Raw genomic sequence first — 288,358 nt, forward strand, 5'->3', positions numbered from 1 at the left:
AAGGCAGCGATCGGCGGTTTGAAAACTGATGTGACGGAACTGGGAGATCGAACAGACCATCTGGAGACGAAGATGGGAGAACTGGTCTCTTCGCATAACGACCTTTATTCCTCACACAACGCTCTTAGCTCTTCGCATAACTCCCTACAAAGCGAAGTCCTGTCCCTAAGAGAAAAGGTCGCAGATCTGGAGGACCGCTCTCGCAGAAATAACATTAAAATAAGGGGCATACCGGAATCTGTTGCAAATGCCGATCTTCAGAGCTATGCTGTTTCCCTATTCAGCAGACTTTTACCATCTTTGGATGCTAAAGACTTTTTGATAGATCGTATACATCGCCTCACGCGCCCACGTACTGCTCCAGGAAATGTCCCAAGGGACACTCTACTCAGGGTCCACTTCTATCATATCAAAGAAGCGATCCTTAAAGCGGCTCGGGACCCTAGCAGCGAGACATCCCTCGGAGATCTTCAGCTTTTCCAGGACCTCTCACTTACCACCATTAACCAAAGACGAAGTCTACAATCAATCACGTCAGCTTTGAGGGCCAACAACATAACCTACAAATGGGGCTTCCCGGTGAAACTGCTGGTTCGCTACGAAGACTCTACTTATATTATCTCCTCCGTGGAGGCAGGCACCAAGCTGTTGGAGGAATGGCGTATCTCCACATCGTCTGGATCTTCTGCAGTCAGGCCCCCTCTACAGGCCGAACGGTCCCAGGCTTCCAGAGACTGAGCTGCATTCCTATTCTCTTGGTTGAAGTTTCATGGGACCTAGCCCTGAATTGATAAGTATAACCATAAGTAATATTTGCAATTTCGTTTGACTAAGATATGTTTTATCGAGTTTATTGAGTCTGGGGGGTGGCTGTCGGGGTACCCATGGGGGCAGAGGCTTAGCCTTGTGCCAGGGACAGTTACCCCTGGCGGTGGCCCGCCCACGGGAGGCTGGTCCTCTCGCGGGGAGGCTGGGTCAGAATGGGACTGCTCCCATGGGGGCCCATTGAGGCTGTGCTAAATCTTTCTTAGTGGTTGTTGCAATGTTGTATTGCTATTTATAATTCCTTTCGCTGTTCCTTTTTTTTCTCTTTTTGGGTGCTCCGCGGGTGGGAATTTGTTCCAACGACCCCCCACATGTTAAATAATTTGTCACACTCTTACCCATGTGACAAATACTCTGACCCAGTTCCTCGGGTCAGCCCATCCCATTATTATTCCCTTTGTTCCCTTTCCCCTCTCCCTTTTAATCCCCCACCTCTTCTCCCCAGTCACTCCAGAACGAAATCTCTAATGCAATACTTACTCTCGTTCAGTACATCGCTACACCATGACTCTCTAGATTATGGTTAAGTTTTTCACTTTAAACGCTAAAGGTCTTAACTCCCCTAACAAACGGCGCCTAGCGCTCACCACATTTCATAAACAAAAAGCAGACGTTGTGGCTCTGCAAGAAACCCACTTCTCCTCCCATGCCCCACCGCAGTTGAGGGACTCGAGATTTCCGTTAGGTTACTTTGCAAATGGTCCCTTTAAAAGAAATGGAGTTGCGGTTCTCTTTAGCGCCCGTGTACATTTCCAACTTCATTTAAAACTAGAAGATAAGTCAGGGAGGTACATCATCCTGACAGGGCTCCTAGAAGACAAGACAATAACCATAGTTTCACTATATGCGCCAAACTCCCGGCAAATTCCCTTCCTGAGGGCCTTGTGTGAGGAGTTACAAAAAGTCCGAAAGGGCCACTTGGTGTTATTGGGAGACTTTAACTTGACCTTGGACCCGAAGGTTGATAAGTCCAGGCCTCAGAGGTCATCCGGTCCTGACCCTACCCTTGGCCCCTCTACTGCTTTCCGTAAGCTCTTGGCGGAATACGACCTTTACGATATTTGGCGGGCGCAGTGTCCGGGTGCTCGAGAATATACCTTTCACTCAATGGTCCATAACACCTACTCTAGAATAGACATGATTTTGTCGGATAAGTGGACACTCCAGCATACTGACTCCATCAATATTCTCCCTATTACGTGGTCTGATCATGCCCCGATCGAATGGTCCTGGAGTTTATGTATTGCCAGAGCCCCTCCAAGACCTTGGCGTATGCCGGCCTACTTACTCACTTCACTGGAGGCTAGGACTGCTCTATCGGAGGCATTGTCACAATATATCCAGTTAAACAACCCAGTTGACACTTCCCTTTCGACACATTGGTGTGCCCTGAAGGCAGTGGTTAGGGGTGCTGCTATCCAAATCGGGGCCCGGTTAAAGAGACAATACCTCCTACGCCAGCGCTCTCTCGAGTCTGACCTAGTGAGATTAGAGCTCCAAAACCAAACACGCCCATCTAAAACCTTACAAAGAGAAATAAACGAGGTGAGGAAACAGCTAAATAACATTTTCATATCTCGCATGAAATCCTCTTTACTCAAGTTGAGGCAAAAATTCTATACAATGGGTAATAGGGCCAGTCGTCTCCTAGCCCGTAAATTAAGAGGCAAGCAAGCTAGGAATCGCATTAAAGTACTGCACGGTCCTAGAGGTAACAAGTTATATAACCCAGAGGCCATAGCTAACCAGTTCGCCAAATTCTACTCTAAACTCTATAACCTCCAGGATGACGATAATGTTTTTAAACCATTTGAGGCCTCCATCTCCGCATTCCTCCAACACCTAAACCTCCCCGTGTTAGATGCCGATAGCTTACAATTGCTTAATCTTCCTTGGACCCGGGGAGAGGTTGAGGGAATCATTAAATCCCTCCCAAAAGATAAGGCTCCTGGCCCGGATGGTTTCATTAATGCATTCTATAGTGTCTTCGGGACCGAAGTTTCCCCTCTCCTTACTAACCTGTATAATAGTGTCTCAGAGGGCGGAGGCTTCCCAACAGAGATGTTGGAAGCACAGATTATTACGATACCAAAACCAGGCAAGGACCACTCAGACTGTAAGAACTATAGACCAATAGCACTGCTCAATACAGACCTGAAAATATACGCTAAATTGCTAGCAGATCGTCTGAATCCCCTCTTACCACAACTGATACATCCGGACCAGGTAGGCTTTGTAGTAGGCCGCCAGACCTCAGATAACACTCGACGCATATTAAATGTCGTGGACCTCCTCTCTGGGTCCTTGGAGGAAGTTATTTTGCTCTCTCTAGACGCAGAAAAGGCCTTTGATAGACTTCATTGGAAGTACATGAAGGAGGTTCTGTACAAGTTTGGTATACAGGGAAGAGTTCTCCACTCCATACTAGCCCTATACCAAGACCCCTCCGCTAAGGTCTTCAGTAACGGTTTCCTATCATCTCTATTTCCCATCACTAATGGTACGAGGCAGGGGTGCCCCCTTTCCCCTTTAATGTACGTCTTGGCTATAGAACCCCTGGCCCACACAATCCGGCAGGCGGATAACTTCCCAGGTATTAACATCCATCCACATAGACAGAAGGTATGCCTATTTGCTGATGATGTCCTACTGTTTGTAACCAGCCCGGAGACCTCGTTGATAACTTTGAAGCACATTCTAGACCGGTTTAGCGAAGCCTCATTTTATAAATTGAACATAACAAAATCCGAAGCCCTTCCCATTAATATACCACATTCTTCCCTTTCAAACTTACAAAAGAAATTTCCTTTTGTGTGGGTTAAAGACTCCCTATCTTATCTAGGTATTCATATCCCGGCAAATTTATCTGCGGTGTTTGAAGTTAATTTTTCCCCAATTTATCTTCACCTCTCCTCACTGGCTAAGAATTGGATTGACTTTGAGGTCTCTTGGCTGGGGCGCATTGCGGCTTTTAAGATGATGCTACTACCAAAACTTATGTATATCTTCCGTACCATACCCTATATCATACCAAAACGAATGATGGATAGGTTCCACACTCTGATGATGTCATATGTTTGGAGGCAGAAACGCCCCCTCCTTACATACAAACGTATGTCTTTGCCAAAGTCAAAAGGCGGCTTATTGCTTCCTAGCTTAACGCTTTACCAAGATGCTTGTGTTTTGACTAGCCTCCGAGATTGGTCACTACCTCATGCAGCTAAGCCGTGGGTTGATATCGAGAGGGCTCTATATGCAGGATTCCCCTTGCTGGATCTCCTTTGGACTCCTGGGCCGGACCGCCCACCAGGTGCCCGTAAACTACTCTCCATCTCAGATGCCTTACGAGTATGGGATAAATTTATTAGGTCACACAAGGACGTTGTACTCCCTTCCCGTAATCTTTCCCTCCAAGCATTGTCGAAACTTATGCCGGATATTAACATTACGGTATGGAAAAATAGAGGGATAGTCTCTCTGGTGGATATGTTTGCGCAGACCCTTTTCCTCCCTTTCGACGTGATTAGAAATAAATACAATCTACCTCAGTCTGAGTTGTTTAAATATATGCGAATTAGACACTGGGTGGGGGCAGCCTCCAGAACCCCCCATGCTTTATCCACATTACCAGCTCAAGTTTTAGATAGATTAACAAAGGCGGGTAGTAGGGGAGGAATAACATTCTGGTACCGCTATTTCCAGTCCCTGGACCCAGTCTCCAAGACCCCGACTCAGACACGTTGGGAAGCAGATATTGGTATGACTCTCTCCCTCCAGCAGTGGGAAAAGATCTACATTTCCTCGCACCGCATGTCTAGATGCATCAATCATACCGAAATGCATGTAAAGCTCCTCAATCGGCTCTATCTCACCCCAGATCGCCTTCATAAGATATGGCCAAGCCAGTCTAAATTCTGCTGGCGTCAATGCGGTCAGATAGCAGATGTTTACCATGTCTTCTGGACATGCCCGGTGATCCAGGCGTTCTGGGGTGAGATATCCGCTTTGAGTTCGGAGGTCCTGCGAGTTTCTGTATTTCTTGACCCGGAGGTAGCCCTCTTACATAGATATCAGTCTGTGATCCCTAGCTATAAGCGCTATGTATTAGGACACATACTAATAGCCGCTCGAGCAGCAATAGCTCAGAACTGGAAGTCCCCTGCTCCCCCCAGCATCACTAAGGTCGTGTCTAAGATCCAGTATAGTTTCGAAATGGAAACAACGAATGTGCCCTATACGTCATCAGCCTCCAATCCAATATTCAAATGGTTTAGCTGGCACGAATATGTCACAGAGGGCTCCGGCAGAGCACGAGTAGCCTCAAGTATTTCACCCCCTCCCTCCCCAACAGCCCTCATAGAGGATCCCCAACCTAATGAATAGGTTCTGCCTGTGTATCATCTGAGCCACCTAGGTATTAATATGGCCCCATCTGGGGTATTATGAGAAAGACCAATGTGTATATCTTATTTCTGTTTCTTAAAGTTACGTGCATGTTATAAGATCACTGTTCCAATTGAGTGACTCCCCCCCCCCTTTATTTTGTTACCCTTTGGTTTGTCCCTCCAACTGTGTTGTTACCCTTTCTTTTTTTCTGTACCCCATTTAATTTTGCAAAACTCAATAAAAATTTATTGAAGTAGAAATAGTCTTCAGGAACCAATAAGCTTCGGAAGGAGGTCCCAATTAGGATAACATAAAACAGCCATGACAAGGTAGAGACTCTGAAGCAGAAGACAAGCACCAACATAGTTCTTTAAAGGGCAAGTCACACGCTAGCACCTAGCTATGGGACTGGCGTGTGACAGTACCCCCCCTTTTAGAAGTGGCCACTTGACACTTAAAGATGACTTTTCGTGGAAACTTAATGTGGAACTTGCGTAACAATGCAGAGGCATCAATCACAGAAGCCTTTACCCAGGAACGCTCCTTAGGACCAAAGCCCTTCCAATCCACTAGATATTTAATCACTCCTCGAACCTTCTTAGAATCTAAAATCTGAGTGATCTTAAAGTCCTCCTGTTGAGAAAGCTCTGATACTGTTGAAGAAGATGTTGTAGAAGAAAAACAATTAATAATCAATGGCTTCAACAGGGAAACATGGATGGAATTTAAAATAAGAAGTGAGGGTGGCAGTTTTAATTTGAAGGACACTGGGTTGATGACTTTCAAAATCTTATATGGACCGATAAATCGAGGAGCGAACTTCATAGAAGGAACTTTAAGATGAATGTTCCGAGTGGATAACCAAACTTTGTCACCCACTTTATGAGCAGGTATAGCTCTACGTCTCTTGTCAGCCGCTGATTTATATCGAGCAGAAGTTTTCTTGAGCTGAGAAATAACCTGGTTCCAGGTGGTCGAAAATTCCGTAGCTGCAAGAACATGGGTGGGAAGGAGGGCCGAAAACTTCGGCAAACCAGGATGTAAGCCATATACAACATGAAATGGAGTAGAAGAAGTGGACTCATGAAACAGATTATTATGTGCAAACTCTGCCCATGGCAGAAGATCCGCCCAATTATCCTGAGAAGCAGAGGAAAACATGCAAATAAAAGTCTCAAGATCTTGATTCACTCTCTCCGTCTGCCCATTTGATTGTGGGTGGTATCCAGAGGAGAAATTAAGCTGAACTCCTAAAGCTTTACAAAGTGCTCGCCAGAATTTAGAGGTAAATTGTACTCCTCTATCGGACACAATTTCTTGAGGACATCCATGTAATCTAAAAATCTCTCTAATAAAATGTTGTGCCAAAACTGAGGAAGAGGGCAATCCTTCTAATGGTAGAAAATGAGCCATCTTTAAAAAGCGGTCCACCACCACCCAAACTGTATTGTAACCTCTACTGAGAGGAAGGTCAGTTATAAAATCCATACTGATGTGAGTCCATGGTCTAGAGGGTATGGGAAGAGGCAACAAGGGTCCCATAGGAGCCAGATGAGAAGATTTATGCTGAGCACAAACATCACAGGAAACCTCAAAGTCTTTAACATCAATATGAATGGATGGCCACCAATATGAGCGAGATATTAGCTCATAAGTCCTCCGAAATCCTGCATGACCAGAAATTTTAGAGGCATGGTACCAGCGTAATAACTTTCTCCGGAGTGTTTTGGGAACAAAAGATTTACTAGGAGGAGGAGTTTGAGACACAGTAGAAGCAAATAGGCACTTAGGATCCAAGAAGAGACGATTCTCAGGAGGATCTAAATCTGTTAAAGTGTCAAAAGCCCGAGATAGGGCATCCGCTCTTTTATTCAAATGTCCAGGTTTGAAAGTGACATGAAGATTAAAACGAGAGAAAAAGAGGGACCATCGAGCCTGTCGAGGGTTGAGACACTGTGCCGTTTGTAAATATAACAGATTTTTGTGATCAGTGAAGATTGTCACTACATGTTGTGCTCCTTCCAATAAATATCGCCATTCAGATAAGACTAATTTCATCGCCAATATTTCTTTATCACCAATGGTGTAATTTTGTTCAGCTGGCAAAAACTTTTGAGAGAAAAAGGCACATGGTAACAGACGATTGACCAAGGAACGTTGAGAGAGAACTGCTCCAACTCCAACTGCAGATGCATCTACCTCTAAAAAGAATGGCTGCGAAAGGTTTGGTTGTTGGAGAATGTTGGAGAATGGGTGCTGACGAGAAGGCCTTTTTAAGATAGGAAAAGGCCTCTAAAGCCTCTGCTGACCATTTTTTAGGATTAGCCCCTTTCTTAGTAAGAGCTGTAATAGAAGCCACGATAGTAGAATAATTCAAAACAAACTGTCTGTAATAATTTGCGAAACCTAGAAAACGTTGAATGGCTTTAAGAGTCATGGGAAGTGGCCAGTCTAGAATAGCTTGAACTTTTTCTGGGTCCATCTGCAGACCCGGTCCGGAAACAATAAAACCGAGGAAAAACATAGAAGTAGCTTCAAATGAACATTTCTCCAATTTACAGTAAAGATGGTTCTTGCGGAGTCTACTTAGTACCTCAACTACATGCTCTCTATGAGTATCCATATCTTTAGAAAAAATAAGAATGTCATCTAGATATACAACAACATAGGAGTAGAGGAGATCCCGGAATATTTCATTAATGAAACTTTGAAAAATGGCTGGGGCATTACAAAGTCCAAATGGCATTACCAAATATTCAAAATATCCATCACGAGTATTGAAAGCGGTTTTCCACTCATCTCCAGACCGAATACGGATTAAATTGTAGGCACCTCTCAAGTCTAGCTTCGTGAAGATGTTAGCTCCTTTAATTCGGTCAAATAATTCTGTAATCAGAGGGATGGGATACCGATTTTTCACAGTCACCGAATTAAGGCCACGATAGTCAATACAAGGATGGAGAGAGCCGTCTTTTCTTTTTACAAAAAGAACCCAGCCCCAGCCAGGGAAAAAGAAGGTCTAATGAATCCTCTTTGCAGATTCTCTTGTACGTAAACAGACATGGCTTCAGTCTCTGGTTGGGAGAGAGGATACACCCGACCTCTAGGTGGACTCTTATCAGGTAATAACTCAATAGGACAATCCCACAAACGATGAGGATGAAGAATCGCTGCACGCACTTTGTCAAAGACATCAGTAAATGATTGATATTGAGGAGGTAGTGTAGAAGAATCTGCTGGTACAATCCTCTTGGAAGAACAAAGAAGTTTCACTTTGTGTAAACATTCAGAATGACATTGTGGGCCCCATGATAGAATCTCAGAGGTCTTACAATCTAATTGAGGAGAGTGGAATTAAAGCCATGGAAGGCCCAAGATGACTGGTGACGTAGTACATGGCATGATAAAGAAGGAAATACTTTCAAAATGTAGTGCTCCGATATTAAGGCAAATCAACTCAGTCCGGGCACGAATTATACCTTAAGGAAGTCGGGAGCCATCAATAGCTGTGTTGACAACAGGATTCTGCAAGGGAACAAAAGGAATGGCCCATTAGGTAACTAAATCTTGTGAAATAAAGTTTCCAGCAGCACCGGAGTCAATTAAGGCCTGGGTAGAATGTCTCTTAGAATCATACAATAACGAAACTGGAATGGTACAAGCAACAGAAGAGGAGGTTTGCTCTAGCCCCAATCTGACCTCCCCAGAACAGATCAGGGTCTGGCGTTTCCCGGCCTCTTACAACAGGTGTTCAGGAAATGGCCAGGATCACCACAATAAATACATAGCTTCTCACGTCGTCTACGGTCATGTTCCTCCGGAGTCAACCGAGATCTCCCAACTTGCATAGGCTCATCGGCTACAGATGTTTGTGAAGCAGGATGTGACACAAATCCATAAGTTGAACGATGTCCTAATCCCTTCTCTACTGTTCTTTCTCTAAAGCGTAAGTCCACTTTTTTTACATAAGGAGATAATAGCATCCAACGTAGTAGGAAGTTCATGAGGTGCTAATGCATCTTTTATGCGGTCCGATAGCCCCTGCCAGAAAGCAGCGACCAATGCTTCTTCATTCCAGGACAGTTCAGATGATAATATACGAAAGTCAATTACATATTGTGCCACTGTATGAGTCCCTTGACGAAGACGAAGTATGGCCATTGAGGCAGAGGTGAGACGACCAGGTTCGTCAAAAATCCGGCGAAACATCAGAAGAAAGGCTGCGTAGTCAGAAAGAAGTGGGTCATTCTTTTCCCAGACTGGAGATACCCAGGCTAAGGCTTGGCCATTCAGCAAGGAAACCACATATGCCACTTTGGACCTATCAGTGGGAAAATTCTGTGATTGAAGTTCAAACTGAATCGAACACTAATTTAGGAAACCACAACACATTTTAGTATCCCCATCAAACTTGGCCGGAGCGGGTAACCTGAGTGTAGATAAAGTCACAAGGGAGGCCTGGTGCCCCGAAAACTTGATTTGGGGAAGAAACTGGCACTAATGGTGGGTTAGTTTGCAACAAGTCCAGACGATCAGCAAGTGCCTGTAGACACTGTAATACCTGATGCTGTGTATTATCCTGTCGTTCCACACGACCGATCAAATGCTGTAACATATCCTTTGCGGAGGGCTCCAACGGGGGATCAGACATTTGGGCCTGATCTTACTGTCACGGCTATGGATATTTTATGGATCCCCAACCTCTACCAAGATGGTAAAAGCAGAGGATGGTGGAGAATGAACCCGCTGGGGTTGATAGTTCAACTTGGGAGCAGCACAAAGGAAGTATACGCAGACGATGATATAGTGTTGCAATTTAGTATATTCATTTGATGATGCAGCAACAGTAGATAACAGATGTAATATAAAACTCAGCTGGGCTGAGTACACGGCAGTTCATAAAACAATACAATCAAGGAAGTACTTCAGATGGTAACCATTAGCAACGGCATGATGATTGGCAGTAACAGTTCAACGCTAAGATGGTAATATAGAACACTTGAAACCTTCACACCACACACAGCAATAAAGGAGAATCACTGACACAGCTAAAAGTCCAATATGAATAGTAGATAGACTTGGCTGATCCAGATGGAATATGATTCACTTTAGCAGATGGTTTACAGGTAACGTAATGGTTCAAACAGCGGAACAGGAGAGGTTAATGCAGTCCAAGAACTTGAGTAATCTGGAAACATGCAATGGAATGTTGCTTAGAGGTACAGCGTGGAAATAACAGTCCAACCGTGCGTAACACTAGGAGTCACAGATAATCCAACTTCACCAAGAGGCGTGAGTTCATTACTAACAAGATACAGCTGATCACACACACAACTTGAATAACGGAAGTGGCTACTAGCTCGGCACTATATTCTTGAGAACAGTCCAGCAACTTAATAATCAGCAGAGTAGTAATATAGCCGTGCCAGACATAGAACCACAGATGACAAGATAACTTGATTGTAGTTCAATAAAGAATATATGCAGCTTGAGCAGAGAGGTAGTTGAGCCAAATATGAGTGCAGATGTAATAGGCAACTCACGAGACAGTTCAGTGTGCAGATGGAAATCAACGGATAGTTTTAGCTTGTAAATGACCATGAACTGGTATACAGAGGATCCGATGAGAGCAGTGATGACAAGCAATCTCGGCAACCGATAACATCCAGGAGAAGTCAAAGAGTCAGGGATGCAGCCAGAACCCACGGCAGTGTGAGTAACATGAAGATCAGGCAATGAGTCCCTGATCACAGGAGGTTGAAATAGTCTTCAGGAACCAATAAGCTTCGGAAGGAGGTCCCAATTAGGATAATATAAAACAGCCATGACAAGGTAGAGACTCTGAAGCAGAAGACAAGCACCAACATAGTTCTTTAAAGGGCAAGTCACACGCTAGCACCTAGCTATGGGACCGGTGTGTGACACTAACAAAGCAAAGAAAGATGAATGGAAGGTCATCGAAAGAAATTAATTTCAGCTAAAATGAATCTTGTTGAGGTCCAAAAAATGTTGATGGATGAATATAGGCAGGGAAAGAAAATAATTAACAAAACCTAAATATTAAAAAAAAATATGAAATTGCTAATAAATATTTATTAGAGAAATTTGAATGGAACAACTGTGCAACAATCTTATACCTTTTAAACAGTCTATTTTATTTTCACTTGGGGGATTTCATCTCTAGGACAACTTAGTGAGGAGGTTTCTTCCATCAATGCACAAAGTAAGCCTAAGAATTCTGTGATATTAATAGTTAATACCTTGTTGTTTCTGTTCTGGCTAAGAAGAGAGATTTAATTTACTCATATAGGCCAGAGGCCAACAAGTAATTGGTGAAAGTACAGTATTTATAGGAACCGTCACATAAGCTGACATATGAAGGAGTCACAAATAAGTTTATCTTTCCTTCACATCTGTCAGTAGCAGCCAGATTTATAGTGAATATACCATTCATTTTATAGAAGTTTCTGACAAAATCTCACAACCTGTAATTTTATTGACCCTGTAACTGTCTAATTATTTCTGAGTCAAATCATGGTTAAAAAAAAATTAGATGCATGAACTTTGTTTCATATGGAGGCATGGAACCTAACTTCAATATGCAACAAATAGTATTTGCCAAAAGGTGCATAGTTTGTTGTAGAAGGGATGTCACTTTGTTCAATATAGTTGTGACAAGGGCAGATTGGGACATAGTCCGGGGGGATTGGGAATGTTGCCTAATTTGTCCCAATTTCAAATTGGGAATGTTGGGAGGTATGAAATTGGGTCCTTCTCAGTGGTTCAAAAAAACATGAAATGTTCACTAACAGTACACAGATCTTTGTTTTATATCCTGAAGAATATCCTGAAGCATCACCTGAAGGCCCTGATTAAGGGTACTCTTCATATATACCTGCTGATATTAAAAGATTAATGGACAATCATGGACAGTCTTACGGGGATAAAATAATACTTTAGTGTCCTGAGCCACTAGTGGATCAATGCAAGGTAAACTATCACGTAACTTCTTGACACCGAAGGGAAAATAATTCAAAAGCAATTGTCATCTGCTTAAGTGTTAGCATTTCTGACTCACAGCACTGGGGTCATGAGTTAGATTCCTGACCACGACCTTATCTGTGTGGAGTTTGTATGTTCTCCTTGTGTTTGCGTGGGTTTCCTTCTGGCACTCCAGTTTCCTCCCACACTCCAAACACATAATAGTAGGGCTGCTATCAAAATTGACCCTAGTATCTCTGTCTGTGTATGTGTGTGTATGTTAGGGAATATAGACTCTAAGCTCCAATGGGGCAGGGACTGATGTGAGTGAGTTCTCTGTACAGCACTGTGGAATTAGTGGCGCTATATAAATAGCTGATAATGATAATGATCTAAAGGGTCAAGTGAGTCCTTTTGGACAACACTTTAGCACTATATTAATACATTGTAACCCTTTTTACTGGTGAACAGCGAATCCTCGAACACAAACTTTGAACACAGTAGTATTTGCTTTTTGAATGAAAAAAATGTTAGAATGATTTTCTATCATTTAAAAATATTTCTTAAATTGTGTTGTAAAATAAAAATAATTAAAAAAGTAACTGTGTACACAAACCACAAATGTGAATGGCGAACATCAACCGCGAACAGCTGTCAATACAAGTCGCAAACTTCAAATCACAAATTGTAATCTGAGTTTATTGATGATTGTACTGTCAACTTTTTTATAGTCACCGAACAAGTGAAATTCAATCAAATTTCTAACCAGTTTGAAACTTTCAAGCATTTCTTGACATAAACATTTACCTTTTTGACATACGCCCGTAGATCCCTGATGTAGCATTTGAATTTTTTTCAATTTCTGAGAGGATTATACAGTTTGATCTTTGAGTGATTTTTCTGGAACGCCCAGGCTGACTTCAGTGTTCTCAATTCCTAAATAATCTTTCTTACTGTAGAGTTGTATGAAACTGCCCTGTAACCCTTTACAGACTGATGAGCACCAATAGTTGTTTCTGTGAGATTTTTTCAGAGGTATTTTCTCTTTATCATAGTATTAACGCAAATGCTGAATGCTCCAGATCGAATTGCCAATGGTCATGCTTTTATTTAGAGGTGGTAGCACTTCCTAATGATCAGATAATGATGTGTACTTGATTAGCCGCACCTGGGTGAAATTAACTTCTTTAATTAATAGGTAAGCATTAAGGGTGCACTTACTTTTTCACATATGTATTTTCATGGTGGCTTATTATTAGTTGAGTAAATAATGAGAAAGTATTATTATTATTATTATTATTATTATTAACATTTAACATGTTTATCTAGTGCTCTCCAGCAATAGGGAACAAACACAGTAATAAAACAATCCAAAGAGGTAAGAGAGTAACATTTTTTATTTATCAAGTTTTGGGATTTGGTGAGGATTAGTTGATTGCTATTTATGTTCTACTTTGTGATTGCATCCAAAATGTACCACATATGAAGAGAAGGGCCCCCTTACCTTTTTGTCTGCTTTACCCAGTTTTGTTTATTAATATGTTGTAATTGTAAAGCGCTATGGAATTTGCTGCGCTATATAAATAAATGTTGATGATGATGATGATAAACACCAGTCATAATTAAGAAGTAAAAAGCAGTGCAGTGAGTCAGATTGGCAATTGTTATTCACTTGTCCAAGATGAACTCTTGATAACAAACACTGTAGTACCTAGAATTTGCAATAATGTTTTGAAGCAACACATATAAAATAAATACCAGCGTCAATGCTAGAATCAACTTTCTCTGTCTTTCTCATTCTGAAAAATCGGTTCAACGCCTGTTGTTAATAATATTCTGGATGGACACCCTCTGTTGTTTTCATGTGTCTCCACTTCTGCTTCTTATTGTTATGGCCACCAGTGCGTCATAAACTTGTAGAACTAGCAGAAGAGGTCTTCACCTATAGCAGCCGCCTTTCCCGTAGAGACTGGCTATGCTCACAGGTACTCGGATGAACCCAGGTCTTTCACTCAGTGTAGTACAAGTTTATGGTCACACAGCGGCACTCAGGAGTGGGGCGTAACACACGGAGCAGGGACAGGCCAGAGGTCTGCGGACTGGAACAGAGATGTTAATGTCTGACAGGCCTAACAGAGCACAGGCAGAGACATCAGGTGCAAGCAGGGTCAGGGCCACAGGCAATGGTTCAGAGTCCAGGTACAGGCAGAAGGTCATGGCAACTAGCGATGGTTCAGAGTCCAGGTACAGGCAGGAGGTCAGGGCAACTAGCGATGGTTCAGAGTCCAGGTACAGGCAGAAGGTCAGGGCAACTAGCGATGGTTCAGAGTCCAGGTACAGGCAAAAGGTCAGGGCAATAAGCGATGGTTCAGAGTTCAAGTACAGGCAGACGTTCAGGGCAATAAGCGATCGTTCAGAATCCAGGTACAGACAGAAGGTCAGGGCAACAGGCAATAGTTCAGAGTACAGTTCCAGGCAGAAGGTCATACACGGCAAAGCAATCCAAAGGTATTCACCCAAACAGTACAGGAGCAGGAAAGCAAACTGGTATTAGAACGCTATAACCGGCAGTGAGGCTCAGTCCTCACTGCTTTAAATAGTACTGAGGGCCATTGAGGATACAAGGTGCCCAGCTGTAATAATCAGCCAGGTGGCTGCAATAATATGTAAATCCAATCAGCCATAGAAGGCTAAGTCTAAACAGCCCTGCACGCACGCGCCCGGCTGTTTGACAGCTGGCCGGGCGCGGTGGCAGGGAGCAACAAGCATCCTGGTTGTTGCCTAGGCAACTGGGATGAGACGGCCGGACATGACGTCCCGGTCACACCCGCAGAGGAGAGAGGCGAGCCGCCGTGGCCAGTACAGGAGCCGCGGCTCGTGACACTTACAATAGTTTTTTTGTGCTACTTGTTATTGAAGTCTTTGAATACACACTGCATTATTATGTTACCATTACCTTGTGGTTTTATGCTGAATCTTGAATAAAGTTGTTAAAATAAAAAGATGCCAGTGTCTCTGGAACATATATACATCTACCCAGCCATTATGGCAGAGAAACAAAAAAATATTGTATGGTGACTAATATTCATAGTATCCCAGAATGCATCTATATTTGAATGTAATACGTCACCAGCTGGTGTCCACCCCTGGGTGGGATGCACGATTTAGAGTCTACTGCTGTCACTTGATTTGAAAGATGTCACTAAAAACTAAGAATGGAAATAAGTTAGGTAGACTGCTGTCACTCAATTTGATGTAGATATCTGTGTATATGGATTTGATATCATGCTTCTATTAACAAACAAATTGTTGTAAAGATTGTTGGCTTAAGGAAGAGTTACATGACACACACTACTACAGAGGTAGCTGTCAATGTCAGTCATCATTTTTTTCAGCTAAACAAAAGTATGCCCATACTTTTTCTGCATTGTGCTGATACTGAATAAATAAAGAGCAGCATTTCCTCAGCATGAATGAAAAGAAGCTTTTCTTCAATTTATTTGCTGTCTTCTTTTCCGAGCATTGGTGCCAGAGGCACATATTCAAAGTTTATCAAAGGAAGAAACTCCACACCTTTGAAGTTTTAAGAATAGTCCTTGCCAACAAATACCAATTTTAAGGAACACTATTCCTACCTCATGCTTTAAAGGGATATTCAAACAAAGTCTTAGGTGTGAAAGTTCATCATAAAGTTAGTGCATTTTTAGTTACACAATTTAAAGGAAAATAACATAAACGTATTTAAATTTATTATATGTTGCTTTATGAAACTAAACAACAAATTATAGAAATTAAGATAAAAACAGAGGGATTTTTTTTAAAATGATCAGATAAATAAGAAGTAATACCATTTTATTTAAAGTGGGTGGATCACCTACTCACATTTACAATGCTCAAAATGGTGGATACACAGTGCAAATTCCTCTCTGGTGGCGCTATGAGCCCCAGTATGCCTAGATTTCCTCTACAGCACACGGTTTTGCAGAACAAGATGTCAGTGTTTGTGGAGGAGCATACGTTTGCTCTGTCTGGCCAATCGTAGGAGTTGGCCAGAGTGGAACATTAATGGCATTAAAGTACAGAGTTGGCGCATCAGTACACTTTGTTTTTTGGAGCAGTGCAGAAACAAGATTTCATTTTGAGGAGTGAATTATTGAAATGAGATAAACAGGTGGAGAGTACGTATTTTAGGAACACACCTGGCTTTGCGGACAGGTACACAGATATTTCCACTGTGAGCTAGAGGAGGTCAGGATTCTTCTTGTACATTTAATGGCATTTTACACTGTCCAGTTGTTCTTTGATGAAGAAGCACTTTTGTAAGTACACTGTGTCCAATGTCAAAATGCAAAACAGTAGCACAAAAGTGCAAATGTAAGATAGTCCTGATGCCCACTCCTGACTAATTTAAGCAACAAATAAGGTTAATTTGAGAATCATTTGAGAAGGAAAGCTAAAATATTTTATTTAATGAAAGGTGTGGTTATGAAATGACATTTAAACATTTGCACAGAATACCTATCCAGATTTTTTGTACTTCCCTGTTAACCCAGGTGCAATTCTAGTTTGTGAAGACATATCCCGAGAGTGGCTAGTAGGCATGTGCCTACCATCTCCTAACCATTTTATCCATCACCTCATCGACCTTGTCTGCCATCTCCACTTTCTCCCAGTTGGTCCTACTGTCTCTCACCACCCTCCCTGTAGAATGTAAGCCCTCACGGGCAGGGTCCTCTCTACCTATTGTCCCACGTCTATCTACTGTCGCTCATACGTCCTGTCATGTCTTTTGCTGCACTCTGAGTGAGTCCCCATAGCATTACTCACACTGTGCTACTTACCTGTATTACCTCATCTACATGTTACTTGCTTCTGTATCTGGTGCTATGGAATCTGTGGCACCTTATAAATAAATAAGTAAATAAATAATAATAATAATAATAATAATAATAATAATAATAATTAAAATAATGAAGTGCCCTGAGAAGATCATCTAGACACACCATGGCAAAACCAAGATGTCTTGTGCACTGCATTCAGTGAGGTCCTATAGAGGCAGCCATTTTGTGGGCTGATCTAATATTAATGAGAATGTAGTCAATTCACGAGAAACCAGAGCATCAAAAATATTAATCAGGCAATGTCATTGGTTCCTGACAAATTGATAGGCTGCATTTCAGCTACAGCCTACAAAATAGATGGCTCACCTGTATAGGTGACTGATCTACTTCATTTTTATTTCAAATACGATGTCTAAGTTTATTTAAAACCCCACAAAGTATCTGTAATTCTCATAATTACTTAGAAATGAAAAGAAATAATATTATTTAATTATTACAATGAATTTACTGAAAGTTGGCATGCAACGTTATGTTTATTTACCAGCTGGTAACCCAATGTTTTGTTAACTTGCAATGTCCCTTTTTCTACTCTGATCACATTTGCCTGCCTCTACATAATTTGTTTCGTGCATGCACATATTTGTAGTGAACCACTTAGATAAGGGTTAAATTATATCAAATTCGTATACAGTTACAGTATACTGCAATAATATAAAATATCTAAGGTGTACCATTAACACAGTCATTCCCATGTATGAGCATGAAAAGCTAGAGCAATTTCTTTTAGATTAGTAATACAAAATATATATCGTCAACAGGTATCCCATTCGGTCTTAATTATGATTATCATGGTTGCAATTGTTAATAATAGAACTGGTTTATGTTCATATTGCTAGGGATTGTGTTGTACAATCACTTTCTTAAAGGTCCCCCACATTGATCTATCACATTCATTAATGCCGTTTTGTCCTACTCCTTCAGTTCTCTTTAATGTTGATGATTCTAGCATAGGTCAGAGGGCAGTTTTTTACACAAAGAAAGAAGGGCAGACACCAAGGTCAGATATGTCAAATATGTGAAAGATAAGTGAACTATCTTGTAGGTGTCATTATGGAGAATTAATACAAAACAAGTAAAAATGAGCAGAAACAAGTTTAAGACTTGCAGTGTCAAACACCATACCGATTGCAATCTAGTTCATGAGATCAATTCATCCACTATCCAGGAAAGACAGCTGACAAACCACGTGAGAGGAGGAGGCAATATGAAGCATCAGTGAGTTAATTCAAAATTCATTGATAAAATAAAAATGTTCTGCGTAAGTCCTCAAGTTTTCTAACCTTAAATAGGATGAAAACCTTAGAAGCATTACTCCTTTTATCCCATTTGTCCAGGGATTGGCAGCAGAGGCATAGACCTGGCCAAAGATTGGATATGTGTGACACGATCAGCTAACACACTATCCTAGGTACAGCCAACTGCTGCCGACTTCTCTTGCCAATTGTGAAAAATAGTGTAATGCAATAGGGGTTTTCATCCCCTTCCACCTAAAATGTGAGTTGCTTTATATAAAATAACAGAGGAGGTAGACAATAAAGTGACAAATCACGTTGACACATGTAATGACATGGAAACTTTCACATATATGTTAACCCTTTGCGTCAAAACACTTTTGAAAAGTGTTTTGTACCTCAGCTGGTCTGGTCAGTATTCAAGATTTTGGTATACATCAGTTCAGGTCTGATTCCTGTAAATGTGTTCCTAACTAGGGAGTAAATGTATCAAGCTGAGAGTTTTCCAGCGGGTTTGAGAAGTGGAGATGTTGCCAATAGCAACCAATCAGATTCTAGCTTTCATTTTGTAGAATTTACTAAATAAATGATAGCTAGAATGTGATTGGTTTTTCAAACCCGCCGGAAAACTCTCAGCTTGATACATTTACCCCTAGGTGTAAATATACACTGACCGCAAGTTCTGTGTGGTGGAGGAAGTGTTTGTGTTCGGCGCACTCATGCCATTCATCCGATATGACCTCCATTTGTATATGTATATTTTTTCAGGACAAGTTCCCTTTTCAATTCGCATCTTACTTAAACCGAATTTTTAAGTTATGATGCATAAATAAGCCAAAAAAAATTGTTTTCCCATAATTGTCCATTGTGAAATAAATGATATCAAGTGGTTAAAACATTTTCAAAGCTGCTGTAATTTCATTTCATTACACATTTGGCTTCAGTTGTTCTTAATATTACCCTAACTGTGCCATACAGCAGAATACATTGACCATTGTGACCCCAGTTCTATTCACAGACTATAGACTGCATGAAATTCCAATTTGTATATTGTACATTTACAGTGCAGAACTCAAGGGCTCTATCAGCGGAACTTTGCACTTTGTGAAATGACCTGTTCGATGTCTGTGAAGTGTTGCTGCAATTTCACTCATCTCTAGATAAAACCCATAACTAACTTACATTATAACGTGCTGCACTCTCCGGAGGATGTTATTGTGTTGCTCCCAAACATGTCTGGCCGGAGCACCTCTCAAACAAAATAGTATTTCCAAACAAAATGTTCACAAAAAGATCCTACATATGAAGGAGAATGTTTATATTATCCAAGATGTACATGATGCAAACTAATTCATGTGTACCTGGTGGCTTCAGAAGATCAGGATATAAGAGAAATTGTAAGTTCTTGGTCATCTGGAAGTGGTAATGCAATGTATTCCTTTATGTCCAAGTCAGGGAAAGGGTTAAAGAGCTACAAAACCTTAAATACAAGATTTTCTGATATCAAAAGGAATATTGTAACATTCATAAGTATGTAAATATGTATATTTTATCTATACAACACAACCAAGGTAGGCTTCACTTTACAAAAATTATAAGGGAAAGTGCCAAATAAAAATTATTTTGTGCACCAGTAAAACTTTGGAGATGAGAGTTTCATGTTCCAATGACCTTACCTTCTACGTAAGCAGGTGAAACACAGTAACACTAAGGGGGAAATTCAATTGACAACGTTACCCGTGAGAATAACACAGCCCATGCACTATTATCGTTACTATGGTAATAGTGCGCTTTATTACCATTAGAACGGTAATTTCAACACTGGTTTTTGCTCGCAGCTCTGAAAGCCGTGAGCAGAAATCTGTGTTAAAATTACCATACTTACGGTAATAGGGTGTTTATTTCACGACTAATGCTGTCAATTGAATTATCCCCTAAGTGTGCTTTATTTACGCCAGTGGCTTATTTTAACTTGATGAATAGTAGGTACTGCTTTCCAATATATCCAAATTTTTTATCCAGACATTTTGCATGGCTCAAAAATTCAGACAAATTATTACACCCATTCACCCTGATTCATTAAGGAAAGTGAAGCGAAAAATTGAGTTTTCTCCTGGACAAACCATGTTACAAGGCAAGGGGTGCATATTAGTTTATTATTTTGCACATAAGTTAAATACTGGCGGATTTTTTTCATGTAGCACACAGATACTTGATAGCTTTATTTTTACACTGAAATTGAAAGTTGATCTAGGACATGCCCTACATCAACTATAAATCTGGCCCCACATTTTAAATTTACCTCCCCCTCCAATGTAACATGGTTTTGCCAAGGTGCAAAGTTACTGTTTTTTTTTGCTTTACTTTCCTTAATGAATCAGCCCCTTTGTGTTCATTTTGGGGCCACATATACAGTACTATTGGGCCAATTGACTGGTTTTGTTTCTTATTCCACAGCATTTTACCAGTACTGGTATCTAGCCAGCGTACAAGTATAAAATCAGTGTAGTCTCTTTAAGATAGTGAAAGAACGTGAAATCAGGACCACCTTCATAGATCTGCAATCCCCAAACCAATCAGCTCATTAACACATCTTGTTCCATAAAATGGAAACTATTTTTATGGATTATGTGCATAGCAAGATGAATCACTGCACCTATAAATTAAACAACCCAGGTCTGCTTATCTTCTTGTACAAAACAAAGTCATTTTGATTTTGCCACAAACATTGATGTTCAGTTCTGTAGAAATAGGTTCATGGCCACAAACAGACTTTATGCCTACACATTTGATTCATCATTCATAAATCATAAATTACCCTTTGTGTCTCCCTCCTCCTCCTGTTTAGTTTTTGTTGATTGTGCAGCACTGCAGATGCTGTGGCCTCATATAAATTAATTAAGATGATGATTACCCCTGCATGTCTTTATTGCAGATGGTGTGCTCTGCTAACTTCCATCAAGCTTATGGTCAGTACTTTCTATTCTACTACACACAAGCTAGCAGGCAAACAAAGTTAAGAACTTGTTGGTGATTGGTCCAGGAGTCTCTGAATGAGAGCACCATCACACTGAGCAGAGCATTACAAAGGGAAAGTAATAACAAAAACTATTATTAGATAATAGGGACATATGACATTAAACTTTAATAACTGACCTTCAACATTGTAACATCTATTTTTTTTTTGTCAACATACAACCCCTTTAAGTGCACGGCATTATGTGCACTTATTTTATTTATCCCTCTGCCCTTGGAACTTGACCAAGTTGTTCACTCATTACTATCAGGGCTGCCATCAGAAACTGTGGGGCTCAGTACAAATAATTCTGGCAGGGCCTTCTGTCCCTCATTACAATACATGGCCCTCTCCCTCTTCACAATACATGCCCTCCTCCAGGTTCACAATACATGCCCCCCTCCCTCTGCACAATACATTCCCCTTCTGTACAAAACATGTCCCCCACTCTCTACAGTTTACATGCCCTCTCTGCGCAATACATGCCCCCCTCCCTCTTCACAATACATGATCCTCTTCCTCTGCAAATAAATGCCCCCCTCCCTCTGCACAAAACATGACCCCTATCTCTCCACAATACATGCCCCCTCCCTCTTTACAATACATGATCCCCTTCCTCTGCACAATACATGACTCCTATGTCTCCACAATACATGCCTTCTCTGCGCAATACATGCCCCCTCCCTCTTCACAATACCTGACCCCCTTCCTCTGCTCAATAAATGCCCCCCCTCCCTTTGCACAAAACATGCCCCCCACTCTCTGCACAATACATGAATCCTCTTTACAATACATGCCCCCCTCTTCACAATATATGACCCCATCTTTACAATACATACCCCCATCCCTCTGAATAATACATGCCTTCCTTTTCTGCACAACATATGCTCCCCCTCTGTATAATGTATGCCCCCCTCCCTCTGCACAATACATTCCCTCCTTTTCAATATACATTCCCCCTCCCTCGGCACAACACATGCCCCCTCTTCACATTACATCCCCCCTCTTCAATATACATGCCCCCTCCCTCTTCAATATACATACCCCCACTTTACAATACATGCCCCCCCTCTTCACAATACATGCCCCCTCACTCTTCACAATACATCCCCCCTCCCTCTTCACAATACATGCCCCCTACCTCTGCACAATACATGCCCCCCTCCCTCTTCACAATACATGCCCCCTCCCTCTTCGCAATACATGCCACCTACCTCTGCACAATACATGCCCCCCTCCCTCTTCACAACAGCTCCATTTCGGCAGCTCTGTACTATCCAGCAGCCGGGGCGCTGTTAAAGAAGCGTCCGCGGCGGTGCTGTATACACTGTATACACCGCCGCGGACGCTTCTTTGACAGCGCCGCGGCTGCTGGATAGTACAGGGGCACTTCTTTAGCGGAGGGGAGGGGTTTCTGGAGACCCAGAAACCCCCCCTGCGTGCGCCACTGCCTGGTACGCAGTAATGATGTCCCAGTTACTGGGAGCGCAGCATTGCGGTGGGGTGCAGAGTCATAGTAGTCAGACTAGGGGGCCCAGACCGACGGGGTCGGTCCAGGCCACCTAGTCTGTCCATGCTCCTTACAGCTGTACCACCTGTACCTCCTGATGGCGACTCTGATCCCTATATTTTATTCAATAGGCTTTGGATTGCAGATAATCATAAAACCAAAAATCAAAAGGTGATTAAACAAAGCAAAAAATACTTAGATTTCTAAAACACATTGTGCTTTTCATAGGATTTTCCAAAAGTGAATAGTAGCTTCTTCACAATACATTTACACTAATATTTGTGTGTTGTTTCGTTCTCCTGGTTTCCCTTAAATAGGATTAATGCAGCTGCAATTACTACAACAGCTGATTTGTCATGCTTGGATAAAGTTAAATAAATAGTAGTTCTCCAGCTGCAAAAACTTGTATAATTTCAGTTTTCTACAAAAGGGATTACACTAGGGAGGTCTACAATACTCAAATGAAATGGTAATAATGTATAAATATTAATATGATAGCCAGAATTGGGAATTCAGAAGGTGAATAAGAATGTCACTGCATATAGTGTTTCCCGGAATTCCATTTCTAACAATGTTTTGTGGGCAAAGACTTGCTAATTAATAATGTTAAATATTCATGGGTTCATGCATTGCTAACTGTTCACAACATTTCAAAGTTTAATGTTAATAAATGCTCTTTTGTTAATGTTCCATAAATATATGTGCAGGCACGTGAAATAATTCTCTCAGCAGTTTTCCCTTAGACAGGTTGGGAGTCTGCTTATATTTAAATCAAATTGTTTTTTCACGCATTCGAATTTTAAGTGTAGGACTCGTCGGCGTCGGAATGGTGGTAATCTTGAAAACGATTACCACCGTCTTAGACAACTGCATAATAATGCTGCACATTAGCTATTTGCAGGGCCGGTGCTAGGGTCCATGGCGCCCTAGGCATTTTGAAAAAATTGGCGCAAGTAAAGCAGTCATACGGTTCCATTCACCACACATTCTTATGTATGAGGTCAGAGCATTGGCATTAATATAAACTACTGGACTCTAGAATTATATTCATTTATAGACCTCACTGCTCAAGCACCAAACAGATGAACCTTATATTTGGATCTATCGCATTCTGATTGGATGTTTTTGCTGTTATACACTAATCAGAGTTTCAACCTTGATGTAGCCCAGCCTTAACAATCACAAAAGTCTAGAACTACAAAAGTGAAACAAAAATATAGAGAAACTATGATTTAAATATGGTAGAAATCAAGTAAAGTGTTAAATGATGGACTCAGGATATCTACTTTGGATTCAACAGGTTTGATGTTGTTGTAGTTATTTCTACGCAATTTGTAAATAATATTTAGTAAATAATGTATGCTATTGATATCTGTAATTGCAAAAACATAAAAAATAAAATAAATCTGATCTAAATAAGATGATTATTATTAGACATTGGTGCTGCTTTATGGACATATATTAATTTTTGGGCTGACAAATAGACTTCTCAATCAACACAGAAAAGATACTTCTTCGGTTGCTGTTCTCCATTATAAGACAAAAAAGAGTGAGCTGGAGTTTTGGACACAAGTTAAAATAAATCACTACTCACCATTCAAACTACGATTTGTTTTATATATATATATACATATATGTATATATATATATATATATATATATATATATACATAAATATATATATATATATATATATATATATATAGACACTTATACCACCATAAGGATCTATGGTGGGTATGTGGGTATCTGTGGTGTTTTACTGGTCATATGTCTGTATATACCTAGAGGACCTCACTGGCCACACACACTATGCATCTGGACTGATATTACCTCTTCTGTCACCAAAAATAACCCCAATACCCAACAATAAAATCAATATCAGGTATGTTTGCAAATGAGCTTGGAAGATGACTGCTATTTTCCTGTGTTTATGGTCCTCTTCCAACCATGCCAATAGATCCCCAGTGATACCATAAAAAGCTGGACCCTGTGTGGGCAAAAAAAGAGTGCAGCAGAACATGTGTATTAACCATGAGACACGGATAGAAATTCTACCACAGAATGCTAGGCATAAATGTAATAAATTCTGTAGAACTGCAGTCTGCTATGTGGTGCAATTGTAATTGGGATGTAATTTTCAAAAGACAATATTTTTATTTATTTATCCTTTTTTATCATTGTGCAAAATCTGTCTTAAAGAAAAATTTAATAGAAAATACTGAAAATGTAGTCACTACCCTGTGATGGTGATGGTTCACCCTCCTTTCAGACCTCAAAAGGTGGGTTTTGGTTAAAATGAGACAGATTTTCACAAGCTCATTAATAATTGTTTTAATGAAGACAAATTTAATAACCCAACAAAGAATGTTGATCAATACATGAGAAATTCTCTTTACAAAGGAAAGAAGAGGAACGAGTTATCATGAGAAAAGTCAAATGTATTATAATCAATCACTAAGCACTATTTTAAAATGCACAGTGAAATGAACGAAGAGCAGAATACACGGTCTAATAATTGAATGTATTTTAATTAACAATTTCCTGGGAGTTCGCAAAACTATTGGCCAGCTGAACTAACAAAATCAACTTTTACAAGTAGAAAATTAATTTGGAAAGTGTTCCTGTTTACAATACAAACACTATAGCGAGAGTAAATGCGGTGAAAATTGCGTTGTGTGATGGAATATATTAAGAAATGATTAAAAAATTTGTATCAAAATAAAACATTCACTTTTTTACCTGAATGTGCAATAACATTAATAAAATAAAGTTTTTTTATCCGAAATTAAGCCCTATTCTAAAAAAATAGCAAAAGACCTATTAGTTTACCAAAGCTAACTCCCCACCATCTGAATCTAAACACTCTTACCTAAAATAAAATTCGTTCAATATGTTTACAATAATTCACATCTGTGAATAATACACAATTCTATTTCTAGAGGCTTTTCACCCAAAAGCACTGATTAACCACACTACGGAGACTGAAATAAATTTTAAATGTGGCTAAACCAGGGAACAGAGGTAATGCAAATAGGCTAGTTTATACTGTATAATCAGCACTTCACTTAGCCTGTGTTTTGGCCTCCTCATTGCAGACTTGTTTAAGCTTGTCTGCTGCCAAGACTCCACACAAGCTTACACAATGTTTTTCTCTCTTTTTCCTAGGTAGAAATATAAGAAACTGCTACCATCCAGTTCTCCTTCTCTGTTTGTGATGTCTCAGAGCTATTTAGTTAGAGACAGACTGAACTTTTAACCTGATATATGTAGAAGGGTTTTTTTTGTTTTAGAATATATATTTTAAAAGTATGTTAATTAAAACATAACCAGTCCAAAATGTATAAATGGTCAAATAGGGAGAGTTAAGATGCTTTATTATAAAAAAAAAAAAAATCTTTAATTTCCAGGTACAAGTGATTATGCGATAGATCAGAGTTAGTTAAGAGTGGGATGCACCAAAGTAGGTGATTATTTATTATTAATTTTTTTACCACATTTTACATATAAACTTCTGTGAAGATACCGGGTTTATCTGGCCCAATGCTACCCACTTCACGCTGGCTGGCCACCCACGGGTGCCTTCCTATGCCAGGGAAGTCTACCCAGTACCTTCTAGGATTCGTATAGTCACTCAGGCAAATGCAGTTATAAAAATACAACAGTATATTTATTGTCATACAAACAGCACTAGAATATTCTGTACACACAGAAAATAAATGCCAGACAGGTTTACCACATCATCTCTCCTTTACCCCACTAGTTTAAGGAGTTATAGTCACCTGGCTGTCCAGACTTCACGACCCATGGATCTCTCTCAGCTGCATATATAGACTATAGTTAGAGAATGACAACTCAAAACTAGAGCTTGCAGTCTTCATGAATGAAATCCCAGAATGACCACCCTTCCCCCCTGGAGTCGTTCCTTATATCCCGGGTCTAATTTCCACAGTCTTTCCCCTCCCCAGGCAAACCCCTGGGTCTATTCTCCTTAACCATTGATCAGTTCTGGACTAGGGGGGGTTGGACAGGGGAGTGAAGATGAGCTGTCCTTCCACAGAACCTCCCCTGTTAAATGGCCTGTCTGGACTAGCCTGGTGAGAACAATGGACACTAATTAGCTCTCCCACTCCAGCATCTTGCAACCAGCAGGGCCATCTTTTCCATTGGGCACGATGGGCAGCTGCCCGGGGGCCCCACGGGCAAGGGGGCCCCATAGGCATGGCTCTAAATGATGATAAATAATCCTGCAAAAGAAAAAAACCTGCAAAAAAAACTTCAAGGGTCACTGAGCAAGTACATCTATCTATTTCTATCTCTATATATCTATATCTATATCTGTATCTGTATACATCTATATATCTATATCTATATCTAGGGGCCCAGTGCACTGCTTTGCCTGGGGGCCCATAATGTTGTTAAGATGAACCTGGCAACCAGATCTCTAACCATAATCCCCCTGGCTTCACTTTAAAGACAATGAATAACCTTACTGCAAGTCATCAATATACAATACACAATATACATATTTACACTGAGCTACAATGTCCCCATAGCCACATGTAATTGGACAATGCAGTTGTAGTCTGGTGAGCTGGGGAACAAAAGCAAGGGCTATAAAAAGTACTTGCTATAATCCACATTATGTGAGAAACGAAAAACAGAATGGTTAGCGTATCACCCTCGTTTCGTCACAACTTCAATAAGGGAACCCATACATAAGTTTTTATTTTTCCCCTCTGACCAATATACAGTTTGGTCCATAAGTGTGGAAACACCCTTTTAAAAACATTTTAAGAATTAGAGGTGCATCCAAGATAGCTGCCATAATGGCCACATACCCTAAAAAGTTTAGCACCACACCCAGATCATATGTGTAGACACTGGATTAAAATTTTCTTACTCATATTCATCTTAAAAGGGTGTTTCCACAGTTATGGACCACCCTGTATTTCGAGAGTTTAATTTCGGAACGATTGAAAAATTTGTTTAATTGGTGTGAAACTCCCTTCCCAACCAGGGGTGTCTCATATGTAGCAGGGCACCTATATATAGGTGCATGAAGGAGCTAAACTACAGTTCTTAGAGTATCTACAATATATAGCAATCAACAGCAGATGGTGAAATGTGAGAAGAAATTGATACAGCCTCCTTTCTTCACTCCTCACTTCCTTCCCCACTCTATCTGTGCACTGGTAGCCACTCTTGCCTCTTTACCTGTGCACCTGCTCTCTGCTCAGCCTATACTTTTTATACTTTTGCACCTTACTTGTACTTTTTGTACTTGGCACTTTGTTTGCTTATGGCCATTTGTCTTTCTAATGCCTGTATGCTGTGTACTGTTACCCCATAATGTTACACCATGCTCTATGTACGGCGCTGAGGATCCTATGTGGCGCCTTATAATTAAACGTTACTAATAATAATCAGTCAAGCACCCAACCTCAACGAGAGGCCTCATATCCACATTATACCAATTATGAAATAACTACGGCCTTCCAACTAAAGAACCACATGAACTCGCTTGGGAAAAAGACACAGGAGAGACTATAGATCCTAAAGAGTGGACCAAGATTAGAACCAATCTGGCTAAAACCTCTATCTCTGTTCGAATCAAAGAAAATTCATTCAAAATATATAGTAGATGGTACATGGTCCCATCGCGTCTTCATACTATATTCCCAGCCTCTTCGGACAGATGTTGGAGGGAGTGTGGTTGTAGAGGCTCCCTGCTGCACGTTTGGTGGTCATGCTCCAAGATAGTCTCACACTGGCAACAAGTCCATAAGTTGATATTCTCCATTACTCATATTCAAATTCCTGACACACCGCTCTTTTCATTACTCCCTAGACCTCTCCCTAATATATCCTGCCCAACCCAAAAACTAATTAGACATATTCTTAATGCAGCTAACTGCCTGATTGCTTCACACTGGAAGAACTCGATCCCACCCTCACTTACTGCGACCATATATTTTGTATGGTCAACATATCGATTGGAAAGTATAACCGCCACCCTCAACGATACTCCAATTCAATTCAAAGCTGTGTGGAACCCCTGGACATCCTTTTATGAAGCAGAACCGCCCCTTTCTACCGTTTGACATTCTCTTATTTTAACTTATTATCTATTTGCTTCTTTTTGATTGGAGATGACTGACTAAATACGCCAATCTCTTGCTCTAGCTACCATAGACAAACTCACTCATCCTTATTTTTTTCTCTCCCTCATCAGATACCTCCCTTCTCTCCCCCCCTAACCCCCTGTATGTCTCCCCTCACCTACAAACTATTTTTCTTTGCATTATATACACCAAATCTACATTTAGATTTTACATCACTTTATTTGTTATACGCCTGCAAATGTTGTTAACATTTTATCCTCATGTATTTATGTTCTTCTCCATATATACAACTCATTGCTGATATTTTATACCTGTAATCCTGTTTAAATAAACAATAAAAAACTTTGTTGCAAAAAAAATAATAATCAGTCATTTTTTTTCTAATTTTAGTTGCTTTAATGAGGAACTTCTGAGGAGATGGCAGGGAATAGATATCAAGATTACCTCAAAGATGGGTACCCGGATTTAACAAATGGATAAACTAGGTGAATATCATGCTCCTAAAGTGAGAAAAGTACAATGTGACTTATCAGACCTCCATCTTAGGCTAAATGTGTCTCTGAAAGTCAGCCTGTCCCTTGCTACTAACACAGGTCAGCAAAAAAAAATGGCAATCACCTAGGGAAGTAAAATATACAGCTAGCTACACAGGAGCCAATCCTAACTGGTTCAATGTTCATTTTCACTGGATCACTTCCACAATCCCACTTTGGAAGATTACCACATACACAGAGTAATAATGGGACCAGATTTACCAACATGCCCGATAATGATTAGATCAATTTTGGAACGATTATGACAGCCATTGGGTTCATGTTGGGGCCATATATTGCTGCTTATATCACAGCATGTACATACCAGTACTGGTAGCAGGGCAGCGTATCAGTATAAAATGAGTGTAGACTCCTTAAGATACACCATACTTGCCTTCTTCTCATAATCCAGATATGTGGAGGCGAGGTATGAAAAGAAAAGGTGGGTGTGGACTTGACTTGTTCACTTAGGTTTGTGTCAAAGCATAGGGTGTTGCAAATAGCGTCATCACTCATCTGCCAACTTGGTGACACTTGATGGACAGGGTTTGATGATGCAATCTGCATCATCATGATGCATCCTTATCCACAGGGAGATCTCATCCTAAGCTGAGGGTCTCCTGAACACACAAGTGTCCAAAGTGCTTAACAAAAATGCTCTCCATTGAAATATATTAAATTTGAGCAGACCGTGTCACATAGAGGGCCTGATTCATTAAGGAAAGTAAGGCAAAATATTTTTCCTTTTTTCTGCTGGACAAAACCATGTTACAATGCAAGGGGTGCATACTAGTATATTATTTTACACATAAGATAAATACTGGTTGTTTTTTCATGTAGCACACAATACTTGATAGCTTTATTTTTACACTGAAAATTAAAATTCATCTAGGACATGCCCGTCCCCATCTATAAATCTGCCATCACATTTTAAATTTAGCTCCTCCCTCCAAAGAAACATGGTTTTGCTAAGGTGCAAAGTTACTATTTTTTTTTGCTTTCCTTTCCTTAATGAATCAGGACCAGAGTGTTTTGTGCACTTATTATAAGATGGGAGATTTAAATGTTTTCCAGCTGCAATAACAATGCTATTTAAATTAGATCTAAGAATTTCTAAAGCTGGAAAATCGCTTGTATGCCCCATACCACACCCTAAAATAGGAAACTTCAAATCCTGTACTTAAATATTAATCTAAAATGTATGTTTAATCAGAACATGATTCAATAATATTCATAGCATATGATTCTATCACTAAACTGAACAATGAACATTTTTTTAAAGATAATATAAAGTTGGGTTTTCAGTAATAGAGACTGGCAGTCTGTGACCAACTTGTGCCAATAACATTGCTAAAGATCTTTGTTATAAGTCCAACATGAGCTCTAGAAGAATGCATTGTACTGTCTCTCTATCTTTCACTCCATTAATGTTAATAGCTGCTCCATATTTTCTGGCAGATTGCTTCAAAATCCAATTACCTTTTATGTCAACTAATAATTATTATTGCATATCACTTTCTGACTTTATCTCTACATAAATATAACCAAAAGGACTTATCCACATGTAATCTTTTGTAACATTTCAACACCTAAAGTTAAATGAGACACATCATGTCCTCTGAATAGTTTGTTCGAGTACATTGTTTGATTTAAAGCGAAATCATCAGTAAAACATGTTCCATTGTTTTGTTTAGGTCTGTATTTAGAGTTTGTACAGCTTGGGCCATTTAAATGTACTGTTGATTAGCAATTTGCATCCATAACACTTTCTACTTTGCATTCATTGCTTTGCACTACATAAATGAACATGTAGCCTACGCCTATCTGCGTTTATGTGGCATACTGAGCAGATGGCATTTTAGGTGGTTTTTTGAGACAGAAGTCAGTGGTAAGTTATTTACTGGGGTCAGGTAAGAATAAATATTTTTTATCTTTAAAATCCTTTTACAGGAGATTTTTTAAGTAGCCATTAAAAGGAAAGTCCAGTTTGGACAACTTCTCTTTATCATAACTGCCACCCTGTGTATTGCCCTGGGTATCGCCGGCAAAATGATATGTGCAATTTGGATTTGCAACTGAGCCTTTTAGTACAGCCTTCACCATGATGTTTGCCCAGGGCCACCATTTTGTGTATAATAGTGCATTTGATCCTAATTAATTTTTTTGTTTAAAATAGATGCCATTAAAAAAATATTGTGGCTGACTTAATTTTAATTGTCACAACCACATTTTGTGTGGGTTTACCTGTGCATATTAATGTGCTTCTACTACGCTAGTGGTGTATTGGGACCAAGCTAATATCTAGCCACTTTATTGGTTGCCACGGGGACACCCTAGCACTTATGGGTAGCACTGATAAACAGTAGTGAAAGATGGATGGACACTACGCTGCAAGAATGCATTGATACGGCAACATGGTCAATATCCAGAAAATACATTTTTACATATATATATATATATATATATATATATATGTGGCTGTGTGTGTGTGTGTGTGTGTGTGTGTGTGTTTGTGTGTGTGTGTGTGTGTGTGTGTGTGTTGTGGCAAATATGCCTCTTGGCCACAGCTCTCCTATAAAGGAACTGATAAAAAGGCAGCTAGTCTGCAGCAGCAGGCTTCAGACAGGGTTAAAGGTTCCCTGGGATCCTCTATTAGCACATACACACACAGGTGTTCCACATGGGTGTGATTGGTTTGCTGTGATTTGTTGTAGTGGAAGATAAAGACACTTTCTGTATGTGTGGGTGGGACCACTGATGCCAGTAAGTGGCTGGCTTGCAGACAGGGAAGCAATGTCTAGCCAGATGTAGGTGGTGGGGATTTTTGTGTACTGTTACTGGATATGATTGCTGAACCAGCGTTGGAACTGTTTACCATCCTGACAACTACTAATAAACAGTTAAATGGTTCAGCATACCTGTGTCGGATTCCCGTGAATGCTGTACTTTCTCACTTTCTCACAGTATATATATATATATATATATATATATATATATATATATAATATATATATGTCTAGTGGCGTGTGTTAGTCTGTCTGTGTGTGGAAAAAATAAAACTGACCTGCAGTGCCACCTGCTGGGCAGAGTTATACACTGACCTACTAAATTCTTAGTGTGTGTGTGGAAAAACAATTCAGAAATGGCTGAAATTTGGTATACTAAGATGTTTTTAATTTGTTAATTTAATTTGTTAATTGTTAAAAGTGTTTATAAAGATTTAAAAAAAATATATATATATTTCTTGAAGGAGAAGTGACAGTTGGGAGTGGTTGGTGGTTGCCGGGGGTGACAGTGGGGTGTGGTTGGTGGTTGAGGCCTGGGCTATGGCCCAAATGCATGACAAGAACCTTTTTAACACCTTAAGTAGCTTGATTTGACTAGAATGCATGAGTATCATGCATGGGTTAACTGACCTACTAAATTCTTAGTGTGTGTGGAAAAAAAACCTCAAAAAGGGGTGAAATTTGGTATACTGACATTATTGACGAGTTGAGGGGTCAAACTCATTTTCGTGAGGTAATTTTACCTCATGAACACACATGTGTAAAGTGGCGGATCCAGGGGGGTGCGATCGGGGCAATCGCCCCCCCTTAGCAGGGGTTTGCTGCCGACGGCTGCACAGTATGTGCAAGTCCATTTGGCAGTGACAGTGTGCTGCCCGGCTGCTCTGATTGTGTTTTAAACACAATCAGAGCAGCCGGGCAGCACACTGTCCCTGCCTGTCACTGCATGAGGGAACAACAGTAATTCAAATTTTATGGTGCTATACTAACCTGATTGTCATAAGTTTTAACACATATGTGTGCTGAAATTACCTCACATAGGCCTAGTCTTGTAAATGACTATATTTTCAGTGTAAAAGGGCTTGCAACTGCAACTGAGTGGATATAATTGTGATTTCTTTTATTAAGTTAATTTTATTGCTTACCAGTAAACATTGTCCAATGCGATTACTGTGGTTCCAAACCTTAAAGATATTTAATTGCAAAATATAGCTGGATTTACAACAAGCCATCATAACACGTAAAAGACATACCAATAAAACAGGAAAGTATAAAATACCGAATACATTACATTTTCTCTAACGCTTCACCCGGGCCCAGAATAAGATAGAGTCATGCATCTGTAGTCAGGCTAAGAGAGAGAGAACAATGGGCAAGGGTGCTTATATGCAGCTTCAGTATAGAAAAAATCTACTGATGATGTCACTATTTACATAAGCATCACGTCTAGGGGTCTTCATTGGCTCAGGGTTAATAATGTTCCAGTTGCCTGCTGGTCATAGGTTAATTCAAAGGATTCCTCCGATAAGGTGTGACCACCTCACCCCCAACTGCTGAACACATGTGATACTTAAGGAAACTGACCCAAACCAGTTTCCAAACAATGTCAATTTGATCATTAATCTTTTATCTTCCATAATTATTGATCGCAGGAAGCGATCGCAAAGCTGAAAGTAGCGGATTCAAGATGGTAATGTGCAGATCAAAATGACACTAAATGACACTAAACATGATGTATTTCTTATATCCTGAGCCTTAGATATTTTTTATATATTATCATTTATGTATAAACAACCTTTAATACATTCTACTAATAAATAAATGTGGATTGGAACCTAAATAAATGTGTGTTATTTATGAGTGTAAGTGCGAATGTAAATGTATGTTTTATTAATCCGTGCAATTGCATCATAGCACGTGGCATACTAATCGCAATTGCACAGTAAATCAACATTAATCAATTTGGTTTACTTCATCCAATTATTTGACTTGCACACTTTCCTAAGTGATTTTTTAAAATAGTGAGGAGAAATCACAGTTTACCAAGACAGTTGATCATGCAACATTATGCTTATTCTTATTATCCTTAGCAGTATCATATGCTTCACCCCCCCCCCCCCTCTTTATAATATTGAGCCTCCAATACTCCATTCTCCTCTAAATAACATTCATTTGCTTCATTCCTACATTAATTTCTTACATGCAATATCCTCCGACTGTCAACTTCTCTACCTCTCACACCTTTTGCTTCAAACCTACCAAATACAGGCACCCCACCACTACATCTTCTGTGTACTTCAGTCTGATTTTGCCTACTGTAGAAATCCACCAAATGTGAAAAACACCAACTATCTCCCATCACTTTCAAAATCCTTTAAATGTGTCCTTTGGAATGCATACTCTTTCTGTAACAAACTAACGTCCATCCATGACCTCTTCCTCTTAAACAACTTAACTGGTAATAAACAACTTAACAGTTTAATAGCAGAAACATGGCTCACATAATATGACACTGCCACACCTGCAGCCCTTTCACCTGGTGGTCTGCACTTCACCCACACCTCCAGGCCTGGAAGCAGATAACATCACTCATGGTCCCCCTATTTCGAAGTACAGACTATCTGGATTTTGATACTCTTCTCTCTACTTGTTGCTGTGTCATGTACTACCCCAACAAATCTTTAAACATTTATCTGCTTGGCTCCCTCATTTCTTACCCTCTGACATCCCCACGGTCATCTTGGGTATTTTCAGCTCTCTGATGGTTTACCACATTCTCCTTCTGCTTTCAAATTATTCTCACTTACTGCCTCTCACAGTGGACCGCCTCTTTTACTCATTATGATGCACATTGCCTTGATCTTATCGTGCGACTTTGTTCAGTTTCTTATTTCTTTAACACTCCTCTCGTCTCTCAGACCATCACTTGGTCACCTGCAATCTCTCTTCCACCATGTTAAACTCTTTGCACTCTAACTCAACCCACCATCCTCATACCTGCAGAAAGCTCATTTATATTCATTTTCAGCAACTTCCCCACACCTCTGCAACAACTTCTCTTCCCAGTTTCTACATTCTCATCCTCTGATGCAGCTGTCCCACATATTATTCACACCATAAGACCAGCCATGGTACAGAAAATAAGCAAGCTCAAAAACTTCAAAAACTTTCCCACAAAGTAATCTTGGGCCTGATTCATTAAGGATCTTAACTTGAGAAACTTCTTATTTCAGTCTCCTGGACAAAACCATGTTACAATGCAAGGGGTACATATTAGTATTCTGTTTTGCACATAAGTTAAATACTGACTGTTTTTTCATGTAGCACAGAAATATCAACTTTAAATTTCAGTGTACAAATAACCTATCAAGTATTGCACTTTTTCCCATTGCAAACAGGCTTTTGATACATGAGGTTAAGTCATACTTGCCAACATTTCTTTTTCTTTTTCCGGGAGATGCCGGCTGGGAGGTGGGCGTGCAGGGGGCGGGGTGGCGAAATCATGTCATTTTGGCCCCGCCCCCGTTACGGAATGACGCAAATCGCGGCATTTTACAGCGGGGGCGGGGCTAAACGCCGCGATTCCGGGTGAATCGCGGCGTTTAAACTGATTTTTTTCCCACTTACAATCAGGGAGATTGCCACACTCGTCCAGGAGACTCTCGCAAAATGCGGGAGTCTCCCGGACATTACGGGAGAGTTGGCAAGTATGGGTTAAGTGGCAATTTGCTATCACTTATATATTCACAGATTACAAATTCAATGATTGTGCTGATTAAAGGGAGGGAACACAGCAATTTAATTAAGTGAGTTATTTACTTATTAAGTTGACAGTGAATAAAAAAAGTCAATTTCACAACAAAAAAAGTAACATGATTTGTAGAAATGGACATATAAAAAAAAATTTTTCAAGTCATTTGCTCACATCAAAAGTGTGTTTCAAGACCTAACCACTGTTAACTGGTACAGTCGTAGAACACTCTAAAAGAAATAAATATAAACTCATTTTTCAGCTAAAAAACATAAACATAAACTGACCTATAGAGCATTATGCCCAACAACTGCAGTAAGTTATGAGTGCTACAGAACTGCACATACGTGTGTAGTGTTTCCAGCTAATGTATACCCTTAGATGTATTGATATGACAAAGCAATGTGGTGGCGCACCTAGATGCATAGTACCTCATTTACCTAGCGCAGTTAACGCTAACCACAAATTGATTTGACTTTGCAATGATGTGTCTGTATGGTCTGCTCAGTACATGTCATGACTGCCTATTTTCTGGTCTTTGGGCAAAATGTCAGGCACAATGTACAAAAGTGTAAACATGACATTAAAGTCTAACCTCCTACTAAGTATACAACTAGCAATATATGAAAACATGTTTGTTTCCTCCAATCACCCCCAGCAGTTGCTTTGCCAGTTTTTTACTATCTAAGTAAAAACTGGTACACACAAACACATATACTTGTTTTTATTAGATCATGAGGACCCATGAATGGAACAGGCCTTTCCTAATGCCCTATAAACAGGACAATCCAATGGGTATGTTTGGCAGCTGTTTGTAAACACAGTTAATATTTGTGATTTTTAGTTTGATCTAGACCAAAAGATTAACATTTCACTGCTGGTTGCATGTATTCCAGCCACCTGAGAACATTCATACACATGCATACATTAACACCTAGCCATGGCTTGTCAAGCAGGTTATAGTCATGGTCAACCACTGCGTATCAATTCATCTATTTATATTCCTCTTTATAGCTGTTATCTGACTCTTTATGTAGAATTTCCAAGCACTACCAGTTCTGATCTCTCAGTGCAGCTGGCTGAGACATGATGCATGCAACACAATCATGCTTTCCGGGCACCCTGTATTTCTGAAAGAACTTCAACATGTGCTTCTCCAGAGTCTTGGCCTCCTTCCTGTCCCAGATTTTTTTCCACACTTCTTTGCAACCTGAAAGGAAGCAGATTTGATTATCAAAACACTGTTCTACACCAACCTTTGAAAGCCTTGGCTGTGCTTTGATCACATGTTGCCGGATCCTTACATCGTCTCCGTTCTGAAAGGAAAGTGTTGACCAAATACATGCCCACTTGTCTCTCTGGTTCAGGATATTGTTCATCCTCTGACTTGTCAATCTGTAGCTGGACTGGTTCTAAAAAAGAATGTATATATAGACAACTGAGTTAAAAGGTGAAAATCTAATCCCTATATCAGATATGAGATGTCAAACCTACAGTCTAGATCACCACTCATCTCTTCCAAATTCTTGTCTTTGAATTCAGTCAGTCTTCCCCTCTCAAGAGCCATTAAAAATGCGCTGATCTTAGTGAATTAGAGGGTCCCCACTAGGAGGCGATAATAATGCTAATGCACACTGATGTCCTGAGCAAAAAGGAATATACATTTAGAACCTCTGAAATGTGATAAAGCAGCTGGTCTTGCAAATTTGTAGACATTTTCAGTGGCCACTCCACATCCTTCTTCACACTTCTCTGCAAGAAGTTCCATTGCACTTTGCATTGCTGGTGTTAGTAGGATTGACACTTTCCTACCTAGTTTTCCTAAAAATGAAAATCCTTGTCAGAAAGGGCTAGGGCAACATCTCCATGGAGATCCGAAGTGTCTCTGGAAGAAAAGGTGCTTAACAACATTTTGGAAACTGCCCCTTCATTTCTTCGATGGAATAAGCTCATCTGTGCCAGGGTAACCTTTGAAAGCCATGCCCAGTTTTTAATCGAAAGCTCAGTGGATCAATTGCTGTAGTAAGCCTGCTGTTTATCATAGAGATACAAGCGCATCACTTTCACTTATTCAGCAAAAGGTAAGAGCCGAGGCATGTTCCATTTTGACTCCTTCAGAGGTTTTAAGCCAGCCAATGAGATTAACTTTTTCCATCTTGCCTCATAGATCTATCTGAAGTTGCGTGCATTTTCCACCATAGCAGAGCAGCCCCCCGTCATTGCTCGGCATTCCACAATGCTTAAAATCTTTTGCAAGTCATGGTCGACCTTTAGTTCCAGCAACAGACCATGCAGAAAGTTGAATGGAATGGTAAGGTCTTCCATTTTCTCCAAATGGGTAGCTTTTCTGGCATGTATCAGTAGCCTGCCCATTTCTTGAAGTTTCTGACAGATGTACCCATGTTTGCCGACATCTGGCACGACACGGCTGTAGACATGCTGCCCTATCTGAATGATGCATCTTTCATTTTTAATTGTGATTTAAATTTTAGATTGGTTCTATTGTTTAAAAGCTTCCAAAAGCCACCATTGATGTCAGGTGGAACAAAGGCACACAGAGACTGGACTCTGTGTTTGCCAGACTTGGGTGTGTTTTGGTTTAGTTAAGGCAGATTCATCAGTGAGAGCAGCTTGAGTATAGAGGTACCCAAGCTCTATAGGACAAATTATGATAATGCCGTAAGTGCTGCAATCACTCTTGGTTTAGATTTCATTTTGTCATGTGTCACAACAGGTAATTTCTTGCAAACAAGCCTTGGCAAGCAGTACAGTGCAAGAAAACTTCAGGAACCATGCCTCTTCTGGTTGCATGCATGGAACCACCACATCCTGTCCTTATGCTAAGAAATAGGAGCTCTCCTGTTTGCTGGATCTATCATCTGGGCAATTACTGCTACTACTATATGTAGGATATTTCCTGCAGTTCACAGATTCAGCTGGCTGGTAGGCAAATATTAACAAGCATCATTCAGCTCTCAGTCTAGCAGCCTCATGTGTGCAATCACCTACCACACTCATGAAGTTAATCATCCTGCAGATCTGATTGATGCTGCTGCCTTTATAAACCTCTTCTTGGCAGCATACTAATGCTTGTGATAGTTCCTGCTTAAACTAGTGTATCTTGTATCCTGACCTGCTCTGCTATCAGTATTTGACCTGGACTGTTTATAGGAATTGCTGTTTTCTCCACTCCAGACTCTTGGCTTTGTTAAACCGATTCACTCTCATATCTCTACCTGCCCTGAACTCAGGCTTGTTTAAAGGATTTTGCTGTTTTCTCTAGTGAGCCTTGCCTGTCTGACTCTGAGTTCTGCCATATACATTCTGGTTTCTCATTACCTGTTACTTGTTGTTCCCTCGATCTGACAAGTGCCAGACTCTGGTGTATTAAGCTTTGCCTGTCTGGCTCAGAGTTTTGCTATTCACAGTCTGAATGCTCACTACCAGATGCCGTGTGCTGTCCGCTTCATCAGACAAGTGCCAGAATAGTGCACATTAACCCTTGACTGTCTGGCTCAGAGTTCTGCTATTTACAGTCTGACTGCTCACTACCAGATGCCGTGTGCTGTCCACTTCATCAGGCTAGTGCCAGAATAGTGCACATTAACTCTTGCCTGTCTAGCTCAGAGTTCTGCTATTTACAGTGTGGTTGTTAGCTATCTATGCTGTGTGCTGTCATATTAACCCTTGCTCCTCTGGATCAGAGTTCTGCTCTGATCCAGAAAGGGGGCTGCTAAAGATGAATATCTCGCAAAGCCGTTCTAGCAGTTGAAGATCTCACACTACTCTGCTCTTAACACCTTATTACCTCGGAGTTGTGTGCAAAGTTGCCTCTGTTCTGAAGATGTTCAAATTGCATTCACCTTTCCTTTGTGTGCTTGGGAAATGTAAGTGCCCAGACTTGCTCGATAAGCGGGATATTTTTGAGACAGGTTTCTCACAGTGTAGGTAGTACTGATTTTTGTAATATTTTCTGGATCCATCACTTTTTTTGGGATGTGTTTGAATGGACACAACATCAGATTTTCAGTTTTCTAGGTTAAAACACCGCTACCATCATGTAAAGAATCCTTGTGTTCTTTCTTTTTGTTTTGCTGTTGCTGGTGTCTGAACCACTGTCCACTGAAGGGTCAGGAACATATTCGTCTCAACACATCTCCACTACTCTCCAGGCTATAATAGGAGCCACCAACACCATTGACAAAATTCATATATAGACCTCAGGTCTGTGTCATACCCACTGTTTGTACATTGCTTTCTGCAGGAGTAGGCTGTGATAGTCTCTCTCTCTCTCTCTCTCTCTCTGATTCCTGTCCATCACACTGAAGCAGCAGATGACACAAAATCAAATGTATGTATGTCTGCAATTCCACTGACAGCAAGTGGGGGAGTGCACTCGTTCCCCTCCATAGTATAAACACACACACTTTTGTCCAATAAAAGTGACTCGTTGGGACAACCCAGATTATGATACTATGTCTATTAGGAAGATAATCTGCATTGACTTAGGTAGTCAGTTACATGAGGACCTCAATTTGTGTCCCCACTATGGAGAAGGCCCCCACAGTGTTGGTGTGTAAACAGGTCAATGTCTCCACAAGTATGGGCATACCAATGTCCAAACATATACCCACACACATATATAATTTGTGGTTGTGCACATGAACTCAGTGTACATCAAGGGTAATCTCTTTACTCTGCTCTTTAGAAATACTTCTTTCATTAAATAAAATGTTAGTTTTTCTGTGAAATACTGTTTGGTTTAGACTGTTTATCATGAGGGGATAATAAGACTGTTTTATTAGATGTAGCACATTTAAAGCTCTCTTTACACTTGGAAATTCACTGTTGGAAGGCTCAATATGCATGCCATTAGAAGTACAGGGTGAGACTGTATCGCAGCCTGCTCAAAACTGGTGCAAGAATCAAGTCTTTTTGTTAAATAGAAATGGCTGAGTGCCTCCTACACCGCGTAAACAAACTTCAACTGCTCCATTAATGCCAACATCTTACTCCATAACCTATGTATTTTGGCGGAAATCTAGGTGCTCTTTGCAAAATGAGGCCAACAGGACTACCAAGGAAGATTTTGCACTATACCTCAGCAATCCTGCTCTTCATAAATAACTTACATTGAAGAGTTACTAAAATGGTGCATTGATGACAAAGCAAAACGTATCAGGAAAGAATGTGTTAGGGTTATTTCCTACCAATGTTGCAAACTGCAGCACAAATGCTCTTTTGTGACATAATGTGCCTACTTTTTTGCGATTGTATCCAGATTTTTGGGGAAGCGCATGAATTGGCTGCTCAAAATGGCTGCAATTCCAGGGGTGCAAAGGTTTGTGCAAAAAATTCCTCCAAGTTACCATGCAGATTTTATTGGATAATGCTCACTCTATATAAACGGATGCACTGTTTAAGGTAAGTTTTGGAGTTTCCTTGTTTGACTTTAAGCAAAATTAAAAAAATAACATACCCTGTGCTTACCATAACACTAAATCTTGTTTCAAATCTCCTGGGGTTTAATATCACCCAGAAAATATCCTACAAATTAATTTCTGTAATTAGCTCTAAGCATGCATTCATCGTCTACAAATCAAAACAAGAACATTCTCATTGTTTTGAGCTATGAAGATGGACCTGAGCTAAATCATGCGGAATGTTTGAGCAAGATAAATGAAGGGAGCTGTAGAAATGAATGTACCTCTAAGAATATCGTTTTTTTTCTTATAATTGCAGGCACTGTACCCAAACACTTAAAGACGAATTGTGTTTAACTTTGTAGCCAAGATTGAAGAACAATAATATATTTCACCTTAGATTATTATTTTGTGGAGATAAATGAAAAGATTCAGTCTATTTTTTGCAATGCCTCACATTGAAGAATGTGCACATTTGCATGACTAAAGCAGCAATCCCATGAAAAAATCAGGTGTGCTTTTTGACATAACTCACTGTGGCAGGCTATAAGAAGAATGTTGGCATTTACCATTTTCCCTTGTTTCTTCTCTTCAGGCTGCTACTAATGATTTATGTTTCTGGATTACCATGGAAATCACAGTAACATGACATATGATGTAGTTAGCAGAGAGGCTTTGGAACGCCCTTCTGAATGTGCCTGCTCTGTAATATCCTCCACCCCTCCCTCTGTCATCACATGACATGCTTGACTGTGTCCGGTAGCCATTTTTGTTTTCCAAAGAGAGCTTTTGAAAAGGAGATTGACAAATCGGATATACACTTGAAAAGATAATGATTGTGTAATTTAAGGAAAAATAAATATTCTATGGGGGATTGCTGCTTTAGGCAACACCAATGAAACATTTTGATTGTAGAAAAGGTGATCACAGGGCTATAACTACAGTTTACAAATACACTTTTTTAATGGCAGGCAATTAATTCATATACCAGGTATACAGCTATAGGGCCTTATGAAGAGGGAGATGTAAGTTCAAAATGGCAGCACAAAATGTGCTTTCTGCACTTTGCATGCACATGCAGGGCCGGTGTTGGAATATTTGGTGCCCCCCTTGCAGTCTACAAATGAGCACCCTCCTCTTTTATAAATAAGCATTTGTACACACCTAGATCCTGGAGTAGACTATGCATGCCATACCCTTCATCTTATCTGGAGGTGTACAAATCTGTATCACGTTTCCCAAGCAGATACAACTGGTAGCCATGTAGCCAGAATCACATATACAAGTACCCCCACCCATATCCATACTTCCTGAAATTTTCGAGTCATGATTTGAAACCCGCCGCTCAGACTGAGACATATCTTCACGTTGCACCTCTGTCTGTTGCCACTGCATCGTCTCATGTGCAAGATCCATGCTTGTGATTATGATGATCAGCACAGACCTTGCATTTGTTGTTAAAATAAATATATAACTAAACATGAGTGCTGATAGAACTAAGGCTATTCCGACATCCCTGGGCGGTGGGTATGATTTAATAAAGTAAATGGATGACTTAAATCAGCATGTGTATGGTATACTACAAGTAAGACCAGGCCACTTTTCAATGGTTAGATATGCTGACACTTGTAGTACTACAAGTGCCAGCATAACCATGGCATATTGGAACATGAGGTTCCACAAGGGCCTGCATGTACTGGCATCCAGGGCCCACTTGGACCTGTAGTGCACCAGAGAAAAATGTAAATAAACAAACACACACACACACACAGACACCAAATTTAAAATGAGTGGTATTGAAATAAAAACACCGCCACACAACCCTCACTGATCCTCTGGCACCATTGGAATCTTCTTCTTGAAACAGTCAGGTCTTAGCAAAATAAACGCCCCAGTACTGGCTCTAATAAGAGCTTTGCCACAAATGGAGGAGAATGAATTTCAAAATATGTATAGTTCTCTTTTAATGCAAACACCATTGCAAATAATAATAGCTGCTACAATATTTATTTGCACATTGTGTATAAGATATGTGGTGGCACAGTGCTTAGCATTGCTGTTTCATAGCATTGAGGTATTGAGATCGATTCTTTTCTGTGTGGAGCATGAATTTTCTCTGCATGCTTGCGTGGGCTTCCCCTGGGCACCTGCAAAATATAAAGTGCTTTGAGTCTATTTGGGAGAAAATCGCTATATAAATAAAAAGTTATAATTACCATACCTCTCTCTGTCTAGTCTCTAATGTAAAGTTATGACAGATTCATCTGGGCTTCAGATATTATCTATAAAATGCATATTCCTTCTGACATTTATCATGTAAGAGTTCATAGAAATGCCATTTTCCCTTCTGGCAGTAGAATCTGTTTTCTAAGGCTACCATAGTAACAAAACCATAGTAATTATAAAACTAAATAATATAACATGTCAAAGAATATAAATCTATTCAGATGTAAAATGTATTTTCCTTTGATAAATAAAGTAAGACTTTTATTTGTATTTTTCTTGATTTCTCTGCATTCTTTGGGGTCTAACAGCCTCTTAAACACACAGCACCTGTTCTGATGTCACTTTTGCGCACTGATGGTAGTTTAGTCTCCTGGGTAAAGCTCGGTCACATGACTGAGATATACACCCTTATAGGTTTAGTAGCGATTACCTGGGTACTTGTCTTCTACCGTTATCTTGTGTTTTACCTGAAATTTATATTTTGAACTCATCCAGCTCTGACCTTCACTTTGTTTGACCTAGCCTTACCCTGCTAAATTTGTGCTGGTCCATGACCCCCGTTTGTTTGACTTTGCCTTTGCCAGCTGATTCTCTTTTACTTCTGTTGTTCTGGTTCCTAATCTCTGTTTGCTTTGACCTTGTCTTCCCTGCATATTGTTTAGTCTCTATACCTAAGAAATAGGCACCAATAATTCTGTGTAGAAGTCCTGGTGGAAACAGAATACCAGTGAGTCTAGCTGTTAGGGGGAAAGGGCTGCTATAGGTTGCAAGGAGAAGTAACTTGGGTGGGTCATTGGGTGTCTGACATTACCAATGGGCAGTAATTGTGTATGATTATTGTGATTCTCATGTGACATGAAGTTTGCTCAGATCATGAAAACTACCCCACGTTGAGAGCGAAACTTTAGCATTTCAAGTAATTTAGAAACAATCACCTGTAGTTTAGTTAATGAGATGATTTGCAATATTTGGTCTTTAGTAATTGTTATTAGTGAAAAAAACAAACGTGTTTTAAAGGGGGATATAAGACAATTAAATGTGCTTATAATTTGTTGTTATTTTGAATTTTCTATTAAATATCTTTTATGTATACATTATAAAGATAAATTTGTTCAAATACAAACATTTAAAAAAGTGATATGTAGAAAAAAACATTGTTTAAAGTTGCTGATCTGACAAAAAAAAAAGTACACACTGCAATATCTGGAGTAAAATTGGGCAAATGGCCCAATGTCACAGAATGAATGACAACAGCAACGAGCGTTCGATAGCCAATAATAATTTGATTTAAATCCAATGGATTATTATCAGCTGTGTTGGTAAATACACACTAACAGGCACCAATGATGCCAGAAGAGATAATTATACTGTGTAGTAAACTATGTGTGTGGTCAAATTGCTAATGATCTGGTCAATCAGTGCTTATGATTGGAAAACTATTTTTGTGTTTCCATTATTGTGGTTACATGAATTAAATAAACAAATTATAATATACCACAGCAGCAGGAAAAACCCAATAAAACTGGGAAGTATGGTGAAACTTGAGCATTTATAAACTGATTTCAACATTATCACAATAAAATGCCCTGTTGTTTAAAACAACAGGGCGAGTGGCATCTCACAGAAATTCTGCCCTGCTTTCTCCCGGCATGCAGCAAGATCAAGGCAGTGGTAAGGTCCAGCTGAAAAGGATCAGAACACATGTTAATATTTTTTACTGTATATACTTCCAATGATTTCATACTATGGGTTGTTTTTTTTTTGTGGTCCCTGGGCACCCTCTGAAGAGATAACCCTGCAGATAGCAAAGGTCAATAAGCAGGTATTGGCCCTGTATTCTCCACAATAGATTCACTATGTCATAGGTAGAGATGAGTGAATGTTCTACTGAAATTCCAGCAAATTGAATTGGCAGAATAGTCAGTTTTTATGGCTATGTAATACAATCTTTGAGTTACAATTTTGCTTATCCATTCTGTGAAATGACCATTCTACATAATATTTGTAAATTCCGCTGAATTTATTTTGTATAAATAGAGCTGAGACAACAATGTTGTCAATTCATTCTGCTCTGTGCTGTGGTTGTGCAGTGATAAATGAGAAGTCCAGGCTGAACAAAAATGATAGTGGAATTCCACACGGCACACTTACGGCTATATTCTGCTGGAGAAATGTGCAAAAATATGACCCCATTTACAAAGTGCAATGGATGGGTACCGCAAAACGATTTGGTTGTGCAAGAGTGCATCTGGATGTTCTGTCCAGCTCACTTCTAGGTGCACACTTAGCTCCCAGGAGATGCCTCTGCAGATTAGAAGTGCTCTTAGGTTTGTGCAAAAGTATAAACATCACATCCAAGTTCCAGTCTCCTTCAAATTCAGAACCATCCCTTTCATTAAATGTGTCCTTTCAGTATTTTCCAAAATGCTGCTCAGTTTTGCCTCATTTATGGTTTAAGTTAATTACTTAAATGCAACTGGAACACAAAATGCATTCCATTGAAAATAACAGATGAGGCTCAATCTCTGCCAGTTCATAGCTGGTGTAAAATTTAAGTGTTTCAAAGGAGTGAAAATGGCGTTGTGCCCTTTCGCAAAGCAATGAATGCCCCCAATAATGCTCCCTCTCCATCCTCTTTATCTCACTTAAATAATATCACTTTACAAAATGAAATCTCAGTTTTGAACAGCTTTGTAAAACCAGGCGTTCAATGTACCTATCCCGTACATCCTTTCTCTGCCTAACTCTGTATATTGGACATGAAAACTTCTGCTGCTCAGCGAATGGCGCCATTTTGCTTTTGCAAATCAACATATACATTGGTGGAAATCTAGGCATACTGTATCTGCGCAAACCTATAAGCCTGGCACAGCCAAACAGGATTTTACATTGAGCCTTAGCTGTTAAGCGCTTCATAAAAAAGACCAACATTGTGGGCTCAGCCGTATATCACCACTTCCATTATTTGTTGTTGTTGTAGTACCATTATTATTAGTGACATTCTTGAGTGCATGATCCTGAGCACAGCCAGGTGCATTAGAAGAAAGAGACAGAGGAGATGACTGAGAGTGTTGAAGCCAGTATTAATTACTGTTTGCTTATTTATTTTCGCACAGGGGGGAATTATTTGGTGTATTTTTACCAGAAATTGTGAAATCTTGATATGTGTGTGTCTGTGTATGTAGAAAGATTATTATTATTATTATTATTATTATTATTATTATTATTATTATTATTTAGCAGCAGCTGTCCTGTTTTCTGTCAAGTGGAATTTATTAGTAGTAATGTTGCTAAGAAATGACAAGCATCCCGCTCTCTCTTATTCCTTTGTTAAGGATGACAGACAGATATTTCCTGACTGTCCTGATTTAGCCAAGACCGTCACAATTTGAGAGAAATATCCAATGGTCCCAATAGTCATGGTTTTTTATCTAGAAATGGGCAGGGGAGGGCTGGCAAATTTTAGCCCAGAGAGCAAGCCGCGACTCAATAGCCTAGTAGGAACATTTTAAAGGACAAAAAATGCAGGTGGCCCAGTGACCCAGCCAAGCTGATATTCGGTGACTTTGCAGAGGAAATTTAAAACGGCAATGGCTTTCAAGGCAAGTTTTGCCTTGAAAACCATTGCCATTATAAATTTCCTCTGCAAAGTAGTTGAATATCAGCGACTTGCAGAATCCGCTGCGTAATGCATTTACCCCCCTGGACTGCAGATCTATAGGTACATAGTCTAGAACTCTGAACACATTGTTGTAATAATACAAATGGTCACAAGTTCCAGGAATTCCAATCAATATTATTGTACTAAGTCCTAAGTGAGCAAGTTTTAATATGGTTAATGATAATGATACTTGACCAGTAAATCACAGACAAAGAGAGATGACCCAATGGGGAACAATCATGCAAAAAGGTGCAGTAACCCATAGCAACCAATCCAATTTTAACTGTCAATATCCTAGAACAGTTTAGAAAATGAAAGAACTACATGACTGTTACTATGGGTTACAGCGCCTTCTCTAAGTAGTACCATTACATGCACATCACTTTTCATGAACATCATTATTGTGTACAATATGTGGATAGCTTAGAAATAATAAACTTGTAGAAATCAGATCATCATTATCATTATTTACTTATATACCGCCACCGATTCCGCAGCGCTGTACAGAGAACTCACTCACATCAGTCCCTGCCCCATTGGAGCTTACAGTCTAAATTCCCTAAGATATACACACACACACACACACATACACAGAGACTAGGGTCAATTTGATAGCAGCCAATTAACCTATTAATATGTTTTTGGATTGTGGGAGGAAACCGGAGCACCCGGAGGAAACCCACGCAAACACGGGGAGAACATACAATCTCCGCACAGATAAGGCCAAGGTCGGGAATCGAACTCATGGCCCCAGTGCTGTGAGGCAGAAGTGCTAACCACTAAGCCACCGTAATTAAGTTTTTCACACATGTAAACGGAGCAGTTATAATAAGATTGACACTTGCAGGAGAAAAAAATGGGAATTAATGTTTATTAATAGTATAGAATTACAATGGAGAGCAAACCTCTGCTGTTTTCACAGCAATGTAATAGTTCTAGGACTATGACCAACAATAAACATATTTATGATATAGAAGAAAAGTTTATTCTTGCCCTGCCAGGCTTGTCCTTGCCCTTTGTAAGCATTCCTTCTCCCTTGCCTCCCTGCATCTCTATTTTTCATATATTCCATATTTGCTAAGGAAGTGTGCTGAGGGCACTCTCCTTTAGTTGTCAAAAGCTTATAAAGAAATCCTGACAAGGGAGAGGGGGGAAAGTGGGAGGGAATGGAAATTTGAAAGAGGACTGCCTTATTCAGCAGCTGAATCTAAGTGAGGATCTGAGAGTGTAGCTGGGCAGTGCGCTTTACACTGTGGGGAGAGATCAATGGACATGTTTGATCAGCTTGTATAAGGAGTAGTAAGGATACTAAGAAGATCCGGGTTGCTTACTTGGATGGACTATCAAGAATATTGTTAGCTTATTACTTTTGGACTCATTGGAAAAACGTAGAAATTGGTAGTGTTAATAAGAGGAGAGGATTATTTTACTTTGTGGCGTTTAAAGGTAAGACATTTGGCCCTATACATATTCACTGGGATAGATAATACCTGCTTAAAATATTTCAGCTTAATATAGTTTTTAGAGATCTGCTATTGCCACAGAGAATTTGGCCCAGTATACTGCTGATTTGTATTTTATCAGTTAGAGAATGTGAGGATTAGGTAGTCCTGTGAGTGAAACACTGAAATATTTTCTATATGTGTGCTCTAAAACTAGTGTGAGAACGGACATTCCCTGTGACTAGTTATTCCCTAATCTAATTTCAATCTTCATCCTGTAAGCAGACTCTTGTGATTTACTAAAGCTGTTTGTATTGTACTTGTTACTATATGGGCTTGTATAAAACTTTTAAAGATTTTCAGGTTATTGCTTGTCTTATCTGGAAATGTAACTACATGGAGTAATGACATGTCCTGCAACATATATCAACTGATAAGACAAGGGTTATTAGCACAGAAAAGTTTAGCTCAAGTTTTTACCCTACTCATCTGCTTTTATGCATGTTATCCATGTTTACTGGTAGACATATTTCTTGGCATTTGTTAGTCTAGTACAATTTGGGGGAGATCATGTTACATATAATCTTGCAAACAACTTTAGTTATGGTTGCAGTCACTAATATATACAGTTTTAGCATGTATGACATCTGGACACCTGCTGATCGTAAGTTGCAGAGTCTATAGAAGAGAGTAGTAGCATTTTGCTATACTTGAACTACTACTTTTTTTTTTACTAGTATATGAATATGTTCCTCACCCAGATTGTGTGATTGTGTGCAAATGGCATAAATATAGAAATATATTTAAACACAAAATTAAAGAAGAATACATGACATTGATCCATAGCAGAATAATTTACAGAAGCAACATAGAATCACATGTGCATGTACATAATATATATACATGTGTGTGCATGTATATATATATATATATATATATATATATATATTTTTTTTTTTTTTTTTCCATATATATATATATATCACATAGATAAATAGCCTTGCATTGGTGATAGAAGAACAGTGGTCGACAGCAACTGTTGGCAGCCTCAGGATAATTACTAAGAAATAGGAAAGATCATCTGATAGTTTTACCATACAAACATATACAGATATTTATACAGTCTCCAGATGTTGTATAAACTTTGTTTTTGGACTAGTATACAGTATATGTTGCAGTATTTAATACATCTCTTTGCCTTTGCTGAGAATGTAGGACTAGAAAATATTGATTCTATCACAGCTGCTCATCATTCCATTACCAGATTAGATTTATGAAAGATCTTGAAAATGTGAGAAGTGTCGAGCTAGTATGGACACGAACCAAATGCCTTGAGCAAACAGTTTGAAGTAAAAAGTTTGGAACAGAAAGAATGGACTCTGGCTGAGAGCTCTGTCAAGCCATACAAAGAAGTAAAGATTACAGTTCAAGAGTAGACACAAATTTGCAACTCTGCTGTATCATGACAGGCAGCTTCTCATCTAAAGTACCAATTGTATGGAGTTGTTAAGTACTACAAGAGGTATAGCCTGCTGCCTTTCTCTCTGATTATGATTGTTGCTATGTATACTTTGCAAGGGTTATATTTCCTAAGCTGCTATTTCATGCAGTTTGAAGTGGGAAAAATAAAAAACTTAATTTTAGAGTGCCAAGAAGACATATGTTTGCATCACAAGAAATTCAAAATAATTGTAGAAAAACTGTTTCCATTGGGTGCTTGCTCAATATATACCAAAATCCTATTAAAATGGGGGAGGGGGGAGGTAGTTCAAATATATTTTATAATAGTTGCTTTAGGCTATTCTGTGCAAAAATTATCAAAACACGATATCGGTAAATCATTTACTGAAAAAAGTTGGTGCTATTGGTATATCACACCTTATAAAGAAAAGCCAGGTAGCTTCTAGCTTCTTACGGTAATACTGTGGTAGTCCTATGTAACTCTGCACAACTAGAATAATCACTAGTAATATTTTTATCATTCCATAAGTAATTTTGATATTGCAACATATTGATGATCTACAATATTTATTACCTCATAAATCACATACTTTTCAATGTTCCAGTATTAAAATGTCTGCATAGTTCATATTGTGGCCATAGTGGGTCTATTATTTTTTTAAAAACCTCACTTGGGAACTTTTTCCAGTAGGGGGCTCATTTAGAGTTAGCTGAGCAAGCCATGATCCACGGAAGACTTTTTTGAATGCAGGACAAATTCTATATGCTCTTGCAGGCTGTATACACATACTAGCCAGCTCCATTTTACATTAGAGTTTAGAGTTAGGCTACTCTGTACCCCCATCACAACTCTAAGTCAGGTTGCATATTTTACCTAAACCCCACTGCAGCACAAACTGTTTTTTCCAGGTGCTAATTTTGCGCCCAGTAGTTGGATTTGCACCTAACTCTAAATCAGTCCTTTGGTGTGGCTAGAGGTGCCGCTTGGCATAGTAATTCTTGGTGTGGTATGCAGTGTAGTAATACTGAATGAAATGGTACTAGTTAGTGTTCTGCGAGTTGGTCATGATTGTGAGAAACAGCTGTAGGTAGGTTCCATTAGTATGAGAGATTATGGTGTTTTCATGTAGAATATTTTTTTCTCTTTTTCACGATTTTAAAAGAGGCTCCATGTATTTATTTATCTGTATCTTTATTTAAATTCATATCACCCCATTCATATTTAGAGCATTAGCAAATGACTGACATTATCTTTTCTACTAAATTCTGTGAGAAAATGAGCCTATATTAAAGCTATTACTAACATATCAGACATGTACGTGTAGTTTACTGCAAAAGTATTTGGCATGCAGCCAAGACTACTGTTACTTTTTAACTTTGTTGAAACAATGTTGTTGCACTACCTAAAACAGTTAAATGAGATTTTCAAAGACGTTTTTTTAATACAACCTCTGTCATGTGTTGCAATTAGGGGAATAAACACCGAGGGGCTGATGCAGACTTGGATTCAAAAAGAGAGTAAATTACTCTTAAAAAAAGAGCACAGAAATCGAGTGTATTTCGCCCATATCCAGTGCAGTACACTTATTGAGATGTGCATCAGCAGCATATGTGCTCGGTTTACCCTAAGTTATGAATACACCATGGAGATGATTTACAAAGCAGGAACAATGCAATAATGTGCACATTTTACACATGCTTAGGCACTGTATGCAAGCTTCTGTTTCTGCCAAGAACACATATAAATATGATTTACTTTGTGAGTCCTACCAGACTCGTTGTAAATTCATGTCTAAGCACTGCTTACCTGTGTTCTTGTGTCCTAACCCCCTCATTATAGCAACTTTCCATAATTACTGTTGTTTACCTGTTGACTATAAACTCATAGAATTCAGCAATTTGAGGAAGCAAAGGGAAATAAATCCAACCTGTCTGAGGTCTGAGAGAGGTCTGCATCCAGTTGCATAAGAAGAGCATACCTCCTATGTTAACTCTATTGCTCTAGAATATTTGGGTTGCAAAGCTACCATGTGATGTTTGTGCCTACTTACCAGGACCTAGGGACCATACTTTTTTTTAAAAAAAATAGTAATAGTAATAGTGTAATAGCGTAAATCACAAAAAATTACAAACTCTGGTGTTTACTGTACTGTGTGCTTACAGTGTCTTTATTTCCTTTAAGAGTCTTTTTTTTCTGTTAGGTTGGTTTATTTTCAACTTGGTCCTAAGTAAGATTAGTTGAAGAAATATGAGCATCCACATGTTATAATGTTTAGTCCAGGCCTGTCCAACCTGCGGCCCTCCAGGTGTTGTGAAACTACAAGTCCCAGCATGCCCTTCCAGCTATCAACTGGTTGTCTACTGGCAAAGCATGCTGGGGCTTGTAGTTTCACAACACCTGGAGGTGCCGCAGGTTGGACAGGCCTGGTTTAGTCTATAATAAAATATTATTATAGTACCCAAAACAACCGGGCTGGTTGATGGTCACAATCTGCCAAATGGAATGTAAGGAGTTTCAGTCATTTGTCCAACCTCTACTGCACTTGATCTTGGACTTCAGTGTTCTGTATCACTCACAGTCAAATGTGTTTGTGAGTGTGCATATCCCCACTGATAGCTAAAGAACCAGTAATGCTATATTTGGCATCCACTACAACTATTTATTGTATTCCAATTAATTTTGTACAAATAGACCAAAGGGCTTCAGATGGTATTTTCTAAGAAAACATGCAGGAAAAGAGCCAGTATTATGATTAGTAGGGATTATGGAGGGATTATGCTTTTCAGGATCAGAACCACCAGAGTCATACACTCAGAAATAAAACAGCCTGAGGCCTCTTCCTCTCCCTGCCTGATGCTTGGCTAAACTTCATTTTGTTTGCATTCTTCAAAAGTAATAGCAAACACCATGATACAAAAATGTCGACAGCTAAAGGATCAAAGATGCCAATTTACTTGCTGTCAAATTGTTTTTAATGTGTTTCAACCTTCTATATCTCAATTTATTTTCATGATTTTTTATATTTTTGAATTCTGAAGTATAAATTGCCATACAAGCACAAGAATATCAAGAACTAACCTTGCCACTGCATGACCAATCTACATTTTTGGGGGTTCAAACATTTGAGCACAAATAAATTGTTTTGCTTATATTTACTTAAGTAATTTAAGCAAAAATTATGTTTTTCTCAGGAGAGAAATTATTTTTTCTTGCCAGCATTCTGGAATAACTATATTCAGGCAAAATTAGGGGAGAACAGACTATATAATTAGTAAATACACTTTAAGTTACTACATAGTTAGTTCAATAGCTACATAAAAGCAATAGTAATCAGCTTGGTCTCCTGAGCATATAGCAAAATCGATTATGTGTAATATATATATGTATATGGAATCTCTCTCTCTCTCTCTCTCTCTATATATATATATATATATATACATATATATATATATATATATATATATATATATATATGGAAATTTAGAAGTGCTGTTATGATGATTTGTAGTACCCCAGATGCTTTAAGGATTTAGATATATGGTGTGATATATTTTTTTTATGCTTTTTAACACTATATAGTATAATATAAAATATATTAAATTATGCAAGGGTGTCTGCTCTACGCCCCACACCTCTACTTTATCCAGTTACCTCTCCCCTCTCTCTCTACTTCTCTCCCTCATGTCCATGTCCGTGTTATTTCACGTTTCCTTAACGTCTCCCCTATATCCCTCCACTGTCTCTGGTGTTCCTACATTTATACTTACATTTTCCCTCATGTCTCTTTTGACCCATTCAACTTTCTCTAATGACTCCCCTGTGTTTCTTCACCTCTCTCTCATATTCTCCATGTGTCCCCTCTCCTTTCCCTTATCTGTATCATCTGTCTGTCCACACACACCCTGTGCCCCTATTATCATACCAGGTACCACCCCCTCTCCACCTACTCTCCTCTACACTTACACCCTGCCCCTCTCACTCAGTGCCTAACCCTCTACCCCCCTCTATCTATTCCTGTGCCTGATTCTGCCATTTCCTCTCACCAGTGAATTCTGAATCAGGAATATATTTATTATATTTAAAATTTTATGTTTTCCCAAATTTTGAGATTTTCTATATAAGTAAAACAGTTACAGAATTCAGAAGACAGAATAAATATATATATATATATATATATATATATAGCAGGGGTGCACCAGGGGCACTGTGTGCTTGAGGTGGCTTGCCCCATGTATATGAAGGGGATAGGAGTTGCCTGTGTATATGATGGGATAGGAAGAATTGGAGAGCAGCCCAGCACTGTCTAAAATTATAGACATGTCCCCATGCATACTGGTCATGCCCATTGGCGGCATGGCATGAGAACCCCTCTCTAGAAATACTGCGTTTACCCCTGTATAGGTAGCAAGGCCGGACTGGGACTAAAAATCAGCCCTGGCATTTAAAGCACATAGGCCCAGCTCTGTTCCAGATTAATAATAACTACAGTACATTTTGCAAAGCTCATTGTTATATGGTGTCCCATGAGATATTAATATATAAAGTGCAGCTTGACTCTCTATTTGCAGCATAGGGTGCACCAGTATCAGATAATGGTATGCACAGGACTGACAAGAGAAGTTTGGGGCTGGGGTACAGTGAAATTTTGCCCTCCCCCACCCCCACAGGTGCACAGGAAGAGAGATGTATACCGACGTGCAGCGGCGTCGGTGAAGGGTGTGGTCGCATAATGTTGAGGCCTTGGTCAATATGTGGCGTGGCATAACAAATTGGGGGAGACTCAATTGCTGGCGATGTGATACATGGGTATCGCGCAGCGCTCATTCCTGGCAATTACGGTAGAAATCTCTACTTATTTTTTCTTGAGAGGAAAAATGAACAGTGATTTCTGTCAAATTTCAGCCGCAAAGTGTCTCGCGGATGTTCACTTTGCAGCTAATTGAATTCCCCATTATGCATTAAAATGGTGTTGCTCTCACCTACCTGTTATTGCAGCTTTCACAACCTGGTACTGGATTCTTGCATAGATCCTGGAATGTTGGGACCTGTTGGAAAATGTATATATGGAAAATCGAGCAATAAGTGAACATCGTACATGACACAGATCACACAGTATAAAATACATACATTATAATAAAATATTACATTTATCACCAGCTACATAATTCCACCCCTCAGACACATCACGCCACGTCCTGCATCACGCTACCCCCTGCCACATCACCCATCATACCACAATACCCCCCCCCAGACAAATCACACCATGCCACCCCGCAGACAAATCAGGTTACCACCCAGTCACATTATCATGCCACCCCCAAGGCACATTATCATGCCACACAAGACATATTATAACCCCACGAGACACATTATGACACCCCCCCAGCCTGCTGTACTTACCTATGCAGCTGACATCAGAGTAAAACAGAACGCCTTGCAGAGTGAGCAGGTAAGCTCTTAGTCTCGTGAGATTTGGAGTTCCAGGCCTGCTCTGCAGGCTGCTAGACAGTATATGATGACATACGCTGTCACCACACACTGTCCGTGGACAGCTCCCCCCAGAGTTGGATTAAGGCTTTGGGGGGCCTTGGGCACTTAATACAAGGGGCACTATGGTCTAAAATTAAGAGCATAGTATCATAATTCACAAAAGAGAGAGTTACTAACTAATACACAATGTAGAAAAAATTTACCATTCAGTCGCTTATCAAAAATTATTAAAATCAGAATTTTGAGGTTCAGGTTCAGTTAGGTGGCATTATTATTTATTATTGTAGATTTCTAAGGCACCACAGTGCTCCCCAGAGCCATACAGTAGAGAAAATAGTACATTCATAAAACAGGGACATACTAGGTAGACTAAATAAATGAAGACTTGAAAACAAATGGTATGGAGGACCCTGCTCATTAGAGAGGAACAAGAGGAGCGAGTGTTCAGATTGGAGATTATGACAGTTGTGAGGGTGCATTAGTGTGAATAGTGTTTTCGAGGATAAGGTCACCTGTAAAAAAAAAAGATAGGTTTTCAGAGAGTGTCTAAAGATTTGAAGACTGTGGGAAAGCTGGATTGAGCGTAGTAAGGAATTCCATAAGTGGGGAGCAGCACAAGAGAAGCTTTGTAGGCGGGAGTGAGAGGTGGCATTGGACATGGTTGCACAGGGGAAAAATAGATACTGGGAAATGGTAGAAAAAGGTGAGGAGATACATGTGATAATAGGGGCAAAGAGAGACAGACACATAAAGGGGGCGAGGAAAGGACAGACACCCACAATGCGAAGACAAAGAGACACAAACACAAAGGGTATAGAGGTGGGGTTAGAATACAATAAGGCCGTGCACTGTCTATATATGGCATTGTGCAATCCTTTGGGCAGAGGAATGGAGGTGGTCCTGCTGGTGCCACCTATGCGGTCACCCTGACTGACTGTGCCTTGAGCATCTAGTGTGTTTTACAGAACTGGCAGAGCCCCAGAAACAAAAATATACATATAGCAGCCCTGGGTGGTAGTGCAGCTCTAAAACCAACACTTTAAGAATATCACTAACCCCAGTTTACAAACAACCCTGACGGATTATACAGATCATATACAGCTTTAAATACTGGAGAGCAATAACTTCATAATAATCAATATCAATAACAAGTTTATTCTGACTTATAAAATAAAGCAAAATAGATATAACTGTATATTTCAATTTCTCAACAGTTCAGTGCTAAATAACCATTATAAAAATGAGCTAATCAGTTAATTCTATTCCTTAGTGTTTGCTCATATATAAAAAGAATGCCATTTCCAGATGGTTTTTGTGCTGTATATTACAGTCCTTTTTTTTTTAAGTTACCTTACCTGTTGTATGCTCCAGGCTTCCTGCTTCAGACACTGCAGGCGGTCCTCAGCAGCATATAGTTCCACCCTGCCATGTACTTGGCACTAGAACGCCGGCTCTTACACTTTTTTAAAATGGGTGCCCAGTTCCTGAACCGTGCCCCCTGTAACTCTCCCCCCCAACCCCACTCGCGGGTGCACGCGCGATCGTGGGTGCGCCACCTGCTGGTGAAAAAAAAAGTACTTTTTTTTAAAAAAAAAAACACTGCTTGCCCCGGCCCATTTAGCCATCGGCCCTTCTGACATTTGCCAGAAGTGCCAGATGGCCAGTCCGGCCCTGATAGGTAGGTAGCCAGTGTGAGGGGAAGTAAGGTATGCTTGTGTGTGAGTGGTGGGGCAAGGGTATTTTTATTGTGATCTGAAATAATAGAAGTGGCTGCTTGAATAAAACGTATAAGTATAAGGGTCTTGTCACCAGTTACGGCAAAGAAAAATGTTAGTCCACTGAAAAAAAAAATGTTTTATTAGTATATCACCCTTTTCAAAGGACAAAGTATGCTGATCTTACCCCTGCACAAATGCTGTACATAGCTCTGTACTTCTATATAGGCACTGCCGGCGTGGTAAGGTGCAGTGTAATAAGTCACTCGGTCAGACTCTTGTGCCTCTTAAACTCAGAGTCCAACTGATGAATCTCATCTCTCTCAAAGATGGTGAAGATTCTCCGTGCACTAACACCCTTCCTTCCCTTTGCACACACATCTACCCCATCCCATGCCACCCGGCGACAATGGACCTGAAACCACCAGACAATGTCTGTGCATCTTATGCACACATGCTCTGCAAGCAATGTGCTAGCTTGTAGAGTATGTGCGGGGCTTCATGGAATGTGGGGCGAAGAAGAGTCAGTATGTCACACCAGTACATACTGCCCCACTTCGAGCACTCTATATGTACATTGCTTTTGCCAGCATTCAATATTAAATTTAAAAGAGGTCTACTAGGGGATGTTTCTATAAAAGTTTACATTAATCTAATACAGCTTGTAGGCAGGATATCTGTTCTATATGTGTGGCTGCACTGCTCCATTGATGTTTGGGAGACTTGGTACTGACACTACACTATGAAGTAATTGCTTTAACATTCAAACATCAGGGAGAAGTTAAGTCTACCCGGTGTGATATTTACACTGCTTAGGATATATGGTCTGCACTGTCCTGGGTCTGCCCTCTGTCGAGGGAAGTACTTCTGACCACAATCACATTGCAGGATGTCCTAGGCAGACTAGGAAGCAAAACATAGGCCCTGATTCAATTCTCTTTGCTGTACCGTTAGAGTCTTGTGCAATGAGGCTCCATGGGTTGCAAGGTACCGGAAGTATTAGTGATTTTTCCTCACACCTCTATGGGTGATTTTCCATTTGCCATAATACCTAGAAGTGTGCACAGCTGCACATCACGGGAGGCTCCTATGGGAGTTGGCACAGAATTGAATTGACTGTGGGAATTCACACAGCATTGAATTCTCCCATAAAGTCCATTTTGAATGCAATGTGCTGCAATTGGGGTGCCAGGAACTAAATTAAATTGTTCCTGGTGCCTTCTCTGAAAAGGGTTGACACAATTTGCTGTTTCCTGATTAAAATGCTAGTGCAGATTAACTAAATCCAGGTGATATAGGTTAATATATAACTCCAAGTACTCCAAATTAGTCTGGATAGTCCCAATTTTCATGGGATGTTCGACCGTCTTGTGGATCAGGACTTTTGTCCCGATTCCAGGACAGTTAGAAACTGTGCCCCAATAATAGTCGCTACTTCAATACAGCAGGTACGATCAACATTAAAGGGGTGTTTTTATGGAATAAGGCTGGGGGTGGCCCAGTGCTTCAGAAGCCCTCAGAAGGGGTGCTCCAATGTGGACACAATCCAAGTAGTCGAAGCATGTCCCCTTCTCACATGCAAGGTTCCAATAACAATAAAGAAGAAGTTGGGAGGTATGTTACTACAACTCATTGTTGGCAAGTGGTTAAGTAACAATTTCTTCCTATGGAATAGTGCAGATTTTTAAAGAAAGAACTTCAACATTTTACAGCTATTCATTGAAATGTGTTAAAATGATAGTTACAAACTAGAGTTGTATGTGACTAATTTGGTTGCAAAAAAATGGAAGGCAGGGAGCAGGGTTATTAAAGGTGCAAAATATACGACTATTAAGACCTAACCATCAACTTAAATCCAGTAGAATAGAAAATCTGTTATACAACAGTGTACAATGTAAAACACAATGAGAATGATGCAAAACTTCCTTCTTTATAAATGAGATTCAAAATCCAGTAGAGGGATTTGGGAAGTTAGGGGCTCTATATATTATAGAGAGAATAGCCCTAGATATAGGTGGTAGATTTATCAAACCTTCTAAAAAGTAAAAGTGGAGGTATTGCCGATAGTAACCAATCAGATTATAGCTTTCATTTTCTAGACTGTTCTAGATACATGATAGCTAGAATCTGATTGGTTGCTATATACAGCACCTCCACTTTTACTTTTTGGAAGGTTTGATAGATCTACACCATAATGTTTTTGGCAGACATTGGGCTTCTCTCTATCTATGTAAGGCTACCACCAGCAAAGCATGATAAACTTATGTAACAAGGATCATGGCAGTACACGCAATCCTGTAATCCTATTAACCAACAAGCCAGGTCACTCATGTGCAGATAAACCCAAAACTGGCCGGAGAAGCAGAAAGGCTGGGAACACACTGTGCAAATTTTCTCCCAATGCGATATCCTTAATGATTTTACCAACGACTGGATAAAAAAGTCTTGATCAGCATTCTGATTCATGTGTACACACTAAACATATTTTACACGACTTACCTTCAGATCTGTGCTATTCATCTGTCATAGCAATTGGCTGAAAAGATTGTGACTCTGCACACTCCATAGAGATCTATGGACACTGCTGGCTGTCAGTGCATGCACACTGCAGAATCGGCACAAAATAGCTCCATCGAATTGAATGAGATTTTTAGTTCAGATTAAAAATCAAATGATATGATACGATGTGCTTTGGAACAATAATCATTCATCAAGTACGCACTAATGCAATATCTGGCCAAACAGACAATTATCATGTGATTGGCCCGATAATCAGGTGAAAATCCAGTAGTATGTACACAGCCTTAGCCTGCTCTTACTGCTGCCAGCCAGTATCACCAGCATCTGAGTATTACGCAGCTGCTCAGGCAATATTTACTATATTTATATTGGTAAGTTGCGGCGATAACAGATTTTCTATTGCTGTGCTAAGCGGCGATAGATAATTTATGTTTGTGCAGCATTACAATAAATAGGGGCTTGTGTGTTATTTACTTGTATTGCTCAAATGTTCAAATCTGCATTAAAACCATAGCAACTAATATATATATTAGCTTTTATCTGCGTCATGCTGGGTAGACAAGGGAAATGTCTTATTGGTTGTTATGGTTTTAGAGCAGATTTGCTCCGATGAACAATCTTAATAAACAACACTTATTTTTCTATTCCCCAACCTGCATACATCAAATAGAAATAATGTCATATTGAAATATCAGCAGTGCATGATTCCATCTACTGGAAAGAATAAGATAACAAAGGTAACTGATATGACACTAAACTAAAATAAGCGATGCCCAATACTGATAAATACTGTTATTAGGTTCCATTCTGAATGTGAGAACTTAGGACAACTAAAGTAAAAATTGTCTGAAAAATACCATAATCATTAATCAATTCTTAATGTCACTCTCAGTTTTCGATTGTCAAGTGTCAATATGTATTACTTTTATGTTGTGGGTTTTATTCTTAAATTCAAGTGAAACCGCTGTAGTGACAAAGTTGTGGTCTAAAGTTTGTCAGTGTATACTGGACCCTGTAGGAAAGACAAACATACATTATTTCTATCATTATTATGCACTGAAACAGAAATCTGAAGCCCATTTCAGGACCCCTCTACGGTTTATGTCAGTTGCCATCCATGATCCTACCAATCATAATGCCCAGGGACATTATCAGTGGGGGTCAGGGACTACAGCAGTATGGGGCCCAACAGCAGTATGGGGCTGAACATGATTTATCAGGGATGGAAGGCCTTCACAGTGAATTAAGGGAGATGGTGGGCTCCATTTCTGGGCAGCAGCTGCTCCTGAGTTTTGAGGGCTGGTGATGTTGGGGGGGGGGGGCTCTGAGTTGAATGAATGGATGTGGTAGCAGGCCCACTTGTAGGCAGTATATCTGTCTCCCCTTCCAAGATGTATGGGGCACCATGACTGCCACCATTTGCTGCAGTCCTAGTCCCCCAGGCACACATCATCCCAACAGAGAGGTGCACGGATTCCAGACAGAGAGCTGCGACAAGACAGAGAGGCCCCGACTACCTACAGCATCACTGACGTAACTAATAACATCACAATACTGTCAATTGAGAGGACATGAAAGGAGCAAGAATAAGCAGAGAAGAACAAGAAGATAAGCAGAGAGGTTATTAAGCTACTGTAGGGGTTAGATAGAACTGGGGATGAGGCATGGCTGGAGAGAACGTGGGGTGGCTGGAGAGAGGGGAGGAGCCAAATGTTAGGTAAAGGATCATTTAAAAATGGGGGTGGAGTGTAATTTCTGGTGGCAGCCCTGATTATGTATTCCAAGCCTGGATTCCAGTGTGATTTGTAAATTACCTATTTTGATTATCCTCTCCCTGCTCTTCTGTGTAGACTCAAATTCTTAAACGTGTACATGGTCCCCCCATGTCTTAAAACTAGATTAAATTACAAATATATAAAATTGTAGTCTTATGACTCAAAATCTAATGTACCCTAGTTCTGCATAAACACTATAAATGTTCATTAGTGAGCAATGAAAAAAACAAAATCTTTTTAATTCAAACTAAAATATGCCCAGATTGCGTAAAAGTCTTAAAGCATAGACCCTGTCTTAAAAAATAGATGTGCGACATGTGAATGTGGACAGCATGGGGCCCGCATGCCCTTTTCTTTAGCTGCCCTCTTCAACCCAGGGTTGTTTCAGAGGGATTTGAGATGTTGGGCCTGTGTTTGTTTCTTTCTTTGGGTGCTGTGTCCATTATTCCACTGTAATTATCTCGACCCGCAGCGCACCAGATCTCACTGTGACTTATGTGCTGAAGCTTATGACAGTGAGGTCAGACATTCTGACAGCAAACAAGGATACATCGACTGCACTCTGATTTGTCTACAGGGACCAGAAGGTGGGGGCAATGGTGGATCCAAGGGGTGGGGCGATCCTCTTAACCTCAATTTTAAAGCACACCTTTAAAATTGAGGTTAAGACGCTAATCAAAACGGAGGAGGGCTGGGGCCAAGCAGGACCAGGGGGTGGGGACAATCAGGACCAGCCAATCAGAATGAAGAGGGGGCACGACTATGCTAAGTCGCCCCACGCCCCTAAAAATAAAGTCTTAGTCCCTCCCTGGGTGAGGGTGCCGCGAAAAGCAGGTCCATCCTCTTCTGCTGTGTTCAACAGTAACCAATGTGGATGATTTTTAATGGTGCACATTTTATTTCAGTTTGATGGAAGTTTGCTTCAGGTTACCTGAACATTTTTTACATATTACATTTTTTTTACTAACCTGGTAGGCTGTTGGATCAGAACACAGATCTGCCAAACTGGGGTAACACTAGCACATTTAGTAAACTGCTTAATACAGCAAAGAAGTATTCATCAAAATATTTTTATAAATTATTCAACAAATACAAATATTGTTTTATAATAATATTCCCATAGCTAGGAACAGTACAAAAGACTGAAGAGACAGCATAGAAATGAGCCTGAACTATATAATACAGTGAAAAAATATTCACTGTGGTTCTTTTGTGTTAGAAAAGGCCATTGTAAGTATGTTACATAATATTGAGATCATCTCTCTGATATATTTGTGTTAGAATTGTTAATTGGTTGTTAAGCCTGCTGGAATTGAAAAGACAACCTGCTGACATGTGTTTTGAGTGCAGGACAAGTTTTCTTGGTTTTAATTACTTGTCAGCTTCAGTGAAGTAATCCTTCCCTATGATATTTTATGACAAGTGGCTGGCATTCTGTCAATGATGCCTTGATTCACAGGAAAATAATCATTCCTGCTTGTATAATGTGTTGTGTTGTTTTAACAAAGTGTGCTAATTTTACATGATTCTAATGTATGATATCGCATGTGGTAAAGCTTAGGTCCCAGCTGTCACTCAAGTTTATTTTCAATTTATGCTGAAGAGAAAATTAGAGCACAGAAATAATTTAATATGCCTAGAATTATTTATTTATTTTTAGGAGTCTCAAAATATTTTTAAATATATGTTAGCTTATTCAGCAACACGTTTTACATTCATAAGTTCCGTATGTATTTGTATATGTGTACACTGGGGTGAAACATGGGTCCCACAGCAAAATTTCAGGGAGGGCACAGCGATTCCTGTCTACCTAGCCTTTGCTCTACTCCTCCGAAGCCCATATCCGGGCCTGTGGCGCCAGCACCCCCTGCAGTTTGTATCCTTATACTTATTATATAATTTAGTGTAATACATTTTTAATGCACAAAAAATAACATTACAGCGAAAGAAAGCAATTAGATGACAATGCAGATATGTGTTGTACTTGCAACAGGGTCATTTCTGTTGCAATGACCCTGAACCAAGCATAGATTTCTATATATTAATGTATTTTCACAAGGTTATGTCCCCTGCCAACTCCTTTCCATATTACCAGCCACTAACAACGTGATTGACTGATCTGGGCAGAGGATGTGAGATCTATTTTAACTGACATGGTTTCTAGGTTATGCTACTTCCCTTTCCAGCCTTTATATAGCAGATACGAAATGTTTTGTTTTTATTGACCAATGTAAAAATAATCTAAAAATAAAATTGGCACTTGCTTTATTTACAAAGAACTGACTATTTAAAGCTGGGTCTAAATTGTACATGAGAAGATTGTGTACTCACATATTGAAAGTGGTACTTACAGTCAATTTGTCTACACATAGCAGGCGGTAGTAGTCATAATAATGACACTGATGCCACCGACGACAACTATATTGACAAAACAAATCCACTTTGCATAGCGACTTGCAGTTTTCTGTATTTAAAGCAGCAATGCCAGCAGCCTGTTAAATTACATAACAAACTCTTTGCCTATTGGCATTGCTGCTTTTAATACAGAAAACTGTTGGTCGCTATACAAAGTGACGTCAATACAAACTGCCGCCATTGCCAGCCTTCGGTATAAAACGGAAGCATGTCGGTGATGTAGATTGTCCTCTTTATGCTAAGTCTGCATTTTGATTTTATAGTAATTTTTCAAATCGGATTTATTTTGTCAGTATAGTCGTTGTCGGTGGCATCATAGTTATAATTTCATACCCAACCCATAGCAGGTTTGTGTTAATTCTACACCCCTGGCTCTATAATATGCTCTATGAACTCTGGAGGCCACTTCTACTGCAATAAGTAGGCACACAGAGAGCCATTGTGTCATTAACCTTATATCTACATTAAATCTTTTTTTCTGTGAATTCTGTTATACTATATCTTTACTGCAACAACATATTATCTAACTGGTCATTGGGCATGCCTTAAAATGGTGTTCTGGGTATTTACTTATTTAACACACTACTCCGTCATATAATAACTGCAGATCTTGCTTTCTATATAATATATTTGTATTTCAATATGAATTTTTAACACATTTCAGTTGATTTAAAATATAATATCTGACAGTTGATTTAAAATATAATATCTGAATATAAAAATTTTTGTGTGTCTTAAATGTGACGCCCAATCTGGCATTATTATTCACACTTCCTGGTGACTGAATGTGTGGCCCGGCACTAGGGCCCAGAGGAGACACACCAAGAACGTTTTTTTTAGCAACATAAGGTTTATATAAACTGAACAGAACCTGTGTAATGAGAGAATGACAACCATGGAACAGGAATTTGGGGAGTGGGTCCATAAGGGCCTAAGTACATCATGACCGAAAATATGAGTGAAATAGGACAGAATTGAGGGAGAAATTACCTGAGCATGTGGCTGTGTGATGGAAGTGAGAATTCAGTCAGGGGAAATACCACATTACCTCAGAATATAACACATACTTACCTACACTCCCAGAAGGTGAGCATTATGGGTTCTCTTGGAACTTCGGGTTGATTCATCTCTTCCCGCCAATTTGGATGCTCCTCCTCTTCCTCAATAAGGCCAAGAGGGAAGGAGTTCATGTCATCCTCGTGGCCCCAGATTGGCCACAAAGACCCTGGTATGCCAGGGTTCTAAAGATGGCAGCAGTTCCAGCATGGTGACTTCCTCTGCGGGAAGATCTTCTATCACAAGGTCCATTTCACCACCAGGACCATCGCCATATAGCTTTCAAGGCATAGCTTTTGAAGCCAGGCTCTTGAGAGAAAAGGGATTGTCTGAGAGTGTCATGCAGACTATGCTCAAAGCCAGAAAGCCAGTGGCATCACATAATTATCTTAGGGCTTGGAAGACCTATGTTATTTGGTGTGAACACAAAGGTTTCCACACTTCTTCCTATAGGCTTTCATGGCTTTTTTCTGTTTTCAGGAAGGACTGGAGGATGAACTAAAACTTGATTCCCTTAAGGGTCAGACCTCTGCCTTATCAGTGTATGTTCAGAGAAATATGGCTCAGATTCTGAAAGTTCAAACTTTCTTACAGGGCGTTTTACATATCCAGCTCCCATATGTTCCTCCCATGGCCCCATGGGATCTTAATTTGGTCCTCTCTGCTCTTCAACTTTCTCCTTTGAGCCTTTGGAGACTATTGATTTAAAGCCCTTGACTTGGAAAGTGACTTTTCTTTTAGCTATCTCTTTTGCTAGAAGGGCTAACGAATTAGGGGTCCTGTCTTGCAGGTCCCAGTTTTGGTATTTCATGATGACAGGGCAGTCTTATGTACTATTCCGTCTTTCCAACCTAAGGTGGTGTCACATTACCACCTTAATCAGATATTGTCATTCCCTCTTTCCTTCATCTGATAACCAGGATTAACTGGTCTTACTGGGCGTGGCAATAGCTCAAAGAGGTAGGACTTCAGCAGTTTATAAGTCTGACCCCCTGCTGGTTCTCTATGCTTTGAATAAGCGTCTAAACAGACCATAACCAGGTGGATCAGGTCCACCATTCAACAGGCCTACTCTAGTTCTGGCTGGCCAGTTCCAGAGAGTGTGTTAGCTCACTCCACTAGGTCAGTGACAGCCTCTTGGGTGGCATGTCACAGAGCTTCGGCTGATCAGTTCATGTCACATTGCTATCTGGTCCTCTGTCCACATGTTCATCAGATTTTACTGTTTTCATGTTCGTGCATCCAGAGATGCGAGATTAGGATGGCATGTTTTAAGTTCAGCTATGTCTGAGTGCACCCTCCCTTGGGGCAAGCTTTGGAAAGTCCCCAATACATCAGTGTCCCTCAGAAAGGGAAGAAAGGGATGTTGGAGAAAATAGCATATTACCTACTACCGTTAAATCCGTTTCTCCTAATTCATTTGGGGGATACTGCGCTCTCAACCTTTCCGCTTAGTTTTCCATTTTGTATGCAGTTTGAATGGTCTGTTTGATTGTTTCTTGTATTACCCTTTCCTTGGGTCTTTGAAAGTTGAAAACTGAGGTACACAGGGGCTGGGAGGGGGGAGGAGGATCAACCTTCAGAGAATTAACTCTTGAGTGCCCAACTCCTATACCCTCACCACAAACCAATGTAGCAGTGTCCCCCAGATGGATTAGGAGAAATGGATTTAACGGTAAGTACAAAAATCCTATTTTTTGCCTCAACTTTGAAGAGTTTAAATATTTAAATACTTTTCTGAGATTCAGATACAACACCTTTAGGAAAATATTTTAGATTATAAACTTATCTGTTCACAACTGAGAAATTGTCACGAGGCACACTTAGTCAAGCTGAGAGGGAAAATAGTCAGCTGAACACTGCAACTGAATTAAATCATCATGATTAACATGAGCCTGCAGATGGAGCCCATCATACACTATGATATAGCCCAACATGAGAAAAACACAGCAAATAACTTTTTAATGCAGAATAATCTGAACCTTATTCACATAATATTGACAAATCAATATCATCTCAATATTGCTGTAAAATTTTCTGAAATAGAAAATTGTATGTTTAAACCTGTATCTTAAGGAGATGTCTCTCATATGTTTGAACAGCTACTTCTCCTGTAATATCCTGAAAACTTTTACAAACACCTAGGGCTAGCATTCTTGTCTTACCTGAAATTATAGTTACCTGTATATAGGCAAATGTGAACTTTCCTTTTAAGGCAATATCCTGTTTGACATGTATACCAACAAATCAGCTAATTATCTGGTCTTTGAATTTTCTATAAATTTATTTGAAATGCTTCACTAGGACACATCTATCTCTTGCAAGAATAGAGGCATCTATTCCGGTGTGAACTAAACAACTTCATACTTACTAAAAGATGGTACGTGAAAGCATCAATCTATGCTATATCAGTCTCCTGCATAGTTTACAATGGAAACAAAGCCAGTGTTTGACATGTGTTCGGATTCAAACCCAGGGCTTCTGCCTCTGTGGACTGCTGCTCTGCTGACTGAGCTATTCTGGCTGCTGGACAGTTCCTTGCCTTTATTCGGTGTTCTAGATCAGTTCCAGTGATCTCCTGATCTTCCAGCATGCCTTAGCTCCACCCCTTGACTTCCTTTAAAAGCCTGGCCAGTTCCTGTCTCCAGTGCCTGATTATTGTGCTCTGTGCCTGTGATCTAGCTCCTGCTCCTGTTACTGTTCCTGTCTACCAGCATCTACTACACATGTACCGACCTCGGCTTGCCCTCCACTTCGCTTCTGCCTCAACCTTTGGACCTCAACGACTCTCTGTGTACCGAACCCGGCTTGTTTGACCTTTCTTCCATTTTATCTCCTGTTAGCCAGCCTTCCTCCCTGCCACTGGGCTGTTATTCAGTCTCCGGACCGTGACAACATGGATGATGTTTTCCGTTCACCTAAAGAGTTTGACTCACTTAAAGAGGGACTCTACCCTCAGAAAAAAATAGTCTTTTAGGCAGATTTGATAATTATCATTGCTCTGAGATAAAAAATAAAATGGATTTTCTATGTAGATAAAATGTATTCCAATGCACAAACCTAAGCTTATCTATTGTCATATTTAAGGGCAATGGACATAAATAAAACGGCCTGGAAGACAAACTTGACAAATTAAAGAGTTCCCCTTTAATTGACTTCGTCTGTTGTTAAACTCATACAAAAATATTTTTAGTAAGGTGACGCAAACTGATAAAAGTTACTTTTATCTTGAAATATATGTAAACATTCTATAAACCTGCTTATCGTAATTTGTTTAAATCATATTTATAACTGTATTACACGATTAGTAAAGCAACATTTTTTTTCTAATAAATATAATTTTCTTATATAAATGAGGAATAAAATAATCAGTTTAGAAAGTCTAAATTAATATATCTACTAATGGTTTAAGTAACAATATTTAGCTTTTATAGGGTATTAATAAAAATGGTTCTGCGAGTTGATGGGGGAATGAGAAGGCTACCGTTTCAATTGGCCCCTTAGATTACAGCTGAAACTTATCCAGCCAATAAGGTGCAAAGCTCCAGTGATTAGAGATGGTTCAGAATATTGCTGGTAATTGAGGTGTTAATATATGTTGGGGGTGGACTTCAACTGGAATTACTTAAATTCCTGGGACCACAAAAATGTGTAGGCAGGCAATTTAACAGATACATAATACATATGTATCATATAAATGATATATCATAGATAGAGAGACATGCAGAAACCCAATAATCAGTTAGAAACAAGCATAAGCATATGCAGACAGTCTTGATTCACATTTTGATCATTATCTCTTTAGAAAAACAAGCGTAAAGTATATAATAAGTGAAGTATGATTATGGGTATTGAAAGGCTAACTATGAGAAGACAAAAGGGAGATTCTAAACATAGAGTAGTTTGCATAAGCAAACATGGCCTTATTGCCACCAAAACAACCAGTTTACTTACAAGTACTCAATGGCAAGATGTGCGAGAAGGAAATTACAGTATGAAAAGCCATATTGAGACTAATCCAGTACAGAGGAGTGTAAATGTAGGAATTTTGTAGTTCTACACATCTTTATAAGCAGTATTACTACTAGGTACATTTAGTATTAGAATGTTTCCATAATACAATAGAGATAGAAATTTCAGTAAATACATTTTAGTAAATTATACTAACATAACCAGTGACTTCTGATGTCATCGCTTATAATCAGTGAGTTCTGACTTCAACAGTTTGTTCATTAGAAAATGTGTATATAATAAAGAAAATGCACCATATACTTTATATAATCTAAGATAAATATAATATGTTTCCTTGTATATGTGACCTGTATAAAAATACGTATTCCTCAGTGGATTCTAACATCTATGTAATTTATAATAGGAGTTAATTATCCCATATATAGATGGTCATTACTTCTTTATGATAACTTGTGTATTATATGCAGTAATGCAGAATAACACACACTGTACTATGTAAATTATTACAAATATTATGTGTCACCTTAGATTTCAGTGACCTGTAATAGGAGTTTATGGCCTTACATAGTTAACACACTCTGGTGACAATGTTTGTTAAAATTTCAGCAGAGGGTACATTATCCAATATCTGACTTATTAGTTAACCAGCAGCAGGTTATTGACTACAGGTATATACTGATGGTGGAGCAACTATTAAACACACATACCCTATAGGGCCAGTTCATGTTCTTCTCTCCAGTAACATACTATTATAGTGCTGTAATGGTTTTAGATATGCCCATGTAAAATAATCCTCAGAGTTCTCAAATGTCTGGATGAAACTGGAGCCAGAATGTATTTGCAAGAGATTTAATGTGTTTCATTGGGTATTAAACACAGAACTTGGCAAAACATAGTCCCCTGATTACACCCATACATAACAAAGAATAAGACCTATTCTTACCATGTTCATTATAAGACATAAAATGTCTTAACAATTTGTACATTTTGAAATTTGTCTAATTAAATATCATTACTCATCAATATTAGTAAAATCACCTTAGTGTTGCCAAATCATCCTTTTATTAAGAGACACATATTAATTACAGAGGTTCAGTCTCTGATTGCAACCAAGAGTGCCGTAGACTTATAGTTTACATGTCATCTATACACGATATGGGCAGCAAATTAAGCAATGACTTTTAGTTAATCCGACAATAAAGCTGCCTCCTGTATGTTGTGGTGACTTGTGCTCTTCAGAGACTTCATTTTATCTACACCCACTTAACCAAAAAACCTTTGTAATTAACATGTTCCCCTTATTAAAAGTATGAAATAGCAACTTATCAGATAATGTCACCTAAGTTGGTAGCTGCTACTTAATTGACAAAGCACCAGAAATACGAGTTGTACATTTGGGGTATCCTCTAAATGTATATTATTCGTGATTCCTAATTTTCTAGTAGTTCTAACCTACTGACATTTTGGAATCCTCTCAATTACCTTGATTACTTGGACATTTTCCTGTCCCTCTTGTCTCACTCCTAAGCTATATATTGTGCGAGCTTCTCTGATTAAAGCTTTTCACAACATTTTCATAATTGCAATATTTCAGGAAGCCCATGACCTAAGGTACAAATATAACAATTCTTATTTTTTTTTCATGTTGAACATTTTATTGCTGCAGCTGTTTTAGGCTTACATTCAGATATGTTTGTTCCATGTATTATATCTGTCTGACAGCGAAATATCTATTTCAGTTTTTGCAATGCTTATACAGGTAAGTAGGCAGGAAAACCATTATTTCATAAGTAGAATATAATGTCTGTGAACTCCCACGGGAGCATTGATGTGAATTGATGAAGCATGTTACATTTAAAAACAGTAAAACAGTGTCTACAAAGTACTAGAATCCTACAAAGCATGACTGGTAATGAACGACATATTGAAGTCATGCATGTTCTACAACAATAGCTACACTTGTTCAACATTTCAACAGTGCCACAACACGCAGAAGGAGAAACAAATTATAAAACGTATGTCTTTCTTCTTTATAGTCGGTGCATGCAGGTATGAGATCTGTTATCCAGAATGCTTAAGATCTATGGTTTTCCGGATATGGGATTGTTCCATAACTTGGTGCACCATGCTTAAAAACTACTAAAGTACATTTAAAAATGACCCCAGTGCTTCCCCATACTGCAGTTGGCATTCCTTTCTGTTTTCAATTATTTATCACAGCTCCTGTTAGTGACTGTAGGAACAAACATTTAGTGATCGCGTCTATGTATTATTATTGTTTATATATAGACCGCCTTCATATTACTCAGCACTGTACAGAAACATTTGCATTTCACTTGTAATTATGATTGCAATTATGATTTGAAAAATAGGTTTACGGATTAAAAAAAAATCCAGTCCTGTACCAGGGTTTTGAATTGAAAATAAAATGTGTCTGCTACTCATTAAATTTGCCAGCTTGTGGTGATATCAAATCCATTTATTGATGCATGCTGCAGCAATAGCACTTCTTGATCTATCAAAATTTACTATTAAAATGTTGCAGGGGCAGCTGAGCAATACTTGGCTCCCCGGCCATGTTGGCTGGCAGCATTAAGGATGAATTTACTACTTCAGCAAGCCAGCTTGAAGGCAAGTGCTCATGAGTGAACTGACTTCCAGTTTTATTCTCAATAAAACTTCAAAATAAAAAATAGAATAAAAAATATTTATGTTAATATATTTCAATAGGAAAATGCTTTATTTAAATAATAAAGCATTTTTCCAGGAAGGATCCGCTGGTTTCTCCATCCTGAGTTAGGGATAAGAGGACAGCTGCGGTACATGTACAGTTGCTGTACTTGTTCACTGTTTTCATACTGCATCATGATCACTTTTGGGTCCCACATGCTGTTATATCAGGCAGTTGCTTAATATCAAGCGTTATATTGCAGCATGTATACTGTTAGACAAAGGAGTGTGAAGGTCAGTACTTCAGCTATATAATACATGGAATAGACAACGGAGAATATTTTGGTTAAAATAGAAATAATTTCAGCAGTGTTTAAAAAGCCCAGGGCTCGGGGAGGTAGGGGCTTCCCAGATATTAAATTTTATTATTTGGCATCCCATCTGTCCCAGGTGGCGGTAACTTATGCCCCTTACCAGTCTATAGCGTGGGTGGACCTGGAGACCCACTATGTTGGCGTCTCCTCTATGGCATCACTCTGGGGCCTGGCTAATGTGGCTAGACCACCAACAGCCTCCTCTCTTCAATCCCTCAAATTCTGCTTATCCCTCATGTCGGGTCAAATACAAATTATCTTCCCCTATCTCACCTTTGACTCCTCTCTGGGGCAACCCACACTTTCCTCCTGGCAATTCCACGCAGCAATTTAAACATTGGATAAGGGCGGGAATACGGGTGGTCTCGGACCTGGTAGTCAATCAAACTTGGGCTTCTATGTCGGAACTTCACCATAGCTTTGAACTGTTTTGTCCGCTTTTTTTTGAGTTCTTCCAGGTTCGACACTACGCCATGTCTATGCCCCCCCCAGGAGGCTCTCCGGGCCCCGACCTCCTTTGAATATATGTGTTTACATTCACCTCTCACTAAAGGGATTATTTCCCAGATATATAACTGGCTCATAGACTACACTTTTGACACTCCAGGTCGACATGAGCGGAAATGGGAAAGCGACCCGGGCCCTCCTCCAGACGACTTATGCTGGGAGGAGATCAGGGAGGGGGTTGCCAAGAGCTCGATCTCTACACTAATTAAGGAAACAGCCTATAAAGTGTACTATAGATGGTACTATACTCCTGATAAGCTGTCTCGAATGTTTCCTACGACCACTCCGAGCTGCTGGCGGCAATGTGGCCAGAGAGGTACGATGCTACATATATGGTGGACTTGCCCCTGCAAAGTTCCTTTCTGGGACATGGTCCTTACAATCATAAACTCTGTGTCAGAACAACAGATAAGTAAGGACCCCTGGTCATTCCTTCTCTCTCGCCCCATACCTGATGAGAGTGGGCCTTCAAATAAGCTTATATCACATATCTTGGCAGCTGCCAAATCCCTAATAGCAAAGCACTGGAAAGACCCTAGGGCTCCATCTATGCAGGAGCTACGGTCCTACATAAGACACGTCGCAAGCATGGAGAGTATAACGTGCTACCTTCATGATAAACCACATAGATTCGATAGGGTGTGGGCCCAGTGGTATTTACTTGAAAGCCGTAGCTGCCTATCCAATACAGCTCCTTCTCCTGCAGATGGAATATAGTTCTTGGGCCGCCTCCGGACCCCCCGGGCTGGATATGGTGCGCCACTGGTGAGAAGGGTTTGTATGCTACTTTTCTTTTCGGTAGTATATACAAGTGTGTGGCTAAGCTTCTTCTAGCAATGTTCCAAGTTTGATTGTTCATTTATTTATTAGCTATACTGTTATCAAAATTTGTGCCTTCCTACCCCCCACCCCTTCTTTTTCCTCCCCCCTTCCTACCCTCCACCCCTTCTTTTTCCTCCCCCCTTCCTACCGCTATAAAAATATAAAACATAGAGGAGACATCTTGAATGTTAATATTTTTATGTCAATTCTGTTGATTGTAGCTTTTCCTGTTGTTTCCTCTTTAAATAAATAAAGAGTTTAAAAAAAAAAAATAGAAATAATTTGGATTTATAGATACATGCATGGTCAACGCTATCAAAAGGCGACCTAAGCCTTTCACCTAGAGCTCCAAGGTGTAGGGCATCTCGGACACTGAATGAGTCACTAAAACAAGTGACTCAACCACTACTCAATCTCACTAGCAATGGTAACAGTTGCTTCTCCATGCATAAAAGACTACAGAAATTTGAAAGTACATACTTGATTGGACAATTGTTCTGCTTGACCAGTCACATGCATTATGACCGGACAAGGAAGCCTGTATACTCGCAAACTGGTGGTAGGATGAGCATCAGCTGCTCCAAGTAGTGATGGACAGAAATTGGGCAGAGACGGGTCTTTTGCTAAAGTCCTGAATGTGGCTGGATTTCAGCTATACCAGAATTAGTGCTAATAGATTGCTATAACTTTTTTACAGCATTGTCTCCTGAAAGAAAGCATTGTGTGGATTATGCACATGTCACTGGAAAGTCATGGTATTCTAATTTCAAAATATAGCAACCCTATTTATAGTACATGATGCTGTGCATTGTCTATCAACTAGGAAAACATAAATCATTAAACAAGAAGTGCGATTGAAAAATGTAAAAAAATGTCCTTATCAGGGGTTTAATCAGACATCCCGGGCCTTTAAGATTATATACAGTGCCTCACGGTTATCTTTTATTCCACATGTTGGCCTCAGGACAATTTACTGCTGTTTTATTATGTAGCAGAGACTGATTGATTGTGAAACGAATATCGGAATTTGTGATGAAACAGGCCAACCACCTGCACGGCTTATAAGCAACTTAGAGAATGACAAGTTCATTTATGTTATTTAGTATCTATAGTTATGTGGATTATATTCATATTTTCAACTACATCTAAGATGTTTACTATTTGCACCCTGTTTGTTAAAGAACCGCTAAACCTGAAATTATAATTGCCTGCTGGGAGACTCCCAAATTTCTAGGAGTTATTCCCGGGACAGCAGTGCACTCTCTCGTATCCTGCCTACTTCCCTAGTGAAGCTAATTGTGACAGGGCATAATGACATAATTCACATCGGATAATGTCATCCTGGCCACCCCCCTTCTGTATTATGATACAAAACGTGGCATTGAGGGGTCGCGATGACCCAATCATGCGGCCCCTCTCTCTGCACCAGGATCTCAGGAGATCCCTAAGGGCTGGTCCAAAATGTTGGAAAGTATGTCTAAAATACCAGCTAATTTACATAAGCTGCTAACAACATTTACGGATATTTATGTAAAATTTAGCATACCTTGAAAGAGCTTGAAATATTTTGCATTGTATTATATGTTTATTGTTCTCTGTTGTCAGCTATTTGAGGCTGAGGAGAGGCTGATAGTCATGCATTTCAATTAGATAACTAGTAGGAAGTTTGCTGTATATATGGAAAGATCTTTCCGCATCATAACCTTTTCTCAAATACTGTGGTAGTGAGGGGTGCGAGTGCTATGGAGCCCGGCAGCTTAGGGGGCCTTCCTTCCCAGCTCCCTGTACAGCCACAGATCATAGTGTGCATGAGTTGTCTGCCCATGGCTCCACCCATCCACACCTGAGAAACCAGTGAAGGACGTCCTCACTTCACACAGTGCAGGGAGCACAAAGCAGCTTGACTGCATGAGATGGCGCTCATGACAGTTGATTACTTGTCTTGTAGCATGAGAATAACTGGAGAAGAAAGGGCCCCCAGGCCCTAGTTGATGTTTTTGGCAGTGGTGTGAGGTGGCCTGTGGCGTGGCATGAGTTTATCATGATAGGGGTTGAAGTTGGCTTGGATGGTAGCTGACTGGTTATTTGGGAATGAGTGTTTGATTGAGAGGTGTGCCTGCTGAGTGATGCTGAGTGCTTGGTTGTAGGTCAGCACCCACACTGGACTGACTGACAGTTGGGGCACTGTTTGATGAAAGGACATATTGGTAATATTAGAGGAGAGGAAGATGATGATGATGATGACGATGATGATGATGATGATGATGAAGAGACATGCAGATATTAGTAGGATATGAAAATGATGGGCCCCTTCAAAATGTTGACACGAGGCCCAAAAAGTTCTAGTTATAACCCTGACTTGAAATCAGGCACATCTCCTTACTGGGTGACATGTATTTGTATTCCAAAGATATATATGCTGCTCAAGATGCTCTTAATAACTATTGTCCTAAGTATTGCTGTAGTATATTATTTTTGATAATACATCTCAGCTACTTGTAACACAGAGAACTAGATTGTGAGATCAGAATTTCTATCATTAATCCAGACCTGGAGACATCATGCCCATCTATATTTCTGTATGTGGCAAGTTTATAAATCACAAGTGTAATACAGTGTTCACTTTTCCTCAGGCTACACAGAGAACATAAACTACATTTCCTTAAGATTTACTGTAGACCTTTTCTTTACAAGACTTTTCATTTTACCATTGGTTATTTCATTTTTTCCCCACTAATAATTTACTAGTGCCGGGTTTGATATTGTCATATGTAAAAGTCTTCCTTCTTATTTAAGCCACACATTCACAAAACACCTACTACTTGATTTATCATCATCATCATCATTTATTTATATAGCGCCACTAATTCCGCAGTGCTGTACAGAGAACTCACTCACATCAGTCCCTGCCCCATTGGAGCTTACAGTCTAAATTCCCTAATATAGACACACACTCACACACAGAGTGGGAGACAAACAGACAGAGACTAGGGTCAATATTGATAGCAGCCAATTAACCTACCAGTATGTTTTTGGAGTGTGGGAGGAAACCGGAGCACCCGGAGGAAACCCACGGAGAACATACAAACTCCACACAGATAAGGCCATGGTCGGGAATCGAACTCATGACCCCAGCGCTGTGAGGCAGACATGCTATCCACTAGGCCACTGTGCTGCCATATACAGATAAGTATATACAGTATAAGTATATACAGATTTATATTTTGCTTTCCCTGAGTATTATATTTATGTTAACGAGGTGCATACGAGTGAGGGTAATAACTTTACTGGACACACTGTATTAGCACTTTACACTGTGAAAAAGCTTATAATGGGAAACCAGTGTTTAAAGCAATGTGACACAAGTCAAGCAATTATTATTATTATTATTATTATTATTATAATCTTTTGCTTAATAAATGACCATGAATAAGCTTTATTCTGCTTTATTCTGCTTTCCACCACTCCATAATTTCTGCTTTGAGATGCAACAAACACCATAGAAATGTACTGTGCTGTTCTTTGGTAATAATGGTGAGACTTAGGGGTCTATTTATTAAGACCACTTCATTCATTTTCCATCCACACAGGCAGCAATAAGAGGAGGTAATCCAGGATTTAGGGTTTATTTCCCTTTGATAAATAGACCCCTTACTCTGAACATGTCGGGATAAAGTGCAAAATGTGTTTCACTATCTGTTCATCTTTTTTCTTCTACAATGAAAAATATTTATTGGATAGTACACTCCCTACTGTAAATTACATGGATATTTAAAGATGTCAAAGCATTCTGTAATCAAATATACAGGTCTCAGAAATCTGAGGTGACATCTAATATCCATTTAATTTACAGTAGGACCTGCATAATTCTTTAGCTGTGCTCCTGAGGGGTCTCTGGCATCTGCTATGATCAGGGGAGACTACCCTCATGCCTGCCAGCATTGTATTGTGGGCAATACGTAGTCTATATAAAAAAAGACAGCATCACCTAGTGAGGAGAGTTCTCATATATTTGCATCGGTTTGGGGATTCTCTCCTCACTCCTGACTTCATTTTATCATGGTGGTATTTTTTTGTCTTTCAACATTGATATATATATATATGCTACTTGTAAAATGAGTAAACAAATGCAGATTCAGGTTTACAAAAAATAAAAAAGCCATCCACTAATGTGGGATGTAAAATAAAAACTGCTGTCCAATATTATGACCCTAAATACAGGGCCAATCCTCTTCTCTCCGTTGATGAATCTAGATTCCAAAGTATAATTTACTGCTTAGACCAGACATGTAAACATGTGTTTTTGTAAGTTACATGATTGTTTTATTTGCTTCCCTCATCCATTTCTGTGATTTTACTAAAATACAACCCCTGTCCTTTTACCCCTTCTGTCGGACTGAATGACTCCTAAGCCCTAGCTCAATCATTTAGTGAACATGGTATGGTACAGATTGTTTGGGACCCTAATTCCTCTTTACCATGGCATTTCATCTTTTACCTCCTAATAACCCAATTATACCCCATTCATACTGCACCAAAAACCCGGGTTTTTGCCGGGGCAAGCTCAGACGACCCGGGTCAAGGTGCAGTATGAATGGTCCCAGGTCTAATTCCCGGGTCATCAGAGTTAGACCCGGGGTAATTCCCAAGTTTGCCCCGGAAAGCCTGCACTACGAATGGTGCGACCCGGGTTTTTCAACCCATGTCTCACCAGACACAATGTTAAAGTAAAAGAAAAGAAAAAAAAAACATCACAAGAGAAGCCAATCAGAGCTTCTTTTGTGATGTTGCCATGGAGACACCGAGCAGTACCCGTGTTCAGTATGAACGTGGTCTACCCGGGAATTTGCCTCCGGGGGAGCCTCTGCCCCCTCTGTCCCCTGGCAATATCCCGGGTTCATATTGAAAGCGGTATTATAGATCTATACATATTTTATGTTGGCAGCTATGGAGTAACCTGATTTATATAAATTTGAGTTTAGAAGTTGGCAGAGTTGTTTGCATTGTCTATGCATTTGGGTGCTAGTTTTTGTGGCATTGTGTATGTATTTGGGTGCTATTTCCCTTTTGGTTCATTTGAAATGCAGTAAGGCAAGCTACAGTTAGTTGTTATTTTTACCATTAAATGTAACTGAATAAAGGGGGGGATCCTGTACATATATAACTAATATTTCGAGGGATTCACCCGGAGGGATTGATCATAATCTTTCATCTATATATTTGACCCAAATATAAGGAACTTCTCATAGCAAAGAAATTGAATATTTAATCGTTGAGAAGGTTGATTATATTACTTATTTTCACAAGAATTTAATTAGACAAAGTGCTATTTCTATTAAGATAAATCAGTCAGTTTATCTTGGAGCAGTTTATTATAGTTACTAATAACAAATACCTTTATTAGACAATATAAACAATATTAATAGTATACTAAGTAACGGGGCATAGCATTTATTGCTATTTTTAATTCACATTTGCCCTTTATCACCATTTATATGTTTTTAATATTTCGCTAATCGTATGAGGGGAGGGGGGGGATCCTGTAGGTAGGGCTGGCTGGACTGAGGGGCATGGGGTCATCTGCCTCCAAGGCCGGTCCCCTAGTGGGCTACTTTGGGCTGGGTCACCAGGCTACCTACATTTCTTTTCTCCTTAAAATGTTCATAATAGCCTGCTGAGCTTAATCTCATCCCCTGGGCTAAAATTTGCCAGCCAGCCCCTGTCTGTAAGCAGGTAGATGTGTCAGTTTTAAAACGCAGTGATCATTAGATTCCTGTAAGACAGAACAACAGAGAAACAAAAGTTATACTTTGAATGTAGCCCCACCTCAAGAATACATTTTTTAGTATTTTAAAAAAAACAAAAAAGCATCCTCTCCTTCCCTTGTATGTCAATGACTTGTAGCCTCGTTAAATTTGTATAGTTTTAATATTTTCATTTGCATTAAAAACTTGATTTATTGATCCTTTTTCATGTTCCTTTCATGGAAGCTTGAAAGACAGTATTTCGTAATCTTAGCACAAAGTACTAGTAGGTTTAATGAAATGTATAAATGCATGGCAAATTACTGTTAAACCACCAGTTTAACAGTACAGAGAAACTGTAATTTTCTAGGGGCCACCTACAATGTACTAACAACAAGCAATCAGTCTTGTGAGACCTGGAAGGAATAAAATGAATTCCAAACCTACATGTAAGTGGAAATCATATATATGAAGTTCTAAGAAATACAGTGGCAACTGGCAAGTTACCAATACATTGTTCAGATTATTAAGAACACATTAATAAAGCTTCTGGCGATCATTCTTGGAACCAGCTTACTCTTCCTTTGTGTGGTACTGGAACACATATATCCCCACAGTCTTTGTCTGTCTATGACATTTTTGATGAGGCTGTTTGAGATGGTCCTTTATAAATAAAGATCTGTAAAGAATATGTACTTAGTCATTTGTGAACGAGTTTCAATGATTTAATATTCTATTAATGTTTTATTTTATAATTTTTGTTAACTCGGTCAGGTAAAGCTTGAAAGCTTGATTACTTTTGTATTATATAGTATAGTACTCCCTCTTTGTATCCAATTTGATTCCAATTGGCCGGAACCTGCAGTGGCCTTTACCCCGAATGGGCAAGTGCCTGGCGTTAGCCCTAACACCTGCATTTAAGGGTGCTCGGCTTACGGCCTTACTTGTGATGAAAACTGTGCATGAAAACTTAGGCCATGTGGGACATACAAAGTACTGACCAATGTTTGATGTGTGCTGAAACTGTCCCATGCGCAGACGTGTGGAACAATTGTGCACTAAATAATTGCATTGCCTGTAGTGTAGCCACCACTCCATTTTGGAAAATGGTCGCTTCCTGAGACTGTGGCCTAGACATGCAAATTGCAATGTCTGTATAACATGAGACATATGGAAGTGATGTGGGCAGGAAAGAACTCGAGGGAGACACCAGCCAGGGTTTGTGTAAACAAAGATCCTAACAAATCCCTAAAACGCTCATCACACAACCAATTTCTGGGTTTGCCCTCCCTGAGCTGCGAGCTAAAATCCAGCTTACTATTACCGTAATAACGGTAATAGTTTTTACGCGGCGGGATATTCTAACAATTGAATATGCCCCATAATGTTCTTATTTTACCATTTAATAAGCTCGTTGGAACTGAGAACATTTTCCTGTTTACACTGAACTTACTTCTTCAGTACCTTATTATAACCCTGTAAAATAATGGTTTTCACCAGATATAAATGGAATTATTTGTTTATTTATACTGCAGTTTGTTGGACTTTGGGTGATTAGACGCTGTCATATTTATTAGTAGAACACACTTAGAAATCATTAACAAAACTTAACTTTCTCATCCTTCTGAGCCTACTGTTTTGAAGAATTCAGCATGTACACTGCTTTATCTGCACCACCTTTGTCTAACCTAAACAAAGGTATGCCACACGTGGCTAGCTGTTGTTAATACCTACATATATTAAAATATAAACAAATAAATAGGACTAAGTAAATAGACCCAAAGACATTATAGTTTCATAAAAAAAAATGTGTGTTTATCATGCTAAGTTTTGATATAGCTTCAGGAGTGAACTGATCTTATGCTTGTTATTATTTTTTACAGTTTGCAAAGGTGTATTTGAAGTTTTGTGTAGACATGCACAGTGCATTGAAAAAATGCATAAATGCATCCCCCAGGTAATGTAAAGTGTCTGTGCAGAACAGGAGACTGGGACGTAAATTCTTTTCCCCCCACATACAAAACATACCTGCAGGCTGTCAAGTCTGTACACTGAATTGTATCTTACACCTCCTCCCCATATAACTGAATCATAAACATCATCTTGTCATGACTGGCTCCTTAGAACTGTACTACAAATTAAATAGCTAAGACGAGTTCAGTGATATGTTAACCCTACATAGTAATAAAGGGTAATGAATTTATCAGAGCTCCCATGGGTGGGTAATCATTTTACCAACTTCACATCATTTCTACACGTATGCAATGAGAGATTAGTTTCACTCATCTACAGTAAATAAATAAGAATTAACATTGTTCTATATAATGTGAATATATACATTTCCTTATACAAGTTCCTCAAATGGATTACAAGTGCAATGAAATCCAAGGTGTGGAATAACATGTTTGTGACATGATTATCCTTTATTTCATATATCAAAATTACATCACATATAGTTAACTAAATCTTCTGTTCGTGTGTATGGGAGATGCAGTCTTTTCGGAAAGCACATGGAATGCAATTTTATGTCTGATCCAGAGGTGATCACAAGCTGGACAGTCAAAAGGTAGCTGTTTGGGCACTTATATCCCGATATTGTGACACTCAAGAACATGTAAGTCAAAGATCAACAGATTGTATGCATGTACTTTGTTTCAAATACAAATGTTTTTGACACCACACTTTTCCTTTACCAGTTTGATAGAAACTTCACATAACTGCTTCTTGGAACTCCTGCTCCTTACACTATGTAAGTCTAAGGGCTAGATTTACTAAGCTGCGAGTTTGAAAAAGTGGGGGTGTTGCCTAACCAATCAGATTCTAGCTGTCATTTTGTAGAATTCACTACGTAAATGACAGCTAGAATCTGATTGGTTGGTATAGGCAACATCCCCATTTTTTCAAACCCGCAGCTTAGTAAATCTAGCCCTAAGTCTGTAACGGCCTGCTTGCCCCCATTCCTCTCCTCCATACTTCCTAACAATTGGGTAGGCGGCCTTGGGACAGGGGGTGTGGTGTTAGGCTGCACCATTCTCTCCTCCCCTCCCCTCCAAACTCCTTCATTGCTGTGTCTACTGGACCCACAGCACCCATCACCGCTTCTCTGCCAAGCATAGCAGCATTGAACAGAGGATACTTGACAACTTTCCCACCAATTGAGACAAAGATGAAATACTTGCCAACTTTTCCTCAAATCAGGACTGTCCAGCCTAAATCAAGATGGTTGGTGGGTATGCTCCTCCCACCTTGACACTGCTCCTGTCACATGCAGCCCTGTATTCAAGAACACAATCACATGACTGGTCATAGCCTCCCACAAAATCTGCTCACTTATCTCCTGCTGCTGTGAAAATTTTGATGATCAGGTTTTTCCCGCCCAATGAAAAAAACTAAAGATTTCCTGTAGATGAAGATTAAATATAATAAGATATATATTTAAATATATGCACATACCCTAGTCAAACACACCTAAAAATCAAATGCCTGAAACATGAATTGAAACCAAACAGTCTCAACCACTTACTTACACAAACTGTTTAAGAGACCAAATAAGAGTATCAATGTTAAATTAATTTAACGAGTACGGAATTCCAAAGGGTCACAGAGAGGTGATTCTTAAACTCTTAATGCAATTTTATGTTTACAAAACATCACATATGGCAGCACCAAATTGCAGATTATAGAGATCACTAAAGAAGAAGGTTGATGACAGCAATCAGGTGATCAAGTTTTGCCTTTAAAGCCATTGCTGCTTTAAATTTACCATGCAAAGTCTCCAGATATCGGCGATTTGCAAAAATCGCTATTTGATACATTTACTCCCTGAAGTTCTTTGTCCCTATTTATTGAAAACATTTCAGAGCTTATATGAAGGGGGCTCAATGGCTCAGTCTATGCCTGAAACTCTAATTGTCCTGAGACTGAAACAAGGGATAGATCCCTTGCTGCCTGACTCCTACAGACCCATATTCCTATTGACCATAGATGTAAAAATTTGGTAGAAAATTTTAGCAATACAGTTGAATCAGGTTATCAGAGAAATTATCCACCCTGATCAAACTGGCATTATGCCTGATAAATCAATAGCAATTAACCTGTGTAGACTTTTTTGCCACCTTAAGCTAGACCACCCGGTGGATGAAGAGGTGGTGGTGATGTAGTTGGACACTGCCAGAGTCTTTGACTCAATAGAATGGGGTAACCTGTGGGTGGGAATGTTTTATTTGCGTTAACGGTTTTGTTTCCCGAAAATTTACTCTAGGCTGAGGTACAAGACAAGGATTCCCCTTGTCACCTACCCTTTTTGCACCTGCCATTGAACCCATGCCATGCGCTATTAGGTGACATCCAAATAATCACAGATTAAACATGGGCCCTAGAACGGACACTATTACATCATATGCTGGCAATATGTTACTAATTTTATCAGACACTCAACGTTCTTTCCCGACTCTCCTAAAGGTAGTCAGTGATTTTGGAACATACTCCCCGTTATTGGTCAATTGGGATAAATCTTGTATATCTTCAATAAGGGGACCCTGCCCGACTGATCTCACTCTCCAATCCCCCTTACAATAGACCCCTAAGTTTAAGTACCTCGGTATATAGATTTCCAAAGACATGAGTCGTAATATTGAATATAATGTTCAACCACAGATTGATTATCTGAAAAGTTGACATCGTACCTGGAAACGGCTGCCTTTAAAAGTCACAGGCAGAATTAATCTTGTTAAGATGATCATTCAGCCGAAGTTGTTATATGTTCTACAGCAATCACCAACTTACATTCCACAATCTTTATTCCGCACCATTGACCATCACATTTATTCATTGGTATGGGCTGATAAGAGGGCTCAAATTAAACCTACCACATTATGTAGATCTAAGAAAACAGGGGGTCTCGCTCTATCAAACTTCCGCCTCTATTATTTTGTCTCCCAATTGGCACACGGTGCGGGGATACTAACTCAAAAAGATACAGATCAACATGACAGTCTAGTATCTAAAACAGGTTCTCCACACTCCCGAATTCAATTGTTTTTAGCGGATAGAAGCACCATGCATGATCCTCCTCTAGAATCCCAAGCTATCAGAATCTGTCAGGCTTTAACAAAATTTATAGATAGTCCTGAATATGACCCAACCCCCCCCCCCCCTTGGAGTAATTTAAAGTTTAATGAATTAGTGAAGATGGGGGAGAAAAAAGCCGGGTCCAAATATGTTATCCACCACATTTGACAAATATATAAAAAATTGCATTTTATGTTCATTTGCGCAACTACGGAGACATGGTCTCCCTCGGAGCCACTTGTTTAGTTATTTACAACTTAGACATGCTTTAAACTCACAGTTTCATGGAGTTAACCGAAGACTCCATGTGGATCCTTTAAGAGTGAAATTGGCAAGACTAGGAGCTAGACACCAAATCTCATCCATCTACTGTATCCTAATAGAAAAATTAAATAAGGAAGACCTCAGGAAACTGCGACTCACTTGGGAGACGGATTTGGGGAAAATTAGTGATATGGACTGGGCTAATATACTTGAAAGTCCATATGAACTCACTGCATCTGCTAGATTTCGCCAGATCCAAGTTTTTCTCATACATAGCGCTTATCTTACCCCGCTATAATAATCTAAATTTAGTGGTAATCATGAAAAACTCAGACCTAAATGTGTAAATCTGAGAGGGGCTTTATGGCATATGTTGTGGGTATGTCTGAAGGGGTTATGGACTGTGCAATTCAGCTTGAAGTGGGGATTTCATCCCTTAATCCTAGAATTTGTTTGTTTGGACTAGACATAGAGAAAAACATGCATAAACTTATTAAACTACTTTTTACCACATTATTTATGTTGGTGAAAGTAATAATTGTCAGGAAATGGATGGCCCCAGAAGGTCCCTCATTAAATGAATGGTTATCTCTTAGAACCCCTTTTAAATAGGTACCCAGCCACTATCTAATTAATGATATCCTATACTCAACAATCACTCATAAATGTGTATATAAAAATACTAAATTTTTATTATTATTATTATTATTATTATTTTTATTTATTTATTTATTTCATTAGTTTGTTTAAATCACTAATTTAATATATGTTCATTTTCATGATACTGTAGAAGCGCCTGCATGGGCTAATTAGAATATTTAGTTAAGATGTATAACTTTACAAAATGTAAATAAAAATTCTCTAATTTAAAAAAAATGTGAGAAGGTATGGCAGATCCGTCAAAATGTAATTCTTTCCCATTAAGGGGGTAAACATGACGATGCATTTAGATTAAAAATCTGAAACACTATGGGGTATATTTACTAAACTGTGGGTTTGAAAAAGTGTAGATGTTGCCTATAGCAACTAATCAGATTCTAGCTCTCATTTTGTAGAATGCACTAAATAAATGAAAGCTAGATTCTGATTGGTTGCTATAGGCAACATCTCAACTTTTTTCAAACCTGCAGTTTAGTAAATATACCCCTATGTCTTACACATGGGTGAACAGTACTTTTGAGCTAAACATTGCAATGGAGAAAAGGGAAATGCTTTAGATTAGAAGCAGACTAGACATGTAGGAATGTGAGTGTTGATGATTTATGATAACTGACATAATATTAAAGAGGTATCATTCATAAATGCAATGCCATGGCAGATTCTGTTGTGGCTCCACATCCAAAGCTGATCTGACATTGTTGTGTATTCATCTGTACATTCTGCATGACAACTACTTTTTATCCTTTTCCGCTCATGACAGTGGAACAACTTCAGACAGAACGCTTTAAGATACACACTCCAAACCATGATCACTGTTGAAATGGAATCATTTTCACATTCCATGTGTTTCATGCTTTAATGACCTAGACCTAGAAATAATTACTGTGGTGATTCATATAGGTGTAAGAGAATTTCCACTTAAAAGTGCATATGTCCCAGCAGAACCGTGAAATCCCTGAAATCAATATATGTCTTATGTGCTCTCTGGAATAGGAGCTCTATTTGTAACCATTTTACATGAATTTCATATCTTTGTTTTTAAAGTATTCCTGGAACCATCATTCCTTAAAGTCTAACTTGCCTACTGCTCTCTTATATTTTGACTTGCACGTACTTGCCAGTTTTTCTAGACATGGCAAGAGACAAGGAGCTGAGAGTAGACTACCCTTTCTCCTCACTATATATTTATTGAGTTATACAACCTTTGCTTTCTATTTCAATGTTGGATGTATGGACTTTGTTTCAAATAGAGGTGCACGTGGGTAGCACGGTGGCTAAGTGGTTAGCACTTCTGCCTTACAGCACTGGGGTCATTAGTTCAATTCCTGACCATGGCCTTATCTGTGAGGAGTTTGTATGTTCTCCCCGTGTTCGCGTGGGTTTCCTCCAGGTGCTCTGGTTTCCTCCCACACTCCAAAAACATACTGGTAGGTTCATTGGTTGATAACAAATTGACCCTAGTCTGTGTTTGTATGTGTGTTAATGAAATAAGACTGTAAGCCTGAATGGGACTGATGTTAGGGAGTTCTCTGTACAGCACTGCGGAATTAGTGGCGCTATATAAGTAAATGGTGATGATTTGGCACCACAATCCTTCCGCAACATCACTTATCTGTGCTGCTGCATCCACTTGCCTTCATGCCCCTCCTCACATTAAGACATTACAGCTATCATATACAGTACTGTCCTCATTGGCACCAGTGAACAGTTGACTGACTTCTACAAGAGAAGTGCTCTAATTGGTTGCATGTTACAAAGCAGTTCTCCATATTGTTGTATTGTCCTGTAAAGCACAACATACTAGTACATATCAGAGCAGAAATCAGTCCAGGCCATGCAGGAATCACAATCATTTACAGAGTACTGTCACTTGACATTTCTAAAATATACAGAAAGATGTTAAACTTATGTGAATTCTATTAGAGCCTATTTTTACACTTTTATTAACTCTAGTAATATAGAGGGATTTCCAACAAACAAATCAAGGGGTGGGGGTTGACAATTACAGTGTTGTTAAGGGGTTTACATAACCTTGTTATAAATCTCATCATTTTCTATATACAGCAGGCTACCATAAAAATCTGAAATGACTGGACTGCCTCTCCTCTCCCTCTCCCTCTCCTCTCCCTCTCCCTCTCCTCTCCCTCTCCCTCTCCCTCTCCCTCTCCTCGTAACTGGAACTTCTCAGAACCTTCATGCTATGCTAGAAGATATAGTCTGTGTGTGGCAGTTAGTTGGTTCCTTAGTTGTACATTGCATCAGCCATCTTGGATAAAGGAAAGAATAGTTCTTAATACATTATTCCTCAATTGAGCAAAGTTCACAGCTACAGGTACATACAAAACAAACAGTCACAGAAATGACAGGTTATACTGTGGCTCCTCACTTGACTCCAACCCAGGAGACTTTAGTGTTCTCATTGTCAATACATATTTTAAATGATGATTTGTTTTTAAAGGTGTATTTGACTAAGGTCTGGAAGCTAGGGCCAGTGGAACACTGCAAACTCAGTAAGATTGACCTGCCAGTCCATCCGTGTCGCAAAATAAAATATTTTCTTGTATGCAGGCAGCTCCCCTATAGTCTCAGAGTCCCTACTCTGAACAAAGGATCGGAATAGGTGCCTCAATAAGAGGTAAAGTGCCTGCCAAAAGGGCTTCGCTACACAAGTGCGAAATTCCAGTCTGTGGGCACTGGAAATGCCCTGCTGATAGCCTTATTAATTTTCATTTTGCACATGTCTGACACATCTTAAGTTTTTAAGTGGAGAAGAATGTATCAATCTGCAGCCAAACAAATATCATGGTAATGAGCAGCAATACTGCAAACATTTCCTCAAATTATATACAGCACAGCAATGACCAGTATTATATACTACATGAGGAAATGTTTGTGTGGGAGGCAGTGAAATGTCATGATGTAAGGAAGTGAATAGAGGCATGCAGAAAGTTACAGTCTTATGCTATATTTTAATGCAAACAGTGTTGATAAAGGACTGTTTTACTGGTTGTAGTACAAATTTATGATGCAAATAATACCAACACAAAGAGTACTGACACTAAAATGCAGACACTTCAAAATACTGACAAGTCAGAAATACCTACTGTTGTAAACGCTAACAAACAAAAAATAATGACAGACTAAATACCTACACGAAAGAAATCCCGACAAACATAAAATACTGACAGTGTGATTGCCGACAGTGAAAATGCAGACAATCACATTGCTAACATTGAGAAGACAATGCGAGTGGGTCCAGCGACTGTATACTGTTAAAAATAGAACAATATAAAAAAAAATGTGTGCCTCCCTCCCTATAAACACTAGTGCTGACAGCCTACTGCTGGTTTTCATGAAAACGGGGAGAGGGGAGAGTGGGGTCCCCCCGATACCATGAAAACTACACTAGGCCAACCAGCCAGGATGGGCACCACAATTGCAGGGGGACACGCGGCAGGGATCCCTCTGCCATAATGACAAACCAACCTCAGGCAGCCAGGGCATGCTGACACTCGGAGAACCATAAGTGCCACTATGCTCTGACACCCAGGGCTTAGTGCGACCTGTAATGCCACAAAGTAAAACACCCTCTTTAATACCACATTACTTTAATTAAAATAAAAACACACACAACCCTCGTTGTGACCACATATACTTATTAAAAATAATCCCCAAATACTTACCATGTGATGACTTCTTCTGGAGGGGATCCAGTATTATTGAAAGCTTGCAATCCAAAAGGAAGCCCATATTGTATTCAAAAGTCCATGTAAATATATTCTTTTCTCCAAGCAAAACAACCCCTGTTGTATCCAAAAGTCCATTTGAATATCTTCTTTTCTTTGGTCATAAGACCCCTCTTTTGTATCCAAAATGGCTTCATAAATCTTCTTCTCTTCAGTCCCAAGGACCCCCAAAATAAATCCACTGGAACAGGCCTGGCAAAAAAAAAGAAGTAGACTTGACCGCAGTATGGTCTTCTATGGAAGACCATCCTGAGTTGGAATGAGAAATAAACAGACACAAGACCTATTTATACTGTACGGGGGTTTCCCATACCATCATGGGGTGTTAACCCCATACAGTATAAATAGACTCTGGAAGTTGTGATATGGATCCCACAGAGCCCTGATCCCAACAGATGGATTTGAGCAGGCCTACATCCACAGAAGATCTGTGGTTAGTTCTCCAAGATGCTTGGAACAACCTCCCTGATGAGTTCCTTCAAAAACTGTGTGCAAGTGTACCTAGAAGAACTTGAGTACTTATTCAGAACAAATGTCAAAAAGTAATGAAGTAAGGAAAAAAGATAGCACTCCTGGATATAAAGGCAAAAAACAACAAATTAATTTAGAGCCATGGTAAGACATGTATGGGCAGCTTGAAAAATAAAACATCTCCGTATCAAATTGTACACTTTTTACCTTCATGTCCTGGAATGCCATATATATATATATATATATATATATATATATATATATATATATATATATATATCTATCTATAATATAAAAGCCTAGTGGCATGTGTGAGTCTGTGTGTGTGTGTGTGAAAAAAAAAAACCAAGCTGCAGCGCCACCTGCTGGGCGGAGTTATACACTGACCTACTAAATTCTTAGTGTGTGTGGAAAAAAAAACTCAGAAAGGGCTGAAATATTGTATACTAAGATGTTTTTAATTTGTTAATTTAATTTGTTAATTGTTAAAAGTGTTTATAAAGATTTAAAAAATATATATATATATATTTCATGAAGGAGAAGTGACAGTTGGGAGTGGTTGGTGGTTGCCGGGGGTGACAGTTGGGAGTGGTTGGTGGTTGCCGGGGGTGACAGTTGGGAGTGGTTGGTGGTTGCCAGGGGTGACAGTTGGGAGTGGTTGGTGGTTGCCGGGGGTGACAGTGGGGAGTGGTTGGTGGTTGCCGGGGGTGACAGAGCTAGAGGAGTGTGATACTCAGGACCGCTGAGAGAGATCCCTGTGTCTGGATAGACATCTGGATAGATGTGGCGATAAAGATGAAGGATGAGGTGATGGAGAAAAATGATGAGGTGGTGACATGTGGACAAAACCACGTTAAAAAAGGGCGCTTGCATCGGGAAGTAACGCTCTTCCCCTGAGGAGGCCTGGGCTAGGGCCCAAATGCATGACAAGAACCTTTTTAACACCTTAAGTAGCTTGATTTGACTAGAATGCATGAGTATCATGCACGGGTTAACTTGTATATATATATATATATATATATATATATATATATATTCCTATGTTTAGGTGGATGCCATTAATAACTCAACCCAGTTTATTGTGTCTGGCTTATGCTGAATAATTGCTGCTACTAAATTGTTATTGCTGGGTTGCTGTTGAGGAGCATAGAAGCGGACAAGCACCCAAGAAGCTGGAGTATGTAGCCTAGCAAATCAGCTTAAAAACGTTGACGTTTAGGCTGATTAGCATAAGAGGTGAACACAATTCTTGAAGGTTTATTGGGGTTTTTTTTTCAACAATTGCATTTATAATTACTTTACTGAAAAAAGACACATTAGCTGGCTTCAGAGCCAAACCACCATAACAGATCACCAGCTCTCGTTAAGAGGTCCCTGCCACAGTATTTCAACATTTACTATTCATCGATTAGAATTTGTTACAGAAGACTCTGACAAGTGCTGCTTTTCAGTGAACTGAAGCGACCACTATGTTGCTTCAATTAAAGATGTTGAAAGTTCTGAGGGGAAAAAAAGGAATTGCGTTCCGTCATTCTCCCATTCATTCAAAGAAAGGGTCATACAAAATGAACAGCGTATATTAGGAAAATTAATGATGTGGCAGAACGAAACTTGGCGCCCTGAGTGGCTCACACTTCCCAAGATAAATTGTTCAGTGATTAATAGGCGTTGCTAAGTACGCTGGCATAGTAGCAGAAAAAGTCCAAAAATACGACGAAATGCGAGAGCCAGAGAATTTGGATGCAAAAAGCAGCCCTTTGTTATAAAACAAAAACATCACATGGATTAATGGGGATGGACACAAATCAGCCTATCTTCAGTTTATCATTTTGAACATTCCAGACTACTTTTTCTCTTTAATCTGTTCAGGTTACTCTTTACAGTGTAGGCATTACGCGATAATCCATTTTTTTATTTCAGCAGCCTTATAGTTCATTTGACGATAACTTACATTTATCTTGTTTCTCGCTACGCAGTAAACTGTTGCATAAAACAGCATTGGATTTTGTTTTGTCTTCTAACAAAAGATATATGCAAATGTACATTCCAATATGCATAAACTGGTGTGTGGATGGCTGCCCTGGAACAGTAGCATGTGCTTGTGGGACATTTACTGAAACTGTGTAAACACATCTTCAACAGTGTTGGCTAAATTTAATTCAGCTCATTGTTTTGAAAGTTGTAATCTGAGACTAACTATACTTGTCAACTGTCTACACAACTAGACAATTAATCCCCTTTTATTACATTACTCACACAGCAGTGTTAGTTTTGCATTCAGTTACAGTACTTGCAAGCATTAGTTTAAAAGATGTGGATCATCTATCAAAATCCAGCAGTTCTCTCTGAACAGACTTTCCCTTGAAGTTGATGAATGTGGAACTGCCCATTATCAACCTAAGCCCAGAGGTCAAGAGGACAAATAGAAATGCTTTTATCTATCTATCTATCGATCTATCTATCTATCTATCTATCTATCTATCTATCTATCTATCTATCTATCTACATGGTGGGTTAGTGGTTAGCACTTCTGCCTCCCAGCACTGGGGTCATGAGTGTGATTCCCAACCATGGCCTTATCTGTGTGGAGTTTGTATGTTCTCCCTGAGTTTGCGTGGGTTTCCTTCTGCACTCCAAAAACATAGTAGTATGTTAAATTGGTTGCTATCAAATTGACCCTAGTCTCTCTGTGTGTATGTACTGTATGTTCGGGACTGATGTGAGTGAGTCCTCTGTACAGCGCTGTGGAATTAGCAGTGCTATATAAATAGCTGATGATGATTTAACCGTCTTTATCTTATTTCAGAGTACTATATGAGATGATGGGGCATTCATGAAAACTGGTGCAAAAATAACAGAGTCTGGTTATTATGGGCAACTCCATCTTTTGTAATTTTGCAGCAGTTTTCATCTATATTCTCCATTATTTACCAGGACATGACAAATCGGAACAGGGTCTATTTCTCCAAGAATCTAGAGAAGTTATAAAGTAAATTATCTGCAGTCATTTTTCTTGCAACTCAGTGGTTTGCCTCACAGTCCAGGCTGAAAACGCTATAAGATCTGAACTGTGCAATGTTGTGGAAGGGATGTGTTAGAGAGAGGACCAATTAGAAGGCACAATCAGGAGCCCATAATTGACTAGTAGTACGCCTTCTGACACTGGCATGAAGCACATATCCTTGCTTTAAATTGGTTTAGACTCAGGACAAGTGGGGAATAAGATAATAATGAGAGGGGTGGGCTAATGGAACACAGGTAGGCAAATTTTTCAGCAATAGATCACATTTAATGCACAAGGATCAACTGTACTTTTCTGAACCATCTGGCAAATGCATGCACACCGTAAGCAGGTACAAGAGTGTGAATATGGTAACATAAATTGTCTCATCGGACAGATTTCTACAGTGCACTGCCTGTCGCAATTAACTCTTTGAATAAAGTATAGCGTTGCTGATAAAGAGCTGTTGGTAATCTCACACATTCTAGACTCTAATGATATAGGTCGCAAGGTAATCCAGACATTTCTGGTTGGAAACATATGCATTTAAACAGAGAAAACTAACAGCTTTCTCCTATGTAAATCCCTAAAATCCCACAAGAATGTTGAGGAAAATATATCTTTATATCTTTTAATGTTTCTTTTTCCAGTCTTAATATTTTCAAAATACACTTTTACAACTAAATAATGTATATATGTTGTGGCTGGACAAATTCCTTGGTGGAAAGGCCATAAAAGACAGGACATCAAAACTGAAGGAGCCGCAAACTTTCTATTATTTTATTATTTTATTACTTTTTTATATACTCCCACAAGTATGAAAAAGTGAATCAATGGTCATTTGAATTACTGATATAGTACATTTTCTTTTTATACACATGGTGGAGTTATATAAATTTTCAAAATACCCGCTGAGCCGCGTCCGAAACGGGCGAGAGACATATTGCGCATATTTTTTTTACAGAAGTAACGATAAAGAAGCGCGTTCACAATGTTCTTAGGAACATCGCGGACAACTGAATCGGCCCGATGTATTTGATACCATTTGGGCCACAGATTTCTGTTGACTTTGTGGGATAAAAATGTAAAATCCGATACTGATTGCTATCATATAGTAAACTACTTTGTGTTACCTGAAGAGTTTTAAAGTATCATATATCACTTTGTTGATAAATCTTATTTAATTGCAAAATTTGTGGTGTAGCTTTGAATTTCAACATACCAAATAAATAACAGGGATTTCATGGCACAACATTCTATGAAAATAATAAAGAAAAGTATTACTTGCCAGGTAGACCAGACATATACTCTCGAATCCTTGGAGACAAGATAGATAGTACACACCCATGTTCCTCTACTAGATACTTTGATGTTAGCAGCATTTGGCACACAGTATGATAGATTGACAGCATGATACACAATAGAAATGTTTGACAAAAGTATGGAATTAATTTACTAGCACAAATCCATTTTCATGCTATAAATCACAAATCCTTGTAGGAAAATTTTCTTTCTAAGATTAGTATTTTTATCACTTTTACTTTTGGTAATTACAGATGCTTGAAAATGTAGAAAAAAATTAATTTGAATTTCCTGCTCGTGTTCAAGGTTCCCTGTTTACATTACAATTTGTTTTGGTTTTTTTCAATATTCTTACTTTGAAACACCAAATAATTAAATTAATAGTAAATAATAATAATAATAATAATAATAATAATAATAATAACAAATAATATACGTTGAACTGTAAACTATTTTAAAACAGTTTCTAAATAAATCTGTCAAATCAGATGATCTAAAAATTGTGACGTAATTGTGAAAGGAGGCTGTGCAAGGGTGCAGGAAATGGGAGATCTGAACAAGGTGACTCAACACTTCAAATTATAGAGTAACCTTTACTTAAAAGTAACTGGTATGAATCTGTAAATGCTGCAAATAAGGTCTCCCAAGATTAAAAAGGTGTGAATTGTCCTTAGAAAGGTAATGACCATATGATGAGAAGGACCCAGGTAGATCCTGCCTATTAAATCAGATTATATAACTCCCTTATTAATTGATTTACCTAACTTCAATATTTTCCTTCATCACAATATCACCTCCTTAAGTACAAAGGATTTTTTGCCTGCTTCAGAGGTCGGTCCCACCTAACACCATCAAACCCGTGAAACATTGTCTTTGAAGGTACCCTTTGCATACTACCAAGCTCCCTTACCAATGAAGGGATAACTCACCTAAACTAAGACCCTCCAGGACCCCCATGCAGGAAGCAGAGTTGGCTCCTCAAATCTGGGCAGCCCACCACACACTAACTACTTTCCCCATACCATCCTGATATTGTTAAGACTCTGTCCTTATTCTGAATTAGGCCTGTAGTACCTTTGTGCTACCAGAAGTGCTGCTGTTATATCTGGACAGTTTCTCCTTGCCTACACGGGGTTCAACCCTCATCATCTGATCTGGATTATGATCACCTGGGTCAGGCCTTTTTAAGACTGCCTTTCCTACAGACTAGTGCCAGATCACTTGTCTCTGCTGCTGGTCTCTGTGATACTTCTGTTAGGATCCTGACTTCTCCCTGGCATTTGACTCCAGCTTTGTTCCATCATCCTGCACCTCCTCTTGTGACCCAGACCCCGGCTTCATTTGACGTTTCTCCCGCTTAGCCCCTGTTATATTGTGGATCTCTTGCCTTCTGACCCCTGACTTGCCTGACCCTTTTGGCTACCCTGTGCCTCATGCCTCCTGACTAACCTGGTAATTTAGTCTCCTTGTGCCTGTACTTCTTCTGCTAAACATGGTAACCTGAATGTGCACTTCACCTGTGCCTGGTCTCCAACTCATCTGCTAATCCTGGTAACCAGCATTAACAAGTACTTTTGTTCCTGTCTGCAATATATCTAAGCAACATTATCAAGTACTTTTGTTTCTGTCTGCAAATATATCTTACCAGCATTATCTGTTTTACATATGGACTTGTGATAGCTGTATTACCATTGACTGCATTTTTTTTATAACCTGTGTGACTAGTTTTCAAAATAAAGATACTCTACTTGCATTTTTCAACTATTCTCTGTTGTTTTCATGCTGGGAACCCTAACAGATATCATATATTCAGACCAATCTCTGTAAGATGCATCCTATTGCACTCCCACATTTTAGTTGTAAGCCTCAAACTTCGTCAGCAGTCATTTAGTTTTATTCTTGGCCTGATCCACCATTTCTTGCCCTACTACCATTTGCCTATTAGTTCCCATACCTACAACAGTGGCGTCACTGAGGGATTAATTGACACCACTCCCAAATCATTTACTCACTGTAGTAATTATCATTTCTTTATGCCTGCTGTATATTGACACCGCAATATCCCATTATACCCCGTAGGCCTAGCACCCAGGCCCGGCGCTCCCATTAGGCAAGGTTAGGCACTTGCCTAGGGCGCCGGGCTCTGGAGGGTGCCTGGAGGGCGCCACAGAATGGTAAATTACTTTAAAACTGTGCGGCGACCGCTGACCATACCTGTCACGGCTGCCGCACAGCATTCAGATGCACAGGGGAGGGGGGAAGAGGCTATTGCTCACCACCGCCACCTCTCTGCTCCATCTCCTCCCCTCCATTCACTAGTGTCAGTGAGTGGAGGGGAGGAGACGGAGCAGAGAGGCGGTGGTGCTGAGACAAGGTAATGAAAGACGGGGTGAGGGGGAGGAGGGAGGAGGGCGCCGATTTTGTAATAATGCCTAGGGCGCCATGGACCCTAGCACCGGCTCTGCTAGCACCTGACATCCACCTCTCATTTTGCCATTCCATTTGTTTTGACTGCTGCTCGACGTGCAGTCCAAAATACATAGGAGTGTCCCCTTATCCACACCAGAAACTGTACTGGATCTGATCTGATGCTGGATATGAGTAAATAAAATAAAACATAACATGAAATAATCACTTTTTTATATGAAATAAGTAACAATTACATGTGCATGTGTACATGTACATATTACATACTGATTTAAAAACAAAAATCTGCACAGATCTCATTATCTCTTTTCCTTGTCTCCTTCATTACAACATAGCCCCACATTATCTTATTGCTACTAAATAAGCTCATGTAAACAAGCAATTCACCACCTTTTACTTCTTGTATACTCATATGTTTAACAACTAGAACCTCATGTATGATTTCCATATTCCAATTTGCATAATCAATTTATCACTTAATCCCCACCTGGCAATCCCAATTCTGAAAGAATATGATTAACTCTTGACAAGCCCAGCTTGGTCATACACCATCTGATAATATTTATAACCTGAAAACAAGATAAAAAAGAAAAACTATTACACACGTTTAATAAGTGAGCTCTCTCTCACAGGACATAAACTCTCATACTCCATCCAGGACATAAACTCTCATACTCCATCCAGGACATAAACTCTCATACTTCATCCAGGACACTAAGGTGCACATCTGACAGGATGGCACTGCAAAGATTCACAAGTTCTCCTGTATATTATCCCAGGGCCATCTTAACAACATTATGGGCCCCCGGGCAAAGCAGTGCACCGGGGCCCCTAGATATAGATATAGATATAGATATATAGATGTATACAGATACAGATATAGATATAGATATAGATATAGATATATAGAGATAAAGATAGATAGATGTACTTGCTCAGTGACCCTTGAAGGTTTTTTTTGCAGGTTTTTTTCTTTTGCAGGATTATTTATTCTCATTTAGAGCCGTGCCTATGGGGCCCCCTTGCCCGTGGGGCCCCCGGGCAGCTGCCCATTGTGCCCAATGGAAAAGTTGGCCCTGTATTATCCATCTTAGACACTCTTAAGAGCAAATGTAAAGCTTCCCTTGACTGCTGCATGTGACACCGCTGTGACTCAATGTTATATGTTATTGACTTGTATACTAATTACTAACTCCCCTATTCTCAATGCTCAAAAGAAGGCCAGATAGAAAGCCAACCAAAACATATTGATTTCAACTCTAAAGTGCATATCTACCCCAATATTACACCCATCACCTTACAGTTTTCATAAGACACAGGTTTCCTGTCATCACTTCTCACTTTGCCCTTTCTATAGCCTTTTGTGACTTGACCCATACATTGTTTTGTCAGGCCCTTTACTTCCTGAAATTTAAAAAACAATGCTAACCACTGGTTCACCTATGCCAGCGCCATTCTCCACAGTATTAATCCTAGATGCTCCTGTCATTAACCACCACCTGTGATACCCAGGCCATTAATATGTGCCACTAATGCCATATTGCCCATACACCCCCTGTCATCAATAGCTGACTCTTCTTCAAACATTTTTCAAAATTAACCCTGGGCAAATGCAACCATGTTCACTTGCCTCTGGCACCAGCAAACAGCTGGCAAGAAATAATGGCAGTGCCATTTTAGCGATTAATCCTGTGTTACCCATTCTACTGACCATCTCACATTCCATCATTATCCTTGGAAATATCCTTCAGCATTGGGAATGAATAAATGCAGTGAACAATTAGTAACCATCTCAGCTTGCCAGACTGAACTCCCATTGTAATTACTTAAGAATTTTTCCAATATCTTTAAATCCTCCCATCACTTTCTCTGCTACACACTCCAACTGTCCTTCTTACCTCTGTGGTTAATCATTAGTCTCATTGAGATGATTTGTGTCACAAAATATAGCATTGTGAGGTTTCCTGTCTCCAGGTGAAATCTCTCCACCACTGATCATCATTGCATGTCCTCCATATGGTTACAAGCCTTCACATTACTCACTTCTAACTAATCTTTCCTTGCCACCCTTTCAACTGGTACCAATCTTTAAGGACTTGCAGACATCTAGTTGCATGAGTAATGGCTAGTGCCTGGACCCCTCTGGACCATCTCCCTGCAGAATGTACTCCACAGTTGCTCCCAAAAGATCCTCACTAGGGATGCTCTGTATGAAGCATTGAACCTGCGGGATGAAGGACTTAGGTACTCCAGCCTTGACCACCTGGCACTTGATGGAGGATGCGGCCTGGATTGACATGCTCCGCTCCATGTTCAGGCCCCAAAGTGCGGTCTGAAGCCACACTTCGCCTTTATCAAGAGCAGTACCCCTCAGTAGAGCCAAAGCCTCCACAATATTTGTCATGGTATAAAATGATCACTTAGGAGAGCCAATGTTTAGATGCTGTCATGTTATACATTTACGCCTTAAACCTTACCTTCTATCTATCTTTGCTTATTCCAGGGTCTTCTATATTTTCATTCAATTTTATCTGTAATAGTTTTCCGCCATGCCTGCCAGGTTAATTTACAACTTAAGGGCACATTTTGAATTTCACATGATGCTTAAAGGGAAGGACAAAACCTATAAGTTAAATTGCTAAAATTGCAGTTTAAAGTGTTAACAAAGTACAGAGAATTAACAAATTGTACCTTCCCAAGTTGATCATCTCTTCAGAAACAAAAAAAAAATGACAAAAGACTAAGGGCTAGATTTACTAAGCTGCGGGTTTGAAAAAGTGGGGATGTTGCCTATAGCAACCAATCAGATTCTAGCTATTATTTTGTAGAAGGTACTAAATAAATGAAAGCTAGAATCTGATTGGTTGCTATAGGCAACATCCCCACTTTTTCAAACCCGCAGCTTAGTAAATATAGCCCTAAGGGGTAAATGTATTAAAGTCCGTTTTTTTCAACTCGCCGGAAATCGTCGAGTTGACAGCTAGAATTTAAAGCGGCACTGCCTTGTAAAGGGAAACTTGTCTTTACAAGGCAGCGCCGCTTTAAATTTTAGCTGTCAACTCGCCGATTTCCGGCGAGTTGAAAAAAACGGACTTTAATACATTTACCCCTAAATTTACTTAACAAAATACTGCAATGTGCACAGATACACAGCTACTCCTAGCATCCTTTCATATTTTAATTTCATATTATAATTCTACATTTTCCCAAAGAAGCCTTTGTCCTCTATTTTTAACACTGATGCTTTGTATGCTGAGACGCATAGGCAACATACTTATAGATAGGTACACTTTGATTTGTAGTTTTTCTGTTACATAATTCTATAGTAAGTTAGTGTTCCCAAGCTCGCTCAAAATAAGGATCTATAGTTAGGACTTCTGGCTATTTCAAACATCTCTGGTTTCTCAAAAATCCAAATATATATTTTTAATTAACAGTCACACATTGAAATTGCATGATGCTTGCTATAATGAGCAGTTTACTCTCACTCTAAAACAAACCATAGCTTAGCTGACATTTTTTTTGGGCCAAATCTACACTCTACACAATATACTTTTGCAATGAAAAATAGCTGTTATGTAAAATAGCTGCATGTTGTTCTCTGGTATATCCGCTATGCTTACAAAAATTGTATATTTATTATATTTTAAACAGATACCGAACAATATTGCAATGACTGCATATTGCTGTATTAACTTATTTATTGCAACAGAGAACTGTCAGCATCACAAAATACACCGATCAGCCACAACATTAAAAACACCTGCCTAATATTGTGTAGGTCCCCCTCTTGCCACCAAAACAGCAGGAACTCCACAAGACCTCTGAAGGTGTCCTGAGGTATCTGGCACATAGACATTATCAGCAGATTCTTTAAATCCTGTTAGTTGGCCACCATGGCGTGGACTTGTTTTTCCAGCACATCCCACAGATGATTGATTGGATTGAGAGCTGGGAAATTTGGAGGCCAAGTCAACACCTTGAACTCTTAGTCATGTTCCTCAAACCATTCCTGGACAATTTTTGCAGTGTGGTAGGGCGCAGAATCCTCCTGAGAGAAGCCACTGCCATCAGGGGTGTTCTTGGTCTGCAACAATGTTTAGGTAGATGGTACGTGTCAAAGTAACATCCACATGAATGCCAAGACCTAAGGATTCCCAGCAGAACATTGCCCAGAGCATCACACTGCCTCCGCCAGCTTGCTTTCTTCACATTGTACATCTTGATGCCAACTCTTCCCCGGGTTAACGGCACATACGCACCCAGCTGTCAACATGATGTAAAACAAAACATGATTCATCAGATCAGGCCACCTTCTACCATTGCTCCATTGCCCAGTTTTGGGCAATAAACCATTGTTACCGCTTTCGGCGGTGGACAGGTGTCATCTTGGGCACTATGACTGGTCTTCAGTTAAGCAGCCCCCTGCGAGCTCTGACACCTTTCTAATATAGCCCGCATTAACGTTTTTAGCAATTTGTTGTACAATACCTCTTCTTTGGGATTGTACCAGACGACTTATCTTTCACTCCACACGGGCATCAATGAAACTTGGGCACCCATGACACTGTTGCTGGTTCACCGATTGTACTTCCTTGGACCACTTTTGATAGGTACTAATCACTGCATACCGGGAAAACCCCAAAAGAACCGTCGTTTTGGGGATGCTCTGACCTAGTTGTATTGCCATCACAATTTGTCCCTTGTCAAAGTCGCTCAGATCCTCATACTTGCCATTTTTCCTGCTTCCAGCACATTTACTTCAAGGACAGACTGTTCACTTGCTACCTCATACATCCCACCCTTGACAGGTGCCATTGTAACAAGAAAATCAATGTTATTCATGTCATTTGTCAGTGATTTTAATATTGTGGCTGATTGGTGTATATTCACTCTTGCCGGTTTAATTGTGAACTGCATTGGTGTAAAATCAAAGCTTCTTAATCTTAAATTATTTTCATTTTTTATATTTCACTATTGTACTTCAATTGATGACACATACGTTATAGTAATAGAGGGGATAAATTATTGTAGATTATTCAGGAAATAATGTTATATTATATTATGTAGTATTATATAGTTTATAACATGTTTGTTGCTTTCTCTTACAGTTGCTTTACCTTTTTCCTATGATGAAGGAGAAAGTTATTGCAGTTTTATTGGGTAAGTTCTTTGACAAGCCACAATATTTATATACATATATTGTAGAGGAGGTTGGACTAGATTATATTGCCTCATGACCTGATAATGAGTGACTAGTGCCACCTTCCATGTACCTGACCAAAACTGGGGAGTTGTACAAAATGGCATAGACATGTGGAGTACCTAGGGCAGTAAAATGGTTTGTGGGTAGGCTACCCTACTGCCAAGATACTACAGTAACCATTTATTTATATAGCGCCACTAAGTCCGCAGTGCTGCACAGAGAACACACTCACATCAGTCCCTGCCCTAATAGAGCTTACAGTCTAAATTCCCTAATACACACAGACCAAGAGAGACTAGGGTCAATTTAAGAGCAGCCAATTAACCTACTAGTATGTTTTTTGGAGGAAACCACGCAAACACGGGGCGAACTTACAAAGTTCACACAGATAAGGCCATGGTTGGGAATCAAACTCATGTCCTCAGTGCTCTGAGGTAGAAGTGCTAACCACTAAGCCACCATGCTGCGCATGTGGAAAGCAGCAGTTTTTGAAGCTTTGTTTTAATTGTTTATTTTGTCTATATTTAGAAAGCCTATCTAAGGTATTTTATTTTCTTTACTACCGAGGGCGCCGTTTATAGACCTGTTCTCGATACCTGCATTGGATATGGTCTCGACTGTTCAGGTTGAAATGTTTAGATGTCTAAGGGAAAGAGGCTGTAAAACACTGCCTCATAAATCCTGGTTGGCTGATGAAAGTCACTAATCAGGAAAGGATGATTCCCTCATTCCTAATGGAAAGAGTTGGATCTGGATAAAGTCCATTGAACACGCTGAGCTCCCTTAGAAGTAGAAGCTCAGGGATTGTGAGGGAGTTAGTGCTGATGACCTTTTGATATATTCTTCTACCCTCCTGGATTTAATGCATTTTTTTTAAAAGCTAACCTAAGCAGCACTTACTGCTACTATTCCAGTTCAATATTTCAAGTAAAGCGTTTGTGAACAGATGCAGCACAGAGACACATATTCACCTGTCAGTAACCGTGTCCATTGCAGGTGCCTGAAGCCAGCTGCAAACACACACTAGTGATGAAGATGGGCGCCAGCACTAGCTAGCATCTGATTGGCTGATAGTAGATTCACCTCTGAGCATAGGAGTTGGCTGATCCACTGCATTACTATTGCCCTCTCACAATTATCATTTCAGCCACAGCCCCACATGGGTCAGTGTAATGATGCTCTTTGTGGCATCATCAACAAAGTACAATTATGAGAATAATAAGATCCAGACAGATTCTTACTCAAAGTTACTTAATTTCCTAACACATAAGCAGGGGCGTAACTTCCGCCAGAGCAGCATATGCAGCTGCTTTGGATCCTACATGTCCATCTGCTACTGAGGGCTGCTCTGCTTTTCTGAGCACGAGTAGGAGCCAGAACATACAGAGTGAAGCAGTTTTGGTTTTTCATCTCCACTGCAGTGGAGTTGGATTGTCAGGTGTATCCACAAACCTGCAAAGCTGGGGACAGATTCATTTTTCAGGTCCTGTTTCAAAAACTGCTAAGTGGGCTTACACCTTGAAGTGTGGCAGGCAGCAAGGTAGGTGCACTTGTGCATATAAAGAAGCCCCGCAGATGCACAATTTGCGTGGTTTGTAAATAACCCTTGTGTAACAAAAGAACATGCCTGGAAAGCCCAGGAGCTGGTCCTATACACACTGGCAGCCCAATTGATACGGCTACTGCCAGGTTTATATGTGTCTTTATCCCGGTCTGCATCTGTTTATAATTACGTGAACATTCCTTAACTGTATTTGTCATACGTTAGTCTTCCTCCCCATTCCTGCCTTCCAGTCTCAAATAGGCACAAGTATCAGATTATCAGATGCAAGCAAATCTGCATACGTACATATATACAAGCAGCTTGTTTGTGGACATGCGTAGTACAAATTTGCAGATTTTACGCTAACAGGCATACATCCAACTCAGCATCAGACTAATTATTTCTGCAAGTTGTTATCCATCAGTCCAACATGAACCTACCGTCTTTAAAAAACTGGTGGGCGTGATTCATTAAGGAGAACAAAGCAAAAAAAAAACTAGTAACTTTGCACCTTGGCAAAACCATGTTTTGGAGGGGGAGGTAAATTTAAAATGTGGGGACAGATTTATAGTTGGGGTAGGGCATGTCCTAGATCAACTTTAAATTTCAGTGCAAACATAAAGCTATCAAGTATTTGTGTGTTACATGAAAAAGCAGCCAGTATGTTCTTTATGTGCAAAATAATAAACTTATTAGCACCCATTGCATTGTAACATGGTTTTGTCCAGGAGCAAATTTACTCCTTTTCTTGCTTTGCTCTCCTTAATGAATCAGGCTCGGTATCTGTACTATTCACATTTTTCTGTTCACAGTCAAGTTTCACGATGATTTATTTAAAGATATAGCTATTTTGTATGCATGTAATAAATTTGTGTTTTTTCCCTTAGTTTTGATCCTGGCTTGCACTTGTGTATCTTCCAAGAAGAATAGAAAGAATAGGCAACGTATGTTTTAGTGATGATGGTTAAGCTGGTAATGTACATGCAATATGCACATATTATAATAAGTACTACTTTACCATTGGTAAACAGCTACAGTGCCCCCTAATGGTCTTAATGATGTAAAACAACATTATTAATTTTCTAGTCAAAAGTACATTAAACATTCTGCTTGTAAGATAAGATATACTTTTAATAACTACTTTATATTTATTTACTGTGCAGCATTATAGTCTAAATAAGAAAAAATACCTACAAAATAAATTTATTAGGGTGTTGTCCTAATTTACTAATAATGAATTATCTTCCACACTGCCAGAGATCTGTTACCGTTCCCTTGCATAAGTCAGTGCTATTTTAATAAACCTGCTGACTCCCAGTTCTTACCATAGTTGAATTCCATTTAATTTCACACAGCGTAGACACAAAGTATTGTGCGCAGTGCTTTTATCAGTATCTAAATTCACCATTGTTTTGATGTGGTGTGATGTGATCTGATACATATTAAAAAAATTATTGAATAAAAGCAGCATTCAATTTGTAATAAAAGTGAATCACCATGAAAGAGTGAACATGTCACTTTAAATGTAAAAATTGGACAATGCTATAATTTTCCATAAAATGAACAAAAAACTCAAAATCATTTTGTATGTTTACAGATATTGTCAAAGATGTATTGCTAATTATAAGAGTATTATATTCGGACAGGCAGCGGTGTCACCAGTTTTTTAAATAACACTATCTAGTGGGGTTTTTCAGCCAGTCTGTTACCAATCTGTCTACAAATGTTATGTTCCATACAAATACTACTATGTTAACATAACTGAATATTTTGTTTATTTGTTTTATATCCTTTATTTGGTGCATACCACAACTAAAAAAAAATAGTCAACAAGAGCAATGATCTTATATTTTTCCTGCCCTCAACACATACACCAGAAGACAGCCCATTGTGATAGACACCAACATGGCGGTCCCCAGTCTGAACATTGTTAAACTTAAATTGTTAACGGCTCTGCTCTAGAACTGTAGAGACACTATTGTAAATTGTATTATCTATTTGCACAGATGTGCCTCACATTGACTGTGAGGTCAAAGCAGGGAAGATAGTCAACCCAGAATTCCTCGCAAAATGCCCTGCTGGATGTCAAGATGGGAAACATCGTATTTATGGCACAGACATCTATTCTTCTTTCTCCAGCATTTGCACGGCTGCAATCCACAGGTCTGCAGGTTTGAATGTATGATAAATAATTCTCCTGTATGTGTGATCAGCAATATGAACCTTGCTGCTAAATACTCCGATGTTCTAAATAGGAAAATAAACAAATCTGCTTGTTATACTGTCAAATTTCTACAATGAGGCAGAAAGGCTTTTAATGTGTACTCAGATGAGGCCACTTGACCAGTTATGAATACTGAGACTATTATTTTATTAGTACCTGTGTTCTTTATGGGCAGTGATAATTCAGAAAACCTGTCAAAGCATTGAGCAATTTCATCTGGCAATTTGACCATTTAGGGTCAAATTCCCCAACATTGCTACATGTGTCACTGCAAACTTATGGTCCTGATCAAAGTCCAAATATGATTCTTCACTTGTTAATCCAGTGAGAGTAATTGCACTAATTATTATTATTATTATTATTACCAATTATTTATATAGCGCCACTAATTCCACAGCACTATACAGAGAACTCACTTACATCAGTCCCTGCCCCATTGGGACTTACAGTCAAATTCCCTAACATACAAACGGGTCAATTTGTTAGGAGCTAATTAACCTACCAGTATGTTTTTGGAGTGTGGGAGGAAACCAGAGCACCTGGAGGAAACCCACGCAAACACAGGGAGAACATACAAACTCCTCACAGAGAACGCCTTGGTTGGGAATTGAACTCATGACTCCAGTGCCGTAAGGCAGAAGTTCTAACCACTTAGTCACCAGCTTGCCCATATAATCTTCTTACTCAGCACAGCTGCTGAAGCCACAAGTTTGACAGATCCATTTTCAACACAGAGACCACTGTTTGTGCAGGTCAAGTCTACACTTCTTTATCCAATGTTAGACTTTACCATAAGATTAGGATCAAATGCTATAATGATAGATTATGATAACTGATCGCAAAATTGCATTCAAGGTAACATCCAAGATCAAATGTTTGTGTTTTATTTACCAGACAAAATAATGTCAATATTTTTTTGCCAGTGGTGTAATTGACAACTCGGGAGGAAAGATTCTTGTTCGAAAGGTTGCTGGGCAGTCTGGCTACAAAGGAAGTTTCTCAAACGGTGTGCGGTCCTTGTCTCTCCCACGCTGGAAAGAGTCATTTGTTGTAGCAGGTAATAGTTAACAAATTGGTGATATAAAGATGTTTCCTAATATAAAACAATAAAATAAAAAATTGTTGCTTTACTATTTCATTAATTTCAGTATTTTGATTGTGATATTGCCTTTACATAAAATCCTAATTTGCTGACGCTATATAAATAAATGTTGTTGATGATGATAATGATAATAATTTACTCTTTCTAAAATTTTTACGCTGGAAAACATTTTTCTAACTTTGGTCTTGCATACTGGTAGAAAATGCTTGGTCTATTAGTACGTGTCCTAATTTGCACTAGTGTTTCTCCAGTTTAAATGCATCATTTTAAGTTTGCTACATTGGATGTTATGTGTCACCGAGCAGTTCACATGCCTCATTAACCTCTACGTTTCACTTGAGTTAAGACATAAACATAAGTTACAGTCAATTTCCATTGATTTCAATATACAACTTTAGTTTTAGGAAAACCTGACAGATTGTATTACTCATTTTAGTAATGTTAGTATGATTATTTAATAGAATTATTTTTGATCTGTGTACCCAGAAGGTAAAGGAAAGAAAGGTGTCACATATCCCACTGTTCTTGAATACGTTGAAGTCAAAGGTAAGTTTTTTTCAAATAAATCTTTATTTAAAATGGGCACGCAATAGAATAATATTGTCACATAAATGCTTGTATAACAGAATTAGATACACTTCTTGTTTTTAAAAAAATAATATAAATCAATATGTTAAAAGTAGTTATATCATGGCACAAAACATATTGCATCTTGTGGCCTTACAGTGATATTTGGCTCAACATATATTTTTAGAAAGTGTTATTTTTAGGAGTAACCCAGCAAAAATAAAAGTAAACTCCAAGCATTCAACTTAAATAAGACAACAAAATGGATTTAGACTGTAAGCTCCAATGGGGCAGGGACTGATGTGAGTGAGTTCTCTGTACAGTGCTGCAGAATTTGTAGCACTATATAAATAACTGATGATGATGATGTCTTGTAGAAACTGTACAGAGAGAAGCACGGCCCATAATTGTAACCACAACAATTCAATCTACTACTGTCACCACTACCCCTCCAACCACAACTCCAGAACCTACAACTCCACAGCCCACCACAACACCAAAGCCTACAACCACCACCACGGTCACCACCACAGCCAGTCCATATAGGACAAGGCCACCCCTGGTACGAGTAAGAGATACAGGTCAGTATGCTGGGATAAAATCATAAAACACATTCTGCTCTGTTAATATGACATGTCTGATTGATAATAATTTTCTGTATTTAAAGAAGATTTGTGACACAGCACTGCACTATTGCATATGTTATAATTTCTGAAACTATAAGGGCCTGATGGAAGGTCCACATGTCTGTGCATCAGACATGTGGCAGCTTTGACTGTCGGACAACAGAACTTTAGATACAGAAGTTTCGACATATTGCACACAGTAGTGCTATGTGGTTGCATGTATCACAATTATTCACACCATGGCTAGTGTTGTAGTAATGCAGTAGTAGTGAAGTATTATAGCAGTGCAATAGTTCAAACCACTAGTTCTGAACTATCACCTCTCTAAACACACATGCATGAACTAACACTATTAGTTATGGCTGTTTTAAGGCATTGTACATTCCATCATGACGTTGTCATTGCCTTAATCATTTTCATAAATTTCAAAATAGTCAGAAATAAAATAATATTTGAAGATGACAGTGTAATAAAGTCAAAATGTTGCTCTATTAACAGTGATTTATCATCTCCTACATGTACTCCAGACCTCCACAAGACCTAAAAAAAACATTAATTGTAACATTAATTAATTAATGTAATGTTGTAAGACATATGACCTATTATATCTGGGAATCAGTTTGATTCGGTTCTATTTCTTGACATCTTGGGGGAGATTCAATATGGAGCGAGTTGTCTCCAGAACGTCCGCAGAGACACCTCATGCCGATGTTATTTCTGGAATCGACGCTCATTTTTGGGGTGCGAGGAAAAATGAGCAGAGATTCCTTCCATAATTGCCGGTGATGTGTGCAGTACTATATCCGTGCACCACATCGCCGCCAGTTGAATCTCCCTCCATGGGTCCAGGTAATTTAGGGAAATACAAAATGGGAAATATGGCACTAGACTAATGCCTGCCTGGTGGCTGATATTTTGAAAGTTTGGGGCTTCTTTATAAAGCTCTGGTGTTGTTTATCCTACAAACATTTTTCCATCCAAAATTATGTTTTCATGTCTCATCTTTATATTCCTGAGAAATCAATGTTGTTTTCCACTCTTCTTAATTTCTGTCAGGAAAACATCAGACTTTAGCTTATGTCATTTCCTACATCATGTATTATGTTTTATTATACCGAATTTCACTTTTGCAAAGCAGATTTGAACTGTTTTATAAATAGTCTGTGAAAGGTTACAATACTATGCTTGACAAACATATCTAACATAATAGTATGCTCATTATTTCAGAGCTTTAGAACTATGTCCCTGTGTTAGTCAGATCATAAAATGTTTATTATTTCAGAAATATTATCCGTTTTAATAGTGCAATTTTGTTTTCCACTTAGCTGCAAGTAACATCCACCCAGCATATTCTTCTGTTGCTGCTGCTTCATCAAGTAAGTGGATGGGGAAGGATATTTTTTTACTATTCATTAGAGGTTTGGTATGAATTCTATCAAGTTTGTGTTTTATACATTTGTGTACACTCTTACGTCTATTTCAGGGCAAGCAGTGCCCGCTGTTCCAGGAAGAGTGCCAAATCAAGGTATGCCCTGTTTTCTACTGTTCTATATCTTTAATGTGATTAATCTTTAACCAACCAGAACTGATCAAAATAAATTGTTTTAAAGTTGTCAGGTCTCCAACAACCTATTCAAGCAGTCGACATATACCCAGGAGTAATCCAGGTAAGAATGTTTTCTTTAAAGTGGAGGTCATGAGGAGACTGTAGACTTTCCTTGCAGGTTCATTTCTAAAGCAGGTTACAATGGATGTTACATTGCTAGAACGTAATACACACTCGACTGGGTACCTGTAACCAGACATATGTAAACAGCAGCAGAACTGAGACTGACATCCCCTTCCTCTGTCACCACCCCGCTCAACATACAAGTGGTAGAGTTTGATTGGTGAGGCATTCTGACTGGCCATTTGAGGCAGGGGCACATAGGAACCTAGATATACCCAAAAAAAAATACCTACTATAATTTCTGATAATGTAGGTCACTTACAGATATAGCAAACTTTAAATTAACATTTAACCATAGGCATACGCATGTTGTCAGCAAAACTGCCCATGCCGCCAGCACTCTGAATAGCTGACAGTACCAATGAGTATGACGCCCTCCCCTTCACCTCGTACCCTATTATCTCCGCCTGTGGAGGAGCTAAGGATGGAGCAGTGCAGTGAGTTGTACATGTACTATATAAATACACCATCATGGGGGCACTACTGCTAGGCATAATACGTATGAACTTGGGGCACTTCTAGTGAGGTGGGGCTTGATGGGGAATATGATGACATGGGGGAAGATTGGATGAGACATGATATGAGGTGAGATTGGGGGGGCATGTTGATGAGAGGGGGGATTTTTTACATGAAAATAGTGGTAGACATGCCTCCTGGGTGGTGCTAAAAACCCCCTCTCTGCTGCACCACGGTACAGTGTGTCCTTCTCAGATTTCCCTGGGTGTCCACCTTAATGGCATGCATCTATGTATTTAACACATCACAAGGTATTAGGTAACATTTTGTCCCCCTCCATAAGGTGACATATATCACTGCATGGCTATAGCTCTGTCAGTGAACTTGCAACACTGTAGTCACTGTTTTAGATTCATATTGTTATTACAACTAGAACAGTATGTATCATTACACATAGGTGGCATATTCAATTGTTGCCGTTTCCCGCGGCGTTAAATATATTACCGTTATTACAGTAATTCTAAGCCAGATTTTAGCTCGCAGCTCCCTGAACTACGAGCTGAAATCCAGTGTTAAAGGTATCGTAATACCGGTATTTACGCGCACTATGACCGTAATGACAATAATAGTGCACATGCAGCGTTACTTTTACATGTAACGCCAACAATTGAATATGCCCCATAATTCCTTAATCCAGTTTCAGTTCTGTATTGTGTTCTCTGTACAAATGCTAATTTTATGTTGGTGGGAAGTAAATGATTACTATCATTACTTACTGTAACCTGTACAGTGAAACCCATTACTTTGGGGGCAAGGAGGGCTTCAGTTATTCCAATTACTTATCACATTTAAAGAGAAAGTGTTTGCAGACAAATCCATCTCTGTACTCACTTGCATGTTCCGTAACATTGTTCTGAATTGCAAAGCTACAGTCAACTGAGAACTGGGTGTGAAAATATTTGTGAGCTTATATTATATACTATATGATTATAATAATACATTTGTTAATTTTCCCAATGTTACCATGCATAAAATACACAATAAAATGCATCACCGCGTGAAATGGATATATAGTCTTACCCTTGCCAATAATAATTGAATGATTTTTTTGTGTTACAATTTTGACAGGTGCCAGTAGGATTCAACAGATTTTAGCTGAAAAAGCAATCCAAGCAAACCCTAGTAAGTGACACAGAACAACTGAGGACAAGGTGTTTATATAGTATTATATGATGTCAGCAGCAGTTGCAAACAGGAGAAAAAGTTAACTCAGTAAAAAATATTTGATAAATGTTACAAATACCAAATTAAGATAAGCTTAGCCCAGACATTGGTGAGACGTTTAGCCACATTCCATAGATATGTTAGTTTAGTTGCCATCAAATGTTTAGATCCCAATGCAAACTTGAGCTTCTACATTTCCGTGCAAAGGATGACACCACCCAATTGGTGATGGGGGTCATTGTTTTCCCACTTACCCAATTGAATCCAAACCAACAGGCTTATACTCAATTGTTTAATTGAGTATAAACCAAGGCTGACTTTATTCTAAGACAGGGGGTAAGGCAGAACTTCAGTAGAATTTAAAGATTCTGAGAATAAAGGTTATATCTCAGAAAAAGGTGAATTTGGGAACTTATAAAGAAATGGAAGTTGCTCAAATCAATTTATAGGCTATAGCAGGTGCATGAAAGGGTGGGGTTATCCTAAAAGGATCAAACACAGACAAATACCCCAGCAAACTGCTAGAGCCAACAACAGATCTGCTATTTCTACTGTAGATAAAAATGCAAAAGTCTCAGTTGCACACATTTGCAAATGTATGTTGAAGCCACCCATCACTCCACGGTGCTTTTGCTAATAGGGTGGTCCTACTCTAAACAATGAGAGTCCCATATAACCCCACCCTTTCATGCACCTGCTATAGCCTATAAATTGATTTGAGCAACTTCCATTTCTTTATTTGTCTGAGAGGCATGTTGGTGTCAGTAGCTGAGGGGGAGTGCTGACATAGCAGGTGCATGAAAGGGTGGGGTTATCCAAAAAGGATCAAACACAGACAAATCCCCCAGCACACTGCTAGAGCCAACAACAGATCTGCTATTTCTACTGTAGATAAAAATGCAAAAGTCTCAGTTGCACACATTTGCAAATGTATGTTGAAGCCACCCACCACTCCACGGTACTTTTGCTAATAGGGTGGTCCTACTCTAAACAATGAGAGTCCCATATAACCCCACCCTTTCATGCACCTGCTATAGCCTATAAATTGATTTGAGCAACTTCCATTTCTTTATTTGTCTGAGAGGCATGTTGGTGTCAGTAGCTGAGGGGGAGTGCTGACATTGGATTGCTATTTGGAGGCTTCTGGGGTGCCTCTTTGGTAAGTTAGCTCTCAATTTAAAAACACATATGTATGGCCCAAATATATGGGACTCTCATTGTTTAGAGTAGGACCACCCTATTAGCAAAAGCGCCGTGGAGAGGCGGGTGGCTTCAACATACATTTGCAAATGTGTGCAAATGAGACTTTTGCATTTTTATCTACAGTAGAAATAGCAGATCTGTTGCTGGCTATAGCAGTGTGCTGGGGGGATTTGGCTGAATTTGGGAACTTAAAATCATGTTGTAAGTTCCAAATTGTTAGTATGTGGGGTCCAGTCCCTAGGAGACAAGACAATGGGTGGCGCATACAAGGGATGTGGTTTACACTTTAGACCGTGCTAGGTCCCCTTTCAACTCCTTAACTTTCCTATCAAACAAAAATGCAATGCTAGGGGAACCACTGTTGTGTGTAGCAAGCTCCCCATTCACAAGCAAAGTAGAGACCTGACTGCATGTGACAGTCCCCCAAAATCAGTACTGTCCGACTAGAATCAGGATAGTTGTCAGGATATGTTTCTATCTGTTCTTGGAGCTTCCATTACTTGCATTCTAAGCTCAGTTGCTGCTTGTCGGCATCCTGGAATGTTGGGGCTCTGTTTGAAAATGGGACAGGTGCTACTAATCTTCTGCAAAGCTGAGCAACAAGTAAACACTCTATCCTTCCTCTACCAAATCAGACCCAACATTAAAATAATAGCATTTACATTTAAAAATTAGGCCTCCTTCCACCCAACTAATCCAACATTTATTTAATAACATTCACATTTAAATAATAGGTCTTCTTCCTCCAACCAGTCCTTTTGTTGAGGTGGAGAAGCAGGAGGAGGTGAAAAAAAATAAGGGGGAGGGCCACGTGACCAGGGAAGAGGGAGCATGTATCAGCCCAGGGCTGGCCCATGCTGTACAGAGAATAAGGCTGAGCAGCTTGGGTTATTAAGTCCAACCCTAGCATTGTGTGTCTCCTGATCCCACAGGACCAGCCACCTCAGTTGTCAGAGAAGTCAGCATACAGCAGCCAGAATGCAAGTACCCACAAGATAGCAGAAATACTAAATATCTGTGGCGGGAAGTATTGTGCTGACGGGATGGATAGGGTCATCAGGTGAAAAACCTGCGAGATTTAACCCCTCACAATGAGTATAACAAATCCATATACTGTATAGTACAATAGTTGCCCACTTTTATAGAATTGACTTAACTCACCAACCATAATCAGCTTAAAATGCATACAATTCAAAACACAATATAGAAAAATGTGAAAAAGAATACAAACACAAACTTTATTTATTTAATTGGAAAACATAAACATTATGAAGTTTAATGGAAACATAATGTTATCACATGCTAAAAGTGTGAATCTAAAATAGCCACCTAATAGCACATATAAGAAGTATGAGTAATACATTGCACATATAGGGCCTGGTTCATTAAGGAACGTAAATCCGGATATGTACTGTATTTTACGTTAAATTTCTCTGCACATGTCCAGAAACAAACTATAGCCAGAGAACGCAAAGGTATATAATTCCTCTTCGAGTGCAAAGGACACTTATGACAGCCTACAATTTCATGTGTGGAACAGGGAGAGGAAGGGTCGTATCGCAGAGCCGTAACTAAAATTTTAGCACCTGGGGCAAGTAGGGAAAAATTACATCCCCCTAGCCCTAAAATGGAAAAAAAAAAACCTAAAATATTCCATATCCTGCGCCACCCTTCTGCTTTGCGCCCTGGGCGGTTGTCCCTCTCACACAGCCCTAGTTAGGGCCCTGGGCTTATGCACGTAGTCAATGTACAGTAATGGCATCACTCGATTTAAGCTTTGGGCATCTCCAAGGTACGTGTTTTTCTGTTGTATCACTTGCAGCATCAACAGGTCAGGTGTAAGTGCCGACTGATAGTGATGACGGTCGCTTATACATGCTAGAACATGTGTTTGCAATCAGGAGCAACTGTAAAAATACATTTTATGTACAGTAGACATTAATAATATCCTGATAAATGTATTTCATGGGTAAAAAAATTAAAAAATAAGATTCTTTTTTTTTTTTTTAAATGCTTTATCATTAATGACTATGTTAATAACAGGTGGCAATAATTGAATATTTTTTTCTGTACGTTCTGCAGGGACTTTATATTCCACATATGAAAAAATCGTATCCTGCAGTGTTGTCTGTCAGAGCAGAGTGCACTTAGGCCTGTATACAACAAGAGACAAATTCTGTTCGCTTTAAAATAAAACCCCCACAGAATACTTTCATTTTGCGTGCCTTAATGAATTAGGCTCAGATAGTTTTAGAACATACTTATGACATTTTATTATCTATAAACTCCACAATATTCTTCCTTTTTCTCACTCAGTAAACAATTATAGGAATAAAACTCACAAATTCTCCTGATCTAGGTGCATATAGGATAATAAGTATTGAATAATATAGCTACTGCTAAATTACACGGCAGAACCAAGTCTTGACCATACTATAATTTCTATTTATAAGGTATGCCAAAACGTGAGTGGAACAGTCGAGTAAATGTTCCAGTTGTACAACGCAGACCAGCAGGTATGGTAATAATCTGAAAATACACAAATTGATATATTTTGATTGTTTAGCTATTCATAATAACTGAATAACAATCATTTCACTCCCATAGTTCCGGAGAGAAGCAATGTTGCGCCTAATACTGGACATAGCTGGTCATCAGACACACGTGATTCTCAAGATAGAGGTTTGAATTGTTTCCGTTACTGACAGTAATTATACTATTTCATATGTGTACATTTGATTGTGACAGTTAATGGGACACAGCAGTGACACATGGACAGAATGCTAAGGTCCATAAATATAAGTGAAAGTAGCTTGCTGCAGTTAATAATGAAGAGGGTGCTAGAGGATGCCTAAAGATCAATCAAATAGCATTAAGATAAATTGAGGAGTTTATTTAGAAAACCCTCTGTTGGCAATAGGGATCTGCCCAGATGCCTCTTGTAGCTTGATTTCTACTCATTAAGTGACCGCAGAGTGTAATTTTAAAAGTTTAATCGTTAATAATAAATAATAAACTGATAAATGCACAAAAACTCATCATAATGCATTGATTTAAGAGCATACTTGCCAACTCTCCCGGAAAGTCCGGGAGACTACCGAAATTCGGGTCAGTCTCCCGGGCTCCCGCGAGAGCTGGCATTTCTCCCGAATCCCGGAATTCATGCCATTTTGGAGGGCGGGAGGGGACGGGGCACGTCCAATCGCGTCATTTTGGCCCCACAACGTAAATTACGTTTTCGGGGGGGGCAAAATGACGCAATTAGCCTCGACCAGCCTCCTCCCGTCCTCCAGTCACGCCCCCTCTCCCGGAAACAAGGTTCCGGGAGTAGACAAGTATGTTTAAGAGGATAAATAGCATGATGCACAGGGCTGTGGTGAAGATGTCAGTGATGATATAATCAGACTCCGTGTGCTGCAAGTCATAAAGAAATGGCTACACATCTGTTTAAGTATCTGTCTATATGGTACAACTAAGGTTGCTCGTGGTTACAGGAAATCATTGCACTTTATGGAAACAAACGGTTAGAAAAATTACCATTTAAATTAATAGGGTAACTTTTAGGGGACTACAAAGCCTACAAGGAAACAAGTCAACAGTCATAGTTTGAAAGTATAAATAGAAACTGTTACAATGATTAAAATTAGAAAGGCAAAAATGTAAATGAAACAATAATTGCTTACATCTGTGCAAAGGAGAAAAAATCAGGATCTGTTGCTATGGTGAGAAAAAAGTAGAGCAATTACATTGAACAGAACAAATCTGCCACTGCTGCCCTGACCATCTCAGGTTGGTGTCAAGTGAGAGGTTTTTATACTTTACTTTCCCTGTAGGAAAAAGCAACCCCTTTTTATTAAAGATGCTGAACAATGAAATGAATAGGCCTGTTTAGCTGGTGTCACAGGAGCAGATCTCCTGTATTGACAGCTTTAAAAAAGCTGCATGCAACAATTAGAGCCATCAGGAAAAAAACTGAATCAAATAAGTACTGTACTTCGCAGAAGTCTATGGTATTCTCCGGCATCTGTTACAGGGACATTATACTGCTTATCAGAAACTTCTAAGATATGTAGAACTTTCAAGACTTTTTCATAAGGAAAAAATACGATGAAATAGTGAAGAATTGTTTTCTCTTGCTGATTTGTTGAGTGAAAGGCGCTCGTGTGACACCAGGCATAGTGATATTTGGATTATAAATAATGCACAATAACGATAAATCTGCCTGGATGTACATACTCTGTACTCAGTAAATAGATTGTATCATGTGAGGGTGTGCTCAGTGGACCTCACTTATCAAGCACACCGCAAAACATCTTCATTTCACACAGGTGCTCCTAGATGGCCTACCTAACACACATCTACTCACACCTATTCTCCACTCTTGGGAGATGTCTCCACCATCTAGAAGTGCATGTATGTGTTAAAATTCCAAGAGGTGCACTGTGCATCTCACATAGAAGTTCAAGCTCCTACCACATTGGAACCCCTCATTTATTTATATTAAACCTTTAAATTTTTCTCCAAAAGCACTGCTCGGATTAGCTTCATTTATGGATTAAATTATTCATATGAGTGAGGGGAAATCAGAACTGACTTTTTTTAGTGTCACTGTTTTGTGTGTGAAGTTTTTTATGTCACTACTCAGAGTGGGTCTAGAAATGTACTTCTCCAATAAAGAAGTCTGTTAAAATGATAGGATAAGACCCAAAGACAGCCAGCTCAGAGCTGGTGCAAAAATGAAGTCCATTTGTGGAGTGACAAACACTTGTGTAACACACGTGCACCACTTCACACAGCAAGGAATGCATCATATACCCATTTCTTTCATTTCAGTAATCTCGCAGCACAAATTTAAATCTCGTTAATTGCACTGTTCCACCAATGTAAATGCTATTATGCACCTACTCCACCCAACCTCTCCATCAGCCTGTACACATTTCTGCCCCCCCACAAGCACTGCTATTTCGCATCATAAACCAACTTTAGTCAAAACCTAAGTCATTAACGAGAGTAAAGCAAAAAAAAGTAGTAATTCTGCACCTTGGCAAAACCATGTTGCATTGGAGGGGGAGGTAAATTTAAAATATGTTGACAGATTTATAGTTGTGGTAGGGCATGTTCTAGATCAACTTTAAATTTCAGTGTAAAAATAAAGTGATTAAGTATTTGTGTGCTGCATGAAAAAGCAGCCAGTATTTATCTTATGTGCAAAATAATAAACTAATTTGCACCCCTTGCATTGCAACATGGCTCGTCCAGGATCAAACTTATTCCTTTATTTGACTTGTTCTCCTTAATGACTCAGGCCCTAAGTCTACAAATGCAAATCAAGGGACAAAAGCTGAGTTTGTGTGTCATTCTGTTTTACACTGTGTTTATTACCACCAGTGTTTGAGGCTAATAAATGTATACAATGCTCCTAAACTTTGTATATAATGGCACCTACATTTTACGTATAGGTTATCAACGACGTGACTGGCAAACTCCAAGTCGGGTAAATGTTCCAGTTATTCAACGTAGGCCAACAGGTATGATAGTAACAAATAGAAGAATAAATGATTATATTAATGAGTAAATTATTAACTAACCACCTTAATTATTTCCATAGTTCCAGAGAGCAGCAATATTGCTCCCCAAGCTGTCCCCAATTGGTCTGCAGAAACATATAACACTGATGGTAAAGTTGCATTTTTCTCCAACATAAGCTTATTAGTGAGTTGAATATGAAAGTACTGTAACCTCAAACATATTCTGTGCTGAAATGTACCTAGCACAGGGAATTGTAAGCTGGATATAAAATGATGCTATCCCTCTGTTTTGAACATACTTTAGTTGTGTTTGACACTTCTGCCTGACACCCTGGAATATCAGTTTATTTTAGCAAATTGATAGTGAGGTGTAGATGCAAAAATGTATCCCTTTCACCCGGTATAAAATGATTTTCATCTGAACTTCCCACTTAATTTCCTATTTCAGTTCCTTGGGCTTAACTAATTGATGTGAAACACTACCACGCTCATCAATGAAGCAATTCAGCCCAGGGAACTGCTATTGTAAATAAGTGGGAAGTTCGGGTGCAGAACATTTTGTACTGGGTGGAAGGGGTCATGTTGTTGGGGCTGAGAGTTGCCGTTCTCAATTCAGTTCTGTGGGGTTTATTTGTGAAACCGAGAAAAACACTATGGCTGGCGAAAATGGATGTTTCTGCTGGCAATAGGGCTTCATCTGTACATCAAGGGAACCCTGCACTGGGAAGCCTATTTAAGAAGATTGCAGAAGCACAAGTAGGAAAGAAATATATAGAAATGCTTTATTCTTTTAACAAAGAATTTGTTCTATATGTAGAAATGTAATATATAAAAAAAATATATATATATATATATATATAATTTTTATTTTACTATGCTTTAACTATTTACTTATTTTTCTGTACACCAAGTGGAACTGAGATCCACTGCGCATATGTGAACTAACTAGCCAGGCCAATCAGGTGCTATTGGGGCAGCTGAGTATTACTTGATAAATAAACTCTATTATCCTTCATTCACTAACAGATTAAGTTGAAGTATCTGTGCATTCAGCGGAATTAATGTAGCCAATCTTAAATGAATGGGAAATCACTTGTGTGCTCAGCCCTGTATAGTACCTTCCATTAAAATGCTAAAAATAATTGTACTGGTTCAAAATGTTCCGCTATTGTATGTCTATAATTTTTTAGCCAGACAAAAAGCACCATAACCAATCATAACATAAGTCATTGATCTGTTTTAGTTCTACAAAATAATAGACGTGACGCATTAAGCCCTAGTCAACGATTAAATGTTCCACCAGTACAACGAAGACCACCAGGTATGATAATTATTATCACAGCTATATACTGTACCGTTGTACTACTTAGTATTATATTTAGCCACTAACTGCAAATTAATTTTTCTAGTTCCAGAAAGTAGCAATTTAGCTCCCCCTGCTGTACCCAGCTGGCCTGTAGAAACGCGTGATCCTCAAGGTAAACCCATGTTATATCAATTGCAATCCTGTAAAAAGAACTATACAAAGATTGGAAATATGTTAATGTATGTTGTAATCATTAAAATTAATATAGATACAGTATATCTTATACCAATACTGTTTGAAATGCAATATTTGTAAAGTATCATTAAAATATTAAAGGTGAATGGACAAATTATCAAGAATAGATATGCAGTGAATTTAAATGCCAAGTTATATTAGCAGATTTAAAATCTGCTTAGGTATGGGATTTTCTGCATCTGACGGATTTAGGATGGTGCCCTCCCCCGACAGTGCAACATGGATTTTGCACTTTCAAGCTGGATTTATTCCTAAACTCTAAAAGGATGCTTTATATAATTCTGTTATTATTCCTGCATCATGTGTCACATAAGAGATTAAACAACTGCTGAAAAACTGCTAGCTTGCTATAAAAGTCTTTTCAGTCTGCCAGCAAGAAGATAGCTCTATTTAAGAGTGTCTCCTCTTTCCTAGCTGTTTTTCTGCTATGTGGCATCACTCTAATGGGCCAATTCAGCACCCCTGTTTCGAAGGAGAAAATGTTTCCGTTCTGTGCAAAAGCAAAAAAAATTCCCGCTATCCTATTGAATTGCCTGATTTTTCACTTTTGCACAGGAGAACAAAAAGCTTTTTGCATGCAAATCCTCTGCCCTTTGAAAAGTAATGGTGGCGTGTAATAATGTCTATTCTACTTATCAATTGCATAACTTATTAATGTGCTTGAAATCCACCCTAATATATTGAACATATACTATAGATACATATGTATGCATCTATATGTATAAAAAAAATGTGTATTTTATTTAAATAGATATATACTGTAGTAACTAAGACACTAATGGCCTGATTCATTAAGGATCTTAAATGAAGAGGTATCTTATTTCAGTCTCCTGGACAAAACCATGTTACAATGCAAGGGGTGCAAACTAGTTTTCTGTTTTGCACATAAGTCAAATGGTGACTGTTTTTTCATGTAGCACACAAATACTTGATAGCTTATTTGTACACTGAAATTTAAATGGAAAACTAGTTTGCACCCCTGGGGCCCTAAGTCCCCAGCTGTTTTCTGCAGGCTTGCACTAATGCCCTCTTATTGGTGGGGCAAAGCAGGGGGGCAGTGGTGCAAGCCTGGTCCTGTGGATTACGATTCCAATTCATTGATGGCAGTGGCTTATGTCAGGCAGGATGGCACCCATTGGCATGAATGATGATTGCATTACTATGCTTTGCTATGCCAAGCATAACAGCCCAATTCAATTAATAAATGGTAGCGCAATTGCTTCTCCTCAAATTTGCACCTACAATTTTTTCTAGCTGCATGTCCAAAAAATTTTAATCAGCCCCATACAGTATAAAACTTAAATGGGAGCTTTAAATGTTGGCTCTTTTCTAGCTAGAAAAGCAAAATAGCATTCAACTGGTGGCAGTCTGACATCAAAGAGAAAGTCTTTCTCTGTCACACAGGTACAGGGGAGGAACATTTCCATTTACTTTAATAAGGGGTCTAATTATGACCCATTGCATATATCTCATGTAAATTATCATTTCTTATCGCAATGATAAGAACTGAATTAAGATTACTTTAGTAAAAAAATAAATTAGCTGGGACAGTAGCACTGTCCTGGCGAATAATCTATTGTAAAGTTACTGCAATGGTAACCCCTTTACTTACAGTTTCTTATGGCCCGGGACAATTTGCAATGGTTAGGAGCCCAGAGGGTGGTTGGGAGGGATCCGAAGATCCCTCCGATGTTCTCCCAATAGACAGGGCCGGTGCTAGGGTCCTCGGCGCCCTAGGCACAATTTCAAAATCCCCCCCAGCACACTGCCCCGCCCCCTGGGTCTCAATGCGCCCCCCCCCCAGGTTTAAATGTTCCCTTCCCCTCTCTTTCCTTACCTTAAAGGCTACTCCATAAAGATGCTCCTCGCTGCTGGGTCCCGTCCTTCACTGACACTGTCGGACCGTGATGATGATGTCACACCCGACAGTCAGTGAGGGGAGGGGGAGTGGAGGAGAGGAGCCAGAGGGACGGTCTGCCCCATCAGCTGTTGGAGGGGAGGGCGGCGGTCGCGATCCATGGATCTATCTGAAGCTGTGCGGCTGCCGCGCAAGGTATGCTCAGCGGTCGCCGCACAGTATTAAAGTACAATACTTCTGTGGCGCCGACTAGAGCCCCACGCCCTAGACAACTGCCTAACCTTGCCTAATGGGAGCGCCGGGCCTGCCAATAGGATAGAAAGACTAATACCATCTTCAGCTGGTGTTAGCTTCGGAATCAAGCTCCGAATTTCAAGCTTAAAAAACAGGGTTTTTTTGCACTCCCCATAGACACTTGTGTGGACTGCATTTGTGATTGAAGAAACTGGGACCTCCAATAATAAATAACCTTCTTATTTTAAAATTCATTAGTCCTCGGAAAACTAAAGTTTCAAACCACTCATGTGAAATTGGGGAATTGAAAGCTTGCAATGACATCCTATGCACTAAGCCACTGAATGTATCAGCTTTTAGTAACCTGTTAAGTTATCATATTAAAAGTGCCATATAAATAAACCTATCCAATAACACCCAAACAACATTTTTGAAGCAGCCAGCAATGGTTGACAAAAAGTGAATCAGCAGTAGGCAGTCTACTCCTCTGTTTCACCATATATATTACATTGCATTGTCGTGCATCCTTGTGAAGAATATGGTATCTCAGAGCTGCATAAATATGTGTCACAAAAACTGACATATATGACACAGGCAACATCGCAGAAGGGAAGCAACAAAGTATCACAACAGAGCAGTGTGTGGAGGTGCAGCATTTGCCTTTAAATAAATGCAAAGAATAAAATAATATCTTATCTATTCATTCAATTTTAAATCTAACTTCCATACTCCATACCTCATTTTCACCTTTAATATAATCAACTTCGATTCATGTTCATCAGACGGAAGAATCATCTTAGTCAGACTAACATTATGTCCCAGCTCCATATTATATAAATTGCAGTGCCAACTGATTTAATGTGATTACCCAGCTACTCCTACCCACATTGTATTAAATAGTCCAATCATGTTTCATCAAATCACCTAAAGCTACAATGTAATTCTGCCATCAAGAAAGTTCCTCTTCTGCTCGGCCATTCTAAAAGTCATATGAGGTGCTGCCCAAACAGCTGTTCAAGAACTTGTGTAGAACAGAACCTGCATGTGCAATGCATGGGATTAGTCTGTGTAATTGTAACGCCCCCTGCGGGGAAAGACAGGGACAGACGCAACACAAAAGTTCTCACCTTGAAAACGATGGTCACCTCCAGTCCGCTTCCTATTTCCCAGCTGCGATCCAATCCCAGCAGATCCGCAGTCGCAGTCACCTCCAATCACGTCCCTCTAAGATAGAGACAGAGATTACGGCCGTGCCTACCAGGTAAGGGCTGTCCGAGACTACGGCAAAGAACAAGGGCACAGTCAGTCCAAGCTCCTTGCCGCCTCCTCACTTTGTTCTTGCCAAGACGCGGGGGACTACAGGCACTGAAGGCCAAGACCAGTCCGAGGACTAATCCCGCCTCAAGTACCTCACACACCTGCCGGTGAGGGCCTAACCGAAAGGAGGAATCGAGCGTGATACTCACCGGGACACTCCCACTTCCGATCCGGTTCTCCTGCACCTCCCCGATACCTGCGGATGACAAGGACACACAGCCTCCCTCTGCACTCTCCGTGAGACTAAGATGGCACCCACCAAAACTGGACTAACTACAACAGCGACCCGACCCTAACAACGTTCTAATGGTCGGCAACGCAACTAAGTCAAAACACTAGGACTAACTAGGTGTGGTGCACTAACAGAACTGCTCACTTACACGCTACGGGGAACACCAGCCGGTGTTCACAGCCTAAACCGGAGGGCGGTTCCTAACCCCCTCACCCAGGTCGTACCAAGAAGCTGCCTTCTTGCTATGGGGTCACCCACGGACCCTAAGGACCGGTTCTTTAAGCCCGGCTGAGGCTCCGTAGAACAGCACACTAACCCGCGGGCCGACTGCCGCACGGAACAGCCGATCGAACTGAACCGCCCGACTGCCTGTACTCGGGTATCTCACACGTGTCCCTACGTCCGGAACCACAGGTCCACCTGCACGGAACCGGCCTTGAGGACCCTTGATCAGAACCACGGCCGCCCCTGGAACTGCCTCAAGGTGTGCTGCACTGCCACCGACTCACTCAGCCACCCCCTCTGGGTACCAGTGTGACCCCGGGGACCTAAGGGACAGGGAAACTACGTGTGTTCTCCCCTGACTATGTGTATGCTGGTAACTACACTTGTCCCCACAACACGGGTTAGCACAGGAAAACCACAGGAACAAGAGCCTACCTTTAATGGGGGCCTGACGTCTTGCCCCTGGACACAGTTATGTAGCACACCCCAAAATACCGTAATGTAAACTATACTCGCCGCACAGACAGAATAAATACAGTATACAGTACTTTGCACGCTACTTACCCGAGCACACCGCTGCTAGCCAACCAGCAGATTGCTACAGCACCACAGGAGCCTACGCTCTACTGTACCTCCTAACCACGTGTGCTCACCTCACACAGGGCCGCGCCTACACTCACGAGGCTCCCACGCCTCTACCACACACCACCAGGGCCTTATGCCCTACACACCATGGGTCTCTGCCCAGCTACACACAGAGCCTTGTGCTCTGATTAATGGGCCTCAGCCCCCTCTCTACCTCAGGGCTCTGAGCCCACTCACTAGGGCCTTGTGCCCTGCTACCTAGGGGTCCTAGCCCCTGCCTGAGGCCTGTGGCCTCCCTAACTGACTGAGGGCCTTGTGCCCTTAATAGCCTACGGGCTACTAGCCCCTAACCAGGCCCTCTGGCCTTCCTATGGCCTCTAGGTCACTAACTACCTAAGGGCCTTGTGCCCTTGTACCTGGGCTCTCACGCCCCTGTCTAACTAATAGGGGCTTATCCCCTTTATCATATTTACTAATGGCCTACTGGCCCACTAACTTCGTTGGGGCCTAGTGCCCAGGTCCCTGGGCCTTGTGCCCCTACTTCACGGTGCCAACGGGCCTTGTGCCCGACTGTGCCCACGGGCCTAGTGCCCGAATTAAAGCTGAGTCACTTACCTGCTCTGCGCAGGAATCTCAGCTTGCCACGCCGTCTTCTGCTTCCTACTCCGGGTCTTCCAGACCCTCCAGCCGGCGGCGCCTCTTCTCCTCTTCGGCGCTGTTGAGGGCTGCTTGGCGGGGGCGCTCTCAGCCCTTACAAGGGCTCCCCGCCGACGATCTCCGCTTGATTGGAGTCTTCGGGCGGCAGGGTAGCTCACGGCCCTTACAAGGGCCCCCTGCCGCCGCTGCCACTGGTCCTGTTGCTGGACGTCTTGCAGAGACGTCCTCCTTCTTCTCCGCCGACGGACTTCTGGCAAAATGGCGCCACCCGGCGACTTATATAGTCGCCGGTGTGACGTCATTAGCCGGCGCGAGCGCTGATTGGCTCGCGTCGGCGCCAATCTTTTGAATGGCCGGGCGCGAGCCGCGATTGGCTCACGCATCCGGCCGCTGATTGGCCAGCGGGGAAAGATGAGCCCTGATTGGCTCATCCTTCCCCCGCGCACAGGACCTGCAAGAAAGAAGCCACGATACTCACCGCTGGATCGATGGACGGGTAAGTTCTTCTCCTCTTCTTTCTTCACCCACTTGCAGGGCTCAGCTACCAGGGGACTCTTCATCCCCCTCCCGGGGACCAGGCACATCTTCAGCCCCTCCAGGGGCATAGCGATGGCGGGCACCTTCCCCCGCTTACCGGGCACCATCTCCACATAATGGTGCTGCCCCAGTTCATTCAATTACTTGCGTGCTCCAACAAACGAGTCTGAATCCTCTGTAATTCTTCTGGTGCTTAGCACACTATTTATACCTTCAATAATACTAACACAAATAATAATCATCCACTAATTTTGGGAACGGAGAATAGAAAAACTAGGCCAACTCCCATTGGTCACCACCACTTTACACCATGCAGGAAATAAAGGTTCCAGCCTTGATGGTAAACAATAGGTGGGAAACTAAAATTCACACACCTTTCTTCCATATCAGAGTTAACCTAGTCTGTAATTCTCAAGTGCTGGAACCTGGGTTACCTGCATAGTGTGTTGCTACAAAATTGGAGAGGATATCTACTGCAACTGGTTTAAAGCACCAAGCTAAAATAAGGTATTTATTCAATATCTCATGCAGCTGTGTTTTTAAGCTGGCCTAAGTGTAAAGGTGCGAGATTTGTTTTTCTTTAAGGGTTGCCTAAATCACTATCTTATGTCTTTTTAAATAAAGTCCCTCTTTTACAGTTTATACATAAACCAAGTTGACTTGGGCAGTAGCACAGTGGCATCATTGATGTCTGGTGTACGGGTGCCATCTACATGGGCCAGATCAAACATGATTTGCATAGGCAGGAATGCATTCACTTGATCCCGCTGCCCCATTTCTTCTAATGCGATCATTTCTTGTGACTGGTTTTACTCATGTCCACCATTAGGTTAGGTGTATTTATGTGTTTAGCAGTAGTAACTTTACATGTCTGTGGAATATGGCCTGCATGGATAAACCACAGTGTGGTTACACCAGATGAGCAGTGTAGACAGGTCAGTTACAGTTAACATCTCCAGAGTGTTCTGTAGTCCAAGTGTTCTGGGACCTTTGATAAGTGTCAAAATTTCATGTAGACAAGTTCATTCATTTCACTTAGTCTCAGAATGATGTACAAACACCTAATGAACCTAAACAAGGATGCCCACCCTCAAAACAAGTTGCATGCATAAATGTTGTTTTCTATACAGGCATGTTACACATATGTGACTCTATATGCAACAAGATTCAAATGCCATATAAAGAAAGTGGAGTCCTGCTCAGTGCATGGAAATTGCATCAACAGTATACATGCATTTTAATGTGCTTATAACGTACTTTTCCTGTGTTCACCAAGACCTTATTAAATTTAACTGGAACCTTGGGGAATGGGTGACACTTGTAGAGTTTAGAAAAAATTAGAAATTAACTTAAATTTGCCAAGGGATTATGTGGCCAACCAGACATATGGGAGGCTTTGGTGCCCCAAGCATTGTTAATTAAAGTAAAGTCACCTTTTGGGCTCAGTTATTGGAAAAATGTGGCTTAAAATGAATCACTAAAGTGGGTACACATCAAATATAAGCTTTATTGCTCACTCATTTTAGTTTTCTCGTCAGGCATTGATGTGGTCTCTCATTTCATTTGGATTTGTAGAGGGGTTAGACATTTTCCAGATACAATATCTAAGATACAATATAACCAGATTCTGTCCTGAAACCAAATGAAGCCAATGTCTCACACCTCTCCTGGAGAGCAGGAAGTTACACAACATTTTTTCTCTAGAGGTTTCCAGAAGTTTTCCCACTTGCTGCACTATCCAGCCATCTTCAAGGGGTTCGGCTTTGAATAATTATCCCTGGTAACTGTAATGGCTTTAAGATTTATCACCAGAAGATGACTCCTTGTCTCTCATGTGTAGCTGACATACTTGGGAGTGTCTCTGTTCCATTCATTTCTCAGATACAGACAAATTTTCAAAGATGCTCTACAACCAACAACCTTCAGCAGAATGAGCAATGTGAAATGATTCAGCATTGGTACATAATACTGATGAAATCTGTTCCCTAGGGTCTTCTCCAGAGAGTTTAGATTTTGTAAAACCCCTGAAATCACTATTCCCGTTCCATTGCTATCACACCTATAGTCTAAAGTCAGAAGTTATTTCCTTACTTAACTGGCTCATCCCTTCAGGTTCCACATTGCTTAGGCCTTGTACACATATGCATTGAAATCAGGTGCTTAAAGCATGTTTAACGCATGTCAACAAAGCATAGTAAACACACTGGTTCTGGGGCACCACAAAAGATTATATAAATGAATAGTCCTTTGATTTACTATGTGTCAATTTCAACAGTAACCAAAATTAAAAAATCTTAAAATAACTCAGCAGTTCATGTGGTAGAGCTGCCAATACCCTCAGTTAGGTTAACAAACAATAAAATTATATATAAATTCAGTGCTATATCCTAAATTATTAATTATAAAAACATATATTAATGAATTGCTGGTAGTGTTACACAAAAATCAGTTTATTAATGTCCAAAATAAAAATGACTGCTATACCGGAATACTGAATGTGAACTCTGTAGAGAACATTAGTGTAGTTTGAGATAGGGATGTGCACCGGCCACTTTTGGTGTCTCGTGTTTTGTGTTTTGGATTCGGATTTGCTTGAGGTTTTGGGTTTGGATTTGTTTTGCAAAACACCTGACGAAAGGTTTTGGTTCGGATTTAAGGTTTTGGATTCGGATTTATTTTGAAAAAACCATAAAAAGTGTTAAAATCAAGTTTTTTGGTTTATTTTCACTCCTACGCTATTATTAACCTCAATAACATTCAATAACAATCATTTCCACTAATTCCCAGTCTATTCTGCAGAATCAGTGAACTTTGTAATATTGCAGTACCAATGGACTTATACTGCAGGATTGTTTTTGGATATTTTTTTTTAATTTCTTTTTTTTATAATTATTTTTTTTTTATTTTTTTTATAACTTTTTTTTAAAATTTTCGTGCTGTGCTGTGCTGTGCTGTGTCCTTCTAAGGGCATTGTTATTTCCCCAGCACAGCACAGCACAGAACTGAACAGCACAAGATATAGCAGGACAGAGGACCACCTAACACACCCTCCCTCTACCCTGATCACTGCCCGAGTGAAGATGGCGGCGGCTAGCGGGGAATTTATAGGATCCGAGTATCGCGAGATCCGACAGCGGGATTATGACTCAGAGCCTCGGTTTCAGTTTTGCAATTGGCGGGAATACCCGGATCTGTCTCGGATCCGGCTCGGATCGGCAACGTTCGGATGGGCTCGGATTTCAGATATCCGAGCCTGTTCATCTCTAGTTTGAGATTATATATATGTGTAATTAGCTATTATGGATTTGTTAGGCCTAATTTAAACATATATGATTCTATGATCTATAGGAGACTCTATTGCTTTCATATAGTGCATTCATTTTTAGTTTGGATAGTAATAAACTGATTTTGTGTCACACGCATTCGTAGACGTCCAGCTTAGTAAAATATAGTGGAGTTATATAGGAATGCCTGTCAAAGCGCTCTGTAAAGTACACCGTTCTGAAGTTCAGCTTTGAGAAGTGTCAATGAAATCATCTGAAAACTCTTTTGAAGCAAGTACAAGTTACCTACACTTCAACAAGTGTTGTTTTTCAGTGCCTGTGTCTACAAGCCCTTACTGGGCCCCATACACCCGGGACTAAACAGAAAGAAACCACTCTATTGCAAATCATTTTCCTGAGAGTCAGACTCCACGTTGCTTTCAAATGGCAATTATCCAACATATCTAAGACTATGGGCTAGATTTACTAAGCTGCGGGTTTGAAAAAGTGGGGATGTTGCCTATAGCAACCAATCAGATTCTAGCTGTCATTTTGTAGAAGGTACTAAATAAATGAAAGCTAGAATCTGATTGGTTGCTATAGGCAACATCCCCACTTTTTCAAACCCGCAGCTTAGTAAATCTAGCCCTATAAGTCTAATTCTCACGCATCTACCAAAGATGCTGGACATGGTAAATCTGGATCATGGGGTGGATGAGAAGTTCCAAACTACATATGGGCTATATGTTATCTCTACTTTTACCTTTTCTTTTCATCTGTCTATATTTTACCATTTATTTGTCCAAAACCCATGTATTACTATCCATGTACCGAGTTTGTTTTGCTATTTTGCTTGTATGATTAATGATTAATTGTTCTTTGCTTTTAAAAAAATACTTTATACAAAGAATAAGCACAGAAGAAACACAATTTTTATGTGCGTACCATTATTAAATTCTGTGAACCTGAAAACAATTACAAAAGGGACTGATATCTTATAGTGTATTAGAGCTAAAATTACTCCCTAAAATATTTTTTACATATTGTTTCTCTATTACATAGTTTACAAGCAGATCCAGCACTGTATGCCAAAAATGCTCATCTCCACAGTGCAGTTATCATGTTACCAACTTGGCGTGCTTACTGTGTTGTGGTTGGCTTCGACAGTACAATAAGGTGTCAGGGCTTGATCAGGCAATCAAAACACAAGCAACAAATTAGTATTATCCAGCTTCTGCACTATGTATTTGGCTGAGAAGAAAGAGAGAAAACATCTACAAGGGGAATATAAAATAGAGACCACACAGAAGTATAGCACTGAGTCTTTGGAAAGTAAAGGATTCTTGTTGAAAAACATATTTTTTGAGCAGGGTGTAGGATTTCTTTTCAGAGTGAACAACCACTTATAGCAGAGGGGCCTATAAAAATCAACCAATAGTACCTTGTAGCTTACAGGTATTTTTGTTGATGTTGGAGTTTATGAGGTTTCAGTCACAACCCTTAAATGAATTAAACAATACACATAATGGTAATTATTCTGTTTTATGTTTTATTCTATATTCTGCTGTTTGCTTGGTGTTTGTTTTCACCTTATTTTCCATTTATATTTTAAATGTGTACATGATGTTTAGGGTTATACTTCATCCACTGCTTAAATGTTTGCATTGCAAAAGATTTTTATCTAGGCATCAGAAAGATAAGTCATGTTTTCTCTTTCTCAGTTTCCAGTCCTAGGACTAGCATGTCAGAATTTGATAGGTGGGTCTCGGGGTTCTCACAAGGCAGTAAGTAGTTTATTCATTCTTTTTCATCAGTCTATGTAATGTAGTCTAAATAATTAAACCTGTATGGATATGTTTTATTAAGTGTACCTTTATGTTAGCAAAAGTGACCTGGCCATTGCCTGGTATACAGCATACTTGTAGAAAAAAACAGTGTGTACAGTATTTAAGTGCATATTGGGAAATGTGTCATTGTGGTTAGGGTGGACTATGGATGTAAGAAACAGACTTTTGTTGACATAAGTTCGAAAAAATAGTGCTGATGAATGATGGAAGGACCCAGATGGGAGGGTCTCAAAAACATATAGAAAGCCATAATAACCTAGGTCTTCAGTAATAAACCAAGAATCCCCGGGTTAAAGGTCTCATGTGCCTGGATCTGAACACTTTGGGGTATATTTACTAAACTGCGGGTGTGAAAAAGTGTAGATGTTGCCTATGGCAACCAATCAGATTCTAGCTTTCATTTATTTAGTGCATTCTACAAAATGACAGCTAGAATGTGATTGGTTGCCATAGGCAACATCTCCACATTTTCACACCCGCCATTTAGTAAATCTAGCCCTTTGACAGACAAACCATGAGGAATGTGTTTACTCAGTACTTCCCTTCAATGCCATAATCTACCCATAATTTACTCAGTGCTACCTGCAATCTTGGATCACTAAATGATCTTTTAGAATATGCTTCTAGTAACAATGTAAGCCACACTAATGGTTTTAACTTGTTCATACGTCTACATATCACACTTTGCATAAACTCTATCAAAGAAAACCACTTTCGCTATCATAGAACTGTCATTTGCTCTCTGTATACACAGCACAGGACCATACACTTTGGAGGCTACTGTCATGAAAATTCCCAGTCCTCAAAAGATGACAATGTAGTTTTAAAAAGTATGTAAGAATTCAATAGCAAATTCTTCCTTTAACATAATAACATTATAAGAGATGTTGGTGAGGTGTTGAGCGGAGTTAATTGAGTTTGTTCCACTTTAAATTGCTCAGAGATTTAAATTCCTAACTAATCTGTAAAAAAAACTTAACTATAGTATTTTGGAACAACCACAAAATGTTTATGTTTCAACAGTCCTTGGAACTTTTATTTATAGAAAATATGGCATAAACAGTGATATCAAAATAACATCATAGGGAAACCATAGCTATAATATCATGTATTTGACTTTATACATCTGTTAAAGCATATTATTATATAAACTGTTAAACCTATTTATTTTACCTTAGCATATATTTACAATTAAATGTAACATATTAAAGTCTAATATATCTAAAATCTATACATAGCTATTTGACAAATACAGGAAGTAGCACCACGGCTAAGTGGTTAGCACTTCTGCCTCACAGCACTGGGGTCATGAGTTCAATTTCTGACCATGGCCTTATCTGTGTAGAGTTTGTATGTTCTCCCTGTGTTTGCGTAGGTTTCCTTCAGGTTCTCCAGTTTCCTCCCACACTCCAAAAACATACGAATATGTTAATTGGCTGCTATCAAATTGACCCTAGTCTGTCTATCTGTCCCTATCTGTGTGTGTACGTTAGGAAAATTAGACTGTAAGCTCCAATGGGGCAGGGACTGATGTGAATGAGTTCTCTGTGCAGCGCTACGGAATTAGTGGCGCTATATAAATAAATGGTGATGATGATGAAGTAGGGATTTGCGTTTTGTTGCCATATTCCAGCCAGGGGAGTTACAATCTGTGCAGGAATGTAACACTGTATAACAGATAACAGAGGGGCCGACCATGACATACACACAGTACACAACAGACATCAACTGTTCTACAAAGGAGCAATATAATCTCTAGCAAGTGTCCTCTCTCACACACTGTGATGCAAGTACTAGAACTCCATCAAGGTCCTTACACATAATGTTCCTTCTCATTACCACCCCCTGATACCTCTGCAATACACTAAGAATATAATGTCCCCCATTTTGTTCCCTCCTTCCATTCCGCAGAAGACGTCAAAAGGAACAGCTTGGCTTCATTCTTAAACCCACTTATACACAGTATTTCCAGACCCCCTAGATACATCTAGGTGAAGCTGGCCACTTATGTGTCAAAATCAACCAATTGGTTCAATTGGCATGCTTGAGAATTGTCAGATTGAAGCTGATCAGTAGATTTTCGGGTAAATACAGATGGCCGCTGTGTGCCTTTTTGTGAAGTAATTTACCAACCACACTATCAACGCCCCAGTATGATTCAGCCATTCAGCCCATTTGCCAAACTGTAGATCTTGCGCAGGTTTTCAATGTAACCACCTATGTGTGTTGCCAAACTGGAAAGTGATCCTTTCCAGGTTGCTACTTGGCCCAAATTGGAGGACGAACCCATTCTTGGCTGTCTTAAGCGTCACTATGATTTAATGGAAGATTCTGCATGTTTCTGTAACGATGAGCGATCTAGGCTCTGCTTCTCATGTCAGATTGGCTGTAATATATTTCCCACTTCCAAAGACAAAAACTAGTGTACAATTCAATCAATTAAAAATTAAACAGAAATGTTTACCCAATGTAGTAAACAATAAAAAATAGGCTTAAGAGCAAGTAAAGACACTGTTTAAAATTAATGTATATCGAAGGCTGTGTATTACTGAGCTGAACAAAGCGCAAAATGTCCACTGTGCAGGGCAAAACGAGCTTTGGATTCAAGATGTACCTCAATTTGCATAAGAGCACTTCCATATTTCCACCAAGGCGCATAGGGTCTTGGAGCAAGATACCGGCATTTACAGAGGAGCGGAGGTTTGCACAGGCACAGGGGAGATATGGAAAGTTCCTTGCATAATATGGATTAAAAGCACCTCTGTATCCACTTTTGTACCAACTTATAGTTTAAGCCGGAATGTCTGGGAGACTCACGAATTTCTGGGAGTCCTCCCGAACTCCCAGGAGAGCAGGGCGACCTCACGGAGGGTAGGAGTGTTGGGCAGACCATCCAGGTATAACAGTGCAAAACCAAGACAGTGTGCTGTGTGCATCAAGTGTGCTGTATGCACTGTGTATATTACCTCCACTGCTTTTAGTATTTTTCTTTACATATTTTATTCTGGGAAATGTCATTAGGGTATACTGTATTTCAGATTCCAGAAACACTGAGTCAGAGACAGTCTGGAAGAGTGTAGAGGTACCGGAAACAAAAGGTAATTCAGACACAATCTGGAAGGGTGTTGAAGCGGTACCAGAAACAAAAGGTAATACTATCAGAAGTAGGATCTACGTATGCTAATCTTCCTCAATATTATTATTGTTATTATTATATTTTTATACTCCAAAAAGTAATAATTAGAACATTTACTCTGAGAAAGGTGAATTATTTGAAGCCCATGGCCATGATTTAGGGTATGCGCTTTGAATGAATTCAGTTCAAAAGCTATAAATGTAAGCTTACATGAGCCAGATATGCAGGAAGCCATATAAATACTTGCTGTAGTCAGGGTAGTTCTTGCGTCCCTGACAGGGGGCACTACCACTTCAGATTCAGAACATGTGTGCACATATCATGTGTGTACCCTTTTTCACAATGAAAGAGTTAACTGCCTTTCCTGCATGTCTGTGTGATAGTGTGAATCACACACACAGACATGAAGGACGTTTGAGAGTCTTTGCTGTGAAGGACATACAGGAAGAAAGGACATAGAGCACCAGAGGGAGAGGGGCCAAGGGGCTGGGGCACAGAGGGGGGGGGGGAGCAGGAACATAGTACCGGGGCATGAGCCTGCCTGGGGTCTCTGGCCTTCCTGTGTAGTGGGAGGAGTCACCAACCTGGTGTGACCACTATCTCTTCAGAGGGTGCGCACCCAAAAATTGCTGTTCTGGAACCTGAAATTTCTCTTGGTGTCCCTGCCAAGGGGGTGTGCCTCTTTCCACCTAATGAAGCTCTGATGTAACTGGATGTCATTTCGGCATCCCATACAATCAGGAAAATTTTATTTTAGCGCCTAATTCAATCCTGCGTCCCGGGCTGTTGTCCAGTCAGACAATAGCTTATGTGAACACTGACTGTAGTTTCTGTGAATCCAATGAAATGTAATTTTTCATGATTGAGACAATATTGTATGTTTTTAATGTAATTGTTTTATGCCAGTATTTATTATGCATGATTTACTAATAAACTGTATTATATTTTTAAGATAATGTATTAACTTCACCAATTTCTTTTTTACATTTTAATATACTGCATATAACATTTTTATACAGGCATGCTCAATTAATTACCATGTTATTTTTTGTTTTTTTAGTTCAAGTTAAACCAGAAGTTAAAGTACCTGTGGAACAAGACCCATGGAGAAGTTTCACAGAGACAGGTATGTTTTTCCTTTCAAAATACTGTGTTTTGCAAGGGTGAAAGGTTAACACACAAAATCAAAAATGCAGTACTACCTGGGACAATGGGTCAACATAAAACAATGGCTACTTACCTTGTATGCGCCATTCACTGAATCTGCTGTGGTCTTCAATGCCTACAAGTGTACTATGCCACACTCCTATTTACTCCTATCACTCAGCCTGGCATCATGGACTCACTGAACTCTACCCAGTACTAAATTTTAAGTTTTAGTTAGACTGAGGTAATGTACCTATATTGAGCAAAATCATGATTATTTTTAATTTAATATTATTTTTTAAAGTTTTATTGTTACACATGTTAATATGAAGCTACCAAAAATCTTTTTGACTTGCTTCAATAACTTATTAATAAAGTCAGTAGAATTAAACAACATTAACAGAATGTTGTATGGTGGCAGACTGCAGTCCATGTTTCCTTGACATCATATAGGCAACTAAGGCTTCCTTTCTGCAGCATAATTTCAAATTTCTTGAAGACCTTGTTAACCATTCACCTGAGGCTAATGTTAGATACGTTGTGCACCCATGTACATTACCCTTAGGAAATTGATTCTTAGCCAGTTCTTCTTCATGAATCAGGAATTATACTGCATAAAAGAAGCATGCAGACAAGGTTCTATAATAGAATGCTCTGCATACAGTTTTTATTGCCAGGAGCCAAACTTGGCATAAGCATTGAACATAAAACCGCCAGTGTGAGGCTGGATCTAATCCAGGAGAGTGTGAGAGGAGAGCTATATGAGACAGCGACAGTGCAGAGGTCATGGAGACCCAAGCTTACATCACTTCCTGTTCACTCAAGCTTGGAGACAAATGTGTTTGCCTCAGTAGTTTTACCTTTAAGGTGGCCCTGGAGATGATAATAGATGTGTCAGCCATGAAGGTAATTGTAAACAGCCTCAGTGTGTCCCACAGCCCTCACTGTTGGTACATAGCCTAACACATGCCCCCTCCTTAGGGTATTATTCACATATATGTGTTAGCACACATTTTTCCACTAAGCTGCATCTGACACATGCATTTTAATTAGCTAAAATCATTTTTAGGTATAGTCACCCCTCAAAAAATCCCATAAATGAACACTAGACAAAGTACTATACCTATTAATCATACATTCTGTAGCAGTGAGATGCTATCTGCTTTTCTTTCATTTCTCCCTCCAAATCACTTTCATCCAATAAAGTTTTAGTTCTGTACACAGGGGTTCTGTTGTGACTGTCAGGAAGCAGGTTTTGGGGGGGTAAGAGATATTTTGATAAGGGAGTATATGTTGAGCATAGAACATAGAACAAGAGTCAAGCCTGTTTAAGGGACAAAATGCATAGTCTACTGTTTTATGCAGAAGGGTGATTTTTGTGGGTAAGAAAAGACATTTTGTGGTGCGAAAATAGGGGGAGATTTGTGTATGAGATAGATGGGATTGTTATTCAGTTATATTTCTGAATAACTGGATCTCTAGTGATTTTACTCATAACTATATAAACATTGTGTATTAAAAAATAAAAGGTAAAAAGACACTTGTTTAAGGTTGCTAGGCCTAATTACTCTTTACTGACACAGTCCCCTCTTAGTAAATATAATTAACAAAACATTTTACGTTCACTCTCTTTTTTTCATGCATACATTTCTATAGCATAAGTTCTAACTCAATAATGGCTGTCAGCATTTGATTAATGTGGTTAGTTGCTTCTCTTCATATCTTTCTTAGGCATTTTTATTGTCTAGTAACCCAGCCTGTCAGGAAGTTGTACTTAAATTCTTCCCTACGGGTAGTAACAGAGACAAAACCTATATTGCCTGAAACTCTTCATTGCCATTATATAACAGTTCTGGAGAGGATAATCTATAGTGGAGATCCTCATTTACAAACAGTTTAGAATAGACCTTTGATACCCATGAAAGATGCAATATATTGATGTCTTTGTTCTTACCATCTGATGGAAATTTTTCAGCATTTTTAGAATAATGATGGGAAATTCCACGCAGTATGTAAATATTGCTATTGTATCATGTGTGTATTTACTGTATTATTGAATAAAATATTAGATTAATTATAAGACATTTACTTCTTTGTACAGGAGGTGCAGGAGGAGGTGCCATAAAGGAAGTTGTGAACGTAAGACCGCCAGTGGAAACAGTAGCCCTGGGAGGCATAAGTATGTGTGCTTTTCTCTCCATTTGCAGGTTTATAATCAGTGGCCAAAGTGGTCTGGTATACAGTGCTATGCCACACCGCCACTTCTCCTTCTGCCTTCATTGTAAAACTATCAATTTCCATTCACTTACATTCCCATTAGATTTTTCATACATCCACTTCGACCACTGCGTATAATTAATGTAAGAGAATATATGATTTAAGCTGGTTACACACATAAAATTACTACAGATGCGATTTCTGTAACAATTTTACAAACGACTAAAACTCCCAATGAGCATGCAGATTTATGTGTACACACCTACACGATTTACCAGCAGATCTGTGCTCTTCATCTCTTATAACCGTCTGCTGAAAAGATTGTTCACTGTACACTCTATAGAGATCTGCCTACACTGCTGGCCGTGAGTGTGCACACACTTCCACATTTGCCCAACATTGTTGATCGTAATTTTTAGGAAGTTTAAAAAATCAAATCAAAGGATACGTTGCATTGGTGAATTAAATCATGGTCATGGGAGAGAACACCCTAATCTGATTTCATACCAAATGGTCGTTTATTGCGTGATCGGCACAATAATTGCATGATATTACCGTAGTGTGTACGAAGCTTTAGTTTTAAAGAACAATTCAACTTTTAAGTATTTTTAAAGTTTATCCAACCCTCCAAACCTGAATAGTATTGTTCCTCCCCTGGAAGACTCTAACTCTTCACGGGGGGAACTCGCTGCTTGTGTCCGGCAACATAATAGCATTTGGCAGTCTTAGCTATCCACTGTATCAAGCTCTGCTAACAAGCTCTGTCCTTCTATGAAGCATTTTAAAGATCGCAACCATCATTGTGTGATTAAATTATGTCATAGGTCCTGGGAGGTGCTTATCCATTTCTGTGCTGGGTCACCCACTGAAGCAGTGATAATTCTTTATAAACCACTCCAGTAGGTCCCACAGCACTAAACAGAAAAAACAGCTTCTCAAGTTCATTGTCTAATACTAACAAATGCCTATATCAGTATATCAAGGTCATAATTACACCTAAGTTTGTAGTGACTTTTGTTGCATGTTATACCACTAGGAATACTACAATGATTTGAATCAATAGTTTTATTATCAAGGAAGTAACCAGTAACCACATTATGGCCAATTATGTTTTTATGATTCCTGTATTATTATTATTATTATTATTATTATTATTATTATTATTAGCCTTTATTTATAAGGCGCCACAAGGTATCCGCAGGGAAGATGGAGGAGGAAAACTGGAGTACAGACAGGAGGGAAGAGGGCTCTGCTCAAAAGAGCTTACATACTAAAGAGAGGGTAAACAGACAGCAGGCCACAAGAGGGAGTCAGATGAGGGGAACAGGTGCAGAGGAGCGCATACAGGGTAGAGGGAGGTAAGGAGAACAAGCGTGGAGAGATGGTTAGGTGGATGGCTGGTAGGCTTTGAGGAACGGATGGGTTTTAAGTGCCCGTTTGAGGGTGGACAATTTAGGGAACATTTGGATAAAGCAAGGGAGCTCATTCCACTGGAGGGAGCAGACCGGGAGAAATCTTGAATTCTGGCGTGGGAATTGGTGATCAGTGTGTAGGAGAGGCGACGGTCATTGTCCGGTCACAGGGAGTAGATGGGAGTGTGAATGGAGAGGAGGTTGGAGATATAAGGGGCAGTGGAGTGGGAGAGGACCTTGTAGGTTAGGGTTAGGAATTTGAAAAAGATTTTGTAGGGGAAAGGGAGACTGTGTGAGGAGAGGCAGAGGAAGAGCGGCGTGAAAGAAAGATATGTCTCGCAGCCATGTTGAGTATAGAACGAAGGGGGGTGAAGTAGGAGCTGGGGAGGCCAGTGAGGAGAAGGTTGCAGTAATCAAGACGGGAAATGATGAGTGCATGGAAAATATTTTTGGTAGCATCCTGAGAGAGGAAGGGCCTTAAACAAAATATAGAACTGTCATATTGCTGTTCACACCTAAACATTTTGGCCCTGTATATGCATGGAGAAAAACATTTCTGTGTAGTTTAAGCCTGCAGACTGAAACTCTGGGCACTGTTTAGCCTGTCATCACAGGATCAATTCTCATGCTAACAAAATGCTGATAGGAAGACGAGGAGGATAGAACTGCACCCATGTTTACCAGAAGCATTGCATAGCACATGAATAACTATTAAAGGAATGTATATTTCATTCAGACAACATTGTCAGGTTGATAAAAACTATATCCATTGCAGAGCTATATAATTTGTGGTGACAGCTGGATCCTTAAAAATGTTGCTTTGGGGCTCAGTAATTTTTAGCTACATCCATGATACATAGGATAATTGTTGTAGAAACAGGCCTACAATTTCTTTGACAAGTCAAAGTGTTATATGTATATGAATCACTGCAAAAAATCAAATGTAAATAACTTTTTCTTCACTACTGTATCCATGTAGACTGCAAAATAGATCTGGTTTTCCTCATTGACGGCAGTTGGAGTATTGGTAAGAGACGCTTCCGGATTCAGAAGCTGTTCCTTAACCAGATGGCAGAAGCTCTTGATGTTGGAATTTCTGGGCCTCTTATGGGTATTGTACAATACGGGTAAGAGCATCTATTTTCCGAGAATATTCTACATAATTGTTAACACAAACATTAACACTCCAACTTGTATAGAGTTCACTAAAACTTATATGTTTCTTAATGTGGCAAGGCTGGAGTACAGGAAAGGTAAGTAGACGTATGTTTGTAATTTATACCCACGTTCCCTACACTAAAGATAAAAACACAGAATTTTAGAAGTGGCGGTATGGAAAGTCAATTGAATTTAAGTTAGAGAATGAAGGCAGCAGGAGAAGTGGCGGTATGGCATACCACCGTATACACCCCCACTTCAAACACCGCATAGAGAATCATATTTAGTAGGAATGTTTGTAGTCTGATTTTGCTGTGCTTGTCTACCAATGCATATTTTCTCATGCAAGTGTCCACTAAGTTTGTACTAATTATCACTATCACTAAACTGGAATGAAACTCCCCAAAAAAATTAGAACATGTATATTAATTTAAAGTTCATGTAAGAGGCGTGGGATGTGGGTAATTTCTAGTGAATTGCATCTTCTGTATTCTCCCATTAACTGTCTCTCTCATGGTGGCTTGTATTGTACAGTTAGCAAAGAAAATCTACAATAATATATGGGGAACAAATGGTGCTTTGGGCTTTCTGCAGTACTATTATGCCTGTAGTATATGGGTAACCACATGGCTTAGCTTGTCAAATTGGCAGCCAATGTGGGGTGAAATATTTTACACTTTTTGCTGGGAGGAGCAGGGTCTTATTTGCATTGTTTGTTCAAAATTATAATAATCATATATTCATTTTCTGTTGTTAGACAGGATATTTAACAGAACTTTAAGGGGTTGAGATTGTGCAATTATGGGGCATTCTGATTTTGCAGCTAGACACAATTTATATTGGAAAGTGCATTTCTAGGCTAAGGTAGCTAAAGACATTAAAGTTAGAGATGGTCACTGACCCCCGTGTTTTGGTTTTGTATTCGGTTTTGGATCTGGATTACCGTCGTGTTTTGGTTTTGGTTTTGCAAAACCGCCATTGCGTGTTTTGGTTTTGGTTTTGTTTGGTTTTGTTTTGCTATCTTGTTGGAAAATCAATGTTTTTGGGCCTAAAATAACCAAATTTAGTGCTCCACCTGTTTCTTGGATAAGTAATGTAATTGTAAAGCTAATAAATTATCAAAAAATCAGTTTAATTCCTGGTCGGTAGGCCTTCATTAATTCTACACACAAAACAGATTGTCTTCCTCTCCATCTATGCATATTGGCAATGCAGCCATCGTCTTTGGATGTATATTACACCCTACACTTATAGTTAAATATGTAAAGAAATGGACAAAGGCAGTTTGGTTTCTGTCTCTATAGGCCCCCCTCTACTTGTCGAAAATACCAAAAAAATTCAGCCGTTGTAGACTGTACAATATTAATTGAAATGGAGAAAGCCAGTTTGGTTTCTGTCTCAATAGGCCCCCCTCCACTTGTCGAAAATACCAAAAAATTCAGCCCTTATAGACTGTACAATATTAATTGAAATGGAGAAAGCCATTTTGGGGTCACTGTGTGTATGACACCCTACCCTTAAGGATAAATTGCCCAAACAGCAGCCTTTCAAGACGGTACGTGATATGAAAATGCCACAAGTCCCTTTCCTCTTTGGGAGTAGATTGCACCCTAGACTTAAATAGAAAGTTTTAAAAAGATGCTATCGTCATCATCTGGATCTTCATCCTCACCCTCATCAGTGTGTACGTCATCATCACAGACTATCAATTCATCGCCGCTTGAATCCGCCATTAGAGAACAGTCAGTGCTTGGAGGTCTTTGATGATGAAGGCCTTCCTCGTGGAAAATGTAGTTCATTTTTATAAACATCACTTTCTCCACATTTTTTGGAAGTATCCTTCGACGGCGATCACTGACTAAGTTCCCGGCTGTACTGAATACTCGTTCAGAGTACACACTGGAGGGTGGGCAGCTTAGCTATTGCAAAGCAAGTTTGTACATGGGTTTCCAAATGGCCTGCTTTTCCTCCCACTAAGGAAAGGGACTGTCTGACATTTCCATATCAATTACCTCTTGAAAATAATCCTCCACCATCCTTTGCATGTTTATACTCATATTGGATGGAGTTATGGGCAAGGTGACACATTTTTTTGAAAAATCCTTCAAACCAGCCCAGATGTTAAATTGTTCTGGTCTGCCCCCTGCGTCTTCCCTGCTTCTTTTTTGGAAATTTAATTTTTTACGAGCAGCAGCAGCTTGAGAAAGTGAAGGAGGACACGTCGTCAAGCCGAGGCCCAGTTCAGCGGCCAACTTGCTCAGCAATAGCTCCTTGCAAAAGTTCACATCTTGCTCATTTACAAGTAAAGACTCAATGTAGGTCTTAAACCTTGGATCAAGCACAGTGGCCAAAACGTACTGATCTGAGTTCAAGATCTTAATAACTCGAGGATCATTGTGAAACTAATGAAGTACTTGATCGACAAGGCCAACATACTTTGCTGAATTGCTTGCTTTCAGCTCCTCTTTTAGTTTCTCAAGCTGCTTTTCCAATAGTCTAATTAAAGGAATGACTTGGCTCAAACTAGCAGAGTCTGCACTCACTTCACACGTCACAACTTCAAATGGTTTCAGCACCTTGCACAGCACTGAAAGGATTCCCCACTGTGCAAGAGTGAAATACATCCCCCCTCCTTTCCCAATGTCATGGCTTGTGCAATATGCTTGGATGGCTTTACGCTGTTCCTCCATCCTCTGAAGCATGTACAGGGTGGAATTCCACCTAGTTGCCACCTCTTGCTTAAGTTGGTGACTGGGCAAGTTAAACTGCTCTTGGAGCTGCTGTAATCTCCTACATGCTGTGGCTGAATGCCTGAAATGGCCTGAAATTTTACGGGCCACCGAAAGCATCTCATGCACCTCACGGTTATTTCGTAGGAAGCTCTGCACCACCAAGTTGATGGTGTGAGCAAAACAGGGAATGTGTTGGAAATCACCCAGCTGTAATGCTCGCACTATATTGTTGGCGTTATCAGAAATGACATATACTGGGGAGAGTCCAAGTGGTATAAGCCATGTATCAATCACATCTCTTAGTTTGTGTAACAAATTGTCAGCTGTATGCCTGGTAGTGAAGCCGTTGATACAAAGAGTGGTGCCTGTGACAAATGTTATGTAGTGGTGTAAATGCTGCTGCTGTTCCTGCTGATGAAGGTGAATGACCAACCCAGTGAGCTGTCACAGTCATATAGTCTTTGGATTGGCCACTTCCACTTGTCCACGTATCTGTGGTTAAGTGGACAGTGGGCAGAATGTCATTTTTCAGCGCAATCTCTACATTTTTACACACTTTTTGGTATAGTTGTGGAATTGCTTTACGGGAGAAATGGTGTCGCTATAGAATTCTGTAACGCGGACACAAAACCTCAATTAACTGTGAAAAACCAGCTGCGTTTATTGTGGAGATTGGACGCAGATCTAACACTAACATTGCAGCCATGGCGTCTGTGATTCGCTTGGCGACTGGGGGACTGCTGTCATATTTGCTTCCCCTAGCAAATGATTGTTTCACAGTTAATTGCTGAAATGTAGGACTGCTCATTTTCTTGACCTGCCCCTGGGCTGACGATTCACCCCCAGCAGCAGCAACAGCAGCAGCAGTGGGACTAACGCTTTCTTCAGAGGAATCAATAATAGTGCAGGAGTTATCCAGCCTTAATAAGTGTGATGCTGGGCTAACTCCGAGCGCTACTGAGGATATTGATGAGGATGGTGTGGTGGGTGTATTTTGTAGCCGTTGGGATGTCGGTGACCGGAGGGTCCTAGCTGATGATGGAGTGCTTGTAATTTTTTTGGAAGAACTTTCAGCTTTTCCCAACACTTTGCCATGGACTCTTGTTAAATGGCGTAACATAGACGAGGTTCCAAGATGGTTAAGGTCCCTCCCTCGACTGACTGTGGCTTGACATACAGTACAAATGGCTATACAATTGTTGTCTGGTTTTGGGTAGAAATAATTCCACACATAAGAAGTGGATTTTTTTGTTTAATGCCCTTTTTCTTGTCACGTGCCAGAACTGCTGCCACTGGTGCAGGACTTACACAAACAACCTCATCCTCATGAACATCCTCATAGCGCCCTCGTCGCCTACACAAATCTCCCCCACATCCTCTTTTAATTCCAAAGTGGCATCCTCAATTTGTGTATCACCGGCTACACTCGGGCTGTTAAGGCACACATAAGCAGAACTGCTGAAAGGGCCCTTCTTTATGGGTACACTAACAGAATGCTCATGATTAGACATCCCACTGTTGGATGGACTCTCCACAGGGATTGGTGTCATTTGTGAATCAGAGCAAACATTATCCTCTAATGCCTTACTGTTATCTTGCAGCTCGGCTTTGACGCGTAACAGTAGTTGTGCACCAATTGTAGGCTCGGTAACTTTTTTGGATCTGCCACTAATAGAGAAAGGTGAAGGCCTCATTCTCTCTTTGCCACTGCGTGTGTATAATGGCATGTTGGCAATTTTTTTTTTATCGGCACTTAACTTTTCCTCAGTTAGACTTCTTTTTCGCTTCAACACAGTAAAAAATTTGGTGTGTGTTTTTTGGACTGATTTCGAAACACTATGTAGTTTGACATCGCATTGCCCAGATGACGTACTGGGAACACTACCATCAGGACTGGTGACAGAACCTGGTTGCTCATTCTGCTTTGAATCCATTCTGAGCCCAAAGCACTTGTAGTGCTACAAATTGTTTAAGATACTGCTAACAAATATGACTTTTGACAGCCAGAAATATTTATGCACAATTATGGGGGACACCCCAAAAGCACTGGGGAGTGCTAAAAATTATTTTGTAAATCTGCTGACAGATAATACTTTGGACAGCCAGAAATATTTATGCACAATTATGGGGGACACCCCAAAAGCACTGGGGAGTGCTAAAAATTATTTGGTAAATCTGCTGACAGATAGTAATTTTGACAACCAGAAATATTTAGGCAAAATAATGGGGGACACCCAAAAAGCACTTTGAGTGCCAAATATTGAAAAAAAAAAACAAGACTCCTCTATCCTCCTCTCTTCTCTATCGATTGTTGTTAGCACAATTGTAATCAGAATATTGTATTGTCTGTCCCTGCTCTAATCAGCCTGTGAATACACCCTGCTCTCTCCCTCTGTCAAATGGCGATGGATTGCTGTGGAGGCGTTTATTTATAATCTTCAAGTATCGCGAGAACCGAGCCCCGAGATCCAACGACGTCACGATGACGTTCGGCCTCGATTTGGATTCCGAGCAGGCGGGAGAGTACCGAGCCTACTCGAATAGGCAAAGCTCGGGTGGGTTCGGTTCTCGGGCAACCGAGCCCGCCCATCTCTAATTAAAGTGCACAAATGTGACACATGAAATAAAGACAGACTCTATGTCACCTTAAGACACAAATGAAACTGCAACAAGCCAAATGCTATGAGGAAAATGAAAAAGTTGTAATTAATTTAGGAGGTTCTGCCATTATAGTTTTCAGGACATTAAGTGATGCTTTACTTTTGCTGGCTTGCACATTCCTATCTGGGACTTCAGTCCTGCATATGGTTGTGCACAGCAGCTGCCTGGAGACAGATAGTCAGCAAGCATCTACGCCACCTTTATTCTGAGCAAATAGATGTTCTAAAATTCAGTGATGGACAAAACAGTATTGTTTACCCTCCTATGTGGTCGTTTTAAATTATTTGATGCTAAATTATTGTTTACATTTTTTCTGGAGCAGGGTTACAAACTGTTTTGTTCCAAGGGAAGCATTGGGAGATTGCACTCATGTGAAGGGCCTGTTTTAAAAGTGCAGTATATGTAGCATTTACTGCAGGAAAAGAGGCCATTCCTCAAACATTATAAGTTCCAGTGGAGATAGAAATGTTTGTGGTTGTGGGCAGCGGGAGGCATCGTGAAGATGTCACATATGGGGCAGGTCACACCCCTGTAATACATTTGTCCACCATCATTTCTGTAAAACATTTTCCCCACTGCTCTCCTGAAACACATTTGTCTCCCCTTAATCTCTGACACTTCCTCCCCCCATACCTCTGTAACACATTTTTTCCACCCAACCCTCTCCTGCAGCATATAATTGCCCTCAGTCCTCCCCTCCAACACATTTCTTTACCCTGATCCCAAGCCCGCTGTCTACACTATTGTAAACACTTTACTTACCTGTCCTGTTATAAGGATGAGTTGGCTCGCAATGAAACTTCATATAATGAGATGAAACTTTGATCATGTCTCATCTTGTAAGATTACGTTCTGCAGGCCAGTTACAGTCTGGCAATGAATCAGAGTGTAGCTTATTTATTCTGACTCAATGTCATGTTAGGTTATCTGACTTCACTGTTACATCCCCCACCCATGCAGATACAGTGACACTAGGTGGAAAGCGGGACAAGACTTACAGGGGTAATCAGGGCACAAGGACAGAAATACTGCTGTAGTCCAGTGTCCCAGGTTGTCTTGCATTTGTCCTGCATACTGCGGGACGCAGAAGGTTCTACAGTAATAATAAAAGTAGTATTGTAATTTTCACAGCAATAATGGTATTCTGTCTTCCTTCAAAGGGATGACCCATCTACAGAATTCAGCCTTCGGTCATATTTCAATTCCAAAGACCTGAAAAACGCTATAGACAAAATTCCACAAAAAGGAGGATTTTCCAATGTTGGTAGGTTTCTAGAAATATTATTTTGATTCTGTTTTTAATAGCTGAAACTTTATAGTTTAAGTGAATCATATGTCCAATAATTCTTTGTCCCTCGCTTAAACTTTCATAGGCTGCGTTCACTGTGATCACTTCTATAATAACAATACATAGGCCTATCCTCAGGTTAAAGATTACCCATCACGTATATACAACTGGAGATTTAACAGATATATAAACGCACAATGTACTACTAAACATGCATTACATTTACTGTGTGTTACAGTCATAGTATCTTCTATAAGCCATATGTAACATCCCATGTGCTGCCAGGACACATACTCACTGTATTCCTGTGCAACAAATTGTCCTCAAATTACCTACATTAACATGACCAGGTCTGTCAGTGTAAAATCTGACACTGAAATGAACAGAATTTTGTTCATTTGTCCGTGCACAGGACATTTATTATTGACTTTTTATACCACAATATTTTATATGTTATATTGTAATAATTATATTTTTGTTTTATGAATGATTAAATCATTATGTCCCTGCAGGGAATGCTCTCTCTTATGTGAATAAGAATTACTTCTCTGACGCAAGTGGGAATAGAGGTGCAGCCCCTAATGTGGCTGTTGTGCTCATTGATGGGTGGCCAACAGATAAAGTGGAAGAAGCCTCTCGTCTGGCTCGGGAATCAGGCATTAATATTTTTTTTGTGACAATTGAGGGTGCTGATGACAACGAGAGGTCAAGTGTTGTGGAACCCAATTTTGTAGATAAGGTATTTTAAATGTGCAAAATTCTGCTTTTTGATTGTGGTAGAACAAAATAATTTATCAGCCAAATGTATAATTTAATGCAAATTACGAGAGAGTGAATATAGTTAACATATTTAAAATGTGTATGTGCATGTAAGATATTTGAAATGATATGTATTTTTGTTGACTACAAGTAATTGTCTTCTACATGAGTGTGTCGATTTGGCTCCCCCTTGTGTCATTCAAAAACACTGTGATATAATTCCTGGCCTGCTCAATAGGAAGTCTGAAATCCTGCCCCTTGGAAAACACAATCTGATTGTTACCTATGTCTCTTTTATATTTATATTGATACCCTCTTAGTATGGAAATACACATATTTACACCACAAAACTTGATTTACGGCAAACTCTAAATGACACCTCCATGTCCATCTTCAGCTGTACAATATTGACTGTTGTTCTACCCTAGCAGAGTCCTACTCCCTGCCACACCTCCCTAGAGTCAGAATCTAGAAGGAGGACTGACATTTCACACCGTCAGCTATGCAGGCATTTGACTGCATAGTTGTATAGCTGAAAATAGCCTCAGACGTAGCATGGGAAGGGAAAATGGTGTTTCCCCAGCAGGGATTCACATTCCTCCAGAAGCACAGGTGTAGTTAAATAAAATAAAAAAAATATGCTATGCTAAGAAAACTTTGTGTACCGAGTGTTTAATACTCAGGCTCCGACTCCCCCTGCCAAATGCAAACACTCAAAAAAAATAAAAAATGTTTATAATAGTAATTTTCTCAGCTTGGTAAGGGAAGGACTGGTCAATTATCAAAATATTGATTGACCATCAAGTGATTATATTAATGTATATTTTTGTAGTTTACTTTTACTTTTTTGCTAACTCTCTTCAGAGCAGTTGCTGACTCAAACCTGTGCTTCATCTGGAATGATGTACGTAATAGATGATGCTTAAGGCAGTGTTTGCTACCCACCTGCACTGCACAGATGAGCTTCGCTCATGGAGTGCTCCTGGGCAGCTGGCTCAACCAGAAACTTGATCTATCACACTCATCAGTGACTGCTGATCCATAAGAGGTTTACTGTGGATAGACATATTGGGGAAGCCTATAGTGCCCTCTAAGTTTGTACACCACCGAAGTATAATCAGCCGCTTGGTTAGAAAAAATAAGAAACAGTAAATAGTATTAGTAGCAAAATTTGGTAATATTTTTAGACTATCACTAATCTAAATACAGAAGCATTTTGGTGCACATGCATAGTTTGGATATGCATATATTTACACCACATCGCGCCACAATGATGGACTTAAGTCAAGCTGTAAATCACACTCTTGTACATCTTCCAATATAAGTCTTGACTGTTACTATACCTCCTCTACAGGATACATCAGCAGAGTCTTGCATGGCTCATATCCCACTGCCTGCACGACCTCCCTCAAGTTCAGAAAATAAAAATGATATTAACAACACATATTTTTGTTTGACACGTAATTCCACATTTTTACTAATAAGGCAAAAAGAAAATCACTAGAATTAGAAATGGATTAATCCAGTGATGAGCAAGCCTTCCTTCACCTGCAGCCCCCTCCTCTTCCCGCTTTACTGTCAGAGTTGTTTGTTGTAGCATGTAACACTTGTCTGCTGATATGTTATTATTAATGATAAATAAATGTTCTGTACTAAATACATATGGAGATTTTGGAGCACCCTTTTCCCTTTGCACACGCAAAAAGTGAGGGTACATATATAATAGATGCGTATTGTTAATCTAGACATATTTTTATTATCAAGTACATGTCAAAGGGTACAGTGAATGAGATATCTTACTACACTATCAAAATGTAATTGTGAAATTCCATTCCTTTACAGGCTGTTTGCAGAACCAATGGCCATTTTTCAATCAATGTTCCTAGCTGGTTTGGCCTCCACAAGATAGTGAACCCAATGGTGAAGCGTATGTGTGAGATCGACAAATTAGTCTGCAGCAAGACCTGTCTCAACGCTGCTGACATTGGATTTGTCATTGATGGTTCCAGCAGTGTCGGAACAGGAAACTTCCGCACTGTTCTACAGTTCATAGCCAATATAACCAGCGAGTTTGAGATTTCAGACACAGACACAAGAATAGGAGCTGTGCAGTATACATACGAACAGAGGCTGGAGTTTGGGTTTGATAAGTACAGTACAAAACAAGATGTCGTTAATGCAATAATGAGAATAGGCTATTGGAGTGGAGGCACAAGCACAGGAACAGCCATAACATATGCGTCTGACCAGCTGTTCAGTAAATCAAAGCCAAACAAAAGGAAGATCATGATCGTAATAACCGATGGGCGTTCATATGATGATGTCCGGGCTCCAGCTGCAGCTGCTCATCGAAACGGTAATCAGTGTTATCCTTTATTTGCAGAAATTCTTCGGTAGATTTAATAAACAATAGTAATCATTTTGAGCAAGTAGGCCATTTATTTGTGGGTTATTTACTAATACAGTGCAGATGTGCAATAACCCACAGCAACCAATCAGCAATTAGTTTTGTGCATGTTTAATAATGAAAGCAAAAATTGATTGGTTGCTCTGTCATTTTGCCCTTTTGAACTTTGGGCCTGATTCATTAAGGATCTTAACTTAAGAAACTTTTTATTTAAGTCTCCTGGACAAAAACAAGGGGTGCAAATTAGTATTCTGTTTTGCACATAAATTAAATACTGTATCATTCATATTCATGTATTGCACAAATACTTGATAGCTTATTTGTACACTGAAATTTAAAGTTGATATTTGTGTGCTACATGAAAAAACAGTCAGTATTTAACTTATGTGCAAAACAGAATACTAATCTGTACCCCTTGCATTGTAACATGGTTTTGTCCAGGAGACTGAAATAAGTAATTTCTTAAGTTAAGATCCTTAATGAATCAGGCCCTTTGTTAATAAACAGTCTCCATACGGTTCCAATTTCTCTTGCAACATTTTTTGTCCATACAGTTTTTTGCATTGCTGTCTGTGTAGATAACAAGCACATTGTCAGGGTTCCCAAGGTAAGACCACGGAGAGAAAGTAGGTGAATGAAGTAGTTTTATTAGAAACACAGGTAATACAGGTTTAGGATGCAATAAGTGGTAAGGCAGTAATATAACCACAGATCTTAACAGCGGAATAGGCAATACTGTAAAGTGATGGTGAGATGCAGTAGCCAGCAGGTTGCAGGGTGGATAACTCTGGTAGAGGAGGAGAAATAAGTAGCCTGTGGATTGCAGGGATGGATACCTCTGGAAAGGTGGCGAGAGGAGTAGCCTGTGGATTGCAGGGTTGGATATGGTGGTGAGATGAGTAGCCTGTGGGTTGCAGGGTTGGATACCTCTGGAAAGGTGGTGAGATGAGTAGCATGCAGGTTGCAGGGTTGGATATCTCTCGAAAGGTGGTGAGATGAGTAGCCTGATAAGGCTGAAACACTTGAGAGTAGACAGCAGGCAAAGGTGGAAGTAAGCTGAACATGTTACACTGAGAAGCAATGAGCTGCAGAGAGCAGAAACACAGAGATCCACACAGGTGTATAACTCAGGAACTGGATGGATGATGAGCTGTGTCTGTGGCACTGGAATGAACAGCAAAATCACAAGTCAGGTACACAGGTAAGAATAACCAGGAACAGGAGTCAAAGGATTGCTTCCTATCAGGTAGAGTGACCTGATAATTTGGCCCAGACAGCTGGGCGAGGCTGTCTTTTAAGGAGTAGTGGCAGGTGTAAATCATGCTGAGAAAACGAGCTTAGCTCAGCAGGAAGGGAAACAGTTCAAGCGTCACAGTGGCCCCTTTGGTAGCATGGTGGTACTGCAGGCTATATATATATATATATATATATATATATATATATATATATATATATATATATATATATATCCAGAAAGACCAACATAGCTCCTGGCAGGAGCTGCAGGAGGCAGATTGTGACACACATATGGGAGCATAGGGAGCACTGATCCCTATATCTGGAGAATTTCTACTTGCATTCAGAATGTGAAGTAAGGAAATTGGAAAAACTGCATATTCAGATGAGCCCTAAGCAGAGGCAGAACTAGAGAGCTGTTGGCCCCGGTGCAGGGAAGCAAGTAGGAGGGAACCGGGGCCAACAGCTCGCTAGTTCCCTGCGCAGTGGGCCCCATTATCTCCACGGGCCCTGGTGCACCACACCTGCTGCACCAATGGTAGTTCTGCCATTGACCCTAAGGCTCAGAATGTCTCACTATGGTGTCCTTCATGAAAATCAGGATGCCACAACTTTCAGCTGCCCAGACCATGTCCTTGATCCCACAAGTCATGTCCTAATAGCTAGGCTGTAGCCGGAATTCTATGTTATGGTAAAATGGAATTTCCCATTGAACATGTAAGTTTTGGATGTATGGTCTTACCTTACATATGATAAGCTCTGATAAGCACCTGAAACCATTACATATATTTCTGAATGTTAGTAGTACATTTTACTTGCATTTTAGATTAAAGGTATATAAAAAGTTATAACAAAAAAAAGCAAAAACATATATGGACATAACACACAAATGTTTTGACTCTTAATAACTATATTCTAGTAATGTGATGTTAGACCAAAATAACTGCTAGACAGGAGCTAGGTATGGATTTGATACAACTAATCTTTACATTTGATTCACAGGGGTGATTGCGTATGCTGTTGGTATTGCCTGGGCAGCCCAAGATGAACTAGAGTCCATTGCCTCTGATCCGGATAAAGACCATTCATTTTTCGTGGATGAATTTGACAGTCTCTATAAGTTTGTTGGGAAGATTATACAGAACATTTGTACAGAGTATAATTCTCAACCACGAAACTAAAACGTGTTGGCTGAGGCTGTTAAATGATGTTTGGATAACAGGGTTTCTGGCAATGAATATATAAACATCTACAATGAATTATAATTTAATTTAGAGAGGTCTGTTTTTAAACACAGGCATGGTTGTGACCTGATCCATTGCAGACTAGTGTTTGCTTTCCATCTGTGTGTTGCAGCCTCTGTCTGCACTGAAAGTGTTAAATGAACTTGCAAACTGCAATAAGTGCGATATTTTATAACAGTCCGAGATTCATAAGGGAAATCATGTAATGTTCATTATATTCCTTTCATGACCAAGTGCATTATGTTAAGACGACCTTTCGATCTCTTCCATGAGCAGAAATAACACATTGAAATGAAAACTGCCATAATTGTTGCAGAACATATATATCTTGTTGCAATAGTTAAAACGATAGAAACTATTTTTTTTATCTAAACTATAAATGAACCCACCTATAGTAATAACATCATTTTGTAAAAGGGTTTTATAAGCATAATGAGATTGTGTTGTTGCTTCCCAGGGCGCCCTCTAGTGTCAGGTTCCTAATATTATGCAGCATACATGTTTATAGCTTTAAGTCATTACAATGTGATTCCAAAGCATCACATCAAGCTTGAATAACAATGCTGTTATATCAATGCATTTTTCATGTTATATTTCTTTAATGTTGGGTGTCACACAGAGAATTTTGCAGCTGACTAAAATTGGTATCACTGTTTTTTTATGGAGCAATTCACATGAGGTTCTTTTTGCTCTTTTACGGCGATGAAAGATACTTTGTGTAGCTGGCTCTAAAATAATCTATGTGAATCCCTTTCGTGCTGCTTCCACAGCATGGTGTCCTGAAGTTTGGTCCTTATAGGGTCACATGACACCATTCTAGAGAGCTGAATAAAATTGCATAAAATGCACATTAAATATGTTTTTTGGGGGGAATAATAGACAAAAATTGCCATGTTAAATTAGTGAGTGAGAGGTTTTGAGCTATGTTTCTTGAAATCGTTTTTTTATATTGTAATAAAAATGTCTTTAATTAAAAACAGAAAATATTCAGCAGTATATGTCAATGTTAAATTTGTACAGTTTTACAAAAAGGTTCACTGTATATAAGAATACTTTTTTATTATACCATTTTGCAACAAAAATATCTAATTCAGAAGAAAGTGTCACACTGCAAACATTGTAATCTACCTTCTGACTTGCTGCTACTTTCCAATAAGAAATATTTAGGTAGCACGATCATCACAGTTATTTATAATTAATGCTTAAATATATGGTGTCATAGCTGAATCATCCATTTTACCAAGCTGGTCTCCAGTCTGAGCCTGATGGGCTCTAGGGGGCCCAAATTACCCTTACCGGTTTTATATAGTTGGGTTTTTTTTTTTCACCAATGGAGTTTTGAAGGGGGCCAAAACCAGTATGTTCCCAAGCCCCCCATGAAGTCTTATTGTGGTTCTGTATAGTGGGGCTGCTTTGTTATCTATGTATCTCAGTCTATAGGTGTTGATACATTTTACTGCGGTAAAAACAACTGGTAGCTGTATCATTACTAATTATTTGATAGTGTTATTTTGAGGTAGGTTAAACAAGTAACAATTAACAAGGTTTATCACAAAGTGAGAACTATCTGTTGTGAAAGTTTCATCTACACCAGGGGGTAAATGTATGCAGCTCCGGGTTCTTCAACACCCGCGAGTTCGGCGTCTTCAGCGCTTAAATTTAAAGCGGCGCTGCCTTGTAAAGGGAATGAAGACACCGAACTCGCGGGTGTTGAAGAACCCGGAGCTTCATACATTTGCCCCCAGCTGTTTCTCGAGCCGTGTACCAAAACTGAACGCAGTTCAAGTAAACCGTAGACACTTAGCTTAGAGTAGGGGTCAGGGAACGTTTTTACTTTTTATCCAAAAATATATTTAGATACGCCAATGTTACCCCCTTAATTTGAAAGGAAGAAAATTATATATCAATAATTATTGGAATTCAAATTTGTATTGAATCTATTCAAAATTTCTTTGAAAGCTTCAACTTCAAAACTTCAGGTTTTGGAGAAATTATGTGGCTTCATTTTTGATACGAGGGCATCAATATTGGGGCATTTTGATGTCAGAGCAATTTGGATACAGTCTTCAGTGTCCAATCAATTTCTCTGCTTTGTTTTTATGTTCGTTAGAGTGGAAAATCCTTGTTCGCAAAGGTAGGTAGTTGCACAAAAGGCAGAAACTTTTTGACTGCTTCCTCATGTGCAATTTTGATGCCTTTGCAGCTGTTGACATTCAAAAATATTACAGATCTGCTTTTTTTTCAAATGCAATACGTGCTTCATTATTGCATCGAAGCTCAAGAAGTGCCTCTGCCAACCCTTGAGGCTTCTCTGGTGCAACAGCAATTTCACATTTAAAAGGGTCTACAATCCAACTGACAGCATATGAATCGGTAGCATTACCCCCAGGAATTTCATTTTTACCCCATTTGGGGTAATTTACCCCTGTTCCCTGACCACTGGCTTAGAGGTTACTGTGAGAAAACGATTGTCAATGGATCTCTACGCCGCGCTATTTTTCCTGTGGTTTACTCAAGCTGCACATTGGTGTGGATTGGTCCCTACAGATAGTTTTCACTTGATGATATATTCAATCACTTAATAAGCCTGCCTCAGACTACATAGCTATATATAACACTATCAAATAATCATGTGATTTCTCCAGTCATGTTTCAGGTTACGTTATGGTTACTATTAACTTTCACAAATACATATATACAGACTTTCCAGGAAATGTTAAAAACTAACTCTGTTTGCCAGTCTTCAGGTAGCTAAAATGGAAAATTACAGGTGACCATATCTTACTATTAGCTAGACAGTCAATGGGTTATATAATTGCAAATATGTTTATTTGTGTCATCCGTTGGCAACATTTATTTAGGTATATGTGTGTGTCAGTATTATAATATATCTTCTTATATTGTATCATATTATCAATTTTAATAGAGGTGATTTTTGCAGAGATGCATGAGTTTATGGATGGTGGCATGTGCAGAGGAGCAGAAGCTTGCACAGACTGAGAGGAGTACAGGCATTCCCAGGGCAGGATTAAGGGAATAGAGGCCCCTGGGCTAAGGGGGCCCCCATTCCCCCGTGAGGGCCCCCCCCCGTGATCCGAGCCGCCCCCCCCCCCCTCCTTCCCCGGCGCGCTGTACACTCTTTGCTGAGGAGATCTCGTGAGAGTGAGACTCACGAGATCTCCTCAATAAGGAGAATACAGCTCGCCGGGAAGTACTGCAGTGAAAGTGCTCAGCAGCTCTGATCGCACCGGGGCCGCCCCCGCCCCCGACAGATCAATACTGCTGCTGAGCACTTTCAAGGGCCCCCTTGATGCCCAAGGCCCCTGGGCTGTAGCCCAGTTAGCCCTATGGTTAATCCGGCCCTGGGTATTCCTAGTAAAGTACAGAACAGATGCACTGGTTTGTAGTGCAGAAACAAGATATCCCTTTGCAGCTTTACACACACACAAAATTGCCACTTGTCATAAACACAGTCTCCATGCCCTCTCATTCTCAAGATTCATTTATGCCATAAGTGAGGCTAAACCAATCAGTATTTTAGGAGAAAAACAGAAAGTTTATTTAATGTAAGACAAGGGCGCATGGAGGATTTTTAAGGGCGGGTTTCCCCTCCACCGGAAAAAAAAAAAAAGCGAGAGAACTGCCGCGCATGCGCCCACACATGCGCAGCAGCTCCGTTTAGGCAGCACTGTACTATACAGCACCGCCGCGGACGCTTCTTTGACAGCCCCGCGGATGCTATATAGTACATTGCCAATATGTAGGGAACTTCTTTAATGGAGGGGAGGGGTTTCTGGAGACCCAGAAACCCCCCCTGCGTGCACCCCTGTAAGGTGCAGTAGTAAAGTGGTAGATTGGTTTTGATTTGTTTATGTTTTTGAACTCTGCACATCTGAAGATTTGTTAGTCTCTCAGCACAACAAGGGGCGCTGTCGCTTTGCGGAGACATCACCGAGAGCAAATATTAGGTGTGTGTCTTGGTGTGTGCTGGACGGACCATCTAGGCCCACTGGTACAAAACCATGTTGTGTGGTGCACTTTGTAAATGACCTCTTGTGATGTATAAATAATGAAACTTTTATTACTGAGAGGTTTTTAATAATAAGGGAGTTGGTTTTAAGGGTGATTATCTGATATTAAGCACCAGGTAAAGGTAAGGTAAGGTATATATAAGACACATCCCGCTGTAATCTCTTGTTTCTTCTGAGTTTTAATAAATTTCTCCTATATCTATAGAGCATACTGGTAAATGACAAAAAAGAGAGTATTATACCATAACATCCGTACTTACTTATGCATTAAACTGTTTATGTTTAAAACTTTCAGTGCTTCAGGTGACTGCACAATGGACATGGTTGTCAAATATGCCCGGTGTACTTGAGCCAGATATTGCAGCCAGAATTTTTTTTTATATGAAACCCACCAATGGGCTTACACACAAAAGAATGGAATTATCCCTGGCGATGTTAGCATATCTTTAAGCGTGTACCTATCCTGGCATCAATAGATACACAACAGATTGTCAAAAACTTTATAAAAGAATTCAGAATTCCATGCTCATTATGTCAGAATTGCAAATATGGCTACTTACCTTATAAATAAAGGAATAGTTAAAGGAAGAAGGAACACAATTTAATAACCTTTCACAAGATGGCCAGGTCTACATAATTCCATTCATCTACTTATATTTATTCCACAGTTGCTAAAATAAGGCAAGAAACAGAACCCATTTTGTTACAATGCTGAACTTAATGTGACTTGTAAATAAAGGTTAAATGGGGAAATAGCGGACATGTAATAACAAGTTGGCGATTCATTTAGTATCTGTTAGCTTGTGCTATTGAATGTTTAACTAAGTCAGATACCTGCATTAAAAGTAATGATGACAAAACCAGGAGTAGAGGAATCTAGCTTTATTTTATGGGTATACCTTCATTTTCCCATTTACTGAAATCTGTGACATCAAAATAATCCAGACCAAAACGCAATCACAAGGAAAGCAAATACAAGTGCCTGTAACTTATTTTCTTTTTAAAAGTGCAAATGTATAAGAATCATTCATGTATTAGGTCCAAAATAACATAACACACATGACCAAGGAAAAAATTGAATGCTATACTTTAGTCTATGCACAGAAAACCTATGTCAGCTGAATGTTTAGTGCCATATTCACTCTGCTGTATGAATGATTTTATATCTTTTTAAAGAGAAAGCTGCATAATATATAGCAGTTCTGTATATGTAATGTTATAGTAACTAATAATGACCAAGATCATCAGACAAATGTCGATTCTAACTAATGGATAGAAATTTATCAATGTAATGATTGTTTCAGAGTCCATTATTTTGTATATTGTGTAAACCATATTTTATACCTTTGTGGTAATATGTGAAATACTCTTATTAAAAAAATAGTGCCTTTGAAAGCCATGCGCTGTATTTTTTTTGTCCTTAACCAACTTCACCTACCATCCATCTCAGTTCAATCACCTGTGTGCTGCCAATCATGTGGATGGCTGGTGGATCAATACGGAGTAGAAATAGCACTGCTCATACACATTTGTGCTATTAATCATCATAAGTCCATACTTATCGTTACCAATAAAGATTGTCCAATGCAATCAAAGTGGCGCAAACCCACAAAGAGATTTAATAGCAAAATATAGCAAAGTATAACCGATACATACGCTGCACACTGGATCCAGTAACAGCTCATCAATCCTGAAGTCTGTGTTGTCAAAGAGAGTGTTACTGTACCAGTGGTCTGTTTATATAAAGTTTGGTTTGAAAAAAACAGTGATGATGTCACAATGTACACAAAGATAACACTAAGATAGTTCTTCATTGGTTCAGGATTTAAGATAGTCCGGTACAATGCAGGTCATAGGTCAGTTCAAATGATGATTCTCCAAAGGTGAGGGCAACTCACTCCAACAGCTGTGTAAGTGTCTTGCCTCAGGGAACCGCCAAATACCTGGTTTAAACTAACCCATTAACAGAGTATTCATTTTTATACTAATCATAACTAGCAATTGATTATTCGATGATACCAGACTCCTGCCGGTAAAATGTGGATTAATATAAGACCAATACCACAATACATTTCTTATGACCCAAATCATAAATATCTTTAATGTAGATTTACCTTTGTGTAATAAAATCTCTAAGTCTTGATAATAAAAGAATGTGAGTTTGAAACTTTATTAAAAGTGAATTATTTACAAATGTAGGTGCAAATGTAGATGTATTTACTGTGTTTTCCTACTGAGATTGCGTATTTAACCTTTGTATGCGTACTAATCGCAATTGCAAAGGAAACTATAACAACCGATATTTATTCATTTAAAATGACTTCATCCAATTGTTTGACTTCGACAGTCATTATTATTATTATTATTATTACTATTATTATTTATTTATAAGGTAACACAAGGGTTCCACATTGCACATATAACAAAATGACAAAATATCATAAGTACAAAAGTGACAAAAAATATAAATACAAAGGGGTTTGAAAAAGTGGAGATGTTGCCTATAACAACAAATCAGATTCTAGCTATCATTTATTTAGTACATTCTACTAAATGATAGCTAGAATCCTATTGGTTGCTATAGGCAACATTTCACCTTTTTTAAACCTGCAGCTTAGTAAATATACCACTTGGAGAGAGAGAGAGAGAGAGTCCTGCTATAGAGAGCTTAAATTGACTGAAAAGGAAGGGGCTGAAAAGGAAAGAAGGGGTATGTAAATGCAGTCTGAGTACTGACTACTGGTGCAACTGCACATTGATGATGATGATGATGATGATGATGATGACAGTCACCAGCACCAGCTAGCCACTTCTGATTGGCTGTTTGCAGATTGATGTCTGAAGCTGATAGTGCTTTCTGCATTGACCATCCATATTCTCATCGTCAACATTATCATCATCATTTATTTATTTATATAGCGCCACTAATTCCGCAGAGCTGCACAGAGAACTCATTCACATCAGTCCCTGCCCCATTGGAGCTCACAATTTAAATCCCCTAACATACACACACACACACACACACAGACCGAGAGAGACTAAGGGCAATTTAATAGCAGCCAATTAACCTACCTGTATGTTTTTGGAGTGTGGGAGGAAACCGGAGCACCCGAAGGAAACCCACGCAAACACGGGAAGAATGTTACACAATGTAAATCACATATGACTATAATTACCTGTGCACTTAATTGATCATAGGATTAGATTAATTTATTTTCTTTGCTTATGAACTGTAAATTCAGACTGGTTTATTTGGAAATGTTACAAGATTATAACAATATATAAAAGCCTATTACAATAGATGAGACAATTTTAATATTGAGATCCCTGTCCTGAAGTGCGTATAATGAGAGTAACACTATTTGAAGCCACATAAAACATTACTGCCACGTTAAATGAATGTAGAACAGTTTAATACATATAAAAGGCTTTACAACAATATATGCATGATCAATGAAGACAGCACTTATCAGCCTCAGTGGTAAATTCTGTTAATGGATGATTTATGGCAGGGATGGTAAAGATAACACTGTGACCTTTGGTGAGTGATGCACTGAGAAATGCAGGAGCTCAGCATACATGTGGCCAGGGGCGTAGGAACGAAAATTTTCATGGGGGGAAAATGACCAAAGACTGCTATAGGGCTTGGAGCCCCTTTTTCTTGTATTTGGACTCTCGTTTTTACAACAGTGGTGAGAGTGACTGTAGATATACAAAGACTCCCAATCCTATGTTCATTTTTGTCAGTGTTTCATGGGTTGACCAAAAATGTATTTATACATTATTAAATAAATATTATTATTAATTTTATTTACCAATTAGTACAATAGCTGTTAGAAAGATAGATAAATTTAATTGTTCATCTTAAAAATGCACATTTTTTTATAGTCATTAACCTAATTTTTATTCAGATTTCATTTACAGCCTAATCTCATTTGATTGGGAGTATTTTTAAATCTATAGTCACTGCCTTACTGGTAATGGTATGTGCTATAAATTCAAATTGCTATATCTCAGTTTGTTACTTTGTTACTGTATGCACCACATGAAATTCAGGGTAAAAGAAAAGTGAATAGTTGTTCAACAGCAATACAGGTTATTTATTAAATGTTTATGAACGCAATACTTAGAGTTTTTTAAAATAAACTAATCAATTAATCTGTATTAAATCTATACCAAGACAATCTAACATTTAACAAAATTTCACAAGTTTAGAACAGATACCATAACTTCAAAAAGTAGCATGAAGGCCTTTGTGTAGAAGTTCATGAGGGGGCAACTGCCCCCTCTGCCCCCTGATTCCTACACCTCTGCCTGTGGCTGAACCATAAGGTTGATTTATTATACAGAGGAAAAAGATGGAACTTCACACATGCTCAGATCATATTAGTAGTCAGACAGTAATAAACATCATAGGAATCAGACCTTTACACACAGAGATAACAGAGCACACTGCTTCCTAACACCCACCCTCGTTTGAAACTCTCTAGCTATAATAAACTTTACTAATTCACATTTAAAGTTTTAACCAGACATAACATTTTAGACATTAGTATTGACTTCATACCTTTTGTCTAGCAGTAAAATACATGATATGACATACAATGACACTTTAAATATATTCGAGTCCACATTTTTGCAGGAAAACATTCAGACTAGGTGTTGCAAATGCCTTAGTTAGCATGTCTGCAATATTTTCTTCAATTACTATTAAAGTATTTTCATCGTTTTTCAATAAGCATTGTCTAAGCGATTTATGTGTTTCCAAAGCACAGGCAATTTATTTAGCAAAAGCAAAAAGGTTTAGCAGTTCAATAAACAAGTACAATACAGCAGATACCCAATACATACATACATACATATGCCGCGCCCGGCTGCGCTCAGCTGTGCTCCACTGGTACCAGCTACAGTTCTTCAGTCCAGAAGACTGTGGTCAGAGATGACTGCTTTAGCTGGTCCCAGGGAGCTGTATATATACACTCAGTGATACAGAGAAAACAATACAGATGATGTGGCTTGCTTCTATAGGTCCAGGCTTTGGGAGGGTCCAGTGTAATGCATGTCATAGGCCAGTTCAAACAATCCCCTCCAAAGGTGGGGGCCAACATTCCAATGGTGGGGGTCTGCTCTCCAGATGATGACTCTGATTTTCCTGCCCAGAATCCAGTTTAAACTAGTCTATTTACATTACACAGATAGTATCATTTTAAACATTTATTCCTTAATATCGCTAACTAGAGTATGCAATGTGCGATCCCTTCGGCGAATGAACCCGGACAACTGCGGATAAATAGGGAATTAAAATTATACTAAACATGACATATTTCCTGTAACCTGAACCCTAAATCTCACTAAAGTGTACATATATCCTTATAATATATATAACTATAAACCAAATACCATCTGCTCATAAACGACTGTGGAATGGAACCATTATGAATATGAAATATATAAATAAATGAATGTAAGAGTACGCGTGTATGCGTGCATATTTTATCGTACGATCGCGCCATGACACGTAACACGTGGCGTACTGATCGCAATCGCACAGTAAGACAATATTAATCAATATACTTTCTTTCACCCAATTATACGACTTCGACATTACAATGTACTTTGCATTAATCAGATTGTTATCAACTAAGTTCCTGATAAAATGGTGTATGAACCATCCATGGTGCTTGGTGCTTTGGGATAAATCGATTTCACCCTTATTGTCACAAGCAATCTTGAGCACATCATTATCGTTGACTAAACCCAACTCGTACAAGATCTTTTGAATCCATATGGCCTCCTTTGCACCTTCCGTTAGCGCCATGTATTCCACCTCAGTTGTAGATAAGGCTACATTGTGCTGCTTCCCGCTTGCCCAGCAGACACCTGCATCTGCCATCATAAATATATACCTTGTGTAGGACCGTCTGTTATCCTCATTACATACCCAGACAGCATCACAGAATGCTTTCAGCTCTGAATTTCGGTTCCTTCAGAAGCATAATTTTACTGGTGCAGTCCCTTTCAGGTAGCAGTAATCCAATGTAGCTTCCCTGGATTTGTTACAAACTAGCTGACACATCTTACAGAATGCATAATATCCAGGCATATGCCAATAACTGCATACAGTAATGTCCCAACAGCACTTTGATAAGGAATTCTTATCATTTCCTATATCTCTGCTTCAGTAGTTGGACACATAGCTTTGCTGATTTTTGTACTAATGTCTACAGGTGTACTGACTGGTTCGTTCACAATAATCCATCTGTTATTGTCCTTTAAAGCCATTAGCTGTTTATCAATTGCAGATTTACACTCACTCAAATCATGATTGTCTTTTGCTTTCTGCAAATCTTGAGGTTCAAAGTAAACAAGGTTTGCAGATTTTTCTTACTACCTGTGCGGTGGTTTGCCTTAATTTTCGTGCAATAAACTTCTATTCTGCATTTGTGTATCATCTGTATTATCCCTTTTCTCAGTAGCAGATTCACACATACTCACGCTTTCACTCATTTGCATAACAGCCAGCATGACAATCTTTGTTGACGATGTAGTGTTGGGTGCATCGACTTTTAATGTTCGGACTTTAGACTCTGTTTTTTGAAAAACTATATCTCGGACTTTGATGAGTTTTCTACCCTTAATATCTAACAGTCGATAGCCCTTGTTCTCATTGCAATACCCAATATCATCACCATTTATTTATATAGCACCACTAATTCCGCAGCACTGTAGAGAACTCACTTATATCAGTCCCTGCCCCATTGGTGCTTACAGTCTAAATTCCCTAACATACAGACAAACACACAGACTAGGGTCAATTTGTTAGCAGCCAATTAATCTACCAGTATGTTTTTGGAGTGTGGGAGTAAACCGGAGCACCCGGAGGAAACAGATGCAAACACAGGGAGAACATACAAACTCATCACAGATAAGGCCTTGGTTTGGAATTGAACTCATTAGCCCAGTGCTGTAAGGCAGAAGTGCTAACCACCTAGTCACCATGCTGCCCAACATGACACATGAAAGAGACTTTGGGACAAGTTTGCATTCTCTTCTCTTCTGGCACATGCGCAAAAGCTTTACATCCAAACACCTTTAAGTATACGACATTTGTCTTTATTTTACACCAGGGCTTTTCTGCCATTTTCCAGCGCACTGTCACAGGCAGCGCCGGTGCTAGGGTCCTTGGCGCCCTAGGCACAGTGTGAAAATCGGCGCCCCCCCTTTAAAAATCGTCACGCCCCGCCATGGGTACCCTGTCAAAATTGGCGCTGCGCTTCCCTCCCCTCAGCTCCCCTCCCCATGTCTTTTTTTATCTCACCTGCATGAAACTGCTCCTCTCTGCTCTGTCTTCTCCCCTCCCCTCACAGACACTGTCGGGCCGTGATGATATCATCATCACGGCCTGTCACTGTCAGTGAGCGGAGGGGAGGAGACAGAGCAGAGAGGAGCAGCTTCATGCAGGTAAGATTCATAGCCCCTTCCCCCCTCTCCTCCCCGTGGATTTCCGCACAGTTTTAAATGACCATAGTCATTTTTTTTTTAATTTTGAGGGGCCCTGCAGAGCCCTGCGCCCTAGGCAATTGCCTAACCTTGCCTAATGGGAGCGCCGGGCCTGGCCACAGGTGATGTGCTATTCTTCAGGTACAGAGCGATATTTACTGCCTCCATCCAGACAAATTTATCTGCAGCTGTGTCATGGAGCATTGGTCACGATCTCTCAACAACTATCCTGTTGACCCTATCACTCAATTTTGCCCAGGAATGTAGGCAATGGTCAATTTATGCTGGATGCCATGTTCTTAAAAAAAGCTGTTAGACCCTTATTTTCATACTCTCCTCCATTATCTAATCTGAGGGTTTCTAACTTGGAATCTGTTTCAGTTTCTGCCAACTTTTTATATTCGATAATTTTGCCAGTCGCTTCACTTTTATTCTTGAAATATTATGCGTGCGTTTTTCATGTTGCATCATAAATCAGGGTGAACCCACTGAATGACTCAACTTCCATTGGCCCGCACACGTCTGTATGTACTAATGCCAATGGCTGCTCAGCTCTGCTCACTGATTTTGGGAATGGACAGTGTGTTTGTTTGTCCTATTATGCGACCTTCACACACTGGTCTCTCATTATTTCTCACAGTTATTCCTGTCACCATTTCATTCAGTAATTTTTGTATGTTATCATATCCTAGGTGACCAAATCTTCTGTGCCGTAGATCCATGGAAGATTCCTCACCAGAGCTACCCATTGCACTACACATTTCCGTTTCCAGGATGTATAATTGCTGGTGACAGGTTGCTGTGGCTATCACAGTCCCTCTACCATTTTACACAATACACTGTCCTCTTGCAAATTGTACTCTGAATCCCTTCTTCTCCAATAAGCTCACAGCTATCAGCTTTGTCCCCAGGTCTGGCATGTACAATATATCCTCAATGTCAATGACTACTGTGTTTCCTTCAATTCTTAGTCAAACATTTACTGTACCAATTTCTGTGTCAATTGAAGTCTTATTACCCGTTAATCTGTCACAGGAACACAACTTTCAGTGTTTTAAACCAACCTTTGTTGCAGCTGAAATGCCTCGTGGCTCCTGAGTCCATGTACCTACAATCTCTGCTGTGAAAATCGCCGACATTCAGGGCTGACTCGTTCTTTCACTCAGGATGCTATGAATATGCATTTGGGTCATTTGCTTTAAATTCTGAGGCTTTGTGTCCTGGTTTGTAACACTTGAAACACTTGCATTTTATTTTCTTGCTATTTATGCCCTTAGTGAGTAAGGCAACAACTGTCTCTATAGTTATGTGCTCTTGAAACTATAGTAATTTGATTCTAAACATTTCCATTGTAACTTTGGTCACACATGACTCTCAAGCAACAACCAGGATTTCAAATTCCGGAGTCGAATTTTGCAGTATCACTATTGCTTCCGCCTCGTCATCTATTTCAACTCAGATCTCATTCAGTTATTGTGGTATAGACATCATTTTGTCAATGTACTTATTCATATCCTTACACACATTCAATTTTGTTTCCTATAACATGCTCCTTAGATTAATTCACCTCATTAGTCCTCTGTCTTCATAAGCCTTTGGCAGAGCAGTCAATAGTTCATGCGCTGATGTTTTCCCATTAATGCCAGAATATACATGCTGCTGTACAGCTAAACTGATGGTGCCCATTGCTCTGTCCCCATCATCCACATTGGGAGCAGCTTCAGGGTCATTAGTGACCTTCCATAGCTTTTCTTAAGTTGCAATTCCATTGCAGACTTCCATGTGGCATAATTTTCAGAGCCTGATAACTTTACAAAACGCCGGCTCATGCTGTTGCTTTAAGCTGTGTTGTACATCTTTCACATACACTCTATGTGAGAAACTTTTTCAAGATAGTTTTCTTTCCCTCTGATCACTGGGAGATGATCTCTCACATTCCTGTTAACTCTCTGTTTGTTCTGACAGCTTTCAGCTATCTTATCTTCAGCAAATACAGTCTGGGCCCTTAACCTGTTACAGAGGATTTATGACAGGGATGCTGATGATAACATTGTGACCTCTGGTGGGTGGTGCAGTGTGAATTACACAGGAGCTCAGCAACATGTGGCTTAACCCTCTAACAGGTGCAAAAGATACAGCACCTGACAAGAATATATGAGTCTCCTTGCTGGTCTGCCTTAGCTGTCTTTGTGTGAACATGCACTTATTGTACTCAGCCTATGTTAGATTGTTTCTTCCTTCCCCCATTCTGCCCCTCCAGTCATAAGGACATCTATAAATAGGGGCAACACCAGAGTGCATCTCCCCATGATCAGTTAGGTGGGAAAATTTGTCCTAATTATTAATGAGTTATAGTATTTTATATAGGTAAAAAGAATAAAACTCTTCATTACACATTTTCTTCTTAAATTACGGAAGCTAATATGATTTAGTATTGCAGTAATATTTTTCAAATATCTATATTAGTCCGTTTTGTACTACTAATTTACTCTGCTAGAATCAATTATGAAAGTTTTGTATGTTTTTAGGGCTACTGTGTCTCCTGTAAGGTCAAGAATTTAAAAGTTACAGCAATGTGGGAATGACTAAACAGGAAGTAGACCTATCATCACTGTCTTAGGGTAATTTATTGAGCCTACATATTAGTGTATTTAAAAGGCAATAGGTCTAAATGAAAACCATTTATATATTTCAGAACATAACTACAGTATGAAATAATTTAAGGAAATATAGTACAAACTGAATTAACTCCATAGTAATTTTTGTACAAACATGTGAAAGCATCAGCGGCGGTACTACCACTACTGCTGACCCAGTGGTTAGTGGGTGCCAGACCATCCTCTCGACACCCACAATTTGCCCTCTGCACAGGGTTGTTGCATACACATTGAAGCCCATTTCGGCCTTCACCGTGCATGCACTGGATCCAACACATAGTCAAAAGAGAAGAGCGGTTGACCCGGGAGGGTAGACAGAGATGCTGTGTTCCACCCCTGGATGCAGTAGTTTGCTAAATGTGACACTATGAGTAAGATTCAGATGTTTGACCAAAGGATGTATATGTCCGGTTGACCACACACATATAGAGCCACATATGGCAGATCTGGCTGTTGGTGCTCAGGCCCAATGGATGGATCCCATGGAGTATAAATAGTGTGTGTTTGGATGATGACCAGATATATGCTGGGATCATGATCATCATTATACAGTATATTTTATGCCATATGCAACCAACATTTGAGTATTTACGATTAGATATTGAGTTTGATTTATGCCCAGTTCATGCAAATAAGGTCTAAAACAGACACTAAAAACAATCTCCTAGGCGTTTAAATTAAACCACATATAATAAAATCCCTATAAGGAAATATATCTAAACAAAATTTCAAGTCATTCCCCAAACAGGGAGCGCCAGTCCCTTAATATTCTAGCAAATGTAGAACAAACAAATGAGGGCGTTAGTGGGAAAAAAAGAATCAATTAACAAAATAATAATCTAACCAGCAATTGTATATGGTAGAATCAGTATTACAAATGTCTAAACAAACTAGAGATGCTCACTGACCCCCGTGTTTTGGTTTTGGGTCTGGATTACCGTCGTGTTTTGGTTTTGGTTTTGCCAAACTGCCCTTGCGTGTTTTGGTTTTGGTTTTGGTTTTGTTTGGTTTTGTTTTGCAATTTTGTTTAATAATCAATGTTTTTGGGCATAAAATAACCTAATTTAGTGCTCCACCTGTTTCTTGGCTAAGTAAGGTAATTCTAAAGCTAATAAATTAGGACGAAAACAGTTTAATCCCTGGTATGCCGTCCTTAATTCTGGACACAAACCTGGTTGTCTTCCTCTTCATCTTAGCCTATTGGCAATGCAGCCATCATCTTTGGGTGTATATTACACCCTCCACTTGTAGTTGAATAGAAAAAAAGCAGCCTAGACTGTAGAATAAGAAAGTAAAAATATATGGACCAAGGTAGTTTGGTGGCTATCTATGCCGCCCCCCCCCTGCCCTCCACTTGTAGTTGAATAGAAAAAAAGCAGCCTGCATAGACTGTAGAATTAGAAAGTAAAAATAAATGGACCAAGGTAGTTTGGTATCTGTCTGCATCAGACCCACTCTCCACTAGGAGTAAAATAGAAAACTATTCAGCCGCTATAGAGTCTAGACTATAAATAAAAATTGAGAAAGGCAATTTGGTATCTGTCTGCATCATAATCATCAACATCATCATTAGTGCCCTCATCGACTACCCAAATCTCCCCCTCATCCTCTTCTAATTCCAAAGTGTCATCCTCACTTGGTGCATCACCGGCTACACTAGGGCTGTTCAGGCACACATCAGCAGAACTGCTGAAAGGGCCCTTCTTTATGAGTACATTATCAGAATTCTCACGATTAGACATACCACTGGTGGATGGACTCTCCACAGGGATTGATGTCATTTCTGATTCAGAGCAAACATTATCCTCTAATGCCTTACTGTTATCTTGCAGCTCGGCTTTGACGCGTAACAGTAGTTGTGCACCACTTGTAGGCTCGGTAACATTTTTGGATCTGCTACTAATAGAGAAAGGTGAAGGCCTCATTCCCTCTTTGCCACTGCATGTATAGAATGGCATGTTGGCAATTTTTTTTTTATCGGCACTTAACTTTTCCTCAGTTACACTTCTTTTTTTGCGCTTCAACACTGTAAATTCTTTTTTGGTGTGTGTTTTTTTGACTGATTTGAAAAGACTGTGTAGTTTGACATCGCCTTTCCCAGATGACGTACTGGGGACACTACCATCAGGACTGGTGACAGAACCTGGTTGCTGATTCTGCTCATATGTGGACTGCTTTGAATCCATTATGAGGCCAAAGCACTTGTAGTGCTACAAATTGTTTTAGATACTGCTGACAAATATGACTTTTGACAGCCAGAAAAATTAATGCAAAAGAATGGGGACATCCCAAAAGCACTTGGGAGTGCTAAATATTATTTTTTTACACTGCTGACAAACAGGACTTTTGACAGCCAGAAATATTAATGCAAAAGAATGGGGACACCCCAAAGCACTTGTAGTGCCAAATGTTGAAAAAAAAAAAAAAAGACTCCTCTATCCTCCTCTCTTCTCTGCTCTATCAATTGTTATCAGAATTGTAATCAGAATTGTTATCAGAATTGTTATCAGAATTGTATGAAGAATAAGGTATATTTTCTGTCCCTGCTCTAATCAGCCTGTGACTACACCCTGATCTGTCCCTCTGTCAAATGGCGATGGATTGCTGTGGAGGCAGGTATTTAAAATTTTCAATTATCGCGAGAACCGAGCCCCGAGATCCGACGACGTCACGATGACATTTGGCCTTGATTTGGAATCCGAGCGGGCGGGAGAGTACCGAGCCTGCTCGGCTCGGTACTCGGATAGGCAAAGTTCGGGCGGGTTCGGTTCTCGGGGAACCGAGCCCGCCCATCTCTAAAGCAAACCAACATTAAATAAAATGTGTTATTTATTAAAAACATCTAATCAACAACACTTTAAATAACAAATTAATAAAAGATGATATCCAAATGTTAAAACAATACAGATAAATAAAAAAAATGTATAGAATGAATGCAAATGTCTCAGCCCTATAAATGCAAAAAGCATAGATGCAGTTGTCTGTGGTATAATCCGCAAACCCGATAATGTCTAACGAACTTGTTTATGAAGTGTCATATAGAACACAGTATTAAATATCTGTAACTGAAATATTCAGAGTAGTAGAGGCGAGTGGCCAGCTCACCTTAACAAAGCCATCATTTGTTTGTTCTAAAACAGATGCATTTGATGTCAAAAGCACAGCACGTATTGGCATGGTAAATGTGGTATACTCTGCTACTTTGCCTAACTTGCCTTTTGAAAGCAAAAATCTTTACAGTGTTTAGTAGTTCATCAAAAAACAAAGGAATCTGTCATGTGGCATAACCCTAGCTTTATTAGCTTCCCCTAACACAAACTACAAGTACGTTTATAAACTCATTTCCGACTGATTTGCCTCCAGTATCCGGATCATCTTCATAATTCAGGAAGTCTGTCTGGAAAGAATTGCCAAGTTATTGTCATTCAAAATATATTGTGTTCATGCAGTGACTATGGGATAATCATGCCAAAAATATTAAAATCTATCTATATGAATTTAAATATTAATTTACAGAAGGAATTAATGATCTATAGAAATATATTTTAGTGCTTCTACTGCTATAATAGTTTTGATATGAAAACCTAACTTGTCCTCATTTTTATTCACATTCATATACAACTTCACCAAAGGCTGCATTGAGCAGAAGTTTTGCCTTCTTGTTAGGTTAAAGGAACACTAAAAACAAATGTGACAGAATGGAGCTTCTTAACCACCGTATCGGGTTTTGCTTGCCGCTGGTAACTTGCCATTACTGATCACTGCTACTGCTGCTGTTTTGGCACCAGACCGTCACCGACTGTAACACTACCATGGCGTCCCAATTGTAGGTGAATAGTCGCTGCCACCACCAGGCTCCTTCACCGACATTTGGAACCGCTTGCTTCTGGGTGATGTGTAACTGCTGCAGCACCACTTTGCTGGTTACTTTGACTATATTGTGGTAACCACTGACCAGGTCAGGACAGTCGGGGATGAATGAGAGTGCTAGATTTTGTATGTAGGCGAGCGGAAAACAGCAAGAATAAACTTTTCACAGGAACAGAGCAGTATCTTGCAAGTGAAATTTTTGTTTAGGGATAGCTCTTAAAAAATCTGTTATACAAACACCAACATTTTAAAGTAGTGTTGATGCCATACAATCACAACATTCTTATATAGAGCCAAACACATAATTTTTTTGAATGAGCCAAAAGCAGCTTCCATCCCTGTCATAAATTCGAATAGGCACTTACAATACTTGGGTTGAAGTGAGTAGGTGGCCAGTCTAGGAGTGGGTTAGTTTGGGCCAGGGCCATCTTTTCCATTGGGCACGATAGGCAGCTGCCCGGGGGCCCTACAGGCAAGGGGGCCCCATAGGCACGGCTCTTAATGAGAATAAATAATCATGCAAAAGAAAAAAACCTGCAAAAAAAACCTACAAGGGTCACTGAGCAAGTACATCTATCTCTCTCTATCTCTATATATCTATATCTGTATCTGTATACATCTATATCTAGGGGCCCCGCTGCACTGCTTTGCCCGGGGGCCCGTAATGTTGTTAAGATGGCCCTGGTTTGGGCCCAATATACACAAGGCATACTACATCCGAACTTCAAACAAAACAATTGCCTTATGCACAGGCCCCATTATAATTACATTATAAACATCAATGCACACAATTTATGTACAACAACAAAAAGTGAAAATGTGTGTAATACGGCATACAGCACAAAGAGAAGTACTTTCCTCTTCTAGTGAACTGCTTCTGCTGTTCCTCACTAACCACTTTCAATGACTTCTTTCTGCTGTTCTTCCTCAATGTTTTCCAACCTTTGCTCATGTTGTTCCTCACTAACCATTTCCAGTGAGTTGCACCTGCTGTTCCTCACTAACCTTTCAGTGAACTGTTTCTGCTGTTCCTCACTAACCTCTTCCAGTGAGTTTGCTCCTGCTGTACCTCACAAATCTCTTCCAGTGAACTGCTCCTGCTGTTCCTCCCAACTGCTTCTAATTGCCTTAATACCTGTTCACTGAGATTCTGAAAAACAAATCCGGGAACACTTTAGCTACACCCACTTTTAAGTCATCAACTATTGGGGTGGCACAGCAAAATAAGTGTTTTTTTTTACCTAAAAATAAACCTTTAATATTATCATCTTATTAGTGTAATGCATGAAGCCCACTACATGCCATTACAGCAAACATAATATTTATAGTGCATCCATTGACCAGTCTGCATAAAGGATATGTATAGAAAGACATCGGAATGCACAGAAATATCTAAACACGTAAACAACATTGTGTATCTTGAGCGCTCACTCTCCCAAATGACACTTTAACAGAGGAAATTCCTCTTTATACATCAATATGTGTCTTCCACGTCATATAGCACTTGGAAACAAACTCCAAAGATACACAAACATAGGGTAATGTAGTCTGAGCATATAACAAAATCACAAATAAAGTGAAGAAATATAAATGGAAATCCCAAAGAGATATAGACCCTTCTTCCAAGGTGTACAGAATCATATAAGCCCTCTTCTTTAGTGAATATTTCACACCGAATAAAATACCTTAGGAAATCTGCTTACAAAATAGCTACAAATGTATGGCCCATCAAGACTAAAGCTGGATGATGTCTTGTAGTATCTTGGTTCCCAAATATTCTGACACTCTCGGCATGTAAACAGGAAAACAAAGCATATCTAGTATAGTACCGTTTTGCTATGAATAAAAATAACTGGTAAAATATGCATATATTAGCATAACTAAAAACAGGTGTTTCAGGGAACAATTGTCCTAAACTCTCATACCAGATAGTCTCTGTAATATCGCATATCTCGAAGGAAGTATAGATGTTATCCCCGGGTGCGTCATCCTTCTGCTGATACAAGTGACTCAGTGTGTAGAAAACAAAACCACGGTCTACCAACGTGTTTCGATTCCAGAGCTGGAATCATTATCAAGGTAACGGGGTATGAGGTGCAGAAAGTAGCTTTAAAGTCCATAAAGTCGTCTCAGCTGTGTGATCAGCATCTTAATTGGAAACGAGGCTTGGCGATTACTCCAATGCACATGTGGGATTAATCCCAACAGAGGCTTGGTTGTGATCATGGAAGGGGACTCAATAAAGTTCTTTGCACTCGCAAATAGATGTATACATTCAGCAATTAATGAAGAGTGGATCATCCATATCCACCGACATACATAAAATAGAAGAACATTGTTAACCACACATAACAATGAAACATATAACGCAGCATAATGACTGTCAGGTGCCGTCTCCGCGCTCTCCACAGGCGCCGGAGACAGACACCTTCTCCCCGCAATACACGTCCCGTTGCCTAGCAAAAGGACGACTTCCGACCAGGTGATTGCGGCTCGCGCGCATGCACGAGATGCCGATTGTAGGTAGTCTAGCTACAGGACGCCTCCCCGGCGATCAGCTGAGTCTGATCGCCGGGAATACTCCTCCCCCTCATTTCCTCCTCTCCTCTATATAAACCTCACTGTGCCAGTGTATTGGTTCATCCAGCTCCAGCATTGTTGTTTCCTGTATATCTCCTGTGTATTTGACTCCTTGGCTAAGTTTGACTACTCTCCCGGATTACCCCTTGTACTTCGCTGCCTGCACTGGTTTTGACCCTTGGACTTTTCCTGACTACGATTTGCCTTCTCTCCATTGTACTGCGCTCCTCTGGTTTCGACTCGGCCTGTTTGACTACTCTCCATTCACTGCACTGGTAACTATCTGGGAGAACAGCGACCTGCGTATTACACGCAGCAAAGCCCAAACCTCCTTGCGGGGGTCCCTGGCGAACACCGGTGGAGCGTTAGACTCCGCGCCTCCCAGTTTAGTTGCGCTAATACCAGTAAGTGATATTCCTAGTGAAAGTCGTGACAGAATACTCTGGCCATGAGTGGACCGGACGAACCTTCAGTCCGCCATTTTTTACTGCACCTGGGCCAAAGAGTGGAACGGCAAGAATCCAATCAGGCACAATTGCTGCAATGCATTCAGGGAGTGATCTGGACTCTCTTCAAGCCTCACTACCTACTCTTTCCACGACCACCTCATCCTCCACTGCCTCAGCTCCTACCATCTCTTCTAGCACCGCAGCTGCCAGAGGTCTCCGCATTCCTCCTCCCAAGAAATATGATGGCGATCCGCTGAAGTGTCGTGGATTCCTTAACCAGTGCTCCATTCAATTTGAATTGGCTCCCGAAAATTTCTCCTTGGAAAGAGCTAAAGTGGCTTATCTGATTTCCCTCCTCTTCGGGCAAGCATTAGCCTGGGCTTCTCCTCTTTGGGAATGAGATGATCCTGTGCTTCACAATTCGGTGGTCTTCATTCAGAGGTTCCGTAAATTATTTGACGAACCCGGAAGAGTTTCTTTTGCTGCCTCCGGTTTCCTAGGGTTACGCCAAGGCTCCCTTACCGCAGGACAATATGCGGTGCAATTTCGGACTCTAGCAGCCAAACTCCGATGGAAAGATGAAGCTCTCATCGCTACCTTCTGGCAAGGTCTTAATGATCGCATAAAGGATGATTTAGCCACTCGTGACCTCCCTCCCAACATGGATGACCTCATATCCCTCTGCATTAAAGTGGACATTCACCACAGTGAATGAGCTCTCGAACGGGATCGCACTCGCCGACCTTTCCCTCGATTGGCACCCAATTTTATTCCTCCTACTCCATCCTTGGAGGAGCCCATGCAGATCGGTCGTTCCCGTCTCTCTCCAGAGGAACGTGAAAGACGAATGAGGAACCGCCTCTGTTTATATTGTGGTGAACCAGGTCATCTTTTCTCCGTTTGTCCCAAGAAGCCGGGAAATGCCACCTCCTAGGTGATAATGGGGAGGTCAACCTAGGTCCCTGGTCCATTCCTCCCTACTCTCGGAAGGAGTCAGATTATTTGATGCCTGTCATCTTGGTTTCTCCCAATGGCCCATTTTCCATCTGGGCCTTTGTGGACTCTGGGTCGGCAGGGAAGTTCATTTCTTCCAAGCTAGTGACTGAACTCTGTCTTGATACGATACTTTTGACCCAACATTTGATGCTCACGGCAGTTGATGGAAATAGGGTCTCCAAAGGCTATATCTCTCTCTCTACTCCTCCGCTCCAGATGGAAGTAGGAGCACTTCATTCCGAGCTCATAAGTTTTTTTGTTCTACACAAACCATTAGCCCTATCATCCTGGGGTTACCCTGGCTCAAACTTCATCTCCACAATTTGATTGGCAACAAGCACAAGTTATCCGCTGGAGTTCCTCCTGTAACAAGAGGTGCCTGAGATCCGTTTCTCCCTCGAAATCCAAGATGGCCTGCCTCTGTACATCATCCCTGGTGGGTCTTCCTGAAGCTTATTCTGTTTTTTCTGATGTCTTCTCTAAAATCACTTCTGAAATCCTTCCTCCGCATCGGCCTTGGGATTGCCCTATCGAACTCATCCCTGGAAAAAACATTCCTAGAGGCAGGGTATATCCTCTGTCCTTACTCGAGACTCAAGCCATGTCTGGGTATGTGTCCAAGAACCTCAAAAGGGGATTCATTAGGAAGTCATCTTCCCCAGCAGGGGCATGCTTCTTTTTTGTTAAGAAGAAGGACGGCTCTCTCAGACCGTGCATTGATTACAGGAGACTTAACGCCATCACGATTAAAAATCGCTACCCTCTTCCCCTAATTTCGGAACTCTTCAATTGTATCCGAGGGGCACAAATTTTTACCAAACTGGACCTCAGAGGGGTCTACAATTTGATTAGAATTCGTAAAGGAGACGAATGGAAAACCACGTTCAATACCAGAGACGGCCACTATGAATACCCGGTGATGCCTTTTGGGCTCTGTAACGCCCCAGCTGTCTTTCAGGACTTTATTAACAAAATATTCAGGAATTTACTCTATCACTCGGTGGTGATCTATTTGGATGACATCCTAATTTTTTCACAAGACCTGTCTACTCATATTCTGCATGTCAAAGAAGTACTTTCTCATTTACGTTCCAACCAGCTATTCTGCAAATTAGAGAAATGCCTCTTCAATTGCTCTCAAGTACCCTTCCTAGGGTATATAGTTTCGGGTTCTGGCCTTCGGATGGATCCCAGCAAATTAGAGGCTATTCGTAATTGGCCTCAGCCTTCCGGCCTCAAAGCTACCCAGCGTTTTATTGGCTTTACGAATTATTATCGCCAATTCATCAAGGGATTTTCCCCGTTAATCTCTCCCATTACTCTTCTCACTCGGAAGGGTGGTCAATCTAATCCTGGCCCCCAGAGGCAGTTCAAGCATTCCTGGCCATTAAGGAGGCCTTTACCCTTGCTCCGGTCCTATCTCAACCCGACCAAAGTAAACCATTCTTCTTGGAGGTCGACGCATTCTCTGTTGGGATTGGAGCGGTGTTGTCTCAGAAGAATTCTGCAGGTCTTCCCATTCCTTGCGGTTTTCTCTCCAAAAAGTTCTCTGCCAGTGAGTCTACCTACGGGATTGGTGATAAAGAACTCCTCGCCATCAAGACCGCCTTAGAGGAATGGCGCTACCTGTTGGAAGGGGCACAATTTCCCATCACAGTGTTTACTGATCATAAGAATCTTACCTACTTGCAGTCTGCTCAATGCCTGAACCCCCACCAGGCCCGCTGGTCACTATTCTTTAACAGATTACACTTGATTTTAACCTTCCACCCCGGCACCAAGAATCTGCGTGCCGACGCACTGTCCAGATCATTTGATTCCTCTGATGCCTCCTTTTATGGTTGCCAAACCCATCCTCAACTCCTCCTCGATTGTAGCTTTGACTAATTCTTCTTTCAAGACTCCTCCTCCTGGTCTTTCTTTTGTGGAAAAACACTCCTGAGATGGGCTCATAACGCCAAGTTTGCTGGTCATGCCGGGGTAAAGAATACAGTTGCCCTTCTATCTCATTTATACTGGTGGCCCTCATTGCCCTTGGACGTCCAGAAATACATAAGTTCTTGTGAGGTCTGCGCCCGTCATAAAATCCCTAGGAGACCCCCTGTCAGTCTTCTCCACCCTCTTCCCATTCCCGTCCTTCCATGGCTCAGCATCAGCATGGATTTTATTACAGACCTTTCTGCCAGTCATGGTATTAATACCATCTGGGTAGTGGTAGACCGCTTTTCGAAATTAGCCCACTTCATTCCCCTCAAGGGACTACCCTCTGCCTCCAGCTAGCACTTCTGTTCATTTGAGAGATTTTTCGCCTCCATGGCTGCCCAAGGGACATCATTTCTGATCGTGGTGTCCAATTTGTCTCTCAATTCTGGAGGACCTTTTGCAAACAACTTGGTATCAGCCTGAAGTTCTCCTCCGGGTACCACCCGCAAACTAATGGGCAGACTGAACAGACCAATCAGGAGCTAGAGGCGTTTCTGAGGTGCTACTGTTCAGTTCAACAATCCTCCTGGAGTGAACTTTTACCCTGGGCAGTTTTCCCATAATAACCACCAACATGAGTCTACGGGTAACTCTCCCTTCTTCACCATCTACGGGAGACTTCCTATTCTCCCCACTTTCTCCAATCTATCTGATTCCTTGGTGCCTGCCACGCAAAGCATGGTCCGCAACTTTTCCCAAATGTGGTCCCAAGTGTGTTCCAGGTTATTACAGTCTTCTGATCGTTACAAACACTTTTCGGATCGCCACAGAAGGAATCTCACCGTGCTTCGGGTAGGCGACAAAGTGTGGTTAGCTACCCGCAACCTTAGACTTAAGGTCCCCACTATGAAGCTGGCTCCACGCTATATTGGGCCTTTTCCCATCTCCCATGTAATTAATCCTGTCACCTACAGACTTCATCTACCAGTTTCCCTTCGGATTTATAATACGTTCCATATATCTCTGCATACACCACTCATTCTCAAGACTTCTCCACCTCCTCCTGTCAGGACCATTGGTGGTGAAGATTTTCTGGTGGAACGCATTGTGGAATCTCGTATCTCTAGAGGAAAACGCCAATTTCTCATCCATTGGAAGGGCTACGGTACAGGGAGAGATCTTGGGTCTATGCTGATAGAATTTGCATGCTCAGTGTTTGATATTATAAAATCCACTGCCACTTTCTGTGTGCCGTTAGATGTGTATACGGCGTCTCACCCGCTTGAAACCTTGGGTTCAATTCCTTAAAAGGCTCCACGATACTGACAGAGTGTGAGCGCTCAGAATTTGATGTTTAATTCACTGTTGATTTCCATGTGCCATTAATTTAATCTCATATAAGCCTTAGATATAACTTGTAAAGATTCAGCTCCCATATCGATGCCAATTCAAAGATTAAAATAAATTGAGTAGTGAACAGAAAAGAATTTTAGCAAGGCCACTGACGCATTTCATTAGCCATAGGTAATTTCATCAGAGATAGGATTCAGAACTTTGCAAAAAGTGACTTTATATAGCCACCCTAATCCAATCAAGGCAATTAACACCTGCTACACCTTCAACTACATTTCCACAGTTCAAAAATTGAAACAAAAAATAATTTGATACATAAAAGCATAAATAAACAACAATTTATTTAGTCATACCAATATATAAACATCATAAATAATAACTTTAATTTAGCAATAGCTGTAGTTTTATTCTATGGACAACAACCATCCTATTCAGTTTTCCATACAATTCATTTATTATCCCACATACATATAGCTACTATTTAAACATAAAAAGATCCACAGATACAAATATATATTATTACCCAAAAGAGCATCTATTTTACATAATGGTGATTCCATAGAGATCTAGGATACGAGTGGAACCATAACCCATATAGTTATAGAAATGTAAAATATAAAGACATAAAAAAACCTAAACCTATATTATAAAAACATAAATTATAACTAAATTAATTTAAATTGAATTGGATATGTATCTATAAATCTCACCAAAATGATAATTAAATTAACTCACTACATGCAAAATCAATTAATTGCATAAAGACTATAGCCAGAAATCCTAGCATATTAAAATATATTTGATATACAAAGTGACAGAAAGGATATACATGTATAATGCTTATATTAAAAAATGGATATAAAGCTAATTAATAATAACATTAATGATAATAATACAAATAATAATATATAAATATATTAAAAAAATGTGAATTGTAAAATAATTAATAATAAATAATGATATTAGATATACATATAAAAAATAATCCTATCATGAATTAAACGAGTTCATTAGGTTCAATAGATTCATTAAGCCCCAGAGGAGATAATGTATTTAGGAGATAGATCCAGTAAACCTCCTGTTTACAGAGGTTCCTGAATTGATCTCCCCCTCTAGGGCTAGTTTTTATAGACTCTAACCCTGTAATAGACAAACAGTTGGGATTACAATTATGTTTCTCATAGAAGTGCCTTGAACCATTATGGGTATTCAGTCCATTAAGAATATTCCTCCTGTGTTCATTAAATCTGATTTTAAGTTTCCTTGTGGTCTGACCTACATAATATAAATTACAGCTGCATCTAAGTAAGCATATTATGAAAGCTGAATTGCAGTTAATGAATCACCGAATGTTGAATGTTTTATCACCTTCTTTAGACTCAACAGAATAAGATCTATTTTTAATATGTTTGCAAGTAATGCAACGTTGACCTCCGCACTTGAAGGAACCGTCTGGAATAGATGGGAACCAGTTCAAATGAGCCACATCAAAGGACGGGGTCCCATCTATTTCTTGTCTATTATAAGGAGTTCTCTCTTGTGGTTTTAAATAACTAGGAGCAAGTATAGTTTTCAAATTATTAGCCTTTTTAAAGACCATGGATCTTTAGGTAGGAGTAATCTTAATACTGGATCTTGATTCAAAATAGAACAGAAAATCTTTTGAATCGTCAAAGATGCTTTATTTTATTTGGAGATAAAAGCCCATTCAAGGCTCTCTCCTTGCTTCTTCCTTCTTTTTCCATTAGTATATTTATTATTAATATTATCTATTCTCTGTAACCCGATATTATTAGTTTTTTTTAGTTTTTCTATCTATTCTATCCTCATTTTGGATCAACAAGGAACTTCTATCTATTTTTTTTTACTTCATCCAGTGCTTGATTTACCAAAGATGGAGGACATCCCCGTTCTAGAAAGCTTTTTGCCATTACAATGGCTTAGTGGAGGAAAATCTCCTCATGTGAACAATTGCGCCGCAGATGCATAAATTGTCCCTTAGGGATATTCTTTTTCCATTTATGGTAATGAGCACTGGAATAATGTAAATAACTATTACAATCTACTTGTTTAAAATATGTGGATGTAGATATCTTAAGTGCAAGTGCTTGTGAATTTTGGGCAAATGATAATACACTGGTGTAATAGAATAAGAAACAAATAAAAGCTCCAATTCATGCTTTGAAATAACCCCCCAGTAGAAAGCCTCATCAAGAAGGTCTTTCTAATTTCTAAGACACACTTGGGTTACTAACTATTTTTTTATAAAACTCACGATTATCCAATTATATATCTATATGTGTCACGGGCACTAGGAGTCTTGCCCAGGAATTCACCAGATGACTGGGCTTACCAGAGCGGTGAAGTTAACACAACGGTCCTCTGGTAGCAGGGTGACTAGCGGAACATATATCACAGCAGATGGAGAGAGGATGCCAATAGAGAATAGGAAAGTCAGTGACTTGCAGCTATCTTGGTTAATGAGTCAGCGACTAGCTGCTGTTGTAGAAAGGCAGATTTGAACACAGAGATCAGGATGGACGTGAGCAGATGCAGGAAGGTAGCAGGGAAGTCAGTGGTCTGCGTACGGCAAGTTGTACCACTGCTTATGTTGAGAAGACTTGTCCAGGTGCAGGTAGGTAGCGGGGAAGTCAGTGGTCTGCGTACAGCAAGTTGTATCACTGCTTATGTTGAGAAGACTTGTACAGGTGCAGGTAGGTAGCGGGGAAGTCAGTGGTCTGCGTACAGCAAGTTGTACCACTGCTTAATAGGTGAGGATGTGTACAGGTGCCGATGAGTGGAGGCATACAACGGGTAATAGGATGAAGACACTGAGAGCACAGAGGAACTTGATCCCAACAGATATGCAGTGTATCCAGCAAAGTCTATAACAGTATGTGTGATGCTGCTGGGTAGAGAGACTTGCTCAGCACAGATATGCAGCGTAACAATAACAGTCTATAGCTGGTATGGATACCGCTGCCGAGAGGAGAAGCTAGTCCTTGCGGATATGCATAGTAAACGTGGAAAGTCAATAACAAATAGGCATACCGCATTCAGTAGAACAGTCTGTCCACAGGAAGATGCAGGGACTGCAGAGACGCTGAACGACAGCAACGGGTATAGGAACCACAGGTGAGTAGAAGCGGTAATCAAAGACCAGCTGAGGACACAGGCAGGAAGCAGAAGACTGTAGCAGGTATGGAAACCAGCGATGAGTAGCATGGGGAATCCACAGGAAACTGAAGACACTAGTAGAACACAGGAGACTGTAGCGGGTATGGAAACCAGCGATGAGTAGCACAGGGAATCCACAGGAAACTGAAGACACTAGTAGAACACAGGAGACACCTTCAGAGACTCACAAGGAATGAGACTCAAGATCAGGCAATGAGGTAATGACCACAGGTGCCTTAAATAGGGAGCGTTGCTTGATCAAACAATTAGATTAAAAGCAAAAGTCACAAGAGTTCTTGGGTGCTGCGCATGCGCAGTCCATCAGGATGGCGGACGGCCGCGGTTTAGGACAGGTGCCGGCAGGAAGGCTAGGGAGCCACGCACCAGCATAGAGGCACCCACGGTCCGGTGAGTGACAATATGCCTCTTTATTATAGTCTACCAGATCCTGAACAACTACACCACCTCCTTTATCCGCATTTTTAATAATTATGGAGGAATCATGTTGCAGAAATTTAAGAGCTTCTTATTCTTGATAAGATAAATTATTATGTTTCTTTTGATTTTTATTATTCAGTTTGGAACATAGATCCCTGAATTGTTCCATGGTCACTTTGTAAAAACAATCCATCTGTACACTTTTCATTTGTATTGGAAAAAAATCAGATTTTGGTTTAAAATTTGTCCTAGTTCCACATTCTTGTTGATTAATATCAAATATTGGGATGGGAGTATCTATATCATGATTGGTCTGGGCCCACAAGTCTTCCAGATCTATCAATGCCTGTCTTTCTAGTTCTGTATTGAGAATAATGGGTTGAACACCCATATTTAATTGAGTTTTCTTTAGTTTTTTATTTGCAAAATATTTTTTGCGACAAAGTAGTCTCACATATCTATTTAACTCCGTGAACAATTCAAACAGATTTGGATTTAAAGATGGAGCAAAATTAAACCCCTTACTCAATAGTTCAACTTGTGCATCTGTTAATACTTTCTTCAATAAATTAAACACATCTCTCTTATTAGGGGGTCTATCATCAATCTTTTTTGTTTCCCTTTTATTTTTATTTCTATTCTGTTTATTAATTACTCCAAATTTCTTCTTAATTTAATCCCTATTTAGGTTCTTATTCTGAATTATGATTTTTTTTGTATCCGGAACTCTTACTCCATCATAAGAGTCAAAACTTGGGTCAACACCACTTAAACCAATGTCCTTATTCACAGACGCTAATCCCATCTTTTGAAATCTAGATCTGAATCTACCTCCCTTTCTTCTGAGATATGTCTTGACCTTTTGGTTATTAGACCTGTTTAAAGCAAATGGTAGCGATTTTTCTTCAAGAGATCTTTTTCTTTTTCTCTTTGCGGTTGGTGTCTCCCTAAAAAAAAACCATAATCTTGATCTTTACTAGCTAAAGGAACCCGACTTGAATGATCATCATCTGAGCCTATATAGTGCTCACTTGGAAACCTATTTCCCATTTTTGGTCTTATACTAGGGAGGTCTCCTGTTTTAGACTGCTTCGGTCTTTTTCCAAATTTATCTGAAACATCCCTATTATAGGGAGATTTTTTATACTCATAATTAGACGAATCATATCTCGAACGAGGTTGTTTAGAGTGGAACCTTGTTCCTGGGAATCTTCTAGCACTCCTACCATTGAGATACCATTGCAATTAATTTTTGATTTCTACTTTGCTGTTTTTTTGGGTCCGCAGACCTCATGCAGGTCTCTTGAACACATCGTATTTAGTGCCTATGGAGTTATTGTTATTGTCTATTGTTTTTATTGTGATTTATTTTCTGCACCTCCTGGCTGCTAATATGGCTTCGTTCTACTTTACTTGACACTGAATAAGTGTTCCTGCACATCATGCACATCCCACATCTATAGAAACCAATGCTTTTATTGGGGGGTTTGACAGTCTCAAAAGTGACATTCCTTACTATTTTATCCTTGATACTTGGAGCCTTTTTGTAAATAAAAGATGGTCTACTAGGTAGAAGTTCCAAGGACTTTATCTTTCTTAAGGATATGCCAATGGTTTCGAAAACTACTTTCTATTTTTTTGTGAGCCACATGATATTGAGATAAGAATGCCCATTCATGTTTTCCTGAATAGTCAGACTCCAACCATATACTCTGAGTAAGATCTATTGTATCTGTTTTCTTGAGCTCATCTTCAGCTTTTTCTAACAGAACTTTGCTACACCCTCTGGTCATAAACGTCTCTTTCATGTTTCTAAGTTGGTTTACCAATACTTGGTTCTCTGTATAATATCTTTAAAGATGTTTCATTTGGCTCAAAGGCATATTGGAGAGTAACTGACATGGTGGTGGCTAATAAAGTGCAAATAGCTATCTTTATCAGTCGGCTTTCTATATGTCTTTGTATGTATAGCAGGCCTGTCCAACCTGCGGCCCTCCAGGTGTTGTGAAACTACAAACCCCAGCATGCTTTGCCAGTAGACAACCTGTTGATAGCTGGAAGGGCATGCTGGGACTTGTAGTTTCACAACATCTGGAGGGCCGCAGGTTGGACAGGCCTGATGTATAGTATTATTCTTAATGTAAACTGAAATGTCCAAAAAATTCACAGAAATTGTGCTTTGATGGAACGCCAGTTCAATGTGTTATTCATTAGAATTAAGATGGTCACAGAACCTCATGAGTTCTGAAAATCCAGTCTCACCTATATTATACTATTTCTTAGATAGACTGGAAATCAATATTTTTTTCTTTCTCGGGCAATGAAAGGACGGTGGTACATTTTGGTATTTGCAAAGTGTTGCCCAGACAGGGTAACAGTGCTGCATCTAATTTATAGCAAATGATGATTCTATAACATTTGTATATAATACCTGCCGTTTATTGTGTTTGTGCCACACATTAGCTGACCTGCTCATGTCCCTCTGTGGATACTATGCCGATTACTGATTGATTCCTGTTGTGACCCCTGGCTTGTTTCAGGACCTCGTTTGAATTCTTATTGCCCTGACCTCTGGCTTTGTTACTTGGATTCTCCTATCTGCTACATAAACTTTTACTATGCTAGATTCAAGTCCTGCGGGCATCCAAGTACATCCTGCGGGCATCATAGATCAAGGGAAAGGTGACTTCTATAGGTGAAGGCCTCTTCCATCTGTTCTAAAAGTTTATATTCATTGCTGTTAGCATTAACAGTTTATATCTAAATTTCCATGCTGGCAGGTCTTTTAGCAGATTTGCTAAAATATTTAGCCTCAAATCATGGCCATTGCACTCCTATCCTAAGGTCACCTGAATTGGTTGACCTAGAGACCAAGCATAGCGCAATAGGGAAGGAATGCCTCACCCAGATATTGGTGGAAGAGGTTCTCTGGTACTTCCTGGGGAGATGCATTTTGTGCTCCCCTAAGATATTTTTACTCTATGTGGGATAAAAGTCGCCAGTTAACCAGTCGGTGTCTGTCACTCCAGCCTTTCTTTTTTGAGATGTATCATAGTCTGGGGTGAATATACCACCTTGTTTTGCACAGAGCTCGAGTGCCAGGCTTCCACCTTGTTTGGTTCCGTAATGGAGAGATGTGTAGCAGGGTACATGTGAGGAAGGGCTTAAGTAAATAAAAAGTCTCATTGCCACACAGCCATAATCAATATTTGACTCCCATATGAGATTTAAGATGTAGGACAAGATATTTAGAGATTCCCAGGGTGGAGAGAATGCATATCAGCATATACACTAGAACTAATACCTACATGTTTTTGCCTATATAAATAATTCAAAAAAGTAGGAAAGAGCTTCCAGCACTATTGTCTGTATTCACATATGATTAAAATGCTTCAACAAAATGTAATATAGTGATAATAACCAAAATAATACTTATATTTATTGAAGTGTAGATCATATTTCTACTCCTTTGTATACAAAGTACACATAAAATACAGAATAAGATAGAAAAAAAAACAAAGAATTGATATATAAGAAACAGAAAAATTTAAAAAGAGATAAAGAAATACAGGAATATGATAGAAGAACAATGAGAAAAGGGGAGATAATTAAGGAAAGTTAAAAGGATAAGTGGGAAGTGGAGAACATCATTTAGAAAAAAAAAGAGATGACAGGAGAAGCAATAGAGAACATTTCTCAAGATCATACAGAACAATTCAACAACCCTCTAGAAGCGAAAGATTTAGAGAGGATATTGCTCGATATAGAGGAGGAAATCAAGAAAAATATCCTAGAGTCTCACCAAATAAGAGATGAGTGGGACCCCTATAGAGAAAGGAATAACTACTACCTCTATATAAGGAATATATTTAATCTCTTAAGAGAAGACAATCAGGAGACTATTTTGGGGAGAGATTTATTACCAAAGAGGAAATGAAAATAAACAATGGACAAGAAACAGAGGTAAAAAAAAAAGTAGGAAACTGACTAGAAAAATATCCTTAAATAAATCTTAAAAAAGGATTAAATTCCAGAAAGAAATTAATATTTCAGCAAAAACAGAAAGAAATTAAATTAAAGGCACTATAAACAAGAAATTTAATTTAAATTCTAGAATATTAACGGAGAGTGAAATTTCTCTCCTATTAAAAGGATTAAAGTTCTCCACATCTCATACTCCAGATTCTTTTCAAGTATATATAGTCATATAAAAATATATTCACAAACTTACCTTAATTTTTTTTTATACCTAATGGAGAATTCAGTAAAAAATGAATTAGAGGTCAAAATAAAGGATAGCCAGGAATAGACTAAATTTAAGAAAAAAAAGCTTCATTCTATCAAGTTCATATGAATGGACCATATGTAGAAAGCTTTAATAGGATTATTTCACATGAAATGAAGAAAATATTAAAATCAAGAAAAATAGAAAATGTAATTTAACGAAGAAAGATTAGAGTTATAAGATTTACAAAAAGATGAAACCATCACGATTAGACTCGCGGACAAAGGAGGAGGGGTGGTGATTTTAGATAGGGCGATATACAACACAGAAATTAAAAGACAATTGGAAGATCAGAATATGTATTGCCAATTAAAACAGGACCCCATAATTAAAATAAAAGAAAAATATGAAAATTTTGTTATTAAATATAAGGATTTTTTAACAAAAGGTGAATCTCTTATTTTGAAGTGGATCAACCCACTATGCCACACATATACATTCTGTCAAAAATTCACAAGAGCACCACCAATCACCAAGGAAAACCAATTATTTTGGGGATTAATAGTGTTACAACAAATCTATCATCGTTCATTGACTCAGATTTAAAAATCATAGTTACCAAAACTCAAACTTATCTTAAGGATACGTGTGACATCTTGAATAAATTAACAGAGGTCACATGGGAAGATGTAACTGCATTGCATAGTATAATATGACACACTGCAGGAATAAAAGCTGTATTTTCTTGAGAAATACTAATTATTCTAGTAGATTGATTGAAATCTTACTAGAAGGAATTTGTTTTATTTTAGAAAACAACTATTTTTATTTTGATGAGAAATTCTATCTTCAGAAAACCGGTATTGCGATAGGCCCCAGGCTTGCTCCAAGTTACACCAATTGAATTATGGCAATTTGGGAACATAGTTATTTAGGGGCTAATAACCCCTTTTTGGGACAAACCTGGTGTCCTGGTATCGCTATATTGACAATGTTTTCTTTATTTGGAATTGGGACATTAATCTACTTGATTCTTTCTGTAAATATACTAATAACAATGAAAATAATATTTTATTTACATTTTCCATAAGCAAGGAATCAGTTAACTTTTTAGATTTCAATATTTATATAGAACAAGGCAAAATTCAATCAGTTATAAGAAAGCTACAGATATTAATTCGTATTTATTAAGAAGCATATTATATGTAGGGAAAACATCAAGGACATTAAAAAAGTGGATATCTGAGCATTTATATAACATCAGGGGGTAAATGTATCAAGCAGAGAGTTTTCTCGCGGGTTTGAATAACCAATCAGATTCTAGCTATCATTTATCTAAAATATGATTGGTTTCTATAGGCAACATCTCCACTTTTCAAACCCGCCGGAAAACTCTCAGCTTGATACATTTACCCCCAGGACTGGTAAATAAACACATTCTGTTTCTTCTCATTGTAAACATGTACATAACTGTTCACTAAGAAGCATTGTCAATTTTTGGGGAGTTCAAGAGGTATCGTCCAATTGGAAATAAAAAAAAAAGATTAACTATATTAGAAATTATATGGATTTTTACCTTAAACATTCTTGCCCCCAATGCTATAAATGCTGATTTTGAGCTTAAATGGTTTTTAAACTAATCATCAATTTCTCTCTCTATTTTTCTATTTTATTATCATTGGATGATTTCTCTTCTCTCTTCTAAGGGTATTAATCAATGTCCAAGCAATAAGGATATCAATTCAATTGTTTATGAGACACATTCCCTAAATATTATGGTCTGATACAATGTCATAGCAAGTTAGGTTTGAAGTTTTTTTATGTAAACGGTTGATCATGTCACGATAAATCATTTCATATATATTTTGCACATTTAATATATATTCAGAGTATGATAGAGATTTAGATTCATATGATAAATACCAGTCTTTTAGTAGAAATTTCCAGTCATTCTGAAAGGGATAATTACATCTATGAAATTGTATTTCTCGATGAGATGCGGTAGACCATTTGCATTTTAAGGAGGATTGCTTTTTGTCTACCTTTAAAATTATTCTGCAAATAGAGAAAAAAATAAAATTGGTATTGAAAATGGAAGCAGCGTTGAAACGCAAACTGCGCTGATTCTATCCTAATACTTGTAGATTTGGACCGTGATTGGATGAAACAGCATTCCCCAAAAACTTCCACAATGTATTTAGAATATATCTTTAACTGATTTATACTTCAAAATGACACTGTAATATAACTGCAATTGGCTAATTTAGTAATTTTAATTGGTGAGTTATATTTATCATCACCATTTATTTATATAGCACCACTGATTCCGCAGCGCTGTACAGAGAACTCATTCACATTAGTCCCTGCCACATTGGAGCTTACAGTCTAAATTCCCTAACATATACACACACAGACAGAGACTAGGGTCAATTTTTGATAGCAGCCAATTAACTTACTAGTATGTTTTTGGAGTGTGGAAGGAAACCGGAGCAGCCGGAGGAAACCCATGCAAACACGGGGAGAACATACAAACTCCACACAGATAAGGCCATGGTCGGGAATTGAACTCATGACACCAGCGCTGTTAGGCAGAAGTGCTAACCACTTAGCCACTGTGTTATTATCTTTTCATTTATTGAAGCAGTCATGATCATCTGTATATAATTCTGGAGAATGTATATGGGGAATATCGTATTAAATAGAGGATATGCTGTATGAAATAGATTTTATCTGAATGGTTATATGATATGTGTTTAGATATTTTATATATCTTGTACATTTTTATAAATATTGACCTTTTGACCTATAGATTTGTATGAGAGGATTTTCTGTATCAAAGGAAGTCGGTATGGAAGAAGATCCTTGAAAAAGACCTATTGTCACGGGCACTAGGAGTCTTTACCCAGGTATCACCAGATGATGGACTTACCAGAGCAGTATAGTTGGTAATATGGTACTCTGGTAGCGGGATGACCACGGAACAGGAGACAGCAGATGGTAAGAGAATGCTCGAAAAAAGTCTATGACTAGCAGCACTGGTAATAGGTAGATAACTGTACACAAGGAACTAGATGGACAAGGAAACGTGAAGATGAAACCACTGGAAGATGGAAGCGATAACCAAGTTGGTGCAGCGCACGGTAGGTAGACCACCAAGAACAAAGCAATACTCAGGAAGCAGTAGTATATGGAACTGGACAACTGGAGTACACGGGAGAGTTGAGGCGGTCTGATAACCAGTAGCTGAGATGAAAGCAGTGGAGCGCTGACCCGATGAAGACAGGCGAGTTGAAATGAACAGGAACACTGTAGAAGCACGGAGACAGCGGATAGGAATCAGCTGGCTGCAGACACGATGAACACTGGAGAGTTGAGGTGAGCAGGACTCTGTAGAAGCACGAAGGCAGCGGATAGGAATTAGCTGGTGCAGTCACGATGAACACAGGAGAGTTGAAGCGAACAGGATACTGTAGAAGCACGGAGGCAGCGGATAGGAATCAGCTGGTGCAGTCACGATGAACACCGGAGAGTTGAAGTGAACAGGATACTGTAGAAGCACGGAGGCAGCGGATAGGAATCAGCTGGTGCAGTCACGATGAACACCGGAGAGTTGAAGTGAACAGGATACTGTAGAAGCACGGAAGCAGTGGATAGGAATCAGCTGGTGCAGTCACGATGAACACAGGAGAGTTGAAGTGAGCAGGATACTGTAGAAGCACAGAGGCAGCGGATAGGAATCAGCTGGTGCAGTCACGATGAACACCGGAGAGTTGAAGTGAACAGGATACTGTAGAAGCACGGAGACAGCGGATAGGAATCAGCTGGTGCAGTCACGATGAACACAGGAGAGTTGAAGTGAGCAGGATACTGTAGAAGCACGGAGGCAGCGGATAGGAATCAGCTGGTGCAGTCACGATGAACACAGGAGAGTTGAAGTGGTCTGGAAACCACAAACGAACAACAGGAATCAGCAGGGGCTGAATACACGAGGAAACACAGGAACACCTTCAGAGGCTCATGGGGAATGAGACTCCAAGATCAGGCAACGAGGTGTAGACCACAGGTGCTTTAAATAGGGAGTGTTGCCTGATCAGCCAATTAACTAAAAGCAACAGGTACTGAAGGTTTAAAAGAGCTGCACATGCGCAGACCCTCAGGATGGTGGACGGCCACGGTTCCTAAACACACGAGAAGCGGCACTCACAGTCCGGTGAGTGACAGTACCCCCCATTTTAAAGGTGGGCACAGAACACCTGGAACCGGGTTTGTCCGGATACTTGGAATAAAACTTCTTAAGAAGAGCTGGAGCGTTAAGATCTTCAGCTTTGATCCATGAGCGCTCCTCAGGACCTAAGCCCTTCCAATGAACGAGGAAACGAAGAACTCCTCGCAAAATTTTTGCATCCAAAACGTGAGTAATCTCAAAGTCCTCCTCTTGATGAATTTGAACTGGCCGAGGTGCTGAAGGAGGGACCGAGAAATGGTTGATGATAAGAGGTTTGAGCAAAGACACATGGAAGGCATTGGAAATACGCAGGTTCTTAGGAAGTAGAAGTTTGAAACAAACTGGGTTTATAACTTGAATGATCCTATACGGACCAATAAAACGAGGAGCGAACTTCATAGATGGGACCTTCAAACGGATATTTTTGGTTGATAACCAAACACGATCTCCGATTTTCAGTGGTGGAATAGCCCGTCTCCTTTTATCTGCAAAAGACTTATATCTGGCAGATGTCTTCTTTAAACAGGTTTTGACCTGAGACCAAATATTTTTGAAGGTTTGGCAAACAGTCTTTACAGCAGGAGCTTGGGTGGGAGGGAGGATAGGAAATTCCGGAAAAGACGGATGGTGACCGTAAACCACAATGAATGGAGTTTTAGAAGATGACACATGATAACCCTCTTCAACGTCCGAGGACGTCACGAACGCCTGATGAGGAGGAAGGCGTTCTGACAGAACCTTATCGCACAGATCCGTAGATGAAGGATCCTGTGGAGGAAGACCTGGTGGAATAGACGACTGTTGTATTTGGAGTGGAACAACTTGAGAGAGACAACGATGATGACATTCAGACCCCCAGGATGTGACTTGAGGAGTGTTCCAGTTGATCTGAGGGGAATGAAGTTGAAGCCATGAAAGGCCTAGTATGATAGGACTGGTAGTAACAGGAAGAATAAAAAAATGAAATTTCTTCTTGGTGTAAAACACCAATCTGAAGGGTTACTGGAGACGTACTCTGGGTGATGAGACCATTGATAATGCGTGATCCATCAATAGCAGTCACAGTAATAGGTGTCTTCAAGGTAATCACTGGTAGGGACCATTGATTTACGAGGGATTTAGAAATAAAGTTTCCCGCAGCTCCAGAGTCAATAAGTGCTTGGGACTTAAAGGATTTGGTAGCAAAGGAAACTGTAACATCAAAAGCACAAACTTTTAATTTCGAAGAACAAGAAGAGGACTCCAGGAACCCTAACCTTATCTCTCCAGTATTGGTTAGAGCCCGGCATTTCCTGGGACATGAGTTCAGCATGTGAGTAGAGTCAGCGCAATAGATACAGAGTCTATTTATCACTCTTCGTTCTCTCTCCTCTGAAGTTAATTTGGAGCGACCTATCTCCATAGGTACTACTGGAGATGGAGCTTGATGAACTTAAAGGTACCGAGCGAAGAGGCGCTTTGAAGGAAGTTACTCTTTCGGAATCATTCTCACGAAACCTCATGTCTACACGAAGGCAAAGGGAAATCAAATCATCCAAAGAGGAGGGTACTTCTTGTGAGGTCAGTGCGTTATTAATTTTATCGGAAAGCCCCTGCCAGAAGGCGGCGATCAGTGCCTCAGCGTTCCACTGAAGTTCAGAGGCTAGTATCCGAAATTGAATGACAGACTGAGCTACGGTGCGAGATCCTTGGCGTAGACGGAGGATGCGGGATGCAGCGGAAATAACACGACCTGGTTCATCAAATACACTTCAGAACGTGGAAATAAATTTGGCACTATCCTGTAATAATGGGTCATTTCTCTCCCACAGAGGGGAAGCCCATGCGAGAGCTTGTCCGGAAAACAAGGAAATGAGATAGGCCACTCTGGAACGATGAGTAGAGAAATTTTGAGGTTGGAGCTCAAAATGGACGGAGCATTGGGTAAGAAAGCCCCTACAGGTTTTGGGGTCTCCATCATATTTTGAAGGAGTAGGCAGGTGTAGCGTGGAAGCAGTAGACACCTGGGATGGCAAAGGGGAAGAAGAAGACGACACGGGAGGATCAACGGTGGTTGCTACATTTTGCACAGAAGTTACTTGGGCGACTAAAGTCTGATAACATTGCAGCAACTGTTGTTGACGAACATCTTGTTGTTCCATACGGGTAACCAGATACCGCAGCATCTCAATAGCTGTAGGTTCCGAATCTGGGTCTGTCATGGCCTGATCTTACTGTCATGGGCACTAGGAGTCTTTACCCAGGTATCACCAGATGATGGACTTACCAGAGCAGTATAGTTGGTAATATGGTACTCTGGTAGCGGGATGACCACGGAACAGGAGACAGCAGATGGTAAGAGAATGCTCGAAAAAAGTCTATGACTAGCAGCACTGGTAATAGGTAGATAACTGTACACGAGGAACTAGATGGACAAGGAAACGTGAGGGTAGACAGTGGTCTGCGGATAGCAAGTTGTACCACTGCTATAGTGAGGAAGAATGTCCAGGAGTAACGAGGAGGTGGTGAGAGTCAGCGGTCTGCGTATAGCAAGTTGTACCGCTGTCTAGGTGAAGGAATGGAATCCAGGTGAAGGTATCAGGGGAGTCAGTGGTCTGTGTTAGCAAGTTGTACCACTGCTATGTGAGAGGATACTTGAAACTGGTGTCACAGGGAACAGGAGACAGTGGTCTGCATCTAGCAAGTTGTACCACTGCAATATATATGTGAGGAGGAGCACGGGGAGATGAATGCAATGCAGAGTATACACGGGCACACAGAACTGGATCCCACGATGATATGCACAATATAATAATAACTGAGCAGCACTGCACAAATATACAGAGTCACAATAACTATCCAGGCAAATCGGAAACACAGTCAAATGATAGCAATAGTCTCAGTGGATAGGAACTCCGGAGGAGAACAAACTCAGTCCAGCTATATATGCAATACACAAGCACAGTCAATGAGAAGTATGCATACCGCGGTTCAGGAGAGCAGGCTGTCAGAGAGACGTGCAGGGATACCTGAGCGGCTGAAGGCCGGCAGGAGGAGAGACCACTGGAAGATGGAAGCGATAACCAAGTTGGTGCAGCGCATGGTAGGTAGACCAGCAAGAACAAAGCAAAACTCAGGAAGCAGTAGTATATGGAACTGGACACCTGGAGAACACGGGAGAGTTGAGGCGGTCTGATAACCAGTAGCTGAGATGAAAGCAGCGGAGCGCTGACCCGATGAAGACAGGCGAGTTGAAATGAACAGGAACACTGTAGAAGCACGGAGACAGCGGATAGGAATCAGCTGGCTGCAGACATGATGAACACTGGAGAGTTGAGGTGAGCAGGACTCTGTAGAAGCACGGAGGCAGCGGATAGGAATCAGCTGGTGCAGTCACGATGAACACCGGAGAGTTGAAGTGAACAGGATACTGTAGAAGCACGGAGGCAGCGGATAGGAATCAGCTGGTGCAGTCACGATGAACACCGGAGAGTTGAAGTGAACAGGATACTGTAGAAGCACGGAGGCAGCGGATAGGAATCAGCTGGTGCAGTCACGATGAACACAGGAGAGTTGAAGTGAGCAGGATACTGTAGAAGCACGGAGGCAGCGGATAGGAATCAGCTGGTGCAGTCACGATGAACACAGGAGAGTTGAAGTGGTCTGGAAACCACAAACGAACAACAGGAATCAGCAGGGGCTGAATACACAAAGAAACACAGGAACACCTTCAGAGGCTCATGGGGAATGAGACTCCAAGATCAGGCAACGAGGTATAGACCACAGGTGCTTTAAATAGGGAGTGTTGCCTGATCAGCCAATTAACTAAAAGCAACAGGTACTGAAGGTTTGAAAGGGCTGCACATGCGCAGACCCTCAGGATGGTGGACGGCCACGGTTCCTAAAAACACGAGAAGCGGCACTCACAGTCTGGTGAGTGACACCTATACACTAAGGCGGCGGTTCCCAAAGTGTGCGCCGCGGCTTCCAGGGGTGCCGCGGCGCTGTCACTGGGGTGCCGCGAGCCAGCCATAGAAAAAAACAAAGAGCACATAAACTTACCAATCCGTCGGGCGCCGGGAGCCAGCAGACTCCTCTCTCCCGCAGCCGCCACTGACGTCGATATTCAGTTACAGCTGCGGGAGAGAGGAGTCTGCTGGGTCCCGGCGCTGCACGGATTGGTAAGTTTATGTGCTCTTTGTTTTTTTTCTATGGCTGGCCCGCGGCAGAGGAGTGAGAGGGAGTGTGACAGCGGGGCAGAGGAGTGTGTCAGCGGGGCAGACAGCGGGGCAGAGGAGGGTGACAGCGGGGCAGAGGAGTGTGACAGCGGGGCAGACAGCGGGGCAGAGGAGTGTGACAGCGGGGCAGACAGCGGGGTAGAGGAGGGGGACAGCGGGACAGAGGATGGGGACATCGTGAGAGGGGCAGTGGAGGGGGACACATCGTGAGAAGGGCAGTAGAGGGGGACATCATGAGAGGGGCAGTGGAGGGGGATACAGCATTAGAGGGGCAGTGGAGGGGGACACAGCGTGAGAGGGGCAGTGGAGGGGGACACAGCGTGAGAGGGACAGTGGAGGGGGACATAGCGTGAGAGAGGGCAGTGGAGGGGGACACAGTGTGAGAGAGGGCAGTGGAGGGGGACACAGTGTGAGAGGAGCAGAGGAGGGGGAAAGCGTGAGAGAGGGCAGTGGAGGGGACAGCGTGACAGTGCAGAGGAGGGGGACAGCGTGACAGTGCAGAGGAGGGGGGGACATCGGGAGAGAGTGCAGAGGAGGGGGGGACATCATGAGAGAGGGCAGAGGAGGGGGGACATTGTGAGAGAGGGCAGAGGAGGGGGGACATCGTGAGAGAAGGCAGAGGAGGGGGGACATCGTGAGAGAGGGCACAGGAGTGGGACATTGTGAGAGAGGGCAGAGATGGGGGGACAGCGTGACAGAGGGCAGAGGGGGGACAGCGTGACAGAGGGCAGAGGAGGGGACAGCGTGACAGAGAGCAGAGGAGGGGACAGCGTGACAGAGGGCAAAGGGGGGGACAGAGGGCAGAGGAGGGAACAGCGTGAGAGAGGGCATAGGAGGGGACAGCATGACAGTGCAGAGGAGGGTGGGACAGCGTGACAGTGCAGAGGAGGGGGGGACAGCGTGACAGTGCAGAGGAGGGGGGGACATCGGGAGAGAGGGCAGAGGAGGGGGGGACATCGTGAGAGAGGGCAGAGGAGGGGGGACATTGTGAGAGAGGGCAGAGGAGGGGGGACATCGTGAGAGAGGGCACAGGAGTGGGACATTGTGAGAGAGGGCAGAGATGGGGGGACAGCGTGACAGAGAGCAGAGGAGGGGGGACAGCGTGACAGAGGGCAGAGGGGGCAGTGTGAGAGAGGGCAGTGTGTCTGAATGAAGAGGGGGCAGTGTGTCTGGATGCAGAGGGGGCAGAGTGCCTGAGGGCAGAGTGTCTGGATGCAGAAGGGGCATTTTTGCATACAACTAAATAAGTATTTCTGTCCTGACATAAATACGTATTACATTTTTTTGACCCAACTACTTCTAAAACAGGACTGCTCAATAATTATTTTGGAGGGGTGCCTTGAAAAAATTTGGAGACTCTAAGGGTGCCGCGAACTGCAAAAGTTTGGGAACCACTGCACTAAGGTTTAAATGTGTTGGCCAGGGGGGCTCATGTTTCTGGAACAATGGGAGTTTCTCTAATACCATCTGAGACACCAAATGGAACAAAGACTGTGCTAGTTTCCCGGGACTGCATTCATTATACATCATGTCCATTCTTGTTTCCATCTGGTAGGAACCCTTAAATCTGAGCAATCACCACCTGTGGTCAAAACTAGTTTGTTTCTATTAATAATAAAGATTATTTTGGTTTGTAAAGCTGTCTCCTTGTTGTGCCAGGGTGTGAAACCCAATATTATATTATTGCTTTTGTATTAAAAATGCAATGAAATTGTTGTAGTTACCACTACTAATCCTGTTAAACGAGGTGGTTAAATTTCTGGAAATTGAGCACTGTAATTACAAGATGTTGAGTGTCAGAAAAACAGAACTGTTCTGTAAAAAATTTAACATTTTAGAACTGGAATAATAAGTTGCAGTTATCTCTAGATCACTTTCTTCTAATTTGTACATTGCTGTATCTGAGTCACATGAATCGGCTCTAGATACCATTACTGAATATGGCTATTCACAACCCATGTAATTCTATTGTATATGTGAGAGCAGCTTGCTGATGTCTGGGTCATGTGCCCTAACCATAGATAATGAAAAAGCTGTTTTAAAGCTACAGTAATCTCATTTACATTAATCTTTGCTTACTTGTTTTATGTTCAGAATATGAATGTGAAAATGCTGTGGATCTAATCTATGAAGCGCACTGGAAGCACACCGCAAATTGCTTTGCACAGATGAGCCTGGATAGACTGTCAATGTGCACGCTTATAAAGGGCTCACCGTGTATGTTACCACAAACTTCACATCAACCTTAAACTTTAAACCATTGCATGCAAATAAAGACACGGAGACCTGTATAAGTTATTAAAATTGCCAGGAATTTTATTAAAGGATTTTATATTAACTAACCTATGGTGGCGGAGAAAGAGCACTGCGGAACAGCTCACGAGCTGATCACACACGATTACTTAGTGGACTGGCGCAAACCGCCGTAAGTCCGCAAAAACACGGGGGGAACAAATCCCTACATACATAGCGCTGAGTTGGCGTCAGAGTGACTGCCCCTTACAACTCACGCTGCCCTCCCTCACCGAGCCGGACAGGGACCCTCCTCACCGAAGGACCAAAAGGAGTTACTGTTACTTCAAAGGGGGCAGTGACCTACGACCAACTACCTGTGCGCCCACTAATCAGCCGCTGAACGCAGTGCCTTCCTACCCCCACCTTATGAAAAAACCCTGACTAACTTGAGGGATGGGTGGGTGGGATCTCGTGCTGCAAGTGAATTAAAGCAGGAAGTACATCCTGCTATATTCTATCAAGGTCCCTCCCACATGAGCCCCCATTGGTCGGTCCCCACCCCATGTTAAAACACACCAGGTCACCATTCAGCTTGTTACAAACCCTGTCGCCCTTTAAGTGCGTTCGTCCTAATAGCCTCACTTGTCATAAAGGGCTCACCGTGTATGTTACCACAAACTTCACATCAACCTTAAACTTTAAACCATTGCATGCAAATAAAGACACGGAGACCTGTATAAGTTATTAAAATTGCCAGGAATTTTATTAAAGGATTTTATATTAACTAACCTATGGTGGCGGAGAAAGAGCACTGCGGAACAGCTCACGAGCTGATCACACACGATTACTTAGTGGACTGGCGCAAACCGCCGTAAGTCCGCAAAAACACGGGGGGAACAAATCCCTACATACATAGCGCTGAGTTGGCGTCAGAGTGACTGCCCCTTACAACTCACGCTGCCCTCCCTCACCGAGCCGGACAGGGACCCTCCTCACCGAAGGACCAAAAGGAGTTACTGTTACTTCAAAGGGGGCAGTGACCTACGACCAACTACCTGTGCGCCCACTAATCAGCCGCTGAACGCAGTGCCTTCCTACCCCGCTGCACCCTACAGACGCCGCAGCCCGCCACCAACTAACCGAAACACACCTCCACACCCCCGTAAATCCTGTCTATAAAGAAACCCATACCCTCTTCATTAAGGCGAACGCCGTCCCGTCTTAAAATATGTGGTGCCTCTACCCCTAACCCCGGGTGGTCTATGACTATACCCCCCATGGATCGTACTATTTTACGGATGGCGCTATTTAGCTTCCTAACCATAACCGTCATCTTTTTTATAGGAATGGCTGTCCTCCATACTAATCGGGGAATAAGTGCCGACCAACCAATAATGATGTCTGGCCACGCCTCGTGTATTTGACGCAGGTCCTCTCTGATCTTAATGATGAGATCTAATGATTTACCTTTTCCTAAATCATTACCTCCCGCGTGTACAACCAGAACGTCCGGTGGGCCTTGTTGTTTTATGAGCCTAACCAACCACGGAATAAGGTCCTGCCAGCCTAAACCTCTTTTGCCCCACCATCTAATCACCGTGCCGCAACTATGCGGGATACTTTTAGACCTGGGGTGGCCAGCGGCCCAAAAAACAAACGAATGACCGATGATCCACACCATCTTAGTTCTAACACCATCACCTGAAATCAGAGAACCAATGTTAGCATGATATCATTAAATTGGGAAGACAGACAGGCTTGGTATACAGGTATGAGAAGGATACGTGCTTGTAACAGAAAAAACGTAACACGAAGGGGGGTAAGGGAAGGTAGATACAAACAGGGAGCAGACCACCCAGGCGAAGGTAAACAACACCCGGAAAAACCCCGGCTGCACACCACTAATCTGGACTTACGCCCAGGGAAACCCGGGTGAAAATCCCTTCGCGTCCCCGCGTTAAAGAGGCGAGCGGAAAAGCCCAGGGTAGCCCACCAAGTGAAGGGGAAGATGGGGTGGGTAAGGGAAGTGGGATGGGATGGTTTGAAGGCTCAGGCGAGAAAGAAAGTGTGAAAAGAAAAACTGCGAAATCAAAACAAATTGATTAAACATCACAACATTCAATCGATAACTTTGTCAATTCTCACATAAGACTTGTAAGTCGTGGACTTCCATCGGCCCAGAGCTTTTATAGCTTCGTTAGAAGATCCCGCCAAGGCGGCAGATGTAGCTGCCCCGATCCTAAATGAGTGTGTCCCGTATAGGGTACTGTTTAAATTAAGGGACTGTAAGGTCCGCTTTAAAATGGCCGCAAATTGATATTTAGTCAGAGGAATGATATTACTGTGACACAGAAACAAATTGGCCTGGGGTCTCCTACTCATAAACTGTGACGCCAGCCTAAACGGACAGATATGATGAAGCTGTTGAGGGGCTAACTGCACCCACGAGCCCTTGCCGCTCTGATCAGTCTTAGATCTAACTATTTTGCAGGCTAAGGTCCCTTCGCCCAGACTGACATGTTCTGCTCTCAAACCGGACTCTTGATGCCCTCTGGACCTGGCTACCAGCTCCGAAATGCGAAAAGCCCCAAAGAAGCCCATGGAAAAAGCCAAACTAAATAAAAGCTTCTCGTAGTCGTCTGAGGTAACCAAACCCACTTTCAATATCAAATCTTCCAGGATGTTAAGGGTAATTGGTAAACGAGCATCGCTATGAGAAGGACGGACTCTCCCCCAACCCTTCAAGGCCTTATTAATTAAAAAAATTTTGGTAACGTCCGGGTAACCCTGCAGCTTGGCCATAAATGATATCCCGGCCAGGGTAGATGCCATAGAGGTCTTTGAATCCCCTTCGGAATATCTGTCCCACATAAAGGCTAGCATAGCATCTCTCTGACCTGCCTCGGATTGCTCTTTCTGCCTGCTGAAAAGCGACCACCGTCTCCATGACGCCTGATAGGATCTCATGGTGGAGGGAGCTACCGCTTGTTCCGCGAGACCTCTTATGCCGGCTTGATGATCTGCCAAACACAAGGGGGACACGGGGTACCAACACAGTCTGCGTGAGGAGCAAGGCTGCGAAACCTGTCCCAGTGGAATCGAGACAACGCATCTGCTAGGCTATTCTGCACCCCCGGAACATGCCTAGCCCTGAATGAAATGTCATTCTGCAAACAACGCAAAACTAGGTGCCGCAAGAGCAATATTGCCTGTTGGGCCGAGGCACTCTGCTTGTTGATGGACTGGACCACCCCCAAATTGTCGCACCAAAAAACTATGTGCCTACCCCGCAAAACGGGTGCCCACAATTCAATTGCCACCACAATCGGGAATAATTCAAGGACCAACAAGTTCCTAGTGATCCCATCCCTATGCCAATCATACAGGATCGGGCAGCATCACAGGCATCTCTAGAGGAAATTAGAGGAAATTACAGGGCCCAGATGGAAACCAAGCTGGGCTTCACCAGAGAGCTTGCAGGGCACTTCTGCTTTGTAAAACCTTCAATAAGTTTTTTTTTTTAAACCAGCTGTCAGCAATGAGTTGTCCTTAGTGTTTCCTTCTGCTCTATCACCATCTCCTTCTCCCCACTAAACAAATGTCTAACAAGAAAATGTGTCCCTTCTACCTGCAACAGAGAACAGGAATGGTACAAATGTATCACCCTACCTGGGACGGTGCTGGGCTCCTCCACCGGGCTCCTTCTGAGCGGAGAACCCATTGGAGGCAACATTTGTCTTCCGATGGCAGCGACCATCTGGGATTACAGTTGTGCACATGCGCACTCCCGTCTTTTATCATTTTCTTGTTCAGCCATAGGCTGATTACTTTTACCCCATCTTTCTCCAGACTATTTAAGGCACTAGGGTGCCAGATCTTCATGTCTAATTTGCCTGCTAGCTGCTGGAGAGCTTGGTTCCCATTATTCTGTGTATTTTTTGCGAATCATTGTATTCTGTATCCGTTCTTACTCAGCAGATCCTGGTGTCCAGCGCTACATGCTTCTCAGCTAATCCTGGTATTCTGATATCCTGTATCCTTTCCTATTCATCAGATCCTGATATCCAGTGCTGTATGCTTCTCAGCTAATTCTGGTATACTGTATCCATTACACTTCAAGTTATTCTTGTATTCTGGCCTTCTAATTATGGTCTCTCCTGGTCGATTAAACAGTTCTCCTGTCAGTCTCACCTAGTACCCATTTGGACTTCATGGTGTAAGCAGCAAAGACGAAACCTCCTTGAGGGGGTACCTGGTGAAAACTTTCACCACGTTTCACCCATCTGGGGAAAGGCTAAAGGGACTTCAGTTACTTCTTGACTGATCCCAAAATGGAATCATAACCTAACTTATTCTAATCCAATTCCCTGCTTACATATAATGTTATAAAAACTAAGCAAATTTGTCACATCAACCCTTTAAGAACACAATGACAGAAAATTATTGAATGTGATTTATTAGAACTATACTTATTTATATAGTAAAAAGTCACAATACTTATTGGTGATAACAAATTAACATATAGAAATATAAAAGCAAAATGGGCTACTTAAAATAAAACACAAAAATGTAAAAACTACATTCACATACTTTTCATGCAATCTGCCACCTGGGGAGAGGGTAGAGGGTTTGAACAATTCTCAGCAGTAGACTGCCGACCCTCTTTCTCAAACTGCAATTTTCTATATTAAGATATGCACTTTTTTAAACCATGTTTTATGCAGCCCAAACCCTGCTCGTACGAGACATCACGACCAGAGGTGTGTTGTTATGATAATCTGTTTTACAGCCATTTAATTACTACTTTGTTGTAGCAGTTAACTAAAAATATCTCATAATTTCCTCTGAAATACAGCAAGATATGCATTCATTTCACTAAACATGGTATGATTTGTGTGTGTGTGTATATGTGTGTGTATATATATATATATATATATATATATATATATATACACACAAAAATCAGACTTTTGTCCACATAAAATATATATATACATTGGGTGAATTAAGTATTGCACACATTAACATTTTTCTCGGTGAATACATATTTAATATGGCTATTGTAATGAAATTTACACCAAATGTCAGCAACAACCCTTGCAATCCACACATGCAAAGAAATCAAACCATATATATGGGATGGAGGATAAAGACACTGTCTGTATGTGTGGGTGGGACCACCGATGGCAGTAAGTGGCCGGTGAGCAGACAGGGAAGTAATGTCTAGCCAGATGTAGGTTGGTGGGGATTTTCGTGTACTGTTACTGGATAAGATTGCTGTACCAGCATTGGAGCTGTTTTACCATCCTGACAACTGCTAATAAACAACTAAATGGTTCGGCATACCTGTGTCCGATTTCTGTGAATAGTGTCTAGTGGTTCCATGTGACATATATTCCATGTGGTTGGTTTGGTTATAAATTTATGCAGACGTCTTCTCTAACATGGTTTATGGAGAGTATTGCTTGGATGTATTATGTTTCGGATGAGGAATGTACAATAAACTTGAAGTCACCCCAACTGTGGTCCTTACTAGCCAAAGTAATTTCCAGGTTTTAGGATCTGTGGATTGGATAATAAACAATAGTTGATTGTTTGTCTGTGACACTAAGCATTTCAGAATGAACAATTAAAACCTGGTAAAATAAAGCAGGCCTCTGAAGCATACAACAAAATACATTAGCCCCTTGTTTGCATAAACCCAGCGAACAGCTGTAAACAATATTATCCATAGCAACTTCACATTTTAGGATTGATAATGATCGCAAGAATATATTATTGTCCTAATTATCCTGATTAGGTTATAATCATGACAAGTTGTAGGACATGATTTTTAAATTCTTCTATGAAAAAACAGCAAGAACAAATGGGTCTTAACTACTAGCACTAACAGGCTGATCCCAGAATGTACTGAAAGCCGAACTGTACAAATTGTTTGTATAAATGTAGTGAATGTGGTATTGAAAAACTACTATTCTGGCATGGGCATCGGGCTGTGGCACAATCCACTGGTACCATATGTTGGTCATAGGGGTCAATATGTTGGCATAATGATGTATATGATGTGCATGGGGCTGTTATACTGGCTTTGTACGTGGTGTGGTGTGCATCATATCATATGTAAACATCATTTGTACACACTCAATATTTATTTTTTTTGTAAAGATTATGATGGTTTTTTTTACCAAAGAATACATACTAAATATTCACCTGTGGCACAGCAAGTTAAGTACTGTACGTACTTTAAATATTTAGGGACCGATTTATTAAGGCACAACTACTGAGCACAGTGTGTGTTTGTTTTAAAATGCACATAAATCGGGTATACATACACCCGAATTTAACAAGAAGCGGATGAGAAGATATGTGTGGTGTAGGTCGGCTATATATTAAAATACATATGTGGAATATAAAATCACAAAAGAATGCACAGGAAAAAAAAGCAATTCACCTTATGTGACCTGTTAATAATATTGGCATTAAAAAGTGTTTTTTTAAAATATAATTTTTTTCCATGAAATTCATTTGTTAGTATGTTATCAGTCTACTGTATATTAAATACATTTTTACAGTTGCTCCCAATAGCAAACACATGTAATAGCATGCATACACAGCTATCATCACTAGTAATCAGTACTTAGACTCGACCTATAGCTGGAGCAAGAGATACGGCTGAAAGACAATGACATGAGAGATGCCCAGAGGTAAAATCGGACATTGTTGTGAGTGAGTGCTTGATATCGGCACGCCCTTACTGTACATTGACTACAGGCAAATGCTCCCTCCCTGAAATCATAGGCTGTAGGCTGTAGTAAGTGTCCTTTGTGCTCAAAGTTGAAATGAACGTGGCTGTGTTCTGTGGCATATGGCATATTATGTGACTTGCACAAATATATGATTTTTTGCTTTTGCATACCGCATGTTAAGGTTGTCCAAAGGGTCACATTCTATTTACTTGATGATCACCAACTGATACCCCACACTTCTGAGATTGTGCAGCCACAATCCCTACCTACTTTCACCACTCATGAGCCTTCCTGCAGTGCTGACAGTCACTGGCCGGATTAAGGGAATGGAGGCCCCTGGGCTAAGGGGGCCTCCATTCCCCCGTGAGGGCCCCCCCTCCTCCATTCCCCCATGAGGGCCCCCTCCCATGTCTCGTGAGAGTGAGACTCACGAGATCTCCTCAGTAAGGAGAATACAGCGCGCCGGAGAAGGACCGCTGTGAAAGTGCTCAGCAGCACTGATCGTGCCGGGGGGCGCCCCCGCCCCCGACCGATCAATACTGCTGCTGAGCACTTTCAAGGGCCCCCCTGGATGCCATAGACCCCTGGGCTGTAGCCCAGTTAGCCCTATGGTTAATCCGGCCCTGACTGCATCCCTGTGATTTCTATATACTCTGTTGCACTGGATTCTCACCAGTAGTGTAACTGTATATGGTGGCACAATGTAGCTATGTGGTGGCATGAGATTATGGGCTATATGATGCAGTGATGGGGATACATGGTGCCATTAATGAAGCTATATGGTGACATGGTTGCTCTAAATAGTAGCACGTTGGTACTTTATTGTGTTACATTACTGTTATTATTCTTTATATATACGATGAAACATATGTGCAGTACTGTGCAAACATAGAATATGTATTCATTCAAATCAGTCACTTCCCCCCAAAGGAACTTACAATTTTCCCTACTGCAAGCTCACACACATGCACAAATATGGAAAATTTAGTGAGAAGCTGATTAACTGGCCAGTATATTTTTGCACAGTGGGTGAAATTCAAGGAACTCCGAGGAAACCCATGTAAACACCGAAGGAGCATACCGTAGGTCTTCCACTAAGGGCAAAACAGTGGATGTACGGCTCAGTGCATAAAGCCAAATTTTATCTTGTGGAGTGGAATTATTGAAAGGCGATAAGGGCAATGGAGGGCACATAGAAGGCACATAGACTTGCAGAATGGCAAAAGCACTTTGCACCAGCTCTGATTGGGCAGAGATTGGTTGTCATTCTATACTTTTATTGGGACACATTTGGCACCATAAATATATCCTTAGGATGAGATATGTAGGTGCATTTTGCCCAATGTAAAAAAAAAACACAATGTACTAAAGGCAGCCGCAATGTACATTTACTTTCATGATTCATTTAAGTCATAAATTACTATTATTTATATAGCACTAATCATGTTACGCAGTGCTGTACTGAGAACATGTAAACATTCACATCAGTCCCTGCCTCATTGGAGCGCACATAATAATTTCCCTACCACACAGACAAACTAGAGTACATGTTGTCAGAAGGCAATTAACCTACAAGTATGTTTTTTCAAAGGAAACTGGAGCACATGGTGGAAAGCCAGGCAAACGGGGGAGAACAAAGGGGAGAACATACAAACTCCACACAGTTAGGGTCTGGTTGAAATCGAACCCATGACCCCACCATTTTAAGACAGCGATGCTAACCACTGTGCTACAATACTCCACATAAATGAGATGTATTGACTGAAAAGGGTTGGTTCTAAAATGGTATGAGGATGGACTTTTGATGTGAGATTTATACGTTCGCACTGTGCACCTCTCCCCCAAAACTAAGTGTATTTTATTTTGCAGAGGATCTAAGGAGAGCAGAGACCATCTAAATGCAATGGGTACATAACCAAAGCATATTGTGCTGCTCATTGTTCATATAATGAGCTTCATAAGTTAGTTCTGTTCTCTTTAGTCATTTATGACTAAAGGCCATGGCACTGAAGTGTTTTTGTTTTTCAGCAATGAGACTGAGGCGTTACAGTGTTATAAAACAGAACTCTAATTGCACATTTCTTACACAAGAACACATTCAGTACAGTCCTAACGTAACAAGTCAACTGCAGCCTAAGTAGAGTCTTTCCACCCAAAATGATGTTAAACTGAGAGAGCATAAATTATAAAGTCTCCTCATTTGGGAGTATTATTGCATTGTAACTAAGTGCAGTGGAATAATTTTACATAATGAATAATTGAGACTAGAGAAGGAAGAAAAAAGAAAGTTAAAATTAGTTTGTCTCTGAGATCATCCTGAGGCCATAGCATTTTGTGAAATGCCATATGAATGAGATAGATACTGTCTATAAAGCCTTCTACATTACACTGAGAGATGAAATAGTCAGTGGCATCCCGTTCTGTCCCCTTCATATAAATGAAGTCATTATGTGAGCACTTGCTGCTTTTGGCAGACAGATATTATTATCATTAGTGTAGTACTGGCCTGTAGAATGCTGAAGAAGCAAAGTTTATACTGCTGTGTCCTAGTACTGAGGATTTTCTCAATGTCTTTCTTCAGTTATGTTCTGCAGTTAACATTCTGGAATGTTTCCACGTCATTTTAATAAAGCCAGAGGAAAGAGCGTGTCCTGACAAGCAGAATCATAATATACATTGCAGAAGGCTTTCAGCCAGTATTAGGAATCTAGAAATCTACGAATTTCCATGGACTGTTTTAAACTCCTTATCTTATAGTCTAAGCTAACATTGGTAAAGAGATTGTCAAAACCTGTTATCAATTCAGATGTACACTTGGATTAGCATAAAATATGAACACAATACATTCATGTCTTATAGCCTCTTTATAAAGCCTCAACAGAATGGCCAGGACTTGAAGTTCTTGCTACTGAGCGAAGGGTCTGCTTTCATTGGGCTTGGTTTAGTGTATTGCAACACCAGTAACTTTATACCATTTATGCAGCAAATAAGGCTCATTTACTAAAATTGCATTTAACATTTACGCTGAACCACAGAAATAAATCAGCAATTAGATTTTATCTGTCTAGTACAAGTTATACAATGAAAGCAGGTATCTCACTGATTGCCCTGCTGCAGTGTAAATTGTGCATCAAAGTATGATATTCGTATATTAGTATACAAGTCTTTATAGAAAAAAGAGTCACTGCCATGTTTAGAATGTTTGGCTGTTATCCTGATTTCTGAATTTCTTCAAATTATGGCCTTTTAATGAATATAAGTAGAATGCTGCTGAACCATTGCTGGCTGTACTTCCTGACCAAGCATTGCCAGCACTTCATACCTCCCAACTGTCCCATGGGGGCAAAGTCCTGATTGAGCGGGACAGTCAAATTGGTACCACCACAACAGAATCGGGAGAGTTGGTAGAAACTGTCATTCTCTCTCCTACCTATTGTTACAGCTTTCACTACCTGCTGCTGTTGTTGGCTAACGCTCAGTAGCTGCTTGTCTCTTTGGAAAGTAGGATTGCTACTTGAATTAAGAAAAGTCTAGCAATAAGTGAACCTCTAAGTCTGCCTCCCCCAAACAGCCCCAAATTTAAATCAGTAGCACATGTATTTAATAAATAGACCTCCCTACCTGCAAATATTAAATTCATAACATTCATATTTCAGCCCAACCAGCACTAACAAAAATAATTAGTATTCACATTTAAAAAATAGCCCTCCTTCTACCCAAACTCAGCCACCCCACATTCATTTATTAGCCCCCAAACCACCTCAGCATTAACAATATAGTCCCATCACCCCACCTTATATTAACAGGCAGGCCCCTGCAGTCTAATAAAAGGGATCAATCACAGTCTAAAAGGGAAGGAAGATAGTATAATGATGTTGCAATGCCATTTACACTGGGACTGAAAGTGTGTTGATATAGGGATATTCACTAACACCATTAGATATTTATTATTAAGAAGTTCAACAAGATACGTTGAGCATTAAGGAATAGAGAACTGGCAATTGATCACAAAAGGGGAATACCACTGTGCTTATTGACCTTTATCAGTCTGTTGTGCTGTAATAAGCCGGAACATCGAACCCCACATTGTTGCATTAGCACAGCAGACATTAAACACTGCATGTTACACTGATATATTATCAGTCTCTGGTATTGTACCCACAGGGACCACCTCACGTCTGTCTGTGTCACCTAAACAATGACTGTGAAAATTTTTTGGGAATTTGGCCACTCGTAGTACTAGTTATTAAGCCAAATACTAATTAAGCAACTCCAGTGATCATTGACAAATTTTATATTCTTTGATACCATTTCAGCTATCTCATAACAATGAGCCAACTTATATAACACATTGTTCCACTGTAACATGATGTTTGTGCACATAAATTAACCAGATTCACACCTAAACTTTTTCAGAATGTCTCTATTCACACATAGCATGAGAGAAACGTAATTAGATTTTTTTTCGGGCGGGGGGAGGGTACTATTGCAGTGGTGGTACCATTGCGACGTCTGTCAAGCTAAATTTACAGCGGCAATGTTTGGTTAAGTGTTTAACCACTTAACCTTAAGGGACCCCACATTGCCGCTTTAAATTTTGCTGGACACACGTCGCGATGATGTCAGGCAGCAGAGGCGGTCAGTTCTCCAATTGGAAAGCCTTCCTGCCATTATGCTGCTGTCTTCTGGGATCTCCAGTGTCGTCTTCAAGGTAAGTCTAATTATTTTCAAGTCGATTTTCTGTTCTTTCAGGGTTTTTTTGGAGGCATGACAGGTGTCGGAATTACCAGCATAGTTTTATCGCACCCCATCCCTATTGCAGCATATTTTTATATTCTATTTCCCCCCTCAATCTAGATCTACTTACCTGATTGCACTTCTTCATCTCCCAAACAAGTGCAATATACTGTAATTTTGCCTACAGATATTCTCTGCAGCTATTTGAAAGCAGGATGTCAATTCATTTTTTCTTGTCACAATGTTAGACCTAGATTAAAAGCCACTTTCATCAGCATAGATGGAGGAAAATCAATCTAGGATTCCTGGATGTCTTATTGTGGCCAGTGCTGATGTTATTAAGGAAACGATTATTGTTTCTGTAAAGGAAAATGCTACTTAGAAGTAATTTCTCGCAATAAAATATCCTCTTTAAAGTGTGTAATTACCATTAGTGTAAGTGATATGATTGCAGCCAGGCTCCACCATTACAGCTAAAAACATATATATTATTATAAATTATATATTGCTTTATTTCTCTGTACAGCGCTGCGGAATTAGTGGCGCTATATAAATAAATGGTGATGGTGATGATGATGTCCTGTAGTATCTTATTCCAATATATGCTTTTCTTTTCATAATACATAATGTTATAAGGTTATAAGGTCTATACCCATTTTGCTGCTTTGTGCTATCAAACATCCAAGCTGAAGAGGGCTGAGAACATTTTTCACTCAAGGCCCATTAGTCATAGATAAGTCAGTGACTCACTTTAAATTAGTTGTTGGTAGAGGGCATAGTTAGACTAAAAAGAATATTTTTAAGTTGCATTCTTCTTTAAAAGCCCTTATATTTGATATGACATTCTATTTTATTGATGATTAATGCATACATATGGCAGAAGCTATCAAATGTGTTTAACCTAAAGGGCATATTCAACTAGCCGTGAACAACCCCATAGGGTTGTGAAGGGAAATCCACGATGTTGCAGAAACGGGGAGTGCCTTACGGTCTGTTCCGGAGGCACGACGCGCTTAATTGAATATGCCCTTAAGAGTCTAAAAAAATCTGTTCATAAGAAAAAAAATAGATGTCTTTTTAGTGATAGCTGGCAAGTGCCCTGACTACAGTGCAAAATGTAGCCATGTCTCAAAAAAATATCATTAGTGTCACAAATAGCCCCCTCTGGCTACTCCCTGATTTAATATCTTATCCTATATTCACACTGTCAAACAATATATCACCTCTATTTTGTCAGGAAACCTGTCCTGACCACCTTTACCTGTCACAAACCGCACTATGCACACTTGTAACTTGGAAGTGCATACTGTATGAGGCTACACACAATTCCAGCACTTAGTCTCTTTTTTACCTATCACACACGTTATAGACCTACTGAATCGCCCCCACAACAGCGCTTTCACACCCCCACACACTTCAGGTTTGCCACCACCCATGTTGTGCACCTGTGTATGTGCTCCTTTCTCCAGGTACCAGCAGGATCTTTAGCCCTGGCTGTACCTTTCCCTGCTGGATAGGGCATATTATGGTTACCTTTTCCACACAAGGCATACACCAGCAATCAAAAGGTTAACACTTAACCCCTCAAGGCTCTATGACACAAATGTACATGCAGGCACACACTCGGGTTGGTATACAAATGTATTCACAATTCACACCTCAGCAATGAAAGGTTTAGCATGTTTAAGTAATCTATATTTTCTAAAGAGGCGGTGAATTCATTTAGAGCAATAAGGAAATCACTATTTAGATTTAATATTCAAAAAGTACAATGCTTACAGATTAATAAAAAAAGCAATTAAATAACAACTGACATAACATACACAAGCAAAACAGTTTAAAATGAAGGGATTCAGAGTATAACAGATAAGTGGTATATTCTGAGCCAAGGGAAATTGGCTTGAAGATGGACAGTTTATCAATGAAGATTGATTTCTTAAAAGACTGACAATTTCATGTAACTGGTCTCATCTTTTTAAAGACACTTTCACACCTTTCCCCGCCTCCAGGGGCTGTGCTGTGTGACACTGTTTGCAACAACAATTTGCGTATTGCCTGATTTAATACCCAATTTATCTATGTGACCTAACTTTTCTGTGGAGTGTCACACAGACCCAATTTTATTATCAATAGAGCACCTATGAATTTACCCATCTATTGATATCAAACAGGCCTAGGTACAGGGTATCAGTTGAGCTTATACTCATTTCCTTAACTTCTCTGTGTGGCAGAATTCTTAATTTGACATATGAGGTGCCCTTCATCATTCTATCAAGGAATATGTGGTTGATCACTACTTTTATTGATTTTAATTGGTATATTTGAAAACTTAATTATTTTTTGTCTATATAAAATATAGCCAGTCATCACATGGTCTCCTTGTGCCAGACACCATGCTGAGTGATTCCTAAAAGTCTATTCAGTTGTCAAAAACTCCATCCTAGGCCAGGATAAAGCTGACCCCATGTGGTTTTAGCTATCTTCTAACACCGGGGGTAAATGTATGAATCTCCGGATTCTTCATCTCCGGCGTGTTCAGCCTCTTCAGCGCTTAAATTTAAAGCGGCGCTGCATTGTAAAGGGAAGTTTCCCTTTACAATGCAGTGCCGCTTTAAATTTAATCGCTGAAGAGGCTGAACACGCCGGAGATGAAGAATCCGGAGATTCATACATTTACCCCCGGGATCTGCAGAGCCACCAAATAAACACCCAACAGACCCTCTGACTTTACACTTTAGTAGCTCAAGTTATCAATGATTCATTTGATATATCATAGTTACACTGCAGTTATGATTAGGCCTTATTCCCCCCAGTTATGTTATAGGTTAATCCTTATAACTGTAATTCTTCTATGATCACTACACCTCCCCCTTTAAGAGATGGTATTGGGATTGACTGACAAGTCAGTGCTCAAGTTCATCTCATTTAATTTTGCCCTGCTTCCACTGGGATAGCTGCTAGCTGGGTCTCACTTGGGTCTCCAATGAGAAGGGTCAAGAAGGGGCTAAATACATCAATCGACTGGGACTTCTGGTCCTTCAATAGCTGTGGGCTAACCTCTGCATTCTTAATGGGTTCTATTCCTACCAGGTGCCTCTTACCCTCATCGGGCAAACTACAGACTGGCACGTATCCCTGTCATAATGAGCCTTCGACAGATTACCATTAAAACCCTATGTATTTTACTGGCATGATTTATAGTGGCTACATAGTGGACCTCATTGTCTATATGGGAAAGTGCAGTAACAGGGAGTTTGGGTACCTCATCTACCTCCTCTAAGCTGTTGGACAGCTGACTAAGAGAAGGTGAGCTTGCAACTGACCCCCTTGTCTCTATAGAAAATTCAGGTCAATGTTCAGAACTCAGATGGAGATCTGGGTGGTGAACATTCAAACTACAGGTCACAGCAGCAATATAAGGGCTGCTGTCACTCGCTACTTCCCATTGGTCATGTTTATGTGTCTCCTCCACATTTTCAATACCCCTGGAAACTGTTGGTTTAGGCACAGAGGAACACCCAGGTTCACTCTGCCCTCCCTCCCATTTACACTGTATCCTCACTTCTGAACACATTACCTGGGTAAGAATGGTTATCTAACCCAACAGAATTGATCACATTATCAGCTATCCCATTTCTAGCAAGCATCTTATCTACACCAGAATCAATCCCAATATTTGCAGTAACTTTGTCATCTGTCACATGTGTAGATTCTAATGCAATACTATTTTTGTCATTATCATCAGTTCTCACTTCAGGTATAATAGAAAATACTCTTTCCCTGTCACATCCTGGTGCCTGGGAAAAATGTGGTTACTCTCAGCAGATTCTGACACTGTTCCATATGTGGCACTAAAATCATTACAGACTTCAGGTACAATAGAATATACCCTTTTCCTGTCACATCCTGGTTTACACAGTTCGAGTGCAACTGAGCAAACCTTTTCCTTGTCACCTCCTGGTACCTGTGAAGAAACGTTGGTACTCTCAGCCGATCCTAACACAGTAACATGGGTGGCAATAACATCCTTACATCCTTCAGGTACAGTAGAACAATCTTTCTCCCTGTCACATCTTGGTTTACACATGTCAGGGGCAGCTGAACAGACTTTTTCCCTGTCACCTCCTTGTACCTGGGAAAAAACTTTGGTACTCTCAGCTGAGTCCACAACATCATCAGTGGCGACATACTGAGAGAGCATTATACCTAAAGCAGTCCCCTGTTACACACTGGCAGGAATATTGGCCAAAACCCGTACTCCTCTTAGGCCCTTTTCAGCACCCAAATCAAGGTAAAACTTGGCAATAGGCACAGTAAGGTGAATTCCACCCACCCCATGCACATAAATACATTTTTCTGGGATGAAGTCCTCTGACACCACCAGTTCTGAACGCATCAGTGTAACATCAGCACCCGTGTCTCCTCACCCCACAGTTACCTTGTCACCCACAGTGACTGGTTGTAGGTTGTCATTCTTGCACCCTTTGGGTCTAGCAACACACAGGACAACTGGAGAATATAGCAGGGAAGGTACCCCCCCCCCCCCCCCCCCCCAGAGGAGGGTGAAGTGTTCTTCTTTTCTGGAAAGGAGGTATTGATGTGCCCCACCTGGCTGCACACAAAACATCAGTGGGTGTCTCCCAAAACCGGCTTTTCCCCCACCCTCCTAGTAGAGGAAGAAACAGTGTCAGATGGTGTCGAGCGGGGTGACATTCAGCCTTCTGGCTGCCCCCCCTTTCCAGGCAGACTGCCCTGACGGAAAAGTCCCTCTTTTAGCCGCAGGGGCCCGGATGACTGTATACTTGTCAGACTAGCTGCTCCTGCAGATGATTCAGGGTTTCAATCCACTACCCATTCTTTCACATTAGCTGGGCACAATGTGAGGAACTGCTCCTGGATCATTGAATATTTCAGAGCAGCAAAGGTGGTGATCTTTAAATCTCGGAACTTCTGTCTGTGAGCCTCCAGGATGATATTAATACACTGCAACAGGGCACTTGGATGGCCTCATAATCTCCATCCATCTCAAGTGGAAGATCTGCAAAGGCCTCTAATGCTTTCCCTCGCAAACCAGAGGTTAAATACTGTGCCCTCTGATCTTTGGGCAGTCCATACTGCCAGTAAGTCTTTTCAAATCCTCGTAAAAAATAATCTAAATCCCTGTCTTTTTCCAATACAGGGAAATTCTCTGGACAGGGTCTACTGATTCCAGCCTCTCTGTCTTCTGGCTGGCATTGGAGATTGGCAAGCTCCAGCTGGTATCTCCTCTCTGCCTCTCACTTGGCAGCTGCTCTTTCTGCCTGGGACTCCGCAACCTTCATGGCCGCATGCCTCTCTGCTGCCTCCAAAACAGCACGCCTCTCCTGAGCCTGCCGCTCTGCAGCTTCCTTCTCCTGGAACTGCTGTATAAGCTGCATTTTGGTTGCAATGTCCGCTGGGCCCAAATGTTTTAGGACAGTTTGCAAATAAACTTCCATCAGTGTCCACATTTGAACTATTAGAATTATAATAAAATAACAGTTCATGGTTTTGAGCAATATCCACAGTCAGATCCTCTTCCGAAACCTGGCTGTGCCCTTCCTGGGACAAATCTCTGACTTGGCACTGATCTCTCTGCAAGAGTGTTTCAATCAACTGCTCCTTGCTTTTGCTACTGGTGGGAATTCCTCTCTCCTCACACTGTGCTCTCAGCACCTCCTTTGCCATGCATTTATATGCCACAGCTATCTCCTCAGTTACACTGCAAGATACAAGATAGAACATAAAAAAAGAGAGAAGGCTGTTTTGCACGTATGTCTTAAAAAATAATAAGCCCTGAGTTTTGTCCATGTAAAACTATTGCATTCCTCACAAGGTTACAATCAGTTTATGCAAGGGTTAATTGCTTAAACCATGCACTTAATACTCTAAGAAATTAAATAATCCCACCGCTGCCACCAATTGTCACGAATAACAAGCTCTGTGGCTAGTCACTGATTTAATATGTTATAGAATGGAAAGCCTAGATTTGGGTTTAAGTTCCGCTCAGTCACAGCAACAGAAAAGTTAGAAAATATTTTATTTTGTTTAAAAAATTGATTATTGTGTGCCCAAGATCATGCCCCTGAGTCAAGCTACACCAGTTTTTTAGAGATTGGGACCGTCCAATTGGGGAGTATGTCCTCACATAAACTCCATATGTCACCACATAACCTAATTAAGTCCCCATAAATCTTTACAATATGACTTTACATGCCCTGCCTGTGCTATAGGTTATAGTAAACTTCAGTTAAGTACAATATTAAAGCTGTAACCAATCACAGTACTAAGGTTGCTATATGTGTACAGCTTACTGTGCATGTTTTAAATGTCAGAGCAGGCACTTGCACAGAAAGTGCATAGCCACACTCTGTTCCCAGTGGACCCTAAAGCTGCATGTCCACTGTCTGGTGTCACTTTACCACTTACCCTCCACAAAAATGAGATGGACAACTTTACATACTGATGCCCTTATGGGCCTTATGTAGCTTGGTGACCTGCCCTATGTAATATGACATGAGTACTACACTTCAATCATTAAAACGATTAGCTGTTCATTAAAGGATTACATTATTTAAAATGATTTTGCCTAATTAAATGCTCAGTACTTACTGGAATAACTCCTAATACCTGAAACATGACTTATGCTTAAGAAACTCCTGTTTAAAACTCAGAAGCACCCTGTTGCTGTCATATGTGGTGAATAACTTACCTGTCAGTTCATAGTTTATTTCCAAGGTTACATAGTTTGCTAAGGAAGGTTATTTATTCAAAACCTATCTCAGGCATAAGTCTTATTTCAACTATTAGTAGTTATTCAATTAAGTTGTAGTAAGCAGTATATTGATTTTTATTAGACAAACTTTTTGAGTGGCTACTCTTAATAACTAAACCTTGGCAGGAGGGAGGTGGGGACATCGTCTGACTGGGAGTCTGGTACTTGGCTCTGACATTCAGCAGCTTCACATGTAAGTAGCTACTTACATGTGAAGCTGCTTCTCCTTCATGTCAGTGACCAGCGCTCCATATGGTTTGCTGCGGGGGACATTACGCCACCCATTCAGTGTTTTGGGTATCTTAAAACCCTTGGCACCCTAGTTAACCACCTAATGGTGACCCCTGCCATGACGATGAGACCAGTTTGAAATGAATTATGCCTCTCTCTGCAGCATTATTGGCTGATCTGATTGAAAGCTATGACATTCAATCAGCTGTCTCTGTAGACACTGTCCAATTTCTACTATGTGGAGATTGTTGCCAGTGGTTATTTGGATGGAACACCCATAGTAGTTAATGAACAGGACTAGTCAAGTAAGTGATATTAAGTGCTGTTTTTGTCAGCAACACACTTTTCACTGGGAAAGCCCGAACAGTATCCATATGAAATGCGCTGAATCCAAAAGTATTAACCTGGAGAGTCTGACGAGACCTGAGGCATAATACAACATTATTCAACTAAGCAACACTAATGTATCTAATAGCTGACATGTGGTGCCATAGGAGCGGAGCAGCCACACAGGAGCGGGAATTCTGATATTGTGATTAGACAACTCAGGGGAGCGAGAGGTGGAAAGGGCTGTGTGTCCTTCACATGTGTGATCTATCTGTTTTAAATTTTTAATCATATTGGTTTGTTGTGTGATTATATGCACCAAGACCTTTGATTTGTGCCTTGAGCATCAAATAGCTCCCTTTTGAAAATAGGAATGTACACCTCCACTGAGCAGTATGAAAAATCCAGACTGTTTGTGCTTTGCAAATGCTCAGAGGTTCATTGCAAACAAAAGCCACATCTCCAAGTATTCCGTACTACACTTATTTAAAAATAGGAATTAAAACGATTGAAAAAAAACTTTTTTCTTACATTTGCACTGTTCCAGGAGCAGAAAAAGGCTACCTGATAATACAACATGTCTCTATCCACCTACTGACATGCTAAATAATGTGCACTACTGGAAGAGTATTTTCACAACCAAAGCAATTATGTCCACACAAGCAAACAGGCTCACAGCGTAAAAGTAGTAATGATTTCACAAAACCGTATATGTGGCTTTTGCCCAATACCCCTCTTGTATTGAATTAAATTAACATATTCCGCTTCATTCATCACTTTAGTGTACTTATAATTTTTCTCTCTGGTTTAAACAATCTTTGTATTATTATTATTATTATTATTATTATTATTATTATTATTATTATGCTTTATTTATAAGGTGCCACAAGGTATCCGCAGTGCGCACATATTACAAACAATAGATCTCACAAGATAAACAGCACAGAACAATAAGCAGGTACTACCACGACTCCAAAGGCTCAATCAAGGCCAGAATCAGTATGGCTGGAGCAGAAGTAATAAGTATTGAGACAGGAGGGAAGAGGGCCCTGCTCGTGAGAGCTTACATACTAACGGGAGGGCAAACAAACAGCAGGCACACGAGGGAGTCAGTGGATGGGATCAGGCGCAAGAGGAGCCAGTACAGGTACAGGGGAGGAGGGAGGTGGGAAGAACAAGCATGGAGAAGGTTAAGAGAATGGCTGTGATTAATGCACAGTTATAATGATTCTGTGTTAGTTCATGTGTCCTTTTTATTTTTTATCTATATTTGTCTCAATATTGTCTACTTTTTAACCTCTAAGAAAGCAAATAAATGTGTTCCAATAAAAAAAAAAATATTTTATCTAAAGAGTGAGAATATTATGGGACTGATTTCCAAAGAAATAACTGGTCACCAATTCCTCATACTCAAGCTTAGTTATTTACATTTCTAACGTAAATCTTCTAGTTGGGAATCATGAGCATCAAGGTGTGATAATGAACTCATTGACACATCTCATAACGATCTCATTGACACACCAATTACTACATTCTTTTTTCAGTTGATGACATGAGCCATTCTTAAATACAGACATGGGCGTTAGTCATTTCAGTGCAATTTACAGTTGACATAAAAATGTTGGACAGGACTTGGGTCCAGATAAGTTCATAAATAATATTACTATTTACTGAATTTCCTGGTTTTGTTGTCAGGTTTGAAACTTCAAAACAATAATTGCAGCTTTTAGATCCTCAAGCACCTCATATGATTAGCCTTTAAGTTATATATAGGGCAACAATCCTCCAAACATTACCCATCTGGATTGATCAAAACTGGCTTCCACTGGGCCATTGCCACCAATCAGATATAGTATGCATGTAAATTACCCTAATCCAAAACATATTTGTTTTTGTAAAGAGCCTTAACTTTAGCAAAATTTCACAAGTTGTAAAAAAAAATGACCAACCAGAAGGTGTGCTACACATGATATACCTGTGCATATATTATCTGACATGTATGGACTTGCACATGTACATGGGATTCTTCTAGGTGCAGGGGAGACAGGATGGGACAATATGAGAGTGTGGAAAGCAGGAAACAGAGCAGATGGAGTGTTTGTTCAGTGCCTTCTACAAGATAGTGCTCTATGCAACTGCACTAATAGCACAAAGTTTACAGCAGGTATTTCCCCATATCCTTCTTACTGATGCCCATGCAGAACCATCCTCCTTTCTATGACAATGATTAAGATATATTCACGAGTTCTCAGCAGAGAAAAGAAAATATTTTACCCTATTTCATGACACCTCATGACCATGATTTCCTGTCCTCTATGTCAATATATTTTACTGGAAAGTCAGCTAAACTATGCCACCATATAGATCCCCTCAAAGCCTTATTAGACCTCCAACTGGCTTAATTTTGCCCCACACTTTCCAACATTCAAAAGCCAAACCTTGTCTGCCCAAAACCATGCTCCTCAGTCAGGCCTATTTGTAGAGATTGGGACAATTATAAACAGGACTTTTGGGGGTATGCCCTCACATAACCTCTGTATGTCACCACATGACCTCATTATGTCCCCATAATGCTTTATAATATTACTTTACATGACCTGCCTGTGTTATAGGTTACAGTGAAATCCAGCTATTTACCAACTCACAGCACTAAGGTTGATAAATGTGTACAGCTTGCTGTGCACATTTTAATCTTCAGAGTGCTTTACCACTCACCCACCACAAAAGGCAGGTGGAACTCTTTACATACTGATGCACTTAAGGGCCTTATGCAGTCTGTTGGCTGCCCGTTGGACAGCCCTAATATATGTAATATAACATGAACACTACACTTCAATCACTTAAATGATTACCTGTTTATGAAAGGGTAGCTTCATTTAAAATAATATTGCCTAAGTAAATGCTGGGTACTTACTGGAATAACTCCATTACACCTCTAACTAAAATTTGTAATCTCTCTCTCTTTGTTGGTATCTTCCCATCATTATACAAGCATGCAGTGATTACTCCTATTCTGAAAAAACAAAATTTGCGCCCAAACTCTCTCTCAAATTACTGTCCCATCTCTTAACTCCCATGCCCATCCAAGCTTCTAGAGAGCGTTGCCTACACTCACCTCACATGCGTCCTTTCTGCAAACAACCTATTGAATGCTCTATAGTCAGGCTTTTACTCTCAACACTCCACAGAGACTGTGTTGACTAAGGTTGTCAATGATTTTATTACTGCTAAAAACAAAAGCCATAACTCTCTTCTAATTCTCCTGGATCTCTCTGTGCATTTGACACTGTTGACCACTCTCTTCTCATACAAACATTACAATCCCTAGGTCTTCAAGACACTGTCCTATCGTGGTTCTCATCCTACCTATCTAATCGCTCTTTCAGTCGTAATGTCTCTGGATGAACCTCTGCTCCACTTCCTTTATCACAAGGAGTCCCACAAGGCTCAGTGTTAGGTTCTCTGCTGTTCTCTATCTGTACAAGTTTTCTTGGAAAACTAATAAGCTCCTTTGGATTTAAGTATAATTTCTATGCGGATGATACCCAAATTTATATATCCTCTCCTTTTAATCTTTCAAAAACAGAGCTAATATTATTCCCACCCACTAACAGAAGTTACCTACCTGACATTTCTATTTCTGTTGACAACATGACCATAAATCCCACCCCACAAGATCGCTGCCTAGGTGTGATCCTTGACTCACAACTGTCCTTTATTCCATTCATCGACTCTATATCTAAATCATGTTACATACATCTAAAAAACATTTCCAGAATACGCACATATCTTACACAAGACACTACAAAAACTTCAATTCATGCACTCTTCATCTCCTGCATTGACTATTGCATTTCCCTCCTTACTGCTTTTCCCCTAAACAAACTCAAACCCCTACGATCTATTTTGTACTCAGCAACCAGACTGATTTTCCTTTCGAATCATTCTTCCTCTGCTGAGTCATTCTGTCAGTCTCTACATTGGTTACAGAATCCAATATAAAATTCTTCTACTAACATACATCAACTCACTTGTCTCAAAATATCTCCTGACTCAACAACTCAGCGTCTCTCTTCCACTCTCATTACTTCCTGCCATTCCCGGTTCCAGGACTTTTTTTGAACTGCACCCACTCTATGGAATTCCCTCCCATGCACAATAAGACTTTCCTCTGGTCTACAAGCTTTCAAGCCTTCTCTGAAAACCCACCTATTCAGGCAAGCTTATAATATTTGTCAACCACCCTCTTATCCTTACTAGGTTAGCCTATTACCACCCTTTACACAATTCACACAAGACAACAACCCTCAGACCCCAGACCAACATTGCTGTCTGACTGGATCACATAGCATACAAATAACTTTTTACCTTTGCAATCTGGCTGGACCAATATGAAGTATGTTGATGTAACCTCAGGTATCTGACTCCCATTGGCCTATAGATTGTAAGCTTGTGAGCAGGAACCTCATCTCTTTTTCTGTTTTATCAGTATTGTTTATTACTGTTTTTGTCCCCAATTGAAAAGTGCTAAGGAATTTGCTGGTACTATATAAATGTTGATGATGATGATGATAATGATACTCTTAATAACTGAAACATGACTCATGCTTGAAAACTCCTGTTTAAAACTCAAGAACAAACTGTTGCTGCCATTTGAAAGATAGTTAGTGAATAAATGACCAGTCAATTTACAGTTTATTTCCAAGGTTACATATTTTTCGAAAGAAGGTCAGTTATTCACAGCCTATCTAAGGCATAAGTCTTATTTCAACTATCAAGAGTTATTCAATTAATTTGTAGTAATCAGCATATTGATTTTAATTTGGCAACATTTTTGAGAGGAGTTACTCGTAATAACTTAAGCATATGGGGGTAAATGTATCAATGTCCGGATTCTTCAACTCCGGCGAAATCGGTGTCTTCAGCTCTAAAATTTAAAGCGGCGCTGCCTTGTAAAGGGAAGCTTCTCTTTACAAGGCAGCACCGCTTTAAATTTAAGCGCTGAAGACGCCAATCTCACCGGAGTTGAAGAATCCGGACATTGATACATTTACCCCATGATCTCTTTACATGAGAATTGAGAACCATATGCAAAAATTTGTACCATTGGTGCTGAGAAGCAGAACCCCCTTAGTGCGCAGACCTACCTCCACTGATATTATGTCACTCAATCAGTGTTTTGGGTGTTCTGTAACCCCCTAGTCACCCTAGGGAACCACCTAATGGTAACACCAGCCCTGACGATGAGACCAGTTTGAAATGAATTATGCCTCTCTCTGGAGCATTATTGACTGATTGAAAGCCATTCAATCAGCTGACTCTGAGACACTGTCCAATCTCTATGGAGAATGGAGCCAGTGGGTATTGGAAGGGACCACCCATAGTAGTTAATGAACAGGTCTAGCCAAGTAAGTGATATTAAATGTTGTTTTTGTCAGCAACAGACTTTTCCCTGAGGAATCCTGAACAGTATCCAGACAAAATGCGTTAAATCCAAATGTATTTATCTGGAAAGTCTGACAAGACCTCTACATAATGCAACATTATTCATCTAAGCCACACTTATTGTATCTAAAGTCATAAGAAGAGAGTTGCTGACATGTGATACCACATGAACGGAGCAGCTATACAGGAGCCGGAACAGAGCACGAGAGCTAGACTCCTGCAATACGGAAACTGACCAGGACTATACCTACACCTTTGGAAACATTAACTGCACCAGTGTGCAGCTGGAAATGGAAGCAGAGATTACTGCTGAAGTATAAAGCTGGGTACACACTGCCTAATTCTCCACCAACTTTTTATGCCGATCGATTTAACATCCGTTCGATGGTCAGATCGCTCGGTTTATAGACTGCATACACACTAGCCTCGTTTTAGACGATAAATGGAATAGCGAGTTTTACAGCCATGTTGTCGTGAACAATGATTTAAATTTCGTACACACTAAAGCTACATTTGCGGGTCATGTAACGCTATACCAAAGACATTAGCATAAAGAGGCAGAGCTTTCACTATAGTTAACACCTAAAAACACATAAAAACAGAAGACAACACTGTCTCTTCATTCATTCATACTTTTTTCCCTACAATGGATACAGTAGTACAAGAACAAGCAGCTGCACTTTTCCTGCTTGCTGTGGCAAGAAGACTGCAGGTACGGAACCGAAGAGAAAGAAGGAGAAAGAATAGATCTTACTGCAGCATTAACACTGTGCGGTTTATTCTGGATATGCTGAAAATATTAGTTAATAAAGGTTAATAAGGGTTAATATTAGTTTATAAAGTTTATAAGTTTATTCGTTTATACAGGTATAAGTTTAGAAAGTGTAAATACGCATAGGTTGCCAATATAGATGTAAAGGGTTATATAAGGGTTATATAACACACGTGCTTTACACAAGTGTAATGGTCTGCAACCAGACAGGTACAATACACTTATATACAAAACACAAAACACATGTGTATTCTAGTACAGTACATGGACACTGTAATAGAATTAGCCAGTCTGGCGTACACATGTTTTGCTTTACAAAAGAATGTGTATTGCGTGGACAATAAGGTGGTACAGGGACCTAATTAAGAAGGCAGACATAGGAAATACACATAAAAACGCTGTTTTGGTAAAACACTACACTTTATTAAACTGGCTGCCATATGTTAGACGCATCAATGCAATAGACTACTGCTATTGCTATTCCATTACAATCATCTAATTAACAATTCAGTGATGTGCGGACACCGCACCACGTGGGACAGGTATAGGCATCTGAAATTTCCATACACACGCCCCCAACAGAGCCCCACCTCGAGGAAGTATCGTGGATCGATCGTAAATTTATACACACTACACGATGGAAAGGTGATTGGGATGAAAATATTGAACATACGACCAACTAAGTGAGGCGACAATCGACCATTTGGGAAGACTTTCGACCATCGAGTCACTACACACACTCACCCGACTTTCGAACGAGTGGTCGTATGTCGGTTGGTTGAGATGATTATTGGACGAAAAACCTGTAGTGTGTACCCAGCTTAAGTGGCCAAAGTGCAGAGTTCATTGATCAACCGGCTGAAAAGAAAAGAACAACAGTACCTACAGCAGCAACATCAGAGTCTGTGAGCGAGCCTGGAAGTAACAATTAATGCTCACTTTATGAGCTTTACTGACTGAGCTTATTCCCCATGATGTGTATGTTGTTAAGGAATACCATCCAATCACCTCTATAACTAGATGTCATGGAAAAAAGAAAATAAAGGGACTTAACTTTATCCGATTCGTTAACATTGTACTGTATTATCATTGTTATTAGAGTTTGCTACAAAGGGTCTGGAGTGCCATACAGATAGAATACAGTAAAACAGTACATGTCAAAACAGGACATTACGATACAGGCAGAAACAGTACAATACAAAATAGGCAAAACAGTAAATACACAGCAAAAGCATTGTCTGGAGATGTTATGAAGGTAGAAGCAGCCTCCTGGAGAGAGGAATTGAATGGAGGGAGTGAAAGAGAGGGAGGTGTTGAGGATAACTCCTAAGCAGCGTACCTGCGGAACCGAGTAAAGGTTAATGTTGTCAACAGATAGAGAGATAAGGGAAGGCTTGGAGGGACGGGGGGGGGGGGGGGGGGGCGTTCAGTTCAATTTTAATCAAAGTGTATGGAAGTGCTGTAACATCCAAGAGGCAATAGCAGAAGGACAGCTTTTAACCAAACTTGCAAGGGTTAACTAACAGTATCAAGATTTTAACCTGCATTTGCTCATTTTTATTCTAATTTTTTTATGCTCCGTGCCTTGCTAAGATAAAACATGTACATTGTTATTAATATCTATATTTAAAAATATATATACTCTATTGAGATTAATCAATGAACATATTATACACTGTATACTTTGAGTTTACATACTTTTCTAACTCTTTATGTCTTTTGCTATCTCATACTGAGTACATTTGGTACAGTTGTTTTTCGCCTAGGCTTCTTTTTAGTGTGTGATATTAAGTATCGTGTCCATGTCCTATTTATGGTTTCCCCATATTATGGAGAAAAATATTGGCCTTCCTACCTCTGTTATAATTGTGCAATATTAATAGGTTTTTGCTGCATACTACTGTAATAAATAATAATAATGCAAAAATGTATATTATATATAGTGGAATTAACCATCAGCAAAAAAGTCACATGCATGTCTGTACTAAGGATAACAACATGTGCTTTTTATAAGAAAACACATAGAAGTCTGTTTTTTACAGATAGAAGAATTCTTTTTGAACACCTTTTTCCAAGATATTGTCTTTAGTGGCCAGTTATAACCCAGTTATTATCTACTACTTTATATGGTGAAACTGCTCTCAATGGATCATTAAGGACAGAAATATAATTTAAGTCTCTGAAGACATTTTCACAATATAATGGAAAATTCATTTTATGTTTCATTGAACTTTATTTCTTTCTTGAATGTCTTCTTGTTACTTTTCTCTTCTAACTGTATATGAACAAAATCCCCTTAAGCCAATTATTATTTATTTTTGATGAATTTTTCTGTTGGAAATAGTCTTTCTTTGGATTACGCTGACAAGAAATGACTTACACCATTAGAATAGTGAAAAAGTCAGTTCATGTAGGACTCATGCTGAGGATTTTTTCAATTTTATTCAGTTCCACTGCAGACATTTTTTATGTTTTTTAGGTGAAATGAATTAGGTTTGGCGCTGTAAACAGCGAATAATATTAAAAGCAAAAATTACACTTCAAGTAATAGGCCCATAGTTTTATAAAAAAATGTTTTTTTGTTGTAATTGGAAAATTAATTCTATAAATCAATCGGTAGTTGTGTAATGAGATAAGCTGACATGTACCTTATGTGCCAAAGATATATGATATAAGATACATTTTTTCACAACTGATTTCCTTTCATGTTTCCTATTTTCCTTTATTTCATTTTAACCTTCCCACACTTCCTTCCTTCAGTTCCTTTCTCAAACATCCTTATCACTTCACCACAACACCACAAGTATGATGGGAGGAACTGGGGACCTATGTGTCTGAATCAGCTACTTTTTTCATTTTGGCTGCTATGATTCTGAAGCAGATTAATTGAAATTGTTACATATTGTGTAACACATGAAATAGGCAAAAATTTTAATATAAAAATGTTTCAATTAATATCCTTTTTATAAATTAAGTTAATGCATGTTAAACTAAGGGCAAACCGAACTCTGCCACAACACTAGGAAATGCTAGTGACAGCAGGCTTTTAGGGGTGCCACCCGCCCCCTTAGCAATGTTAGAACTACTATTAAAAAAAAAAAAAAAAATTTCAGCTTGCGTAGGCACCTTCTTCTGTACAGTCATGGCCAAAAAGTTTTGAGACTGACACAAATATTGCTTTTCACAAAGTTTGCTGCTTCAGTGTTTTAAGACATTTTTGTCAGATGCTGCTATTTTATACTAAAGTAAAATTACAAGCATTTCATAAGTGTCAAAGGCTTTTATTGAGAATTACATTAAGTTTATGCAAAGAGTCAATATTGGCACATACTGACTGATAGTCTGGGCAGTTTCCTGGCCATGGACCCAAAATTTCAATGTTTTGATCCCCGAGCCACTTAGTTATCACTTTTTCCTTATGGCCAGGTGCTCCATCATGCTGGAAAAGGCATTGTTCATCACCAAACTGTTCTTGGATGGTTGGGAGAAGTTGCTCTTTGAGGATGTTTTGGTACCATTCTTTATTCATGGCTGTGTTCTTAGGCAAAATTGTGAGTGAGCTTTGCACTATCTTGGCTGAGAAGCCACACCACACATGAATGGTCTCAGGATGCTTTACTTTTGGCATGACACAGGACTGATGGTAGCGCTCACCTTTGCTGCTCCAAACAAGCATTTTTCCAGATGACCCAAACAAACTAAAAGGGTATTCATCAGAGAAAATTACTTTACCCCAGCAGTTCAATCCCTGTACCTATTGCAGAATCTCAGTCTGTCCCTGATGTTTTTCCTGTAGAGTAGTGGCTTCTTGGCCTTCTGGACACCAGGCCATCCTCCAAAAGTCTTCACCTCACTGTGCGTGCAGATGCACTCACACTTGCCTGCTGTCGTCCCTGAGCAAGCTCTGCACTGGTGGTGCCCGATCCGGCAGCTGAGTCAACTTTAGGATGTGGTCCTGGTGCTTGCTGGATGTTCTTGGGTGCCCTGAAGCCATCTTCACAACTATTGAATCTCTCTCCTTGAAGTTCTTGATGAGCCGATAAATGGCTGATTTAGTTGCACTCTTACTAGCAGCAATATCCTTGCCTATGAAGCCCTTTTTGTGCAAAGCAATGATGACTGCACGTGTTTCCTTGCAGATAACCATGGTTAACAGAGGAAGAAAAATTATTTCAAGCACCACCCTCCCTTTAAAGCTTACAGTCTGTTATTCTAACTCAATCAGCATGACAGAGTGATCTCCAGCCTTGTCCTTGTCAACACTCTCACCTGTGTTAACAAGAGAATCACTGGCCTCATGTGAGCTGCTCCTTTAGTGGCAGGGCTAAAATGCAGTCCAGATGTTATTTTTGAGATAAAGTTCATTGTCATGGCAAAGAGGGACTTTGATAGTAATTGCAAGTCATCTGATCACTCTTCATGGCATTCTGGAATATATGTAAATTTTCTTCATAAAAACGGAGGCACCAGACTTTGTGAAAAATAATATTTGTGTCATTCTCAAAACTTTTGGCTATAAATGTATATTATCTTGCTGTCAGCTGACTGAGCAGCCTCACCAAGAGCAGAGGTAGCCCTGGGCAGCCAGCAGACCAATTACGGGCCAGCAATAATCTGACACTGTAAGCTCCAACCACTCGCAGCGAGAATCACCTGACAACCAGGTTGGAGCTTGCAGTGTCAGGACATTGCTAGCCTGTGATTGGTCCACTTGCTGCTCAGGGTCCCCTCTACTCTTGGTGCGGCTGCTCTGTCAGCCAACTGGAGGGTGACATGCTTGATTTCGGGAGGTGCTGCTTCATCAGCTGTTGCAGAGTTGTACCCTGGCTGATCCTCACTTGTACTCCTCTTGTGGACTGTGGTGCTGAGCACCTCTCCGCCTTGCCCCTGCACATGGAGCTGAGAGCCTGGGACTGAATGTAAGTATGTCTTGATAAACACATTTGACTTTTCTAAGGTGTATCATGCTTTTCCGTATGTATAGTCTTTCTTACCTTCAGTGTTGTCTCTGCCATTATAGCTGTTCTTCCTCTATAAATTCTGCCCTTCCTCTGTTTGTATCAGCCTTCCTGCTCTTCCCATTTGGGCCAGCATCTCTGCCCTTCCCTCATGTACACCAGCCCCTCTGCACTCCCCCTTTCTGCAGCAGCCTCTCTGCCCTCCTTGTATGCGCCAGTCTCTCTGCCTTTCCCCCATCTATGCCATCTTCTCTCTTGTACAACACCCTCTTTGCTCATCCCCTTTCTGCACCAGACTCTTTGTCCTCCTTGTGTGCGCCACTCTCTCTGCCTTTCTCCCATCTGTGCCAGTCTCTCTGTTCTTCTCCTGTATGTAAAAAGGGGTTAGAAAAAGAAGGGATTTGGAAGCACTCCTATCCACATTGAAAGGAAATTCAATAATTACCACTAAATAGTTACGGGCAAAAAAGCCTTTATTAATAAATGGAAAACTTATCCATCTAGATGATGGTATACAACCTCATTGGTAAACAAGTGAAATATTTAAAAACAGATAGAATATGGTGAAAAGAAGATAGAGCAATGTGTGTTTAAAATTAGGGATAGTGGAGCCAGGTAATATGAAATTATATGTCTCTAGGTGTCCATATCTGATAGTAGGACAGAATAGAAACATATATAATAACCTGGTATAAGCGCCCCAAATGACTGTGGCAAACACCTAAGATTGCCTGGCTAAGGTATGTGTGAAGCGCTCTTGCCAGGGATATCCTAAAGTATCAACCCCATGCTAAATGTCACCCCATAACCCCATGTTATATCAGTTAATACACTCACATTGATGGTACTATATCAATGTTGTTATTAATAAGGGACTTCTGATATTAACCCTATGGCATATACCGATCTGTGATACTTTTTCACTTGTGATTTTGCCAATCCCCATTAATTATCATTTAGCCTTGATAGTACTACTGTCACGACTAGTATAGCGTACCTGCTATCGTTGGCACTACTCGGAGGAAGGCGCGGAGTCTAACGTGCCCCTGGTGTTCACCAGGGACCCCCGCAAGGAGGTATGGACTTGGCTGCAGGAAACACGCAGGTCGCGGCCCTTCCACGAGTCAGATAGCGAAGCACGAGAGGGATATCAGACAGGCGGGTTCAGCAATGATGCGGGTAATGCAGGTACACAAGGAGGATTCAAACGGGGTGTGAGTCAAGCCGGGTCGATAACGTTCTGACAGCGAGGTACAAAGGGAGATCCAAAGGGGTAGTCAAGACAATCCGGGTCACAATGGTCACAGGCAAACGGCAATAAACTGGAGGAAGACAAGGGTCAGGAAACAGATAGACACAGGAACACTGGAACGCTGGAGGACAGGAAAGGACCTGAAACTCTGGCACAGGAGGTGAGGTCAGAGGCACTTAAATAGGGCTGCTAACCAATGCCCTCAGCACTAGTGGTGCTGTAATAGCTGTAGCGCCGTAGCGCTAGTCATAGGGCAGCGCCGAGCGCTCTCTATCTGCAGCGTCCCGTTGCCTAGCAACGGAGACGCTTCTGGGTCTGGCTGGCCGGCCGGGAGGAAGGGGAAATGACGCGTCTGGTTGCTAGGCAACCAGACGTTCTTGTATGGATGGGCGGGCGGCCGCCGAGCGGCGCCTGACAGTATGCCCTCCTCCTTCTCCCCTTGTTTGGAGGAATCTCTTAAGTAATTGAGGAGCGTGAAGGTCCGGTTTATCCACCCAAGATCTTTCTTCCGGGCCAAATCCCTTCCAGTGCACAAGGAACTGTTGTTGCCCGTAGCGAATGCGGACATCCAGGATCCGGCTGATCTCAAACTCTGTTCCAGAGGAGGTTTGAACCGGAGGAGGTCGAGATGGAGGTACAAAGAACCTGTTAAGCACCAATGGCCGGAGTAGGGACACGTGAAAAGTATTATGACATCGTAAAGAAGCCGGTAGCTTTAGTTTAACACACACTGGATTAATAACTTGTGAGATGATGTAAGGACCAATAAAACGTGGAGCCATTTTCATAGATGGTACTTTGAGTTTTAAGTCTTTAGTGGAACGCCATACTTGATCCCCTACCTTCAATAGGGGAGTAGCCCTACGGTGGCGATCTGCAAAGATCTTATGGTGCTGTGATGCCTTTTGTAGAGCTGCTTTGGTTGTGGCCCAAATGATAGAGAATTCTCGATAAAGTGAGTCCACCGCTGGAACAGAGGAGGAAGAATTGGGAAATGGATCTGGGATAATAGGATGCATCCCGGTCACAATAAAGAATGGAGAAAACCCGGTAGATTCATGGACATGGTGATTGTGTGAGAATTCTGCCCAGGGAAGGAATTGCGACCATCTGCTTTGATTATCAGCGGTAAAGCAACGGAGAAAAGTCTCTAAATCCTGGTTGATCCGCTCGGTCTGACCATTGGTCTGGGGGTGATATCCCGATGAGAATTTTAACTCCGTACCCAGTTTTTTACAGAAAGCCCTCCAGAACCGGGAGATGAATTGCACTCCCCTGTCAGAGATAATTTCCTTAGGGCAGCCATGAAGTCTGAAGATCTCCTTGATAAATGTGTCGGCTAAGTGACTGGCTGAAGGTAGACCTGAAAGAGGAATAAAATGCACCATTTTAGAAAATCGGTCAATGACAACCCAGATAGTATTGAATCCAGAACTGCAGGGAAGGTCAGTAATAAAATCCATGGCTATACTCTCCCAGGGAGCATCCGGTGTAGGTAGGGGCTGGAGCAACCCAGCAGGGACCTTCCTGGAAGTTTTGTGTTGGGCACAAATGGTACATGCTGCAATAAAGTCCCGTATATCAGCGCGTATGGTAGGCCACCAGAACCGACGGCAGAGAAGGAATGTGGTCTTCTTTATGCCCGCGTGACCCGCGATACGGGACGAATGGGCCCAACGCAACACCTTGAGTCGTAATTGTGGTTCCACAAATGATCGTCCTGTGGGCGGAACATCCTTCACCGTATTGGTAATAGCAATGATGTTCGAAGGGTCAATAATGCAATGAGGAATTGATGGGTTCAGGCGGTCTGTATCATCAAAAGAACGAGATAGAGCGTCTGCCCGCCCATTCTTAGCACCTGGACAGAAGGTAAGAATCATGTTGAAGCGAGCAAAGAATGATGCCCAGCGGGCCTGCCGAGGATTCAGACAGCGAGCTTCCCGAATGAATGTCAAATTTCGGTGGTCTGTAAAGATGGTAACTGGATATAGGGCTCCCTCTAATAGGTGCCGCCATTCCTCCAAGGCTGCTTTAATAGCGAGAAGCTCCTTGTCTCCGATTCCGTAATTAATCTCGTTGGGAAGAAATCGTCTGGAGAAGAACCCGCATGGAGAGTGGGTACCTGAAGGTGTCTTTTGGAATAACACGGCTCCAATGCCTATTGAAGAGGCGTCCACCTCCACAAAGAAAGGTCGCTGTTGATCCGGCTGAGAGAGCACAGAGGCAGAGGAAAAGGCTTTCTTCAGAATAGTGAAGGCAGAAACAGCTTCTGGAGACCATATCTTAGGATTGGCAGATCTCCTAGTTAATGCTGTAATTGGAGCAATGATGGACGAGAAATCTTGGATGAACTGTCGATAATAATTGGCGAATCCAATGAATCTTTGGATACTTTTAAGACTCTGCGGTTGAGGCCAATTCAAGATGGATGACACCTTGGTGGGATCCATCTGTAACCCGGAGCCGGACACAATGAACCCAAGGAAGGACACTTGGAGAACTTCAAAAACACATTTTTCCAATTTGCAATAAAGATGATATTTGCGCAGTCTTCGTAAGACCTCCCTCACTTGTTCTTGATGAGAACTCAAGTCTTTAGAAAACACTAGGATGTCGTCTAGATAAACGACTACGGAGGTGTACAATAGATCTTGAAAGATGTCGTTAACGAAATTCTGGAAGATGGCGGGGGCATTGCAAAGACCGAAGGGCATTACCAGGTATTCAAAATGCCCATCCCTCGTATTGAAGGCGGTCTTCCACTCGTCACCCTTCTTTATACGAATGAGGTTGTAGGCCCCTCGTAGGTCTAATTTAGTAAACACTTGAGCCCCGCTGATTCTGTCAAATAGGCCAGAGTTTACTGTCACGACTAGTATAGCGTACCTGCTAACGTTGGCACTACTCGGAGGAAGGCGCGGAGTCTAACGTGCCCCTGGTGTTCACCAGGGACCCCCGCAAGGAGGTATGGACTTGGCTGCAGGAAACACGCAGGTCGCGGCCCTTCCACGAGTCAGATAGCGAAGCACGAGAGGGATATCAGACAGGCGGGTTCAGCAATGATGCGGGTAATGCAGGTACACAAGGAGGATTCAAACGGGGTGTGAGTCAAGCCGGGTCGATAACGTTCTGACAGCGAGGTACAAAGGGAGATCCAAAGGGGTAGTCAAGACAATCCGGGTCACAATGGTCACAGGCAAACGGCAATAAACTGGAGGAAGACAATGGTCAGGAAACAGATAGACACAGGAACACTGGAACGCTGGAGGACAGGAAAGGACCTGAAACTCTGGCACAGGAGGTGAGGTCAGAGGCACTTAAATAGGGCTGCTAACCAATGCCCTCAGCACTAGTGGTGCTGTAATAGCTGTAGCGCCGTAGTGCTAGTCATAGGGCAGCGCCGAGCGCTCTCTATCTGCAGCGTCCCGTTGCCTAGCAACGGAGACGCTTCTGGGTCTGGCTGGCCGGCCGGGAGGAAGGGGAAATGACGCGTCTGGTTGCTAGGCAACCAGACGTTCTTGTATGGATGGGCGGGCGGCCGCCGAGCGGCGCCTGACAACTACTTAATGCGGCAAACGGTTTTCTGTTCAACAAGTCAAGTACTATAATAATGTGAAAAGGTAGGGAGATCTTTAAGCTGATACAGAGACAATATGCAAAGAAGTCATATCCATTCAGGAGAACAGTCTTCTGGGTAACAGCATGTAAATAGCACTCCTTTCTGTCAACTCCTATCCTGTGCTGAGAAGTCCCAACTCTGGTGAAACAGAGTGCTGTAATTGGATGTAATGTGTCAGCACAAGTTCGTAACATGCTCTAAAAGCCAAGTGGGCACAGCATTAACTCAAAGGATTACCTTACCCAGGAGCCTATTCTTGTGAACAAAGGTTAATTTTTTTTTATCATCACTGTATTTCTGCAGGAATTTTCTAGCCTTGAACATTTACTATAGTTCCACTATGACTAAAATACACAACGTTTCCACAGGTGGGTTATGTTAGTCCTACGCTTATAATCCCAACAACGAGTATATAGAACAAAAAAATGCAATGACAATAAGAGCGACATGCTTGAAATGAAGACTTACATTAAAACAGACAGATGATCTTTCCAAAGACATTCACATGCAGACATCAAACTTACCTGCCAGCATGCTGTATCTTTGCAATTTCGACCACTCTGCATGTGAATGTCTACGGAAACATCATCTGTCTGTAATGTAAATCTTCATTTCAAGCATGTCGCTCTTATAGTCATTGCATCTTTTTGGTCTATATACTCGTCGGGATTGTAAATGTAGGACTAATGAGTACCACCGGTTTCCTCTATACTAGAGTCTAATATGAAGGCACATAGGTAACTTGCTGTTCTGATTGGACAGTCCAAAGCTAAACTGCATACTGAAAAAATGTTTATGGATAATTAAACTATAAAATAAATTATTTCCCTAATACCCCCTAATACTCCTAATACTCCTTCACGTAAATACTTCAGGTGATTTAGCAAGCAAAAATAATTAAACATTTACACTAAGTAATAAAATAACACAACCATTGGACAAGTAAAACAAAACATTAGTAAAATATTTTAAAATGTAAGTGCCATCGGATAGATATATAAAATAATAATTTCCCATAAATAAAATGTGATACCACATCAAAGTGTCACACATTTTATTCATCCACTATTTTATTATAGCTATTTATTAACAAAAAGGTCATATAAAATATCAAGAAAAACATTTTATCTATACATTTATATTACTAAAATAACAAGGTAATGAATGCCTTAGGTGAAGGTTAATTGGTTGCTGGTATTGCAGTATGCTGATATGGGAATTGTAAAGCACATATTCGATACTTCAGCAAATATAGTACATTAGCAAGCATGTCAAATATTCATGAGATTATGGTTAAGACTCGTTTTTTTCAAGGATTGGTTTAGGATTTTCGAATATGTCAAATATGAGACATAGTGAATAGCTATGCCATTATGATGAGACCACATAAAAGAACAATGAACAGAACACTAAAATGGAACAAAAGAACAAACTTATACAATTTTAGTAATAAGTAATAAGGGATGTTATACTAAGAATGCATTATTTTTCGGCCAAATAAACAATCTTATAAGAAGCGTGCTTTTATTATCTGTACAGTTAAGAAGTGTTTTTTTACATTTCTGATAGTTTCTTGTGATTTTGCTTTTCTGCATTACTACTACCTGTTTGTTGAAGCAGTAAAGTGTTTTATTTTGCACTCCTAATAATTGTTTTTTCCAGGAGTATATCCTACAACTCCACTCATAGTTTTACATCATTATTAAACCCTGATATATAGTCTCAGGCACTCAAGAGGACTTTGAATTCCTCTTGATGTTATGTTCATGTTTAGTCTTGCCTCCCCTCCACTGGGTGTTTTGCCCTTTAGCTGACTTATATGCTATATGCTACCCTAGAATATAGTTCCCCTCTCTAAAACTATGAGTGGAGATGTAGGATACCAGGCATGGGGAAGGGGGTGCAGGGAGTAGTTGGAAATTGATGGATATAGAGTACAGTACAAGCAGTAACTAACACAGTACTTTCATAATCAAACAGTATTAAGAACAAAAGATATACCCCTGTAAGAAACAATTATTAAGAGTGCAAAATAAAATACTGCACTGCTTACCAGCATCACCTGGACCACTGTGTATCTCTTCTGCTACTTCTCATATTAACATTCAGCCACTCTGCTTCCCAGCATACCTGGACCACTGTGTATTCTTGTTGCAGAACTCTACACCTACCTGTTACAGTTACCGTGCTTCCCAGAATCCCCTGGACCACCCTGTATCTCTTCTGCTACCTCTCACATTACCATTGATCCAGCCATCCTGCTGCAAGCATACCTGGATCTCTGTGTATTTTTGTTGCAGAACTCCACACCTACCTGTTCCAGCTACAGTGCTTCTCAGCATTACCTGGACCTTTGTACGTTGCTGCCTTTGCCTTTCATCTCTACGTTTACACTGACATCCTGCTGCCTAGTATACTTGGACCACAGTCTTCCTGCCTTCCGATTATTACTACCCATTGCATCTCCATCCCGTCTGTACATACCACGGGTCCCTGCTTGTTGTCTATGGGGAAAACCGCGACATGCGGACAGAAATTGCTAAGTCCACACCTCCTTACGGGGGTCACTGATGAACACCTTCAGTTGCAATACACTCCGCGCCTCCCTGTAGGTAGCGCTAAACCAAGCAGGCCCTGAGCGTCCCACTTCACTGTTGACCCATGACAGGAGGAAAGGATTTTTGAAGTGAATATCTCATTAAATTTATTACCGTGGATCCCGAGCCTGCCCAAAAATACTCACCCTGCTATTGGTCCCATGTTAGACTGTTGGAAGGGGATTATGGCAAGTAAGAAAATATTTCCTCTGTCATCTCCCCTCTGACATCTTTCTTAGGGAACCCAGATTTTCCACCTGGGCTCCAGCCCAGACTGTTTTATGGATGGTACAGTGGGGGTATCCAAAGACTGGGCAATTTAGTTAAGAACTGCAATATTTTCTGCACTCCAGTTTGTGACTTCTCTCCCGTCAGGCGAACATCGGAAATACTTACAATTACGTTCATTCCTCTGCAAAAAGAACTTGTCTAAAATCAATAGAAAACTCACACCCTTTGAAGCTCTTTGCTCCCTTACCTAAACATGCTAGGCCTGATTCATCAAGGCACGTATCTGACAATTTTGATCATATCACACAAAAAAAATCACTCTTCACATGCCCAGAACCAATAGAGGTGACTGAGAACACAGTGTTGTTCTGTGCGCCTGTTACTACAGTGTGCGCCTTCAGGAGTGAAAGGGTGTGTGAAAGGGGCGGACACTCGTCAGGATTGCACAATGAAGGCATTTACCTGCGCATACCTGTGATGTATACTCATTAGCACACAGAAATTCACATATCTTCCGTCGGAAAGAGTGCGCCACCTTGGGTCTAGTCTAAGTCACCTTTAACAGCTCCTATACAGCTTGATACCTGCGTCATCTAATGCAAATTTGAACCATCCTCCAGCATACACCTGCATACACTCATCTCATACACGCAGACTACAAAGGTTGCAAGGCATAGGGTTATTTATTTATTTGCTCCCTACATCTTTCTCACAAATGGTCACTCATGGACATGGAGGAAGTGCTGGAACAGGAGGGCAACAGGCGTCAACCCTTCTGAAACCAGCAATTGGTCCAGCTTCGCCAGGGAGTGTGTCTTCAGGCCAAGTGTGAGCCTCTTTGGGATGTTGGATGCTGACGTGGTCCATCACTATCGCCTCCCGCCTCATGTCATCATAAATACCTGTGCATTGTGCAGAGTGACCTAGAGCTAATGCGCTACATCCCAACAGCAATATCACCATTGACCAAACTGTTGGCGATACTGCACTTTTGCGCCACTGTGTCCTTCCAGACCACAGTGAGAGTCGCCTCAGAGATGTCCCAAGCCACCTTCAGTCTGTACTGAAGGTTGTGCTGAGGCCATTCTTGTTGCAGCTCAGCCAATTCATCCATCTGCCATTTGATGAGGACTCCCATGTGCCCATAAAGTGGCGGTTTGCGACCATAGCAGGCTTTTCACACGTCATAGAGACAGTAGATCGGACACATGTAGCCCTGGTCCTGTCAGGTGGTAATGCTTTGATTTTTTTTTTTAAGAGGAAGCATTTACACTCGATAAATGTCCAGGAGATTCTCCAGATTCATGACCTGGCAGCTGTATGGGGCGGGAGTACACATGACTTCTTTACCTTCAAACATTCAGGGGCGTGCCACAGATTATAACTGAGGCAAGCGGGTTCAAGGCCACATGGAGGAAATAATGGCAGCTTTGCATACCTATTCTGCCCTTGGCTCCTCACTCCTATTTTGAACCCACTCGCAGAGAAGGAAATTGTGTACAACTCGGCGCATATGGTCACCAGATCGGTTTGACATTTGGCCTATTAAAGACAAGGTTTACAGTAGATGCCTCAACCGGTCTGGTGGCACTCTTAAGTATGCGCCAAGAACAGTATGCAACCTCATTGGTCTGTGTGTGGTGTTCAATGGGTGGAAGAGGCCGAGGTTGCTGGTGAGAAGGTGAAAGACGCCGACCCCATGTGCATGTGCAGAGGGGGCTGGGGGTAGGCAGAGGGGGCTGGTGTGGGCTAATGTGGTTTGAAAATAAGTAGTAATAAGTAGTGTTAAATTATGTTGCTGCAAAAAATGGTTTTGGGAAACAAGAAGACATTTGGGTTCGAGAGGGTAGTAGGGCAACATTGCAAAAGTGGGGATTATAAACAGGAGAAAATTGCGATTGATTATGTGGCAGAAGGTCATGGTCTTGTGTGGGTAAGTTAGGACAATGGCCAGGAGTGAGGATTTCTGCTAATTGGGAAGGAGAGGAAACATGTGACATTTGACTAGGAAGCTTGTAAGTTACATATATCAGAAAACAAGGGCAGTGAGATGGGAAAGAATATTCCGAATATCAGAGAAATGTGGTATTCATTGTGGTGATGGAAGTGTCCAACTTTTGTTCAATATGAGTGAGGGTAGTGCTCATGTCTTGAGCAGTGTTTTAAGTTGTGCATTTGATTGATTAAGGTCGTAATAGAATTGAAAGAGTGACTTCTGCCGAATGACTGTATAATAGCGTGGTCCCACATTCACTTAGATTATACATGAGCTGGGTCCATCCATTGCCGCTTTAAAAGCGGCGTTTTCAGCCTGGCCATTAGTAGTGGCATGATTTGACAGTGTTCATATTTCGGAAAGTCGTTGTTGAAGTCTGCCGCTGATTTGAAGTGCCGGATATACTGGCAGTCTATTATACAGTCAGTGGATATTTTCATGTGGTCGCACTTACAGTTATTGTAATTTTTTGGTCGTAGCAATTAGTAACAAGTGATGTAAATTCATACCACAGCCTCCACCGATCCCTCCTCAATGTCCTCATCATCCCCCCTCGCCTGTAAAATGAGACAAAAGACAAATTTATGCAAATGTATGGTTATTCATAAACCTACAAATAGTTGCATTATCTTAATCAATGTTAATTGTTAGCACCCAGATTTGCAGTGTACCAATGGTGAAATATTACCTCCAACTTTGAGGTCCAAAAGTAAACATCACTGTATCAACCAACATATATGATGGGTGGACTGTTAACTATGCATCATTTGGAACTTGATATATGATTTGGACAGTAAATAATCCTTCATCTTAAACACTTTGGTCTGATTGTACACTAGGGTGACTATTTGCAGGATAAGTGGCAAGGATTTGTTATGTGTATTACAAATTTACTAATAAGCTAGTTAATGTTGGGGGGGGGGGGTATTTTGGTCAAGCAAAAACATGCAATCTTGTGAAACAATATATTATCCCTAACAATGTACCTCTGCTTGATAGAGGTTCTAATAGGGGTGGGTTGCTTCCAGTATGAATATGGCCCACCCTTTGCACCATCTGCTCATCAATGCAGGTCTATGCCTTGGTCTCCAAGGGACTGAGGTCTAACTGAGTTGGCGGAACACCGCCTGCAGTTTTAGCATACCTGCTTTGGTCCCTCAACTTGTCATTTAGCTGATGCTTAAAGTCTTGCCAGATGTGTGAAATGATAAAAGATAATAATATTTCAAATTAGACAAGATTCTAATATTTGCTTTGATTTGTTGAACAAATTGTAAAAAAATGTATTTGACCTACAGCTTTTTTGCAAACATTAAAAAAGGCCCAAGCACATTTTTTTAAGAAGATTTTCCCACAAGTAAAGAAAATACAAATTTGAACAATGAGCCTTCCCAAAAAAAATAAAAACTTTCTAGCTTAAATAAATCTTTGAAGTATTTTGAACAATAACATGACGCGCAGTAGGGTTGCAGGTAGCAATATATGAATTAGTGGACCATAATGAATACATTACCATTTTTTGACCTTAGTCACCGTGCGACGAATTGGAGCCATGGTATTAACCTGCATTGTTATTTTATCCCAAGTACGTGATTTAGCTGATGCGGAGAGCTGCCGGGTGGTGGAGTGCAGCCTCTCTACCACCAGCTTAACCATAACCTCCACCTCCTGTGAGGTAAAATGGGGCTGCCTCCGCTTTGAGGTTGAAGAGGAGAAGCCTGAGGCCTGACTTGGGCCTGGCTGTTCATGGTCATACATGTTTTTGTCCAAAGAGACTTAAAAAGACAGTCATTAGTAACAATACATAAATGCCCTGTAAGTGTCTCATATAGGCTATTGTTCTCACCAATGGTTTCAAAAATAAACTTCTGCTTTAGTCCACAAAATGTTGCACCTCATAAGATGTGATGATCTCACAAAATGAAAGGACTGAATGATCGTCTCACCAGCTCTTATATAGGGCATGCAGGTGCATTCTCCTGTGAGTGCCTGTATGAATTGCTAGGCATTGTCATGCCCCTAATTTCCTGGATGCAGTTGATAACTGAGAATAAGTAACAGGTGAGACAGACAGCTTACATATGATATTGAAGGGATCCACGAGTGAGAGCCAATCAGTGCGTGGAATGTTGAAGAGTCATTCACTTGCAAATATGAGAGCTTCCACGTTCGCCCGTGCCAAGCTGCGGGTACTCACCACAGTGTTGGATAATCTGTAGTGGCAGTACAGGTCAATGCATTACTAATGAGGATAAGTTGGGGGCATATATGGCCGCCAGCTACAGTTGAACCACAGGCGTACAGTGGTACAGCTCCAGCGGAGGTAGAGCGACCTGCAGAGGAGACAGCCCGAGCTCCTAGCAGATTTGAGGGAAGATATTCATAGACCTGAGTTCTTTATTAAAACACACAAATATCAGCGCTGGAATACTGGAACTAACCTACTATTAACGGAATCTGCAAAATTGTAATGTATAAACCACAATGTTTATTAACAAATAAAATTATAAAAACAGTGCACTGTTTACATATCTCACATGTACAATAAATAAGAAGTGAGATCCTCCACATTAAACTAGTATCGAAATGACATCCATGATGATATATAGTGAGTTCTTTATTAATCGCAATTGTTTTTATTTTACAAACACTGTTAGATCTGTAACGATGCAATATGGCTGGTAATAGCCTTCATTTGACAAAGTACAAGGCCTGCTATTTAATAGTGAAGTTTCTGATTCACTCTGTGATTAATATAAACCTCCCAGGTCAAGTCCATCTCTAAATGGTGTAGAGGTGTGTTTATTCAGCCACTCAATTGTCTATGTGTGGAATTGGATATTTCACAATGCAACCTAACATTATCTGGCTGCCTCTATGTAAGTGTGAGACAGAGATAACCTTTAGAAATCAGCTAATGTGGCATGTTTATTCCAACAGACCACCTGACCGTGCTCGGCTGGTTACAGCTACGGTGGCGATGAAGTGGAGTGATGGTGTAGCCCATGGAAGAGGCAGAGGAGGAGCAGTAGGCCAAGGAGGCCATTGATTTGGAGGTGGGCCCGGAGGAGGAGGCTGTTGAATAATGAATCAACTGCAGCACCCCCCCAGCCATCCCACAAATATATTTCTGCATATGCCTCCTGTGGCAGGTGGGACAAAAGGCCTAATGAAACCCCATTTTGTTGTTTTATACTTTCATGTGCGTATTAATTTAAATGTTTTTAGCAAACAAGGCAGAGTTGAGACAATGCCAACATATCATGCCAGGGTGTCGTCTCAGTGCTTCCTGTGCAGATGCAGAGAAATGTATTGTTTTTATCTCTATTGTACCAATCAAAAGACTGAATTTAATTATATAACAAGTGATTTCGCAATGCTTATATAATCAAGGCCTTTCTAGAATCTTCTATACATTTCTAGCTAGGGCGGTGGCTTTGGGTCTCTTGCACATGCTCAAGCTTTTATCATTATTAAACCAACAGAAACTCCGAGATCATGTTTATAAATTATATGCAAATGATGTTAGGGTCCTCGTCAATAAAAGCAAGTTATCTGCGACATAACCTTGCCTCAGCTTGGAATGCTGCAGAATTGCCAAGCACCTGTTTGTGACCAGTAGACTTCCTAGCTTTCGACTTTAGGTGCCAGGCTGACACAGAGAAAGGGGGGGGGGGGTCCTAGGGAATAATCAATAATTGATATCTGTGATTAAACATATCTACTGGATGATCTGCTGGAAACAGCTAAGTATTTTCTTATATTTACTCTTTGTATTATACTAACTTTGTATTATATTTACTCTTTTATATTAATTCTTTATATCAAATAAACTATAAACCTGTTAGACAATCTGAGTGTTACGTGTTATTTAATCCACTGCACCCCAAACCCACAGTTCCAACTGGGAACACCTCCAAAAGATATTAGCCCTCTGGCTACTACTGTGTGTCAAAATGACCTAAGCTTGCTAATCTAGTTTTTTCCCCTTTTTTTTACAGTTCAAGAAGACAGCCATATTGGCAGCCCCCCTCACCTGGTTTTCTGCTTCTCTCAACCACTTTCTAGTCCGCCTCACCAGCCAGTTGCCAGTCCCCCAACCCTAGTTTTTTATGTAAAAAAATAAAAAAACAAAATGTAAAAAAATGTTGATTTTTTTTTTGTTTGTTAATATATGAAAATCAATATTTCCATACATTGGTGTGTGTGTTTTGTTTAAATAAATGAAAATGTGTATTTATGTACATTTGTACTATAAAGAAGGGACATTTTGAGCATAAACTAATATCCAATATACATTTGATCTTTTCTACTGAATAATAACTACCAGACATTTGTAGACACAAGAAAGTTTGTGATGAGGGTAGCAGGGCTACAAAATTTATGACATCAACCCCTATTACTGTAATGAACTAGGTAATCATTTGCTTTCCACATTTTTCCTATTATGGGCTTAAAGCCATTATGCCCTTATCGCCATATGGGATACAGTCACATTATTGCCACAAATCATTACACTTTTACAAAGTAAGAAAAAGGTGGGCCTCCCAAAACAGCTTAACCAACTGTAGTGCTGTTGCAGCGAATCCCGCTGCATGGAGTCCTCCTGCCCTAATGACAACCAACCCCAGAATAGCCATAAATTGGCTGCATTCCCTAGGGAGATGTGGCCATCCAAACCCCCTCTAGGGGTACCCGCCCCTATGCTGAAAGCACTATGGCCCTTCCCCCACACCTGGGTGGTGTGTGTGGAGTAATATTAATAGCATAATGCATCAAAGTATTTTGTCCCTGGGCATGCTGGAAACACAAACATGCCCATGGCTGCAAGCCCATGTTGGGAGCTGTACTGTCCCAACAAAACATGTAAATTAAAGGCTCTATGGATGGCGAAGTGAGATTTAGGCGCCCTTCTTACAACCTCCCCGGGGGCAATGATTTGGGTAAGGGTAGGTCTGGAACCCATAGTAGTATCCAAGCAGACAAGGGGGTAATTAAGCTTCATTGGTCAGCAGTGCACCTCATCTGGGTATATTTGTCAGATACATGGTTGTCAGATTTTGTGGAGCAGATTCTCAGTGCTTTGGCTATGGCTGTGGCGGTAAGCAGCCCAGTCAGCGGACAATTTGGTCACATTCAAGACGTGGTAGGACTCTCCCCTAAAGGGATTGGGCAATTAGTGAGAATAACCCTTCGGGGTTATGGGGCTCCGCTTAGGCGGGCGTGCCTCAGCCGTACCCAATCTATTGGGGCGGAGATTATAGCTCATCAGTGGGACCTTGGATCTGATTGGTCTGCTTATATTTGCCACCTCTCCTCAATATATTGATAATCTCAATAAATTGCTGACCTTTCATTTTAGCCAAAACAAGTCTCCGTGTCTTTATTTCATAGTGGTATATTAACTCTGTCACTAACACTGTAAAGGTAAGATGTCACCCGATAAGCGGATTATAGATTTCCTCACAAACCCCGTTTTGCTGAGACTTGGAAGAGAGAACTACAAAACACTGTTGGCCCTATCCAGTGGTCAAAAGTAAACATGGCCACTCCCGCCTGTTCTCACCTCTGTCATTGAAACCCAATACAAGATCTTACTGCGGTGGGATAGATGTCCGAGCTGTTAAATAAGTTACACAGGTACCTTCCCTTTGTTGGAGGTATAGTTACGTTGTTGGCTCCCAGTTACATATATGGTGGACTTGCCCCAAGATTATTGGAATGAGATAATCAAGCAAACTTATTACTGGGACGGATGTGCTGACTGACCCTGGTTTTTGACTTTTGTCCTTGTCGAATATTCTCATATCAACCTTCAAAAAATATCTTCTTAAACACCTTAAAAATGCAGTTAAATCATTGATCCTGATTCGCTGGAGATCTCTTTCTCCTCCTACCATGATCGACTGGTTTAAATGCATTGACCTTTATATGTCTATGGATGACATTACCCTCTTTGCATCTGACCGGACCTCTGAATTCACAGCAACCTGGCTGAGCTGGCTAGAATTTAAAGTATCTGATGATTATTGTACCAGACTTATACTGCCCCCTCCATAATCATTCCACATTACTCATGATAATATCTCAGTGATCTTGTTATACTCCTTTGGCATTTGGTACTCACCCTCTTCATTTTTCTCCTAATTTATAATGTGATACAATATCTTCCGGCGTCCTAGATTCCCCCCCTCCTTTCATTCCTCCTAAGCTCCCTCCCTTTTTCCTCTTCATACCTTTCCTATTTGTCATTTCTCCAGTTACTTGTTTTGTTTTCACGTAAACTAAAATATATATTATGTTGGATATTAATAGACTTGGTTTGTTGTGATCACTGAAACCTGGCTTACTTCTTCTGACACTGCCTCACCTGCCGCCCTCTCCTATGGGGGCCTCTCCTTCACCCACTCCACCAGACCGGATGAGCGTCCAGGAGGTGGAGTGGGTCTCCTCCTTTCCCCCAACTGCACTTTTCCTTTTCCTTTGAAGTACACTCCATCCGGCTCTTCTCCCCCATCCACCTCCGTGTCTCCATCATCTACCGTCCCCCAGGCCCCTCCTCCCTTTTCCTTGACAACTTCGCTTCATGGCTCCCCAACTACCTTTCCTCTGACCTTCCCTCCATCATACTTGGTGACTTTAATATTCCTATTGACAACTGTTCTGACCCCACCACCATCAAACTTCTCGCCCTCTCCTCCTCCCTAGGCCTCACTCAGTGGTCCTCTTCCCCCACCCACTGTCTTGGTCACTCCTTTGACCTTGTCTTCTCTCACCTCTGTGATCTCTCTGACTTCTCCAACAATCCCTTCCCACTCTCTGACCACCATCTCCTCTCCTTCACTCTGTCCTCCTCCCCTGCTCCTGCCTCGCCCAAAGCCACCCACACCAGGCGCAACCTTGACGCTATTGACCATATCTCCTTGTCCTCCTCTCTTGAAACTCTCCTATCACCCCTTCCCTCCCTGGTCTGTCCTGACCAGGCGTCCTCCCTCTACAATCTCTCCCTCTCTACTGCCCTGGACGCTGTCGCCCCGGGCCTCTACTGTCAGCAGACGCCGCATTATTCCCCAGCCCTGGCACTCAAAACTCACCCGCTTCTTCCAAAAGTGCTCTCGCACTGCTGAACGCCTCTGGAGGAAATCTCGTTCCCTGGCCGACTTCCTTCACTTTAAATTCATCCTCTCTTCTTTCTGCTCCGCCCTCTCCCTCGCCAAACAATCCTTCTTTAAGTCCCTCATTTCTTCTCAGTCCTCCAATCCCCGCCGCCTCTTTGCCACCTTCAACTCCCTACTCTCCCCCCACCCCCTTCTGTCCCGTCTTCCCTGTCCGTTTCTGACTTTGCCACATTTTTCTCTTCCAAAATTGAGGCCATCAGACTGAACATCTCCTCCTCCCCTTCTCCTGCCTCCCTCTTCGCTTCACCTCCCACCAACACCCAACTCTGGTGCTCCTTCGGCCCTACAACAGGTGAAGTTCGCTCTCTCATTCTTTCCTCTCCACCCTCTACCTGCCCTCTCTATCCCATCGCCTCTCACCTCCTTCGCTCTCTTTCTCCAACTGCCTGCTCTTACCTCGCACACTTTTTCAACCTATCACTCTCCTCTGGTGTAGTACCCCTCTCATTTAAACATGCTCTCATCTCTCCTATCCTCAAGAAACCCAATCTCGACCCCACATCTCTTGCCAACTATCGCCCTATCTCTCTTCTCCCCTATGCCTCTAAATTACTTGAGCGAATTGTCTGCAGCCGCCTAACCAGGCACCTCTCGGACAATTCCCTCCTTGACCCTCTCCAATCCGGCTACCGCCTCCTCCACTCCACCGAAACTGCCCTGGCCAAGGTTACTAATGATCTCCTATCGGCCAAATCCAAGGGTCATTTCTCCCTACTCATCCTCCTTGAGCTTTCCGCAGCCTTTGACACCGTGGATCACCCCCTCCTGCTGCAAACTCTTCTCTCTCTCGGCCTCTCTGGTTCTGTCCACGCCTGGTTCACCTCATAGCTCGCTAACCTCTCCTTCTCTGTATCCATGTCTGGTTCTTCCTCCCCCCCTACCCTCTCGCTGTAGGAGTCCCACAGGGCTCCGTTCTCGGCCCTCTACTCTTTTCGCTCTATACTTCCTCCCTTGGTGCTCTCATATCCTCCTTTGGCCTTCAGTATCACCTTTATGCTGATGACATTCAACTTTACATCTCTTCACCTGATCTTTCCTCCACCCTCCTCGCTCAGGTATCTGACTGCCTCTCCGCCATCTCCTCTTGGATGTCGGAGCGCTTTCTCAAAATCAACATTTCCAAAACTGAACTCATTGTCTTTCCTCCTCCCAGCCTCCCATCCCACCATGAACTCTCCATTGTCGTTAACAACACCACCATCTCCTCTGTCACCCAACTCCACTGCTTGGGTGTCACCCTTGACTCCTCTCTCTCTTTTGCCCCCCACATTCATTCTCTTGCCAAAGCCTGTCGCTTCCAACTACGCAACATCGCCCGCATCCATCCCTTTCTCTCTCAGGAGGCCACCAAAACCATCATACACGCACTCATCATCTCCCGCCTGGATTACTGCAACCTCCTCCTCACCGGCCTCCCCCACTCCCGTCTCTCCCCCCTCCGCTCTATACTCAATGCGGCCGCAAGACTCATCTACCTCTCACGCCGCTCCTCCTCTGCCTCCCCTCTCTGCCTTGTCCTACACTGGCTCCCCTTCCCCTACATAATTCTTTTCAAACTCCTCACCACCACTTACAAGGCTCTCTCCCACTCTACTGCCCCTTATATCTCTAACCTCTCCATTCACACTCCCACCCGCTCCCTGCGCTCGGCCAATGACCGCTGCCTCTCCTCCACTCTGATCACCTGTCACGTACCAGTAGGGTTAAAACCGGATCCTAGTAGTTCAGCCGGGATTGGCGTTACTCTCGCTAGGGGCGCGGAGTCTAACAAGTGAAAGGTGTTCACCAGTGATTCCTGCATGGGAATATGGGCTTTTGCGGTTTCCACTTGCAGGTCGCGGTCCCCTAAGGAAGTTCCCAGTGAACCACAATAGAGAGAGCGTAGAATTAATTAGGAATAAACTTGCCACATGATATTGATGATGCCGGTAATGTTCAGCGACGTTGCCACTTGGGAGTGGAAATAGCAGGAAGGTACTGCAACGTAGATACTCGGAAGTTGGTTTGCAGAAGTAGAATATAGTTGCCACTTGGGGGTGCTGACCGGAGTTTCGGTAGCGTAGCCACCTAGAGGTGGTGTTCCCGGAGGGATAGCGGCTTGGAAACTCGGAGAGGAGCAAAAACACGGGAGCTGTATCCAATACTAGAGTCAGGGACTGACTGAAAGAACCAGCATTAAGTTCTGGTCATAGGGTTTAGATATAGTGCAGTTCCAATTAGGCAGCCAATAGAGGGCAGTGAGAGCACAGAAAAGGCTAGACAGCTCTGCGCATGCGCAGAACACTGAGCGCTGAACGGAAGAGGGGAACAGACAGCGCTGGACGGTGGCAGCGGCGTGGAACCAGGTAAGTGAGTTTAGTTTAACAGGGGGGGATCCTGGTGGAGGAGGCCTCCGGAATCAGCGGGGACAGGCGCCGGCTCCCGGGGAGACAGCGGGAGTCCGGCGTGTGACATCACCTCTTCCCATTCCAGAATCCAGGACTTTTCCCGTGCAGCCCCCCTTCACTGGAATGACCTCCCTCGCTCCATCCGCCTCTCTCCTACTCTGTGCTCCTTCAAACGTGCACTCAAAACTCACCTCTTTCTCAAAGCCTACCAACCACCCACTTAACCCCCATCTCCTCCACTCATTCTCCCCTCTCTCCCATTCCCTCAACTGGCTCCTCTTGTGCCTGGTCTGTTTAACCCTCCCTTAGGATGTAAGCTCGCTTGAGCAGGGCCCTCTTCCCTCCTGTCTCCTTAACCGTTCTTCTGCTCCGTGTCTATTGCATCTGCCTGCCTGGAGTTTCTGAAGTATTGGTACTTTTGTTTATTGTTCTGTACTGTTATACCCTGTATAGTCTACTGTTTGTACTATGTGCGGCGCTGCGGAAACCGTGTGGCGCCTAACAAATAAATGATAATAATAATAATAATAATAATAATCTGCTGATGTGTTTTCTTATTCAATGTTTTAAATAAAGAATATATTCTTTTAAATAGCACAGAACAGTTCTAAATCTGAAATTCTCAGATTTGCTGGTTACACGTCTGCGCTCCCTATTCAACAAATTTCTCAAGGAGGACCAATTTCCTGCTGAAATTCTAGAGAGCAGAATACTAGTAATTCATAAGGAAAGTAAATACCCATATAACTGTGCTAGCTATAGGCCCTACTCCTAAATATGTTCTCACATTCAGCTACAATACACTTTTCCAAGCCAACTTTTCTCCAAAATGCAAGCTGACATTACAGCCTGGAATCGCCATATCATAGCTGATAAAATAAACATCCTTTCCAAATGGCTACATCTCTTTCATTCAGACTCTTCCTGTGACAGCCCCCTATCCTTATTAAAAAAAAAAACATTCAGAAAGCCTTTATTTGGAACAACAGACCCCAAAATTCCCAAATTTATGGTATTACTCTTGTTGCTGCCCTACCCCAACAGAACTATCATGAAGCGGAATGAAAGAAGAATCTTGACCCCCCCCCCCCCCCTGAATGAGGTGGCCTGGGAGGACATGTGACTGGGTATCGCTAAAAGCTCTATCTCCACTAAAATCAAGGAAACTTTTTATAAAGTTTACTACTGATTGTATTATACCCCAATAAAGCTTGACAAGATGTTTCCATTAGCTCTACCTGATTTTGGCCAAAGAGGCACCATGCTTCATATTTGGTGGTCATGTCTTGTAATAATTCTCTTTTGGGATATACTACATAGACTTCTGAACAACCTCTCTGAGGCGATTGTATTGTGTTTCTAATGCACAAAGTGATTTATTTTAGCAGATGTAAATAGTCAACAATTCAATACATTATTATATTATGACACAGTACAGTACAGTCAATACCAAAAGATACATACATACCGCTGTGCTTCGCTGCACTAACCACAGGCCCAGTGGACAGTAATTCAGCCTTGAATACTGGTTCAGAGTAGACTGAGGCTGGTGGGGGTGCAGCTATGATTATATATACAGTCAGTGTTACACAGTGAACAATAGAGATGACGTAGCTTGCTTCTATAGGTCCAGACAAGGGTGGTTCCAGGGTAAACAAGTCATAGGCTGATTCAATCTAAGGAATCCAAAGGTGGGGGTCATCTCTCCAGGGGATGTGCTCCAGTTACAATGAGTTCATTAGCATATCACATGTCTGATATCAATCTGGCTATTTATTCCCTAATATCAATAACTAGAGTATGCAATATGCGATCTCTTCGGCGATGGAACCGGACAGCTGCTGATGAATAGGGGATTAGTATGATATCAGACATGACACATTCCCCATAATCTGAACCTTAGATAGCACTAAAGTGTACATAAAATCATAATATATAAACTAATAATAAACCAAATACTGTCTGCTCATAAATTACTGTGTAATGGATCCAATATGAATATGAATTACATAAATAACTAAATGTTGTCATGCGAGTATGTGCGTGCATATTTTACCGTGCGATCGCCGTATGTCACGTGTAGCGTGGCATACTAAGTGCAATCGGCCAATAAAACAATATTAACCAATATACTTTCGTTTATCCAATTATACGACTTCGACATTATGTTCTCCACAATTTTTGTAGGAAAACGGCTGTACACATTTTAGCAGCAGCTAAATGTATAGCGGCCACAAATTGGAAAAACTTGCTCCCGTTACCCTTGTCATCACCTAAGAAACAAATTTAGCATCTAGAGATCATGGAGAAAATAACATACTACCTGCACGATAGAGGTCATGTGTTTACTTAGATATGGCTGATCGCTGAGACCAGTTCTTAACCCTCCTCCTCTTCTACCTCTTGATCCTCCACACTGAACCATGCGCAGTGAGAAATCCACCACTAAAAATCCCCCATAACTGTGTGGTCCCTCCTTCACTACATGCTATACACTTGGTAATTACCCTTTAATTATATTGAGATTAACTGACAAGGTCACTGTCCTCCGCATTCCATTAGTCCTGTACCATTGCCCCCTAACCCCCAACCCCCATCCTCAGGGTCGGACTAGCCGGGGAGCCGGGGTATCCCCCGGTAGGCCCCGACCCTGATGGCTCCCTTCTTAGTTGGTGGGGGGAGCAGATACCTTAAAAAAAAAATACTCATGTGATCACGGCTCCAGAACCCCTCCTTCCTCCTCTCTGCTCTGTTCGCACTGAATGTCGGGCGTGATAACGTCACGCTCAGTGAGGAGCGGTGCAGAGAGTCGGCAAGAAGACAGAAGACAAGAAGAGAAGAAAGAAGACAAAAGAAAAGGTAAGTGAATGAACCAAAGCAAGGGGGAGCAAAGCAGCATGGCAGAGTGTGAAGGGGGCTAAAGAAGCATGACAGAGTGTGAAGGGGGGCCAAAGCAGCATGACAGAGTGTGAAGGGGGGCCAAAGCAGCATGGCAGAGTGTGAAGGGGGGCTAAAGCAGCATGGAACAGGGTGATGAAGGGTGGCCAAAGCAGCATGGCACAGGGTGATGAAGGTGGGCCAAAACAGCATGGCAGAGTGTGAAGGGGGGTCAAAGCAGCATGGCACATGGTTATGAAGGGGGGCCAAAGCAGTATGGTACAGGGTGATGAAGGGGGGGCCAAAGCAGCATGGCACAGGGTGATGAAGGGAGCCAGGAGAAGGGGGGAGCAAAAGCAGCATGGCACAGGGTGATAAAGGGAGGCCAGGAGAAGGGGGGGCAGAAGCAGCATGCAGGGCACAGTGTGATCATAAGGTGGCACAGCATGGTGATGAAGAGGCACAGTAATGTGTGTGTGTGTGTGTGTGATGGCACAGCGGGCTTGTGGCAATGTAATGTGTGTGTGTGGTAGGTGGTGACTAACTAATGGGTACTATTTTGCTTGTGGGGTGATGGTGGGGCAATTTAATGTTATAGTGGGGACTTTTATTTAAGATGGGGTGGTTTGATGGCTATTAATTGAATGTGGGTCTGAGTTTGAGGAGCATGAGGTCTATTTATTAAATGTGAATATGAATTATTTAATGGCAGTGACGGTTGCAGGAAATAGGTATATTTATTATACGTAAATGCTATTAATTTATTGCTGGGGCTGTTTGGAGGGAGGGAAATAGGTTTATTTATGAAATGGGAATACTATTATTTCAATGTTGGGGCTGGAGAAAGACCTAAGTATTAATCGTGGGTCCTATTGATTTAACGCCAGGGGTTGTTGACATTTTCTAAATGTACCCATTTTTTTTTTTCTAAATAGGGCCCCCAACATTCCAGGATCCCGAAAAACCGCAACTAAAGAAACCAGCAGCCACAGCTGGTGAAAGTCACAAGAACAGGTAGGAGAGAGCAGGACAGTCTGTCAAATGTTCTGCTTCTAGTGGGACAATCCCGATTTTTGGTGACTGTTCTGCCCAATTTAAGGGGTAGGTCAAGACTATGTACACTTCATATACACAATATATTCTTTATATACTACACTAAGTTGCTAGCTGTCCTTCGTGGGCTGACCACTCCCCCTCTAGTTTGAAGAAATATTTGACTGCACCAAATGTACCATTCATTAACCTCCACCACTTATATAATTCCCCCTAACACCAACATTGGTGTGAATATTTAATGAGGAGGGGTGCACCCGGTCATATAAATGGGTAACCTTAATAAACAGAGAAAAGAGAAAATGACCTTAAGGGGCACTCATGAATGGATATAAACAACATAGATATTAGCATTATATTAATATGTTAACATTATTAAAATCATTCTTTATTGTGTACTATATTTAGAACGTACTTCTAGTAGCAAAATATTTAAAATTTGTAATAGTGAACATACATTGACATAAATAATAAATCAGTTAAAATAGACAATGCTTATTGTCTAGCCGCGAAGCTACTCTGATATCCTTATATAATAGATAATTTATTGCTTTCATAGGACCGCTCAATGATATAGCAATCAAACTCCAATTGCTGATTTGCAAAAAATATCTTCCTCAATTGAGGTTGTGCCTCTGTGATGGGCTAATTAGGGGTTAGATCTGTCAGTGGATTGTGTCACTGCTTATATGCCCTAAAGCCCCTTATACCAGTAAGTACCTAATAGGATCATATATTGAGTATCCGGAGTGATGTTCTTATTAACTCCTCCTACATAAGACCAGTGATCTGACCTGTCTCTATACCGCTCCTTCAATAATACTATAGATATACATGGAGAGATAGAGATAAATTTCTTGAGGTCTCACACTCAGCACTACTGCCATCTAACTAACTGATGCAGCACTGTTGAACTATTAGAGATCATGTGCACCGCTAACTTATGGCAATAACTAATCTGGTTACTAATTGCCTATAGTTTAAGAGGTATAACTATTATATTGCAATTGGAGTTGGAGAGTAGCGAACGTGGCGTCCACCGACGCGCGTTTCGCTAATAGCTTTAACAAGCTGCAGCAGTTAGTTAGATGGCAGTAGTGCTGAGTGTGAGACCTCAAGAAATTTATCTCTATCTCTCCATGTATATCTATAGTATTATTGAAGGAGCGGTATAGAGACAGGTCAGATCACTGGTCTTATGTAGGAGGAGTTAATAAGAACATCACTCCGGATACTCAATATATGATCCTATTAGGTACTTACTGGTATAAGGGGCTTTAGGGCATATAAGCAGTGACACAATCCACTGACAGATCTAACCCCTAATTAGCCCATCACAGAGGCACAACCTCAATTGAGGAAGATATTTTTTGCAAATCAGCAATTGGAGTTTGATTGCTATATCATTGAGCGGTCCTATGAAAGCAATAAATTATCTATTATATAAGGATATCAGAGTAGCTTTGCGGCTAGACAATAAGCATTGTCTATTTTAACTGATTTATTATTTATGTCAATGTATGTTCACTATTACAAATTTTAAATATTTTGCTACTAGAAGTACGTTCTAAATATAGTACACAATAAAGAATGATTTTAATAATGTTAACATATTAATATAATGCTAATATATATGTTGTTTATATCCATTCATGAGTGCCCCTTAAGGTCATTTTCTCTTTTCTCTGTTTATTAAGAACACTCCCCCTCTAGTGTCTGGTCTGGCCAAACCCTCTCTGGTGGGCCCCTAGCGTTGCAGTCAGGGCTGCCAAGAAGAATTCAGGGCCCGGGTACAACAAATTCATGGGGCCCCCCTCATAGTCAAATAAGCCCCAAAATTTTTTTGCGCCGCCTTACGGCGGCGCAAAAAAGTTTCGATTTATGGTCATGCATTCAGGGGCGTAGCTAGCCAAACGGCGGTGCAAAAATTTTGGGAGGTGTGGTCATGCATTTTGGGGCGTGGCAAACGTGCCATTGGGGCGTGGCTAACATAAAAACCACTAGGCTCTCAATTCGCCGGAGCGTCACATATGTTCAAGCACTCCTGACTTTCAGGACATCTACCACCACAGTGTAGTATACAAACAATGCAGTGTGTACACAAACAGTTCAGTCTTGGCCTACACCTTACATTGGGCACAACATTCACCAAAAATTGGTATTGTCCCTACTAGAATCACAACATTTCACACACTGTGCTGCTCTCTCCTACCTGTTCTTCTCACTTTCTCCACCTGTGGCTGCTGGTTTCTTTAGTTGTGGCTTGTCCGGATCCGGAAATGTTGAAGGACCTATTTTGAAAAAAAAATGGCTACATTTAGAAAATTACAGCCAGCCCCGGCGTTAAATCAATAGCACCCACGATTAATAATTAGGCCTTCCTCCAGCCCCAACATTAAAATAATACTATTTACATTTAATAAATAAACCTATTTCACTTCCTGCAAACAGCCCCAGCAATACCTATTTCCCGCAACCATCACTGCCATTAAATAATTCATAGTCACATTTAATAAATAGACCTCATTCTCCCTAAACTCACCCCAAGATTCAATAGCCCCCAAACCACCCCATCTTAAATTAATAGTCCCTACTATTAAATTGCCTCACCATCACCCTACAAACAAAATAGCGCCCATTAATTAGCCGCCACCTACCTCACACACACTACATTGCAACAAGCCCCCTGTGCCATCACACACACAATACTGTGCCCCTTCATCACAACTACACTGTACCCCCTTATGCTCACACTGCGACCTCCATGCTGCTTTTCCCCCTTCTTTTTTACTTTGTGCCTCTCTCCCACTTTTTTTATTCCTCTGTTCCTCTCTCCCACTTTTTTCCTCCTCTGTTCCTCTCTCCCACTTTTTTTTCCTCCTCTGTTCCTCTCTCCCACTTTTTTTTCCTCCTCTGTTCCTCTCTCCCACTTTTTTTCCCTCCTCTGTTCCTCTCTCCCACTTTTTTTCCCTCCTCTGTTCCTCTCTCCCCAATTTTTTTTTATTCCTCTGTGGCTCTCTCCTTTTTTTCCTCCTCTGTTCCTCTCTCCCACTTTTTTTCCCTCCTCTGTTCCTCTCTCCCCAATTTTTTTTTATTCCCCTGTGGCTCTCTCCTTTTTTTCCTCCTCTGTTCCTCTCTCCCACTTTTTTTTCCTCCTCTGTTCCTCTCTCCCACTTTTTTTCCCTCCTCTGTTCCTCTCTCCCCAATTTTTTTTTATTCCCCTGTGGCTCTCTCCTTCTTTTCCTCCTCTGTTCCTCTCTCCCACTTTTTTTTCCTCCTCTGTTCCTCTCTCCCACTTTTTTTTCCTCCTCTGTTCCTCTCTCCCACTTTTTTTCCCTCCTCTGTTCCTCTCTCCCCAATTTTTTTTTATTCCCCTGTGGCTCTCTCCTTCTTTTCCTCCTCTGTTCCTCTCTCCCACTTTTTTTTCCTCCTCTGTTCCTCTCTCCCACTTTTTTTTCCTCCTCTGTTCCTCTCTCCCACTTTTTTTCCCTCCTCTGTTCCTCTCTCCCCAATTTTTTTTTATTCCCCTGTGGCTCTCTCCTTTTTTTCCTCCTCTGTTCCTCTCTCCCACTTTTTTTTCCTCCTCTGTTCCTCTCTCCCACTTTTTTTCCCTCCTCTGTTCCTCTCTCCCCAATTTTTTTTTATTCCCCTGTGGCTCTCTCCTTTTTTTCCTCCTCTGTTCCTCTCTCCCACTTTTTTTCCCTCCTCTGTTCCTCTCTCCCCAATTTTTTTTTATTCCCCTGTGGCTCTCTCCTTTTTTTCCTCCTCTGTTCCTCTCTCCCACTTTTTTTTCCTCCTCTGTTCCTCTCTCCCACTTTTTTTCCCTCCTCTGTTCCTCTCTCCCCAATTTTTTTTTATTCCCCTGTGGCTCTCTCCTTCTTTTCCTCCTCTGTTCCTCTCTCCCACTTTTTTTTCCTCCTCTGTTCCTCTCTCCCACTTTTTTTTCCTCCTCTGTTCCTCTCTCCCACTTTTTTTCCCTCCTCTGTTCCTCTCTCCCCAATTTTTTTTTATTCCCCTGTGGCTCTCTCCTTCTTTTCCTCCTCTGTTCCTCTCTCCCACTTTTTTTTCCTCCTCTGTTCCTCTCTCCCACTTTTTTTTCCTCCTCTGTTCCTCTCTCCCACTTTTTTTCCCTCCTCTGTTCCTCTCTCCCCAATTTTTTTTTATTCCCCTGTGGCTCTCTCCTTTTTTTCCTCCTCTGTTCCTCTCTCCCACTTTTTTTTCCTCCTCTGTTCCTCTCTCCCACTTTTTTTCCCTCCTCTGTTCCTCTCTCCCCAATTTTTTTTTATTCCCCTGTGGCTCTCTCCTTTTTTTCCTCCTCTGTTCCTCTCTCCCACTTTTTTTTCCTCCTCTGTTCCTCTCTCCCACTTTTTTTTCCTCCTCTGTTCCTCTCTCCCACTTTTTTTCCCTCCTCTGTTCCTCTCTCCCCAATTTTTTTTTATTCCTCTGTGGCTCTCTCCTTTTTTTCCTCCTCTGTTCCTCTCTCCCACTTTTTTTCCCTCCTCTGTTCCTCTCTCCCCAATTTTTTTTTATTCCCCTGTGGCTCTCTCCTTTTTTTCCTCCTCTGTTCCTCTCTCCCACTTTTTTTTCCTCCTCTGTTCCTCTCTCCCACTTTTTTTCCCTCCTCTGTTCCTCTCTCCCCAATTTTTTTTTATTCCCCTGTGGCTCTCTCCTTCTTTTCCTCCTCTGTTCCTCTCTCCCACTTTTTTTTCCTCCTCTGTTCCTCTCTCCCACTTTTTTTTCCTCCTCTGTTCCTCTCTCCCACTTTTTTTTCCTCCTCTGTTCCTCTCTCCCACTTTTTTTCCCTCCTCTGTTCCTCTCTCCCCAATTTTTTTTTATTCCCCTGTGGCTCTCTCCTTTTTTTCCTCCTCTGTTCCTCTCTCCCACTTTTTTTTCCTCCTCTGTTCCTCTCTCCCACTTTTTTTCCCTCCTCTGTTCCTCTCTCCCCAATTTTTTTTTATTCCCCTGTGGCTCTCTCCTTTTTTTCCTCCTCTGTTCCTCTCTCCCACTTTTTTTTCCTCCTCTGTTCCTCTCTCCCACTTTTTTTTCCTCCTCTGTTCCTCTCTCCCACTTTTTTTCCCTCCTCTGTTCCTCTCTCCGCAATTTTTTTTTATTCCCCTGTGGCTCTCTCCTTTTTTTCCTCCTCTGTTCCTCTCTCCCACTTTTTTTTTTATTACTCTGTGGCTCTCTCCTTTTTTTCCTCCTCTGTTTCTCTGTCCCCTTTCTTTATAGTACTGTCCCTCCCTGTTTTCCTCCCCTTGCCTCTCCGTTTCTTTACTTACCTTTTGTCAACTTCTTTCTTTTCTTTTCTGCTCTTCTGTCTCCTCTTCTGTCTTCTTTCTTCCTGCTGGCTGCGGCGCTCCTCACTGACTGACAGGCGTGACTTGATGACGTCACGCCCAGCAGTCAGTGTGAATGGAGGAGAGGAGGGACACGGCGCCGCGCGATCACGTGAGTATTTTTTATTTTTATTTTTTTTTCTTCCAGCTCCCATGAACCCCACCCCCCCCCCCCCCCCCCCCCACGCGGGAAAAAAAAATAAAAAAAGTTTTAAAAAAAATAGCGCAACAGAGAAAAATAATAAAAAAATAAAAATAAATTTAATTAGCAGCGAGGGCCCGGCCCGGGCCCCCTGGCATGGCCGGGCCCGGGTAAACTGTACCCGCTCCCCCCCCCTCTCGGCGGCCCTGGTTGCAGTCCCCCGGTGGTCCCTAAATGCTCCGGTCCGACACTGCCCATCCTCCCCGATCACTCCCTATCCACCATAATCTAATGCTATTTGTCATCTTTAAATTGCCCATATTTTTACTATAACTTAGTTCTCGGCTGACCCTTTATTTAGCCATTTTCAGACATTTCATATTAGACTTTGGTATTCTTTCTCTTCATTTTATGGATTCTTTTTACAATTCATATATACTGTTATATGTTCTTGATATATGGTTGACCAACCAAAATAAAGAATTCTAAAAACAAAATAGAAAAGAATTTTAGAGGAAGAACTAACAGAACACAACAAGAGGGAGTACGGACAGAACAGGTATATAAGGTGTTGATAATAGACAATAGAACTCAACACATGGAATTACCTTGGGGTCTTTAACATAGAACTGCTAGTTTTAGCCTCTGGCTAAGCTGAATGACACATTGTTCCTTTATTGATGTAAAGATGTTTGTAAAGATTTTGTTATAGCACAAAGGGCTTATCTTTTATCGTTGCTTGGATACACTCTCAACCAGATTGGATCTAACATTGCATGCAGATAAAGACTTTCTTCCTCCAGAGAAGGGATTTGATATTGTCCTCTGCATAAGTCAGGATTCCATCACTTTGTCATCTGCCCAATGTTAGTGGGTTTAAAGTTACCAAGGGTTGGGTATGAGTCAGCAAATCTACCCCCAGGAATCCAATACAGATGGGGAGAGCAACAGTGCAGGGAAAAACAAAAACAGAGCTGCCCTGAACAAATCAGCAATAATGTAGCAAAATTAGAAGGCAAAGGTCACGGGTTCAAAGCTCAGCAGGTGACAACTAATTATAGCAGTAATTTCAATATAAATGGGTGACATACTATATATGCATCAGGGCAAATACTCCATCAGCTTCAACCCCTAAAAATAATACAGACTACTATTTTGGTTTAACATACAAGAAAGTGGTCTCCTTATTTCTGATTATCTGTCCTAATCAACTAGCAAATAAAATCACTAATTAAATTTCATGGGTTGAATATTAGCACATGGATATCCTCCATGTGAGCAATAACGCCACGCCAAGGCTTTAACCATTGTTACTGACCATTCACACACCTTTCACACACCTTTTACACACCTTTCATGTGTCCATTCACTGACAGTCATTCACCTCTGCACACCATCTCTGCATGGTATTCCTCGCGCACAACCCCCCGTGCATCACCTCCGTACGGTCACCCCCACACGCACCACCTCTGCAGGGTGTCACCCCACGCACTACCTCCGCACAGTCTCACCCCTGCGCACATCAGCACGGTCTCAACCCGCGCACCACCTCTGCTCGGTCCCACCTCACGCTTCACCTCCGCACAGTCCTACCCCATGCAACACGTCTGCAAGTTCCCACCCCGCGCACCACATCCGGCCAGTCCAAAATGATGTTTGGTGGCCATAAGTTTCTTATATACACAAGTGATTACTATGATGTAACAATGACCCTCCTTATGTCAGTCATTTGTGATTAAATGGGTGTGGCTGGTGGCTATGACAAACCTCTTGGGTAGTAGCTGTGATATGGGTGTGGCTGTTTGATATGGGTGCAGTTGTTTGATGTGGGTGTGGCTGTTTGCCAGCCATCCCTAATTTCCAGGGACAATCTCAAATTTATTTAAGTTATTTCTTGTCCCATCACAATGTCCCTATTTTCCAGTATTGATACATAATAATTGCAATTATTTTACACATTGAATCCTATTCTTGCTATCTTTTTTCCCTTGACCATGTAAGTGTATTTTAATTATTATACTCTTTGGTAGATATAACAAGATTTACATTATAATCATGCTCAGTATTCATATTATTATGGGGTTTATATATTATGGTGACCTGATTTATTTATTTATTTATTTATTTATTTTTATTAAAGGTGTGTGTGACCCTAGTGTAGTGGTGGCATAAGAGCGGTGGGGGCGTGGCCAGATTTTGGAGGGGGTGTAAATTATGGATACAGATTACAGAAGCTAGTTTTTGTAATTGAACAATAGAACAACACGTGTCATTGCTGCAATTACAAATATACACAACATGCCTAATTACAACATTTGCCGTCTCCTTCCAAATACACTGCTTCCTGCAGACATCTCCTTCCCAATCTCTCGCCATTGTCATGGAAGCATGATTTATAGATCCTTTTAAGTGGGCAAGGGTGCATGGAGGGACGTAGCAAAACGCAGTTCCCGCACCTGAAATACTGTGTACAATTCTGGAGGCCATATCATCAAAAAGACAAAAAATGACAAATTATTCAGTGAAGGGCTTCTAAAATGGTGTTTACACTATATAACAAAAATTATCAGGAGAGACTACATGCTAAATATTGCACTGCTTAGAGGACAGAAGGGAGTGATAGAAATGTAAAGATATTAATAGTTCAGGGTCACAGTATTCTTTACAATAAGAGAAATTCTAGAATAAGGAGACATGTTTGGAGGGAAAAAAGACTGTAAGGTAATATAAGAAAGAACTTTTTTTTTTTTTTTTACCTAAAGAGTGATGGATTCATGTAATAACCCTTCATCATTTGTGGTAAGGAGTCAAACCCCACTCCCCCAGACGGTACCACCCTTTTTATGTCTCCCCCTTTCCTCTAGGATGTAAGTTCTCACAAGCAGGGCCCTCTTTCCTTGTGCTCTCCTTCTAATATTCTATTCTCTGTACCTCTTCGCCTGCTTCCCTAGCCCTGTTTTGTTATGCTTAGACGTACTTCCCGCTGATTACTACCATCACTCTCACTCACTGTCCTTCATTTAATTTGATCTACATTACTGTCTTACCTGTATTTTTATTCATTCAGTATGTCTGGTCTTTGTATTTTGTTCTTCATTTTTCTTGTTATGTTTTATAGATCACAGCTTTCTGTATTTGTCATAAACAGTGCTGCGGACCCTTTGTGGCACCTTATAAATAAAAGATAATAATAATAATAATAATAATAATAATAATAATAATATTTTTATTATCATTTCCAATACTTTTCAAAAGTGACTCCATGACCCGATATAAAAAATATTTTATATAAAATATATATTTAGAAATGCTAAGAATATTTTTATCTGATTTGATTATTAAAATAGTATTTAATGATACTATATATTGTTTAGTCTGTTACATTAAGTTATGATGTACTTGACTATGGTGGTTTTGCCAACCCTGTGTATGTTTGTTGTATGGTTGTCAGGGCCGTAAGTAGGGCTGTGCGATACGGTTGACCGCCAAGGGTGCAACGCTGAAGGGGGGCACAGTTTATGAATATTTTAGGTTCCTTTGGTTAAAACTGAGGATAGGGGATCAGGCGCTAAAATTTTAAGTTACGGCTCTGCTGGTTGATATTGCTGCCTACAAAACTTAAAAAAGAAATATTACATAAAATAGTCTTTAATATCATCCAGAATATGAGATGATTTCATCCAGTGTACATTTTGTGCAGAAAAAAAATATGTTATGATTAAATGTGTTATGGCAGCTTAAAGCAGCACTACTGTGGAGGGACAGAGGATGTGCCTGGTGCCCGTGAAGAGGGCGAAGATGTCAGGCTGTGCTGCGCCCCTGGAGGGGCTGAAGAATCCTCAGATGGCAGTGCCCTACAAGTGGGTGAAGAAAGAAGAGAAGTACTTACCCGTCCATCGATCCAGCGGCGGTGAGTATAACTTCTTTCTTGCAGGTCCTGTGCGCGGGGGAAGGATGAGCCAATCAGGGCTCATCTTTCCCCGCTGGCCAATCAGCGGCCGGATGCGCGAGCCAATCGCGGCTCGCGCCCGGCCATTCAAAAGATTGGCGCCGACGCGAGCCAATCAGCGCTCGCGCCGGCTGATGACGTCACGCCGGCGACTATATAAGTCGCCGGGTGGCGCCATTTTGCCAGAAGTCCGTCGGCGGAGAAGAGAGAGGACGTCTCTTCAAGACGTCCAGCAACTGAGCCAGCAGCAGCGGCGGCAGGGGGCCCTTGTAAGGGCCGTGAGCTACCCTGCCGCCAGAAGACTTCAATCAAGCCGCCGGAGCGGAGATCGTCGGCGGGGAGCCCTTGTAAGGGCTGAGAGCGCCCCCGCCAAGCAGCCCTCAACAGCGCCGAAGAGGAGAAGAGGCGCCGCCGGCTGGAGGGTCTGGAAGACCCGGAGAAGAAAGGAAGAAGACGGCGTGGCAAGCTGAGATTCCTGCGCAGAGCAGGTAAGTGACTCAGCCTTAATTCGGGCACTAGGCCCGGGGCCACCGTCGGGCACAAGGCCCGTGGCACTGTGAAGTAGGGGCACAAGGCCCAGGGACCTGGGCACTAGGCCCCAACGAAGTAGTGGGCCAGTAGGCCATTAGTATATATGATAAAGGGGACAAGCCCCTATTAGTCAGACAGGGGCGTGAGAGCCCAGGTACAAGGGCATAAGGCCCTTAGGTAGTTAGTGGCCTAGAGGCCATAGGAAGGCCAGAGGGCCTGGTTAGGGGCTGGTAGCCCGTCTGCTATTAAGGGCACAAGGCCCTCAGTCAGTTAGGGAGGCCACAGGCCTCAGGCAGGGGCTAGGACCCCTAGGTAGTAGGGCACAAGGCCCTAGTTAGTGGGCTCAGAGCCCTGAGGTAGAGAGGGGGCTGAGGCCCATTAATCAGAGCACAAGGATCTGTGTGTAGCTGGGCAGAGACCCATGGTGTGTAGGGCATAAGGCCCTGGTGGTGTGTGGTAGAGGCGTGGGAGCCTCGTGAGAGTAGGCGCGGTCCTGTGTGAGGTGAGCACACGTGGTTAGGAGGTACAGTAGAGCGGAGGCTCCTGTGGTGCTGTAGCAACCTGCTGGTTGGCTAATAGCGGTGTGTTCGGGTAAGTAGCGGGCAAAGTACTGTATACTGTATTTATTCTGTCTGTGTGGCGAGTGTAGTTTACATTACAGTATTTTGGTGTGCTATATAACTGTGTCCAGGGGCAAGACGTCAGGCCCCCATTAAAGGTAGGCTCTTGTTCCTGTGGTTTTCCTGTGCTAACCCGTGCTGTGGGGGACAAGTGTAAGTACCAGCATACACATAGTCAGGGGAGAACACACGTAGTTTTCCTGTCCCTTAGGTCCCCGGGGTCACACTGGTACCCAGAGGGGGTGGCTGAGTGAGTTGGTGGCAGTGCAGCACACCTTGAGGCAGTTCCAGGGGCGGCCGTGGTTCTGATCAAGGGTCCCCAGGGCCGGTTCCGTGCAGGTGGACCTGTGGTTCCGGACGTGGGGACACGTGTGAGATACCCGAGTACAGGCAGTCGGGCGGTTCAGTTCGATCGGCTGTTCCGTGCGGCAGTCAGCCCGCGGGTTAGTGTGCTGTTCTACTGAGCCTCAGCCGGGCTTAAAGAACCCGTCCTTAGGGCCTGTGTGTGACTCCATAGCAAGAAAGCAGCTTCTTGGTACGACCTGGGTGAGGGGGTTAGGAACCGCCCTCCGGTTTAGGCTGTGAACACCGGCTGGTGTTCCCCGTAGCGTGTAAGTGAGCAGTTCCGTTAGTGCACCACACCTAGTTAGTCCTAGTGTTTTGACTTAGTTGCGTTGCCGACCATTAGAACGTTGTTAGGGTCGGGTCGCTGTTGCAGTCAGTCCAGTTTTGTGGGTGCCATCTTAGTCTCACGGAGAGCGTAGTGGGAGGCTGTGTGTTCTTGTCATCCGCAGGAGTCGGGAAGGTGCAGGAGAACCGGATCGGAAGTGGGAGTGTCCCTTTGAGTATCACGCTCGATTCCCCCTTTCGGTTAGGCCCTCACCGGCAGGTGTGTGAGGTACTTGAGGCGGGATTAGTCCTCGGATTAGTCTTGGCCTTCAGTGCCTGTAGTCCCCCGCGTCTTGGCAAGAACAAAGTGAGGAGGCGGCAAAGAGCTTGGACTGACTGTGCCCTTGTTCTTTGCCGTAGTCTCGGACAGCCCTCACCTGGTAGGCACGGCCGTAATCCCTGTCTCTATCTTAGAGGGACGTGATTGGAGGTGACTGTGGCTGCGGATCTGCTGGGATTGGATCGCAGCTGGGAAATAGGAAGCGGACTGGAGGTGACCATCGTTTTCAAGGTGAGTTCTTTTGTGTTGCGTCTGTCCCTGTCTTTCCCCGCAGGGGGCGTTACATTTTGGCGTAGTCGGCAGGATCAACGATGGCTCATCGGGGGATCATTCCGCTGTACGAGGGATACAGCTGTGTCATCTCTCGTGACGAAGTGGCAGCGTTCACGAAGCAAATCCTGGAACGTTGTGAGACAAGGAAGAAGAAGAACAGAGGTACTAAACGGCAACCGGTGGAAGAAATGCTGTGCTGGAAGTGTGGGTTGCCTGGACACTTCGCATACCACTGCCCAGTTGCCGAGGAGCTCTTTGGTGAATGGGAGGACGAAGAAGTCTCCGATGAATGGGAAGACGTAGAAGTCTTCGAGTGGAAGGACGAGGAAGCCTTCCATCAATGGTCTCAAGAGAAGTCGGAGTCTGGAGGGAAGGATCGGCAGAGCCTGTTGACTGTTGGATCGCAGGAGATCGTCTCGTCCAAGCAAGATTCGCGACAGGAATACCCGCGTCAGCCGGATGCTGGAGCTGGGGTATTGGAGACGTCGGATACGTCAGACGACTTGTCCGTGGCTGTGGAAGAGTTGGTCCCTGAAGACGAAGGGAGAACTGAGCAGACCCTCCACGGGGCAACGTTGTGTCCGGAGACATGTGAAGATGTCTGCCCGGTGGTACCTGAGAGGATGGAAGCCATCAGTACCCCGGAAGAGAGAGCTGCTGAAGAAGTACTGCCTGAAGAAGACTGTACTTTAGAGAGCGCAGCTGGAGAGTGGTGGATGTTGTCACCTTCTGAAGAAGCTTCCCGCACAACCGAGGAGGTATCGGACGGATGGGAGGTTCCGGCAGGTGCCGAGGAAGAGACTCCCTGGATACCGACTTCGGGCGAGGAGGTTGCCAGGATGGTGTGGATCCTGCGCGAGAGGACCTTACCGCAGAGGATCCGATGGACGCGAGTCAGGGATGCCGGTAAGCGACCCTTGGAGGTGGACGTAGAGGAGAAGACGTTGATTGTGGGGACCACAATGGAAAAAGGCGGCGGAAATGTGGAGGGACAGAGGATGTGCCTGGTGCCCGTGAAGAGGGCGAAGATGTCAGGCTGTGCTGCGCCCCTGGAGGGGCTGAAGAATCCTCAGATGGCAGTGCCCTACAAGTGGGTGAAGAAAGAAGAGAAGTACTTACCCGTCCATCGATCCAGCGGCGGTGAGTATAACTTCTTTTTTGCAGGTCCTGTGCGCGGGGGAAGGATGAGCCAATCAGGGCTCATCTTTCCCCGCTGGCCAATCAGCGGCCGGATGCGCGAGCCAATCGCGGCTCGCGCCCGGCCATTCAAAAGATTGGCGCCGACGCGAGCCAATCAGCGCTCGCGCCGGCTGATGACGTCACGCCGGCGACTATATAAGTCGCCGGGTGGCGCCATTTTGCCAGAAGTCCGTCGGCGGAGAAGAGAGAGGACGTCTCTTCAAGACGTCCAGCAACTGAGCCAGCAGCAGCGGCGGCAGGGGGCCCTTGTAAGGGCCGTGAGCTACCCTGCCGCCAGAAGACTTCAATCAAGCCGCAGGAGTGGAGATCGTCGGCGGGGAGCCCTTGTAAGGGCTGAGAGCGCCCCCGCCAAGCAGCCCTCAACAGCGCCGAAGAGGAGAAGAGGCGCCGCCGGCTGGAGGGTCTGGAAGACCCGGAGAAGAAAGGAAGAAGACGGCGTGGCAAGCTGAGATTCCTGCGCAGAGCAGGTAAGTGACTCAGCCTTAATTCGGGCACTAGGCCCGGGGCCACCGTCGGGCACAAGGCCCGTGGCACTGTGAAGTAGGGGCACAAGGCCCAGGGACCTGGGCACTAGGCCCCAACGAAGTAGTGGGCCAGTAGACCATTAGTATATATGATAAAGGGGACAAGCCCCTATTAGTCAGACAGGGGCGTGAGAGCCCAGGTACAAGGGCATAAGGCCCTTAGGTAGTTAGTGGCCTAGAGGCCATAGGAAGGCCAGAGGGCCTGGTTAGGGGCTGGTAGCCCGTCTGCTATTAAGGGCACAAGGCCCTCAGTCAGTTAGGGAGGCCACAGGCCTCAGGCAGGGGCTAGGACCCCTAGGTAGTAGGGCATAAGGCCCTAGTTAGTGGGCTCAGAGCCCTGAGGTAGAGAGGGGGCTGAGGCCCATTAATCAGAGCACAAGGCTCTGTGTGTAGCTGGGCAGAGACCCATGGTGTGTAGGGCATAAGGCCCTGGTGGTGTGTGGTAGAGGCGTGGGAGCCTCGTGAGAGTAGGCGCGGTCCTGTGTGAGGTGAGCACACGTGGTTAGGAGGTACAGTAGAGCGGAGGCTCCTGTGGTGCTGTAGCAACCTGCTGGTTGGCTAATAGCGGTGTGTTCGGGTAAGTAGCGGGCAAAGTACTGTATACTGTATTTATTCTGTCTGTGTGGCGAGTGTAGTTTACATTACAGTATTTTGGTGTGCTATATAACTGTGTCCAGGGGCAAGACGTCAGGCCCCCATTAAAGGTAGGCTCTTGTTCCTGTGGTTTTCCTGTGCTAACCCGTGCTGTGGGGGACAAGTGTAAGTACCAGCATACACATAGTCAGGGGAGAACACACGTAGTTTTCCTGTCCCTTAGGTCCCCGGGGTCACACTGGTACCCAGAGGGGGTGGCTGAGTGAGTTGGTGGCAGTGCAGCACACCTTGAGGCAGTTCCAGGGGCGGCCGTGGTTCTGATCAAGGGTCCCTAGGGCCGGTTCCGTGCAGGTGGACCTGTGGTTCCGGACGTGGGGACACGTGTGAGATACCCGAGTACAGGCAGTCGGGCGGTTCAGTTCGATCGGCTGTTCCGTGCGGCAGTCGGCCCGCGGGTTAGTGTGCTGTTCTACTGAGCCTCAGCCGGGCTTAAAGAACCCGTCCTTAGGGCCTGTGTGTGACTCCATAGCAAGAAAGCAGCTTCTTGGTACGACCTGGGTGAGGGGGTTAGGAACCGCCCTCCGGTTTAGGCTGTGAACACCGGCTGGTGTTCCCCGTAGCGTGTAAGTGAGCAGTTCCGTTAGTGCACCACACCTAGTTAGTCCTAGTGTTTTGACTTAGTTGCGTTGCCGACCATTAGAACGTTGTTAGGGTCGGGTCGCTGTTGCAGTCAGTCCAGTTTTGTGGGTGCCATCTTAGTCTCACGGAGAGCGTAGTGGGAGGCTGTGTGTTCTTGTCATCCGCAGGAGTCGGGAAGGTGCAGGAGAACCGGATCGGAAGTGGGAGTGTCCCGGTGAGTATCACGCTCGATTCCCCCTTTCGGTTAGGCCCTCACCGGCAGGTGTGTGAGGTACTTGAGGCGGGATTAGTCCTCGGATTAGTCTTGGCCTTCAGTGCCTGTAGTCCCCCGCGTCTTGGCAAGAACAAAGTGAGGAGGCGGCAAAGAGCTTGGACTGACTGTGCCCTTGTTCTTTGCCGTAGTCTCGGACAGCCCTCACCTGGTAGGCACGGCCGTAATCCCTGTCTCTATCTTAGAGGGACGTGATTGGAGGTGACTGTGGCTGCGGATCTGCTGGGATTGGATCGCAGCTGGGAAATAGGAAGCGGACTGGAGGTGACCATCGTTTTCAAGGTGAGTTCTTTTGTGTTGCGTCTGTCCCTGTCTTTCCCCGCAGGGGGCGTTACACTACCACCAACATTTTTCCTAAGGTGACCCTGGCCCCTCCGTTTCTTTCAAAGCTCTGGGTGAAAACCTTGGGGGGGGGTGGGGATTGGGTGATGTGAGCATAAATACCAATCTTCACAAGTCATCCTGCTCGCACAAGTACTCCACAGCAGTTTAAAGATGTTTAACAAATCTAATTTGCCATTTCTTTATTACAGAACCAGCAGAGCCTGGGAAAAATGGCTCTGGCTAGTGTTGGAGGGCCCCCTTAGGCAAACTCTTTCCTAGGTTATAGTGCAGCTTTAAGCACTACTTTTTGACAGTAAGAAGAGAGAAATAAAAAAGTCGACAAATGACGTGATGTAGAATTACATAATTAATTTTGTAAAACAAAAGACCTAATACAACACAACAAAATATATGAAGGATCCACTAACCGCTACATCTTTCTAGCCCCACTTATGTTGGATTTGCCACCAAATGACAATATGAATTTGTTTTATGAACTGAACAAACTTCAAATTACAGTGGTTTCTTTTTACAAATATAAGATTTTTAATTGGAGCATGCATATAATTATCCAGTACCTGGGAAATCTGCAGGAGTAATGTATATTTTTATATGTGGATACTACAAGTAACAGAGCCATATGAATTATTTTTGGCAGGAAGAAGATCTCATGATTCATTAGCACATATCAGTTTCTTTTTGTGATTTTGTGATTCTAGTCACACCCATGTTCTGCCACATACACAAAGACAGAAGAGAGACAAAATAGATTACAAGAAAAATATATTTAGCCAAAGCATAAAGAGTGCAAACAAGTCCCTTTGTCTGCTACAATACAAATACTTTCTATGTGCCGCAGGCTGATATTCAAGAAGATATCTGTCACTATAAAGCTTTTCTAAGGAGAATGAGAAATATATTCTCCTCTTCACTGATATAGGTAAACATACCTGCAGCATTTGAATCATGCACATCTTTATCTTGTTTTTTATTTACTTATTGAAATACAGTATATCAGAAGACATTCTGGTACTTTAATGGATATTATGCGAATATACTGCATTGAAAACAATTTTAGCTTGAACCTAGCGTCAACTTGCTTTGCTTGCTGTTCCGGGAGTCTGGGAGTATTCCAAAAATTCAGGAGTGGGCAGGTCCAGAGCTGGATTAAGGCTCTGGGGGGCCGGGGCACTTTAGGCAGGGGGGCCCCTATGATGTAACATGGTTATCATTTTAGACAAACGCACAGGCAATGCTGTGTGCACTGCTGTTAGGTGCACGCAGCTCTGCCTTCACAAGCAGTACAACGTGAAGCATGACATACCTCCCAACTGTCCTTGTAGTCGGACCCAATCCTGACTACGCTGAGACAGTCACCCAAATTCAGGACTGTCCGACCAGATTCAGGACAGTTGGCAGAATGCCCTGCTCTCTCCTACCTGTTCTTGTCACTTTCTCCACCTGTGGCTGCTGGTGTCTTTAGCTCAGTTGCTGCTTGTCTGGATACTGGAATGATGTGGGCCCTATTTGGAAAAAAAAATGGGTACATGAAAATTAGAAAATTCCAACCAACCCCAGCATTAAATCAATAGTATTCCCATTTAATATATAAACATATTTCCCTCCCTTGAAACAGCCCTATCAATAAATTAAATGGCATTTATGTTTAAAAATTATAACCATTTTGCACAATCATCCACTGCATTAAATAATTCATATCCACATTTAATAAACAGACCTAATTTTCCCCAAACAGCCCCACATTCATTTATGATCTTCCAAACCACCCCAGCATCAAATTTAAAGGTCCAATCACCCCATCTTAAATTGATAGCCCACACTATTACATTAAATTGCCCCACCATCACTCCACAAATAAAATAGCACCCATTAAATAATTAGCATCTACCTGCAATCCAAGATTAAATTAAGAACCCCCCTTCCCTTCCACATTATATTAAAAAAAAACCCTTCCCTCACACATTATATTAAAAACCCCCCTTCCCTCACACATTATATTAACATACTACACCCCTCACACACACATTATATTAACATACTACCCCCCTCACACACACACATTATATTAACATACTACCCCCTCACACACACACATTATATTAACATACTACCCCCTCACACACACACATTATATTAACATACTACCCCCCTCACACACACATTATATTAACATACTACCCCCCTCACACACACACATTATATTAACATACTACCCCCCTCACACATTATATTAACATACTACCCCCCTCACACACACACACATTATATTAACATACTACCCCCCTCACACACACATTATATTAACATACTACCCCCCTCACACACACACATTATATTAACATACTACCCCCCTCACACACACACACATTATATTAACATACTACCCCCCTCACACACACACACATTATATTAACATACTACCCCCCTCACACACACATTATATTAACATACTATCCCCCTCACACACACACATTATATTACCATACTACCCCCTCACACACACACATTATATTAACGTACTACCCCCCCTCACACACACATTATATTAACATACTACCCCCCTCACACACACATTATATTAACATACTACCCCCACTAACTTTGTTTTATCTGCACGCTGTATGGCCTTGTTTCTCTTCACAAATGGGACGGCACCTGTCACGTGGTGCACGTCCCTGACAACAATAGCAGCCACACATAGGGGAAGGGGGGAACGGATTGTAAGAATCTGCAGCCAATGATAGAACGTGGCTGGTCTCGGGGAAGGGGCCATCCACCAAGTAATAGAGACTTGGGCCATTGCAGGGACCGGCCCAAAATAGTCTTTTTTATTCTTCCCGCCCCAGCCCGCCTCAGAAAATAGTACTGATACTGCACATTAAAAAAAAAAAAAAAAAAACACTGATAAAATTACATCAGTTTTAACTTATATATATATATATCAAACTTATTGACATGTTATAAATGTTTCTTTCTTTTTAATGTGCGGTATCATTGCTCTTTATGTATGTGTATGTGTATAAATGTATATATATGTATACATATAAATACACATACATAAAGAGCAATGATGCCGCACATTAAAATGAAAGAAACATTTATAACATGTCAATAATTTTGATATATCTATCTATCTACATATATATATATATATATATATATATATATATAATATATATATATATATATAATATATGTATATACGTAGGCACACACAACAAATATGTTATGGGATCCCCTATTTTGTCAGTAATTATTAAAGTAATTATGCCTCTTCTATTAAAGGTTCAATTAACATATACTTACACATATTATATATATATATATATATACATATATATATATATATATATTTATGTGTATATGTATTTATGTGTAATATATATATAATATATATTACACATATACACATAAATACACACATACATACTCCAAGTGAAAGTGGGACTTACCTAGGAACCCACGTTCAGCACAGCATCCCAGACAGTCTCTTCTGGTATTGCATTAGAGGAGCTGCTGCTGCACATGCGCAGCAGCTCCATTTCGGCCATCTTAGAATAGCCTAATGTACAGCAGCACCGCGACTGCTGTACATCAGGACAGCTGTCAAATTTTGCGGGGGGCGGTGCGCCTGCGTCAGGGGGGCCCCACAGCCGCAAAGCAAAAGCAACAGAATCGGATCACCAACTGACAGGTGATCCGATCAGATGGCGGCTGGCGGCGGGGGGCCCTCAGAGAGAGGGGGGCCCGGGGCACGTGCCCCCTGTGCCCCCCCCCTTAATCCGGCTCTGGGCAGGTCACACTTTTCCTCTGCCACCATTTAAAACATGGGAATTAAACTGAATGGCCAGTTCTGTATTACTAAATAGGCACAGACCAGGATAAACAGCAGCGTTTACCAGCCCCCAGGGCTCTGACCACAAATAGATGGTAGTGTTAGGCTGCTGGCCTGATCACCAACCCACACAACTGGATGACGGCGGTTTCACCTTTAGCAGCCACCTTTCCCTTAGAGCTTGGAGCGCTCACCGATACTCAGATGCCCCCAGGACTTAGCTCCAGATGTAGTGTGGGTTGGTAAAGCAGGACCACAGCGGCAGGCCAGGAGACTGGTAGAAAGCAGCGGGTAATCAAAAACGATAGCCAAGCTCAAGGGTCACAGGCAAGCAGGGTAGTCAGTTTACACGCCAGAGGTCGGGGTCACAGGCAAGGTAGCAGGGTCCGAGGTACAGGCCAGATGGGTCAGAGTCACGAGAAAACAGGCAGAGTCCAAAATCCAAGCAGGGGGTCATACACGGGAGATCCAACAAAGTATCCACAGGACAGGGACAAGGAAACAGGAGCAGGTCAGCAAGACTGGGACAGCAAAGCTATAACCGGCAGGGAGGCTAAGACCTCCCTGACGTAAATACTTAGAGCAACCAATCAGGGCTTATCCCTGAAATCACACACAGGCCAGTTTAATGAACAGTAATCAGCCCACAGGCTGTAATTTATTAACTACAACATACTGCGCGCGCCCAGCTTCCTAAATTGCCAGGACGCGGCGTTGAACAAGAAGCCCGAAAGTCCTGCTTGAAAGTGACGTAGTGGTCGTCAAGGTGACGACTGGGACGCTAGAGGGCACTAGAAGCGAGCCACGGCGGCTGTGACATTGTAACATTGGTACAGAATTTTGTTATTTGGGAAATGGACTTTTCCTATAAGGAGAAATTAGAAGGTGTGATACGCTATTTTAAATTTTGCACCACATTGAGTACTTACCTTTCTCGGCATGAAGTAGCATGACTATTAGTAAGTCACCTTTTAAGGTCAGCTAACGCCCATCCACATTTTATATAGCCTTATGAATGCTTTATTATTTGTTATATAGATAGAATGATTTGTATGCAATAAACTATAAAATAGGCTTGTACTGTTTACTGTCATCCAATGTTTATTTGTTGTTTTTGATGCAAACTCCTAGCCCTGACTTGTAAATAACTTATAAAAAAAATCTAAAAATATTTTGTCTCATTAACGAAGTTTGCATATAGGTAGAAATGTACATTAACCATAGCAACCAATCAGATTTTTGCCTTCATTACACTAGACAGATAAAAGATAAAAACTCATTGCTGATTTTGTAAACTATCTATATACAATGCGAATAAATGAGTCTTTTTGTCTGAGCCTGTTTTCCTTTCCAGACGAAACCTTGTCCACATTACATCCAGGATAATTCCAATTTTGGTAAGAATTTCCAACTACTTGTGAACAAATGATTTTTTCCAGGTACATACTAGATGATATCGGAATACCCTCTCTGACAGCCATTCCTGGAATTCTTGTGCCATGGGTATTCCCTATCAGATGACAGTTTTCACTGGAAGCTGGAATTTTTGCTTTTCAAAGCTTTCTACTGTACTGAATCCCGTGGCACAAATCTTTTAAATGTAGTGTGAAATGTTTTAGTTCATCGCAACATACATGTGTCAAATTACTATTACAGTATTGTTCAGTTTAAGAGTTTTGTCAACAAAACCTAATATAGTCATCCTTGTTCACAAGTTTTCATTTTAGGCCCTATTTCTAAAATTACATCCTTTAAAAATCTCATCCCATTTATGAATTAATTATTCAGCACATAAGAGCATACCTGTTAAGTTTCCTCCAACTCTGGTAATATACCCTGTCAGTCTAGGTTCAGCACACATTCTCTGAACACTATTAGCCAGACATGTGCTGACTTGGCTGGGATTTATGGGGGCATCTGCCCCCCAGGCTGGTCTAATAGTGGGCTAGCTTGGACTGGGTCACTGAGCTACCTGCATTGGTTTTCCTTTAAAATGTGCTTGAAAGGCTGCTAGGCCGAGTCTCACCCCAGGCTAAAATTTTCCCTGTAGCCACACATGACAACAAAATTACTGATGAGAGTGTCAGAACCTAGCATTATGCACTGAACAAGTCACAGGTTTTTTTTTATTATTATTAATCTTTATTTATGGGGCGCCACAAGATTTCAACAACACCCTACAGAAAACAGACATTGGACCATACAGGGTAAAACAGTACAGAACATTGATCAAAAATACCAGTATTTCAATAGCTCCAATCAAAGCTTGCACAGTGGTGTTGAAGGAGAAGAATAGGTAGAGAGACAGGAGGGAAGAGGGTCCTGCTCGTAAGAGCTTACATACTAAAGGGAGAGAAACAGACAGGAGGCACAATGGGGAATCAGAGGAGAGGAGCGAGTAGCAGGACAGGAGAGAGAAGTGAGGAGATCAAGCATGGAGAGAAGGTTAGGGGTGGTAGGCTTTGAGGAACAAATTAATTTTAAGTGCCCTTTTGAAGGTGCACAGATTCCAGTGGAGGGGGCAGCCCGAGAGAAATCTCACACCACATCCGCACCAGAAGACTCATTAACATTTATTTACCCAACCCTTCCCATTTGTACTTGAGCGCTTAGTTTCTCACCACGAGAGAAATCTTGGATTCTGAAGTGGGATGAGGCGATCAGAGTGCAGGAGAGGCGACGGTCATTGGTCGATTGCAAGGAACGGGATGGAGTGTGAAAGGGGAGAGGAGGTTGGAGATGTATGGGGCAGTAGAGTGGGAGAGGGCCTTGTAGGTGAGGGTGAGCTGTTTGAAAAGGGTTCTGCAGGGGAAGGAGAGCCAGTGAAAAGCAAAGCAGAGAGGGGAAGCAGAAGAAGAGCGGCGGGAGAGGAAGATAAGTCCTGCAGCCGCATTAAGTATAGACCTGAGGGGGGCAAAGTGGGAGAGGGGGAGGCCAGTGAGGAGAAGGTTGCAGTAATCAAGGTGGGAAATAATGCCTTGTTTCACTGCAAAATGTAAACAGGGCATGTCATATTGAACAACTTTTCAAAAAGTGAAAATGTTTAATGTGGTACTATTGGTCAGGCTGACACTGCTTTTCTTATGTATGAACAGTGGTCGAAGTGGGGGTGTATATTATGGTATGCCTTACCACCACTTCTCCTACTGCCTTCATTTTAAAACTATCAAATTCCATTCACTTACATTCCCATTAAATTTTTCATACCACCACTTCTAAATTTCCACTTCAACCATTGTATATGAATACATACTATTTATATATTGAAGTTATATAACCTATGGGCCTGATAATACTTATTCATGCTTTGCTGGCGCTATTGCTGTTATTTTTTTTAAAAAAATTGGTAATAATTATATGCATTACTCACATGATTAATCTGACTGTCAGTATGTATTGAATACACAGACCCAGACAATTTCTTTCAGTCCCATGGTTTTTGGAAAGTCCAGAATTTCAGTTTGTGAAAGAGACATGGGGCTAGATTAGTGCGGGTTTGAAAAAGTGGGGATGTTGCCTATAGCAAACAATCAGATTCTAGCTATCATTTTGTAGAAGGTACTAAAAAAATGAAAGCTAGAATCTGATTGGTTGCTATAGGCAACATCCCCACTTTTTCAAACCCGCAGCTTAGTAAATCTAGCCCATGGACTATAAAAATGATGTGTGAATTGGTGGATCTGGGGTTTGCTGTCTGGTCTATATTGCCACATATTGCATTTGGAAAGTTGGGAAGTTTGCATTGTATGACACTCATAGACTTGCTTAAAGTGTTCTATAATGGTAGGTTTAGCAGCCAGTAAAAGTACAGGATAGTACAGTCAGAGTGCCACAACTAGCGGCAACTATTAGGTACTCTGCCACTTATAAACCATCAACCACTTCCTTTCCTCAGCCTTCTCCAAGGTGTAAAAATAGATATGGTGCATCCAACTTTGAATTGATGAAAATGCAACACAAGACAGAAATTATCCATCTGTAACTGCAATTCCCTCATTTAATTTTGAAAATATATTTGCATTACTGAGATCTTTGTAAAATTGTGGGGCACACAAATGTCCCTACTTTCCATTGGCAGTAGTAGGTTTTTCAACCAGTCACAAACATTTATATTTTTTGTCTTTTTGTAAATTAATATTCATATTACTATGATTTATTTATAGGGTGCAACATGAGGTCCGCAGCACTGCGCAGAGGGAATACAACAAGACAGTACATGGTATCACAGTACAATACAGTAAACAACACTACAAATGTCAACACAGCTACTGGGGTGCAAGGGGTATATTTAACGCAGGCTGAAACCTGTGCCCATTAGCATGGGTGCAACTAACAAGTTAAGAGTCACTGAAGGAGGTGGAAAGACAATGGAAGAATGGAGTCAATGGGCAGAGAGCCCAAAAATTTATAGGTAATGAGAACAGGAAGAAAGAAGGACCTGCTCACTAGAGCTTACAATCTAATGGGAAAGGGGCAGACAAACGGTTCACACATGGGGGTGAGTCAATGTAAGGGGATCTGAATACAAGAAGCAAGAGTACTTTTTAAAAAACATTCTAAATGAATGTTTGCACTTATCTGCAATCATATCAATATGCAACTGACATACAAACATTGTAATTATTATTATTATTATTATTTCTAATTATTTTTAAATCATATGTCAAAAAAATAAGTGATTGCTTCGCACACATTACAATTTTGATATGACAGAGCATGCACAATGTAGTTCACCTGTAGGCAGGGGCGGGCTGGGCCGGGGGGGCAGGGGGGCATCGGCCCCCCGGGCCGCTCAGAATCACGGCTGTTAGGGCCGGCCGCCCCCCGGAAGTAATATAAATGTCATTGATGACGTGGCCGCATCACGTGTCATGTGATGCGGCCGCCTGTGCGGCGTGTGCCCCCCGAGCTGACGTCCGTCAGCCCGCGCCTGCCTGTAGGAACAGATGTGGATTTTAATTGTACAATCGCACAAATTCTTTAATCAGCTTCAATGTGGCCATCTACATTTGATTGTGTTTGATTTATTTCCACCCATGCCATTGTATTGTTATTACTATTATTATTATTAATATTTTTATTATTAACTATTATTTATAAGGCACTGTAATTGTCTATAATGGTCTGCAGCAATATATATGAAATTTACAGTAGTGTACACTACACAGATAGCAACAACCTATAATATATAATTGTACAAAGACCAGGCATACACTAATTACCAGATTACACAAAGATAACTTGGTATTGCAGGTCAAGTTATTTATATGACAGTGATTAATAGTAATGGTAATATTCAACGTGAAGTAGACCTGGGCTCAAGAAAACAGGGCTAGCGAAGAAGACCTAGAGGTATGGAGGGTGATGCAATTGTAGAAGGAGGACACAAGGAAAGAGAGCCCTGCTTGGGAGAGCTTACATCCTAAAGGGAATGGGAAGGCACAAATAGGAACACACTGGGTGAGGGGAGTGGAGGTGATAACACAGACAAAGGAGTAAGGAGGAGGGCTGATAGGTTTAATTAAGAGAAGAAATTAGTTTTATGAGCACTATTGAGATCTTGGAGAGTAGAGGCTAATCTAGTTGTGGGAGATCATTCCACAGGTGATGAGCAGCCCAGTTGAAGTCCTGGAGGTGGAAGTGGAAAGAGGTAATCAGTTAGGTAGTGAGGTGGTAGTCATTGGCAGAGTTGAGAGGATGGGAAGGTGTGTGGGTAGAGATAAGGTTGGGATGTAGGGAATGGAGGATTGTATGTGAATGTGGGGAGTTTAATTTAATTCTGTAGGCCATGGGGAGACATTGTAGCAACTAGAGATGGGCGGGTCCGGTTCTCCGAGAACCGAACCCACCCGAACTTTGGGTATCCGAGTACCGAGCTGAGCAGCTCGGTACTCTCCCGCCCATTCCGAATCCAAATCGAGGCCGAACGTCATTGTGACGTCGTCGGATCTCGGGACTCGGTTCTCGCGATACTTCAACTTTATAAATACACGCCTCCACAGCAATCCATCGCCATTTGACAGAGGGAGAGAGCAGGGTGTAGTCATAGGCTAATTAGAGCAGGGACAGAGAATACCATATTGTTCTTGCAATTGCTCTAACCAAAATCGCTAGTGCAGAGAGGAGGATAGAGGTTTATTATTTTTTCTTCATATTTGGCACTCCCCAGCGCTTTTGGGGTGTCCCCCATAATTGTGCATTAATATTTCTGGCTGTCAAAAGTCATATCTGTCAGCAGTATCTACTAAATAATTTGTAGCACACCTCAGTGTTTTTGGGGTGTCCTCCCTAATTGTGCATTAATATTTCTGGCTGTCAAAAGTCATATCTGTCAGCAGTATCTACTCAATAATTTTTAGCACTCCTCAGTGTTTTTGGGGTGTCCTCCCTAATTGTGCATTAATATTTCTGGCTGTCAAAAGTCATATCTGTCAGCAGTATCTACTCAATAATTTTTAGCACTCCTCAGTGTTTTTGGGGTGTCCTCCCTAATTGTGCATTAATATTTCTGGCTGTCAAAAGTCATATCTGTCAGCAGTATCTACTCAATAATTTTTAGCACTCCTCAGTGTTTTTGGGGTGTCCTCCCTAATTGTGCATTAATATTTCTGGCTGTCAAAAGTCATATCTGTCAGCAGTATCTACTCAATAATTTTTAGCACTCCTCAGTGTTTTTGGGGTGTCCTCCCTAATTGTGCATTAATATTTCTGGCTGTCAAAAGTCATATCTGTCAGCAGTATCTACTCAATAATTTGTAGCACACCTCAGTGTTTTTGGGGTGTCCTCCCTAATTGTGCATTAATATTTCTGGCTGTCAAAAGTCATATCTGTCAGCAGTATCTACTCAATAATTTGTAGCACACCTCAGTGTTTTTGGGGTGTCCTCCCTAATTGTGCATTAATATTTCTGGCTGTCAAAAGTCATATCTGTCAGCAGTATCTACTCAATAATTTTTAGCACTCCTCAGTGTTTTTGGGGTGTCCTCCCTAATTGTGCATTAATATTTCTGGCTGTCAAAAGTCATATCTGTCAGCAGTATCTACTCAATAATTTTTAGCACTCCTCAGTGTTTTTGGGGTGTCCTCCCTAATTGTGCATTAATATTTCTGGCTGTCAAAAGTCATATCTGTCAGCAGTATCTACTCAATAATTTTTAGCACTCCTCAGTGTTTTTGGGGTGTCCTCCCTAATTGTGCATTAATATTTCTGACTGTCAAAAGTCATATCTGTCAGCAGTATCTACTCAATAATTTTTAGCACTCCTCAGTGTTTTTGGGGTGTCCTCCCTAATTGTGCATTAATATTTCTGGCTGTCAAAAGTCATATCTGTCAGCAGTATCTACTCAATAATTTTTAGCACTCCTCAGTGTTTTTGGGGTGTCCTCCCTAATTGTGCATTAATATTTCTGGCTGTCAAAAGTCATATCTGTCAGCAGTATCTACTCAATAATTTTTAGCACTCCTCAGTGTTTTTGGGGTGTCCTCCCTAATTGTGCATTAATATTTCTGGCTGTCAAAAGTCATATCTGTCAGCAGTATCTACTAAATAATTTGTAGCACACCTCAGTGTTTTTGGGGTGTCCTCCCTAATTGTGCATTAATATTTCTGGCTGTCAAAAGTCATATCTGTCAGCAGTATCTACTCAATAATTTTTAGCACTCCTCAGTGTTTTTGGGGTGTCCTCCCTAATTGTGCATTAATATTTCTGGCTGTCAAAAGTCATATCTGTCAGCAGTATCTACTCAATAATTTTTAGCACTCCTCAGTGGTTTGCGCTCAGAATGGATTCAAAGCAGTCCACATATGATCTAAATGAGCAACCAGGTTCTGTCACCAGTCCTGATGTTAGTGTTCCCAGTACGTCATCTGGCCAAGGCGATGTCAAACAACAGAGTGTTTTCAAATTAGTGCAAAAAACAAAAACCAAAAAAAAATTTACTGTATTGAAGCGAAAAAGAAGTGTAACTGAGCAAAAGTTAAGTGACGATAAAAAAAAAATTGCAAGCATGCCATTCTACACACGCAGTGGCAAAGAGAGAATGAGGCCTTCACCTTTGGCTATTAGTGGCAGATCCCAAAAAGTTACCCAGGCTACAATTGGTGCACAACTACTGTTACGCGTCAAAGCTGAGCTGCAAGATACCAGTGAGGCATTACAGGAGAATATTTGCTCTGATTCACAAATGACAACAATCCCTGTGGAGAGTCCATCCAACAGTGGGATGTCTAATCGTGAGCATTCTGCTGATGTGTGCCTTAATAGCCCGAGTGTAGCCGGTGATACCCAAATTGAGGATGCCACTTTGGAATTAGAAGAGGATGAGGGGGAGATTTGTGTAGGCGACGAGGGCGCTAATGAGGATGTTGATGAGGATGAGGTTGTTTGTGTAAGTCCTGCACCAGTGGCAGCAGTTCTGGCACGTGACAAGAAAAAGGCCATTGTCATGCCTGGGCATAAAACAAAAAAATCCACTTCTTATGTGTGGAATTATTTCTACCCAAATCCAGACAACAATTGTATAGCCATTTGTAGTGTATGTGAAGCCACAGTCAGTCGAGGGAGGGACCTTAACCATCTTGGAACCTCGTCTATGTTACGCCATTTAACGAGAGTTCATGGCAAAGTGTTGGGAAAAGCTGAAAGTTCTTCCCAAAAGAATACAAGCACTCCCTCATCAGCTAAGACCCTCCGCTCACCGACATACCGACGGCTACAAAATACACCCACCACACCATCCTCATCAATATCCTCAGTAGCGCTCGGAGTTAGCCCGGCATCCCACTTAAGGCTGGATGACTCCGGCACTATTATTGATTCCTCTGAAGAAAGCGTTAGTCCTGCTGCTGCTGTTGCTGCTGCTGGGGGTGAATCGTCATCCCAGAGGCAGGTGAATAAAATGAGCAGTCCTACATTTCAGCAATTAACTGTGAAACAATCATTTGCGAGGGGAAGCAAATATGACAGCAGTCACCCAGTCGCCAAGCGAATCACAGACGCCATGGCTGCAATGTTAGTGTTAGATCTGCGTCCAATCTCCACAATAAACGCAGCTGGTTTTTCACAGTTAATTGAGGTTTTGTGTCCGCGTTACAGAATTCCATCGCGACACCATTTCTCCCGTAAAGCTATTCCACAACTATACCAAAAAGTGTGTAAAAATGTAGAGATTGCGCTGAAAAATGCCATTCTGCCCACTGTTCACTTAACCACAGATATGTGGACAAGTGGAAGTGGCCAAACCAAAGACTATATGACTGTGACAGCCCACTGGGTTGGTCATTCACCTTCACCAGCAGGAACAGCAGCAGCATGTACACCACTACGTAACATTTGTCACAGGCAGGCCACTCTTTGTATCACCGGCTTCACTAACAGGCATACGGCTGACAATTTGTTACGCAAACTGAGAGATGTGATTGATGCATGGCTTATACCACTCGGACTCTCCCCAGGGTATGTCATTTCAGATAACGCCAACAATATAGTGCGAGCATTACAGCTGGGTGATTTCCAACATATTCCCTGTTTTGCTCACACCATCAACTTGGTGGTGCAGAGCTTCCTACGAAATAACCGTGAGGTGCAGGAGATGCTTTCGGTGGCCCGTAAAATTTCAGGCCATTTCAGGCATTCAGCCACAGCATGTAGGAGATTACAGCAGCTCCAAGAGCAGTTTAACTTGCCCTGCCACCAACTTAAGCAAGAGGTGGTAACTCGGTGGAATTCCACCCTGTACATGCTTCAGAGGATGGAGGAACAGCGCAAAGCCATCCAAGCATATTGCACAAGTCATGACATTGGGAAAGGAGGGGGGATGTATTTCACTCTTGCACAGTGGGGAATCCTTTCAGTGCTGTGCAAGGTGCTGAAACCATTTGAAGTTGTGACATGTGAGGTCAGTGCAGACTCTGCTAGTTTGAGCCAAGTCATTCCTTTAATTAGACTATTGGAAAAGCAGCTTGAGAAAATGAAGGAGGAGCTGAAAGCAAGCAATTCAGCAAAGTATGTTGGCCTTGTCGATCAAGTACTTAATTCGCTTCACAATGATCCTCGAGTTATTAAGATCTTGAACTCGGATCAGTACGTTTTGGCCACTGTGCTTGATCCAAGGTTTAAAACCTACATTGAGTCTTTACTTGTAAATGAGCGAGATGTGAACTTTTGCAAGGAGCTATTGCTCAGCAAGTTGGCCGCTGAACTGGGCCTCGGCTTGACGACGTGTCCTCCTTCACTTTCTCAAGCTGTTGCTCGTAAAAAATTAAATTTCCAAAAAAGAAGCAGGGAAGACACAGGGGGCAGACGAGAACAATTTAACATCTGGGCTGGTTTGAAGGATTTTTCAAAAAAAAGTGTCACTTTGCCCATAAGTCCATCCAATATGAGTATAAACATGCAAAGGATGGTGGAGGATTACTTTCAAGAGGTAGTTGATATGGAAATGTCAGACAGTCCCTTTCCTTACTGGGAAGAAAAGCAGGCCATTTGGAAACCCATGTACAAACTTGCTTTGCAATACCTAAGCTGCCCACCCTCCAGTGTGTACTCTGAACGAGTGTTCAGCACAGCAGGGAACTTAGTCAGTGATCGCCGTAGAAGGTTACTTCCCAAAAATGTGGAGAAAATGATGTTTATAAAAATGAACTACATCTTCCACGAGGAAGGCCTTCACCATCCAAGACATCCAAGCACTGACTGTTCTCTAATGGCGGATTCAAGCGGCGATGAATTGATAGTCTGTGATGATGACGTACACACTGATGAGGGTGAGGATGAAGCTGAAGATGATGCCGATAACATCTTTTTAAAACTTTCTATGTAAGTGTAGGGTGCAATCTACCCCCAAAGAGGAAAGGGACTTGTGGCATTTCCATATCACATACCATCTTGAAAGGCTGCTGTTAGGGCAATTTATCCTTAAGGGTAGGGTGTCATAGACAGAGTGACCCTAAACTGGCTTTGTCCATTTTTCATAATATTGTACAGTCTATAATGGCTGAATTTTTTAGTATTTTATACAAGTGGAGGGGGGCCTAGAGAGACAGAAACCAAACTGGCTTTCTCCATGTCAATTAATATTGTACAGTCTATAATGGCTGAATTTTTTGGTATTTTATACAAGTGGAGGGGGGCCTAGAGAGACAGAGTGACCCCAAACTGTCTTTCTCCATGTCAATTAATATTGTACAGTCTATAATGGCTGAATTTTTTAGTATTTTATACAAGTGGAGGGGGGCCTAGAGAGACAGAAACCAAACTGGCTTTCTCCATGTCAATTAATATTGTACAGTCTATAATGGCTGAATTTTTTGGTATTTTATACAAGTGGAGGGGGGCCTAGAGAGACAGAGTGACCCCAAACTGTCTTTCTCCATGTCAATTAATATTGTACAGTCTATAATGGCTGAATTTTTTAGTATTTTATACAAGTGGAGGGGGGCCTAGAGAGACAGAAACCAAACTGGCTTTCTCCATGTCAATTAATATTGTACAGTCTATAATGGCTGAATATTTTGGTATTTTATACAAGTGGAGGGGGGCCTTGAGAGACAGAAACCAAACTGGCTTTTTCCATTTCTTTACATATTTAACTATAAGTGTAGGGTGTAATATACATTCAAAGACGATGGCTGCATTGCCAATATGCATAGATGGAGAGGAAGACAATCTGTTTTGTGTGTAGAATAGGCCTACCAACGAAGAATTAAACTGTTTTTTTGGATGATTTATTACCTCAACAATTAGATTACTTGTCTCTAAAACAGTTGGAGCACTAAATTGGGTTAATTTAGGCCCAAAAACATGGATTTTCCCAAAAAATAGCAAAACAAAACCAAACAAAACCAAAACCAAAACCAAAACACGCAATGGCGGTTTTGCAAAACCAAAACCAAAACCAAAACACGACGGTAATCCAGATCCAAAACCGAATCCAAAACCAAAACACGGGGGTCAGTGACCATCTCTAGTAGCAACTGACATAGAGGGACAGCAGAGATAGAGTGATGGGAGAGAAAAAAAAGGTGGGAAGCTGCATTAAGAATAGACTAAATAGGGGGAAGTCAGGAGTTGGCAAGGCCAGGAAGGAGGTTAGAGTAATCAAAATAATTACAAGGGAGTGAATAAGAGTTTTGGTAGCTTGCTGGTAAAAAGGGCCTTATCTTGGATTTATTGCACAGGCAGGATTTGGAGAGGGAGAGAATGTGAGGCTTGAAGGAGAGAGGGAATTTCAGGATGACTCCTAGGCAGAGTACTTGAGGGACATGAAAGAGAAAATAGTGAAGGATACATTGAATAGAGGAGTGGTGGTTCATCCACAACATATCTCAAAGCCTTTATGAACTCCCTTGGTTCTTCCAAACCTTCACAGTAGCAAAGTCATGTTTTGGACTTCCCTGTTTGTGCTTTAAACTGAACATCACAATTCTACATTCTTTAATCAATTGACCTCGGACCCCCCCTCCCACCACTATTCTATGTTCACCAATCCCTTGACTTTGGATTCATCCATCACAATTCTACTTTCTACAAATCCTTTGACTTCAGCTTGTACCTCACATTCAGTCCTCTCAGTACTAAGCGGCTTGTCCAGACATGGTATGTCTCTGATAGCTACCCAGAGTGGTTATTTCCTGAGAGATGCCAGCACATGACAACTGTCTAATGTGGTTCTGACAGGTATCTATCAGCCCTATTTAAGGCATTTTTGGGTGTGGCTTACAAGCCAGCCTTTGTTAGATGTAAGCCTCTATACATGGGAGGTGAGTGCATCTGATTTTAACTGTTTCTTAATGGTACCCGTGATGCTGGGATGCATGCTTAAATGTTTTAATCAAAATATGAGCTACCTCATTTTATCAAAATGCTAGATACACACAGATATGCAGTGGTAAAGGCATACACTGACAACTGTCTTTTTATATCGTACAGGTACAATATATATATATTTGCTATAGGAAAGTGGAAATTATGAGTGTCAGGTATTGGTACGCCTAGCTGAAGGATATTTTATTCAAACCTTATTGTTGCTAAACATTTATGAATAATAACTTCCTTATTCTGAAGGCAATTTTCCTCTCATGTGACAAAAGGCTGCACTGCAGCTATTGATTTCTATGGAAAGTCTTTTCTCTAGAGAGCATTGCACCAGCTACAGTCATATTACCAAACTCAGTTATGCTCACAATAGGTTATGTACATTATTTCCCACATTTTAAAACTATATATGGAAAAGTGTTACTCGGAAATTAAGTTGGTTCGGTTTAAATCAGCCTTGAAATACTAGTAATTAAGGTACTAGTAACTTAATACTTCTACATAATGTCTACTAATACTTACTAATCTACAAGATAGTGGTTTACTGCTGTCTCACAGCACAAAATCTAAATGTCCCTCATTATATTGGAATGTTGGTGTCATAAGCTCTGACATGGAATTTTCTCACAGAGAAGATTTATTTCACTAATTAGGGATACATTAATTTTTCCCTGTTTTTTTTTTTAGGTGGCAAGTTTCAATAATTCCTACATGCTGCCTACACATATATAATAATGCTCCCTGCACTGTCATGAAACCCCTGAATGGTGGACAGAGGACCTTAGCCGACCCCCTACCTGTCTGTTTTTTGTTCTTACCAGCCAGACTTGAAGTGCTCTAGGGTCAAGGAAAGATGCCCATAAAAACACCACCTGGAGTGGAAAGTGGGACAAAGTACAGACCCCCAACTAGTTCTGGTGTCAAGTGGGAGAACAAAGAGAGAGGAGTCTTTTAAACTGCAATTGCCACTGATCATGTATATCAATAGTTTCAACTCAAAACCAATAATATATATGAGACATGGTGAGACAATATTTACATTTAACCACCACTCTCTGATTGGTTGAAACTTTCAATCAATCAGAGATCAAATAAGATTCTAAAAAATCTCTATTCCGAGAATCACTATACATTCACTGATGGGGGAAGGCCTTCATAGTCAACCCTAACCTTAAATCCTGCTCCCAAACAGCTCTCCCACATCACTCCACTAGGATGAACCCCACTGGGCGTATGCTAATTTTTTTTTCAACTAATTTTACTAATATTATTGTTTATTTTGCAATAATAGGCCAACAAAGAACACAACATAGGTTACTAAGGGGCATATTTAAGAAAAAACGGTATTGCACTATCGTGCACTTACCGTGTAATTTGGTCCAGAAAGTGTCCAACGCAAATTTATTAAAGTCCCATCGCACTGATGACTGATGAAAATGACTGCTTTTCACTTCAGATCGTTTTTGGGAGCAGTCACCATTCAACAGAACAGGCCGCAATCTAACAAGTCCCGAAAAATATTTTTTTTCGGGAACTTGTCATGTTAATGTACGCTGGCGTACATCATCTGAATTGAAGTAATCTAATGCTGTCAGCTCTGCTCCGAAGAGCAGAGCTGTACAGCGCATGTGTGGAGGGATCACATGATCCCTCCCTGTCACTCAGCGCGCTCTCTCTGCAACTATTGTTGCAGAGACAGAGAGGGGATCTGTGTGCGCATGTCCAGTTCTTGGAACTGGACATGCGCAATTGAAGAGTGAAGAGAAGACCCGGAGACAGCGCTTCCGAAGAGGGGGGTAAGTATGATTTTTTTTATCACTGAAACAGCAGTTTTTCGGAACTGCTGTTTCTGTGCAGGGCTGTACATAAATGTGAGAAATAGTTCAATCCTTATCATTGCGATAAGGATTGAAAACTACTTTTCACTTTATGTGAATATTGATAAATGTGCCCCTATGAGTCAGATTCCCCTTCTGATTGCACAACTAGCCATTGATTGCTACTTTCATCCTCATTACAGAACTGTCCCTTTTAAGTAACAGAGGATTGGACAGCCACAAGATTCAATAGCAGGTCACATCTACTGGTTAGCAAGACGCTACCAACATATTATAAATAATTGTAAGTAAATATAATCTATTCTGTGGATGCTATCATTGTCTGCACCTGTTGTATATCAACAGTATGCTGCTTCTATCATGTCATGCTTCATACATGTGTGCATTAATATCAGAGCCTCTTTAATTGCTTGTATTATTGCACTGTAAAAGTCATCTATAAACGTTTAATGAGCATTTTGCAGTCAAGCAACATTAGTATAATTGTTACCAGGATTTATAATTCTATCTAATATATTTTAAACCAGAGCTGACCAACTGTCTGCCCACAGGTCAGATGTGAGCCTCTAAGACAGTTTAATGGCCTTTAACTCCCGTGAGAACCTTCCCTGCCTCCTGTGTATTAAGCTACTACTTTATGAAATCCATGATGTAAATACAGCTTGTTTTCCTGAAACTGAACTGGAAATCACATTAATAAACAGAGAATGAGGAGTTACATTTATTGACAAAAATACATAATGTGTATTATTTTAAATGAGTACATTTGTATTTATGTATAATGAGCTTTCTTTACCATCACTCTTAAAATATATATACCTTATGAATTTAATGGTCAGCTTGAGCCTGATCTTTACACATCATCACCAATTCCTTAGTTGTCCTTATTCCATATTATGTCCTCCCATATTTTCTACTTGTTCCTGGACAGTCAGAGTTTATGAGAATGGAAACCTTCAACTCGGAATAATGATTTTATATTCCTGCACCTGGTTAACATAACAATTAGTAGTATATTCCTATATCTTTTTTTACTGCATTGGGCACCCAAAATGACATGGGATTAATTTGATAGAGAAAATTTCATATCAGATAGGTTTCAGGAATTGTTTTTCACCCATGTTCATTTTGGCGTGTTCCTGAATAATATTATGTACTTTTAATTATTATATTATATTATATTATATTATATATCATATGCCTTGTATCATGCATGATATATGTTAAGTACCTAATTAGATCATATTTTGCTGCCAATTCTGGAGCCAGATACTTTACTCTGTGAAAGTCTGCAAAAAAAAACTTTATAACTGCTTTGATAAGAAGCAACAGGTGCAATAACAAGTTCAGACAATAGGCAGTGACAGGGGCATCATCCGGTCCAATTTTCCTTTTTAATTCTTTTCTACAAAAACAAAACTCACTTGCAGAGCAGGAAATCTATTCATACTGAGGCTTTTTACACAGGACAATAAGGCAGGCCAGACAGGAATGAAACATTGCTACATACAAAACCCAGATGGTATTAAAGCAGAACGTGAAAAAAACATTTTGTTATATGTTGATGGGAAGATGAACTGTATCAGATTATATTGCAATTATATTGAGGTTGCATATTAAAGTTACCATATTTCTTGAAAAGGTCTTGTCACATCCCAGCTGACTTAGTTGGATTGGTAAGCACACTGCCCAGTTAGCAGCAATTTATAAGGCTACAGCACACTTTTAGTTTTTATTAATACATTTACTATATTTAAACATAAAGAACATTATATATAACTCCATAACAGTCATTTCCGAAAGCACAAAAATGCTGTTTAGTGAGATCCGGCACTTTTTTGTGCAAATGCAGCCATATTGTTTACAGAGACAGATAAATTTGCGAGCCAAGTTGTCTGTGTCTCAGCGGATATGATATTTTGCTTTTTCTGATGGGAGAACGGGGTGGATCAATGATATTATTTATTGAATACGGGCTATGAGCATGAATGTACTTGCTTATGCACCCACAAGGCAAAAAAAATTTTTTTTTTGCAGGACAAGATTGTTTAAATGAGATATTATGGGTAGTCAGGAGGTGACAGAAATCAGGAGTCATCCTCTGCTTTCAATGGCATACCTCCCAACTTTCCTAATTTAGGTTGGACAGTCCTGATTGAGTTTGGGTTCACTGCTGCTCTGCATAGCAGAGCACTGGTTCATGCTGCAATGAATAGGTGTTTAGAGGGCAGGATAGAGGGGGTAAAGGGCAACCTAATGCTTTAAAAGCGGTAAGATGCTCCTGGGGTTTCGCCATGCCCCAAAGCAACATAGTCATGTCCCGGTCCTGATTCCTGGCACTCCATAATTGCATTGAGGTATGCCGCACATCATTGCATTGCATAACCACGATACCACCTGCACTAGCCATCTGTGCTAACTAGACGTTGATAAGTATGACTCCCTCTAATAATTAATTTAAACATAAATGAGGCTAAACTAAGTAGTATTTTTGTATAAAAACATAAAAGTTATTTTCAGGGCCAGTGCTATCATTAGATGGACCCAGGCATTTACCAAGGTGCCAATGGGTAGGAGACACCTTAAACCATACTTACCAACTTTTTTACTCTTTCCCTCTGGGAGATCCCGGAGGGGAAGTGAAGTATGAGGATTCAGGACGTGGGGTGCAGCGAATTGTGTCATTTTGGCCCTGCAAACGCATTGCAATATACATACAAGGTACATTTTACAGCGTAACTTTTATCAGAGAAACAGTAAAATAAGACCAATCAATAGTTCAAAATAGACTATAATAGAATAGTTCAAAATGAAGGGATAATAAAAAAACATCTACTGAAAACTAGTTGCACGTGAAGCTGGGATCTTTCTCCTGTTAAAGTCCAAAGGGCTCATTTAGGAACACTGCATTTAGGCACAAAATTTGCCCTGAACCCAATCAACAAAAAACAATCAGCAATTTGCTCTTATCTGTCTAATACAAATTAGTCAGTGAAAGCAAATATATGACTGGTTGCTATGGTTTATTTCACTTTTTGCACCTACATGCTAGCAGCATAGTGGTATAGTCATTAGTATTTCTGCCCCTTAGCACTAGGGCCACCGGTTCAATTCCAGCCACTATCTGTATGGAGTTTGCACATTCCATCCATTTTTGTGTGGGCTTCCTCCAATTGCTCCAATTTCCTCCCACAGACAAATATTTAATGGTAGGCAGGACCGGAACAGTGCATTGCTGGGCCAGATAGCAAAACTTGGGTAGGGGCTCGGAGATGGTACTCTCGATTCCCGGGACCCCTTTCGCCTCTCAATAGTCTCATGTGCGGCCCATTGCATGTGCCCAGTGTGCATGTCCTGGACTGGCACATTATCAGAAGAGGATTCAGGAGGGAGAGGGGGCCTCGGTGGTGGTGGGGACCCAGCATTGCCAGGCCCCTTCACCTCTGGGCCCTGTAGCCACTGCACACCATGCACCTATGATAATTACACCCCTGCTGGTAGGTTAATTGGCTTGTGACCAAAAGGACCCGAGTGAGTGTTTGTGCAGTAGAAAACTTGTGTATGCTCCAGTGGAACAGGGACTGTTGTGAACAATGTGCAGCATTATATGGCTATATAAATAAAGCATAATAATAAAATACATTGTTATTAAAAGAGCCCCACAAAATACAGGAAAAGCTCCCAAGTACAGTTAAAAAATACGTTATTCATAGGCAAGGCTGTGTGGGTTAAGAAATTTGACTTCCTTAATGGCACGCTGTCACGCATCGGACCCGCTAACAACCTGGTCAGGAGTCTGGCGCTCTTACCTGTCCCTTTGTAGATGCTCCGCTCTCCTGTATCAGAGCTGCTTCCCTCTGTGACGGCACAATTTTGCCAGTGATTCTGTGCATGTGCGGACCCAGGTTTGAAACCTCTCTTCATTCATTTTATTGGCCGATTGCCTGCTGGCCTCATTCTATTTATAGCACCTCTTGCATTTCCCTGCTGCTAGATCTTCAGGTCTCCCTACCTGTTAGAACTTGTTTTGCACTGGCTCCAGTATTTATCCTGCTACTGACTACCTTCCTTTGGGCTAACTCTGGTGCCCTTCAGTACTCCTGATGCTCGTTCTGTTACAACTCAAGTCAACTCTGGGTGTGTTCCCATTCATCACCTGCCTGCCATCCAGGAGTCCGGTACCATCACCTGCAGACCATTGCACCTTCCAGGGATCCTGACTCAGGGTTCCCCAGCTCCTCAATGCAAAGCTCTTCTGCAGATCATCGTACCTCTGTGCGCTTCTGACATAAAGTACCGGCAAAAATGGACCCCTCCATCTTTTCCACCTGCAGATAGTTGCATCGTTAAGTGATCCTGACTCGGGGCTTTCTAGCTCTCCAGGACCTCAGTGTTCCTTCTTCCTGCAGATCCACTCATCTCTGAGTATTCCAGACTAACACCTACCTGCATTCCAGGATTCCGATCTCTTACACCTGCAGATAATTGCACCGCCAAGTGATCCTGACCTGGGGCTTCCTAGCTCACCAGGAGCTCAGTGCAACATTCATCAGACCATAGCATCTCGGTGCCAACTAGATCCTACTTATGGTAGACTCTTGGATCCCTTCTCCCCCAGACTGTTTCTCCTTCAAGTGACCTGGTCCAGGACTTCCCTATTCTCCTGGACGTCAGTATATCATCTGCCCGCAGACCATCTCACCTTCGGGTGTGCCTGACATATCTTCCTGCTCTGCCGGCAGACGTTCCGTCTCCAGGCCTTAGCTTCTGTATTCTCCACCGGGTATCGCTTGCCACCCACCTGAGGACTGTGACCTGTGGTTTGGGAGCTGCTTTTGCGGTGGTCCCTGGCGTAGATCTCTCTCACTGTTAAACTCCACACTTCTTGGTGGGTAATGTCAATTCAAGCAGATCCCGAGGTCCTTACAGACTTTCAGATTCTGACAGTAAGGTCTGGCCAAAATTGGACCCCGACCTGCAGCATCTGGTAGGAAGAGTATAGCAGCAAAACGCAACACAGCTTCAACTTCTTCAGTGTCTTCAGGCTTTAGCCACCCGTCTGGACAACCTCCAGGCTTCTCTGCCTAGTCTTTCATCTCCAGGTGGTGACCCCAAATCCTGTTGTGGTTTCCTAAATCAATACTCAATTTGAGTGACGCCTTCATCTTGGTTTTCCGGAAGATCTTTGATGAACCAGGGCGCATCTCCTCTTCGGCCTCTAGTATACCCAGTTCTGTACACTTTCCTCTGAACTACAATGGAACAACAAAGCCCTTGTGGCCTCATTCTAGCAGGGTCTCTCAGACATAATTAAAGAGGTTCTTGCTTGTCAGGAGTTGCCCACACACCTTAACTCTCCTGAATTCCCTTTGTCACCCTATAGACATACGTTTTCAAGAAAGATCTTCAGAGAAAGAACCACCCTGACACTCCTACTGCAAGTTGGCATCTCATTTACAACTTCCAAGTCCTCCTGATGAACCCATGCCATTGGGACGATCTAAGCATACTCCAAAAGAGACAGAGAAGAATTGCTAACAACCTTTGTATTTATTGCGCAGAACCCGGGCACCTTCTAGTCTCCTACCCCAAATGCCAGGGAAATGCCAAGCCCTAACCTGCTCTGGGGAGCTGAGGCTGGGGACTTCTAAATCCTCTCCAAAATCAAGCAAACCTTCCATCTGTTCTATTCCAATCACTATTCACGGACCCTCTGGGCCGCAAGTTTCTTCCACTTCCCTAGACTGTGGAGCAGCTGGGAATTTCATTTCCTCCTCCTTGGTGGAACTCCTGTCTCTGCCTAACATAACCTTGCCTCATCCCGGCCATAGACAGTAACTACATTGCTAATGGTACCGTTCATGGGCAGACCGAGCCTCTCTCACTCCAAGTGGGAGCTCTGCACTTTGATAACATCTGTTTCTGTGTCCACTCTCAGACCACCAGCCCTGTCATCTTGGGCCTTCCCTGGCTCCAACTACATTTCCCTCAGAATGATTGGACCCTCTTCCAGATACTAGCCTGGGGGTCTTCTTG

General features: G+C 41.0%; 1 protein-coding gene across 5 annotated transcripts; it reads left to right on the plus strand.

Moving 5' to 3' along the window:
- Positions 1-48,577: 48,577 nt before the first annotated feature.
- On the plus strand, positions 48,578-156,811 carry VIT (vitrin). 5 transcript variants are annotated; one of them, XM_075203630.1, is made up of 26 exons: positions 48,578-48,802; positions 101,373-101,424; positions 103,898-103,954; positions 105,017-105,173; positions 106,158-106,291; positions 106,823-106,882; positions 107,281-107,484; positions 108,855-108,905; positions 109,013-109,054; positions 109,140-109,196; positions 110,843-110,896; positions 114,595-114,657; positions 114,749-114,823; positions 117,601-117,669; positions 117,750-117,818; positions 118,913-118,990; positions 119,079-119,147; positions 129,860-129,922; positions 133,024-133,134; positions 134,182-134,247; positions 136,369-136,446; positions 138,876-139,023; positions 145,608-145,711; positions 146,248-146,474; positions 148,337-148,850; positions 151,140-156,811. In XM_075203630.1, exons 2-26 carry the CDS (start codon positions 101,391-101,393, stop codon positions 151,316-151,318), a joined length of 2,763 nt encoding a protein of 920 aa, XP_075059731.1. In that variant the 5' UTR covers positions 48,578-48,802; positions 101,373-101,390; the 3' UTR covers positions 151,319-156,811. The 5 variants fall into 5 exon arrangements, with proteins under 5 accessions (XP_075059731.1, XP_075059732.1, XP_075059733.1 ...); XM_075203631.1 differs by having other exon boundaries at positions 136,372-136,446; XM_075203632.1 differs by having other exon boundaries at positions 133,024-133,083.
- Positions 156,812-288,358: the final 131,547 nt, after the last annotated feature.

Source organism: Mixophyes fleayi, chromosome 3 (assembly GCF_038048845.1).
Source record: "Mixophyes fleayi isolate aMixFle1 chromosome 3, aMixFle1.hap1, whole genome shotgun sequence".
Taxonomy (NCBI): domain Eukaryota; kingdom Metazoa; phylum Chordata; class Amphibia; order Anura; family Limnodynastidae; genus Mixophyes; species Mixophyes fleayi.

Coding starts and splice junctions, on each gene's coding strand:
- VIT (XM_075203630.1), top strand. CDS start 101,391: ATGATGAAGGAGAAAGTTATTGCAGTTTTATTGG. Junction 114,824..117,600: donor ACGTGATTCTCAAGATAGAG/GTTTGAATTGTT, acceptor TTTTACGTATAG/GTTATCAACGACGTGACTGG. Junction 119,148..129,859: donor AGAAACGCGTGATCCTCAAG/GTAAACCCATGT, acceptor TCTCTTTCTCAG/TTTCCAGTCCTAGGACTAGC.